Source organism: Salmo salar, chromosome 05 (genome assembly GCF_965601325.2).
Source record: "Salmo salar chromosome 05, fSalSal1, whole genome shotgun sequence".
NCBI classification, from domain to species: Eukaryota; Metazoa; Chordata; class Actinopteri; order Salmoniformes; family Salmonidae; genus Salmo; species Salmo salar.
In genome coordinates this window covers 37,299,463-37,585,593 of record NC_138295.1, presented here as the reverse complement: position 1 = coordinate 37,585,593, position 286,131 = coordinate 37,299,463, and the positions used below count along the sequence as shown (strand labels likewise).

Here is a 286,131-nt window from a genome sequence, read left to right as displayed (position 1 = left end):
CCATGAGGTCAAAGGAATTGTCCGTACAGCTCCGAGATAAGATTGTGTCGAGGCACAGATCTGGGGAAGGGTACCAAAACATTTCTGCAGCATTGAAGGTCCCCAAGAACACAGTAGCCTCCATCATTTTTAAATGGAAGAAGTTTGGAACCACCGAGACTCTTCCTAGAGCTGGCCACCCGGCCAAACTGAGCAATCGGGGGAGAAGGGCCTTGGTCAGGGAGGTGAGCAAGAACCCGATGGTCGCTCTGACAGAGTTCTAGAGTTCCTCTGTGGAGATGGGAGAACCTTCCAGAAGGACAACCATCTCTGCAGCACTCCACCAATCAGGCCTTTATGGTAGAGTGGCCAGACGGAAGCCTAAATAGGCACAACAGCCCTCTTGGAATTTGCCAAAAGGCACCTAAAGACTCTCAGACCATGAAAAAACAAGATTCTCTGGTCTGATGAAACCAAGATTCAACTCTTTGGCCTGAATGCCAAGTGTCACGTCTGAAGGAAACCTGGCACCATCCCTACGGTGAAGCATGGTGGTGGTAGCATCATGCTGTAGGGGTGTATTTCAGCGGCAGGGACTGGGAGACTAGTCAGGATTGAGGTAAAGATGAACGGAGCAAAGTACAGAGATATCCTTGATGAAAACCTGCTCCAGTGTGCTCAGAACCTCAGACTGGGGCAACGGTTCACCTTCCAACAGGACAACGACCCTAAGCTCACAGCCAAGACAATGCAGGAGTGGCTTCGGGACAAGTCCCTGAATGTCCTTGAGTGGCCCAGCCAGAGCCCGGACTTGAACCCAATTGAACATCTCTGGAGAGACGACGCTCCCCATCTAACCTGACAGAGCTTGAGAGGATCTGGAGAGAAGAATGGGAGACACTCCACAAATACAGGTGTGCCAAGCTTGTAGCGTCATACCCAAGAAGACCCAAGGCTGTAATTGCTGCCAAAGGGGCTTCAACAAAGTACTGAGTAAAGGGACTGAATACTTATGTAAATGTGATATATCTTTTTTTTATATATATATATATAAATTAGCAAACATTCTTAAAACCTGTTTTTGCTTTGTCATTATGGGGTATTGTGTGTAGATTGATGAGGGGGAAAAAACTATTTAAACAATGTTTGAATAATAATAATAACAAAATGTGGAAAAAGTCAAGGTGTCTGAATTTCATAGTAGTAGTAGTAGTGGAAACTTCTGTATACTATCACATGCCTTTCACCAAAATTCATAATGTCAAAATATACAGATGCTAATCTAATTTATTTCATTACCTGCCATATACATACATATAAATATGACACGTATTCATGTCTCATATGATATCTTCTATCCGTTCTATAGGGACTTTGCCTATGTGGCGAGAGACAAAAACACACGGGTGTTGAAATGCCATGTGTTTCGATGTGATACCCCTGCAGAAGCCATAGCAACGAGTCTCCACGAAATCTGTTCCAAGGTGAGTGGGCCTGCCGTTCCAGACCGAGGAAGTAGATACAAACAGACAGTACATTCTCACGGAAATGCTCTGTCCATTGAATTCAAGTCGAGGGAGTGGAAAGAAGTACACACCTCATTTTGATCACGTTACAATCCGGCTTGCAGTATGTGTACCCGCCACCAACATCACCATTAGATCTGCCCTGGGGCGGGCGGTTGTGAGGTTGAGGGGAAGGGGGGAGTGTTTTAACCCCACTAAGGAAGTGCTAGCCCTGAAAGGCGGAAACTACGTTCGTTATGTAGCGGTGGCGAGGAGAGACTGCTAAAACGGTTACTACTCATTCCCAGTCCCTGCTGAATGTCCTGTTCCTCATGAATGTATCATGCACATGGAGACTAGACCAGTTTCACTGTTCTAGACACTGACAGCTTCAACGGTCTGTAGGCTTTAGACCAGGCATGACCTTGAAAAAGGACAATTCACTCAGCAAAATAAAGATAGTGTTCTTGTCTGTCGTTTGTGATCTGCATTCTGATAGAGAGATGGTGACCCACTTTGGAAAAAAAGCTCTTACGTCTTGTCTCAGTGTTTCTCAGCTCTTACTCATTACGTTGTTGGCCTGGCACTCCCATACAGAAGTAAATGAATAATCCCAAACAGTCACTCATTGTGCGCTAGTAAGTAAGTCCTACACTCCACATTGTCTATTTAAAACAGTTCCTACTGCAGTGTGAAAATTGACTGACCTCAGCCTCTGTTGGTGTGTGTGTGTGTGCGTGCGTGCCTGCCTGCATACATACATACATACGTGTGTGTGTTTGTTCCCCTGTGAGCAGAGAGTTGCAGACTCACCATAGACTTTGATTAATGACACCTACAATTAATCAACTATCTCGAAGGGAGTGCAGCACATTACAGTGCCCTATTCTTAAGGAGTGTGGCTGCTCTGCTGCAGTATAAGAACACAAAGAGATCGAGAAGAGAAATGGAGAGGGATTCTGTCACGCCCTGACCTGAGAGAGCAGTTTTTCTCTGTTTGGTTAGGTCAGGGTGTGACATGGGGTGGGCATTCTATGTTTTCTATTTCTTTGTGTTTAGCCGAGTATGGTTCCTAATCAGAGGCAGCTGTCTATTGTTGTCTCTGATTGGGAATCATACTTAGGCAGCCCTTTTTCCCTCCTTCAGTGTGGGATCTTGTTTTAGTACAGCTCAGTTAGCATGCAGAACGTGACGGTCGGGTTTGTTTGTTTGTTTGTTTGTTTGTTTGTTTGTTTGTGGTTTGAGTGTTCTGAGTTATAATAAAATGTATCATGAGCACTTACCACGCTGCACCTTGGTCTCCTCTCTACAACAAACGTCACAGATTCATTCATTAGGAAATATTTCTACATTTTAGATCAAAGAACACAATGACTTGTGCTTCTTTCTGAGTTTGAAGTTTTAAACGCTTTGAATTTCTTTGTTTAACATGACCATCTTATCCCCCCTCTTTTACCCCTCTCTCCCCCACTCCTCTCTACCTCCAGATTATGGCTGAGAGGAAGAGTGCGAAGGCTGCTGCCTGCAGCTCATCCCAAACAGGCTCCGATGTTCCTCTCCAGGGTAAGGGGATTGGTGACACACACACACACACACACACACACACACACACACACACACACACACACACACACACGGTACTATTCATTAATAGTTATCTGCTTACGTAATTGGAGTTGAGCGTTAACTTGATTTGTTTCTCCCTCTGTATTTATTTCATGAGTGTTTCACTGCAAATGAAAAAAAGGCCTCTTATGAATCCAGAACTGAATGCAAACACTTGTTAATGAAAAAGCTGTGCTTGGTTCACTTAAGCCTGAATTATGCTGACAACAGTACAACATCTCATGACACATTACCAAAAGTACTAAACCAATTATTATAGATAATAAAATAACAATTCATCCCATAACTTCAACTTTTGTGTCATGATCTGCTGACTAAGGGGGAAATACTTTTATTCTACGCATCGAGTAAAAAACGTGGATGGGCTCTGAGCTCACAGGAGCAGCGCTCACCTCATTAAAAGCCAATTAGTGTTGAGTCGTGGCCAGCCCTAACACTCAGCAACCCCTGTTGAGAGATCAAAGCGCTCATTGGACGAACATCGCTCACTCGCTACCACGACCAAACCGCCTGTGCACTCCACTACCAGATCCCTCCACCGGCTCTCCCCTCCTTTCATTCCATCCCTTGTTTCTCCCCGACCCTCAGGCAGAGTGTAATAGGTAGTAGGCTAACTCCTGTTCTGTTGTTTATCCGGAGTGTTGGTATTTAAACTCTTCTCTGTGTTAGGATGGAGAGCGGGATAGAAGACTTACCGCCCTTCAGGCCACCCTGTAAATACATTTGTTTTTGAGCTGAGCGTTTATCAAAACAGCCCCTCTGAAGTTCTGCACACTTGTATGAATAATCATTTTTCGTTTTTTTTTCTTCATATGGCCTAATTAGATGCAACAGCATCTGAAATATTCAAATATTCACCCAAGAATCTGTTTTATTTTTGTATTTTAGACTAACAAGCCGGTTTGGACATGTCTTTGCCTGAGTCTGCTCGGACATCCTTTGTGTGTGCGTGTGTGCGTGTTCATCTTTGGTGTCTGATGTGTGTATTCTCCCACAGAGTTTCCCGTCCCAAAGACTGAGCTGGTGCAGAAGTTCAATGTGCACTACCTGGGGATGACGTCTGTGTCTCGCCCCATAGGTAAGAGAAGTAAGGACGCTACATATACAGTCGTACCTAACCACCTGAATTGTTCCGTTAATCATGGTCCATACACCTGTACACATACTGGAGCAGTGGAGGCTCCTCAGAGGAGGAAGGAGACGAGCAAAAAAATCTAAATAGTGAAACAAAGTTGTCCTTTTTAGATTAAACTATACTAAATATATTCTCATCTTCAAATAATTTATTAAAACGCACTGTTTTGCTATGAAGGTCTACGGTAGCCTCAACAGCACTCTGTAGGGTAGCACCATGGTGTAGCCGGAGGACAGATAGCTTCCATCCTCTTCTGGGTACATTGACTTCAATACAAAACCTAGGAGGTTCATGGTTTCCCCCCCCTTCCATAGACTTGCACAGTAATTATGACAATTTACGGAGGATGTCCTCCAACCTATCAGAGCTCTTGCAGCAGGAACTGACATGTTGTCTACCCAATCAAAGGATCAGATAATTAATCTAGTACTGAAAGCATAAGCTACAGCTAGCTAGCACTGCAGTGATTAAAATGTGAGTAGTTGACTGAAAGAGACAGACAATAGCTGAACAGTTTTGAACAAAGTAAATTCTTCAAAAATGAAAGAGAAGCAAGAGAGAGGGAGAGAGAAAGCTAGCTATATTTCTCATAGTATTTTTTTCACTTTCACTTGCTTAGCTAGTTTATGCATCTAGCCAGTTTAGCCTACTCAAACACCCGGCTCAAACAGAGAGGGATGCTATGTTAGCTTGCTGGCTATTGCTATCCCACACAGAAACTCTTCCAAGTCAAAGTAAGCTTTTGGTTTTATTAATTTATTGCCACCGGGGCCCACCGGTGTAACTGCTAAACTGCTTTCTGACTGTACACTGCATGATTGTAGCGGGTTTACTAACGCGTTAATTGTAGTTGCTATATTGACTATGACATTAGCTAATATGGGGACAAAGACGTAGGCTGTGTGTAGTTGTTAGTGGTTAAGATTTGAAGGTTTGGCTTGGAAAGTTGTTTTTTGCCTGGTCACAGACAGCTGATGTGTTGTGAACTGAAGTCCACAAGCGAAGGGAAAAGGTGAGAGGAGGGGAGCACGTTGATGCGAGAAGGAATACAACGAGCAAGTGATCATGCCGTTTGTATGTGGCTGCTATGAAAGTGAACTGTGTTTGCATGTGATCAGATGTGTATTCATACCGCCAATTCTGTTGAAAAACGTTTCTTAAACAGAAGCGAATGGAACGAAACGGGGCTAAACATACCTGAATTTGTCCAATAGAAACTCTTGTTGGCAATTGTTGGACTAATGATTACACCCTAGATCAGCTAGATCCAGTCAAAAGTGTGCAAGGCGGTATTAAATGAGTCACTGTCTATCGCCTTGATTATTTAAAAAATGTCTCTCGACCTGTGCACCTATGTTGTAAACTTCATTCATAGGCTAAATTGTAACAACCTCGTGATGGGTACAGGGAAAATGTGACTATCATGTAGTAGTCATAATCTATCAATGTTACATTGAACTGGGTGAATGGAATATGAAAATAATCGTCCTCCCTCGTCTTAAACGGCACCGACCGCCACTCCACTGGAGTTAGAAAACAAACTCAGGTTTCACCTCTCTCTTTCCTCCCTCTCTCCCTCACTGCCTCTCCCTCCCTCTCTCCAGGTATGGATATTATCAACGGGGCTATAGAGAGCCTGGTGTCCTCCACAGGAAAAGAGGACTGGACTCCTGTCATACTGAGTGTGGCTGACGCCACCGTGGCTGTCATCAAGGAGAAGGCAAGTAGCATATTTTCTTCACTTACCTGTGGATTATCTCTGAATCGCTTTACCACATTCATGATTTTCATTTGTTATCCTTTTGGCAACCGCATGTGAAACAACAGATTCACATCTAACCCGTCTGGACTGAAGCTTACTGTAGATATTGTTTTCATCTTAACCAGCCTGGCTTTTCTTGCTTTGACCCCTTGCCCTCATCATGACAAAAAAAACATGTCTACATTTCTACCTGAATATTCCCTATATTCTATAACCATTGGTCCCCTGGACAGGAAGAGGAGGAGGAAGTGCTGGTGGAGTGCCGCGTGCGTTTCCTGTCCTTCATGGGAGTGGGCCGGGACATCCACACCTTTGCTTTCGTCATGGACTCTGGGAACCAGCACTTCCAGTGCCACGTGTTCTGGTGTGACCCCAACGCTGGCAGTGTGTCTGAGGCCGTGCAGGCTGCTTGTGTGGTGAGACTCCTACTCATACCTACTGTGTGTACACACACATACTGTATATATACATTGTCTGCTTATCCTCTTTACCTCGTTCTTGCATGTTAGGCTTGAACCAGGACGTGGACATGAAGCTACAGTTAGTGTTAGGGTTGTGATTGGTTTAAGGTTGTGGTTGAGGCTATGGTTAGGGTTGAACCAGGACGTGGACATGAAGCTACAGTTAGTGTTAGGGTTGTGATTGGTTTAAGGTTGGGGTTGAGGCTACGGTTAGGGTTGAACCAGGACGTGGACATGAAGCTACAGTTAGTGTTAGGGTTGTGATTGGTTTAAGGTTGGGGTTGAGGCTACGGTTAGGGTTGAACCAGGACGTGGACATGAAGCTACAGTTAGTGTTAGGGTTGTGATTGAGTTAGACTCTGATGTACTTTCCTCTCCCCCTTCCTCCTCCCCTCCTCTTCCTCAGCTGCGGTATCAGAAGTGTCTGGTGGCACGCCCCCCCTCCCAGAGAGCTGGCTCCTCCTCCCCGCCCCCCGACTCTGTGACGCGCCGGGTGACCACCAGCGTGAAGCGTGGCGTCCAGTCTCTCATAGACACTCTGAAAACAAAGAAAACGCCCTCAGAACTGCCTCAGCAATGACGGACAGCTCACTGACCACACCCCCTACCACAGCCCCTGGCTTTGTCACTCACACTATCGCCACAACTACGACCTACAACCACTCCTAACCAATACCAGCCATGGTAACCAACGATGTACATACATGTTAACACCACTGGGCAGACCAAAGGAGGAATGGATCTGGGAATGTAGATCTGCTCAAAATAATAAAAAGTGAACTAATCTGCAGAAGAAGAAGAGGAAGGCCAAGCTACAGCAGAATGATGTGCTGCTAATTTGGGCCATCATTAGTGGAACTTTCCATTGAGATTTGAACTCTGCCATGACATAGCGAGACTTGCCTACTTTAGCCAGGCCACAGCTGTCCTCACCGGGCACTGCCTCGTCTTGTGGAGTATTATTACTACTGAGCTTTATGGAGTATTAAGCCGATGTCACACAAAGCATTCTGGATACAATTTATATTGCTTGCAACGAAGTTGCACCTGTGTTGCACAGTGTGTCACCCCCCCCCCCCAAATGTTTTGGGGCCTGCAAGATAGAAATGAATCCTATTTCACGCAACTGACTGTATGCAGTGTCCAATCAGTGAGCAGAAAAAAAAAGTTTACATGTCTCGTCATATCGTTCCGTACGGAACTCTGACCCAGTTGTCGTGTCAACACAGCTGTAAGTGCTGCTGCAAACCACAACGAGACATGCCAAATGTCAGAAAAAAATGGTCTAGTCATGGTTTATGTACATGCTCTGGCAGTCGATAAATGTCATTTTAAAAGTGAACCCAGACCTTTATCTGTCCAGTTTCAACTGAAATTGTCCAACATGAACTGCGCTGGCTAGGTTAGCTCATTGCTAGTTTAGTTAGCTAAAAACAAAATAAAAAAATAAAAAGTTTTGCTAGCTAGCGTGGTAAAACACAGCCCTTGATCATGACTCTCAGTTCCATTACTTTATACGTAAGAGTTATTGGATGAAGGCGTCTTCTCTACGGGGGAGTTTTGTTTAGAGCCCCGATGCTCAATCTGAACATTAACGAGTCGCTTGCGGTACGGTTATGGAAGCGTAAGGACCTTATCTTTCATATCATCGAGAAATAATAAAATAAAAGGTTCATTTGATACACTGACTGTAGCAAGGTGTGTATCTTTTTTTTATTTGAAGGATTCTTTCTCTTCTGATGAAAGACAAGGGCCACATGTTTTGAAAGCCTTGATTATTGACGTTTCTAAATGTCTAAACACCGCGTCGGGATTGTAGTCAACATGAGCCAGTCGTGGGCTAAGCGAAAGGCTGAAAACTGTAGGAAGGCAGAATGCCGTCTTGAGTTTGAGAGCTAGGTAAAAACAGACTTGGCAATAGGAAACATTCTAGCTTGCTAACTAAATTGTACAGCCAGCATTTTTGTCTATATCGATGCTGCTACAATTGCCAAACGTTTGGATAAACAAATAATTTATGAAACCATGATGTGATGTTTAACAGGACTGGATGTTGCATGCGATTTAAATTGCGTCCAAATTGCTTCCTGTGACGCAGGCTTTAGACTAATACTGAGACACACTGGACATACCTGAGAAAAATAACCAATCCCCACTGAGTGCTGGCTTTGTTGCATCAGGAAGCCCACACTGAATGTGTGTTTGTTTATCAACCCCTTTTTTGTACTTCTTGTACACAGTGAGAGCAGCCCTGTTCCCATCGCAGTGCCAAACTGAGTAGCATTCCAGAACGGGACACACACACAATGGTCTCTTTAAGACGTCTGTCTCATTGACGTGGAAACGGGACATGCTTATGGTAAAAGCCGGTCGCTATGGACAAGGCCACTGACCAATCGCCGCCATCCAGCTGTTCTACCCGACCTGGTAACCTTTGAGCCTCAGACTCCAACAGAGACGTGTCACGGACTATACAGCCATGATGTCCTAACAGAGACAGGAAGTGTACAGGACATGGGAACCAATGTATTCCATCCCATCTGGCCCACATAACAGACTGAACCAATGTCTCCCTTGAGAAGGGGTGCTCGGATTGTACTATACTTATTGTAAAGTAATGATTGTACCCCAGGTTGGAGGTGAGAGGGAGGAATGGGGTGGTGTTGGTATTTCATGTGTCTGTAATCTGAATGTGTGGGGAGAGATAGAGATGGATCATCATTGGAGAGAGAGGTTACAGAGGAGGGTGTCATTATGGAGAAAGGTGCTCTGCACAAAAGCCTAACCACATACACACACACACACACACACGGAGAGCTGACCACCCACTGTCTCCTTTAGGATCCAGGTACACCTCTCTACACTCTTAACTCAACTCTGTGAATGCAATCCACTCCAACGTTAAAAACATACGTGAAGATAGTGTGATTTATGTGCTCTGTTCTTCACTCATCTCTACACCATGTAATTGTAATCTGTTGTGAAAATAAATGCAATACCAAAACAAGGGAAGGTCTTGAAAGTGCAGGTTTATTTTCTCATGTAATGGGTCAAGTCATTGAAGTCATGAAATCACATATTTGGTAATTGGCACTACTGTAAAAATATACAATTACTGTATACTTGAGACTATGGCATACTTGTTTTATGACACATACGAAAAGTACTAAAGTGAAATTACTTTAAAGGTGCTTTATTGTTTTTGCTTTAAAACTATAATAATGACAGCACTATGGACACTGTGTGAATGTAACTTCCATGTGTGTAACATGTCTTCTATGTTTCAGTGTATGGTAGTGTGTTTTTTGTCTTCAATATTTGAGTGTGTATCTGTGTATTTGCCTGAAGTATTGTCCTGTGTGCCGTGTCAGAGCCAGGGGCGAGGGTGTTTGACGACAGGCTTTTCGTGGACACTACCAGAGGACTTGATCAGGGGCACCTGGGGGGGTGAGGTCTTCCACTGGTAGTAGGCCAGGGAGGGGTTGGACCTCTGGGGGGGCGGAGGGAGGTTCCGGATCTGTCTGGCCGGGGGGGGGTACCCAGGGAACAAGACCGGGGGCAGGGTGAGGGACACGGGGCGCAGCACCTCCTGACGTCCCTTAGGGGGGCCAGGGTGGACCAGGGGGGCGAAGGGGGCTGTGGTGAGAGGGGCAGCAGGGGGGTTGGGGTCTGTGGCGGTAGGCGAGTGGTGGTTGTTGTATGCGGCTGCAGTGTTGATGAGGCGGGTCTGATTCTTCCTGGAGAGGCTGGAGGCGGGGTTAGGGGCGGAGTAAGGGGAGGTATAGGAGGTACTGTTGGAGACGGAGGGCTTGGGAGGGCGTCGGCGAGCAGGCTTGGCTTTACCTAGAGGAGAGGAAGAGGGGGATGGCGGAGTGTGAGAGAGGAACGAGGCGAAAGGAAGAGATGGAGAAGAGTGAGATAGCTCTTGGCCTTTGGACTAGTACGACACAGAAAGAGCAGTTGAGTATGCGTGTGTTAGGAGTGAAACTGTGTGTGTGAATGAACTGACCTCGTTGCGACAGACCTCCATTGGTCGACCCCACCGTAGGGGCGGAGCTACTACCCTTGGTCTCACGGTTCAGGAACTCCATGACTCTGGATTGGCTGCTGACTGTGGCGTGTGGGCGTGTATGAGCTGAGCGGGCGTGACTGATTGGTGCCTGGTGGGTCTGTCGGCCACGCCTCTCCTTCCTGGTTGGATTGTTGGAATCAATCCCGTCCAATAGGCCCGTGGCTGCTGCCCTGGCAAGCACTTCCTGTGCAGACTCGATCTCTTCCAGGTCAGGCTGTCAGGAAAGGAACATGGAGAGAGTAAGGAGGAGATACTGGAACAAGTTTAAACCATGTGATAATTTTACGACAAAATAGGTTGGATATACAGTACAGTCTTTTATGAGTGTTTTATGAGCGTCAAGTAAGCTGTCAATAGTACTTTAGAGAGCAGAGAGGAGAGCAGAGAAGAGAGCAGAGGAGCAGAGAAGAGAGCAGAGGAGAAGAGAGCAGAGGAGAGGAGAAGAGAGGAGACCAGAGGAGAAGAGAGCGGAGGAGAAGAGAGCAGAGGAGAAGAGAGCAGAGGAGAAGAGAGCAGAGGAGAAGAGAGCAGAGGAGAAGAGAGGAGAGCAGAGGAGAGGAGAGCAGAAGAGAGGAGAGCAGAGGAGAAGAGAGGAGAGCAGAGGAGAAGAGAGGAGAGCAGAGGAGAGCAGAGGAGGAGAGAGGAGAGCAGAGGAGAAGAGAGGAGAGCAGAGGAGAGCAGAGGAGGAGAGAGGAGAGCAGAGGAGGAGAGAGGAGAGCAGAGGAGAGGAGAAGAGAGCAGAGGAGAGCAGAGGAGAAGAGAGGAGAGCAGAGGAGAAGAGAGGAGAGGAGAGCAGAGGAGAAGAGAGGAGAGGAGAGGAGAAGAGAGCAGAGGAGAGGAGAAGACAGCAAGAGGAGAGCAGAGCAGAGGAGAAGAGAGGAGGAGAAGAGAGCAGAGGAGAGGAGAGCAGAGGAGAAGACAGCAAGAGGAGAGCAGAGGAGAGCAGAGGAGAAGACAGCAAGAGGAGAGCAGAGGAGAAGAGAGCAGAGCAGAGCAGAGCAGAGGAGAGGAGAGGAGAGGAGAGGAGAGGAGAGGAGAGGAGAGGAGAGGAGAGGAGAGGAGAGGAAGAGGAGAGCAGGGCAGAGGAGAAGAGAGGAGGAGAAGAGAGGAGGAGAAGAGAGCAGAGGAGAGGAGAGCAAGAGGAGAGCAGAGGAGAGGAGAAGAGAACAAAGGAGAGGAGAAGACAGCAAGAGGAAAGCAGAGCAGAGGAGAAGAGGAGAAGAGAGCAGAGGAGAGGAGAGCAGAGAAGACAGCAAGAGGAGAGGAGAGGAGAAGAGAGCAGAGGAGAGGAGAGCAGAGAAGACAGCAAGAGGAGATGAGAGGAGAGGAGAGCAGAGGAGAAGAGAGCAGAGCAGAGAGGAGAGGGAGGCACCATGTCCTTTCTTCCTGCTGCAGGGTCACCTGCTGTCACAGCACCAACCCACACAGCTCTCCTCTCCCCACCAACTGAATAATTCACACTTACTGAGAGAAAGGAAGGGTGTGTGTGTGTGTGTGTGTGTGTGTGTGTGTGTGTGTGTGTGTGTGTGTGTGTGTGTGTGTGTGTGTGTACATTTGAGTTGTTTTGCAGATGTGTACGGGAGGGTCTTTTGGGGTTGCACAGACTGTGTTGATGCTAACTCACACAGACAGGGGGCGCTGAATTATTCAACAGATTCTCTCCCTCCCCCTCTCCTTCCCTCCTCATCCCTTTAAATCTCACATCCACCCCATCCCCCCTCACTTCTGTTCAAGCCTCTTAAATCATCCTCTCTACCTGGGCACACTGCTAAACTTGTGTGCAGCAACAAACCACAAACACCACCATACACAACATACTCTACCATTCAAAAGTTTGGTGTCACTTAGAAATATGCTTGTTTTTGAAAGAAAAGCACAAAACACCAGTCTCAACGTCAACAGTGAAGAGGCGACCCCGGGATGCTGGCCTTCTAGGCAGAGTTGCAAAGAAAAAGCCATATCTAAAACTGGCCAATAAAAATAAAAGATTAAGATGGGCAAAAGAACACAGACACTGGACAGAGGATCTCTGCCTAGAAGGCCAGCATCCCGGAGTCGCCTCTTCACTGTTGAAGTTGAGACTGGTGTTTTTTGTGGGTACTATTTAATGAAGCTGCCAGTTGAGGACTTATGAGGCGTCTGTTTCTCAAACTAGACACTCTAATGTACTTGTCCTCTTGCTCAGTTGTGCACCGGGGCCTCCCACTCTTTATATTCTGGTGAGAGCCAGTTTGTGCTGTTCTGTGAAGGGAGTAGTACACAGCGTTGTACGAGATCTTCCGTTTCTTGGCAATTTCTTGCATGGAATAGCCTTCATTTCTCAGAACAAGAATAGACTGATGAGTTTCAGAAGAAAGTACTTTGTTTCTGGCCAATTTGAGCCTGTAATCGAACCCACAAATGCTGATGCTCCAGATACTCAACTAGTCTAAAGAAGGCCACTTTTATTGCTTCTTTAATCACAACAACAGTTTTCAGCTGTGCTAAGATAATTGCAAAAAAGTTTTCTAATGATCAATTAGCCTTTTAAAATGATAAACTTGGATTAGCTAACACAACATGCCATTGGAACACAGGAGTGACGGTTGCTGATAATGGGCCTCTGTGTAGATATTCATAAAAAAATCAGCCGTTTCCAGTTACAATAGTCATTTACAACATTAACAATGTCTACACTGTATATCTGATCCATTTGATGTTATTTTAAAAACAAGGACATTTCTAAGTGACACCAAACTTTTGAACGGTAGTGTAGGTCTTAAACAAGTACATTCACCGTACCACAAACTGTTTGACCCAGTTATGCCATTCTCACCGCACCTCTGATAACCAGGAAGAATATAAACTCCCACCTCCACTGTGCAATTCTACTTACAAGCTAAGACAAACACGCACATGATTCTAAGTTCTGCCTGCGTATTACACGACTCTAACCGTCTCTCAATATGGGGACATTTAAAGAGCGCAGGAGACACATCACAATCCAGACACATCACCGTCCAGACACATCACAATCCAGACACATCACCGTCCAGACACATCACAATCCAGACACATCACCGTCCAGACACATCACAATCCAGACACATCACAGTCCAGACACATCACAGTCCAGACACATCACCGTCCAGGCACATCACCGTCCAGACACATCACAATCCAGACACATCACAGTCCAGACACATCACCGTCCAGACACATCACAATCCAGACACATCACCGTCCAGACACATCACCGTCCAGACACATCACAGTCCAGACACATCACATCACAGTCCAGACACATCACAGTCCAGACACATCACAGTCCAGACACATCACATCACAGTCCAGACACATCACCGTCCAGACACATCACAGTCCAGACACATCACATCACAATCCAGACACATCACAGTCCAGACACATCACCGTCCAGACACATCACCGTCCAGACACATCACCGTCCAGACACATCACAGTCCAGACACATCACCGTCCAGACACATCACCGTCCAGACACATCACCGTCCAGACACATCACCGTCCAGACACATCACAGTCCACACACATCACAGTCCAGACACATCACCGTCCAGGCACATCACCGTCCAGACACATCACAGTCCAGACACATCACCGTCCAGACACATCACCGTCCAGACACATCACAATCCAGACACATCACAGTCCAGACACATCACCGTCCAGACACATCACAGTCCAGACACATCACAATCCAGACACATCACAGTCCAGACACATCACAGCACAGTCCAGACACATCACAGTCCAGACACATCCCCGTCCAGACACATCACAGTCCAGACACATCACATCACAGTCCAGACACATCACAGTCCAGACACATCACAGTCCAGACACATCACAATCCAGACACATCACAGTCCAGACACATCACAGCACAGTCCAGACACATCACAGTCCAGACACATCACCGTCCAGACACATCACAGTCCAGACACATCACATCACAGTCCAGACACATCACAGTCCAGACACATCACAGTCCAGACACATCACATCACAGTCCAGACACATCACCGTCCAGACACATCACAGTCCAGACACATCACATCACAATCCAGACACATCACAGTCCAGACACATCACAGTCCAGACACATCACAGTCCAGACACATCACCGTCCAGACACATCACCGTCCAGACACATCACATCACAATCCAGACACATCACAGTCCAGACACATCACAGTCCAGACACATCACAGTCCAGACACATCACAGTCCAGACACATCACCGTCCAGACACATCACATCACAATCCAGACACATCACATCACAATCCAGACACATCACAGTCCAGACACATCACAGTCCAGACACATCACCGTCCAGACACATCACAGTCCAGACACATCACAGTCCAGACACATCACATCACAATCCAGACACATCACCGTCCAGACACATCACATCACAGTCCAGACACATCACAGTCCAGACACATCACAGTCCAGACACATCACAGTCCAGACACATCACATCACCGTCCAGACAAATCACCGTCCAGACACATCACATCACAATCCAGACACATCACCGTCCAGACACATCACCGTCCAGACACATCACAGTCCAGACACATCACAGTCCAGACACATCACATCACAGTCCAGACACATCACATCACAGTCCAGACACATCACATCACAGTCCAGACGCATCACAGTCCAGACACATCACATTACAGTCCAGACACATCACAGTCCACACACATCACAGTCCAGACACGTCACAGTCCAGACACATCACATCACAGTCCACACACATCACATCACAGTCCACACACATCACAGTCCAGACACATCACATCACAGTCCACACACATCACGGTCCACACACATCACAGTCCAGACACATCACATCACAGTCCAGACACATCACAGTCCAGACACATCACATCACAGTCCACACACATCACATCACAGTCCACACACATCACGGTCCACACACATCACAGTCCAGACGCATCACATCACTGTCCAGACACATCACCGTCCACACTCATCACAGTCCAGACACATCACATCACAGTCCAGACACATCACATCACAGTCCAGACACATCACATCAGTCCAGACACATCACATCACAGTCCAGACACATCACATCACCGTCCAGACACATCACATCACCGTCCAGACACATCACATCACAGTCCAGACACATCACAGTCCAGACACATCACCGTCCAGACACATCACATCACAGTCCAGACACATCACATTACAGTCCAGACACATCACAGTCCAAACACACATCACAGTCCAAACACACATCACAGTCCACATACATCACAGTCCAGACACATCACAGTCCAGACACATCACAGTCCAGACACATCACATCACAGTCCAGACACATCACAGTCCAGACACATCACATCACAGTCCAGACACATCACATCACAGTCCAGACACATCACATCACAGTCCAGACACATCACAGTCCACACACATCACAGTCCAGACACAGTCCAGACACATCACAGTCCAGACACATCACAGTCCACACACATCACAGTCCAGACACATCACAGTCCAGACACATCACAGTCCAGACACATCACAGTCAACGCTGTGATGGATCACTAGTCACTTTAAACAATGCCACTTTAATAATGCTTACATATCTTACATTACTCATGTCACATGTATATACTGTATTTTATACCATCTATTGCATCTTGCCTAAACCGCTCGGCCATCGCTCATCCATATACTTACATGTACATATTCTCATTCGCCCCTTTAGATTTGTGTGTATTAGGTAGTTGTTGGGGAATTGTTAGATTACTTGTTAGATATTACGGCACTGTTGGAACTAGAAGCACAAGCATTTCGCTACACTCGCATTAACATCTGCTAGCCACGTGTATGTGACCAACAACATTTGATTTGAGTCTCAACACCGAGTTTATTGTCCCTAGCTGTTCTTGTATGAAAACCTCATAAAATGATTTTACCGGGTCCAATCTGACGCCCGCTCCCAGTGAAACTGCATTCCCACACTTATCTAATTGCTATTTTTACGGCGCTTTTCAGAGTGCCACAATAACTTTTGATTAGCTGAGTTTATTAGGGGTGGAAAGAAGCCTGTTTGAGGTGCTATTATAGCCGTTTGATTATCTTTTCATCCCTGTCTGTGGAGGTATAAATGTGACGGCTGACAGGGGGATGAACAGACGCTGTGAAGGACAGAGGGAAAGAGAGAGAGAGAACTCTGTCACACCCTGAGAGAGAGAGGGAGAAAATTGCTTGATAATCCAGTGTGTTGTAAACGGTAGAGTAGAGCAGGTTTCATCACGTGGAGAAATATCCTAAACGTGGCCATGCTTGGGAATTTGGACTATAGGTGCCTGTTTGGCCGACCGTGGCTACGTAAGCAGCCAAGCAGCAAGCTAGGTGGGCGGGCAGGAAGCTAGGCTAAGGTGGGCGGGCAGGAAGCTAGGCTAAGGTGGGCGGGCAGGAAGCTAGGCTAAGGTGGGCGGGCAGGAAGCTAGGCTAAGGTGGGCGGGCAGGAAGCTAGGCTAAAGTGGGCAGGCAGGAAGCTAGGCTAAGGTGGGCAGGCAGGAAGCTAGGCTAGCGGTACAGCGGCTGTGGCTCTGTGAAAGTAGCTTCCCCATCATCATTCCTCCACTGCACCACACTTAAAGCCCATTAAAACACAGCTCAGCTGTGGTGACTGAAGTCTCACTTAAGACCCACCTACAGAGGGAGAGAGAGGAGAGAAACTGCGGGAGAGAGTGGGATGGAGAGAAACTGCAAACGCGAGAACGAGGGAGAGAGGAATCTGTAAGAGTGGTTAGTGTGAGATAGATCGACATTGTGTGAGAGACTACATGAGAGAGAGACCGTAAAACAAAAATAAAGAGTTTGGTTGACATTGATGTGAAAGAAGAAGACAGGAACAGCATTGAGGGAATGGGAGAGAGAGAAAATAGACGAGAGACTGAGGAGAACAGAGAGAAAAAGACATCGCCACTCTTCCACATCAACATAGACAGCCAAGTCAATCATCATAATACTCTGGGAAAATATGACAGCATTGAACTGAATTCCCCCCCAAAAATGATGACAGCATTGAACTGAAGTAAGCAGATATCAACATACACTTTCTCCTTCATAGGGTTCTCTGGATGAAAACCTCCTGGCAGTACCATGTCTCTCTCTGTCTCTCTCCTTCATAGGGTTCTCTGGATGAAAACCTCCTGGCAGTACCATGTCTCTCTCTGTCTCTCTCCTTCATAGGGTTCTCTGGATGAAAACCTCCTGGCAGTACCATGTCTCTCTCTGTCTCTCTCCTTCATAGGGTTCTCTGGATGAAAACCTCCTGGCAGTACCATGTCTCTCTCTGTCTCTCTCCTTCATAGGGTTCTCTGGATGAAAACCTCCTGGCAGTACCATGTCTCTCTCTGTCTCTCTCCTTCATAGGGTTCTCTGGATGAAAACCTCCTGGCAGTACGACGTCTCTCTCTGTTTCTCTCCTTCATAGGGTTCTCTGGATGAAAACCTCCTGGCAGTACCATGTCTCTCTCTGTCTCTCTCCTTCATAGCAGCCCTCGTCTTTCATCTCCCTCCTTCCTCCTCTCAACCTCTCGTTACGGTCACCTATTCTCAGGCTTGTCTGCTTCCTCTGATCCTTTCCTTCATTCTCCTCTCCAGCTCTACCTTCAAGGCTGTACAGTCTGTCTTCATGACCTCAATGCTGATCTTTTCACCTTCAGATCTTCCTCTTTCTCACGGTCTCTTTTACTCTCTTCTCTCCTTCTTACCTCTTCCCTCTATCTCAGGTAGTAGATGGAATGACGTCCTGCCGCCTATTTCTGTGCCCCAACACTCAGTCTTCTTCTAGCCTTCAGTTCTCTCCATCCTCCCTCTTCTCGCTCCCCCTCTTTCCTTCCTTCTCTAGAACCTGTCATCTTCTCTGCTATCAGTTTCACCTGAACTCAACTGCAGCTCTGCCTTTCCCTCTGTCACGCACAGAGGCCATGATGTCAGCTTTCTGCTTACTCCCTGTCTCTCATTCAAACTGTCTTATCTCTGCCCTTCACCTCACCTCACCTTCACCTCACCTCCTCTCCCCTTCATCTAACCTCATCTCCTCTCCCCTTCCCTTCACCTCTCCCCTTCACCTCACAACGTTCTAGACTTTGTAAACCTCCAAACTCCTTCAGAAGCTCACAAGCATGTTCTCTTTTCTCAGTGTATTTTCCTTACATGAAGCAGGCTGCCTTTCTCAACCCGACTCTCTCTCTCTCTCTCTCTCTCTCTCTCTCTCTCTCTCTCTCTCTCTCTCTCTCTCTCTCTCCTCTCTCTCTCCTCTCTCTCTCTCTCTCTCTCTCTCTCTCCTCTCTCTCTCTCTCTCTCCTCTCTCTCTCTCTCTCTCTCTCTCTCTCTCTCTCTCTCTCTCTCTCTCTCTCTCTCTCTCTCTCTCTCTCTCTCTCTCTCTCTCTCTCTCTCTCTCTCTCTCTCTCTCTCTCTCTCTCTCTCTCTCTCTCTCTCTCTCTCTCTCTCTCTCTCTCTCTCTCTCTCTCTCTCTCTCTCTCTCTCTCTCTCTCTCTCTCTCTCTCTCTCTCTCTCTCTCTCTCTCTCTCAGCTGTGTGGTGCTATTTCTGTGGCCAGATGAATGTATGTGGAGGACGGGGGAGTTCCTCTCCTGTCTCTCTCAGACGTGAGCCAGGGATCTGTCAGTGGATGTGTGGAAGGATGTGTACTGCTCAGTGCATCACGATCGGGCAAGGGGGAGGAGTACATCGACACCCCCGGGGAGGTTATGGTTTTTTTTCTCCCTCTCTACTTCCAGCTCTTTGAACATTGACCAGAACGACTAAGTAAACAAACAAGTCTGCAGCCAAAACACGTATAGCCTCGTATACAGACAGTAATGATAAAAATCAACCCTGAAGTGTTCAGCACTGAGGCTGGACTTTCCCTGTGTCTATAGAGGCTTGGAAGAGTGCATTCAATGCATTCTAGGAGCAGAGGGATGTGTTCTGAGCTAAATACGTTTCTCCAGTGGCTCAGATGGCTGAGGACACTCGTCATTCTGCTGATGTAGCATACTGCTGATGATAGTGGTGGGATCGTTACACTGTTTGACAAACAGCACTTTGGGTCTTCTCAGAGGGGAATACACAGCCTAGCTCAGTGGTCACCAACTGGTCGATCGCCAAGGCATTCCTAGTCGATCACCAAACATTTCGATAAAGCCTTGTGATCCTTCCTAATTTTTTTGATTCATATTGGGCTGTTGGCGGTAGGTGCACTTGATTCAGAAACCCTGCGCGCCAGGGAGGCAAATTGTGCCCATTTTGAATCATATGTTGTCTGAAGGAACAAACTCTGCCTACCCGGCGGACCAGGAGAGCTGTGGCTAAATCAAGTGTGCCTACTGCCCTGGCCAATCGGATAGCTCAAATCACCATTCTTACAGCTTCAACGAGCCCACAGCATACTGGTCTACGAAAGATTTCATCATTTTTAAAACCATGACCAGGGAGAGACTGTCAAAGAATACAGCAAAGAGCTGCTGTTTATTTTGAGTGAGATTTTATTCAGCACTGTCAACCCTGTTTTTATTCTGTATTGTCAACACTGTTTTTATTCTGCATTGTCAACCCTGTTTTTATTCTGCACTGTCAACCCTGTTTTTATTCTGTATTGTCAACACTGTTTTTATTCTGCATTGTCAGCATTGTTTTTATTCAGCACTGTCAGCACTGTTTTTATTCAGCACTGTCAACACTGTTTTTATTCAGCACTGTCAACACTGTCTTTATTCAGCACTGTCAACACTGTTTTTATTCAGCACTGTCAACACTGTTTTTATTCATCACTGTCAACACTGTTTTTATTCATTACTGTCAACACTGTTTTTATTCAGCACTGTTTTTATTCAGCACTGTCAACCCTGTTTTTATTCAGCACTGTCAACCCTGTTTTTATTCTGCATTGTCAACCCTGTTTTTATTCATCACTGTCAGCACTGTTTTTATTCTTCACTGTCAACACTGTTTTTATTCTTCACTGTCAACACTGTTTTTATTCAGCACTGTCAGCACTGTTTTTATTCATCACTGTCAGCACTGTTTTTATTCATCACTGTCAGCACTGTTTTTATTCAGCACTGTCAACACTGTCTTTATTCAGCACTGTCAACACTGTTTTTATTCATCACTGTCAGCACTGTTTTTATTCATCACTGTCAACACTGTTTTTATTCATCACTGTCAGCACTGTTTTTATTCAGCACTGTCAGCACTGTTTTTATTCATCACTGTCAACACTGTCTTTATTCAGCACTGTCAGCACTGTTTTTATTCATCACTGTCAGCACTGTTTTTATTCATCACTGTCAGCACTGTTTTTATTCTTCACTGTCAGCACTGTTTTTATTCATCACTGTCAGCACTGTTTTTATTCATCACTGTCAGCACTGTTTTTATTCTTCACTGTCAACACTGTTTTTATTCTCTACTGTCAACACTGTTTTTATTCCTCACTGTCAACACTGTTTTTAATTCAGTACTGTCAACACTGTTTTTATTCAGCACTGTCAACACTGTTTTTATTCAGCAATGTCAACACTGTTTTTATTCAGCACTGTCAACACTGTTTTTATTCAGCACTTTTACAAAACATAACTTTTACTTCTCCCTACTTCCACTCGCGCTTCAGTTGCAATGAATGAGTAGCCAAGTGTATCAATACGCCTGAGTTTGTACTATTGGCAGCTCGTCATGTTTATTTTAATATCTAGGAATATTTCACTTTCTCTGGTCATAGGAACAACATGAATTTGTGCATGAGGCAGAAATAATGTGACGGTGCCCCTCTCTCTGGTCAGTCTCACCGGAGGAAAGGAGAGAGCAGGGACTGTGAGAGGCAGACCCTCTGCTGCTTTCTGCCTCCCCCCGCTGAGACTGTCCATCAGATGCAGGTACCATCAGTCCAGTCAAATAACACTTTTAATTATTAGCAAATGATTTACATTTATTCTCAGCTGTGCCTCGCAAGTGATACGACAACTGATCTATTTTGTTATCAATTTTTGAAAGATAATATGGTGTAATATAATATGGTCTGAGATAATATGGTCTAATATAATATGGTCTGAGATAATATGGTCTAATATAATATGGTCTGAGATAATATGGTCTGAGATAATATGCTCTGAGAAGAACACTACTGGCAGGCCAAGCATAGCCAATATGCTGTGATAATGTATTAGGTCTACTGCACACACCTCATTCCTACAGAACTGTTTTTATTAGGTGCATGTTACACAGGCGTACATTTTTTAAGTCATGTATTCTTTTTTTTTTTCTAAGCGGTAAATCTCGGCTTGCTTTTTGACTGCGAAAGTGATCTTGACTCAGAAAAGGTTGGTGAATTACAAGTACTGTATCACAACAGGGGTCTCTCTCTCCGTGTCTCTCTCTGTCTGTCTCACCTCTCTGGTGAGTACAGCTAGGAAACAGCCGTTAGTTTCGTCTGAAGGATCCAGTCTGAAGAACGGACCCCCTGCTCTCTCCTCAGCTCGGCTCAGAGATGTGGGTAAGGAAGAGCTCGGCCTGGACAACACACACGCACAGTCACACACAACGCATGCAGTGAGGGATACACACACACACACACACACACACACACACACACAGAGAGAGACAGAGTTAATAAATGCACAGAGTTAATAAATGCACAGACAGAGTTAATAAATAATTCACAGGCCACAAGTCAATACAATCCCTACCAATAGTCCTAGGTATAGCTGTTTAAGCCTGGGGCTGTGAAGACCTGTTGTGAAATAGTCTAACTTCAAGAACAATATCCACACAGGGAAAACTACCCACAAGATAACGAGGAAAGAGTTTCTTTGATTTGGCGCTGATAATGATTTCATCTCTAATGGTAGTCCTTTAGGTCCTACCTGGGGTGCTAAAGTTTGAGAGACAGAGAGCTGTAGATAGGGAGGGAGGGTGAGCCATAGAGAGAGCGAGAGAGAGACAGAGAGAGATAGAGAGACAGAGAGGGATGGAGGGGGGGGGGGAAGGTGGGTTGAGAGGGGGAGGAAGAGAGCGAAAAAGAAACACACACACACACAGACAGAGAGAGAGAGAGAGACAGAGAGAGAGAGAGACTAACCTGAAGGCTTGTAGTTTGTGTCCCTCAGTAGGCCCAGCCTGCTCCAGAGCTCCCCTCACCACCTCTTCATTCTCCTCAGGGTACAAGGAGCAGGTAGAGTACAACACCACCTGCACCTTGGGGACTGGAGACACACGCGAGTGCGCAAACACACACAAATGTGCAAACACGCAGACACATGCAAACACACACACACTCTCACTTTATATCAACGCACACCTGCAGTATTAGCACACAGCCCCACAAGGCATATCAACACACACACATGAAATAACATATTCAACATGCAAAGGAAACACATGGTCACACTCACAAAGCACAACCACGAATGAACATCAATGAATATGTCTCCGACGACGCACAGCGGATGACGGCAAAAAGACGGCTAAGCCTACAATTGTTTTTCACATTCCGCTGCACACAAATCCTCACTAAAGGGCTTTGAAGCAGAGCATGCATAAATGTTCTTTTTCTTAAACAATTCACGTATATGAAGCATTTCTCATGTCATTCCCCTGTTGCCTTGCACCAGCCGCTGATTGCAGCCAACCATTTTCTAATTCCTGCTAAGTCAGAACAATATACTTAGTTAGTGAGACCAAATATTTGACCTATGGTAATAAACACAACAGATGTGTGCTGTTACAACATCCAATAAGAAAATACTTGTAAACATCAAAAGAGATGCAGCACCGCCAGTCACCGTGCCAACGGGCGGGTCGATAGCCATCTGCCATTCATTAACGGCCCGTTAGAGAGGATCTGCCGCTGCTGGCAAAACCATTTGAGCCCGATCAATGACCGTGTGATTACAGAAGATGGGTTTCCGTCACACACACACACACACACACACACACACACACACACACACACACACACACACACACACACACACGCACACACACACACTCCCCCTAGATTAACATCATCCAGCCCACACAATGTTCATACTATAAGACTGAATAACTGGTTGTGTTTGCTGTGTTTCTTCAACCTGTCTCTTTAAACCAGCCCTGTGTCTGTATGAGGGAAAGTGCACAGCATGGGAAGGTTACTGTGTCGTTGTTTTGTAGCTAACGGTAGTCATGCTGACCAGACCAGGAAGCATTAGCATTTCTAATTAAGACTTAGAGCCTCTCAGAGGGGAACTCGGCTCTAATTGCAGACGAGATTAGATCATTTGTGAGAGAGAGGGGTGTGTGTACACACACGTAAACACCGTCTCTCTCTCTCTGTATGTTCTCACACTTCAGGGCATGGACGATGTCTCTCTTCTGCTGGGCCACCAGTGTGTCCAGCTTGGTCTGGGCTATGGAACCCTGGGACAGGTCCTGGAGCAGGTCTGTGTCTGAAACAGAGATGTCTTTACACTTCTGCTCATCTACAATCTAACTTGGGTTGATTTTGGATTAAGCAGAAGCCAATTCAAGGGTAAGCTGTACCTCCGTTCTCCTACAGTATGAACTCAACAGGGTTGAGGGTATCATTTGGGGTATAGGGGTATATAGGTGGTAATATGGAGGGTATATAGGTGGTAATATGGAGGGTATATAGGTGGTAATATGGAGGGTATATAGGTGGTAATATGGAGGGTATATAGGTGGTAATATGGAGGGTATATAGGTGGTAATATGGAGGGTATATAGGTGGTAATATGGAGGGTATATAGGTGGTAATATGGAGGGTATATAGGTGGTAATTTGGAGGGTATATAGGTGGTAATATGGAGGGTATATAGGTGGTAATATGGAGGGTATATAGGTGGTAATTTGGAGGGTATATAGGTGGTAATATGGAGGGTATATAGGTGGTAATATGGAGGGTATATAGGTGGTAATATGGAGGGTATATAGGTGGTAATTTGGAGGGTATATAGGTGGTAATATGGAGGGTATATAGGTGGTAATATGGAGGGTATATAGGTGGTAATATGGAGGGTATATAGGTGGTAATATGGAGGGTATATAGGTGGTAATATGGAGGGTATATAGGTGGTAATATGGAGGGTATATAGGTGGTAATATGGAGGGTATATAGGTGGTAATTTGGAGGGTATATAGGTGGTAATATGGAGGGTATATAGGTGGTAATATGGAGGGTATATAGGTGGTAATATGGAGGGTATATAGGTGGTAATTTGGAGGGTATATAGGTGGTAATATGGAGGGTATATAGGTGGTAATATGGAGGGTATATAGGTGGTAATATGGAGGGTATATAGGTGGTAATATGGAGGGTATATAGGTGGTAATATGGAGGGTATATAGGTGGTAATATGGAGGGTATATAGGTGGTAATATGGAGGGTATAGGGGTGTAATATGGAGGGTATAGGGGTGTAATATGGAGGGTATAGGGGTGTAATATGGAGGGTATATAGGTGGTAATATGGAGGGTATATAGGTGGTAATATGGAGGGTATATAGGTGGTAATATGGAGGGTATATAGGTGGTAATATGGAGGGTATATAGGTGGTAATATGGAGGGTATATAGGTGGTAATATGGAGGGTATATAGGTGGTAATATGGAGGGTATATAGGTGGTAATTTGGAGGGTATATAGGTGGTAATATGGAGGGTATATAGGTGGTAATATGGAGGGTATATAGGTGGTAATATGGAGGGTATATAGGTGGTAATATGGAGGGTATATAGGTGGTAATATGGAGGGTATAGGGGTGTAATATGGAGGGTATAGGTGGTAATATGGAGGGTATATAGGTGGTAATATGGAGGGTATAGGGGTGTAATATGGAGGGTATAGGGGTGTAATATGGAGGGTATATAGGTGGTAATATGGAGGGTATATAGGTGGTAATATGGAGGGTATATAGGTGGTAATATGGAGGGTATATAGGTGGTAATATGGAGGGTATATAGGTGGTAATATGGAGGGTATATAGGTGGTAATTTGGAGGGTATATAGGTGGTAATATGGAGGGTATATAGGTGGTAATATGGAGGGTATATAGGTGGTAATTTGGAGGGTATATAGGTGGTAATATGGAGGGTATATAGGTGGTAATATGGAGGGTATATAGGTGGTAATATGGAGGGTATATAGGTGGTAATTTGGAGGGTATATAGGTGGTAATATGGAGGGTATATAGGTGGTAATATGGAGGGTATATAGGTGGTAATATGGAGGGTATATAGGTGGTAATATGGAGGGTATATAGGTGGTAATATGGAGGGTATATAGGTGGTAATATGGAGGGTATAGGGGTGTAATATGGAGGGTATATAGGTGGTAATTTGGAGGGTATATAGGTGGTAATATGGAGGGTATATAGGTGGTAATATGGAGGGTATATAGGTGGTAATATAGGTGGTAATATGGAGGGTATATAGGTGGTAATATGGAGGGTATATAGGTGGTAATATGGAGGGTATATAGGTGGTAATATGGAGGGTATATAGGTGGTAATATGGAGGGTATATAGGTGGTAATATGGAGGGTATATAGGTGGTAATATGGAGGGTATATAGGTGGTAATATGGAGGGTATATAGGTGGTAATTTGGAGGGTATATAGGTGGTAATATGGAGGGTATATAGGTGGTAATATGGAGGGTATATAGGTGGTAATATGGAGGGTATATAGGTGGTAATTTGGAGGGTATATAGGTGGTAATATGGAGGGTATATAGGTGGTAATATGGAGGGTATATAGGTGGTAATATGGAGGGTATATAGGTGGTAATATGGAGGGTATATAGGTGGTAATATGGAGGGTATATAGGTGGTAATATGGAGGGTATATAGGTGGTAATATGGAGGGTATAGGGGTGTAATATGGAGGGTATAGGGGTGTAATATGGAGGGTATAGGGGTGTAATATGGAGGGTATATAGGTGGTAATATGGAGGGTATATAGGTGGTAATATGGAGGGTATATAGGTGGTAATATGGAGGGTATATAGGTGGTAATATGGAGGGTATATAGGTGGTAATATGGAGGGTATATAGGTGGTAATATGGAGGGTATATAGGTGGTAATATGGAGGGTATATAGGTGGTAATTTGGAGGGTATATAGGTGGTAATATGGAGGGTATATAGGTGGTAATATGGAGGGTATATAGGTGGTAATATGGAGGGTATATAGGTGGTAATATGGAGGGTATATAGGTGGTAATATGGAGGGTATAGGGGTGTAATATGGAGGGTATAGGTGGTAATATGGAGGGTATATAGGTGGTAATATGGAGGGTATAGGGGTGTAATATGGAGGGTTATAGGGGTGTAATATGGAGGGTATATAGGTGGTAATATGGAGGGTATATAGGTGGTAATATGGAGGGTATATAGGTGGTAATATGGAGGGTATATAGGTGGTAATATGGAGGGTATATAGGTGGTAATATGGAGGGTATATAGGTGGTAATTTGGAGGGTATATAGGTGGTAATATGGAGGGTATATAGGTGGTAATATGGAGGGTATATAGGTGGTAATTTGGAGGGTATATAGGTGGTAATATGGAGGGTATATAGGTGGTAATATGGAGGGTATATAGGTGGTAATATGGAGGGTATATAGGTGGTAATTTGGAGGGTATATAGGTGGTAATATGGAGGGTATATAGGTGGTAATATGGAGGGTATATAGGTGGTAATATGGAGGGTATATAGGTGGTAATATGGAGGGTATATAGGTGGTAATATGGAGGGTATATAGGTGGTAATATGGAGGGTATAGGGTGTAATATGGAGGGTATATAGGTGGTAATTTGGAGGGTATATAGGTGGTAATATGGAGGGTATATAGGTGGTAATATGGAGGGTATATAGGTGGTATATAGGTGGTAATATGGAGGGTATATAGGTGGTAATATGGAGGGTATATAGGTGGTAATATGGAGGGTATATAGGTGGTAATATGGAGGGTATATAGGTGGTAATATGGAGGGTATATAGGTGGTAATATGGAGGGTATATAGGTGGTAATATGGAGGGTATATAGGTGGTAATATGGAGGGTATATAGGTGGTAATATGGAGGGTATAGGGGTGTAATATGGAGGGTATATAGGTGGTAATATGGAGGGTATATAGGTGGTAATATGGAGGGTATATATGTTGTAATTTGGAGGGTATATAGGTGGTAATATGGAGGGTATAGGGGTGTAATATGGAGGGTATATAGGTGGTAATATGGAGGGTATATAGGTGGTAATTTGGAGGGTATAGGGGTGTAATATGGAGGGTATATAGGTGGTAATATGGAGGGTATATAGGTGGTAATTTGGAGGGTATATATATAGGTGGTAATATGGAGGGTATATAGGTGGTAATATGGAGGGTATATAGGTGGTAATTTGTAGGGTATATAGGTGGTAATATGGAGGGTATATAGGTGGTAATATGGAGGGTATATAGGTGGTAATATGGAGGGTATATAGGTGGTAATATGGAGGGTATATAGGTGGTAATATGAAGGGTATATAGGTGGTAATATGGAGGGTATAGGGGTGTAATATGGAGGGTATATAGGTGGTAATATGGAGGGTATATAGGTGGTAATATGGAGGGTATATATGTTGTAATTTGGAGGGTATATAGGTGGTAATATGGAGGGTATAGGGGTGTAATATGGAGGGTATATAGGTGGTAATATGGAGGGTATATAGGTGGTAATTTGGAGGGTATAGGGGTGTAATATGGAGGGTATATAGGTGGTAATATGGAGGGTATATAGGTGGTAATTTGGAGGGTATATATATAGGTGGTAATATGGAGGGTATATAGGTGGTAATATGGAGGGTATATAGGTGGTAATTTGTAGGGTATATAGGTGGTAATATGGAGGGTATATAGGTGGTAAAATGGAGGGTATATAGGTGGTAATATGGAGGGTATATAGGTGGTAATATGGAGGGTATATAGGTGGTAATATGGAGGGTATATAGGTGGTAATATGGAGGGTATATAGGTGGTAATATGGAGGGTATATAGGTGGTAATATGAAGGGTATATAGGTGGTAATATGGAGGGTATATAGGTGGTAATATGGAGGGTATATAGGTGGTAATATGGAGGGTATATAGGTGGTAATATGGAGGGTATATAGGTGGTAATATGGAGGGTATATAGGTGGTAATATGGAGGGTATATAGGTGGTAATATGGAGGGTATATAGGTGGTAATATGGAGGGTATATAGGTGGTAATTTGGAGGGTATAGGGGTGTAATATGGAGGGTATATAGGTGGTAATATGGAGGGTATAGGGGTGTAATATGGAGGGTATATAGGTGGTAATATGGAGGGTATATAGGTGGTAATTTGGAGGGTATATAGGTGGTAATATGGAGGGTATATAGGTGGTAATATGGAGGGTATATAGGTGGTAATATGGAGGGTATATAGGTGGTAATATGGAGGGTATATAGGTGGTAATATGGAGGGTATATAGGTGGTAATATGGAGGGTATAGGGGTGTAATATGGAGGGTATATAGGTGGTAATATGGAGGGTATATAGGTGGTAATTTGGAGGGTATAGGGGTGTAATATGGAGGGTATATAGGTGGTAATATGGAGGGTATATGGGGTGTAGTGTGTTGGTGTATGTGAAGCAGTACCTCCGTTCTCCTGCAGTATGAACTCAACAGGGTTGCTGACTGCAGACACGGAGCACTGGGGGGTCAGCAGGATGACCCGGACCCGCTGGAGCCTCAGGTCACATGGGTCCAGAGACAGGAAACTCATAGGGATCAGCTTCACATCTGACCAGACAAACTCAAACACTCAGACACACATATACAGTAAGTCTGTAGCATGAACCAACCCACACTGGGACTCAATAACATTTCTCCCAAAAACACAACCACAGTAGTAATAACAATATATACCATTTAGGAGACGCGTCTCTTATCCAAAGCGACTTAAAGCGTGCACTCATTTTACGTAAGGGTGGTCCCAGGAAATTCTAACCAACAATTCTGGCGTTGCAAGTCATGCTCTACCAACTGAGCTACAGAGGCCCACAACCATATCGTGCCAACAGTACAAGCTTCAATGGAAAGTAGATAGCGACAGTTGACTCACACAAACACACACACACACATTTCCCACGTACTCTTGCAGGCCATATTGGCAAGGACCTCCTGTAGCTCCTCCCTCTGGGCGGGTGGGCGGTCGCCAACACAGACAAACACTTTCGATTGGCTGTTGCCGTGGGTGACCAGGGAGGCGGTGTGTGACACGGTAAGGCCGGAGGAGGAGCCAGCCATCAGGACGTCCCCGTCTGGGGGCAACAGAGAGCGCACCACACAGGGACCAACGCTACACCACTTATCCTAGAGAAGGGTGGGTGAGAAGGGGGTAGAGGGGGAAGGGAAAGATAGAAGGGAGAGAGTGAAGGGGGAGACGGGAGGGGAGGGGGGAGGGAGAGAAGGAAAGAGAGAGGTAGGGTTACAACTTGACTACAGCCTTTTTCCACAAAGGACAGAGAGAGAGAGAGAGAGAGAGGATGAGAGAGAGAGAGAGCGCGAGAGAGAGAGAGGATGAGAGAGAGCGAGAGAGAATGAGAGAGAGAGAGAGAGGATGAGGGAGAGAGAGGATGAGAGAGAGAGAGCGAGAGAGAGAGGATGAGAGAGAGAGAGAGAGAGAGGATGAGAGAGAGAGAGAGAGAGAGGATGAGAGAGAGAGAGAGGATGAGAGAGAGAGAGAGAGAGAGAGAGAGGATGAGAGAGAGAGGATGAGGGAGAGAGAGGATGAGAGAGAGAGAGAGAGGATGAGAGAGAGAGAGAGAGAGAGAGAGAGCGAGAGAGAGAGAGAGAGAGAGAGAGAGAGAGAGGATGAGAGAGAGAGAATAATGTGTGCAAGCAGACAGAGAGATTAATGGAGATGTCCTTCAACCAGCAGAGCCCCCCCCTCTAGAGACAGTGCTGAACATAGCATAACAGCTAATTTGACTTCCTTTAGTTAGTGTCCATATCAAGGTCTTTGTACGAAAAAAAGAGAGGAAGGCAAGAGCAAGGACACGGAGAAAGGAAGGAGAGTGGGAGTGAGATGAAGATGAGGAGAGAGGGGAAGTGATTCATTTAGCAGTGGTATTGAATGCTTAATTGAATCTGGCTTCGTAATCAAATTTCACTGTGCTTGTGTGGCGTGGCGCTCAGAGAAGCTGTGGCAGGCAGCAGCTTGACTTTATTGGACTAGAAATTAAAATGAGAAGCTTATAGCTCCGCAGCCATAGAATTAGTCATTTGAATATTCTCCCAGAAACAAGGAGGAGGGTTTTATAGAGTGGCACAAAATGGGTTTTGGTTACTCTGTATTCACAATGGATGGGGAAGAATTTGCATAGAAAAGTTTACTTTGATTTATGGATGCAAGCTGATGTACAATACAGCCATATGTTTCTTTCATTGTTTTGTTCAATGGTTGGCTTAGTACGAAGCCCTGGGATGTGTCTGAAATGGCACCCTATCCTGGTCACATGTAGTGCACTATATAGGGAATAGGTGCCATTTCCCAGGCAGTCTTGCAGCAGTACCTGTATGATGAGCTTGTTGTCGATGAGCAGCTTGGTGCGGTACAGGTCAGCTTTGAGCTGGGGAGGGAACACCAACACGTCCGCACAGTGGGGGTCCTGACAGAAGGACTGCCCTTCCAACTGCCCGACTGAATTCACCTGAGAGAATCCACCTCGCTTCAGGACGCCGCACACCTCTTCAAAGCTGGGTGGGGGGGGGACAGGATGTGACGGTCATTATAGCAGGTCAAATCCCTCTATGGCCTTTTAAAAAGCTTCTACCGCTGTTGTCACCTCTGGTAGTAAAATGTAATTTCCTGTGTGCGTGCGCACACACGTACACACACACACACACGCACGTCACTGGTAACCTCAGAGTCTCAGGACTTGTTGCTGATTGGATCTGTCCACTACAAGGGGATTTACACACCACTAAATCAGACTGACTGCAGCAGCAGGCATACACCCACACACACCCTCTCAGACTTGACATAGACCGACACCACCACCACTCTTGTCAAGAGGGCGCAACAGCGTCTCTACTTCCTAAGGCGGCTGAAGTAATTCGGCATGCCACCCCGGGTCCTCTCCAGATACTACCGCTGCACCATCGAGAGCGTCCTGACCGGTTGCATCACGGCCTGGTACAGGAATTGCTCCGTCCACGACCGCAAGGCTCTCCAGCGGTTGGTGAAGACAGCCCGGTACATCACTGGGACCGTGCTCTCACCCATCCAGGACATCTAGTCGAAAAGGTGCCTGAGGAAGGCATGCAGCATCATCAAGGATCCCAGCCACGAGCTGTTCTCTCCCTTAACGTCGGACAGACGGTATCGGAACATGAGGTCTGATACCAACAGGTTCAGAGACAGTTTCTAACTACAAACCATCAGACTGCTGAACACTTGAACTGGACTGACCACCTGCTCTGATTCTCCACACCTTAGTACACATGCGCACGCGCACACCCTGATCTGTTTCACCTGTCCTTGTGATTGTCTCCACCCCCTCCAGGTGTCGCTTATTTTCCCCAGTGTATTTATCCCTGTGTTTCCTGTCTCTCTGTGCCTGTTCGTCTTGTATATTTCCAAGTCAACCAGCATTTTTGCATTTCTCCTTTTTCTAGTCCTCCCGGTTTTGACCCTTGCCCATTTCTGGAGTCCGTACCCGCCTGCCTGACCATTCTGCCTGCCCTGACCTCGAGCCTGTCTGCCACTCTGTACCTCCCGGACTCTGGACTGGTTTTGACCTTTTTGCCTGTCCACGACCATTCTCTTGCCTAGTCCTTTCGGATCATTAAACATTGTAAGACTCCAACCATCTGCATCTGGGTCTCACCTTGTGTCATGATAGTACAGACACACACACACCCACACACACACACACACACATATCACAACTACTGCTACCAGATACTTATTATACTGCTCAGTTTATACAATGCTCCCCCACCCCCCCATCCCCAACACTGTAAATATTGTTGTAGAAATTGTGCCTTCCTGTATTATAATTATGCAACTCAATACTAGGAAGGTGTTCCAAATGTTTGGTTGGCTCGTATTGTTATCTTTTATTATGCTCCACTATCCAGAGCGTTTTGCCGTTCTGCATTACAGTGTGGTAGGGTGACAAGTCTGCTGAGAACTGCGTAAAGAACCTTTCTGGACAGCTACCACAAAAACATGCTGAGGATGGCAAACAAAATAGCAGAGGAAGGACTCCTCCCAACTCCGAGTTTGTGATCCTGCCATCCAGGAAACACTACAGACTCCCAAGTCTAAACTGGTCGTGTACAAAAACTCATTTGTGCCACACGCACTGACCCTTGTAACTATGTCAAATTATCATGGAATCGTGGACATTGTAATGATGGGGTTGTGCAATAACATGATGTGCAACACTCAGGGAACTTGGACATTAAGGGGATGTGGATGAGGGGGGGGCACAGTGATTGTAATGGTGAAGGGAGGTGTAAGAGTCCTTAAACTATCATTTCTGTTTTGTTTTTCATGAATGTGTATGTTTGATGTTGTCTATGCCAGGTCTCTCACTCTCTCGCAGTGCATTTTGTTGTACGTAAAGCAATTATCTGTGGAAAATCAGACAAATAAATATCTAACCTAATCTCTCCGTCTCTCTATGTCTCTCCTCCATTCTCTCTCGCACGCGCACACGCACACACACACACACACTATGGTTTAATGGGATGTCTGCATGGCACCTGCATGGCCAACACCCACAATCTCAGACCTGTGTGTGTGTGTGTGTGTGTGTGTGTGTGTGTGTGTGTGTGTGTGTGTGTGTGTGTGTGTGTGTGTGTGTGTGTGCAGTGTGCTGACCTGCTCTTGAGTGTGTTGACCCATGCGTAGAGGAGCAGCCTGTTGGCTCTCTCCTGTTTCTTCCTCACAGCCTCGGGGAGGATGCAGTCGATGGTCAGGAGGTCATGTTTGATCCTACTGCGAGCCAGGGAGGCTGCCAGCTTGGTCTTAAACCTACAACACACACAGGAAGAAGAAAGGTGTTCCAACAGACCCTCATACCCCTCAGCTACCTACCTACCAAAACAACACAGATACAGTACCCCCCCCCCCCCCTCCCTTTCCCTCTTACCTGAGGAGGCAGTTCTCCACCTCCCTGACTTCCTGTACGAGCTCCTCCCCCTGGTATTCCCGAGGGAGGAACTTCCTGTCCTGGAAGTCGTAGAGCATCACCACCACCAGACTCATCTGGTCATCAGGCTGGAGGAAGAACGCAGCGTAGAGTTAGAATCCATAGAACAGACACACTTCAAAAGCCAACTGTATACTTGTCCAGAAACGTAAATAACAGCAGAGTTGGAGCTGGATAGAGAGAGACGTTTTGCTTCAACAATCAACCGCACCAGAGTATCTACGGATAGAAATGTCACACTCTAACAGTCAACAGCCAACAAACTGTCAGTCGGCCAAAGACAGAAAACAACAGAACGGATGAAGGAGTCGTTCTTCGACAGTTGGATGCCTACACCAGAGGGAGCATAGAGAGAACAGAACGAATTGACACGGTTCAACAATCAACATTCTTTATCATCAAACCCCAGAGATCGCCTAGACACAGTAAGGATAATTCAATACTGCTATACACAGTAACTACCTTCAGAAACCCTCAAGAGATATCCCCTTAGAAGGCAGTTTGATGGGTTTATTGATTAGGCTAAGTGATTGACAGTCGTGTAGCTCCTATGGGTGTTTTGGGCAGGTACCCAGCGGTCCCCAGTCCTCCACTCAGAGGCAGAGGGAGGGTGGTGGAGCAGCTTTGGGACGCCCTTCCAGGACCTGGCTCCTACCTCTTAATTAAACCCAGCAGGAAGACACACTCTATCTCTCCCACCAGCTTATCACCCTCTCTTCCTCTCCCTCTCATACCTTCACGCTCTGTCACTCTATCCCTCCGTCGCTCTGTCCCTCCCCTTTCTTCCTCTCTCTCCCTCTCCCTCTCTCTCTTTCTCCCTCAAGGGGCCGAGGGACACAGATCACATTAGTGGCAGATGGTGTTGCTCGGCGGCAACAGATTGCCATGGCGCCGCTGCAAGGCTAATGGAGCGAGGCGCTACGCTAGGCTAACGCTAACTGCTCGGCTAAAGAACTAGCGCCAGCTCGTTATTCACTCAGGGGCTTTTAATCAGATTTTGGAACGGTTGATATCAGAAACAGGTGCTGGGTCCATCCCCATCTCCCCCTCTTTTCCCCTGGGGGGGGGGGGTCGTCCTGAGTTGCCTGGCAACAGCGTCCGGTGGCTGGAAGTAAACAAGTCTATTGTGTTGTCACGTCACCCCTGCTGCCACGCTGTGACATCAGGCCTTAACACCCAACACTGACCATTTAACACTGGCCAGCTGAACACTGGCCGTGATGGATGTGATGGACCAAGCAACCATAAAATGATGAGGTCTACAAATACAGAGGTCGCTGCTATGCATGGTCTATCATCAGGAGAATACTGTGCAGTTTCACTGCGTCTGTTCAACTCCTATGCTTTGTCTCTCTGGCCACTGCATGGTCAATTCTCTCTATTTCCAGCCGCAGTGAGGTAGATCTAAGCCACATTTCTCTCTTCACTGCAATCAAATACACTCCAGACTTTAGTTCCCCTCTTAGAAAAAAGGCTTCCAAAAGGGTTCTTCAGCTGTCCCCATAGGAGAACCCTTTTTGGTTCCAGCTAGAACCCTTTTCGGTTCCAGGTAGAATCCTTCTGGCTTCCATGTAGAACCCTCTGTGGAAAGGGTTCGACGTGGAACCCAAAAGAGTTCCACCTGGAACCAAAAAGGGTTCTTCAAAGGGTTCTCCTGTGGGGACAGCCGAAGAACCCTTTTAGGTTCTAGATAGCACCTTTCGTTTCTATCCCCATCCCTCTCTCCTTTTTACGTCTCCCTCGGCACCCCTCTCCTCCTCTTTCTGTCAAGGTTGAACTTTATAGATGCCAGGGGTGTAAAATGAGGTGAGAGTGAGTTCTGAAGAGAGCCTCATTGTGTCTGGCCTTTATTGTCTCCTGGTGGGATGCAGAATAACGACCTGCCACCCCACCATAGAGAAGACCCATTCATTCCAGGCAAGGCCATATTTCACAAAGGTACTACAGTAAGTCTGTGCGTGTCATGCGTGCATGTGTGTGTGTGTCTGTGTGTGTGCTTGGTGCATGTGTGTGCGTGTGTGTGTGTGTGTGTGTGTGTGTATGGACGAATTCCAGTTTGCCCTCACATTACCACCTCCATCATTACCATCATCTCTACTCTAGCATCACAAGCCTGTCTCTTTAAACTACAGCGGGGCAAAAGTACACTCAAAAACCCTCCCAGACGCCAATCTTGATTTACGTAAATGAGTAGGGCGGCGTTGTTTTACAGTGTAACTACCTCTCGGTTCATGGCTGCCGTGGGAACCTTCTCTTTACGTCTACACAGTGCACTGCTAATTGTATTGGGCTCACAGCCCAGACAACCGCTCCCAGAGACAGAGAGAGGAGGGATACGTATCGACCAGAATACACTCAGACCCGCTGAGCGGCGAGCACGCAGACACAGCCCCGAGCGGCCCAGGGCGCCATGTAGAGCATCCTGATCTCATCACTAATGGAGTGTTTCTGTTTGAGAAAAGCAACAAACAACCGAGTTCTCTTTGTTCTCCCAGATGTGCGGCACCAAATTGCTTTGCGATGTGAAGAAAAGGCGTTACATCGATATATAATAATCGGTATCACAGTTACAGATTAGTGGTATGAAAAGCAAGCGGAGCTGAACAAAGAGTTTGTACAACAAAGAGAACAGCGGGACATGAATATTGAGAGCTCTGAAGTACCGCTGTGGAGTCAGGCAGTTAGAGAAAGCCAAAACCGGTTGAAACAGATCTCGAACTTCCTCCTCCCTGGGTGAAGCTCTATGTTTCACTCACCATTGGCTGAGAGAGGTAAAAGCAGCTGTCAATCATGATGTTCTCCAGGAGCTCTTGGTCTGTGGGGGGAGGAGCAAAGAGAACGTTTCAATAGTGTAACTCGTGGACAGGTGAGTAAGAGGTCCTGAGAGAGAGAGAGAGAGAGAGAGAGAGAGAGAGATGAAGAAGAAGAAGGTGAGAATTAATATTTCCATCATATGGAGATAATGGTTCAGGATCTTGCCAATCTCATCTCTATCGTTATTATCTCTATCTCTAATTATCTCCACAGACCAGCCCAGACCAGACAGGATTATTTGGAACACGCCTGATAGAATTACACACCTAACCCAATGAAATAAATTACTAGGACTGAGACTCTATCTAATGCTGAGCTCTTGTCTAGAAAGGAGATGGGGAGAGACAGCGAGAGAGTTCTCGCAGGCAGCAGGAATAATCTCACTATAATTTGAAACGCTAATTCAATTAGATGAGGATTTTTTTTACTCACACGATTAAACGCTCATTTGTATTTGAACGGAGTTAATCAGAGATTTAATTGAGTTAATTTACCATAATTAATTTACTATGTCTGAAATTAGAGCCTCGGCGACACTGATGACACTTATTAATCACACATTGCTAGTCATGTAATCAGTGGCTGTAATACCAGGCTACATGCCCTGTGCATTGCTCTCATTAAAGACCAAGGTCTTGTAGGCTACTTACCAGCTATCTGAGAGAGATCTACTGTTCCTAATGTGTTTTTCTCTTCTCTCTGCCCTAGCTGAGATATCATGAAGGGAACATCTGTCTCCCTTGACAACAGGATGTTTTATTCTGACCCACACAGCCTCGCACACACACCAGAGTATGTGAGCGGAGTGAGGAGTGTGCAGAATTTGACTGGAGCGTGGAGCGAGTTTCCCAAAGGTTGGAGCGTCGGCATTCTCACCCGCTCCAGTAGCGCTCGCTTCACGGGCACTTCACGGGCACTTCACGAGCACTTCACGTGCACTTCACGAGCACTTCACGAGCACTTCACGAGCACTTCACGAGCACTTCACGAGCTCATGGCATGCCGGCCCAGCATGCATTTGTAATCTACTTGTGTGTTGCTATGGCCCCATGCTTTAGCTCCTGTCATGGAGGTCTCTAAATATTTCCATAAGGAAACTGATAAAACACACAGGTGAACATAGACGAGGAGGACCACGAGCAAGAGAGGGAGTGAGGTGATGTAGTGTCCACAACTAAAGAACCATTGTGGAATCTGAAAAGACAGGTATCGCGAAAGCATGATGGTGTCCTTAGTACGTGCACATGCTAACAGAAAAGAACCAGGTGGGTAGCTAGCTAAGTGTAGCAAAGCGAATCACTGTGGCAAAGTATTTATTAACTAAAAATTAGATCTCGTAAAAATTCCGTTTTGATAGGGTTATAGTACCTAAAACCCTTTAGGCCTACCTACAGAAAAAAACATCCCTGCTCAGCCTGGCAAGACTGGCCCGAACGCTGTTAGCATTCCCAGTGGCTCTGCCAGCACTGAGAGAGCATTTCTCCACTGCTGGCCTGATCTCCATACACCATCGCATGAGCCTGAAGCCAGAGACTCCGGACAAATTCATGTTTCTAAAAATGAATTCAAAGGCACTGTAGATGGAGCCTAATCATTTTTTGTTTAATTTGTAATGAATTCTAAGTAAGTCACAGCCTACATGTGCAATTTCTATACTATTAAAAACGTTTTAACGCCCCTGCCAGCCTAGTGTGTCGCACCCGCAAATGCTTCACAACATATTTTTTTTGTAGGCTATAGCCTTGAAATAATATAAATAATATAGCCTAAATAATTCATTTTCGTTCCTTCTTAGGCTCCCTGTCTGGCTCCTGACCTATTTAGAGTTGATATGCTGTTTAATACGACATGCAGCTTATTTGAAATGATGAGCGCTTCTTACAGTCACCTTTTCCTGTTGTTTATTAAAATAAGCTACTTTTCATTCAAATCATATGGTTTGGTTTCAATACTTCAAAGCCAACTGGTAGGTCCAGGTGGTCACAAAAATAGATGGGTGTTGGTTAAACTGTGATTTTAATGAATGGTGTGAATTTGGAGTGGCAGTTCTTTTTCTCCTTTGAGCGAGGAGCGGGATTTCTGACCGCGCTCACGTACTCTGACATACACACACACAGCCTCACACACCCAGTCTCGCTCGCACAGCCTCACACACCCAGTCTCGCTCGCACAGCCTCACACACCCAGCCTCACACACGCAGCCTCGCGCACACACTCTCGCTCACGCAGCCTCGCTCACACGCAGCCTCACACACACACACACACACACAGCCTCTCACACACACACACACACACACACAGTCTCACACACACACAGCCTCACACACACACAGCCTCACACACACACACAGCCTCACACACACACACACACACACACACACAGCCTCGCACACACACACAAACAAACAGACTCACACATTCTGGTTCCCAGTGTCCCCAGAACCACAGGCTTTCTCCTTCAACTCCAAATAAGGGAGAGCAAACAGCAACACATCTGCTTTATCTTGGATTAGGGAACACCTGTTTCTAAACCCCCTCAGTTTTGCTATGTTTTTTAACTACATATTGGAAAGGGAAGCACGGGAGCTTTATCCAAAATGCACATGTTCCAGGTAATCTTGATAGAACAGCATTTTCCTTATTTTCAAAATCCTCTTTATCCCATTGAGAAGGCGAAAATGAAATGGGGCAGACGGGAAGGGTTTTGAGTGTATGAGTGTGTGTCTGTGTGTGTGTGTGTGTTTGTGTGCATGTGTGCTTATGAATGCATTCAAGTCTAAAATGAAATGGGACAGACGGGAAGGGTTTTGAGTGTGTGTGTGTGTGTGTGTGTGTGTGTGTGTGTGTGTGTGTGTGTACACAATGGCTGTGCTGCCCTGATTAACCTCTAATCTTAAATGACACACCTGAGTCCTATCTAACTGCCACTGGGAGGTGTCGCCATTACAGAGAACTGCCACTGGGACGCCATGGCAACAACATACACCGCTGTTAACCTACCATAACATCACAAATCACGCCAACCGTCTGCTCAACTTGGGCTAAACAGACGAAGGCTAGATAAAAGGGTGCAAAAAACACACATGTACACACACACGCACACACACTAGAGGTCGACCGATTAATCGGAATGGCCGATTAATTAGGGCCGATTTCAAGTTTTCATAACAATCGGAAATCGGTATTTTATTTACACCTTTATTTAACAAGGCAAGTCAGTTAAAAACACATTCTTATTTTCAATGACGGCCTAGGAAAGGTGGGTTAACTGCCTTGTTCAGGGGCAGAACGACAGATTTTTACCTTGTCAGCTCGGGGATTCAATCTTGCAACCTTACGGTTAACTAGTCCAACGCTCTAACCACCTGCTTTACATTGCACTCCACGAGAAGCCTGCCTGTTACGCGAATGCAGTAAGAAGCCAAGGTAAGTTGCTAGCTAGCATTAAACTTATCTTATAAAAAACAATCAATCAATCATAATCACTAGTTAACTACACATGGTTGATGATATTACTAGTTTATCTAGCTTGTCCTGTGTTGCATATAATCGATGCGGTGCGCATTCGCAAAAAAGGACTGTCGTTGCTCCAACGTGTACCTAACCATAAACAGCAATGTCTTTCTTAAAATCAATACACAAGTATATATTTTTAAACCTGCATACTTAGTTAATATTGCCTGCTAACATGAATTTATTTTAACTAGGGAAAATGTGTCATCTCTTGCAACAGAGTCAGGGTATATGCAGCAGTTTGGGCTGCCTGGCTCGTTGCGAACTGTGTGAAGACTATTTCTTCCTAACAAAGACAGACAACTTCGCCAAACGGGGGATGATTTGATAAAAGCGCATTTGCGAAAAAGCACAATCGTTGCACAACTGTACCTAACCATAAACATCAATGCCTTAAAATCAATACACAGAAGTATATATTTTTAAACCTGCATATTTAGCTAAAAGAAATCCAGGTTAGCAGGCAATATTAACCAGGTGAAATTGTGTCACTTCTCTTGCGTTCATTGCACGCAGAGTCAGGGTATATGCAACAGTTTGGGCCGCCTGGCTCATTGCGAACTAATTTGCCAGAATTTTACGTAATTATGACATAACATTGAAGGTTGTGCAATGTAACAGGAATATTTAGATTTAGGGATGCCACCCGTTAGATAAAATACGGAACGTTTCCGTATTTCACTGAAAGAATTAACAATTTTTTTCGAGATGATAGTTTCCGGATTTGACCATATTAATGACCTAAGGCTCATATTTCTGTGTGTTTATTATATTATAATTAAGTCTATGATTTGATATTTGATAGAGCAGTCTGACTGAGCGATGGTAGGCACCAGCATGCTCGTAAGCATTCATTCAAACAGCACTTTCGTGCATTTTGCCAGCAGCTCTTCGCAATGCTTCAAGCATTGGGCTGTTTATGACTTCAAGCCTATCAACTCCCGAGATTAGGCTGGTGTAACCGATGTGAAATGGATAGCTAGTTAGCGGGGTGTGCGCTAATAGCGTTTCAAACGTCACTCGCTCTGAGACTTGGAGTAGTTGTTCCCCTTGCTCTGCATGGGTAACGCTGCTTCGAGGGTGGCTGTTGTCGATGTGTTCCTGGTTCGAGCCCAGGTAGGAGCGAGGAGAAGGACGGAAGCTATACTGTTACACTGGCAATACTAAAGTGCCTATGAGAACATCCAATAGTCAAAGGTATATGAAATACAAATCGTATATAGAGAGAAATAGTCCTATAATTCCTATAATAACTACAACCTAAAACTTCTTACCTGGGAATATTGAAGACTCATGTTAAAAGGCACCACCAGCTTTCATATGTTCTCATGTTCTGAGCAAGGAACTTAAACATTAGCTTTCTTACATGGCACATATTGCACTTTTACTTTCTTCTCCAACACTTTGTTTTTGCATTATTTAAACCAAATTGAACATGTTTCATTATTTATTTGAGGCTAAATTGATTTTATTGATGTATTATATTAAGTTAAAATAAGTGTTCATTCAGTATTGTTGTAATTGTCCTTATTACAAATAAAAACAATTTTTTTATAAAAAATATTGTAAATAAAATCGTCCGATTAATCGGTATCGGCTTTTTTTGGGCCCTCCAATAATCGGTATCGGCGTAAAAAAAAAATCATAATCGGTCGACCTCTAACACACACACATACACACACTAAAGACAGTGTCTGTGATTGGGCCTATACTCCTTGCAGGATTTACAGCAGCGTCAGGTCAATGAGTGTTTCGATCATAGCAGCAGAAGGTCTTAAAGATAAGCCTAGCAACATGGCTGCCTTGCCTGACCCTACAGTACAGGAGGAAAGCACAGACCCAGAAGGGAGGAGATGGTGTGATGATGATGCGGTATATATATATGTGGAGGTCATTATCCTCTCTGGTCTATAAATCAGCCTAGGGAGGACTGAGGAGTAAAATACAGAGTAAATTCACATATAAATCTCTAATACCAGAAGCTATTACACATCAGGGGCAGCGCTGAGCTGAGGTGTAAGCACCTAAATATCGACCTATAAGCTTCGAGTAGGAGTTGCCCTTATGCACAGATCTAGGATCAGCGTACCCTTGCCAAATCCTAGCCTTAACCTTAAGGGTAAAAATGCCAAACTGATCTTATACCAGTGTCTAGGGGCAACTTCATGACAACCTAGGATGAGGCGCTACTCTCTAACCAATTCTTTGAGTTTGTGTCGTGTGGCCCTCGTCCAGGTAACAAACTAACTAAGGCCAGTGAGTGATGATGAACACGGTCAAATAAATCCACACAGGACCGCTAGAAGGCCTGAATACAACCCCACTTGGCCTTATTCAGCTCTTTGTCTCGCAGTATTCCACATCGGTACACTCCATTTCACATGAATCTAAAAGAAACTCTGCCAACAAACCCCCGAGTCTCTATTCAGGCGAGCTGAGCAGAACCCTTGGACAGGATGGCAGCGTTAAATAGCTTACATATTACCAACCTGCAATGTTTGATATTTGCTGAAGCGTCTCGGGGTAAAGTGCCATGCTCTTAGCCAAGGGCAGAAAGGACATGTTCCCTCTCTCTCGCTCTCTCCCTCCCACGGTCTGAAACAAGGAGCCCCCCCCCCCCCCAAGTCAAATAAACCTATTCCCTGCCTACTCCGGCCACATATCAGCTCTGTGCTGTGACATGGCTGCTGGCTACTACGGACAAAGAGACAGGGAGTGGGCCTCGGAGGAATGGAGAACAGAGAGAGGGAATGTAGAGAGAGGGAGGGATGGATGGGGGGATCCCACCTCTCTCTCTTTCTCTCTCCGTAGACGAGCAAATTATACGTCTGAGACCAGGGACATGAAGAGATGTGATTAACCCTCCAAGATTCAAGGTGATGACTGGGGCGCTAGTGAAGAATAGAGAAAAAGAGGAGAAAGAGAAGGAGGAAACGAGTGGTGGGACGGAGCCAGAGCGAGAGAGGGGGAAATAAAATAAGAGGGGAGGAAAAGAGAGAACTAGAATGAAGGAGGAGGGGGAACGACACAGAAATAGATCACTGTAATCTAGATATTCCTAGATACCCTGGTAATAATTTCCCTTTGGTTTCACACTTAAGAGGTTCACAGTGGGTCATCTCGTACACTGCAGCAACACACACTACCCCCAGGCCTCCTCTAAACTAAACCACCTCCATCCAATGAACATCAGCCCATCCGTCTCCTCTATGCTCCATTCAGTTCAGTTCTTTTGTGTGAATGAGTGGGGTGACGTCGTCAGAAATCACTGTCCAACACACAAGTCCACATTACTGTAATAATGACTGCATTACGGGAACACTTGACTTTGTCCTCTGTGTGTCGTTATGGGGTTTAGGGCTACTTTTGATTTGAATGGATAAGAGTTATAATCACATGATCAATACAAGGGCTCATTGGCATTTTGCTCGCCGGGTTTTCGCTGCCTAAGCTTTTATTTTTTTATGTTAACAACTGACCTCAGCTCGATGTTGGATCATTGTCATTCCCAGGCTGTGCGTGTAAGATGCATCCAGTGTGTTGTGTATATCGATCTCTGCAACCTGAAGTCATCCCGCTCATCGGAGGACAGTGGGGGAGATTAAGGCGTCTTTCTCAGCTGTGTTGTTTCATTGGTTAGCACTTTTTTTTTTTTTTAACGCAACAAATGTGACCGAATCTGATGTGCCAGACAAAAAGGCTGTGTACATCTTCACCACACCAAGCAATCTTGGCTACAATAGGACCCCATTGACGCAGTTCAGGCACAATTACAATGTAGCGATCAGCCTCCTTTTGTCTTTTGTAATAATGACGGAAATTCTATCGACCAGCCAGAAAATGTCCTTATTTTGCAAATGAATTCTGCCGCAGACATTGTAGTTACGTCCCATTATAAACAGTGAGCCACATCCAAACTGTAAACGACTAAAATTAGGGGGGAGAAAAATGTGACACATCTGTGGTGATTATTGTACTGACCTACCCAGCGTCCGCCTCTGCTAGTCAATACCCCATTCATTTGCTGTACATTTTTATCTCCAGAACATTATCCCACTATCTGGTGCTCTCCAAATGAACTCATTCCAGGGATATGAGGGTAAGAAAGACAGGGAGAATCAGAATGAGGTGGAACTGATAACATGCAACTTATTAAGCAAAAAATGGGATTGAAATGAGAGAGAAAAAAATCTACTTATCTATTTTTTCCTCTGGAAATAAGGACCCCAAGCCATACAAATGAATAGAGACAAGCGATACTATACTAAATTTAGAGTTAAGATAGGATCTCAGACCTATCTGTGTCCTATTTTGTTGTATGACCTTTGAACTTCTAGCCTGACGACTCACACTAAATTCTTCCAATGTTCTGTCGTTCGCTACATACACTATATATACAAAAGTATGTGGACACCCCTTGAAATGAGTGGATTTGGCTATTTCAGCCACACCCGTTGCTGACTTGTGTATAAAATCAAGCACCCCGCCATGCAATCTCCATAGACAAACATTGACATTAGAATGTGGCACCATCATAGGATGCCACCTTTTCAACGAGTCAGTTTGGCAATTTTCTGCCCTGCTAGAGCTGCCCTGGTCTACTGCGCTGTTATTGTGAAGTGGAAACGTCTAGGAGCAACAACAGCTCAGCCGTGAATTGGTAGGCTACACAAGCTCACTGGACGGGACCGCCGAGTGCTGAAAGCACGTAAAAATCATCAGTCCTCGGTTGCAACACTGACTTCTGAGTTCCAAACTGCCTCTGGAAGAAATGTGAAATGGGTTTCCATGGCCGAGCAGCCGCACACAAGCCTAAGATCAAAATGAGCAATGCCTAGCATCAGCTGGAGTGGTGTAAAGCTCACCACCATTGGACTCTGGAGCAGTGGAAACAGGTTCTCTGGAGTGATGAATCATGCTTCACCATCTGGCAGTCCGACGGATGAATCTGGGTTTGGAAGATGCCAGGAGAACACTACCTGCCCGAATGCATAGTGCCAACTGTAAAGTTTGGTGGAGGAGAAATAATGGTCTGGGGCTGTTTTTCATGGTTCGGGCTAGGCCCCTTAGTTCCAGTGAAGGGAAATCTTAACACTACAGCATACAATGACATGCTAGACAATTCTGTGCTTCCAACTTTGTGGCAACAGTTTGGGGAAGGCCCTTTCCTGTTTCAGCATGACAATGCCCCTGTGCACAAAGCAAGGTCCATACAGAAACGGATTGTCGGAATCAGTGTGGAAAAACTTGACTGGCCTGCACAGAGCCCTGACCTCAACCCCATCGAACACCTTTGGGATGAATTGGAACGCCGACTGGGGCCACACCTAATTGCCCAACATCAGTGCCTGACCTCACTAATGTTCTTGTGGCTGAATGGAAGCAAGTCCCCGCAGCAATGTTCCAACATCTAGTGGAAAGCTTTCCCAGAAGAGTGGAGGCTGTTATAGCAGCAAAGGGGGGACCAACTCCATATTAATGCCCATGACTTTGGAATGAGATGTTCGATGAGCAGGTGTCCACATACTCATGTAGTGTACTTTAGTCTGAGACTGCCATCATTGAAGTTGTTTGTGGTGATGAGGGGCACGAGGGGCGCTGAACAAAACAAAGTCATGAGGGATTGGATCGTCTCTAACCAATCAGAGTATCAAAGCCAATGACACATTTTCAAACCGCCGCTTTAACCACGTGTGTTCTGGCTCTGACCCAACCCATCGGTTTCTGGACCAATCAGATGGCCCTGAATGTTATTCGCACTCGGTGAAGGGTCGGGGAGGTACTCTGATCCAGACTCACTGCGGAGAAGAAACTAACGTCTGTGGGCGCGGCGTAACGTTTGGCCGGAGCAAGGAGTCTGGGTAGCCACGAAACGTAACTTCTGCTCTCACAGCCACTTTTACAGTTGCAGCAGGGAAGCAATGGAGCTCGAGTTAGTCTGATATGTAAACCCGGACCTCAACAAGCAAGCCTAATCTAGAGAGATGAAAGCCCCTCTCACATGGGGAGAGCAGGAGAAATCGATTCCATCTCCTGGGCTGCACTGACAGTCCTCTAACCTTCCCCTCCCTTAACGCCATGGTGATTACACGCCCTGTGTGTTTGGCAGCCGCAGACCTTTCCCCCCGTCCTTGGTTTCACAGATATATATATATATATATATGGGAACAATTGATTTGTTACATCAAACTGAATTCCCCATGGCCATTCAAAGGGATTTTCCCTTGCACTTTTCCCTCCATCAATCTATCAGGATTCAATTCCACCTGACAATTAATGTCCCTAACACTATTCATTCTCATTTTCAAATGGCCGTTTCTTTGCTTTTGTTGCTTTTCTCTTGCATAAGTGGCTCAAGATAACCACTTCCAATCATATGCAGAATCAATTAAGGAGGAAAGTACAGAATCAAGGAGGAAGGATAGAAAACCTTTCTAAGCATACATTTCCCCATAGCCTACAGTCCTCTCTGCTGTTCACTTACATTTGAGTGTGTTGAAGGCCAGCTCATACGAGCTGCGTTGGTGCGCCTCATCCTTGGCCTCAGGCAGGGGCAGCCCCGCCCGCTTGCCATAACTGACTAATCGGTGGGCAGCAGGCTTCTCCAGGTGAGTGTTCTGAAAGATGACTGCTGCCAGCAGGTAGACAGGGTCTGGGAAGCCCAAGTGGCCCTCGTCAGGTGTGGGGGGTTCTGGAGGCAGCTCTGGGGTCTCCTCCTGCCCAAGGCCAGATCCATCCAGCAGGCTCAGGTCTTTGAGGCTGGATATCTGGGAGCCACCAACTGTCTTGGATATGGACGACCGTCGTGAGTGTCCTGTGTTTTTTTTCACCATCTTGTTATGGTTGCCTGGTCTAGCAAGGCTCACCTCGAGAACACAACCCAACTCCTGTCCCTCCACTCAGGCCCTGAAAAGACAAAAACACCCACATACTGTACACACACTGTAGCTGTGAGTTAAGGGTTCAAGCCAAGATAGGATATACAAAATGATGTTTTAAAAAAAGTGTTTATAAAAGTATAATAATAAACCACCAGGACTACTACTACTATTAATGACACAAAGACAATCATGACAAAAATGACAGGCTTCTAATTGTACAATTGCAACGCTGCTGCTGAAATGTGTTAACGTTACAAAGTAACAACAATTAGAGACAAATGGTAGGCTACAGTACGATTGTCTTGAATAGTAAACGTACGGTATAGTGTTTGCTGTCTTTACCTTCAGAGGCGGAGACGTCTTTAGAACTTTTCTGTCTCAGGTATCCAGTAACCAGCTGCAAGCACAGTCATATTTCCTTATGTCGAAGCAGATGTTTGGGCTACGTGACCAAAACTGAGACCTAACCTGAGCACCTACAATCTGGCTGGCTTCTTTTCGCGATGGGCGGACTCCTGGAGATGTTCCTTAACTTGGCAATAGAAAATGCTGGAAAGAAACCCAGTCGTTTTACTCTCAAAAGTGAGACGCAGTAGATCTACTAGTAAATTAAAAAAGCTAGCTAGCTTGCTAGAAGTAAGCAGAAAACTTCCTCAAGTAGCTAGCAATATTATTGTGGAACTCCTTGGATCAGCGAGCTTCCATCACCATGGTAACAATATGCTAATGTCCTGGAATCCAAGATTTATGCGGGAGTATAATTACTACGTTCAATTTGACAGATAAGAATACCTCAATTTCAGTAACACAGACACAACTTGAATGTTTAATCAAATTTGCCATAGCATAGCCTACTATGTCTCTAGTCTAATCCCCATGGCCTCCACCCCATCCCGGACACAAAACCTGGCAGTGGTAATAGGTGGCACCCAGTCTCCTTCATCAGCCTAGGCATCGCCGAAACTATGCTGCGCCAGAGAGGAAGAGGCAAAGCGAGAGGATTGACTACGCCCAAAATCTGTCCGCGCGAGAATACGGCAATAAGAAGACAAAATTGTTATTTATTTTAATGGAGGTCTATATGACAGTGTCTAATTTGGTAAGCAAAATATGGAATACTAATTTACTACGTAAGGCTTATTTGATCTAATATACGTTTCGCAATGGTTATGTTGTTAGAAATGTACTGATATAAGTGGACGCACGTGGCATTCTGGCAACTTTGAGAAAAACGATTCTATATCAGAGTTGTGTAGGTTGTACGCTGTGCGTATCTGCTCAGCGTATCTCATGGTAAAGAATGAGCAAAAACGTAAATGCAACATGTAAAGTGTTGGTCACATGCTTCATGAGCTGAAATAAAAAATCCCAGAAATGTTCCAAATGCTCACAAAGCTTATTTCACTCACATTTTGAGCACACATTTGTTTACATTCCTGTTAGTGAACATTTCTCCTTTACCAAGATAATCCATTTACCTGGCAGGTGTGGCATATCAAGAAGGTGATTAAACAGCATGATCATTACACAGATGCACCTTATGCTTTGTACAATAAAAGGAAACCTTAAAATGTGCACTTTTGTCAGACAACACAATGCCACAGATGTCTCAAGTTTTGAGGGAGTGTGCAATTGGCATGCTGACTGCAGGAATGTCCACCAGAGCTGTTGCCAAATAATTTTATGTTCATTTCTCTACAATAAGCTGCCTCCAACATTGTTTTAGAGAATTTGACTGTACGTCCAACCGGCCTCACAACAGCAGAGGGGGGGGTGGAGGAGGGTCCTCCACTGGGGGGTGGAGGAGGGTGCTGAGGAGTATTCCTGTCTGTAATAAAGCCCTTTTGTGCGGAAAAACTCACTCTGATTGGCTGGGCATGGCTCCCCAGTGGGTGGGTCTGGCTGCCAAGTGGGTGGGCCTATGCCCTCCTAGGCCACACACATGGCTGCACCCCTGCCCAGTCATGTGAAATCCATATATTAGGGCCAAATGAATTTATTTCAATTGTCTTATTTCCTTATATGAACTGTAACTCAGTAAAATCTTTGAAATTGTTGCATGTTGCGTTTATATTTCTGTTCAGTATATTTCCATTGTTAGTGCTTAGTGGACTATCTTCGCAATATAATAGATCATCTTTGGGGCACACATGACTAATAATCCTAATAATTGCTTCAGCGGTCACATTTTAAATCTTGAACATATTTCGGACTTTTTTATAGTTATTATTATTATTTGGAACGCTATTTACCGTACAGCATTACTAGAAAAGCAATAAAAACTTAACTTGCAGACTGGTCTGGAATACATTTCTTGTATACAGCTTTTTGATAACATAACATTTATACATTCTAAAGCTACTCTTGTTAAAACTCCCATTGTTAAAGGAACTTGCTGGAACATTGTTGCATTATCATTTCAGAAAAGGTCCAAAATACGTCTGCAGTAATGGAATTTTAGTGTTTCATACTAAAACAAAAGCATTTGTCATTGTTTTGAGCCCTCACAAAATTGCATTCTGATGGTGCAGCTTTCCTATTAAAAAGCATGAGCTGATGCAGATACAAAACATTTGTAGAGGTGCTGACTAACAGATGTATAAAAAGAAAGAAAGTCGCACACTATGAATAGTGCTGAATTTGCCATCTTGTTGAAAGAGACTGCGTGCTGACCGCTCTGATGAGCTCTCATTCTGCCTTTGAGTCATAACTTGAGAAGTACAGATGTATCATGTAAAAATAAATCAATTGTTATTTGCGTGTGAAAATGTTATGGGGTGCATTTGCCAGTCCATCCAGGATTTTGCGATTCCGCGATCCTATATTTTGCAAAATCAACAATTGCCCAGTTATTATGCAAAGGCTTCCATATTTGACGAATCACTGCACTATTAGGCCTAATGCATAAAACAGTTAAATCATAATCATAAAACATAAGGCAAATAACTAAATAATGACACAAACTGAACAACTAAAAAGCACACTAAGGAAAAGCAAAGCTAAAAAGATGTGATTTAAGATATCTATTAAATATGTCCACAGTTTTCCCCCCCTCGGGTTCTCTGGCAGGCTATTCCAGAGGCAGGGGGCATAATAACTAAAGGCTGCCTCTCCATGCCTCTTAGTCCTAGGCTTTGGGATAGTTAAAAGGCCAGTGCCAGAGGACCTGCGGGACCTACTGGGTACATAACTTAAAGCATATCTGATATGTATTGGGGTGCACAAGAATGTCTATTGATTGACAAACCAATAGAATCATCTTAAAATTAATTATAAAAACTCACAGGCAGCCAGTGCAGAGACCTTAAAATTTGTGTAAAAAATTGGTCAGTACCAGTGCTGCAGCATTCTGTATGTTTGGCAGTTGACCAATGGCTTTCTTGGGTAGACCAGCTACGAGAGCATTACAGTAGTCAAGCCTGCTTGTAATAAAAGCATGGATGAGTTTCTCTGTATCAGCCTGAGAGAGAAACGGCCTGAGAGAGAAACTCAGGTGGTAAAAATCTATTTTGGTCAGATTCCTAATGTGTGATTCGAAATTTAGTTTAGAATTTAAAATAACACCTAGGTTTTTTACCTGGTGTTTTATCTTTATTGCTAAAATGTGCGGCTAGATTTTCACTCTGTGCTTTGGCTCCAACAATAAGCACCGCGGTCCTGTCTTAGTTTAGCTGAAGGAAGTTGTATTAAAATCACTAATACAGTCTAATCGTTTATCCATGGAGCTAAAATCCTCTGGTGACATAGAAATGGGAAGTTGTGTATCATCTGCGTAGCAGTGAAAATCAATGCTGTGCTTTCTGATAACACTGCCAAGGGGTAACATATGAACAGTACCGGACCCAAAATCAAACCTTATGGAATGCCACATGTGATATGTATTTTCTCTGAGTTATGTTCACCAAGGGTGACAAAAAACTCTCGACCGGTTAAATAAGTCCTAAAACAATTTAGAACTGCACCGGAGAGGCCAACCCACCTGTCCAGAAGGACATCATGGTCAACAGTGTTGAATGCAGCACTTTAATCTAAGGACAGAGAGCTGTTTGGCATCTGTGTTGGCTCTAAAATCATTTACCACTTTAACTAAAGGGCACATGTCAAACTTCTAATCAGGTCTTGCTTGACTCATACCCAGCCTATTGTTAGTTGTCATCTCTGAAATGTGCTGTAAACTCCTCACATTTAGATGTGGAGGAAAGTTCACATAGGTTTGCGGGGGTTGGACTTATCAGGCCCTCAATTGTCGAGAAGAGCGCTCTCGAAATATTCTGATTAATAGTGATGAAGTTAGAAAAATGAGCCTGTCTGGAATTTCTAATTGCCTTGTTATACAGTGCATTCGGAAAGTATTCAGACCCTTTCACTTTTTGATGATCAATGGAAACAGGATGCACCTGAGCTCAATTTCGAGACTCATAGCAAAGGGTCTGAATAGTTATATAAATAAGTTATTTCTGGGGTTTTTTACATTTGAAAACATTTTTTTGAAAACTGTTTTCTCTTTGTCATTATGCAATATTGTGTGTAGATTGATGAGGAATATTTTTTATTTAATACATTTTAAAATAAGGCTGTAACGTAACTAAATGTGGAAAAAGTGAAGGGGTCTAAATACTTTCCGAATGGATTGTATATGCCAAGTTGCTCTCTCAGAATATCATAATGGACCTGCAACTTTGACTTTCTCCACTTCCACTCTGCCTTTTTGCAATTTCTCTTTAATTTATTAGTTTCCTCACTCATTGTAACGGCTGTCGTAGAGAGGGGACCAAAGCGCAGCGTGTTGATTGCTTATGATGAATATTTATTTTAACTCAAAACACTAAAGAAAAAATAACAAAGAGAAAACGAAAGCGCACAGTTCTGTCAGGCACATAAACTAAACAGAAGACAACTACCCACAAACACAGGTGGAAAAAACCCCAACTTAAGTATGATCTCCAATTAGAGACAATGAGGACCAGCTGCCTCTAATTGGAGATCATCCCAAAAAAACAACAACATAGAAATAAAAAACTAGAACCTAAACATAGATATAAAAAACATAGAAAAACACCCCCTGTCACACCCTGACCTACTCTACCATAGAAAATAACATCTTACTATGGTCAGGACGTGATAGTACCCCCCCCCAAAGGTGCAGACTCCGAATGCCACTAACAACAAAAACAAAAGGGAGGGTAGGGTGGGTAACTCCTGTCTCTGGCGGCTCTAGTGCAGTCCACATAACCTTATCCTCCAGCGGATCCTCCAGCAGAGGAGGCGGCTCCGGTTTCGGGGCGTAACCCCTGCTCCACCCGCTGATCCCTCTGCTTTAGTACCACCGGACCGTGGATCGTCGTTGGAGGAACCGGACTGTAGATCATCGCTGGAGGTTCCGGGCTGCAGGCCGCCTCAGGAGGCTCCGGGCCGGGGAGCGTCGCCTCAGGAGGCTCCGGGCCGGGGAGCGTCGCCGGAGGCTCCGGACCGGGGACCGTCGCTGCAGGCTCCGTGCCATGGATCATCACTACAGGTTCCGTGCCATGGATCATCACTGGAGGCTCTGTGCCATGGATCATCACTGGAGGCTCCGGGCCATAGATTATCACTGGAGGCTTCATGTCATGGATCATCCCTACAGGCTCCGGGGCATGGATTATCATTGGAGGCTTCGTGCCATGGATCATCCCTACAGGCTTCGTGCCATGGATCATCACTGGAGGCTTCGGACCATAGATCATCACTGGAGGCTTCTTTCGTGGAGCTGGAACATGTCTCACCGGACTGAGACGTACTGACCGCCTGGTACGTTGAGCAGGCACAGGACGTACTGGGCTGTGGAGGCGCACTGGAGGGAGAGTGCGAGGAGCAGGCACAGGACGTCCTGGGCTGTGGAGGCACACTGGAGGGAGAGTGCGAGGATCAGGCACATGCTCATCACGATAAGCACGACAGCCGTTACAATGAGTGAGTTGGCTCAGGTCTCACCCCTGACTCCGCCAATCTACCCATGTGCCCCCCCCAAAAAAATATTTTGGGGCTGCCTCTCGTGCTTCCCCGGCAGGCTTCTGTATCTGTCCAATACTTGCCCCCAAGTCCAGTCTATCCTCTCTCGCCACTCCTCTAGAGACCAGGAATCCATCTCCTCCCGGGCACGCTGCTTGATCCAGTTGTGGTGGGTAGTTCTGTAACGGCTGTCGTAGAGAGGGGACCAAAGCGCAGTGTGTTGATTGCGCATGATGAATATTTATTTGAACTCAAAACACTAAAGAAAAAATAACAAAGAGAAAACGAAAGCGCACAGTTCTGTCAGGTACATAAACTAAACAGAAGACAACTACCCACAAACACAGGTGGGAAAAAAACCAACTTAAGTATGATCTCCAATTAGAGACAATGAGGACCAGCTGCCTCTAATTGGAGATCATCCCAAAAAACAACAACATAGAAATAGAAAACTAGAACCTAAACATAGATATACAAAACATAGAAAAACACAAAACACCCCCTGTCACGCCCTGACCTACTCTGCCATAGAAAATAACATCTTACTATGGTCAGGACCGTTTGGATGTGGCCTTTTTCAACTTTACTGGAGTTATGGCATCAATGGTTACCCTTAATTTGTTATTAAAGTTATCAACTAAATCATCACAAAAGGAAGGCAGAATAGGTGGTGGAGTATTGTTCATACATTCAATACAATTTGCATCAACTTCAGAGGTACGATAGTGTTTCTCAATAATGCATTCAGTATTACCATGTGCTATGGGAACAGTGTAATAAAAAATACACAGTGGTGATTAGATAAAGCAACATCAATAATAGAGGATATGTTAATAGAAAGCCCCCTTGGTAATAACCAGGTCCGGAGTATGACCACGGTTATGGGTGGGCATAGTAACATGTTGGATAAAGTCCATAGAGCTCGAAAGATTAATAAATTCAATGGCCTTGGAGTCAGTCTCTTTGTCAACATGAATATTAAAATCGCCCACACAATGATGTTATCTTAGTTCTGAAGGACAATAGACAATAGTTCAGAGTATGAAAAGCTGTAGTCCGAGGAGAGGCTTCAATAAGAGCGGCACTACAGTCTGATGACAGCCATGTTTCAGTGAGAAACATGCAATTAACTTTGCGCTCAGTCATGAAGTCATTCACGAGAAAGGTTTTACTTGTGATTGCTCTAACATTTCAAAGCGCCATATTCAATGAGTGTGGGCCACTCTGCCTCTGGGGTGTCTGCCTCCAGGTAACCAAAGGAATAACAACCGAATGATTAACATTATAACCACGTTTTCTGACAGCCTCGAATCTATCAGAATGGTAGGAGATAACAGTATGTATAAACTCACATGGAGGCCGAGATGAAGGAACATAAGTTAGGTTACTCACAATAACCATAGTGCCCTTTCTACAGGAGTTGATATGCTTTCCAAGTCCTCTGTTGCTCATTCTGACAGGGAGGACTGGAGCACTACCAGACCATGTCTGTCAGTCTCTAAAACAGTTTGCGATGTTGCTGGAAATAGTCCTGGAACCACTGCGGTTAGGGTGAATCCCGTCTCTTAAAAAGTGCTGGTTGTTCCCACAGCAAGTCAAAGTTGTCACAAAAAGGGACATTCCTGTCGTTGCAAAGTTTCTTCAGGTACTCATTCGGGGTAAAGAAACGTCTGGAATGTTCCGAACCCCTTCAGTAGCACGGGAGAGGGCCAGAGATAATTATTCGCTTCCCTGTGCTCGCGAGGGTGTTTAAAAAAAATGTGTAGTTCTCCCTCAGATCACCTAAAACGAAGGTCGTTAAAACCTATGTGAGTGATGATGGGGTCAATCCATTGTTAAGTTGTGTTGTTGGCTCAGTCTTTAATGGTATTCCCAAATTAAGGAGTGTGGCTTTCAGCGTCCTCATCACAAGCTCCACAAACCGTGATGGCTTGCCAACTTCAACATGTCATCACCCCCCGTTCCTGAAGAGTGACTTCAACCCTGGTTTCAACCAAATGCAGCCTGGAAGATACTGCTGTGGGAATCTACCTCTCTCTTGTTATTAAACATTTGTTTGACTTTTTCCACATTTTGTAGTCTTACTGCCTGAATTTAAAATAGATTAAATTGAGATTTTGTGCCACTGATCTACACACAATACCTCAAAAGTGGAATTTTGTTTTTAGACATTTTTACAGATTAATAAAACATTTAAGATGAAATGAAATCAAATAATTATTCAATCCACTTGTTATGGCAAGCCTAAATACTTTCAGGAGTAGAAATGTGCTTAACAAGTCACATAATAAATTGCATGGACAATAATAGTGGTTCATATGATTATTGAATGTTTACCTAATTTCTGTACATATAATTATCTGTAAAGTCCCTCAGTGAAGTTGTGAATTTCAAGCACAGATTCAACCACAAAGACCAGGGAGGTTTTCCAAAACAATGTCTGATTTTTGGTTTAGTTGACACACAAATGTCTATCACTGCGCTTTCAACCATTTAAAAGCACAGATCATTTTAATTGTAAATACATTTATTTTATTCAAAAGATGAATATGTTATCACTGTGCTTTATCTAATTTCAGTTGAGATTACATTTAAAGTACAAAGCGCAAGTGATCAATGCCATCTGAGATTCTATGCAGATTATTACAGCAATTGTGAAGATCTCCACAGACCCTGCGATGACCGATGCATGCTAACTTGAACATAGACGCTTTGCATGATTACATAAGACATGTATAGTTACTGTAGCCTCATTTTAAGGTTGAATGTTACATTAGTTAGTAAGATAGCCTTAACTTTACGCTATTTACTGTATTTCAAAAGTGATATTGAATATTGAATTGTGTTTGGTTGTTAACGCAACCAAATACAGACCTTTTTACAACGCAAAGTCATCAACAGCTATTGTTTCAATTCAACCCAGGATTCAACTAAAAATAGACAATATACTGTATATTAACCTAGGGTTTCTACCTCTGGTTCATTTCAAATGTAATGCTATTTTGTAATGTTGGATTGTATTTGCCAATGCAACCAAATATCAACATTTGAATGAGATGTACACTGTATCTTCTGCTTGGATAGTTCCATCTGTGCCACTGCCTTAGTTTGGCTTTAATTCCAGTTTGTTTACAAATTAATAATTAATATGTTGGATTCACGTCTCCATCTCAACCAAAAATCTAAGCTAAAGAGTAGGACTAAATAAAATCAAACTTTAAATAAGCTTTAAATTCATGTTTGATTTGATTTTACAAATAAATACATTTTACAAATCAATCATTACAGAGGCTGTACCCGAATTATCTCTTGCCTACTACATACTAAAACGACATACTTTGTACTAATTGTATTATATCCCACTAGGCACAAACTGATTGAATCATTGTTGTTTCAACATAATTTGCCAATGTATTGTGAAGTGGAATCTACATGGAAAATTCATTGGATTTGAAAAAAGCCATCAACCAAATCCACCACTGGAGTGCGTGGCCAAAGAGCTCTATTTTCATGTCATCTGACCAAAGCACCAGTTCCAATCCAAGTGCCAATGTGGTTTAGCAAACTCCAGGTGTTTACATTTGTTGGTTGACATGAAATAGAGCTCTTTGACTACGCACATCAGTGGTGGGTTTGGCGTAGAAATGAGAATGCATGAGAAGAAAAGAAGCCTAAACTTACTGTAAAATATGGTGGTAATTCTTTGATGTTATGGGGCTATTTTGATTCCACTGGTCCTGGGGCCCTTGTTAAGGTCAACAGCATCATGAACTTTACCCAGTACCAGGATATGTTTTGCCAAAAACCTAGTCGCCTCTGCCAGGAGGATGAAACTTGGCCGCAAGTGGATCTTCCAGCAAAACAATCACCCCAAGCACACATCAAAATCAAGATTTTGCAACGGCCATCTCGGGTGTCCGGACTTGAAACCCATTGAAAATCTGTGGTTTGAATTGAAGAGGGCAGTCCATAAGCGCAGACGAAGGATATCAAGGATCGGGAAGGATCCTGTATGGAGGAATGATCTAAGATCCTTCTCAATGTGTTCTCCCTCCTAAAATATATATTTTTTAAAAGGCTCAGTGCCATTATCCTCACAAGGTGAGGTTTTAAAATGAATTTTGATCCGTTCCTTAAAAATGTATTTATATTACTTGTTAAACAAAATCTTTTCCTCTGTGTATTAGTATAAAATATAATATATATAATTTCCAAATTTTGGGGAATAAAATATAGCACTATATTTGACCGGGGCAGCTCTAGCAGGGCAGAAATTTGTTGAACTGACTTGTTGGAATGGTGGCATCCTGTGTAACATTAGGCCTGCTGGTGTTTAGGTTGCATCTATTGTCTCAATATTTTTTATTGAACAGAGAACAACTGCCTTCTTTCTTAATGACAAGTTCTTCACATACAACACATTTCTGAAAGCTACATTTCAACAGGAAAAATCAGGATTGGCAACAACACACATCAATGCCCTCCATCTCCAGAGGCACAAATGTGATAGAATTTGAGTGACCTTCTTAGACGCCTGTGATTTTGATGTTCAACTGCGAGCATTTTGTTACTTTCGTGCGATATGGAGGAGCCCTCTGCAGTCAGGTTGGTTTATATATATGTCTTTGCCTGTGATTGTCTTTAGCAGGACCTACTGTATGGGGTCACATTAACATTCATACATACACTATCTTGTCCATGGATATTAGCATAGCAGCTGGAAGTAGGGGTGATAAATTAAAATTAAATAAATAATAATACAAATATATATATAAATATATATCAACAACAGAAAAATCCCACAAAATTAGTGGAGTAGGCCTTTAATACTCCCGTATGACGGGAGAAAAATATTCCTCAGTCAAAATTTACATTTGTTTTTTTACCGCAAGAAATGCAGGAGTTAATATTATAGTACCTATCTGAGAGGTTATAGATACAGTCAGTGTCCAGATTTCAGACTATTATTCAATTAACCCATCGGAACAGTAGGCTGTGTAGCGCCTCACAATCATCACGCATAACATAGCAGGCACTGCTATCATCCTGTTTTACAACTTTAACGTTAACGTTGACGTTCTCTTCCCAAGTTCCCAAAAGCATTTGGCAATTGGTGTGTATTTGGCGCGCTACAGTTAGGCCCTAAAGCTTAGGCTACGCACTAACGGCAGGTAAAAAATTATGAAAGAAAACCTCAATTTAGCCGATAGATATGAATTGCACAAAAATTACACATTTAGGGATTTTTTTTATGCATTGTTTTATTTTTATTCAGTCAACCAGCGCATCACTGATGTTTATTACAACGATAAATGATGATGAGTCATTAATTAGTAATCAGAATGCCACTTTTTAACTTCAGGTCCTTAACCGTACAATAATGAACAGTCACGTCATGAAGCATGAGACAGTCCACATCATGGTGCTCCATCCTCCTGTACAGCACGCAGACAGGTGGTGATAGGCTCCCCCAGCCTTCTTTAAGTCAAATTTAAAAAATACCCTGGCAATTTCCCCAGCAGTCTCTCCCAAGCCGCTCTCCTGTCTGTGCAAATTACATGTTTCCCACTCCTCACTGTCTCCTGGGGTGATCATAGCATGCATCGGCCCCGCGGCTCAACGTACACTAATAGGACCAGAGACAGGCTTCCCCGGTATGCAAATGAGGGAGATTTCACACTCAGACTCAGCGTGACAATCACTTCCCTGAAGAGGATGATGACTGCTCAGTCTTTCTTGTCTGAGTGAACTCAGGGTCTCATTAAAGTCAGAGGATAGGTTCAAGAGACAGGTTTAGTATCAGTTATGATGATGAACTAGTTTCTTCAACTCTATATTTCCTCCACTCTATATTCACTCAAAATGAAATGTAATGATCATATCTTTATTTTACAATCAACATTCGTTTTTTATTATGTATATGTAAAGCATTAAAGGTGGCTGTTGTAAAGACATCTGATTTCAAATTCACTCTCGTATTTTTTGCGCCCGTTCAAGAGGATAATTGTTGAGAGATGTCTGCCCTCTGCTGGATATACAAGGTAGTAGCGACAATTCTGCAAATAAAAACTCAAACTGTACAAGGATCCATAGGGACAAATAAGGGGGGGCACTCTGGTCAAATACCTTGTCCTTTGAGAGGTTGACTACTTCTATGAGGTGTGCAGACGAGTCCAAAGTAAACCACACCACCCCAACCACTTCCGGCAAACCCATTGTGTTGCATAAGTAATGTTCCATATTACCTTACATCTTTACAGTGGCTGTTTGTTTGGAAACAAAAGCAGTCATTAACTATTGACTGGATGATTTTGAAGTGAAAAATGATTCCCGGGGCGTGTGGATCCGGAGCGGGTCATTAGTCGCTGAAACCCCTGGAGTCTGATTTCAGACTGGTGAGTAATATGTGATAGTTCTTCTGGTTTTATTTAGCGGGGAGACGTGGCGATATTAGTATGGGGAGGGTGTATGGAGTTCAGAAACAACAGACAATGATTGGTGTGTGTGCTGTTCACTCACACACAGTATGGTATACACTTGTAGTGATATTTGAGTTTACTTATACACATGTTTTTTTAATATAACATGTATTTTCTGTGCAGAGATGAAAAGAAAGAGTGAAATGAGTTGACAAACTTCAGTAAACTGATCGTGCTTATGATAATCAGGACATTGATCACAAGAGTGCGATATAGTCTTTCCTCCACAATTGCAGTTCATTGTATTTGTCGAAATGTTACAACTCCAATAAGGTTAACAGAAATGAGGAAATAACATAGATATCTATCAAAATAGCCATCACCTTCTTTAGTTCCATCAGTAAGACATATTACACACATAATATATATGAAAATACTCTCTTGATGAACAAAATAACAGGGCACGGTTTCCCAAAAGCACAAGGCTTAAGTTTATCATAGAACCATAGGATCATTTGGTTCTAACGAAGAACTTAGCCTTAAGATGCTTTTGGGAAACCGTGCGCAGAACAGTCTCCAATAACAACACGTGGGTAGCCAGCGTTGTCATGGTGCCTTGCCGATGATTAGAATGCTCATGAGGAAGACCATAATGAAAAAGATCCACATGAAGAACCTGTCCATCACCTTGGCAACCCTCTTCCACTCCGCCCCCTTGGCGCAGGTGGCCCTCTGCTCCCGGAAGCAGTTGGCAATGTACTCCACGTTCCGCACCAGCTTGGAGTCCACCCCGGGTAAGCTGCTGCCGTGACTACAGAACACACAGGGGCCAAAGGTTACTGAGGCCACCGCAGCAGCGACCACGGCTGTCTTTTCATCCTCCGGACAGCAGGGCGGAGCCTCCTTGCAGCAGTCCCCCAGGGGGAGGTTCCTGTTGGACTCAAAGCCCTCGTATTTGGAGCTGGAGAGATGGTTCTTCTCATCTCTGGTGATATGGTGTTGGTGTCGGGGCTTGGGGTGACGTTGGGGTCCAGGAGTCTGAGGTCTGGGGTGTTTGTGGCGGTACTGGGTCTCTCGCCCGCTGTTGCCTCCCGGTTTCCCATTGGCCTGGTGGTGGGGGCTGAAGTTGGGTTGGTGGACATCGTCCTGGCCAAAATGTGATGAGGAGGAGGAGGAGGAGGAGGAGGAGGAAGAGGTGGCAGTGGCACAGTTCTCTCCCACCTCGTAGACAAAGAAGATCTTGGACATGTAGTCGATGATGAGGACTTTGGCCCATTGGGGGACGGGTTTGGCCTCGGCCCCACAGAAATGGATGTTCATGATGAAGATAGTGAGAGCCGTGGAGGCTGTGATCATCGTCATGGTAGCGATGTAGTACTTTCCTGTGACATACAGGAGAGGCAAAAATGAGTTCACGCACATGTACAGCATGTGTGTATGAGATGTATGTGTGTATGAGATGCATGCGTGTATGAGACGTCACGTGTGTATGAGACTTGCTGTGCGTGTGCGGGTGAGAGAGTTAGAGAAAGATTAAGAGACGGGGGGGGGGGGGGGGTGAGAAAATGCGAACACACTCACCAATAAGCGGCACACTCTCGGACGGCGGCATACTCTCGGCCACCATGAGCTGGAAGACAGTCAGGGCCAGCAACACGGTGACCCCCAGGGACACCTTCTCCCCGGAGTCAGCCGGCAGGTAGAAGCCCAGCGGAGCCAGGAAGGAGATGAGGAAGCAGGGCAGGAGAAGGTTAAAGATGTAGAAGGAGGAGCGGCGCTGGAGCAGGACGGTGTACGTGATGTCAGGGTAGGGGTCGGAGCAGCAGCCGTACATAATAACGTTCTTGGTGGCCGGCATGCCATGGCATTCCCATTCAACGTTCTCCACGAAATCAGACAGGTCCCCGCTGTCCATGCCCATGGCTATGTCAACCTGGGAAGAGACATAGGAATAGAGAGCGAAATATAATAGGAGCGTAATAGCGGTGTTTTAGCAGGACATGTGTAGTGCGCACACACACACACACACACACACACACACCGATAATGCATTGATAATGGTAGAATGATATCACCACACACCGAGGAATGTGTGTGTCTGCCTGTCTGCGGTAGGGCAGTCTGAAGCAGTAGGACAGAGCGTTGCACAATTGGCCCAGCGCCGTCCGGGTTTGGCCGGTGTAGGCCGTCATTGTAAATAAGAATTTGTTCTTAACTGACTTGCCTAGTTAAATAAAGGTTCAATACATTTTTGAAATATATTTATATATATCGTCTGTGGATGTATGCCCATCCTGTATACCTGGTTGCCATTGTATGTCCAAGAGCCGAAGGTGAGGTTGCACTCCTGGCTGTCGAAGGGGAAGTAGGACACGTCCACCACACAGGAGCTCTTGGTGATGGCCGGAGCATCCCATGTTATCTCCCCATTATAGCGCAGCACCACGTTGGTGTCTATCGGCCCTGAGAAGTCATCATCCGCCCTGAGGAGGAACAGGGAAACTAGTACCTGTAATAACATGGGTATTACCTTTGACATTTTAGTCTGAGTGATTTGCAGGAGCAATTAGGGTTAAGTGCCTTGCTCAAGTGCACATCGACAGATCGTTCACCTAGTCAGCTCGGTGATTCGAACCAGCGACCTTTCGGTTTACTGGCCCAACGCTCTTAACCACTAGGCCACCTGCCGCCTTACCATGTCATTACTATAGTATAACATCCTTCTACTGTATATGGGACCATCTTCCTCAATATATATATATATATACTTAGCATTAATACATGACCGATTCATGGACCAACAGTTATTGTGAATGAGGTTGATTCTAGATAGTATAAGTCCTTCCGATACCATGGTACTGTGGCTGTATATATCTGTGTGACGTACGGGCGTACTTGTTATATAGGACGAGGTCAGGCCTCCACACCAGGCTGCTGGGGATCCGTATGACCTCCAGGCCATCGTAGTCCTCCTTGTCCCACCTCAGGTAGGCATCGTGCCACGTCTGCCGGATCCACAGGTACGCTATCAATACCTGGTTCCTCTCGTCCTGCATACATAGGCACAGTAATAAACATACAGATGCAGGTTCACACACACACACGCACACACACACACACACACACACACACACACACACACACACACACACACACACAGGTAAGGGCAATATGCTACTGTACATGTGTATCTCTCTCTCTCTCTTCCTCTCTCTCTCTCTCTCTCTCTCTTTCTCTCTCTCTATTTCTCTCACTCTTCCTCTCGCTCTCTCTCTGTCACTCAATAACCCACTAACGTCTCAGACTAGCTGTCAGACACAGTGAAATCCAGACCCAGCTGGGGTTTAGGGAGTATCCCTGCCAGAACCTGATGCACTGCTTAACCAAAGCAGGGAACCAAGGAGAGTAAAGGAACATTCACTACACACACACTCAGATACACACACACACACACACACACACACACACACACACACACACACACACACACACACACACACACACACACACACACACACAGGTCACACACGCGTAATGAGTCTGTCTGCGTTTCCAAGTGGCAGGAGGACATCATCACAGAGACGAGGATGAAGGCAGTAGGACAGATGTCTCATCTCTCTTCAGAGTGCACCGGACAAGATACACTCAGTTACTTAGTCAGACACACAGACACACAGAGGGAGAGTTTGACCCTCCGCTGGACTGAAACAGGAGACGGCTGAGTAACTGTAAGCCTGTACAGTAGGAGGTCTGACGTCTTTCAGACCTCCTAGCTGACTACTGCACCTTGTCATCAGTGACCTCTAATACTAATCTGCCCTCAATTGCATTTGCACTATGTGCACCTCCGCACAACACTGTATATATTCACCATGGCAACATCCCTCCCTCTACTTATGTAGATAGATCCCCTCTGTAAATGGTGTATTGCCACTGTAATCAGCCTATGCTCCAGAGTTTTGGTTTATGGTCACTGTTCCGATATTGTATATTCTGTATGATGTCCATCTGGACTTGTGTCTGTATTCTGTTTAATTATTGTCTATTGCTGGCAGCACCTTCTCACTAAGGCAAATTCTGGGTATGTGTAAATGTACTTGGCGAATAAAGGTGATTCTGATTCTTATGCACAGAGGAACCAATACAATCAACTGGGTAACTAATACATTGAGGGCATCTTGACGGACCTATCTGCCCTGTCCGGATGCATGTTAAAGATACAGTACATATGCCTTTCATGCTTGGGTAAAAGACCAGGTGAATCACAGAGATGACTGACTTTATACTATATACAGACTATACTGTCTTACCAATGAACAGAGCAGCACTGGCAATTGATGACTTTCTCTCACAATGCTTTATGATCAAAAGTACATGATCTCTCTCTACAATATCGTTCAGAAGAGTTATCCTCATTATACACGCGCAAACTATTTGATCAAGGATTACATTTTGACAAAGCCTCATTGTGAGAAAAGCCAGTCATAGATTGCCAGTGGTTCTCTGCTCATCGTCGAGACACAGTCAGTAATCTCTGAGACTCACCATGTCTTTGATCTGGGAGAGAGTAATCTGCAGGGTGACGTTCAGGGCTTTGTCTGTGTCCTCCACCGGCCGCAGGGCGTTTGAGTAGTTCTCCATCAGGTCGGTGAGCAGCTGTTGAGCGTACCGGCCCTGAGCCGAGTGAGCCACTGCGATAGGAGAATATAGAAGTTATTTGTTGCAGTCTCCCTTTATAGGTGTAGACTCTGAGGGGTCAAAGACTTAACGGCACAGGTGGCATGATATTGGCCCCATGGAATGCTGGTTCAAGCCCCCCTCCACAGCTACCCCATTTAATCCACCTGAGCACCAATTAAAGGATGACCTTGTTTGGAGAGAGTATGGTCTGGAGAATGTGTGATGCATGGGTCGAAGTGCCCAAGGGGCATGCCGAACAATCAGTGGTGTAAAGTACTTTAAGTAAAAATACTTTAAAGTACTTCTTAAGTAGATTTTGGAGTATCTGTACTTTACTTTACTATTTATATTTTTGATTACTTTTACTTTTACTTCACTACATTCCTAAAGAAAATTATGTACTTTTAGCTCCATATATTTTCCCTGGCACCCAAAAGTTCTAATTAAAATTTGAAAGCTTAGCAGTAAAGGAAAAAGGACAAATTCACACATTTATCAGGAGAATGTCCCTGTTCATCCCTACTGCCTCTGATCTGGTGGACTCACTAAACATAAATGCTTCCTTTGTAAATTATGTCTGAGTGTTGGAGTGTGCCCATGCATGGCTGTCAAAAAAAGTTATAAAAAAACGAAATTGTACCGTCTGGTTTGCCAAATATAAGGAATTTGATGTGTAGCATTTACTTTTACTTTGTACTTTTACTCAAGTATGACAATTGAGTACTTTTTCCGCCACTGTACTTAAGTACAGTACATTTAAAATGTGATACTTTTAGACTTTTACTCAAGTAGTATTTTACTCGGTTACTTTCACTTTTACTTGAGTCATTTTATATTAAGGTATCTTTACATTTACTCAAGTTTGACAACTGAATACTTTTTCCACCTCTGCGAACAATCCAATGTGTAAAATGAGCGCACTTAGATTTATAAAAATACGTTATGTTGTGAACTATAAAAGCCAAAATGTCGATCTAGGTCGGAAAAAAATTGACTGGTAATAGTATAGAAAATGAGACATATAGAAATATAATCTTTAGATTTCCATAGACTAAACTCCTAAAGCTTTCCAAAAAATGTTCAAAGTACAGCACAAGTGCCATTGACTTACCCTGGAGCAACATCGTCGCAAAGCACACAACTGGAACCATCTTCTGCATTTTGGATGAATAAGTCCAGAAGGAAACTGGAGGATGTTGGAGCAAAATAAATTACCACTCCTTGGTTTAAATCCATTCAGGTTTACATGATGTCCATTCAACCCCAATTGAACTCAATTGCTGATCACATCCTTTAATTTCCGTTCGTCCTCTTCGCGCTTCAGGGCAGCGCTTATTGCTTGGCAGAGGAGGCTGCATGGCCGCTCAGACACGGAATAGGACCCCAGCTATCACGTAGCACGCGCAGACCGAGAGAAACAAGATGCCCTCCGAGCATCGGCTCAGTGCACAAAGCATCTATTCAGCTGTCAATCAAACGCTTGGCAGGTGGGCTCGCGGGCCTGCAACAGGCTGTGGGTCATATGAGATGAATGCAGAAGATTCAGTCAATATAATAGTGGATCAAAAGTCTTCAAACATAATTGCATGGGTATCTGGTTTGGATATGGCATAGGAATGGTTGTGTGGTTTTATGGTCATGGATGCTGTGGTAGTCAAATGGTTATAGCCTACAATTCTCTGGATGTGGAGGTTGGTTGTCTTGGAGGGCCCTCAGGGGACCTGGGTAATAGGGCACCGAGGGAAGAGATGGTAGAGGATTATATCTGGGTGGTAAAACCAGTAGATGTGTTCTTATGAGGGTATTAAAGTCCAAGACACACAGTTGTCTTCAGAAAACATCAACCTGGAACCTACCTAACTAGCACATTTGGTTCCTTGGAAGTTGTGGGAACGTACGTTTTTGGTTTCCCATTGGTTCTGGGAACGAAGCCATATGTTTCGTGACCGTTAAAACTGAAAGTTTTCTAAACGTTCAAGAACAGAAGTGGAAAATGTGCCTGTTCTGGGAATGTACATTTTTTGGTTGCAGGGAGGTTCTGAGAAAATGTTTCAATGGTTCCCTGAAAGTTTTCCTGGGTGGTCTGATTAACATTCTGAGAATGGAAATTCTAGGTTATAAATAACATTCTGAGAACGTTTAATAAGACTTTTAATTACACTGCTAGCTTAGGTAAACTTTTTTTTAACTCCAAGCACAGATATACATTAATTTGCTTAGGCATTAATCATGCAAACACATTTATTTTTTATTGCGGTATGGCAGTGAGATTTGAACCTATCTCTGCTCTCTATCCATGGAGTTAGTCCACTGTGCCACAAGGATGCCATGTTTGTTTTTTGTTTTTACTCATTTAAAGCTGTTCATTTTAGTCTATTCAAACAGACCCTATTTCAAAGGAAACAAGCACCTGAACACACTGAACAAGACAGAGGATAGAGAGAGTTTTGTTGACGCTGAGAAAGGAATGTATATGTTTTAAAATAACATTCTTAGAACATTCTTTGATTGTTACTAATGTTTTCTTGTGTTTTTTTATGGAAAGTTTTCTTAATGTTCTCAGAAAATGACTTCAAATAGAACCATAAGAAAACCTGTATAAAATGTTATGCTGAAGTACTGAAATTACCACAGAAGAATGTTGTTTCTTAACATTCTCTGAACAATTTAGGAACATGACTTTATGACCATGGGGAAACCTTTTTATTATTATTTTTATACTTTTACCCCTTTTTTCTCACCAATTGGTAGTTACAGTTTTGTCCCATCGCTGCAACTCCCCTAAGGACTCGGGAGAGGCAAAGGTCAAGAGCCATGCGTCCTCCGAAGCACGACCCTGCCAAGCCGTACTGCTTCTTGACACACTGCTCGCTTAACCCGGAAGCCAGGTGCACCAATTTGTAGGAGGAAACACCGTCCAGCTGGCGACCGAGGTCAGCTTGCAGGTGCACGGACTACTACAAGGAGTTGCTAGAGCGTGATGGGGCAAGAAAATCCCCTGTGACACAGCCTGGGATCGAACCCAGGTCTGTAGTGATGCCTCAAGCACTGCGATGCAGTGCCTTAGACCGCTGCGGCGCTCGGCAGGCCACATGAGGAAACCTGTAGGAAATATCATGGGAAGGTTGAATGCAAAATAGCCATAGGACAACCACACTCTCACCAGGCTCTAAGAAACATATGGTTCTCAGAACCTTATGCGCTAGCTGGGTAAGCTGTTACCACCCAGACATTCACTCAGATCTCTTCTCAGATTACTGAGTATCATTGGACCTATACCTTGAGGCTAAATGCCTTAGCTTGTCTCAACTCTGTCAGGAGAGTTGGTGGTGTGCCAGGGGAGAGATATTCATCAGGTTGAAAAGGGGAGGTACAAAACAAGTTTAGGAAACCTGAGGCTGGGTATGTCTGTAGCTTGATAGCAGCTGTTGTTGTGCAGCAGGGGAGTTTGCATGGTGTCGCGAAAGGGGTGCTGAGGCCTGACTCCAGAGTCCACACACACAGTACATTCTTAGAAAAAAGGGTTCCAAAAGGGTTCTTTGTGGAGGGGTAGGATTTTACCAAGAACCATTTTCATCATAAGAATAGTTTTTCGAAGAAAGGGTTCTTTGATGATTCTGTGCAAGTGTTAAGATATGGGGGGAAGGTGTTAGGATATAGACAAACACACTATCCAGGTTACACTTCCACACTCTATTCCCCCAGGGGGCAGCAGCAAACCTTTTCCAGGTGTTGAGCCTGGCTGATAAGCACATTAGGTATTGCCAATTAAGGTGATCGTCAGTCAGTGTCCCAGTTTGCAGCTGAACAAATAATAATCCGCTTGGACTGGCTAACCAAGAGGTCAAGTGAGACAGAGATGGCCTTGGACAAAGGTAAGATTGCTGTCTCCCTGGGCACATGAGCATTTAGCACGGTCCTCAAACGCTGGTTTCTCACATACAGTGCATTCAGAAAGTATCCAGACCCCTTGACTTTTTCCACATTTTGCTGCATTACAGCCTTGTTTTAAAATTGATATTTTTTTTGTATCCCTCATCAATCTACACACAATACCCCATAATGACAAAGCAAAAACTGTTCTTTTTTATGTTTGCACAAATGTTATCACATTTGCATAAGTATTCCGACCCTTTACTCAAAACTTTGTTGAAGCACCTTTGGCAGTGATTACAGCCTCAACTCTTCTTAGGTATGATGCTACAAGCTTGGCACACCTGTATTTGGGGAGTTTCGCCCATTCTTCTCTGCAGATCCTCTCAAGCTCTGTCAGGTTGGATGGGGAGCGTCGCTGTACATCTATTTTCAGGTGTCTCCAGAGATGTTCGATCAGGTTCAAGTCCGCACTCTGGCTGGGCCACTCAAGGACATTCAGAGACCTGTCAAAAAGCCACTCCTTCATTGTCTTGGCTGTGTGCTTAGGGTCGTTGTCCTGTTGGAAGGTGAACCTTCGCCCCAGTCTGATGTCTTGAGCACTCTGGAGCAGGTTTTCATTAAGGATCTCTCTGTACTTTGCTCCGATCATCTTTCCCTCAATCCTGACTCTCCCAGTCCCTGCCGCTGAAAAACATCCCCACAGCATTATGCTGCCACCAACATGCTTCACTGTAGGGATGGTGCCAGGTTTCCTCCAGATGTGACACTTGGCATTCATGCCAAAGATCTTGGTTTCATCAGACCAGAGAATCTTGTTTCTCGTGGTCTAAGAGTCCTTTAAGTGCCTTTTGGCAAACTCCAAGCAGGCTGTCATGTACCTTTTACTGAGGAATAGCTTCCGTCTGGCCACTCTACCATAAAGGCCTGATTGATGGAGTGCTGCAGAGATGGTTGTCCTTCTGGAAGGATCTTCCATCTCCACAGAGGAACTCTGGAGCTCTGTCAGAGTGACCATTGGGTTCTTGGTCACCTCCCTGACCAAGGCCCTTCTCCCTCGATTGCTCAGTTTGGCTGGGCAGCCAGATCTAGGAAGAGTCTTGGTGGTTCCGAACTTCTTTCATTGAAGAATGATGGAAGCCACTGTGTTCTTGGGGACCTTCAATGCTGCAGACATTTTATGGTACCCTTCCCCTGATCTGTGCCTCGACACAATCCTGTCTCGGAGCTCTACGGACAATTTCGTCGACCTCATGGCTTGGTTTTTGCTCTGACGTGCACTGTCAACTGTGGGATCTTATATAGACAGGTGTGTGCCTTTCCAAATCATGTCCAATCAATTGAATTTACCACAGATGGACTCCAAACAAGTTGTAGAAACATCTCAAGGATGATCAATTGAAACAGGATGCACCTGAGCTCAATTTCGAGTCTCATAGCAAAGGGTCGGAATACTTATGTAAATAAGGTATTTCAGTTTTTTCTTTTTAATAAAGTTGCAAAAATGTCTAAAACCTGTTTTCGCTTTGTCATTGTGGGGTATTGTGTGTAGATTCATGAGAATTTGTATTCATTTAATCAAAATTACAATAAGGCTGTAACGTAACAAAATGTGTAAAAAGTCAAGGGGTCTAAATACTTTCCGAATGCACTATAAATGCACACATTCATTCAAGTTACAGGACCACTAGACAAAGCAAGTGCAACAATATCCGTAGGATATTTATGGGTATCAAAACCTATGGGAGCTTGTACAGCGTAAAAGTTGGCATTTGTGGTTCTAATCTGGGTGGTTTTTAAGGGGTATGGTTCGGTAATGTGGTTGTGCATTTGTTGAGAAAGTTTGGAGCAGGTGTTTGTGTTGAGCTAGCATGATAGGTGAGGTTTGCAATAACGCTAATGTGAGTTTCAGTTTGCTAGTTAGCAAGATAGCTCATGTTTTTTTGGTCAACAGAAATGTTTGGTGTGGCCGCACCCGTGAAGGTAGTCACAGGTAGCTACTGTAAGGCTGATAAGGTGTTTTGCTCGTGGGCCGGAACATTTTGTGTTGACTGTTTTGGCAGCTTTTGTTAGTGCTGTTTGCAGGATTACATTACCCAGTTTGGAGTCTGTGGCACGTGCATTTGTGTTAGCGCTAGGCTTGTGGCTAATGGTTGCTATGGTACTTAGTTTTGGTAAATCAGGGTGTGTTAGTGCTAAGCTAGTGGCTAACTGTGGCTATGGTTTGTAGCTTTTGTGCATGGCATGCTGATTTGGTTTTGCCTGGTATGAATGGATATCTCTGGATCTTGGAACGCATGCATGCATGTATAGGTTGGTTAACAGTGAGCTAATGGCTAACTGTGACTTTTGTCAGTCGATTTCTTAGTTCTGTTTAGCCTATTGATTTTGACTATGGGGTCATTTGAGCCAGCAGTGTTTTGTGCTGATGTAGAGGCTAGTTGGGATTTTCTCAATCTAATGAAGGAGACCACGAAGATCTCCCCCACCACACGAGCCCAAGGGGCGCAAAGCCCGACAGGAAGATCACGTCAGTGACTCAACCCACTCAAATTGTATAGTGGGGGGAAAAAGCCTGGTATGAGGTGGTGCACCCTTCCTAGGAATAGCATGGGAGAGCGCGAGCAAGCCAATGACTCAGCCCTTATAACAGGGTCAGAGGCAGAGAGAGGGGAGCCAGCCGAGTGGTTCGTCACTCCAGTGCCTTGCAGTTCACCTTCGCACCCGGGGGCCAGACTACACTCAATCATAGGACCTACTGAAGAGCTGAGTCTTCAGTAAAGACTTAAAGGTTGAGAACGAGTCTGCGTCTCTCACATGGATCGGAAGACCATTCCATAAAAATGGAACTCTCTATGAGAAAGCCCTACCTTCAGCTGTTTACTTGGAAATTCTATGAACAATAATGAGGAATGCGTCTTGTAACTGTAGCGTACATGTAGGTATGTACGGCAGGACCAAATCGGAGAGATGGGTATGAGGAATTCCATGTAATGCTTTGTAGGTTAACAGTAAAAACTTGAAATTAAGCCTTAACAGGAAGCCAGCCCTGGAGTAATATGATTAAATGTTTTGGTTCTTGTCAAGATTCTAGCAGTTGTATTTAGCACTAGCCAAAGTTTATTTTGTGCATTATCTGGGTAGCCGGAGACTAGAGCATTGCAATAGTCTCATCTTGAAGTGACAAAAGCATGGATTAGCTTTTCTGCATCGTTTTTGGACAAATATTTTGGATTTTTGTGATGTTACTAAGATGGAAAAAAGAGTAATGCCAAGGTCTTTCAGTTTTATTTGAGGCAACTGTACAACCATCGAGATTCATTGTCAGATCAGCAGATCTCTTTGTTTCTTGGGACCTAGAACAAGCATTTCTGTTTGGTCCGTCTTCAAAAGTAAACATTTGCCGACATCCACTTCCTTATGTCTGAAACACAGGCTTCCAGGCTAGATCATTTTGGGGCTTCACCATGTTTTATTGAAATGTACATCTGTGTGTCGTCTGCATACCAGTGAAAGTTGACATTGTGTTTCCTAATGGCATCACCAAGAGGTAGCATATATAGTGAAAACAATGGTGGTCATAGAACGGAAGCTTGAGGAACACTGAAACTTACCATTGATTTGTCAGAGGACAAACCATCCACAGAGACAAACTGATATATTTCCGACAGATAAGATCTAAACCAGGCCACAACCTGTCCGAGTAGACCAATTAGAGTTTCTGATATCTCCAAAAGAATGTGGTGATTGATGGTGTCGAAAGCGCCACTAAGGTTTAGGAGCATGGAAACAGATGCAGAGCCTTGGTCTGACGCCATTGTAAGGTCATTTACCACCTTCACGAGTGCGGTCCCAGTACTATGATGGGGTCTAAAACCAGACTGGAGCTTTTCGTATACATTATTTGTCTTTAGGAAGGCAGTGAGCAACAGCTTTTCTAACGTTTTTAAGAGGAATGGGAGATTCCATATAGGCCGATAGTAAAAGATTTCCAGGTCGAGGTTTGGCTTTTTTACTGCCACTTTTAGTGAGTTTGGGACACATCCATAGGATAGGGAGACGTTTATGACGTTCAACATAGGAGGGCCAAGCACAGGAAGTAGCTCTTTCAGTACCTTAGTTGGAATATGGTCCAGTAGACCGTTCAAAGGTTTAGAGGCCATTACTATTTTTGTGAATTTATCGAAAATTACAGGATTATTATTTAACCCTTATTTTACCAGGTAAATTGATTGAGAACACGTTTTCATTTACAGCAACGAGCTGGGGAATAATTATATGGGAGAGGAAAGTGCAATGAATGAGCCAATTGGAAGTTGGGGATGATTAGGTGGCCATGATGGTATGAGGGCCAGATTGGGAATTTAGCCAGGACACTGGTTAACTCTTACGATAAGTGCGATTGGCTCTTCAGTGACCACAGAGTGTCAGGACACCCGTTTAACGTCCCATCTGAAAGACAGCACCCTACGCAGGGTAATGTCCCTAATCACAGCCCTGGGGCATTGCCTCCTACTGACCCTCCAACACCACTTCCAGCAGCATCTGGTCTCCCATCCAGGACCAACCCTCCTTAGCTTCAGAGGCAAGCCAGCAGTGGGATGCATGGTGGTATGCTGCTCAAATTCATGAAGTCATCACTGCTGAAGTGAAGGCCATTTTCACTTGGGGAATTCAGATTTTTCCAAGAGTGTGAATCCCAAGAGTGTGCAAAGCCATCATCAAGGCAAAATATCAAATATATTTTGATTTGCTTAACACTTTTTGGGTTACTACATGATTCCATATGTGATATATTATAGTTTTGATGTCTTCACTATTACTCTAGAATGTAGAAGATAGTAAAAATAAAGAAAAACCCTTGAATGAGTAGTTGTGACCAAACTTTTGACTGGTACATTTAATATTACACGTAGTTACATTTAAGAGGTTTTAATCATTTTACATGTACAGTACTTCAAAATTCAAAAAGGCAATCGCACATCTGCGCTATCTTTGTTGGAGGTGCATAGTAACAGTTGAATAAGATTAGAAAAAACAAGAAACCCGCACACTGCTCTTGATAGTATCACTGCTCTTTAATAAGCTTTACGTATCAGCCTCAAGGACTTGGTCAGAGCTTTTGTACAGTATTGACATAGAAATAAATCATGGCAAAGATATAAACTTTCAAATGACTCTTTTCTGGGATTTTCATTGAGCAGAGAGTAGAAGAATAGAAGGGAGTCTGAGTGAACCAGCAGTGTATCGTATGGTACACAGCAAATTGGCCAGGGTTAACTAGTGTGGATTTTTCAGTGTAACATTTATAGTGTTGATTCAGGAGTTTAATTAACTAGTAAATAGTTAAATTAACACTCTGTGGTGGCGTTAATAACCAGAGTTGTGTGATTGTGTCATTTTTATTCTGTGTAGAGTAACACTCAAAACCACACCCAACCATTATCATATATGCATGCTCTATTGGGAAAGGGAAGGGAAAGGGGGATACCTAGTCAGTTGTACATTGCAGGGTGATTTTCAGAATTGTTTGTTTCAATATCTGTTTTTGCATGCACATTGTCTGATTGATTGATCTCATGCTACACAAAGATAAGTAGCATCCATTTATCTAAACTAATCCAATCTGCTTGTAACTGCACCCATTACTGGGTCAGATGGTTATTCCAGTTTACATCATTTAGGTAGTCTCAATAAACAATCCTCCCTCCCAGGCAGTCATTCTGAATGTAGGTGATTAAAAGTTAAAATGGCGAAGTTGCATAAAGATATGGGAATCCATATATGACGGCATGGTTTTACCACTATCCATGGAGTTTTTAAACTATGGCCCGCGACATGGTCCAATGCCTCAATAAATCAGCAAAATCTACTTTTTAGTTTTTTCAAATTGCCTGTGTCTTGGAGCTTAAATTGGGATTGTGTATACTGTGCTAATGAAGATACAAAAGAGTAACAGAGAGCAATGTACAATACGGCAAATCTGGTAAAGAAGGCATTTGTGGTAAGTGCATGGAGGCATCTTTATGCACCTCCGCTTTTGTTGGATATCCTCACTCTGGCTGGATTCCAAGAATTACACATCACTTTGCAAGCCAGCATAACGTGACTTGAAGGCCTAATGTGGCCTGTAAACCAGGAATTTCTGACCACTGTGTTAGTTTAAGTAATGTAGGCCCTGAAAGAAAAGCCGTATTATATATGTAATGTACTGTAAAAAAAAAAAAGTATAATAAAAATGTTTAAAAATGCTGGTAGAACCATTTAGTGTTCTAGGAAGAACCCTTCATAGAGGGTTCTAGGTAGAACCCTTTCCTAAGTGTTCTACCTAGCACCAAAAAGGGTACCCTACGGGGACAAACCAAAGAACCCTTAGCACCTTTTTTCTAAGAGCGTAGGCCTACTTACACACAGTATAGACTACACCCAGGTACACAGACTGATTCACACAAGCTTGTAGGGGCATTCTTCCCAGTGCAGGCACGCAGGCTGCAATATGGCTATAAGAGAGCGCTGCCAGGCCCACTCCTGTGATAGAAGATGGACTTGTTGGCGAGGCTGGCTCAGACACATGCTACCTACCCTGCCATCTGGTTGTGTTCTGACTAATAACTCTCGCCTGACTACGCAGACTATCTGCTCTGCGGCTTTTTCGCAACTGAGAGCCCATTGTACGATACGTCAATCTTGCTCCTGCGCTGATCCAGCAGCATGTTGGTTTTTAATCATCTTTACCGACAGGTTGAACCCATTTATGAATTCCTTTGGCGCCACTGACGGTGCAGTGCATACAAATACACTCATCTAAATAAATATGCATATGTATGCAGCATGGTTACCTGCACACCCACACAATTCTATTGTAATGAATATGAACGTTCTACTTTTCCCAGGTATATAATTCCCACTGGACTTTGTTTCCCCAGCATCATACATTTTGCTTCTCACCCTAGATTTTTTACACACACACACACACACACACACACACACGGAAGACTACTAAATCGCACACGCAAATGCAAACACACAAAATCATAAAAATAATGATACAATATTAAGCTCTTCTTAAAAGCACATAACACATTCCACACATTTTGGATTAATTTACACAGACTTTAATAGCTTTATTTACAGATGAATTCTTGACAGTTTTTTTCCCTCTGTTGGCATAATTCAGTGGATGCCATATTTTTCAAACCTTTACATTTTTTTTAACTTCCAGTCTCAATTTGCTTGAGTAGTGTTATCGGTGAACAATGAGGTGAGCGTTTTCCGCTTTTTGTTTTCTTTCTTTTTAAAAATGGGAATCCAAATGTCTTCATGTAGGAGGCCAGAACCAAATAAAAGAAAAGTGGGAGGAGGAAAGAGTGATGATTATGAATCATGAGGGGGGGTGGGGCTACCTGCTGATGGATTTTCCTGGGGAGGGGAGTCTGGGAAGTTAAAACTCTTAAGACAGGTGACAAGATGGGCATGATACGGATGTGGCTACTGCAAGGAGAAATCTGTAATGTTTCCTAGCAAGTGCCAAAAGGGTGGAGATGGAGGAGATTAAGAAAATGGCTCTGTTCAAACAATCTAACAGTGCTTCCTCACTTTCTTCAAGGTCATAGCTGATGTAAAAGGATTGTATAGTTAAATAGGATGCCAGTGAAGAGTGTTTGGACAAAGCCAGAGTGTGAACGGGGTCCAGCATGCGCACAGAGGAAGGGAATTTGGTTCAAGTCATTTGATTGAGGTATGTGAAATGGAAGGGTATAGTGCCAATGTGAAGATGGCAGGAAAGCTGGAGCGTGGTACAGAGCAGAGATGATGGTGATTATGACTAAGGGGAGAAGTGCCAAGAGGTTGAGAGGGGGTATCCAACAGGTGTGGAGGTGAGGGGTCAGAGGAGGGCTTCAGATGGAGGGAGACTGAAGGAGAGGGTGTGTATAGAGGAGTCAGACGGGGCCGGGTGAGGTGGTGTGATGGGTGGTTTAGGACCAGGGGGCCGTTGAGACTCAGTTACTGAGCAGTAGCTCTGTCGCAGTTTCCACGTCCCAGGATTTCGACGACAACGCCACTATTACTGCATTCTGTGGAGACGGGACAAACAGTAGAGAAGGAAGTTTATAACACAGTCATAACTATGCTAAAGTATTCAAACAAAACAGATCCATTGGTGAACCATAATAAAATGTAAATGAGTTATGAAGGTATCGACTGCTGAGACAGCATTAGAGCTAGTCACGGGGGGCCCACTCACTTTGTCGAAGCCCATGGCACAGAGTTTGTCTATTTTGCGGGTGTACTCTGGGCTGGAGGAGGGGGCGCCGGCGTACACGTGAGACCAGAGTCTGGCCGTCTGTTTGAACATCTCTGGGTTCTGCTTATACTAAAAGGGTGAGAACACACAACACTGAGTTGGCAGTATACAAAACCTCACTACGCTACAATTTAGTAAAGCAATTGTACACGAAAGAGCATAATAAAACTACTTGGTTAGCACTTCTTTTGTGCAAAAAAAAAAAAAAAAGTGTACAACCGAGTGTACAATTACTTTTCTACAACGGGTTATCAACCTATTCATCAGCTAGTATATCATCCCTCAACAAAAATATAGGCTAGTCCCCACGCATCTATGGTTGCTAGCCAAGCCAGCTGAAATGTTCATTCTAGCGGTTAAGCTGCCAGATACGCGACCCAGTCGTGAACTCTGTTCAATATCCCAGTCATTGGTTCTAAATGTTCCGTTGCCATGCTGGCCGGCAACGCTCTTATCCCTTGCTTGCTAGCTAGCCAACTACGGTTAACACAGTCACGTCAAACCATGGAGCTAGAAAAACAGCAAAGTAGCTGCATTTCATTTTATTGGACCTGTTTTTCTATTGACATTTCTCTGTATACAGTGCATTCGGAAAGTATTGAGACCTGACGACTTTTTCCACATTTTGTTAAGTTACAGCCTTATTCTAAAACTGATGACATTTATTTTTTAAATGTCCTCAATCTACACACAATGCCCCATAATGACAAAGCAAAAACAAGTTTTGACATTTTTGCAAAAGTATTAAAAATAAGTTTCCAAACACCTACTCATTCAAGGCTTTTTCTTTATTTTTACTATTTCCTACATTGTAGAATAATAGTGAAGACATCTAAACTATGAAATAACACATATGGAATCATGTAGTAACCAAAAAAGTGTTACATCAAAATACATGTTATATTTGACATTATTCAAAGTAGCCACCCTTTGCCTTGATGACAGCTTTGCACACTCTTGGCATTCTCTTAACCAGCTTAATGAGGAAGTCACCTGGAATGCATTTCAATTAACAGGTGTGCCTTGTTAAAAGATAATTTGTGGAATTTCTTTCCTTCTTAATGTGTTTGAGCCAATCAGTTGTGTTGTAACAAGGTAGGGGTGGTATACAGAAGATAGCCCTATTTGGTAAAATACCAAGTTCATATACTGGCAAGAACAGCTCAAATAAGCAAAGAGAAATGACAGTTCATCATTACTTTAAGACACGAAGGTCAGTCAATCTGGAAAATGTCAAGAACTGACACTGATTTATTTAGAATTCAAGACACACTTAACCAGCATGGCTACCACAGCATTCTACAGCAATACACCATCCCATCTGGTTTGAGCTTAGTGGGACTATCATTTGTTTTTCAACAGGACAATAACCCAAAACACACCTCCAGGCTGTGTAAGGGCTATTTGACCATATTTACCTGGCCTCCACAATCACACTCCATCAATCAGGCCTTTATGGTAGAGTGACCAGACGGATGCTACCCCTCTGTAAAAGCCACATGACAGCCCACTTGGAGTTTGCCAAAAAGCACCTAAAGGACTCTGACCATGAAAAACAAGATTCTGTGATCTGATGAAACCAAGACTCAACTCCTTGGCCTGAATGCCAAGCGTCACATCTGGAGGAAACTTGGCCCCATCCCTACAGTGAAGCATGTTGGTGGCAGCATCATGCTGTGAGGATGCTTTTCAGCGGCAAGGACTGGGAGAGTCAGGACCGAGGGAAAGATGAACGGAGCAAAGCATCCTTGATAAAAATCTGCGACAGAGTGCTCAAGACCTCAGACTGGGGCGAAGGTTCACCTTCCAACAGGACAATGACCAAAAGCACAGAGCCAAGACAATGGAGGAGGGGTTCCGGGCCAGGTCTCTGAATGTCCTCCAGTGGCCCAGCCAGAGCCCGGACTTGAACATCTCTGGAGAGACCTGAAAATAGCTGTGCAGCACCGCTCCCCATCCAACCTGACAGAGCTTGAGAGGATCTGCAGAGAAGAATTGGAGAAACCCCCCAAATACAGGTGTGCCAAGCTCGTAGCGTCATTGCCAAGAAGACTCAAGGCTGTAATCGCTGACAAAGGTGCTTCAACAAAGTACTATGTAAAGGGTCTGAATACTTATATAAAATGTGATATTTCATTATTTTATTCATTTGCAAAAAAATCTAAAAATCTTTTTTCTTTGTCATTATGGGGTAGTGTGTGTAGATTGAGGTGAAAAACTATTTAATACATTTTATAATAAGGCTGAAGCGTAACAAAATGTGGAAAAAGTCAAGGGGTCTGAATACTTTCAGAATGCACTGTGAGAAATCAGTGTTTGAGGATTAATGCTGATTCATGATTTTGACCGGCTGAGAAAAGATGTCGGTCTCGTCCTGACACTAATTCTCAATAGGACAGTGGAGATCGAATTTCAATATCAAAACAATGTTGCAAATGTCGAGAGAGACAGCAACATTGGCACAAACCCCACTTGTTGCAAACCAAATGTTAAGCTAGAAGCAAATAATGTCTCGATGGGTTTTACAGTGGAGATCAACTTAATGAATTGGCTGGCTGGGCTGATGGGACAGCGGATGAGCAGGGATTTCTCAGATAGAACAGAAAACAAGATGCCCATCTTTGCGTCATAGGCTTACCCGTGCTAAACAGGTTTTTTTAGTACGGCTGGCTTAGAACGCGTCTCAACCAATCACAATGCTTGTTTTGACCAACCCATTGTAGAATAAAGCAGTGAGGAGACAGAGCAAGTCTAAAAAATTTTTTTTTTTAAACACATTACAAAATCTACAAAGACATTCCAGGCATACTTCTGCATGCTCTCTCTCTCCCACACATGCACACAGTGTTCCTCTCACTTGATTGGCCACCACAGCGTCCTGTGGGTCGTCTGGTTCTGCAGCTGCCAGTAAGGCCTGTAGTGACAGCAGCACTGTCCTCAGCGTCATAGCTGCTGCCCTGTCAGACACACAAAGGGTACACAGAGTAGTAAGACCTGGGATCAGCCTTAACCGAGACATGACAATGAAAAAAAAAAAAAATAATAATTATATATATATTTTTTTTATTGACATAGTGACTCACCACTGGTCTTTGAGGATGTCCAGACATATTGCACCTGTGACTGAGCTGATGTTGGGATGCCAGATCTTCGTGATAAATCGTACCTGGGGGGCCACGGGAAGCACAAAAACAAGCAAATAAATTAGCAAGGACTTCACCCTGGCACAGGTCAATGTTGACAAAATCCACAACTGAATGACAAACATCAGAATATGTTTGATATACACACACACACACACACACACACCTACCTTTGGTGGGTTGAAGGGATATGTTTCTGGAATTTTTATTTCTAGTTGATATCTACCACCTGAAAACATTTTTGGGGAAAATAATTAATCACAGCAACAAAAAAATAAAAAATAAAAAAAAATAAAAATAAAAATTCGGTATCCTTTTGCATGACATGAACCACGCTCACTTGAGGTAAAAGTGCTTTGAATCCTATTGTGGTAAGTTAGGTAGTGTGAGTTAGGTAGTCTGCCTCAGACCTCAAGTAAACCCAGGCGAGTCTGTCCCAGGTAAAGCAGTTAGGTCTGTCTGAATAGACGACAGTAAACTCCCCTGGGCCTCTCACCTTCATACGGTGTATCAGGTGGCCCTGCAATCTCCCCCTTCAGCTCTGTGAAGTTCTCATCCACCAGGTCCACTTTGATCTGGTTTTTACTCGTCTGTCAGAGAGAAGAGAGGTCAGTTAGTTCTGTCACAGAGCAAGGGCCAGGGTGTAAGGAAAGGAGGGGTATCCGTCAGAGGGTACCTCATCCCAACACAGACATTCTCACGGAAAAGCGAGAACTAATACTTTCCACATGATCGGTCTCCTTGCACTCGAGTATGACAGATACCTTGATAACAAGCAACATTATGAGACGTTTGAAAGTAGTGACTTGTGCTATAGATTCTGATACGATATCCAAAAAGGGCCAAAAGCTACCGGTATCTTCTTGCATCGTAAAGTGTTCTAGCCTGTAGGGACATTCATTTGCAAACAGTTATGAACATTTCTACATGCCGTGTCGCATTATTCAAGTGTGTTAACTTCTGTGCAGCATGAGTGGGGAGCTAACATGATGTATCCCAGACTCCCAGTGCAGGATAGCAGTGAGTAAGTGGACCAGGCGCGGTGCGCTATAATAAGGGGTCGGCTGCGCTGATAGACAGGCTTGATCCGCGAGACACATTTGACAGAAGTACCGAAAGTAAAAAAGAAAATTTTTTGAACCGAAATGTTTTTTGTTTTTTTTATGTCATAGTATCAAAAAAAGTACCCAAGTTTCAGTATACCGTGCAACACTATTAAGCTGTGGAACCCAGAACTGTGTGTGACCACTCGGTTACGAGGACACCCAAACCAGACACCGCAAAGCCCAAGCAGCCTAACCGTCTCTGGAAGTTGCTGTAACCCTGCTTGGAATATTTACACTATATTGGCTATTGGTAGAGAGGCAGGATCCGTTCTAGCTTGGCATGTCAGGGTGGGCGACTGGAAATGTCAAATAAATGCATTTAGGTTATAGTTTATTAAGACCCATGAATACGCCACACCAACAGCTTGAAACAATCAATTGGCTGTTTTAAAAATGAATTTCCTGCAATTTCACGTTGTAATGGTCAATAGATGTGATAGCATGCTTAATATATGCAAATACATGATTTTATTCTGTAATAGGGTAAACTGTAAGGTGTTCTAGCTAATCAAATCGACGTTTATTTATGTTCCAGCGTAGTGTAAGCCACACCATACAATGAAACGCCTACTCGCAACTAAAGCTCTCCTAGAAAACAGTGCAATTATTCAGCTATATGTATTTGTGTTTACATTAGGCTATAGCATGTAGTCATAGGCCTATAAGGCTATACTGCAAATCGTTGTTTGTTCCTGAACAAGCCGAATGGCAGAGCTATCCTTCAACACCACAAGTGGAGTATGACTCTGGGGTATCCAGTGAACTTCTACCATGTGGTGCAGCATGGACCCTAAGGCCCCTTCTCCTCCACCTCTGGGATACTACTCAGCACCAAGTGGGGCCACGTCCCCAACAACCCAGCGTGTGACTTATTCTTCTACATTGAGAGTACCAGGGAGTTGCAGTGCAGTGGACATCGCTGCATACGTCATAGGGAGTACAGTTTCGCCCGTATTGATCAGAATATTATGCAACAGAAGACCAGATCCCAGGGTTCATCCTGTCAGGGGAGCCCTCTCCAACAGGTTGCAGTAGAGAACATCGGATAGTCATATGAAGGACAGCAGCAGGAATTTGTCTCTTCGGCCCCGGCACCGTTGCCAGGTGTGACTGTGACCATCGGGTGTGACTATATTGCTTCTCCGGTCCTGGCACCGTTGTCGGGCACGGCTGCGACTGAGACCGGGCAGGGACACGTCATGTTCTCGGCCCCCGCCGGTCCTCAGGAGTTGCCTGCTACAGAGACTGAGCCCACAACAGATGTCATTCCCGATTCCCCCCCCGATTCCCCCCTCCACTGCTGTGGAGTCTGGGGGAACCCTCTCCTATGTGATTCCAGCAGCATCGCCACACGGTAGTGAGCCTATGTCGCTGGCTGGACCCTATTCCTCACCGCCACCAGATCATCACCAGTCAAAGCTACACGGCGAGCCTGTCTGCCCATCTGACACCCTGTCCCTGCAGTAGGGACAGTAGCACCGGACCGGTCTGCTGCTACCTCTGATGACCAGTCTAGCCATGACCTGTGCCCATGGGGGGGGGGGTACACAGCCACACTGGTGTCACCAGCTACTGATAGTACAGCTTTACCTGACCCAGCCACAGCCCTGGGTCCCCAGCATGCACCACCTGACCCAGCTCCAGTCCTGGTCCTGCTGGACTCAACACCCGACGTGACTGTGGGGGACACAACAACAGACCTCATCGGGGCCGACCACCCAGACTTCACCCCCCCAGTGTCCTGTCCCAGGGGCACTACCTATTCCTGCTCCTGGGGTCTGAGCTGATCCACCATCTGCCTTGGACTCACCAGTGTTGGCCTGGACTCTGGGTCTACCGCTGGGACCTTCTCTGGAGCTTGCCCTGGGTACACTTCTGGTTCGTGCACTGGGGCACAGCCCGAGGAACCACTGCCGCGCCTGCTCTCCGCTGCTGGGGCCTGACCTGCCTCGGTTGGGGAGCCGCTGAGTCTGCTCACCTCTCGGGCCATGGACACAGGGGACATCCTGACCCGCCTCTGTGAGGCCTCGCTTATGAAAGAGCTCAGTGTCTTTCAATGTGGCACCGTCATAGGATGCCACCTTTCCAACAAGTCAGTTCATCAAATGTCTTCCCTGCTTAAGCTGCCCCGGTCAACTGTAAGTTCTGTTATTGTGAAGTGGAAACGTCTAGGAGCAACAACGGCTCAGCCGCGAAGTGGTAGGCCACACAAGCTCACAGAACGGAACCGCCGAGTGCTGAAGCGCGTTTCAAATTGTCTGTCCTCGGTTGCAACACTCACTACAGAGTTCCAAACTGCCTCTGGAAACAACGTCAGCACAACAACTGTTCGTTGGGTTTCTATGGCCGAGCAGCCACACACAAGCCAAAGATCACCGTGCGCAATACCAAGTCTCGGCTGGAGTGGTGTAAAGCTCGCAGCCATTGAACTCTGGAGCAGCGGAAATGCATTCTCTGGAGTGATGAATCACGCTTCACCATTTGGCAGTCTGACGGACAAATCTGGGATTGGCGGATGCTAGATGAACGCTACATGCTCGAATGCATAGTGGCAACTGTAAAGTTTGGTGGAGGAGGAATAATGGTCTGGGCTGTTTTTCATGGTTCGGGGTAGACCCCTTAGTTCCAGGAAAGGGAAATCTTAACGCTACAGCATTAAATTACATTCTAGATGATTCTGTGCTTCCAGCTTTGTGGCAACAGTTTGGGGAAGGCCCTTTCCTGTTTCAGCATGACAATGCCCCCGTGCACAAAGCGAGGTCCATACAGAAATGGTTTGTCGAGATCGGTGTGGAAGAACTTGACTGGCCTTCACACAGCCCTGATCTACAGCCCACAACTCCTTTGGGATGAATTGGAATGCTGCCTACGAGCAAGGCCTAATCGCCCAACATCAGTGCCCGACCTCACTCGTGGCTGAATGAAAGCAAGTCCCCGCAGCAATGTTCCAACATCTAGTGGAAAGCCTTCCCAGAAGAGTGGAAGCTGTTATAGCAGCAAAGGGGGGGGACCAACTCCATATTAATGCCCATGATTTTGGAATGAGATGTTTGCCGAGCAGGTGTCCACATACTTTTGGTCACGTAGTGTACATCCCATGTTCATCTTCCTCAGTATGTTTAAATAAAGTTCCAGTGTGGGTGTTAACTCTTGGGCTGCGTTATTCCCCTCTAACCAGGGGTGGTGTCAGTGAGTGACATCCTTAGAGCCGGGTAAAATAAGTAGAGCCGGGTCACACTCTTTCACTGGTGCCGTCCTTGCAGCACCAACCGCTTCAAATAAACACGCCGCCTAATAGTCCTACTCATCACTTATTATTACAGATAGATCATCACTTCTCACCACGGTGCTCGTTTAGTAAAGTTATGACAAAAGCTTAATCAATGTCTCGCAAGATCAATGATTAATTAGCATTTTACGTAACAGAACCAACTATAATAGCATATCAGGCCTAGAACGTTACTGTTACACCAAAAACACCTAATTTCTAATGCGATTTTACGATGGTCAGCTGAAGCAGCATAGTCCATTTTTCTTGTGTGCGCCAAAACTCAACCCGAGCGTGCCACTAGGTGGGACACGTGCTTCGGCTGAAACAAAATGCAAGAAAACGCATCTGCTCTAATTCGCTCACGAAACAGTAATTCAAGAACATCTAAATGCATATTCCCATGCAACAGAGAGATCAAATGGATTGGCACGCAGATGCAGTTGACGTTTCACCAGTAAAACGTGAAGAAATATCATTCGCGATTGACAGTGACGGCCTATTTTGAAATTAGGTAGCCTATGCCTAACTTGGCATTGGAGGGTATTAAAAATAGAAAACATTTGAGACAAACTGTGTGTGGGCATAGGCAGTTTGCAATTGGAGGACGCATTTTATGCATATTCTTTAAATGATAGGCTATTCAATAGGTTACATCTGTCGGTACAAAAAGGAAAGGACGTCGAACAAAAATTGCGCTCCATCACCTAAATAAGACAGCACTACACTACTGGGTTTGCGGCAGTGGAGGCTGCCGAGGGTAGGATGGCTCATAATAATGGCTGGAACAGAGCAAATGGGAATGGCATCAAACACATGGAAACCATATGTTTGCATTTGATACCATTCCACTCATTCCCCTCTAGCCTTTACCACAAGTCCATTCTACCCAATTAAGGAGCCACAAACCTCCTTTGGTTTGTGACTATGAACTTCCATTGTCTCCGATTCTGTAGCAGTCATTCGATTACAGATTTTCTTTTGTCATTCTGTTACCGATTTGGTAACAGAATAATGCATTTGAATTACTTCATAAATCACATTTGTATCAGTAAAAACAAACTAATTGGTAGGTATACCTTCACTTGTTAAGTTTCATTATCCTCATGAGGGAGAGAAACTAGAAAATATCTTTAAGATGTGGGTTTTTGATAAGAGAACGACAAGACACTAGGCAATATTTCTTAACTTATAGAAGGCAAATCATTTCTGCAAAACTAAATATAAATGTTGATATTAGTTGGGTGTTAGGTGACCCAACAAATAATGGACTCCATGCAAGAATTCTACAAAATACTGCAATAAACAAATCTGTTTTCACCAAAGGTGCATTTGTAAATTCAATCTGGAGTGCCAGAGTGCGCGCTGGGCGTTTGTAAATTCAGTGCGTTGTCAGGTTATCGTTCGTTCTCGGGGTGTTCAGAGCGCACACTGGATGCTCTGGCTGAGGAGTAGGGTTGATCCGAGCGTTCTGACCTCACAACGGTAGTCAAGCATCCAAGCTAACCGGCTAATGTTCGCTAGCTACTTCCAGACATAAACAAGAGAACACCTCACTGACCATTTTACTCACCCTAGCGGAGCTGATTATGCTGTTTTTATGTTATCCAGAGCATTGGTGAATGTAACTGTGCTGCTGGCAACAATTTAATTGAGCTTTTTCGGTGACATTTTCTGACACCGGCCATATTCAACGGCTGTTAAACGTTTGTAAATTCATCAGCTATTCTGCGCTCTGGCACACTCAGACGAGTGCGCTCTGAAATCAGAGTAGTAAGCCAGTGCGAATTTACGAACGCACCCAAAATGTAAATTATGTGGTCGTCAAAATACATAAATGATTTGAAAACAATGTGGCAGTAAAAATCCCAATACTGTGCCAAGGACATTCAAATCTGTGGGCCAACCCTTTTAGTGAAACCCCACAAATCGTTGTTTATAATTGCGATGGGTATTCCTCAACCTAGAGGAAGATCGATGTGACATTGTATTGCCAAGAGCAATGGGAAAGTCCCGAGGGTGTTTCACGGTCAATGGACGTCTTGACTGAACTACACTGAACAAAATATACACGCAACATGTAAAGTGTTGGTCCCATGTTTCGTGAGCTGAAATAAAATATCCCAGAGATTTTCCATACACACAAAAAGCTTTTTTCTCTCAAATTGTGCACAATTTGTTTACACCCCTGTTAGTGAGCATTTCTCCTTTGCCAAGATAATCCAGCCACCTAACAGGTTTGGCATATCAAGAACATGATTAAACAGCATGATCATTATACAGGTGCACTTTGTGCTGGTGACAAAAGGAAATTCTAAATTGTGCAGTTTTGCCACACAACACAATGCCACAGATGTCTCAAGTTTTGTAGGGAGCATGCTGACTGCAGGAATGTCCACCAGAGCTGTTGCCAAAGAATTGGATGTTCATTTCTCTACCATAAGCCGCCTCCAACGCCTCTGTTGAATGTTGCATCAATATTTTTGTTCAGTTTAAGGTAAAACTTTTTTTTTCATCTATCATTCAGATGTTTTCAGAGACATGGGGGGAAAAAACAGCAGGTTACAAAGTAGAGCTTCGTATCTACATTTTGATGTATGGGTTGTGAGAGAGTGATCCAAACTCACGTTTCGCCACCCCGATTTCTATGACTAGTGATAGCTGTGTGGGGAGTGCCTTACGCCGTTCACTGAGACAACGTGGGGGGGTGTATTAAGTATCTCATTTGCATAAAGTCGTATAAAAAGTGGTATTCTAATATCATAAATTGGTTCAAATTGTTACAAACTCTGTTTCGCATAAAACTAAATTGTAATGATGTATTCCGTACTGCCACATTTACATAATATAGCATTTGAACTGAAAAGACGTCATAACAATATGACCACCCTATCTTCAGATATTGGACAAAACATGTTGAATTTAACAATCCAGACAGGTGATTTGATGCCTTTATCGACTAGGGATTAACATGGACCTGTCCGAGACCTTTTTCAATAACTTGAAAATAAGATAGCTCAGCTACATGTATGGTAAATCCTATCCTCATGAAATAAAGTGTTCTGTGTTTCTGGGAGAAGCATCTAAAACATGGAATGCAAAGTATTACACCTGAACCAAAGTTACATTTTGTCCCCTAAAACCCTAATATTAGTTTCCAGTTAAAATTGTGTTTTGATGCATTTCTAATATTTGATGATGATTTATCTTGAACCTAGCCTGCAACAGGACAGGTAGAAAATGTCACACTAACGTTAGCTTTCGAACCCTCTGCGGCAGAAGTTGCACTCTGGTAGTAACCAATTATGTATATAACAATCATTGGTGGTAACATATCGTTAGCGGTGTGGGGGCAAATATACTTTTTAGTTAGCTCGTTGGCTAAATAACCAGATAGCTAACGTCTTCACCTCTTTAATCATATCAAGCCAGGGTGAGCGTATTTGCTTGGCTTATTTCACTACCCCTGGCCTAACTAGGTTGCTACTTTCGCTATCTGTATAGTAGTAGCTGGCATCCAGGCAGGGGGTTTCCTGTAGGCTAGCAGCCATAACTAACGATAACGTAGTTAGCAAAAAGCCAGTCACATTTTCCTTCGTTGGCCTTCGCTTGCAAGCCAGCTAGCGCCTTGTCCTTCGCTTTTGTTAACAGCTGGTACCGCTATCTAGCTGTTAGCTAACAAAACACTACTTTCCAACAACAGGCAATCGTGTTTGACACAAACTCTGCTAACGTTGCTAGCTACCTGGCGTTGCATTCACGGTCGATTGAAGAAAATAAATAACCCACCTCCTCGCTTTTGAGAACCTCTTTAAATTCCCGTTTTATCCTTTGAACCGCGATGTTGGCCATGATTTCGCCGTGTTTCTGTCGGAAGGGAACACGATCCTCTCGGTCACAGGCCTTACTTGGCTTCAGCCCTCCTAGTTAGCTAGCTAACCCAGCTAATTCGCAGTCCCCCTCGCACTTTCGTTCTCTGCCTCTGTCACTTTTGGATCGGAGCAATAATAACAGCTGCAAGGTACAGCTAGCTACGGCCACTAAATGCTAAGTTCTACGGGAACGTGACCGAGCCCCGATGTCAAAAATATAACGCTAGTTACAAAAGAGCCGAGGGACGTGTATTTTCTCGCAATATTGCCACTATGTACGCAGTGGACAGAAGGTGGTCCTGGAAACATTTTAATACCAACTACATGCAAGCTGAAATGCGGGTCATGTGATTTCTACAGCATTGGTACCCTCCCTGTCATTCTAACATTTTAGAGAGGCTTCTTATGTCTGCAATAACTGGTAGACGTACATGCATGAGTGGAGAATTAAACAGGCATACATTTGCTTGTATATGCTTGATTATGTTGTCCAAAGTAAACGTTCATTGATCATAAATAAATAATGACAATGTACATTATATTTATTGTTACCTGGACCTCACTTCTTATCATCAATGATGTAACATTCAGAACCTACCTATAGAAAAGTATGTATCTGGGACACTTATAAATAAGGTTCACTGTATACCTCCATAAACCCTGGGGTGTATTCATTACGCCAATTCTGTTGCAAAATATTTTGTTTGATGCAATTGCAAAACCATTTTTAACAGAAACAGTTGGACAAATTCAGGTAGGTCCCTCACAGTTTCGTTCTGTTTGCTCTGTTTGCTTCCTTTTGGTTCTTAAACGTAGACGGGTTCCGTTGCAAGATGTAATGAATACACCCTGGTCTTGATTATGATGGATGAGAACAAGGTCAAAGGTTACTCTATTTATCTGTCATAACAAAGCCTTTCCTTATTTGTATTCGTGGTCTTTCACTGCCTCTACCTAGAAAAACTGTTTCATGTGGAGATGCCACATCATTACATGACAACTCAAGATGACGTTTCATATGTCAGTCATTTTGCATATTACTGAAGTTACAAACTAGACTCTGTGGTGAAACAATGGTACTAATGCATCCTCTACTCTGGGGGTTTCCAAACTTTTTATTTAAAAAATTCAGGACCCCACCATGTGAAAAAATGCGATGTAATCAACAGCCAATGTTTACTTTTTTAATTGGGCCTATACCAGTCTATTACAAATCAGTCTGAGACATATCTTTTCAACCAGGGTTTGCCCAGTGGGAGGGTTTATGTTAGCCAGCAATTGCAAAAGCAAAAAAAAAATACAAATAAGGAAAAGCAGATCATTAAAACTGTTGCAGGCCAAAATGACCGAGACAAAAAAAAATCCCATTGAAGGAAATACCAGTCAATGGAAATACATTTGAGGTCATGCTTATTGGTCAAATCAAATGTTATTTGTCCATTGCACCTAATACAACAGGTGTAGACCTTACAGTGAAATGCTTACTTACAAGCCCTTAACCAACAATGCAGTTTTAAGAAAAATACGTGTTAAGTAAAAATAAGAAATAAAAGTAACAAATAATTAAAGAGCAGCAATAAAATAACAATAGCGAGGCTATATACAGGGGGCATCGGTACAGAGTCAATGTGCGGGAGCACCAGTTAGTTGAGGTAATTGTGGTAATATGTACATGTAGGTAGAGTTAAAGTGACTATGCATAGATAATAAACAGAGAATAGCAGCAGTGTAAAAGGGGAGGGGATGCAAATAGTCTGGGTAGCCATTTGATTAGCTGTTCAGGAATCTTATGGCTTGGGGTTAGAAGCTGTTGAGCCTTTTGGACCTAGACTTGGCGCTCCGGCACCACTTGCCGTGCGGTAGCAGAGAGAACAGTCTATGACTAGGGTGGCTGGCGTCTTTGACAATTCTTAGGGCCTTCCTTTGACACCGCCAGGTCCTGGATGGCAGGAAGCTTGGCCCCAGTGATGTACTGGGTCGTACGCAGTACCCTCTGTAGTGCCTTGTGGTCGGAGGCCGAGCAGTTGCCATACCAGGCAGTGATGCAACCCGTCAGGATGCTCTCGATGGTGCAGCTGAATACATTTTTGAGGATCTGAGGACCCATGCCAAAACTTTTCAGTCTCCTGAGGGGGAATAGGTTTTGTCTTGCCCTCTTCACAACTGTCTTGGTCTGATTGGACCATGATAGTTTGTTGGTGATGCGGACACCAAGGAACTTGAAGCTCTCAACCTGCTCCACTACAGCCCCGTCGATGAGAATGGGGTGCGTGCTCGGTCCTCCTTTTCCTGTAGTCCACAATCATCTTCTTTGTCTTGATCACGTTGATGGCGAGGTTGTTGTCCTGGCACCACAAGACCAGGACTCTGACCTCCTCCCTATAGGCTGTCTCATTGTTGTCGCTGATCAGCCTACCACTGTTGTGTCATCAGCAAACTTAACGATGGCGTTGGAGTCGTGCTTGGCCATGCAGTCAGGAATGAACAGGAGGGGACTGAGCACGCACCCCTGAGGGGCGCCCGTGTTGAGGATCAGCGTGGCGGATGTGTTGTTACCTACCCTTGCCACCTGGGGGCGGCCTTTCAGGAAGTCCAGGATCCAGTTGCAGAGGGAGATGTTTAGTCCCAGGGTCCTTAGCTTAGTGATGAGCTTTGAGGCCACTATTGTGTTGAAAGCTGAGCAGTAGTCAATGAATCGCATTTTCACATAGGTGTTCCTTTTGTCCAGGTGTGAAAGGGCAGTGTGGAGTGCAATAGAGTGCATCCTCTGTGGATCTGTTGGGGTGGTATGCAAATTGGAGTGGTTATAGGGTTTCTGGGATAATGGAGTTGATGTGGGCCACGACCAGCCTTTCAAAGCACCTCATGGCTACAGATGTGAGTGCTACGGGTCGCTAGTCATTTAGGCAGGTTACCTTAGTGTTCTTGGGCACAGGGACTATGGTGGTCTGCTTGAAACATGTTGGTATTACAGACTCAGACAGGGAGAGGTTAAAAATGTCAGTGAAGACACTTGCCAGTTGGTCAGCGCATGCTCGGAGTACACGTCATGGTAATCCGTCTGGCCTTGCGGCCTTGTGAATGTTGACCTGTTTAAAAGGTCTTACTCACATTGGCTACGGAGAGCGTGATCACGCAGTCGTCCGGAACAGTTGATGCTCTCATGCATGTTTCAGTGTTACTTGCCTCGAAGCGAGCATAGAAGTAATTTAGCTCGTCTGGTAGGCTTGTGACACTGGGCAGCTTGCGGCTGTGCTTTCCTTTGTAGTCTGTAATAGTTTGCAAGCCCTGCCACATCTGACGAGCGTCGGAGCCAGTGTAGTACGATTCGATCTTAGTCCTGTATTGACGCTTTGCCTGTTTGATGGTTCATCGGAGGGCATAGCGGGATTTCTTATAAGCTTCCGGGTTAGAGTCCCGCTCCTTGAAAGCGGCAGCTCTACCCTTTAGCTCAGTGCGGATGTTGCCTGTAATCCATGGCTTCTGGTTGGGGTATGTACATACAGTCACTGTGGAGACGACGTCATCGATGCACTTATTGATGAAGCCAGTGACTGATGTGATGTACTCCTCAATGCCATTGGAAGAATCCCGTAACATATTCCAGTCTGTGCTAGCAAAACAGTCCTGTAGATTAGCATCTGCTTCATCAGACTACTTTTTTTATTGACTGAGTCACTGGTGCTTCCTGCTTTAGTTTATGATTGTAAGCAGGAATCAGGAGGATATAATTATGGTCAGATTTGCCAAATAGAAGGCGAGGGAGAGCTTTGTATGCATCTCTGTGTGTGGAGTAAATGGGTTCTTGAGTTTTTTTCCCCTCTGGTTGCACATTTAACATGCTGGTAAAAATTAGGTAAAATGTATTTAAGTTTCCTTGCATTAAAGTCCCCGGCCTCTAGGTGCGCCGCCTCTGGATGAGCGTTTTCCTGTTTGCTTATGGCCGTATACAGCTCATTGAGTGCGGTCTTAGTGCCAGCATCGGTCTGTGGTGGTAAATAGACTGCTACGAAGAATATAGATGAAAACTCTCTTGGTAAATAGTGTGGTGTACAGCTTATCATGAGATACTCTACCTCAGGTGAGCAAAACCTTGAGACTTCCTTAGATATCGTGCACCAGTTGATCTTTACAAATATACATAGACCGCAACCCCTTGTCTTACCAGAGGCTACTGTTCTATTCTGCCGATACAGTGTATAACCCGCCAGCGGTATGTTATTAATTTCGCTGTTCAGCCACGACTCGGTGAAACATAAGACATTACAGTTTTAAATGTCCCGTTGGTAGGATATATGTGCTTGCAGTTCGTCTATTGTATTTTCCAATGATTGTACTTTGGCTAATAGGACCGATGGTAAAGGCAAATTACTCACTCGCTGCAGGATCCTTACAAGGCACCCCGACCTTCATCGTCAATATATGACAATCCGGTGTCTGGAGTAAATCCCTCTCGTCCAACTCCTTAAAAGAAAAAAATGGTCTTTCAATATGAGGTGAGTAATGCTGTCCTGATTTCTAGAAGCTCTTTTCGGTCATAAGAGATGGTGGCAGAAACATTATGTACAAAATAAGTAACAAATAAGGAGAAAAAACACACAATAGCACAATTGGTAAGGAGACCGTAAAACGGCAGCCATTCTCTCCGGCGCCATCATTAACAATATGGTCTATTGGTTAATTTGCATAATTTAGTGGAATTAGATTGGCCTGTGTGTATTTTCATTAGTCATCGTGCATCTTATTTATCCAACACAACTATCTCATGTGCACAGCATACAGAGCCTATTTTGAGCGAGATTTCTTCCGCAGCTCCGTAGCTGGTTGCTGCTGGAATAAAATGTGCTTTTACAAGCCCATTCATTGGGAAACAGTTCTAAATGCAATTGCATGTTAAAAACAAGGCATGGCGTTATGGGCGGGCCTTTGGGGGCCTGGCCTGCCCTACCATACATCCTTGCCCATCCAAATAAAATAATGAAATATTGATTATTTATTTGAGCGAGACAAAGACGAATCAATATGAGATAAATCATCCGAGCAAGCGAAACAGCGCCCCTCTGTTTAAGTATGTGTAGTCCATGAATCTGATGCTTTCTGGCATGTCATATAGTAAGAAAAAGTGGCGCTGTTTCGCTCGCTCATATGTTTCTCCGGTGAGTAGTTTCTTCTCCAGACAGTAGAACCTGCTCCGCTCCTTCTACGACAGTTGAAGGTGTCATGTCCAGTTGATAACCACCCTGATAATTGCCTCGAAACTCAACCTAAACTATACCGAAACTAATTTCAGCAATTTAACAACAGTTTAAATAAATTAAGTAAAGTATGATTGGGAGAATGGGTGAGTTGATGAGCCAGGTGAAGCGAACGATGCATAATTATTATGCAATCCAAATTGTGAATAAAGAACAGGGCGGGCCCTTCTATTGTATGAATCTATTCTAATTATAATCTCAAAATGGTAGGCTGTGGCAGTCATGAAATATCGTCAGTCGGTGATTGTCAAACAAATAACTGTTGGTCTCACGGTAATTGACCATTAATTATCATAAACACGTTTAGCATCTCCTGGCTTCCACACATAGTCTACAAGCCACTGATGCAGACCTTTGAAACATCTACATTTTAAAAAGTCTAACAAATCCATGTATTATAGCCTACACCTTCACAATAAATCGATTAAGCATGATATGAAGAAAATATAGTCTATTACAGAAGAAAATAATAGAATACTCTGAGTTGTCCTTATGTTAGGTCCTGATGTGGCTATGCCAAATGGCTGTGGGCTACACTAGTTCATTTAGCAGAAAAAGATTTGCCTAGAATTCCGTGGCATTATTTTATAGTATGAAGAATACAATTGAACAAAGCTGAATAATGTAAATATTTTCTCCAAACAATTTGAGAGTGCACACGTGCAGCTATTCTGTGTTGAGCAGTTAACAAAGAAATGGGTACTCCTATATGCTTAATTTAGAGAAACTTTAGTTGTTCTACAAACGTTGGACTATACGTTTTGATTTTTAATACATTGTAAGGCTGCATGAGACTAATGATGATTTGAAAAAAATCGCTTGAAAGACGTTTTTTTGATCAGGCTGTACACACTTCAATAATTTCTCATTCACAATTTGACAAGCACTTGATAATATCTACAATTTCATGGTGGCATCCCCTTTGTGGCCATAATGCACCCTAAAACAAACCATGCCTTTTTCGACCCAGAGTGCTGTTGTGCCCTTCTCCCTGAGTGCTGCGCAAACCGAAGCCCTTCTCACTCACGTGGCTCTCCATCACGTGATCGGGTCTTTCGCACAGGCTACCAGTGAAGTCACACAAATCAGGGACGCAACTGCGCATGTCCTTGTCCAATTCCGAGGTGCATATTGAAGATAATGGAAGAACTGTCCACATTTACTTCTCGTAAACCAACAAGATGAGTAGGCCTAACGAATAGCAAAAGCACTAGCCTATGTCAATCTGCTATCTTCCATAGTACAAAAGTCGACCTATTCTATTATGTGTGAGAAGTAAATATACAAAACATAGTCTGGGACAGTTGTGGGATAGATCCCAAATTAATACAACCACTAGCCAAAAAAAAAAAAAAGGCTTTACTCAATGTGGCTGACCCAACAGATCAGAATGTTTAGCTTAAAATGTTGATAAACTATTAGGCTATTTCTTCACATTATAAGCACAGCAACGTGCACATGGCAGTAGGATATAAGCAGTTTCTTATGCTGGGCAAAAACCATCAATCGCTATGATGAAACTGGCTCTCATGAGGCCCGCCACAGGAAAGGAAGACCCAGAGTTACCTCTGCTGCAAAGGATAAGTTCATTAGTTACCAGCCTCAGAGATTGCAGCACAAATAAATGCTTCACAGAGTTCAAGTAACAGACACATCTCAACAATAAACTGTTCAGAGGAGACTACGTGAATCAGGCCTTCATGGTCAAATTGCTGCAAAGAAACCACTACTAAAGGACACCAATAAGAAGAAGGGACTTGCTTGGGCCAAGAAACCAGGCAATGGATATTAGACCGGTGTAAATCTGTCCTTTGAGTCCAAATTTCAGATTTTTGGTCCCAATCACCATGTCTTTGTGAGACGCAGAGTAGGTGAACAGATAATTTCCACATGTGTGGTTCTCACCGTGAAGCATGGAGGAGGTGTGATGGTGTGGGGGTGCTTTGCTGGTGACACTGTCTGTGATTTCTTTACAATTCAAGGCACACTTAACCAGCATGGCTACCACAGCATTCTGAAGCGATACGCCATCCCATCTGGTTTGCGATTAGTGGGACTATCATTTGTTTTTCAACAGGACAATGACTCAACACACCTCCAGGCTGTGTAAGGGCTATTTGGCCAAGAAGGAGAATGATGGAGTGCTGCATCAGATGAGCTGGCTTCCACAGTCACCTGACCTCAACCCAATTGAGAAAGTTTGGGATGATTTGGACTGCAGAGTGAAGGAAAAGCAGGAGTCAAGTGCTCAGCATATGTCCTTCAAGACTGTCAGAAAAGCATTCCAGGTGAAGCTGGTTGAGAGAATGCCAAGAGTGTGCAAAGCTGTCTGTAAGGATCAATGCTGGAGACAAGAAGCAGGTACAGGGAGTGAACATTTAATTAGCAATGGACATGGAACAGGACAGCGTCTGGACATGAACACATAACGACATTAATGCTGACACAGGGAACAAACGGGGGAGCAGACAGTTATAGACGGGGCAATCAACAAAGGGAAGGAGTCCAGGTGAGTCCAATGAGCACTGCTCCGTGTAATGATGGTGGCAGGTGTGCGTAGTGAAGGGCAGCCTGGTACCCTTGAACGCCAGAGAGGGAGAGCGGGAGCAGGCATGACAGCTGTCATCAAGGCAAAGGAATCTAAAATCTAAAATATATTTTGATTTGTTTAACACTTTTTTGGTTACTACATGATTCCATATGTGTTATTTCATAGTTTTGATGTCTTCACTATTATTCTACATTGTAGAAAGTACAGGGAGTGAACATTTATCCAAACTTTTGACTGGTACTGTATGTGTAAAATTTGTTTTGATTTAGAATGGACCATTCTCATGCATGTGTCTTGAAACAGGGGCAGTGGGAAAAAATACATGTCATCTATGCACTTAAATACCGAATGGAGGACGCTTTACCTGTGGTTCATTTTCATGCCAGCCAGGTATGTAATACTCCTGTTGTAAATATTAACAATTTGCTTAATATTATTAAAGTTGAGAAATAAACATAGTAGGCCTAGTCTATAGAAAGCTGATGGGATCCTCCACTTTTTAGTAGAAGCCATCACTCTATGTTCCCGCACAATTGTTAGCCTATAGAAATGTTACACAACATGAGCTCATGGGCTCTCATGAAATGTTTGATTTTCGATTACATTTGCATTGATGTCAGAGTGATTAGAGGGAGTGCTGAGTACCAGGAAGTTTATAAGGCTACTAATGACCATCAGCAGCATCCGAGCTTGGAGAAGCCTAATTACCGTGACTAAACTGTCACATGGAATTTGACTGCCTTCATGACTAGTGACCACCGGGTATGGCGGGTGTGGTGGTAATACGGTCACCTCCACAGTCCTAAGCCTATATCAGTCCACCAAATCCAAGCAGTCTTATCAGTCTACTCTGGCCTACAGTACTTGGAGTACACAGTGAGAGCGTGCATAATTTACAATGGCAAGAAGACCTAGAGGAATGGATGCACATGCTGCTTTAGCGTTGCTACAAAATCTGAATGAAAACGACTCAGATGGTGGGGAAGAATCGATCGTGACATCTCGGATGATTATTCTTCTGATTCTGAGCCTCAGCCTGAACATACATCTCCGAGGCCTAAGCGCAAAAAAAAACAGAATCGTGTCCACTGAGCAGGTGAGACAGGAGAGAAGAGTGGAGGGGGGGGCACTGTTTGGAAAGAACAAGCCGGTGACAATGCTATGGACGATTATCAGCACAAAATGTAATCACTTAGAGCTACATCTCAAGCAAAAAACAACATCAGTAACGCACTCACCAGCTTTTGTGGTTTATGTGACATGGATGTCTGATGCCATTGCATGAAGACAAACACCATGTAACCACGAGCTGACATGACTATTTTTGACTGCTGTCATATTGACACATTCATTATAATGCCATTATTGCTTTTGTGCCAATTTTCACAATTTATCAAGCACGCTTAGCGCTTATGACTTTTAGGCTACTGATCTTTTCATCATTGGACTGCGCATCTTGCTGATGTTGCGAAGGCAGTCAGGTCTGGAGTGAACCAAGTGCTATATCTGTTCTTAGTTCTACATTTTTTGAAAGGGGCATGCTTATTTAAGATGGTGAGGAAATTACTTTTAAAGAACGACCAGGCATCCTCTACTGACGGGATGAGGTCAATATCCTTCCAGGATACCCGGGCCAGGTCGATTAGAAAGGCCTGCTCACAGAAGTGTTTTAGGGAGTGTTTGACAGTGAGGAAAAAAATAAAAATAAATGTAAATGTAGGAGGGGTGGTCGTTTGACCGCGGACACATAACGGATGTAGGCAATGAGGCAGGGATCGCTGAGATCTTGGTTGAAAACAGCAGAGGTGTATTTGGAGGGCGAGTTAGTTAGGATGACATCTATGAGGGTGCCCATGTTTACGGATTTAGGGTTGTACCTGGTGGGTTCCTTGATAATTTGTGTGAGATTGAGGGCATCTAATTTAGATTGTAGGATGGCCGGGGTGTTAAGCATATCCCAGTTTAGGTCACCTAACAAAATGAACTCTGAAGATAGATGGAGGGCAACCAATTCACATATGGTGTCCAGGGGACAGCTGGGGGCTGAGGGGGGTCTATAACAGGCGGCAACAGTGAGAGACTTATTTCTGAAGAGATTCATTTTTAAAATTAGAAGCTCGAACTGTTTGGGCATAGACCTGGAAAGTATGACAGAACTTTACAGGCTATCTCTGCAGTAGATTGCAACTCCTCCCCCTTTGGCAGCTCTATCTTGACGGAAAATGTAGTTGGGGATGGAAATCTCAGAATTTTTGGTGGCCTTCCTAAGCCAGGATTCAGACACGGCAAGGACATCAGGGTTGGCAGAGTGTGCTGAAGCAGTGAGTAAAACAAATTTAGGGAGGAGGCTTCTGATGTTAACATGCATGAAACCAAGGCTTTTACGGTTACAGAAGTCAACAAATGAGAGCACCTGGGGACACACAGGGCCTGGTTTAACCTCTACATCACCCGAGGAACAGAGGAGGAGTGTGTTGGGGACAGAGAATAAAAGGAGCAGATTTCTGGGCGTGGTGGGATAGATTCAGGGCACTATGTACAGACAGGGAAGGGTATGGTAGGGTGCGGGTACAGTGGAGGTAAACCTAGGCATTGAGTGACGATAAGAGAGGTTGCATCTCTGGACACACTAGTTATGCTGGGTGAGGTCACCGTATGTGTGGGAGGTGGGACAAAATAGGTATCTGAGTCATGTTGAGTGGGACTAGGGGCTCCGCAGTAAAATAAAACAATGATAACTACCGTAAACAACAGTATACAAGGCATATTGACATTAGAGAGAGACATAAAGCGAGGCATAAAGCAATCACAGGTGTTGATTGGGAGAGCTAGCTAAGACAACAACGGGTAAGACAACAACAGCTAATCAGCTAAGACAACAACAACAGGTAAAATGGTGATGAATGGGCAGAGAGGGTCAGTTAACTACACACAGGGCCTGAGTTCGAGGCTGGGGCCGACAGATAAACAAAATTAACTAAATGGAGTACCGTGATTAATGAACAGTACAGCAGGCATCAGTTATGTAGCCAAGTGATCATAGGGTCCAGTGAACAGCAATAGATGAAACAGGGAAACCGCTAGCCTGCAGAGTTCTACGCTAGCAAGCGGGAGACACGGCGTTCATAAAGTTAGCAGGCCGGGGCTAGCAGAAACGTCTTCACCGACGTCCGGCTAAGGCCGGTTGAGGGCACATCCAACGGAATTACGTCGGCAGACCAGTCGTGATGGCGGGGCTCCGTGTCGACAAAGGGTCCAGTCCAATTGGCAAAAGAGGTATTGTAGCTGGAGTAATTTTGTTTGCTAGCCGAGAGATGTGCCTGGTTCGAGACTAACTGGTGCTAGCTTCGGGACAAGGGAGTTAGCCACTATAGCTACTCGGTAGCAGCTAGCTGCGATGATCCGATGCAAAGGTCCAGAGCTTACAGCAGGAATCCAGTGATGTAGTGGATTCTAGTCGTGTTAGTGAAGAGTCCGGGAGGCATCAACTGTATAGCCGAGTGATCATAGGGTCCACTGAGCAGGCCGGGAGATGGGCCTGGCTCAAGGCTAGCTTCGGGGCTGGGCCACTCGGTAGCAGCTAGCTAGCTGCGATGATCAGGAGTAATGGTCCAGGGCTTACGGCAGGAATCCGGTGTTGTAGTGGAGAAAAGCAGTCTGGTATGCTCAGGGTTGATATTGTGCTGTGCAGACTGGCAAGTATTATCCAAGCTAATAGTGGATGGTGTCTGAGCTAAAGGTAAAGGCCGCTAACAATGACTAAATAGCTAGTAGCTAATTAGCTGGATAGCTTCTGATGGCTAGCTGATGGATAGCTGATGGAGGTTCTAGCTATAATGTCTTAAAATACCAGATTCGTATCACATTGGGTGAGGCGGTTTGCCGGAAGGTATATTTAATTTAAAAATGGAAAAAGAAATTGAAATATATACAAAAAAAGACAAAAAAAATGTACATGAGACAACAAACAACATCTGCACTGCTACGCCATCTTGGATTCAACCTCTCTCTCGCTCTTTCTCACTCTCAATTAAATTCTCTCTCTCTCACTTAAATTCTCTCTCTCCCAGTTCTCTCTCTCTAAATTCAATTCTCTCTCTACCAATTCTCTCTCTCTTAATTCTCTCTCTATTTTCTTATCAAGGGCCCTGAACCAGTTTTGGGACATAAGACCCCCACTAGGGGGCAGCAGTGTCTGAAGGAATCAGTGCCCACATAGAGCAGCAACTTCTGGCACAACGATTTCATTTTATTTCATATATAATTCATTATTTTGGATTCATTTACAGAATAAAATGTTTTGAACTCAGCAAACATTGCACATCATCTTCACAAAAAAAGTTGCACAATCATTGACAATAATAAATTATAATAAGTGCTTGAGTTAGCCATTTGTAGATAACATGTTCAAGTGGTTTTGTCTCTGGAGCACAGAGAGAAAACCACTACTGCCATCAGCGCAGACTCCCTATGTTAGGAGCGTCTTATTACAAATATACAAAAGACTCTCCGAGGGTGTCTCAGGGAGAGTTGGGATATGCCAAAAAATGTAAAACATTTACAATTCACACGTAGAAATTCACACTTGTACACACTTGTACACGTGTGAAATAGGACAAATATAAGTACCCACGAAATTATAAGACAGGTGAGGACACACAATGACACACACCAACAAGTCCTACTAACAGGCCAGTCTTGTACACAATACATGATCAGTACATCACAACAGCAGCATTCATAGAAGATGTCAAGTTATAGCCAACTCCTGACAACGAAACAACAAAACAGTCCCATGGCAACATCATATTCTTGTCTGTGATAACATATAGCCTACATACAGTCAATTATGTTAATTGCCTGTACATTGATCATCAATATGTGGGATGTCTAGGGCTCAGACAGACAGACTCTACTTGTCACTCGGGGAAGATGACCCCTTGGCCCTTGCTGATCCCGCCGCGTTGAGCACAGTCCCATTGGGCTTGTGGAGTATAATGAAGTTGCCCCCTAGACACTGATCTAAATTTGTAGTTTTTCCTCGAAGTTCAAAGTCAGGCTTTGGGGAGGGTAAGCTGATCCTAGACCTGTCCCTAAGAACCACTACTCAAAAGGGGATCATCGCGCTCTCCCAGAAGCTTGGCTTGTGTGTAAAACCTGCAGGCCACTACAACAGGAAAAAACTCAGTATGAATGAGGCCCTGACTAACGGCGGACCACGCGGGTCCTATCCGTCACACTCTGTAGTGACACTCTCTCCCACGGCTGACACTTCCTCCCGAGCGGGATGGGACACACCGGCAAACCCACCCTCCTCCTCCTCCTAGTCCTCTTCCCCCTGACGACGACGATGACGACCCCCACCAGCATAGCTAACGTAAGGAGGAGACATGCAGCGAAGAACAGCAGCAGTTTGTTCTCTGAGATGCGAGCGCAGATGGAACACACCGCCCTGCGGTCAATGATCCTACAGGAGGATGTGACGTTGTTGCCAGGGAAACCGCTGCGCTCGATGATCTCTCTGTAGGCTGCAATGGAGGCTTTGGGTCGGGACTGGTGGTGGGAAGAGGTGAAGAGGCCGAACTCAGGGACGTGTCGATCCTGCAGCTTCCAGACGTAGAAGCCCTTTAGGTTGACTCCATCCAACTGACGAGCTGGAGAGGAGCGAAAACAGGGAGAGGTGAGTTCAGAATCCCTCTTTCTACATACAGAAAAGCAATGTCAACAGAGAAGCTGTAGCCTGTGTGGGGGGCCATAAACCAATTGAAGCTATATTGTGGCTAAAGTACTGCACAGAACGTTTAGTTCAGTACAGGACAGGACAGTTCTCACTGGGATGAACTTTATGAGCTCAAAGGTTTCTTATACAGCAAGGTCCATGAGTTTTATGAGGGGGCTCATGTGATACGGCCGTGCGCTGTGGTGTGTTAGGAAATGAGCTGTGAGAAAAATCACCTTCGACCTCTCAAACTTAAAGCTGCTAATGAGTGCCCTACTCTACCTGTCTGCAGAAGAAACTGCAGAGAGGAGGTCTGTTTATTTCGAACAATAGAAATAAGTATAGTACCTCAAGGGTTATTTCTGATAAGAACAAACTAGTGGGTTATCATTGGAATGGAGTTGGAGGGTTTGAAGGGAGTTTGAGGAGGTTAGAGAGAGGCTCACCTTTGAGGGCCTCCTGCAGGTAATTCCTGATGTAGTGCTGCCTGAGCAGATCATTTACAGGGGCCTGGTCATCCACCCCACTGGCTGTGACTACAACAGGCAGGGCCCCTCCATACCTCTCCTTTACCCAGCGCAGCACCCTCCGGAGGCCCCAGGGGACCACTGCCTGCTCCAGACCAGAGGAGGCCCAGGTGTGGTCAGACATCAGCAGGCAGCCATGGTCTGGAGGTTGCTGGGGGATAGGTGGGGCAGTCTGAGGAGACTGGGGACGTGGTGACACGAGACGTGTGGTGAAGTGGTTCAGTGCAATGAAGCCCAGCGCCCCTCCTAGCTCCTCTTTTTCCCGGGCGGTGAAGTGCGGTAGTGGGGATCCAGGGAGGCCCATCACCCTTGCCCTCTCCTCCAAGTACCTCCTCACCTCTGGAGGGTACCTACCACTCTTACCCTCCCCCTCTCTGCCCCCTAGTAGTGGGTCTAGGAAACGACCAAGCTCAAACAACAGGAATCTCTGAGCGGCTGTTGCATGTGACTCCAGGAAGGGGTTGGCGGGTTCTACCCAGTCTGCGTGCAGGGCCAGGGATACCAGGCCTCCCTGTTGGCTGAGATACTCCCTCTCATAAAGCCTAAAGGCCCTAGCATGGGCCAGGAGGAGATTATGGGCTGCCAGATGCTGCTCCTCCCCGATCTTGTAGGCATCCACTAGTCTGTTGGGCTCATTGATGGTAATCCAGTAGCTCACCCAGGGCCCCAGCTCCCTGTAGCAGAGGGCTGCATAGCGCTGGAAGGCCTCCACCGTGCTCTGGTTCAGCCAACCGCCAGAGGCATGCAGCGGGCTGGGCAAGCCCAGCGGAGGGACTCTGTTAGTAGGGTAGTAGAGGGTGACCACAGCCTCCAGGCCCTGCTTGTGGAGTTCGGTGAGGAAGCAGCGGTAGTACCTGTTAGAAAGAGTTTGAAATGCAAAGTATGTATGCATACAGGCGTGCATTTTAGTGTGTGTTTGCATGTGTGCATGTATGGTAAACATTTGAATACACATTATACAGTTTGTGTCTCTACCTTAGGGCCTCTGTGTCCACATTAGACAGATCTCCTTGGGAAAGGATTAGGGACCAGTTGAGGGCGAAGAGGTAGTGAGATGCCCCTGTGGACTTAAAGAGGCTCACGTGACCACTGATGGCCAGGTAGTCAGTGCACTGTGCCCCCCTGATGTGGAGGTTGACCCCTTGGACAGGACGCAGTGCCCCATCCCCTGTCAGGTTCCAGCTGTACAGGTGGGGGTCGGTGAATTGAGGGGAGAAGGGATAGAAATTGACCTTTGATAAAAGAAGAAATATATAGGTTTTTGTTTTTGTTTGCATCGTCTAGCTTGCTTATTGTTCTGTTCGAGATCAAAAGCAACGAAGGCAGAGCAGTTTTGCAAAATTAACATCACCCTCTCTTTCCTTTCTCCTCCCTCTCTCGTGTCCTTTCTTCCCCTTCTCATCCCCTCACCTGTAGACTGGAGTCGGCCACGCCCCAGTGGAAGTCACATGGGAAACGCCCTTTGACCTCTCCGGTGATCTCATCACTGAGGAAACCGTTGTCCTTGATGACCTGCCTGTAGAACTGAGCAGTGGTCTTGGGAACCCTGGTTCTGTTGGCCTGGCTGAAGTCTAGGTAGAACAGACCTCGTCTCACACTGTAGCCGTAGTTCCACTCAAAACCATCCACCAGAGACCAGGCTGTGTAGCCAAACACTCTGACACCGTCAAACACCATCGCTGGACACAGACAAACACAGAACGAAGGAGATGAGGACGCACTGTTACCAAAGAGGTACAAATAGCACAACAGTTCAGAGGTTAAATGTATAGTACCAGTCAAAAGTTTGGATACACCTACACATTCAAGGGTTTTTCTTTATTTTTTACTATTTTCTACATTGTAGAATAATAGTGAAGACATCAAAACTATGAAATAACACATATGGAATCATGTAGGAATCAAAAAAGTGTTAAACAAATCAAAATATATTTTAGATTTTAGATTCTTCAAAGTAGCCAACCTTTGCCTTGATGACAGCTTTGCACACTCTTGGCATTCTCTCAACCAGCTTCACCTGGAATTCTTTTCCAACAGTATTGAAGGAGTTCCCACATATGCTGAGCACTTGTTGGCTGCTTTTCCTTCACTCTGCGGTCCAACTCATCCCAAACCATCTCAATTGGGTTGAGGTTGGGTGATTGTGGAGGCTAGCTCATCTGATGCAGCACTCCATTATTCTCCTTCTTGGTCATATAGCCCTTACACAGCATGAAGGTGCGTTGGGTCATTGTCCTGTTGAAAAACAAATGATAGTCCCACTAAGCACAAACCAGATGGGATGGCGTATCACTGCAGAATGCTGTGGTAGCCATGCTGGTTAAGTGTGCCTTGAATTGTAAAGAAATCACAGACAGTGTCACCAGCAAAGCACCCCCACACATCACACCTCCTCCATGCTTCACGGTGAGAACCACACATGTGGAGTTTATCTATTCACCTACTCTGCGTCTCACAAAGACACAGCGGTTGGAACCAATAATCTCAAATTAGGACTCAAAAGGACAGATTTCCACCAGTCTATTATCCATTGCCTGGTTTCTTGGCCCAAGCAAGTCCCTTCTTCTTATTGGTGTCCTTTAGTAATGGTTTCTTTGCAGCTATTCATGCATGAAAGTCTGATTCACGCAGTCTCGTGTCTGTTACTTGAACTCTGTGAAGCATTTATTTGTGCTGCAATCTCTGAGGCTGGTAACTCTAATGAACTTATCCTTTGCAGCAGAGGTAACTCTGGGTCTTTCTTTCCTGTGGCGGTCCTCATGAGAACCAGTTTCATCATAGCGATTTATGGTTTTTGCGACTGCACTTGAAGAAACTTTCAAAGTTCTTGAAATCTTCCACATTGACTGACCTTCATTTTTTTTTTTTTACCTTTCTTTAACTAGGAAAGTCAGTTAAGAACAAATTCTTATTTACAATGACGGCCTACCAGGGAACAGTGGGTTAACTGCCTTGTTCAGGGGCAGAACGACAGATTTTTACCTTGTCAGCTCGGGGATTCGATCCAGCAACCTTTCGGTTACTGGCCCAACGCTAGGCTACCTGCCGCCCCAAAATAATGATGGACTGTTGTTTTTCTTCGCTCATTTGAGCTGTTCTTGCCATAATATGGACTTGGTTGTTTACCAAATAGGTCTATCTTCTGTATACTACCTTGTCACAACACAACTGATTGGCTCAAACGCATTAAGAAGGAAAGAAATTCCACAAATTAACTTTTAACAAGGCACACCTGTTAATTGAAATGCCTTCCAGGTGACTACCTCATGAAGCTGGTTGAGAGAATGTCAAGAGTGTGCAAAGCTGCCATCAAGACAAAGGGTGTCTACCAATTTGTTTAACACTTTTTTGGTTACTACATGATTCCATATGTGTTATTTCCTAGATTGGAGGTCTTCACTATTATTCTACAAAGTAGAAAATAGTAAAAATAAATAAAAACCCATGAATGAGTAGGTCTGTCTAAACTTTTGACTGGTACTGTATGTACTCTCTCTTGTTGACCTCTGTTTTCCGAAATCCCGCCCCCCATCCTCGGCCTCCTCCTCCTTGCCCCCTCCTCACCTTGCAGCACCTGGTTGATGAACCTCTTCATCAGGTAGATGGCATCTGTATCCTCCCTCTCCACAGCTGCAGCTGAGAACCAGCCCCCCTCCGCCACCAGCACAGGCAGGTCCCCATACTCCAGCCTCACCCAGCCCAGCACCCGCCGCATGTCCGGGTACACAGTCTGCCCATAGTGGGCTAGACTCCGGCCCAGACGCAGGTTGTTAGGCCCAAAGGACAGGGAAAAGAAGTCAGCCGTTCCCCGCACCCAGTGCTTCTCCTCTGGGGTGAACTCAGGCAGAATCCCCCTGTGGGTGGATCTCATGGAAGCTGGGTAGTCCCCATCACTGAAAATGGGATTGGCGAACCAGCCAAGCACCGCCTCCATGGACTGCTGGCAGAGTTCGATATTGACCGGTGTGACTTGGTCTCTCTTAGGCTCCATCCAATGGGAACCCAAGACGATGGACACCTGACCATTCTGAGTCGGCCGGAAGTAGGTGTCATAGGTGTGCCACGCTTTGGCATGCGCCTGGAAATGAAAATAACATTAGAAATAAATCAAATGGAGGTCTGTTACATGCATTGCATTATGGCAGAGACATTACACATACTACAAACATCGGACCTGTACAGTGTGAATATGCACTGGGACAAAGCTGATTATTAATGAAGCCGCAAAACTGTTGCTGTCACAGACTTTGACCCCCAGTGGCTCCTTAAGTGTCCTGTTTACTAATCACAGTACTGCAGCTGAAATAAACCTCTCATGGCAGAAGGTAAACACACTTTTTACCAAGAGGTCAATGACTGCTAATAGCTGCTGAAGGAGCACAGTGAATATTGAATATCACAACATAAAACCATTTGGATTAGTTTAACCTGATTGACTGAATAAAGCACAGCATGTACCATGGCTATTCAAGTGTTATGTCTTCACTCATTTTCTTTGCAATGTCTTGAACCCAATGAAAGACGCAACCATTCACTGACGACATCAGCTGATAAAACCCACAGAAGTACGAAGTTCAGTAACAGGCTGTCTGACTAAACGGGGTCTTAGTCTGTACTATGGTCTGTTCAACAGACCCTTTCACACGAGTCAGTCTATCCAAAGGGTTCGAATTTACAACTCAACCCCCTGACCCCTCTCCCAAATGGGTACAAATAATCCATTGCCCTTTGACACAGAACTAGTAACAACTTTTCTTTATGAAATCCTAACCATTCCCATTGGAGGGAAAACAATAAACTGACCTAAGCTCATCGACTATGGGGCAACTTCATCTTCTGACCCTTAACCCTTGACCCTGCCTTACCTTGATGAGGTTGTGGGCCACATTGAAGGGGGCGGTGGCGTCGCCTGTCTCTCCAGGCGCGTGCACCCCTGTCCCGTACCCCTGGACAGCCACCAGGTAGGGGTTGTGTATGGTGACCCAGTACCTCACACGGCCCCCGTACATTCGAAAACAGAAGGCAGCGTATGCATCAAACAAACCCACCAGGGTGTCATTCCTCCACCCCCCGTAGTGCTCCTGCAGGGCCTGGGGAAGGTCCCAGTGGAACAGGGTGACCACCGGCTCAATTCCCCTCTCCAGGAGCCTGTCGAGCAGTCTCCCATAGTGCTCCACAGCCACCTTATTGGGCTGACCTGTGGCAACACCGTCGGGGAAGATTCGGGGCCAGGACAGGGAGAAGGCGTAAGAGCGCACCCCGAGGTAACCCAGCGCCTCAACGTCCTCCTCCCAGCGGTTGTAGCCGTCACTGGCCGTGTCAGCGACACCTCCATCACCTCGGTGGGGGACTGAGTGGGTGAAGTGATCCCAGATTGAGGGGCCTTTACTGTCACAGTCCCAGGCCCCCTCGGTCTGGAAGGCAGAGGTCCCCGTACCCCAGAGGAACCCTGGAGGGAAGTTCCCATGGAAGAAGGACTGGCTCTGGGTGAAGGGCTCTGGGGTGGTGGGCTGCTGCCACTGTCTCCTGCCCTCCCCCAGGGAACAGAAATCCCCGCGCCAGACAATCACTGTCAGGAAGAGGGAGAAAAGGTATGTTGCCATATTGGAGCCTGAAGAAGAAGAATTATGCTCTCAAGAGTTTTCCAAAATCCTTTAGAAGAAATAAGCTGGTCTCTGTCTGAGGGACTGTTTCTGTGTAAGTATCAGGGGTCCGGATGTTGAGAAGGTGAGGGATCCATGATGAAGATTAGAAGATGAAGGGATTGAAGTGAACGAGTACAGGAGACTGAGGCGTCTACATGTGGAGCCCAGGAGGTGTGCAGTATCCATCTGACAGGCTAACCTGGTTGGACTTCCCTATCTCTCTCTCTCTCTACCTCCCTCCTTTTCTCTCCCCTCCCTCTTTCTGACACATACCATACATTGTACACGCACAACCACACTCACAAACACTGACTCATACACTCAGGAGCACACGCACCCGCACACACCTTTGAGGCAGACGCATGATAATTTTGTCAATGATTAGCTTGAACTCCGATCATCCTCACCTCCATGACTGAGATGTCGCTCCCATTTACTCTCTCTCTCCCCCCATCTCTATCTCACAATCACTGTCTCCTGCTAAATCTTATACTCTCCCTATCGCTTTACCCTTCATTTTATTTTCAGCGATCTTACCGTCATATTGGAATCATTACAACCTAATGGATAATAAGGAAAATATCGGCTTGTTCTTGCAGCTATTCAAACCCAAAATGTCCTGTTTGAGAAATAGCCACAATAAGGTTGAGTTAAGGGTTTAGCTGTGGGGCACATCCACAAGATAAAACCCACATGTCAATTGGATTTATGGAATCAGAGTGAAATAGAATACAGTTTAGCCATGGGGCACAAAGAATACTGGGGAAGAATTGAGCGTTCCCTATGGTTTTATGGCCAAATCAGTCCAAGCCTGGCCTCACAGTTATCCTAGATTTGATTAAAGACGACGACAGATAAAAACAGACATGATGTTCCTCTTGATCTGATTCACTTCCGCAGATTGTCTGTGTGTGTCTGTGTGTGCGTATGTTACCTATCTTTGATCTAATCTTAGGAAATACAAGATAAAACAGAAACAACTCCTTATCTGCCAAATCCTTAATGTTGTTGTTTGTGTAGCTGTGAAGACGCCAGTTGTTGTAAAGTGGTGGTTGGAGATAGAGCACCTTATCATTAAATGTGTCACAGGCGTTATTAGGTTAGGGTCCATTTAGCTGGAGAATGGATATCCTTCACCTCTACCTGACCTGACATCAGCATGGTTGCAATGATACAGCACAAATGTAGGCCTACCCTCCGAAAAGCACTGCACTAGTATGATGTACCTTTGAGCTGCCTGGACTAAAATTGATCAAGTATATCAAACAGGAGATCAGCGATGGTACATGGTGGGATACATCTTGGGAGGCTGAAGCTATCAGTTCCCATTAGCGACTTTACCACTGCTGAATATGGGATAAAAATATGCATTATGGTGCACTCTCTTGGAGAAGCACATGAATCCATTCGTCAAAGGGAGAGAGCAGCTCACTGTAAAGTCAGCAACACGCCGGGCCCAGGGAGAAGTGAAGTGGGAGTGTTTAGAAGCACACTGTGTACGTGGCAAGGGGTCAGACTTGAAAGCCCGGATTTTTACAAAGGGGGGTTCAGCCAGGATTTGAACCCTGGACCGCTCGCACCCAAAGAAATAGCCATACTCCTAGACCAGCAAGCCCTGTCTTTGAAAATGTGTAATGGGTGGCTATTAAAATACCCAAGCATTTCTCGATCAAGATCAGCAGGGCTCATTGGTCTAGGGCATGATTCCCAAACTAGCGGCCCGAATTTGGCCCGCAGCTGGTTTTATTTGGCCCCCCCAAGTTTTCTGAGCAAATTATTATTATTACATTTAAAAAAAAAAATGTTTTATAGAATTTTCATTTTTGGACATAAAAGACTGTAAAAACACCAGGAAATCAGCTCCAACTGGTTTTCATTTTGGAAATCTGTTCCCAAGTATTCCCCAACGCATAACAGAGAGACGTGATCGTTTACCAATAATAATGATTCATAATAATTGGATTTATATAGCGCTTTTCCACCAATAGAGGTACTCAAATCATTTTACATAGTAGAGGGAAACTCACCTCAATCACCATCAATGTACAGCGCCCACCTCAGTGATGCACGCCGACCATGTTTGTGCCAGAACGCTCACCACACATCAGCTATCAGGTGGAGAGGTGAGGAGTGATATTTGACAATTAGGAATGAGGGGGATGATTAGGTTGCCATGATGGAATGTGGCCAGTTTGGGAATTTAGCCATGACACCGGGGTGAACACCCCTACTCTTACGATAGGTGCCATGGGATTTTGAATGAGCACAAAGTCAGGACACCCGTTTTAACGTCCTATCCGAAAGACGGCACCCCACGTAGGGCAATGTCCCCAAATGTAATCAAGGTTTGAAATGATTGCAGTCAGTTTGCGGTCTAAAAATAAATATATTTTTTTATTTTCAGCCACCCGACCATTTGCTCAAGAAAGAATTGGTCCGCGTAACCAATGTCTTACGCAGTTGTTATATCCTCCAACCCTACCCATTTATGTAAATCAATATAACAATAAGTTAGATCTACCTTAAAATGTCCTATGTAATATTCTTATAATGAAGTCATACATTGAGTAATATATTAATCAAAGCCACTAGCTGTGCCAAATCCACAGATATGTGGCCAAACTTCATTTCCTGTCAAGCACTCAATTCCTTGCCCATCACTGTGAATAAAAAGGGAAGTGAGAAAGAGATGTGAGAGAAGAAGGAACAGAAGTTGCCTGCACATTTGAAAGCCCTGGTTTCACATGTCTGTTTCCCCTGTCCTCAACATTTACTGTATGCTCAGAGAGAGTGTTAGAGTGAGCGTGATAAGGCGATAGGACGGGTGTCAATGAGAGAAATCGCAAAGGTAAAGAGAGATTTATCTGAAAGTGAGAGACGAACTGACTGTGACTGACTCAACATTATCTCAACAAACGCATCACTTGAAAAGCCATAGGATACTGAGAAGACAGGTCAGTCTGCTTTTTTCCCCCCTCTTTCTGTGTGCGTGTGTGTTGCAGACTTGTTTTTAAGGCATTTGTGAGTTTCTGTACTGTATTATAGACCAAAATGAGTCTATTTAAGAGTCTATAATAAAACAAGGAAGCTCCTTTTTTACGAAGACCCTAAGAACACTGCAAGTTGAAACAGGAACCAAAACCTTTATTCACATTCTAATGGAAGCCTATTGATTTATTATGATTCACAGCACACATGACACACAATGTTATAACTACCTCTTTTACACAAACATTGTTTGTTACATTTTCTCTTGTCCCTCAACAGAGATGAGGGCTGTGGCAGTCACCCTCTGGGCTGTGGCTGCGTTAATGGGAGTCCATCAGTGCACCCCCTCCTCCTCAGAAATCCACACCATTATTGTCAACCTCTCCTCCAAAAACATATCCTCTGTTCCCAGAAACCTACCTCCATGCACCGAAGCCCTGGACCTCTCCCAGAACAACATACACAAACTTGGCCATGAGGATTTCCAAGTTACAACTCACCTGAGATTCCTCAACCTTTCTTGGAATGTCTTGGAGGATATTGATCCGGAGACGTTTCATCCCACTCCGCTCCTGGAGAGTCTGGACCTCTCACACAACCAGCTCCAGAACCTATCTGATCAACGGTACTTGCTGTTAGCGCTGAACCTCAGAGACCTAGATCTGACCTTTAACATGTTCCACACCATGACCCTGGGGGTGGAGTTCCACAGCCTGACGAAGCTGGAGAGACTGGGGCTCGGAGCAAAAATCATCAGGGTGGAGGATTTCATCAACATCACTGATGTACACCTGCAAACTTTGACCCTTCGTCTGGAGAATCTCACAGCCTATGAGAGCGGCAGCCTGAGTGACGTCCAGGCGGAGAAGGTCAGCATCGGCCTGACGAACAAACCCACCGATCGAAATCTGATCGCAGACGCCCTGTTGATGTTCGACAAGGTTGAGCTGATGGGTATGAACATCAATGGCTACCACAGTTACCTGGTGGAACTTGTGAAGGAGAAAAGGGCAGTCAACACCACACATCTTTACCTGACAAATATGGCCATCACCTGGGAGCACCTGACAAACACCATAAACGCCTTGTTGCAATCCCCCATCATCCACCTGAGCACTTCAGACGTGGCCATCCACATCCCACCTTCGATTGACACCCCAGGAAGAAACACGTCCCACACTAAATCCTTCTCTGCCAGGCGAGCGGGGGTGGTTAGCTTTTTCTTCTCCCTGGAAGCCCTCTGTAACTTCTTCATCAACATGCCGGTGGAGCGCCTGGCGATGACTGAGACATCCATCATACACATGACCTGCCCCAAGTCACCCAGCGGGATACTGCAGCTAGACTTCTCAGATTGTGCCTTGACTGATACGGTCTTCTCCAGAGTAGAACAGCAAGTCACTGTAGAGTGTACAACCCTGAATAAAGTAAACATACTGGTTCTGAGAGGGAACAACCTCAGGTGCCTTCAAACCCTGAGCAAGAGGGTCCAGAACATGATCTCTCTGCGTCACCTGGACCTCAGCCTCAACTCGTTGGTTTACAGCGGCCAGGAATGCCACTGGCCACCGAACATTGTCCACCTGAACCTATCTTCCAATGGGCTGAGTGAGTCGGTATTCAGCTGCCTGCCGAATGGCACCGCCAGCCTGGACCTCCAGAACAACCAGATCTCCACTGTACCAGAGACCCTGCTGGCCCTGGACTCCCTCCTGGCCCTGGACCTGAGTGCCAACCGGCTGAGGGACCTCCCGGTGTGCACTGGATTCCCACACCTTAAGTATCTCCTTCTCGGGGAAAACTCCCTCCATGCCCCATCTGTGAGCTTTCTGGAGACTTGCCCTGTTCTACAGGTTCTAGATGCTGGCCGAAACCCCTTCACCTGTACGTGTGGCCTGAGGGGCTTCAGGGATCTGGGTGCTGGGACTGGCCTGGGCAGCGGACACTCTGCAATCCAAGTTCTCCACTGGCCAGGAGCCTATCGCTGCAGCTATCCCGAAGCCTGGAGGAACTCCACACTGGAGGGCTTCCAGATCCCTGAGATCTCCTGCAATGTCGGCCTTCTGGCAACGGCCATCTTGTGCCCTGCAGTGGCTATTATCATTATTATGGTGACTCTGTGCCACCACCTGGATGTTCCGTGGTACCTGGGCATGATCTGGCAGTGGACCCGGGCAAAGCACCGTGCCAGGACCCAGCAGGTCCGGCCCGAGGAACTGGAGGGGGTGGTGTTCCACGCCTTTGTGTCCTACAGCCAGCATGATGCAGACTGGGTCAAGGGCCAGCTCTTGCCTAATCTGGAAGGCTCCGGCGGGGGCCTCCACATCTGCCGCCATGAGAGGGACTTCGTCCCGGGGAAGACGATCGTGGAGAACATCATCCAATGCGTGGAGAGGAGCCGGCGCTGTGTGTTCGTCCTCTCTCGCCACTTCGTCCGGAGCGAGTGGTGCCACTATGAGCTGTACTTTGCCAGCCATCAGCGGTTGACTCGAGGGTCTGACAGTGTAATCCTGGTGCTCCTGGAGCCTCTGCCTCAGTACATGATCCCCTCCAAGTACTATCAGCTAAAGGCCATGATGGGCAGACACACCTATCTGGAGTGGCCCCAGGACAGGGGCAAGCACAGGCTGTTCTGGGCCAATCTCAGGGCTGCACTGCAGGCTGACCTGCCCACTGCACCTGTACGAGACGACATGGATGAGTGAGAGGGAGAGAGAAAATAAGATAAATTGGGGAAGAAAAATATTTATATATATTTTTAATGTTATCTAGAAATATCAAAAATACGCTCACATTTGTCAACTTTTCAGCAATCTCACAATTATTTAGAACCTCTTTTTTTATATACACTTCATAAAATGCTGCCTGATGACTAAAAATTAGTTATTCCGCTGCTCTATCATTCACTACAGTCATTTGTGGTGACGTCAAAATGAGGGGTGTTGTACAAAACTGAGTCATCAGCGATTGGATCATCTCTAACCAATCTGAGTATCAAAGCCAATGACAAATTTTCAAACACCGCTTTACGCACGTGTGTTCTGGCTCTGGCCCAACCCATTGGTTTTTGGGACCAATCCATTCCAGAAATCGTTGTAGAGGTACTCAAACCAGTCTCATTGTGGAGAAGAAAATAATGTCCGTGGGCGTGCCATAGCGTTTGGCCGGAGCAAAGAGTTTGGGTAGCCAGGCAACACAAAATGTTCAAAAAAGGAAAAATAAACAAAAAGTATCAAGACAGCCAATGGCAGACAGAGAGCAAATACCACAGACACAGTAGACCAATCCCTGTTAAGTATCCCCAGAAACAGAATCCTTCCCAAGTACAGAACCTTCTCATGTTAGCAAGAACATCCTTTGAAAGTCATTATCTAATTTTAAGGCAAGTAGTACAACAAGGGGGAAAGTACAGAAGATTTTACGCTCATGAGTAACGTTAGCACCACAGATTAACCCTAGAAAGAGGGAAACAAGTAATCTATCTCTTTCTAATTATTGTTATTTGGTCATAGAGGGGTCAGGAGTTCAATTGTCAGGTCTGATGGAAGACGACGATGGTCTTCTGAGCACAGGGTTTCACTGTGGACATTAGACCCATGAGCCAAATGTCAGATGTCCAAGTGTCAAAGTTGAAGGGGTCAGAGGTCAGGGCAGGGACTGGATGATGATGATCTTCTCATTGATACAGAAGCGGTGGAGGACAGTATACAGGTTCTCCGTGCAGAGTGACACCTGTCTCTCCACGGCCAGACGGAAGTTCTCATTCACCCCCGTAGTGATGCCACGCGTCACTGTATGGTGCCTACAGGGCAGAGGAACACAGACAATGGGTGTGTATGAGAAAGCACCCCTTTCTAACGTTTTCTTCACATTAATCATTTTATAAATCAGACACTGTTTATTTTTGTCCAAACCTCTATAGCAACAGGTGAGAAAACACACATTTATCAATGAGAAAACTGTGAGAAAACACAAATGTATCAATGATAAAAATACAATTTCACAACATCAAGGAAACAACTTTTCCTCACATACAGTCTTCATAGTTTTGAAATTGAATGAGAGTATCAGGTATCTACCAAGAAGGCAACATTTTGACGGGAAGATTCAACAACGTCAAAAGCAATAACACATAGTCAAACATGAATGTTCACAAATGCAATGACAACTAGAGATAACATTTTTGATCGAAATAGACTTCAAAAACATCAGTAACGGCCACATAAATGGATGCAATGGGTCAAACACTTTCGTGAAAATAAAACACAACAAGGACTCAATGAAAACGGCAGACAAAACATTTCAGTGAGGTTTGGGCCTGAGGGATGGAGAGTGTTTGACGTAGGGGTGGTGGGCAGGGGTGCCTGTCGGTCGTCTGCACCCCAGGTAGCAGCAGGGTGTTTACTGCCCCACCCAGAGCGGGACTAGGGTTCCTGAGGACAGTAAACACCAACATTTATCAACTCACGCTCTGGGTTAAAAGTTAGGATCTGGTGTAGTCAAGAACCTCAAACAAAGTTTTTTCAATATTGGATAGACGGCGCGTTGTACTGCTAACCCTTTTTCAACATAATGCTTCACAGCTGAGCTGCTATTCGCTACCTGTATGTGAACATGACTGTGTACAATATATATAAACATAAGCCAGTAGGAGGTGCTTACTTGATTAGCATTCCCTTATTGGGCAGTAGCTGGACACGCCCCCCTCTGTAGTGGCAGGTCTGCAAACTCCTCCAGCATATCAATATTTGCAGGAACAAATGAGTTAAAGGGAACAAACAGAGAGAGAGAGAGAGAGAAAGAAGAGAGCTAAAATTACGCAAGATTTTAGTTCTGGGTTAATCAAGATTATTTTAGATATACTGTATGAGAAGGATACTGGTGATGTAGCCGAAAAAGTTATCATACTGGAAGTTGCCCTGCTGACAGATCTTATCAATCACTCAGGAACAGCGACTCTCCCTGAAAAATGATGAAAGTGTTTTTGTTAAGATAGGGATGTGATTTGAGAAGCTATAAGAGAAAAGAGTTTTTTTAAATAACTTTGCACAGTGAGTAGTCACCGCCCTGAGTGAGGTCAGAGAGTGTCAGCCTGCCGGAACCTCCCTTTTCCTGCTAACTGTATAAATGATGGGTTAAGAAATTAACATACCAGACCAGAAAGATGTGCAGCTGCACGTTTAAAGTGGTTTGAACTTTGAATCTCAACACCAGGTAGAGTCGATAAACTCCCCTCCCGGACAATCACTAGTACGGCTGATTAGCTGTCCTAAGTAAAGTATCTTCGAAAGTGAATTTACGTAGGACCATTCTGTCACTCTGCTCAAACCATCGTATTATGCTATTCTCATCACCCCACTGGGGAACCATCGACACGGCTGGCTAGTCTATCTTCAAAGAAGCATCTTCAAGAGTGAATCGGAGGAAAGTCAACTGTAGTTCTGTTCAGGACTACACAACAAGTCACCGGGTACTGGACAACTACAGAGGACAACAGTAGAAGACTTGTCGGAACCATTTCGGACAATCAGAGCCTTACAAGCGTGCCACCAAAAGGCCCAACTCCCTTTCCAAGGCTGCCTTGTTCACGAGAGAGATCCCTGGTGAACCCAGGCATTTCACGTAAATACATTCATGATTTCTAGACATTCATGCAAAGTATATGGTTACTGTAGGTGAGAGATGTTTCTGAATGTACCAATGTTAAGTGTCTCTGTCCCTCTCTCTCCCTCTCCATCTCTTCTTTAACAAGCAGCTATGTTGTTGTCATTCCGCTAGGGACCTGTTTTTAGCGTATTAAGTCTCCAGTCAATAACCGATGCATGTATGTTTATCCTGTTTTCCCATTTAATTAGCTAGTAATAAATAATTAAACCAATTTGTGTAGTACTGAATCATAAGTAAGGCTGTTTTTTTCAGATGCAAGGTTTTGACTGCTCAGAATGATATAATGCGAGGTTTTGATTAATAAGTTGACTGTTTATAGATGTGATAGGTAAATACCTTTTAGAGATTAATTCGAGAGATGGTAACTCTTTAAAGAACCGCTCTCGTGGTGGCCCAGATCCTAATGAGTTAATTGTTATATGATTAATTTAATCGGGTAACAATTAAACATAGTTAGTTAATTAGAAAAATAACAGTTTTCAAATTAATATTAAAGTCAAGTCACGACACATGGTATCATGGACTCCATCAAGTACCAGCAGATATTAAATCAAAACCTGACTGCCTCTGCTAGGAAGCTTAAACTGGGCCGTGGTTGGATCTTCCAGCAGGACAATGATCCAAAGCACACCTCAAAATCAACAAAAAAATGGTTCACTGACCACAGAATCAAGATTTTGCCATGGCCATCCCAGTCCCATAGAAAACCTTTGGGATGAGCTAAAGAGGAGAGTCCACAAGTGTGGACCTCAGAATCTGAAGGATCTGGAGAGATTCTGTATGGAGGAATGGTCTCAGATCCCTTGCCATGTGTTCTCCAACCTCATTACGCATTACAGGAGAAGACTCAGAGCTGTTATCTTTGGAAAGGGAGGTTGCACAAAGTATTGAATGAAGGGGTTCCAATAATTGTGACACATATATATTTGAGAAAAATATTTGTTTTATGATAACAATACATTTTTTCTTTCAATTATTTCACTTTAATTAAAGGTTAGATTTTTGTGAATATTTTGAATGAAAGACCAAGAGGATAAACAATAAATCATTTTTGCTCATTTTGCTCATATTTACCAAGGGTGCCGATATTATTGGAGGACACTGTATGTGTTTATTGTTCTTTGTAAGGACCTCGAAACAGGCAAACATCAGGTGAAGAATGGCAGGATCGCTTTACTCTTACACGGCAGCAGCCTCAGGTCATTGCCTAGCAACACAAACACACAACATATTACCATAGATACTTACTATAGGCATTTTAAAATAATCACATACACATATACGCACACAGTGTATTAATAGAGAGCTCACCTTTCCTGGGTTTGCCCCTAGCATCGCCCTGGACCTCAGTGTTCTCGACTGGATCCTGGTTTTGGAGGACCAGCCCACCAACTACATCAAGCAACGTTTCACACTCCATCTGATACAGACAAAGACGCACAACACGAAAAATATGGAAACACAATGACAATTCAATTGACAAGTAAACCCAGATGCAATCTCTCTCTGTATGTATGCAATGTTTATGGAAGTGCTCTCTGTATGTGTATACCCATCCTGTACTCTCCCAGTGCGTAGTGGCAGGAGGCCTGCTGTATAAGGGTCCTGTGGTGCTCCAGGTTACATTGTCCTGGGGAGCTCTGTCCAGGCTGAGGCTGCTGGAACGCAGCCATTTGGAGCAAGCTGGACAGGGCCTTACGGTACTGGCCCTGGGGGAGAGGACACACCCACTCACGTCAGCATACACATTGAACACAAATACATGGACGTACAAAACACTGATGAACTCATAGCACACGATAATCATTATATGTACAGCTAGTATATGATCACATCTGTGAGGAATATTCGGAAACAGGAGGAACAGATCTTGTTGAATTCTGGAGAACGGGTGTGAAAACGTTTAATCAGAATGAGAAACATTTGCTTAGACAGGGGACACGTTTAGAGAGCACACCGGTATGAGCTGGGGGATGTATTTGGAGGGCGTACCTGTCTCCAGGCTGTCGTGGGAGTGGAGGAGGTCCCAGCTCTCCCTGGCCAAACGGAAGCTCTCCAGAGTCTCCACCCACCCGAGCATCTCTGTCTTGTTGACCTCATCGTCTGAGCTCTGAAGAAACACATACACAAATACAAGCAGGTACAAACACACACAACCTCCCCACTGATTTCCCGTCTGTCCTCTCACCATGGTCATCTCGCGGCCGTCAACCAGTTTGCGTTTCTCTCTCCGGCTCCACATCACTGTTCACAGAGCTCAGGTCCTCCAGCAGTGTCCACGGCCCAGAGGCCAACGCCTTCACACCTGCAAAACACACACACAAATAAATGCACGGATGCAACAGACACAACCTCACTGTAAACTGAGGGGATAGCCTCTAACAGAATCGACACAAAACCACAGCTCAAAGGTAAAAATTGACATTTTCACTGTCACGGACCCCGAAACGGCATGCTGTACAGTTGAGACGTAGAGGTAGAAGCTATGGAAGAGGACCAGGAAGGCACAGACGACCACCTGGCTGCAGCACCGCGACCTGGTCTCTCCCTCTAGACTGGGTAGGTAGCGACACAGCTCCTTAACCCACTGCAGCATCTCCACGTAGCCCCTACAAAACACACACACATACACGGATATAGACACACAAACACACACACAGAATATACACACACAGCACCTTAACAGCAAGCAGTATTTCAGGCATTTCAACACACACACATAAACACTCTTCACTAGCTACATTCTGTTTATCTGTGCTCCTACCTCTGTCCTTTGTCCCCCTGCCACTCACATCGAGCCCCCACCACTGCCAGAATGTCCAGCAGTCTCTCCCAGGGCTCAGCCACCCCGGATGACTTCTCTGACAGCCCATCAATCACATATCGCTGGGACCCCCGACAGGTACAAAATGGCAACAACAACTGCCCGAGTTACACCAGGAACGCACAATCCCTCCATCAGTGCTCAGACTGTCCGCAATAGGCTGAGAGAGGCTGGACTGAGGGCTTGTAGGCCTGTTGTAAGGCAGGTCCTCACCAGACATCACTGGCAGCAACGTTGCCTATGGGCACAAACCCACCGTCACTAGACCAGACAGGACTGGCAAAAAGTGATCTTCACTGACGAGTCGCGGTTTTGTCTCACCAGGGGTGATGGTCGGATTCGCGTTTATCGTCGAAGGAATGAGCGTTACACCGAGGCCTGTACTCTGGAGCGGGATCGATTTGGAGGTGGATGGTCCGTCATGGCCTGGGGCGGTGTGTCACAGCATCATCGGACTGAGCTTGTTGTCATTGCAGGCAATCTCAACGCTGTACGTTACAGAGAAGACATCAACCTCCCTCATGTTGTACCCTTCCTGCAGGCTCATCCTGACTTGACCCTCCAGCATGACAATGCCAACAGCCATACTGCTCGTTCTGTGCGTGATTTCCTGCAAGACAGGAATGTCAGTGTTCTGCCATGGCCAGCGAAGAGCCCGGATCTCAATCCCATTGAGCACGTCTGGGACCTGTTGGATCGGAGGGTGAGGTCTAGGGCCATTCCTCCCAGAAATGTCCGGGAACGTGCAGATGCCTTGGTGGAAGAGTGGGGTTACATCTCACAGGAAAAAACTGGCAAATCTGGTGCAGTCCATGAGGAGGAGATGCACAGCAGTACTTAATGCAGCTGGTGGCCACACTTTTTTTGCTGAGTTTGTGTATGAAAACCCCAAAAAGTGATTTGTTTAGAAGTAATAAAAACGTAAATCTAGGCTATGTTGCATGGGTGCAGATGGCAATGGCTTTCTTACTGCCGTCAAGAGTCGCGCGCATCTGTGTGTGACGTCAGTGTGTTGTGTACTGGAAAAGGGTCTATATTCGTATTAGAGGGGTATTCATTCCTTTTTCATAGGCTAACATTTCTTGATGAAGAGGTGTTGTTAGCTTTAGCTGGCAGTAACTATACTGAACAAAAATATAAACACAACATGTAAAGTGTTGGTACCATGTTTCATGAGCTGAAATAAAAGATCCCACAAATTGCCCACAAATTTCTTTACATCCCTGTTAGTGAGCATTTCTCCTTTACCAAGATAATCCATCCACCTGACGGGCGTACTGTGGCATATCAAGAAGCTGATTAAACAGCGTGATCATTACACAGGTGCACCTCGTGCTGGGGACAATAAAAGGCCACTCTAAAATGTGCAGTTTTGTCACACTACACAATGCCACAGATGTCTCAAGGTTGGAAGGAGCGTGCAATTGGCATGCTGACTGCAGGAATGTCCACCAGAGCTGTTGCCAGAGAATTGAATGTTATTTTCTCTACCGTAAGCCACCTCCAACGTCCTTTTAGAGAATTTGGCAGTATGTCCAACCAGCCTCACAACCGCAGACCACGCCAGCCCAGGACCTCCATATCCGGCTTCATCAAGTGCGGGATTGTCTGAGACCAGCCACCCGGACAGCTGATGAAACTGAGGAGTATTTGTCTGTAATAAAGCCCTTTTGTGGGGAAAAACTCATTCTGATTGGCTGGGCCTGACTCCATGGTGGGTGGACCTGGCTCCCAAATGGGTGGGCCAATGCCTTCCCAGGCCCACTCATGACTGGTGAAATCCATAGATTACGGTCTAATTTATTTATTTCAATGTACTGATTTCCTTGTATCAACTGTAACTCAGTAAAATCGATGAAATTGTTGCATGTTGCGTTTATATTTTTCTTCAGTATGTGCTTTTGTCTTGTAGCAAAAATGTAATAAGTGTACAGAAGAGAAAATAAACCCGTTAATTGTCTGCACATGCTTGTGAATTGTTGAGTTATTCAAGAGCGTAATATGGTTTTGTTGCAATAATTAAGAGTGTAGCTAATTTGGTAGTTGCTTGCTTAACTTTAGCCAGTAGCTAGCTAGTTTCAGTTTGCAATGCTTAACCTTCTGGCTAGTGGTTACTCTGACATTTACGGTATTTTTGAGCTGCGAGACAAATTGATAAAACTGAAGGACACACTACAAACAACAGCATTTATATCAGTCATCAACAGTACTGTGAGTGTGTGCATAAGTAGAGATAAGAACTTTCACTCCCATGTCGTACAGCAGTCTGCCCGCTGAAGCTGTCTTTGCATTTCCCCCAATGGTGTACGTCTCATACTGTCAAGACAAGACACCAATATGACATTTCATTCCAGCCTGTGTGCAATAAAGCCAAGGACCAGACCTCTTGAGACTAGTTTTCCTAACGTTACATGTCTTTCAAATGACTCGTTAGTAGCACTTTACTATTTCTCAAGCCAACAGCTAGCTAGAGTTTAATTGTCATTCACTAGACGCAGTTTACCTTAATATTGAAGTCAGTGGGATAGAGGGACCTAGCGGTCATCAGACACAAGATCCCGAGCCCCTTTAACGAAAAACTCGCAGTCCTTTTGTGCTGACATATTTGGTCATATTATTGTAGAATTTGCTAGAATTGAAATTGGGGCATTTGCTTATTGTTCCCATGAATGAGAATATTTTTATGAAATCATGACTTGCAGTCGCATGTGTGATAACATTAGATTCGAGGTATCATTGACTAGGCGTATCAGTCACTACTAGACACTAGAGCTGATCCACAGCAAAATTGACTATATCGTAAACACTTTTGGTCTTAATTTAAGGTTAGGCATAAGGTTAGCGTTAGGTTTAAAATCTGATTTTAATCAATTTGTGGCTGTGGTAACTAGTGACGACATTGGTAAAGGCTGCCGCCTGGTGCATGACAGAATATTGCACATAGGACAGATCACACAACCAGACAAAAACGTGTCAATGCAAAATAGAGCATCACAAAAAGCATGGGGCAGTATTCTAGTCATGGAGTTAACCTTCAAAATATAATCTAATTGAGATGCAAATGTTATTTATCAAATACACCTTGTAGTTGTAACATGATTCAAGAGAGCCAACAGGACGCTTGAACAATAGCCCCTCTAGTGTGTATCAGAAAATCCGTATAAACTGATACGTTTGAAACATTCAGCCACAAACTATAGTGGATACTTATTTTTGGATTATTATTTGTAGATTAGTGCAGGCCCGGTGGTCGAAAGCCACACTATTTACATCTCGATTGGTTTTCCTACTGTCAGCTGCTTTCCTATGCATCTGCGATCGACAGCAGACGGAACGAACTAGCAAGCTCCATTTCCGTGGTAAACTAAGCTTTTTCGTGGCAAGGTAAAAGACAAGTAAACTTGGATACTTTGGACCTAGTGTTGAAATATCCTATATAATGTTTCTTTTATTTTTTACATTTACAACGATAGCCTTGAATGGGCATGCTATCTCTCTCGCGACTGTTTGTTTGGTCCAAAAAATCGAGTAAAAACCAGTTGTCCGCTTTGACACTGTCAACTTGCTAGCCAACGTTAGCTGGATACAAAAGGCCTACAAACTGTATTTAACTTGATAGATGGCTAGCTCAGTCAAACTCCTGTTTACTATAGCTTGTTAATGAAATCTTGACTGTCAAGATTAGCCATGTCACTGGCTGCTAAAGAAGGCCCTGAAAAGGATGTTAGCTAACTAGCTGGCTTGTTAGCGTAGACGCAACCCTTTGACATACAATCAGGAAATATTTTGCTGGGTCTAGCCAGGACGAAGACAGGTTTAGCAGGCTGTCACGTTACTGTCCTTTTGTTTTGGAGTTGGATAGTAAAGCAATGACTCATTCAAAATAATCTGGATTGTGCCAGTGTGTAATCTTTGGAATACATTCTGAAGCTAACGTTAGCTGGATAGATTCAAACTCCGATAGCCTTGAGCATGTCTTTCTTGACCGTATTGACAACTTCTCCATTGACCAAGCCAACTTGAGCATTTCATGTGTGCATCATTTAGGTGTGTCCACATAGCATGCCCATGAGTCATGACAGCAAATGGGGAAGTTCCTAGAAGGCGTTAACTTTACTCAAGACCTTCTAACCAGAGTACAACGATGATCAGACTCAACAACCAGGTTGGCAAACTGTCTGTTCCTCCTGGTCACTGACAGTTCATCTGCACTGGGTGACTCAACAAATTTCAATTTGTTAACGGTTTGCATTTGGCAGAATCACTTCTGACGAAACCTGCTTTCATAGTTTGACCTCTAGTGACAGTTCCACTACTCTGACCTATATTTAGAAGGCACTTGAACGTGGAGCTTGGTTTTAAGTTGTTTCTGGACAACTTCCAGACTGCACAAAATGATGATGCATGCATGTCTCTTAATTCCTTTCTGAAGAGTACATATCACCTTGTACATTAGAATCAAGTTATTCAATAGTTCTTATCACTGAGATGGTAACTGCAGCAAACAGAGAGTTGTAGCCAAGTTTCAATAGATGCAGTACACAGACCTGGATTGTGTCCATGGTGCGCTGAACTGCATTACCAAACCTACTTACCCAAGATCCTTGTTACACTGGCAACCTGTTAACATTTTTCCCCCAAATATTACCGCTGTCTTATCATTTTGCAAAACTGCAGTCCTACCCCAGTGCAGACAGCCTGATGCCTTCTGGATACAAGCCTCATAGTCACACAATCCTTCTCCACTAATCACGAGGGAGTTTTTGCAGACTGGTTGACCATCCATTTGTTACAATGTTATAATAGACAATGCATGTTTTGCTGAAAGGAACAAGTAACTTCAGTTCACATGCTGTTTCAGTACCAATAGATAATATTGTAGCCAATTTTAAACATTGTAAATTTAACTCTTTTTCATTCCTTCCCACAGGTGTAAAATCATCCTAGGTTGTCTCCCCAGCAGTGATGCTGGTGGCGTAGGCTCAGGGTGTGTCTCATCTCCCATGGCTGTTACCATCATGGACCCAGAGTCAGCCTGCACGTCACAGCCCCAGGGGTCCCTGGTTAAAGGAGGGGGCTCCCTGCTATCTGGCAGGGGTTTGGGCGCTGCGCTCGGCCCTCGGGGGAAGCACTACGTGTGTGGCTCCATAGCTGCCTTCACCAACATCGTGGTGACCTTCCCCATCCAGAAGGTTCTGTTCAGACAGCAGCTTCACGGTGTGCGGGCCAGAGAGGCCGTCAGACAACTCCAACGGGACGGGATGAGGAAACTCTACAGGGGGCTGCTCCCTCCTCTTCTCCAGAAGACCACCACTGTAGCCATCATGTTCGGCTTGTACGAGGACTTCTCCCGGGTCTTACTGGACCAGGTGCCCACCGGCAGCGGCATTCCCGAGTTGGTGACGCGGAGCTTTGCGGCGGCGCTGGCGGGCACGGCAGAGGCTGTGCTGACTCCGTTTGAGCGTGTGCAGACTCTCCTCCAGGACCACCGGCACCACGGCCGCTTCCAAAACACACCCCACACCTTCCGGACACTCCTGAGCGAGTACGGTGTGAAGGAGTGCTACCGCGGCCTGGTGCCGGTCTTAATAAGGAATGGGCCCAGTAATGTGCTGTTCTTCGGCCTCCGCGGGCCCATCAAGGAGCAGCTCCCTGAGGCCTCCAGCCGGGCTGGCCACCTGGTCAATGATTTTGTGTGTGGAGGGATGCTGGGGGCGGCGCTGGGGATCATGTTCTACCCGCTGAATGTGGTGAAGTCGCGGGCCCAGTCCCAGGTGGGGGGTGCTTTCCGCCCCTGTGGGGAGGTGTTGATGACGGTGTGGAGGGAGAGGGGCGGCAGCGTGGCCATGCTGTTCCGAGGGGCGCACCTCAACTACCACCGCTCCCTTCTCTCCTGGGGCATCATCAACGCAACATACGAGCTTCTGCTCAGTGTTCTGATACTGAAAGAGTCATAGAAAGTGAGGGGGGCTAGAAAGTGAGGGGGACTAGAAAGTGAGGGGGGCTAGAAAGTGAGGGGGACTAGAAAGTGAGGGGGACTAGAAAGTGAGGGGGGCTAGAAAGTGAGGGGGACTAGAAAGTGAGGGGGACTAGAAAGTGAGGGGGGCTAGAAAGTGAGGGGGGCTAGAAAGTGAGGGGGGCTAGAAAGTGAGGGGGACTAGAAAGTGAGGGGGGCTAGAAAGTGAGGGGGAGAGCGAGAAAAAGACTTGGGAAAGTGTTGTTTGATGATCGCAGTTGGTGCTCGTTGTTGTTGAAACTCTGATGAAAGGTGAAGTTGCGCTACTGACAATGCTCACCAGTCGGTGTGAGATTAAACAAGACAGTCAATTTGAGTTATGGTATCGAAGTGAGACTCACAGATACACAAGTCCTGCGTCTGGGTCCAACATGCGACAAAAGCCTTTTTCAATACATTTTTTTGTGTAGTCTGTGGTTCCCAGCAGAAAGTGTCAGAGGCAGTTTACTGGGTGTAAGCCTTTTTAGAGTGACCAAGAGCACCTTTCAAAGAACTATTCATTGTGTTGACCAGTGCTTTGATCTGTGTGCATTGATTATTAGTCCATTCAACCCCTCTCCTTTCTCTACTCTGGTCCTCTGATTGTGAACTCTGGTATACTGATTGTTGTCCAACTATTTACCATGTCGGTCATCTTGGATTATGCACTGATTCGACCCATAGAGAATGATAGAGGCCTCTAGTGGCCAAAAGGCTGTTTTAGCATGGGCAATACCATTGAGGGCTTCCACTATGCTGCCATTTTAAAGTAGTCAAAATCGTCAACTGGGTGGGGACTCCATTAGAGTACTACAGTATGAGTCATAATACCCATATAATCTAGTGGTCAAGCAGGGAAATTGCGCCATAGATTTTTTTCCTATAGGGGATTTTAGAAACACTTAAAGTAAGGGCTGTGTTTTGTGTAGGCTCACCCTGGCGTTATGTTTTGATAACTGTGTAAATCTCTAGGTCAAGGTGACTTTAATACATAGGAATTCGGGCAAATATATTTCTGTGAAATGCTAATGTGCTATCATAAAGAATACAAATGCCATGATGATCTGGATAAGAATGCAGAATCAAGGTAAGAATCTCTGGATTAACTATCTAATGTTAGCTAAATGTAGTAATTAATAAATTGGCTACATTTCTTTAATTGGGCAATTCTGTGAACTGTCTTGTGCAAGTTTTAAATTGACACAATACCTGTTAGCAAAGGTGTCAGCTAGAGATGACAAGCAAGACCTTGCAGGGATTTGTAGTTCTGCATGATGTCTACTTTGATGCAAATTACCATTTTCAAATCTGAGAGTAAATAGAGCCGAATATATTGATAAGTCACCTTGTCCGAGAGAGATTTACACGGTTATCAAAACATCACGCCAGGGTAAGCTACATGAAACACAGCCCTTATTTTAAGTGTTTCTAAAATCCTCTATGGGGAAAAATGAACAGTTGAAAAAACGATTGGAACCGTTTCCCTGTTTTGACCGCAAGGTTTTATGGGTATTATGACACCTCCACTGCGGGGCTCTATGAGTTATAGCCTCAATGGTGCTGCCCATGCTGTCACAGACTCTAATGGCACAGATATAAAGAGGAGTCTTCTATCTGTCTCTTTGATTCAACCCTGTGCGGTGTACTAGCCATAGAGATGGTTAGAGAACTCAACTTAGATAGCTTCCACCATTTTAAAGTACGCAATTGAGTGTGGATTCCTATGGTTGGGAGCGATCAGCCAATGATCAGAGCGTTGTCTTGATTTGTAAATTGCTTTAAGGTAAGTCACCACCATCTAGTGGCCACAATAAATGTAATTACGCTATTTGGTTCAGGACTCACCAATATTAGCTTTTAATATTGAAAATTGAATACTTTTTAAAAAGTAGTCAACTGGTTGGGGATTCCTATGAGTTGTAGCCTCAATGGCGCTGTCACAGATGTCATAATGGCACAGATACAACGACAAGATCTCTTTCCATCTCTATAGTACCAGTCTAATGGCTAGCAGGTGTTTGTCCTGTAGGTATTACTTGAAAGACGACTGGAAATAGCGGTATACTCAGAAGCACATGGGAACTGGACTAGGAAAGTGCTATTATGTACCATTTCTTCACTCAGTTATTATAACCCATCAATCAACGCCACCATAAATGTATCTTGAAAATGTTTGTCAAAGATTTGGGTGTAATGAGCTTATTGCTGAAGTGCCACTTGTAGTGTGTGTCTGTTGAAGTGCCCATTGGTTTAATGATGGGGGAAAAAATACACTCATAAAGAATACAGGAACACAACCATTTTGCCCATAATTGTGTACTTCCAGCCTGTCACTGTAGCCCTTCACTTGCTTCTCTCCTCCATATTTGTCTCTCCTTTCTTTCTGAGAATTCCTTGCTTTCCACTCCCCTCTCTCTCTCCCTCTCCCTTCATTCTGACTGCTGTACACTCTCCTCTCTGCCCATAACCCCTGTTGACATAATGGGCTCAAATTTCAAGCTTGAGTAGAGGCAGTCGCCATGCAGCGGCCCACACTGCGTATGACAGGCCAGATAGGGAAGGCATGCTGCTAGGGGATTGAGACGGGGCTGCGGAGAGAGAAAGGAGAGGGAGAAAGAGGGCACTGGAGGACTGAGAACTAGTATGAGGGAGACTGAATGCAGATGAAAGCAAGATAAGAGGGAGAGTACTGTGTTGTGGCACAGAAAGTGATATCTGCCATTTAATTTGGCCCTTATGCGGTCCATGTCTGTATTTTCAACTAAAAAGGAATCAGCGCTGAACAAGATCAGGACCGTTTTCAGTTGGTTTTCCAGCTTTGAAGGTACAAGTATGTTTTACTGAAAGGTTCAGGGAACTGTATGTGACTAGGCGGCTACATAAAACATTTCCAAATAAATTGCAAATAACTTGAGATTTCACATAAATGTAATGCTAACCAGGCAAGCAAATGTTAAATGGCAATGGCAATGTCCATTTTTGTGAATAAGCTTTTTGCTATAGTCCCCCCCCCTTTATGTTATTGTGTATATTTTTAGAAGACACCCAAATGTTTGATAAAGGTGAAATGCTTCTTGAATGGGTGTGTGCCTGTGTCATTTGGGTGTGAGTAAGTCAACATCGTCATTGTGAACGTCATGCTTCAGACCTTGCGGAAAACACATTTCAGTTGAATGCATTCAGTTGTACAACTGTCTAGGTACCGCCCTTTCCCCCTAAGTCGGTCCATTTCATTTATTTGTTACTGTTACTGCTCACCATGTTCTTACCCAAACAAGCAGCTAATCCCCATTGACAAATCACAGGGTAAACCTGGTCATGCATACTACTCAAAATAGTTTCATTATGTGTCCATCCATATAAGCTTACAAACCATAACTGTGATCAACACAATGAATGGTGTGTCTACAACCTATGGCATCGTAGCAATTTCAACGCCAGCAACGTTTTGGCATTCTCCCAAACCAATGGAACTGTCTTCCTGGTGCAGCCTGTGACTGGGGAAGCCGGGACAACTGTAGCTAGCCAATCCACTGGGCTGGTTAGTGTGGGCCTGGATCTGACTGCTGGGTTAACAACTGATTGACATGGGGACTGGTCTACCCCCGGGCCATCTCTCTCTCCAGACAACAGAGACGTACACCAGGCAGTTCAACCAGGGCTTTCCTCTAAATTGCTACTGAAAGGCATTTTGTCTTTCTATGAGTGGTCACTAATCAGGACAGTGCAGTGTGACTTTTTATCACATTGAGGTGGATTTTCATTGTCTAGTTTCCACCATAGTGTTTTCTCTTATACAGTCATGTTGGGTAGGTGATGGCTCATGTTAAAGGAATGGTAGGAAGCCCAGTATTTTTGACACCACATTCACAAGTACTGCTCTGTTTGACAAATATTTACCCCTGGGTTCAATGGCAGGTCAAAATCACTCTTCCCAAGTCATAGTGAACAGGGCCAATACATTGGCTTATGCCGCTTTCATATGCTAGTTTGGAACTAGGAAACTGAAAATTCCGTGTATAACTACAACTAGTTAGCATGTCGGAAATGTCTGAGTTTCCTAGTTCAGACTAGCATGTGAACGGGCATTATACAGACACTCCCAACTGAACATTTGAGAAATGGCTGCTGCCTAGAGCGGTTAAACAGCTTGTGGTGTTTGTGTTCTTACTGTGTATTGTTCCATTGCTCCATAGTGCCTGAGGTTATCGCAATCAGGAAGCCCAAAATATGAGATCGTCACATTTATTTTCCAAAACTATATTTGAATTTAGATTAATGTTAATGAAAAGAAAATGTTGGTGATTGATTGATTGTCTCCATAGAAGAGAAATGTCTCCAGGGAAGTTTCTCCAAAGAGACTGGTTTCTCTGTAGCGTGCATTCGAATGAAACAGTTGATGCACCTCCCTTTTCCAGAGGCACACACAGGAGTTAAATCTCACGTGCCTTTTTTTTTTTTACAGTGGTTTATTTCAACAATGTTACAGCAAGGAAATGGCTGCCCAGTGATCTGTGCATGGAGGCCTATAATCCACTGATATCACTACACAGTGTGTTTCTGATCCGTTTAGGGCTTCTATTCTATAACGTCGGTTACATGACCAAGGTCAGGTTCTGTGGCCTGTATGCTACAATGATTATCATCATAACATCAACACTTTACAGTGGCCTCTGGTTCCTTTCATCTGCCTTCTATTTTTCACTGGACGAAACACATGATGAGGTGAAGGCAAATTGTTCTGTCACCATCCCTTAAAACTGTCAGACTGCATTTCCTAATCACCATCTATGCCATCAATATCCAGGCCCCAGCTGCGCCAATCGTCTTATGTTTGTGAGTTAATGGAAGACGTGTGGACAGGGCCAGACTTCCAGGGGGCCCCTAACCAAAAATGTGTCCCTCCCAGATAGTATGAACATGTTGGTTGGGGCCCCCTGGAGGTCAGGCCTCCACAGATAGCATATTATGAACACATCATAAGCCATGGCAAAATACACTGCTCAAAAAAATAAAGGGAACACTAAAATAACACATCCTAGATCTGAATGAATGAAATAATCTTATTAAATACTTTTATCTTTACATAGTTGAATGTGCTGACAACAAAATCACACAAAAATAATCAATGGAAATCCAATTTATCAACCCATGAAGGTCTGGATTTGGAGTCACACTCAAAATTAAAGTGGAAAACCACACTACAGGCTGATCCAACTTTGATGTAATGTCCATAAAACAAGTCAAAATCAGGCTCAGTAGTGTGTGTGGCCTCCACTTGCCTGTATGACCTCCCTACAACGCCTGGGCATGCTCCTGATGAGGTGGCGGATGGTCTCCTGAGGGATCTCCTCCCAGACCTGGACTAAAGCATCCGCCAACTCCTGGACAGTCTGTGGTGCAACGTGGCGTTGGTGGATGGAGCGAGACATGATGTGCTCAATTGGATTCAGGTCTGGGGAACGGGCGGGCCAGTCCATAGCATCAATGCCTTCCTCTTGCAGGAACTGCTGACACACTCCAGCCACATGAGGTCTAGCATTGTCTTGCATTAGGAGGAACCCAGGGCCAACCGCACCAGCATATGGTTTCACAAGGGGTCTGAGGATCTCATCTCGGTACCTAATGGCAGTCAGGCTACCTCTGGCGAGCACATGGAGGGCTGTGCGGCCCCCCAAAGAAATGCCACCCCACACCATGACTGACCCACCGCCAAACCGGTCATGCTGGAGGATGTTGCAGGCAGCAGAACGTTCTCCACGGCGTCTCCAGACTGCTCAGTGTGAACCTGCTTTCATCTGTGAAGAGCACAGGGCGCCAGTGGCGAATTTGCCAATCTTGGTGTTCTCTGGCAAATGCCAAACGTCCTGCACGGTGTTGGGCTGTAAGCACAACCCCCACCTGTGGACGTCGGGCCCTCATACTACCCTCATGGAGTCTGTTTCTGACCGTTTGAGCAGACACATGCACATTTGTGGCCTGCTGGAGGTCATTTTGCAGGGCTCTGGCAGTGCTCCTCCTTGCACAAAGGCGGAGGTAGCGGTCCTGCTGCTGGGTTGTTGCCCTCCTACGGCCTCCTCCACGTCTCCTGATGTACTGGCCTGTCTCCTGGTAGCGCCTCCATGCTCTGGACACCACAGCTCGCATTGATGTGCCATCCTGGATGAGCTGCACTACCTGAGCCACTTGTGTGGGTTGTAGACTCCGTCTCATGCTACCACTAGAGTGAAAGCACCGCCAGCATTCAAAACTGACCAAAACATCAGCCAGGAAGCATAGGAACTGAGAAGTGGTCTGTGGTTACCACCTGCAGAACCACTCCTTTATTGGGGGTGTCTTGCTAATTGCCTATAATTTCCACCTGTTGTCTATTCCATTTGCACAACAGCATGTGAAATTTATTGTCAATCAGAGTTGCTTCCTAAGTGGACAGTTTGATTTCACAGAAGTGTGATTGACTTGGAGTTACATTGTGTTAAGTGTTCCCTTTATTTTTTTGAGCAGTGTATATTCAGTCATCAGTACAGATCACTCCCGCGATGTAGGAGTTTTTAGATGAACTGAAAGCTTTGCAATGAGATTTGAGGAGTTTAAGTCCCCACAGAGGTGATGCAGTTTGTTATAGGGGCCCATTCTCTTCTGGTGCGGGGGAGAGACTTCTCAGAAAAAGCTAGTCAACTGAGCAGTATATATAGAATTGTATAAACATTTAGCTTTAAAACTGCCAAATTGTCTCTCAGCCTCATGGCAAAATGTGTAGAATAGCTTGAGATTAGCTATAAAACTGCAAATGTATCTGTCTGCCCTGGCGAAATGTGTATAATTGCAGGTAATTCGCTTTAAATCAGCACATTTTTCTCTCTGCACCATGGCAAAATGTGTAGAATTGCAGGAAGTTAGCCAAACAAAAAAAAACATTTAAAAAAGATATATTTATTGAAGGGATCAGGTGCCCCAGATGGGTCCTTGCTATCCTTGGGACATCCCTACCCCATTGAAGTTGACATTTTAAATGGTTAAGGGTTATGGTTAGGGTAAGAATAGGGGTTAGTATAGGGACGTCCCAAGGACCACGGATAGCCCTAACCGCTCCAGATGTGGTAGTCTGGCCCTGTGAGTGGATTTTTGACATCAGCATCCCATTGTTGTCCTAGGTACAGTATTAACGTCCTGACAGATCTAATGGATTTAACTGAGGGAGATAATTAGGTGGCATCAGATGTAGTTGAGCCTATTAGTGGGCAGCACTTTGGATAAGCCATGCCATCCAGATAGTTATATGGAGTGATATTAGTGCCAAAAAGAGACTGATTCCAAATTCTGTCAGTCGACTATTGACATCTCAAATCTGCCCAAATACCTATTTGAAGTGTCTTGGAATGTGCTTGAATCTCATACTACGAGCCAAATATCGGCTTAGCTTGAACAAAAAGGAGGAAAATGACAGTGACGATAAAATATCTGTGTCCCATCAGACGACGAAAGGCAAAAACACCAATTTATTTAGTCAAACTTCAGATTGAATATGTTTACAGCATCTTGACAGGATCAGTGAGTTGGGACAGTTTCCAGTCACAAACAGCTCTGCATTTTACCCACAACACAGTAGGTTGGAGGCCTTTGTTGAGATATGTTGCATCCCATTACATGCAACATTGCGGAACGTTGCAATCCTGAACTAGCCCGTGATCCTAATCCACATCTCCTCTTATCATAAAGGGGAATCCCTCTGTATTTCCATTAACAATGGCTATAAAACATGTACAGGTGTTCTTGTCTTTAATGTTAACACAATTGTAACAGAGAATGATATGTCGGAGAACAGGAAAGTAGTGGTTATGTTTGCATAGCCATAAACTAAAGGAAGGACAGATGGACTCAAACTAACACAAACATAGATATACATGTATATCTATCGACAGCTCTGGCACAAACAGAATCAGTCAGTCCGTCCGTCTGCAGAGCTAAACATGGGCAAGTAGTAAAATTGTGGCTCGGTGTTAAATTACTTTGGATCGTTGCTACATCTAGTTAGCTTTAACAGTCAGCCTTGTCAAAAACCTTCTACAAAATACCAAATGAATTCCTTTCCCCTATTCCACCACCCACGGAACCCACCCCAGAAAAATATATGTATCCTTTAGATTCAAAGTTGATGTACTGTATAATTACTGCATAAGCATTTGGGTTATTGAGTGTTTACTCCGTTCAAGCATTCTCACACAAGTAGTCAGTCAGGAGCCAGGAACGGTGTACAATTTTCACAGGGTTCATTTCTGTAACTTTCTTTCACGGTCAATTAGCGCTCCCTTTGCATTTGTTTGTAAACTGAAGGGGTGGGTCTCGGCAAATGTAAAAGTTTATGATTTTACCGTTAGGCCGAAAAAGTTTTCCCCCCTATGGACAAATCTAAAATGACAGATTTGAACTTTAACTGGATCCACAGAATGATGAAATAAGCAGAAGATAAAGTAGTGCTCTCTCGTCTCCTCAGCAGACACCAGGTCAGAGGAAGGGAGGTGGGTGGAGGTAGAAAATCACACATGACAGAAACAATATATACAAAACCCAGTGATAACCACATGGTCTTACACCCGCAGGTCCCTTCACATCATAGACCATGGTGCAAACATACTTAAATACGTACATACATATTTCATACATACACATACAGAATACAATAATAAAATAAGATAGATAGATAGTTATAAAATACCTATGTAGAAATGCATAATCCAGATGAGTCTATCGGGAGACCTAGCAGTAATGGCAGTCAGTGGAAGAGGTTCCTCTCATCATTTATGGATGTGTGTGAGTGTGTTTATTCTGTGTGCTGTGGTGTGCATGGCACTTACTGTACAAGTGTGTATGTACTGAACTGTATGTAGGGCCAAACACCAGATCGCACTATGCTAAAGAATCGTGTCAACAGCCCTTCCTCCTCCTCCCTTCTCTTACTAAGTCCTCCCCTCATCTCACCTCAGTCCTGGTGGTGAGGAGGGGTTTTAAAAGTTCAGAGGTCAAAAGTGGAGAGGTGTTTGACCCAGCAGGTCTGTCGTGTCCGGCGAGTGCATCCTGAACAGCTGCGTGAGCGCAAAGACAGAAGAGATGAGCACCGTGCAGCGTTTGGCCAGCAGCCTCACCCCCTCGCCCTCTCCCTGCCTCTGTCCATCCCCAGACCCACCGCCGGCCCCAGCCCTGGTTTCAGCCGTCTCCACAGCCCCAACAAACTCCCGGTACAGCCCTACGATCTCCTTCAGCTTGTCCAGAGCCTCATGATCAGTACTGTGGATCTGACCCCTATTGCGGCAGATGTCACAGCCAGGACAGGGGTGTGTTCTCAGGCAGGCTGCAGAGAGCTGCACAAGGGCACTAAAGCTGTTGGATAAGGAACGAAGCGCCTCCTCTGGAGCCCAGCCCACACGCGTGGCACGCTGGCACCCTGTTGCCAACCGCCGGGCTTCTGCCTGGAGTAAACTCCTCTCAGCCTCTGTCATGGGTAGAGGACTTGCCCCTCCACAGCACGGGGTCAGACCCTCCTCTTGCCCCAAGTCTTGGTTGGGTCCCTCTTCTCCACACCCATCCTGGTCTGTTTTAGAGGGTTCTGATGTTGGTGGTGGCCTAGCCGTGCCTCTCTCCAGGACCAGGCGTAGCTGATCGATGTCCTGCCTCAGGGAGGCAAAGCCCCCCTTCAGCCCCACGTAGCGTTTGTTGGTGAGGGAGCGCAGGGCGCCTATAGGGGGCGTTGGGGAGACAGGGCGGGATAGGAGGGGGCTAATTTCTGAGGAGGCAGTGGAGAGGGTAGAGAGAGGGCGAGGGGTGTCCCTCAGCAGGGACAGGATGTTGGGGGAGGGGACAGCGGAGGTGGGGGAGGGCAGGGGTGTAGAGCGGGCTTGTTTGGGGCGCGTGCGTTTGGAGAACTCGTAGATTGTGAGCTCCTCGTCAAAGCCGCAGCCATCCTCCACGTCGCCGCTGAAGCAGTTGGCGTAGACGGTGCGGCACCCACATGCCTCGCGGTGGGCCTGTGGAGGGGTGTGCACCAGAGAGTCCCCCTCTAGGGGTGGGCCTGAACCACCCCCTAACCCCACCTCTGAGTGGGGCCTGGACTGGGGCTGCTCCGACTTGCAGGAGCCCAGAAACCCATAGGGCTCAGAGACGTGCGCCCCATTTTCTCTTAGGGCCTGGTTGGGGTGCGACACGTTCGTCCCATTGGCCTCCTTCACACGGGGAGTCACTTCCTGGAACTCTTTGATGGTCGCTATGACGACCTCGGCTCCATCCTCCAGCACTTCCTTCTTCCCTTTACCCGCCGCAGTCTCACCTACTGCCTTGGCAGTGACCTTGCTGACCTCGGAGGCTCCGCTGACCGACAGACCGGAGCCGTACCCAGACGTGACATCCTCGTTGACAGAGCTGGTGGAGGGGTAATCCAGGGTGCCCAGGATCTCCTGGGAGCGGGTCATGTACCAGGGCAGGGCCTGGATCCGCCCTCTTAGGGCTGAGGTAGGCAGACGGCCCCCCAGGCTGGAAGAACTGACCCTCAGGTCTGAACCTGACCCTGACCTCCCTGTGCTCTCTGGGCCTCCCGCTGTCCCTTTAGAGGAGGTGGTGAGGGAGGTGGTCAGACTGAGGGGGCCATCTGCGTTTTTGGGGGACAGGTTCTCGTGACTCAGAGAGACCCTCCTCCCGGACTGAGCGCTCCCATTGCGACTGCCCCAGGGGTGGAGGCCGTTCGGTGGCGACACCCCCTCTTTCTCCTTCGGTGAGACTGCGATGGGGAGGACTGTTAGGGGATGAAGAGAAGGAGGGGAGGTTCTGGGAGAGAGTGGTGGAGGGCTGGTAAGGCTCAACCTGATCTCATCTCCTGAAGCCGAACGTGGAATGGGGGATAAGCTTTGCAGCTTTTTCGGGGGGTCCAGCCCAACCCCGTTTCGGACCTCTCCCTTCGGCAGGGAAATCCCATTTGTTTTAGTTTCAACCCTCGCTGTCTGCTTGTCAGCAGTGACCAGAACACAATCTTTAGGAAGCACGTTAGGAGTCCTGTTCTCTATCTTAGAACTGTTCTCTTGCTTAAAACTGTTCTCTATCTTAGGCCCGTTCTCTTGCCTGAGCCCGTTCTCCACAGCCTGAGGTTCAGCAGGGGGTTGCTGGTTCTTCCGTACAGCCGTGATGAGGGGGGAGGAGAGTGGAGGCCCACCCGCCCCCGAGGTGACTGATTTAAACTCCATTGTTTCTGGCTCCATGGTGTCTATCTCCAAGAGCCCCGCGTGGCCCCCACGAGCATCCCCGTTACAGTGGGCGTACGGACCCCCACACTTGGGAGACCTCTGGGGGTCTATCTGGGGCTTGGGGGCCAGTTCAGGTTTAGGGGCCAGTTCAGGTTTTGGGGGTAGCTGGGGCTTGGGGGCCAATGGTGGAGGTTTGGTCTTGGCATCGACACTCTGCATGGAAGACTGGTTTGAGTGGAGCTTTGGGTCTCGTTGGGTCTCCTGCTGTTTCTTGTGGTCAGGTGAGGAGTGCTTCTTTTTGAGGGGTGAGGGAGGCTCCCTCTCTGGTACCACTGGCAGTCCATTTCCTGTGCCACTCCAGCGTTTACTGTGTCTATTATTGTCAGCCGCATCCAAACTGTTTTCTGTGAGTGAATGAGAGAGAGAGAGAGAGAGAGAGAGAGAGAGAGAGAGAGAGATGGGAGTATTAAAAGGGTGACAGAAATCATTCAACACCTTCACTTTAACAGCTCTATACACAGTTACTCTGTCAGCGAAGAAGTGATGTCAACAACCCACCTGTGCCGTCAGGAGGAACAGGAGGAGTGAACCGCTCCTGGGCATCGAAGAACTCATCGTCTGACTCTGAGGCACTTTCCCTAGCAACAGGAGGAGGAACGTTAGGGGACGGCGTTGGGAAAGGACCGGAATCTCCGGAGTGACTCGATAGACTCTCCTCCCCTGTGTGGGTGGAGCTACAAGCCGCCCTCTTTTCACAGGAGGAGATGTGGATGGGGATGACTCTGGGGATGACTCTGGGGATGTCTAACTTGTTGTTGGAAACAGTTTTGTTAGACTGGGCGCAGATCTTGTCGATGAGGCGCAGGTCTACATGACTCGGGATCTTAGAGAGCCGTCTTAGTTCCTCCTCATCGTCGTCATCGTCAACTTCCTCCGTCTCCTCCTCGTCGCTGGTGGCCTCGGTGGGGCTGGGGAGATAGCTGCCCTTGGAGTGTTCAGTGAAGCACAGGCACGAGCTGTCGTTGCTGCGGTAACTCAGGTTGGTGGGGCGTACGGGGGCAGAGGCCGTGCTGCCGGCGGCACCCTCTCTCTGACGCTGAGGAGAGGGAGCTGTGACCTCCAGGAGGAACGGGTGGTGGACATCCAGGGTGGTGGTCCCCTGAGTTGGCCGTTGGGACCGGAGAGAAGGGCTGTCCTCACGCAGGGCGACCAAGCGAGAGGAGGCCTTGGCTGGGCCTCCTCCTCTGGCTGCAGCTGCAGCGCTGCTCTCCTCCAAGGCCGCCCTAAGAGAGCCGCTGGACAGGCTGAAGAAGCTACTGTTGACCCGCGGGTCTGTGTGGTACCAGTTGTCCTGTTCCACTGTTCCTGCGTTAGCTTTAATTCCTAGCATGATCTCTCTTCCTCTCACTTCCCTTCCGTTCTCATCCTCTACTTCCATGTCCTTCTCTGACATCTCAATGATCGTCACCTCTTGTTTCTCTTCGTATTCTTTCTCAGCTCTCTCTTTCTTTCCCTCCGCTCCTCTCTGCTCCTCTTCTTCTCTCCTCCACCCCTCCCTGTCTTTGCTGGCAGGTGCGGGGCGTTTGCGGGTGTGAGTTGGTGGAGGCTCGGTGGGGTAGTCCTCGTCTGACGAGTCATCAGAGTCACTGCAGCAGCGGGACACATAGCCTGGGAATGACAAAGAAAAAAATCATTTTTTTCTCAGTTACATAATAAAGTTTACGATGTACATAATAGTAGTCAAATGAAGACTATCCATACTGGCTGATATCCACGTATCAACGCCAAAATAAATACTAAGAACAATGCCAAAAAGGAAAACATTTTGTTAAACATTGATGCTCACTTGTCAGCGATTCATAGCAAACTCCCTCTATAACGGCGAACCTCCCTTCACACACACCTTCTTCAGCAGGTATCCTGTGCACCCGCACCTTGGGGCGTCTCAGACGGAACACACACACTCTGGGGTCCACCAGGAGCTTGCAATAGCCCCCCAGTAGACACGCCAAGTCTTTGGCTGCCAGAGAGTCCATCAGTAAGGCAAAAGGCTGGAGAGAGGGGGAAGAGAGCGAGAGAAAGAGAGAAAAAGAGAGTGAAAGAAAGAGAGGTAGAGAGAGTGAGGGCAGTGAGCGAGAGTGAGAGAAAGAGAGAGAGCGAAAGAGGGGGGGAAGAGAGCGAGAGAGGGGGGGGCGAGAGTGAGAGAAAGAGAGATGGAGAGAGAGACAGAGAGAGGGGAGTAGGAAGACAGAATGCATGTCGTATTTTCCATCCACTGTATTTGTGTGTGAACTAAGCGTAGCTATGAGCAAACGTGTGTGCCTGAGAGAGTGTGTGTGTGATTTCTGTGTATCATATACAGCGTGTATGGTATCCTACCTTGATGTCGTGCAGGGAGATACGTAGCAGGCTAACTCTGTCCGACTCAGAGAGCAGCTCCACTCTACTGATGCTGCTGAAGTCTACCAGGGTGGACACCATGTTGAGCTTGTGGTTGACCACCTGACTCAGGCCGTAGCGCGCTCCCACCAACAGACTGACCAGCACCTCCCGGTCCTGCAACTGGGGTGGGGGAGGATGGGGAGGTGGACAGAGGGGGAGGTGGACAGAGGGCCAAAGAGAAAGTGGGGTGGGGAGAGAGGGGGAGAGGGGGAAAGAGGACGAGAGGGAGGGAGAGAGAGAGGGGTGAAAGGAAGAAAGAAGTAGATACAGTCTGAGACGCATGCTGAATCATCACAGGGTGAAACAAGGTCAGGACGGGGGGGTCAATCCTGTCCAGCCAATAACAGCTCTCTAAATTGGGGCAGAGTCAGAGGATGATTGACAGCTGTGATGATCCTTTGTAAATTGTTTCAAACACACTAACCATCATGGTGGCTGTATAGGAGCGGCCTCCGTAGGAGATTAGTTCACCAAGCTGGGTGAGGTAGGCCAGCCGGGCCTGAGTGGCTGAGATAACCTGGGAGGGCGAGAGAACGACGATGATGACAACATTGACGACGACAACAACGACAAAAGTATTGCACATATAATCTCTCTCCCCTCTCGTTCCCCCTCCCACCATACCTTCTGCCGTGGCTCCAGCAGTGACTGGATCTTCTTCAGGTGGTAGCTGATGGCTTTCCTCAGGTCCTTCTCTCTCATGTTACTGAGCAGAGTGGGAGAGATGAAGCTGTCCAGACCAAACTCTTTCCTGTCACAATACACACAGGAGACAATATCAGTGTGTGTGTGTGTGTGTGTGTGTGTGTGTGTGCGTGTGTGTGTCTCTCTCTCTCACGTGATGCTCTTGATAGAGGTCCGGGTGGACCCTATACTGTTCAGTCTCTCGTGCATGTGCAGGGCAGCCAGACGCAGTGCAGTGTTACACTTCATCTCCACCGCAAACCTCTCCTGTAGAACGTCCCCGACGCTCTGACAACACACACACACAGAGAGAGTGTTATACACACCCATACAACATTATATATACGCACAGCATGAAACACAAAAACACACCGGCAGAATGATACACACACAAGGTATGAAACATTTTATTTCCTCTAAAATAAATCATGCTGACGCAGGTTTGGCTAAAATCCCCCCCTGCAAAGCACCTCTTCTATTCGTTATATTTCACAGCGAAGGCTGCATCAGAAGCGAATTCCTTTGTCGGCTACGTGTTCGCGATTGGCTGGGGAACGACCACTGGCCTGTGGTAAATTCGTTCATATGGGCAGAATAGTGTATAAAATAAATACAAATGTGCTGCATTAGCTGCTTTTCTTTTAGATATAATAAATATGAAGGAAAAAGGAAACCGCACACTGCTCTTGATAGTATCACTGATATTTAACAAGCTTACGTATCGGCCTCCGTCAGAGCTTTATATAATAAATACAAATGTCATCCATAAGCCTACTAATACATGCATTAGTGAATAGAAAACGGGCAGATATAAAGAAAAGTCATTTAAACCTAATTCATTTTCTTTCCATTTGCGCCATAGAAACGAATAATCAATATAATAAAACTAGGCCTATGATATTTCCTCCCGACCCCCTCAGCGGGACAAAATCTTGATGAGTCTATGAGACGATGCCGCTTTATCAAATGTTCATCTTGATATTTTAGGCTAAGCCGTGAATACAGTTTCCAAAATGATACACAAATCCAAAATGATGTATGCGATTGCAAAATCGAATGCTTCTAAACGAAAGGGTGACCTAACTTCCGGGCTTCTTCAATAGACTATGGCGTAGGCTAATAGACCTACTTGTTGGATGCGCATCCAGCTGTTTAGTCAGGCCTAGTGATATTGTCGTCCATCATCAGCTGATCCTGCAAATCTTTTTTCTGAATGACAGCTTTGTGATATGGCAGGCGATGCAAAAAAACAGCAAGTGCAGGAAAATAGTGTTCGGAAGAATGTCCAGAATATGTTGATGTCCTTTTCGTTGTGCCAGTGAAGTTGTGATCCACATTGGATCCAATCCAATACCCTACATTTATGTTGATCGTGGGCTATTGTCTGCTTGATTTACAACAGGTTCTGGAAGATTTAACAGAGAAAGCATCAATGTAATGAGTTACTGTGTCGGATTGGACCGAGGTGGGCTACCGTGCGAACGCCCAACAGTATTTTCCTTTCTATTGTTCAGGACATTTAATGACAACAAATGAGGAGCCTAGTGGTCTTCTAAACAAAATGATTTGGTGAATTTGAATGGTAATGATGGTGAGAGCCCAGTTACAGATGGACTCCGATCCCTTTAATCATGGAGGTTATTGTTACTTGGTGTCTCTAAAATCACAATGTTTCCATTTCTATTGTCATGTCACAAAAAGTGTTAATTTTGTATACATTTGCTAGCCAATGTTACAAAATACAGGCCTAATATTCTGCTCATGTGAACAAATGTATTTTAGGCCATAGCCTAAAGAACAGCTACATTATTTAATGAAAAGAAGCAAATAGACACCTTGTTTCACATTCTTTAATAAAAGCCTCATAAACAGAAACAGGCAATAGGCTACAGCTCGCTTCAACAGTTTCCCCGCCAAATAGGCCTACAAGGAAACTCAATTTATCTCCACGATGTTGAGAGCGGGGTATGTAAGCAGCTGTAGTACCTTCCACAAAAAAGTGTTTCTCTACAAAAAAAGACACGTGAGCCCCTCCCTGTAAATGAACTCTGATTCTCAGCGGAAGGTTGACAACTCGATTACGGTAAACACTGCTCAGCTGTGTGCAAGTTACAGGTGAAATTACAGGCAGAATCATTACAGACGCTTAAGATGGTGGTCTTGGCCTACAGCTAGATGTGGCTAGCCGCTCACCTGGAGGAATAGGTACTCGAAGGCGGTGGGGTCTTCCTGTAGCAGCTCCAGGGGGTCTCTGGGAATGAAACACACCCGGAACAGACACTTGTAGTCATGGCTGCTGTTCTCCTTCTTCTGCACCACCTGGAGACACATACACATTACACAGGGTTATACTGAGGTGAACAAACACATACACATTACACAGGGTTATACTGAGGTGACCAAACACATACACATTACACAGGGTTATACTGAGGTGACCAGACACATACACATTACACAGGGTTATACTGAGGTGACCAAACACATACACATTACACAGGGTTATACTGAGGTGACCAAACACATACACATTACACAGGGTTATACTGAGGTGACCAGACACATACACATTACACAGGGTTATACTGAGGTGACCAAACACATACACATTACACAGGGTTATACTGAGGTGACCAAACACATACACATTTCACAGGGTTATACTGAGGTGACCAAACACATACACATTACACAGGGTTATACTGAGGTGACCAAACACATACACATTACACAGGGTCATACTGAGGTGAATAGTAGGGGTCTCCAACCTTTTCTAGCATGAGAGCTACTTTTAAAAAACGAAACATGTCACGAGCTACATATTGTTTTTTTGAGCTTTCAAATAGTTATTCTCCTCTACTCTACCCTGCAACTTTTCCCTGGGTCCTTGGTGTAAGAGATGTGTTTTCTGTCAATATACCTGGTAAAGTAACGGCAACTGCTCGGCCTCCGACCGCAAGGCACTACAGAGGGCAGTGCGTACGGCCCAGTACATCACCGGGGCCAAGCTTCCTGCTATCCAGGACCTCTATACCAGGCGGTGTCAGAGGAAGGCCCTAAACATTTGAAAGACTCCAGCCACCCTGGTCATAGACTGTTCTCTCTGCTACCACACAGCAAGCGGAACCGGAGTGCCAAGTCTATGTCCAAAAGGTTTCTTAACAGCTTTTACCCCCAAGCCATAAGACACCCCCCCTCTTCTACGCTGCTGCTACTCTCTGTTATTATCTATGCATAGTCACTTTAATAACTCTACCTACATATACATATAGATAGAGTGCCCCAGCACATTGACTCTGTACCGGTACCCCCCCTGTATGTAGCCCCGCTATTGTTGTTTACTGCTGCTCTTTAATTATTTGTTATTCTTATCTCATGCTTTTTTAGGTATTTTCTTAAAACTGCATTGTTGGTTATGGGTTTGTAAGTAAGCATTTCACTGTAAGGTCTACACCTGTTGTATTCGGCGCATATGACAAATACAATTTGATTTGATTTTATAAACAAATTTAATGCTGCCCCATAAAATGATATATATATTTTTTTCCGGAATTCTGTTTCTCTGTTTTATTTATCCTGTTTTTTACTCTCAATATTACAATCATTCATAGAGAAACAACAAAAATGTATGTTTTGAGTCCATGTCAGTGCTTTAAATCACATCAGAAGACCTGGATTTTTATTGTAATTCCCCTTTAATTTGCATTTAGAAAGAGAGGAATGTGTCAGTCCAGCATGTTTCTGTTAGGCCTAATGCTGCAGCACATGTCATGGCAAAACAATGCCCACCCAAATTGATACAAATACTCACAATATCGTTCTGTCAGCTAAGCCTACTTTGCAGTTAACATTCGATTGAGAAGGTTTTTGGGGAAAGCTTTCTGTCTACCCACGAGACCGTTATCAGTACGCTATCATTACTAGCCTCGCTAACTCTCCACATACAGAGTGATAGACAAATGCGCACACCAAACAGACAGACAGGGACAATATTGCTGGAACTTAATTGGCAGATATTGTGTTACATTTGGCTTTTTGAGCCAATAGTGGCTAACCAGGGTTGGGATAATGTCAATGCGGCTTTGATTGCATAGTAGCCGGGAGCTTTATGTTTATGGCAGTTTGCGATGGAACACATTAAAAAAATAAAATAAAATAGCTTGGCGAATTACTTGCAGCTCACGATCTACCTGTTGGAGATCTGTGATTTAGAGATGACTACTGTTTGACTGACTGCACTCGTAACACAGGTTGGATGTGTGGGTGAGATGTGTGTATTCTACTCACCTTGTGTATAAGCTCGTCCTCGTGCAGCAGCAGTAGCTTGGTGATGCTGTACTGCTGTTCCAGCACCAGAGCAAAGTACTCAATACAGCAGATGGACAACTTGTCCTTCAGAGTCACAACGATGTCCTGCAAACAAAGCGACTCAGTTAGGTCTGAGTTCTGCTATCTTCATGTTGCTTGACCACTGAACACTTTGTGTCAGCGCTTGTGGACTACTGTTGTCATGCAGATGACGCAGCTGTACAAGCATGGGGTGGTATTTTGTAGGTAAAATACTCGACGTGTTATAATCCGTACCTTGATGGTGGTGGTAGCGTCGAACTTGAAGGCCTTGGTCTGTCCGTTCTCCAGGTAGACCTTCAGAACGTTGGGCAGGAACAGAAGAGAGTTTCCCTGCAGGAAGAAAACAAAATGAATGAGAGAGAGAGAGAGAGAGAGAGAGAGAGAGAGAGAGAGAGAGAGAGAGAGAGAGAGAAAGAGAGAGAGAGAGAGAGAGAGAGAGAGAGAGAGAGAGAGAACGTGTGTAAGGTCCTGACCTGAGTGTGACCGTTAACAACCACTTCCTCTGCGAAGCGCACTTTGATCGGGTTACTCCTCAGACGAGCCCTCTTCTCCGCCGACATGATGGACGACTTAGGACCCTTGACACACAGGAAGACGACGTTATGTCATCATTAACACACACACACACTCAAATACACACACACACACACACACACTTACTGTCATGTGCCTTAAGATTGTCATTGTGACAGAGTCCTCCAAGTCCCTGAAGAAACACAGAGACAAGATGTTTCTGTCCAGCAGTCATGTAGGCATTTCCACTACACTGACATTTGGCCTGACACGCTCAAACTCACACACAAGCACACGCACACAACCGCACAAATGATAGTATGCTTTCAGAAGTGAATACACTGGAAAGGAGTCCCAGTAACCGGACTAACTCCACTACTATCTAGTTAGAATATAGAGACTGAGAAACAGAGGGAGAAGACAGAGTAAGGGACAGAAGAAACAAGGTTAGTTACCTGGTGACATCTTGCAGCTGTTCATAGCTGAGATCATCTGCCACCAGGTCATTGATCTGTACCACCTGGTCTCCAGGATACAGTATGCCATCCCCTGGGCCACCTACACACGGAACACAGCGTTTGTTATAGAATTCAACACAGTCACATGTGCTTACAGTAGCTCCCCTGGGGGGGTTATCATTAATACCAGTCTCTCTGCCAGTCTCTCTACCAGCCTCTCTGCCAGTCTCTCTGCCAGCCTCTCCGCTAGCCTCTCTACTAGCCTCTCTGCCAGTCTCTCTACTATCCTCTCTACCAGTCTCTCTACAATCCTCTCTACCAGTCTCTTGCCAGCCTCTCTGCCACTCTCTCTACTAGCCTCTCTGCCAGCCTCTCTACTAGTCTCTCTGCCACTCTCTCTACTAGCCTCTCTGCCAGCTCTCTCTACTAGCCTCTCTGCCACTCTCTCTACTAGCCTCTCTGCCAGGTCTCTCTACTATCCTCTCTACCAGTCTCTCTACTATCCTCTCTACCAGTCTCTTGCCAGCCTCTCCGCCAGCCTCTCTACTAGCCTCTCTGCCAGGCTCTCTACTAGCCTCTCTGCCAGACTCTCTACTAGCCTCTCTGCCAGACTCTCTACTAGCCTCTCTGCCATCTCTCTACTAGCCTCTCTGCCAGCCTCTCTGCCAGCCTCTCTGCCATCCTCTCTACTAACTTCCCTACTAGCCTCTCTGCCACTCTCTCTACTAGCCTCTCTGCCAGCCTCTCTACTAGCCTCTCTGCCACTCTCTTTGCAAGCCTCTCTGCCAGACTCTCTGCCAGACTCTCTACTAGCCTCTCTACCAGACTCTCTGCCAGGCTCTCTGCCAGGCTCTCTGCCAGCCTCTCTGCCAGACTCTCTGCCAGTCTCTCTAATAGCCTCTCTGCCACTCTCTCTGCCAGACTCTCTACTAGCCTCTGCCAGCCTCTCTGCCAGGCTCTCTAATAGCCTCTCTGCCACTCTCTCTGCCAGACTCTCTACTAGCCTCTGCCAGACTCTCATCCTCTCTACCAGTCTCTCTACTAGTCTCTCTGCGAGTCTCTCTACTAGCCTCTCTGCCAGTCTCTCTACTAGCCTCTCTGCCAGTCTCTCTACTAGCCTCTCTGCCAGTCTCTCTACTAGTCTCTCTACTAGCCTCTCTGCCAGTCTTTCTACTAGCCTCTCTGCCAGTCTCTCTACTAGCCTCTCTGCCAGACTCTCTGCCAGCCTCTCAGCAGGCGTCTCAACAGTCCTCTCTACTAGCCTCTCTGCCAGTCTCTCTACTAGCCTCTCTGCCAGCCTCTCAACAGGCCTCTCTTCAAGCGTCTCAACAGGCCTCTCATCAAGCCTCTCTGCCAGTCTCTCTACTAGCCTTTCTGCCATCCTCTCCTCTCTACTAGCCTCTCTGCCAGCCTCTCTGCCACTCTCTGCCAGCCTCTCTGCCACTCTCTGCCAGCCTCTCAGCAGGCGTCTCAACAGTCCTCTCTACTAGCCTCTCTGCCAGTCTCTCTACTAGCCTCTCTGCCAGCCTCTCCTCTCTACTAGCCTCTCTGCCAGCCTCTCTGCCACTCTCTGCCAGCCTCTCTGCCAGCCTCTGCCAGCCTCTCTTCAAGCGTCTCAACAGGCCTCTCATCAAGCCTCTCTGCCAGTCTCTCTACTCGCCTCTCTGCCAGCCTCTCCTCTCTACTAGCCTCTCTGCCAGCCTCTCTGCCAGTCTCTCTACTAATCTCTCTGCCAGCCTCTCTGCCAGTCTCTCTACTAATCTCTCTGCCAGCCTCTCGGCCAGCCTCTCTACTAGCCTCTCTGCCAGACTCTCTACTGCCTCTCTTCAAGCCTCTCTGCCAATCTCTCTACTAGCCTCTCTACCAGACTCTCTGCCAGACTCTCTGCCAGACTCTCTGCCAGACACTCTGCCACTCTCTACCATCCTCTCTGCCAGCTTCTCTACTAGCCTCTCTGCCAGTCTCTACTAGCCTGTCTGCCAGCCTCTCTGCCAGTCTCTCTACTAGCCTCTCTGCCAGCCTCTCTACTAGCCTCTCTACTAGCTTATCTGCCATGCTCTATGCCAGCCTCTCTTCAAGCCACTCTTCAAGCCTCTCTGCCAATTTCTCTACCAGCCTTTCTGCCAGACTCTACCAGCCTCTCTGAAAGCCTCTCTGCCAGCCTCTATTCAAGCCTCTCTGCCAGCTTCTCTAATAGCCTCTCTGCCAGACTCTCTGCCAGACTCTCTGCCAGACTCTCAGCAGGCCTCTCAACAGGCCTCTCTTCAAGCCTCTCTGCCAGCCTCTCTGCCAGACTCTCTGCCAGACTCTCTGCCAGACTCTCTGCTAGCCTCTCTGCCATCTCTCTACTAGCCTCTCTGCCAGCCTCTCTACTAGCCTCTCTGCCAGTGTCTCTACTAGCCTCTCTGCCAGCCTCTCTGTCAGCCTCTCTACTAACCTCTCTACTAGCCTCTCTGCCAGCCTCTCTAGTAGCCTCTCTGCCAGTGTCTCTACTAACCTCTCTGCCAGCCTATCTGCCAGTCTCTCTACTAGTCTCTCTAATAGCCTCTCTGTCAGCCTCTCTACTAGCCTCTCTGCCACCCTCTCTAATACTCTCTCTGCCGCCCTCTCTGCCAGTCTCACTAATAGCCTCTCTGCCAGCCTCTCTGCCAGACTCTCTGCCAGCCTCTCAGCAGGCGTCTCAACAGTCCTCTCTACTAGCCTCTCTGCCAGTCTCTCTACTAGCCTCTCTGCCAGCCTCTCAACAGGCCTCTCTTCAAGCGTCTCAACAGGCCTCTCATCAAGCCTCTCTGCCAGCCTCTCTACTAGCCTCTCTGCCATCCTCTCCTCTCAACTAGCCTCTCTGCCAGCCTCTCTGCCAGACTCTCTACTAATCTCTCTGCCAGCCTCTCTACCAGCCTCTCTACTAGTCTCTCTGCCAGACTCTCTGCCAGCCTCTCAGCAGGCGTCTCAACAGTCCTCTCTACTAGCCTCTCTGCCAGTCTCTCTACTAGCCTCTCTGCCAGCCTCTCAACAGGCCTCTCTTCAAGCGTCTCAACAGGCCTCTCTTCAAGCCTCTCTGCCAGCCTCTCTACTAGCCTCTCTACCAGACTCTCTGCCAGACTCTCTAACATCCTCTATGCCAGCCTCTATGCCAGCCTCTCTTCAAGCCTCTCTGCCAATTTCTCTACCAGTCTCTCTGCCAGACTCTACCAGCCTCTATTCAAGCCCCTCTGCCAGCCTCTATTCAAGCCTCTCTGCCAGCTTCTCTAATAGCCTCTCTGCCAGCCTCTCTGCTAGACTATCTGCCAGAATCTCAGCAGGCCTCTCAACAGGCCTCTCTTCAAGCCTCTCTGCCAGCCTCTCTGCCATCTCTCTACTAGCCTCTCTGCCAGCCTCTCTGCCAGTCTCTCTACTAGTCTCTCTAATAGCCTCTCTGTCAGCCTCTCTACTAGCCTCTCTGCCACCCTCTCTAATACTCTCTCTGCCGCCCTCTCTGCCAGTCTCACTAATAGCCTCTCTGCCAGCCTCTCTGCCAGACTCTCTGCCAGCCTCTCAGCAGGCGTCTCAACAGTCCTCTCTACTAGCCTCTCTGCCAGTCTCTCTACTAGCCTCTCTGCCAGCCTCTCAACAGGCCTCTCTTCAAGCGTCTCAACAGGCCTCTCATCAAGCCTCTCTGCCAGCCTCTCTACTAGCCTCTCTGCCATCCTCTCCTCTCAACTAGCCTCTCTGCCAGCCTCTCTGCCAGACTCTCTACTAATCTCTCTGCCAGCCTCTCTACCAGCCTCTCTACTAGTCTCTCTGCCAGACTCTCTGCCAGCCTCTCAGCAGGCGTCTCAACAGTCCTCTCTACTAGCCTCTCTGCCAGTCTCTCTACTAGCCTCTCTGCCAGCCTCTCAACAGGCCTCTCTTCAAGCGTCTCAACAGGCCTCTCTTCAAGCCTCTCTGCCAGCCTCTCTACTAGCCTCTCTACCAGACTCTCTGCCAGACTCTCTAACATCCTCTATGCCAGCCTCTATGCCAGCCTCTCTTCAAGCCTCTCTGCCAATTTCTCTACCAGTCTCTCTGCCAGACTCTACCAGCCTCTATTCAAGCCCCTCTGCCAGCCTCTATTCAAGCCTCTCTGCCAGCTTCTCTAATAGCCTCTCTGCCAGCCTCTCTGCTAGACTATCTGCCAGAATCTCAGCAGGCCTCTCAACAGGCCTCTCTTCAAGCCTCTCTGCCAGCCTCTCTGCCATCTCTCTACTAGCCTCTCTGCCAGCCTCTCTACTAGCCTCTCTGCCAGCCTCTCTGCCATCTCTCTACTAGCCTCTCTGCCAGCCTCTCTACTAGCCTCTCTGCCAGCCTCTCTGTCAGCCTCTCTACTAACCTCTCTGCCAGTCTCTCTGCCAGCCTCTCTACTAGCCTCTCTGCCAGCCTGTTTGCCGGCCTCTCTACTACCCTCTCTGCCAGTCTCTCTGCCAGCCTCTCTACTAGCCTCTCTGCCAGCCTCTCTACTAGCCTCTCTGCCAGTGTCTCTACTAGCCTCTCTGCCAGCCTCTCTGCCATTCTCTCTGCCAGCCTCTCTACTAGTCTCTCTGCCAACCTCTCTGCCAGCCTCTCTACTAGCCTCTCTGCCAGGCTCTCTACTAGCCTCTCTGCCAGCCTATCTGCCAGACTCTCTGCCAGCGTCTCAGCAGGCCTCTCAACAGGCCTCTCTACTAATCTCTCTGCCAGCCTCTCGGCCAGCCTCTCTACTTGCCTCTCTGCCAGACTCTCTACTGCCTCTCTTCAAGCCTCTCTGCCAATCTCTCTACTAGCCTCTCTGCCAGACTCTCTGCCAGACTCTCTGCCAGACTCTCTGCCACTCTCTACCATCCTCTCTGCCAGCTTCTCTACTAGCCTCTCTGCCAGTCTCTACTAGCCTGTCTGCCAGCCTCTCTGCCAGTCTCTCTACTAGCCTCTCTGCCAGCCTCTCTACTAGGCTCTCTGCCAGCTTCTCTGCCATGCTCTATGCCAGCCTCTCTACCAGCCTCTCTTCAAGCCACTCTTCAAGCCTCTCTGCCAATTTCTCTACCAGCCTCTCTGAAAGCCTCTCTGCCAGCCTCTACTCAAGCCTCTCTGCCAGCTTCTCTAATAGCCTCTCTGCCAGACTCTCTGCTAGACTCTCTGCCAGACTCTCTGCCAGACTCTCAGAAGGCCTCTCAACAGTTCTCTCTTCAAGCCTCTCTGCCAGCCTCTCTACTACCCTCTCTGCCATCTCTCTACTAGCCTCTCTGCCAGCCTCTCTACTAGCCTCTCTGCCAGTGTCTCTACTAGCCTCTCTGCCAGCCTCTCTAGTAGCCTCTCTGCCAGTGTCTCTACTAACCTCTCTGCCAGCCTATCTGCCAGTCTCTCTACTAGTCTCTCTGCCAGCCTCTCTACTAACCTCTCTGCCAGTCTCTCTGCCAGCCTCTCTACTAGCCTCTCTGCCAGCCTGTTTGCCAGCCTCTCTACTACCCTCTCTGCCAGCCTCTCTGCCAGCCTCTCTACTAGCCTCTCTACTAGCCTCTCTGCCAGTGTCTCTACTAGCCTCTCTGCCAGCCTCTCTGCCAGCCTCTCTACTAGCCTTTCGGCCAGCCTCTCTGCCAGCCTGTCTGCCAGGCTCTCTACTAGCCTCTCTGCCAGGCTCTCTACTAGCCTCTCTGCCAGGCTCTCTGCCAGCCTATCTGCCAGACTCTCTGCCAGCCTCTCAGCAGGCCTCTCAACAGGCCTCTCAACAGGCCTCTCTTCAAGCCTCTCTGCCAGCCTCTCTACTATCCTCTCTGCCAGCCTCTCTGCCACTTCTCTACAAGCCTCTCTGCCAGCCTCTCTGCCAGCCTCTCTGCCAGTCTCTCTACTAGCCTCTCTGCCAGCCTCTCTTCTAGCCTCTCTGCCAGCCTCTCTGCCAGCCTCTCTACTAGCCTCTCTGCCAGCCTCTCTGCCACCATCTCTGCCAGCCTCTCTACTAGCCTCTCTGCCAGCCTCTCTGCCAGCCTCTCTGCTAGCCTCTCTGCCATCTCTCTACTAGCCTCTCTGCCAGCCTCTCTACTAGGCTCTCTGCCAGCCTCTCTGCCAACTCTCTGCCAGCCTCTCTACAAGCCTCTCTACAAGCCTCTCTGCCAGCCTCTCTGCCAGCCTCTCTGCTAGCCTCTCTGCCATCTCTCTACTAGCCTCTCTGCCAGCCTCTCTACTAACCTCTCTGCCAGTCTCTCTGCCAGCCTCTCTACTAGCCTCTCTGCCAGCCTCTCTACTACCCTCTCTGCCAGCCTCTCTGCCATCCTCTCTACTAGCCTCTCTGCCAGCCTCTCTACTAGCCTCTCTGCCAGTGTATCTACTAACCTCTCTGCCATCCTCTCTGCCAGTCTCTCTGCCAGTCTCTCTGCCAGCCTCTCTACTAGTATCTCTGCCAGCCTCTCTGCCAGCCTCTCTACCAGCCTTTCGGCCAGCCTCTCTGCCAGCCTCTCAGCAGGCCTCTCAACAGGCTTCTCTTCAAGCTTCTCTGCCAGCCTCTCTGCCAGCCTCTCTGCCAGTCTCTCTGCCAGACTCTCTGCCAGCCTCTCTGCTAGCCTCTCTGCCAGCCTCTCTGCCAGCCTCTCTGCCAGCCTCTCTACTAGCCTCTCTGCCAGCCTCTCTGCCACCATCTCTGCCAGCCTCTCTACTAGCCTCTCTGCCAGCCTCTCTGCCAGCCTCTCTGCTAGCCTCTCTGCCATCTCTCTACTAGCCTCTCTGCCAGCCTCTCTACTAGGCTCTCTGCCAGCCTCTCTGCCAGCCTCTCTACAAGCCTCTCTACAAGCCTCTCTGCCAGCCTCTCTGCCAGCCTCTCTGCCAGCCTCTCTGCTAGCCTCTCTGCTAGCCTCTCTGCCATCTCTCTACTAGCCTCTCTGCCAGCCTCTCTACTAACCTCTCTGCCATCCTCTCTGCCAGCCTCTCTACTAGCCTCTCTGCCAGCCTCTCTACTACCCTCTCTGCCAGCCTCTCTGCCAGCCTCTCTACTAGCCTCTCTGCCAGCCTCTCTACTAGCCTCTCTGCCAGTGTATCTACTAACCTCTCTGCCATCCTCTCTGCCAGTCTCTCTGCCAGTCTCTCTGCCAGCCTCTCTACTAGTATCTCTGCCAGCCTCTCTGCCAGCCTCTCTACCAGCCTTTCGGCCAGCCTCTCTGCCAGCCTGTCTGCCAGGCTCTCTACTAGCCTCTCTGCCAGGCTCTCTACTAGCCTCTCTGCCAGCCTATCTGCCAGACTCTCTGCCAGACTCTCTGCCAGCCTCTCTGCCAGCCTCTCTGCCAGTCTCTCTACTAGCCTCTCTGCCAGCCTCTCTGCCAGCCTCTCTGCCAGCCTCTCTGCCAGCCTCTCTGCCAGTCTCTCTACTAGCCTCTCTGCCAGCCTCTCTGCCAGCCTCTCTGCCAGTCTCTCTACTAGCCTATCTGCCAGACTCTCTGCTAGACTCTCTGCTAGACTCTCTACCAGTCTCTCAGCAGGCCTCTCTGCCAGCCTCTCAGCAGGCTTCTCAACAGGCCTCTCTTCAAGCTTCTCTGCCAGCCTCTCTGCCAGCCTCTCTACTAGCCTCTCTGCCAGCCTCTCTGCCAGCCTCTCAGCAGGCTTCTCAACAGGCCTCTCTTCAAGCCTCTCTGCCAGCCTCTCTGCCAGCCTCTCTGCCAGCCTCTGCTTTCTTTGGTTGGTTATTTATACTCATTTGTCTTCAGGCCAGAGAACAGGACTGAGGCACAGCAGTTTCTCTGCTGCCCCCTCTCTTTTGCTCTCTCTCTCTCCACACACACACACACACACACACACACACACACACACACACACACACACACACACACACACACACACACACACACACACACACACACACACACGCGCACACACACACACACACACACACACACACACACACAGCAAAGCCTGCCCAGCAAAGCCCTGTCCCTGATCCCACTCTCCATACCACTGACAGCAACATGGCACCGTCACACACATACGCACGCACACACACACACTCACAGCACACTCAGTCTCTCGTTCTCCCTCTTTCACAACGCCAGGTTTGCCAACCCCCTTCTGTGCTTTTGTGCCAGCGCTGTCAATACCCTGATCCCTACAATCGACTCGCAGGTTAGTGTTTTTCATCATGAATCTTGTTCTGGAGGCAGCTCTGCAGAGTGGTCACTAGCTGGCACAGCCACAAAGTCATACAATCTGACTTTGAACCTAACCCTAACCTTAATCCTAACCTTAACCACACTGCTAACCCTAAGAGACAATTTATCCTTGATCCGAAAATGTGGTGGGAGGCGCCTTATGGAGGGTGTGGCGCAAATGTGGCGCCTCCGGAGGTACGCAGAGGCCAAATAGAGCTCTGTACTGCATCGTTGTGCGCCTCTCAAATGTTGTAACAATGCGGAGGGCTCCGTATAGCTCCGCATTGACATTGACATGATTGGTTGACGGTAGGTGAGGGCGGGAGGTCCTGTATAAACACAAACTCACTTCCTTGACAACTTCCTTCACAACAGCTCTGTGCTGCTCCGCGAAGCGCGAGAAGTATGAAAGCCTTGAATTCTGCAGAGGCCGTATCACCATAAATGCTGCACAGCCAATGCAGAAGTTGGATTGAACATGCAGCGCCTTTAATGCCTAACCCTAACCTTAAATTAAGACCAAAAAGCTAGTTTTTGTTTTAATTCATTTCTACAATATAGCCAATTTTGACTTTGCAGCTGGCCCATCTAGCGGAAATCGCTCAATTCTGCCTCCATGGCAAGATTCATGACAATAAACGTCAACCTGCGCTCCACTCAGTCCCCCCCCCCCCCCCTCTCTCTCTCTGCTGCCCTGCCAGGACCTTATTGATTCCCTCAGGTGGTGGCCCTCCTCCCTTCAAACTCTCACTCTGCCTCTTCCTCTCTCACTGTCTCTCTCTCTGCCTCTCACTGTCTCACTCCCTCCTTCTCTCCCTTTATATCTTCCTCTCTCTCTCTCGCTCTCTCTCACACCCCCCCCCCCCCCCCACCTCTTTCTTCTTCCTTCTCTCTCCTCCCTCTCTGTCCCACACCCCAGCAGGGTACTCCTCAGGGAAATGATCAGCTGTTTCTAGAGAAAAGATGGCAGCTCAGCAAGGCTGCGTGTGCATGTGCTTCTCCACCTAATCGAAGGGTGAATGAGTGATCAGATCTAAGGCGGATGAGCAGGTGGCTGTATTGTTCCCGTGGCTTTTTTGGCACGATGCCGGGCATTCTAAATCTGTCTTGCTGTGGGCGGGTCTACCGTGGCATGAGGAAGCAGGTGGCCATACTTGAGGGAGAGCATTCTCTCTCTCTCTCTCTCTCTCTCTCTCTCTCTCTCTCTCTCTCTCTCTCTCTCTCTCTCTCTCTCTCTCTCTCTCTCTCTCTCTCTCTCTCTCTCTCAGACACATTTGATTAATTTCCTTTTTACTCAGCCTTTATTCATCCAGGTTCGTCTCATTGAGATTAAATCTATTTTTCAAGAGGGACCTGGTCCAACCAAGACAGGAGCAGGGGGAGGGAACGCTGTCTCAGACAAATAGACGTAACAACTTACAGCCATAGACACACCGTAAAAACACAAATTGGGACGTAGACACACGTTTCACTTCCAGAAACAGAGTCATAGATCAAATAAATCACCGATATGTACCACCGCATCAAGTCCTAGTACAAACAAACACACACTGTCATGGAATAGGTTTAGACAGCACATTACAGTTCACTATAACTACCACTCCCACACTCAGCCAGCAGCCAGCAACCAGATCCAAGTGTTGCGCTGCCAAGCCTTGATATGGGCAGGTGCTGCCAATTAAGGGGTTGGTCAGTCGGTGTCCCAGCTTGCAAGCCGTGAAGCTGCTTGTTCGTTTGGTGGCCACGAGGCCTTTCGTTAGTTGTCGAGTCTTTCATTTGGGCACGCCATTGGTATTTTTCCTTTTTGTACATATTTGTTTTCGTCACCATCTGAACAAATAATAATCCGCATGGACTGGCCGACCAAGAGGAGTCTAGGCCCTTGACCTAGGTAAGGCAGGTGTCTCCTGGGTACATGCGTTCAACACCTGGTCACATGCGCTTACTTGTCACATTAATAGACACATTCATTCCAGTTACAGAACCATTAGGCAAACCTAGAACCCCTAGACTTAGTGAGTACAGAGTAGGCTGTCTAGTCACTTCCATAATAACAACAACAACAACACACACACACACACACACACACACACACACACACACACACACACACACACACACACACACACACACACACACACACACACACACACAGCGTACCTGTAGCCACGTCCCTGACCAGCAGGGGGTGCTGTTTGGAGAGGGTGAACCCATGACCTCTGGAGTCCAACACCGGGTCTCTGACGATCTGAACCGTTAGCCTCACCGGGAAGTTCTGACTGGACACGCTGCCTGACCGGTTGGACCTCCCATCGCCAAGGATCCGCTCTCTGAGAGGTCAAACAGGGTTTAAACAGGGGTTAGAGGTCAGGGGTTACTGAGAGTGGCAGAGCAGCTGGTGTGAGACTATGTGAGTTAAGTCTTTGTGTTAAACATTAAATTAGACTCGCTACAAGGGGGCTAGTCATCCCTCTCCTTCCCTCTCTGGCATGTTTACTAAGCATGCAAAACAAATGGCCCATCCACATACTTCATGTAAATATATATAGATGCACTGAACGAAAATATAAATGCAACATGTAAAGTATTGGTCCCATGTTTCATGAGCTGAAATAAAACATCCCAGAAATGTTCCATAGGCACAAAAAACCTATTCCTATCAAATTTTGTTCACAAATTTGTTTACATTCCTGTTTGTGCCCATTTCTCCTTTGCCAAGATAATCCATCCACCTGACAGGTGTGGCATATCACGAAGCTGATTAAACAGCATGATCATTGCACAGGTGCACCTTGTGCTGGGGGCAATAAAAGGCCACTCTAAAATGTGCAGTTTTGTCACAAAACACAATGTCATAATGTCTCAAGTTTTGAGGGAATGTGCATTTGGCATGCTGACTGCAGGAATGTCCACCAGAGCTGTTGCCAGATAATTTTATGTTAATTTCACTACCATAAGCCGCCTCCAACGTCGCTTTAGAGAATTTGGCAGTAGGTCCAACCGGCCTCACAACCACAGACCACGTGTATCCAGGCCAGCCCAGGACCTCCACATTCGGCTTCTTCACCTGCGGGATCATCTGAGACCAGAGACCCAGACAGCTAATGAAACTATGGTTTTGCAAAACTGAAGAAATTCTGCACAAACTGTCAGAAACCGTCTCAGGGAAGCAAGTCGGCGTGCTTATCGTCCTCACCAGGGTCTTAACCAGACTGCAGTTCGGCGTCGTAACCGACTTCAGTGGGTAAATGCTCACCTTTGATGGCCACTGGCACGCTGGAGAAATGTGCTCTTCACGGATGAATCCCGGTTTCAACTGTACCAGGCAGATGGCAGACAAATGTGTATGGCATCGTGTGGGCGAGCGGTTCGCTGATGTCAGCGTTGTGAACAGAGTGTCTCATGGTGACGGTGGGGTTGTGGTATGGGCAGGCATAAGCTACGGACAACGAGCACAATTGCATTTTATCGATGGCAATTTGAATGAGGCCCATTGTCGGGCCATTCATCTGCCGCCATCACCTTATGTTTCAGCATGATAATGCACTGGCCCCATGTCGCAAGGATCTGAAAATGTCCCAGTTCTTCCATGGCCTGCATGCTCACCAGAGATGTCACCCATTAAGCATGTTTGGGAGGCTCTGGATCGACGTGTACGACAGCGTGTTCCAGTTCCCGCCAATATCCAGCAAGTTCGCACAACCATTGAAGAGGAGTGGGACAACATTCCACTGGCCACAATCAACAGCCTGATCAACTCTGATCCACACCCCAACCTTTTTTTAAGGTATCTGTGACCAACAGACGCATATCTGTATTCCCAATCCGGTGAAATCCATAGATTAAGGCCTAATGAATTTATTTCAATTGACTGATTTCCTTATATGAACTGTAACTCAGTAAAATCTTTGAAATTGTTTCATGTTTTTGTTCAGTGTATATGTGCGTGCATGTGTTTGTTGATACTGTACCTGCTGAGTGATTCTCGGGTGCGTCTGATCAGCGTTCCCACCACCTGCTGCACCCGGCTGGCCCTACGGCTACGAGATGGAGACCGGCTCCTACTCCTCTCCTTCTCCTCCATTTAACTACACACAGAGATGAGAGATGAGAGATGAGACTGATAAGGGAAACAGAAGGTATCAAAGCAAGGAAAAATATGCAAGGAGAAAAAGGAAGAGAGAGCTTTTTAGTGCGGTGCTGTGTTGGACATTCCCCTCGGTACCACAATTACGTTAGTGCCAGATCTGCATTTTGATCTCGTCATGTTTATATTGCAGAGGGTGTCACTTGCCCTGGATACCACAAATAATCAGATATGTGAGCAAGATAGAGGGAGGAGGGCGTCAGAAGGGTATTCAACTCTACATGAACAAGACGAAACGCGTCACACTCAACAAGATGTGGCACACAGGACCACCAGGCTTACAGGATATATAGGACATGATAAAATGCTGTCAGCTCCACTTTAAGAAGGAACACACAACACACACGCACACACACACACACACACACACACACACACACACACACACACACACACACACACACAAAAGCGATTGCTCACTCACACACACACACGCACACACACAGACGCTGCTTGTCTCTGTATTTATCACTACTGACAACTTTGCAGTAGTGCACTTTCTGTTCAGCCTGCCCTTTGTGCAGGGACGCGAGAGGACTGGGAACAAGGGATGAAGGGGAGGTATAGAAAGAAGGAGGAGGAGGGAGAGAGGTCGTTGTGTTTTAATGAAATCCCAGACAAAATGTGGTCAGCATTCGTTCAGTCCGACCACAACTCATGGCCAACAACACCGCTTGACACTGTTTCCTCCCCAACAGCCAATCAGAAGCCTTCCTCACCTTGGACGTATTCCTCGGCTGATAATTCACTGACGTGCTTTATTTCATGTCTCTGATGTTAAAGGTCCAGTGCAGCTGTTTTTATCTCAATATCAAATCATTTCCTGGGTAACAATGAAGTACCTTACTGTCATCGTTTTCAATTACAATGGTCAAAAAGAAACAAAAATAGCTTCTTAGCTATTTCTCAAGCAAGGATTTTGCTAAAACTGTCCGGGAGTGGTCTGAGTAAGCAGGGGAAAACTGAAAGCTAGCAGTTATTGGCAGAGAGGTTTGGAACTCTCTTTCTTATTGGTCTATTAACCAATTTACCGCCTGGCGATGTCACCAGGTAGGCCAAAACTCCATCCCACCAAAAAACAGGCAGAAATTTCAGGCAGTATTTCACAGTATAATTCCAACCTCATAGTGTGGAAATATATATAAAACACAAGAAAATCACGTTTTTGACTGCACTGGGTACTTACAACTTAATAGAGGATTCAAACTCATGTTAGTAGTGTATATACAGTAGGGACAGTCTGGGTTCAGTATGATGCTAAAAATGGACATAGACAGGCAAAGTCTGGGTAAAGTGGATTTAAATTGCACCATCTGTTAAATAAAATCAATCTATTGTTCATTTGTTGACATCCATGTTGTATTGTCTGTCTCTAATGTCAGCACTCAATAAAGGTCTAGGTTGACCATCACCACTGTAATTAATAGATGGTATCATACTGTGAGGTGAATGAGCTTCCCCTGCAACTCTGCTGCTAGCAGGCTGCACAGCAGGAGAGAGAGAGAGAGAGAGAGAGAGAGAGAGAGAGAGAGAGAGAGAGAGAGAGAGAGAGAGAGAGAGAGAGAGAGAGAGAGAGAGAGAGAGAGAAAGAGATCGATAGTGGCTAACGATAACGAATGTGGTGATAAAGCCCAGTGATACAGCCTTTCCCCTACTACCACCTCCGTCTACAGCCGAAGCCAATCAGTTCCACGAAAACACGGTAAACTTTCCTCGAAGCTCGGAGGAAGCCGTCGCTAACCTCCGGTCTGCTCGTTCTGCTTCAGTGACAAAAGCACCTGAGTGCTATTAGTCCGGTTCAGTCTGAGTGTCTGTGCTTCAGCCAACCTCCTTGCCTTGCCATGCGTGCCATGGCAAAGGAGCTGGCTGAAGAGGAACAAATAACTGCCAACCTCAGGCTAATGTCCTGTCAATCAGAGGGATTAGCTGGCGATATCAGACTTAATGTTCACTGACTCAGGTTTTGAATGATTGCAATTCTCTCGCTGATCAATAGAGGGATGGAGGACTAATTCAACAAAGAGATTTTCTACAGACACTGTAGAGTGAGCCAACTTGCTCAGTCCTTCGCTACAGTACACTGAAAGTGCTGACAGCTAGACTAGACCCGTGAACAATTTGAAGTGAATGCTCTCTGACGCTATGCCAGGCCGCTAACATCCTACCAATTGGAATGAATGGGCGTAGGCGCTAAGCTAAGGCTAGTCCTGTCTGCTAACGTCATCCCCATTGAAGTGAAGGCTCTTAGGTGCTACGGCTAAGGCTAGCCCTCTGGCATTGCCCTCATTGAAGCCAATGCTGTGGGTCTGTAAGAGGATTATGTCCTCTTTCTGAGAGGACCTGGACAGGGTGTAACTTTGGCACCCCGTTGACTCGGATTGATCCAGATTGATGTGGATGAGGGGTGACTCGCTTTTGACAGCTGGGCCGGAAAGACCGGCTACTTCTGAGACACACATTATCGAAACCTGTTTGATCAATCTGAGATGGACACAGTGCTGATCAGGTGTGTGTGTGGACGTGTTTAACTATTCTTGTGGGGACCAGAAGTCCCCACAAGAATAGTAAACAAAAAATGTTTGACCAACTGGGGACATTTCGTTAGTCCCCACAAGAGCAAATGCTATTTCTAGGGGGCTTAGGGTTAAGGTTAGAATTAGTGTTAGGGTTAGAATTTGGTTTAGGGTTAGGAGTTAGGAGTTAGGGTTAAGGTTAGGTTTTATGGTTAAGGTTAGAGTTAGGGTTAAGGTTAGGTTTTATGGTTAAAGTTAGAGTTAGGGTTAAGGTTAGGGAAAATTGTGTCTCATGAGAGAGGTCCTTCTCTCTCATGTTACTGAGCAGAGTGGGAGAGATGAAGCTGTCCAGACCAAACTCTTTCCTGTAGCAAATACAGTGTGTGTGTGTGTGTGTGTGTGTGTGTGTGTGTGTGTGTGTGTGTGTGTGTGTGTGTGTGTGTGTGTGTGTGTGTGTTGTGTGTGTGTGTGTGTGTGTGTGTGCGTGCGTGCACTTACAGATGTATCTGTTAGTATGTGTGTATATCCATGCTGCAGTGCTGACTCAGGTGAAACCTGTCTCTCTCCCCTTTTCTATCCCCCTCCTCTCTTCATCTCTCTCTCCCTCTCTCTCTGCCCTTGCTGAGTCAGGAAGTCATCTTGGATGACAGTTTCTCTTTGCTGCTGCAGACACCATCCATAAATACATGATCACCCGGATCACTGGAGGAGTGTGTCCACTGCTGCCCCAACTCTCTTAGCAGGCTGCTTTTTTTACCTATGTTGGCTATACAATACATCATGTATTTTCAGACTTTTTGGCAAAGTAATACACAATTAACTTTTGTATCTCATTACTCACTCCTTAAACTCTCTCAAATAATCCAGCAGCGATCGGCAAATAGGAGCATATAGATTGTTATGCTAATGTTAATATATTAAAATATACTTCAGACGTTAACCTGTTGGGGCTAGGGGGCAGTATTTGCACGGCCGGATAAAAAACGTACCCGATTTAAACTGGTTACTACTCTTGCCCAGAAACAAGAATATGCATATAATTAGTAGATTTGGATAGAAAACACTCTAAAGTTTCTAAAACTGTTTGAATGGTGTCTGTGAGTATAACAGAACTCATATGGCAGGCCAAAACCTGAGAAGATTCCATACAGGAAGTGCCCTGTCTGACAATTTGTTGTCCTTCAGTTGCATCTCTATCGAAAATACAGCATCTCTGCTGTAACGTGACATTTTCTAAGGCTTCCATTGGCTCTCAGAAGGCGCCAGAAAGTGTAATGGGGTGTCTGCTGTCTCTGGGCGAAGAACAGCAGGAGAATTTGTGAGTGGTCAGCCTGGGAACAGTGACACTGGAGATGCGCGTTCATGAGAATTCTCAATTTTTTTCTTTCAGCCTTTGAATGAATACAACGTCGCCCGGTTGGTATATTATCGCTATTTTACGAGAAAAATAGCATAAAAATTGATTTTAAACAGCGTTTGACATGCTTCGAAGTACGGTAATGGAATATTTTGAATTTTTTTGTCACGAAATGCGCTCGCGCGTCACCCTTCGGATAGTGACTTGAACGCACGAACAAAACGGAGCTATTTGGTATTTGTATTTCGCGCCACGCGATTCCACTGGCTGTTGACTAGGTGGGACGCTTGCCCAGGGAAGTTAAAGGAGAGAGATGAAGAAGCCATCTCAAAGTATTTAAACATTTAGTGAAGATGCTATGACCAGATACCCAGCATTCTGACTAAAGGCTCTGTCTGTCTGTCTGTCTGTCTGTCTGTCTGTCTGTCTGTCTGTCTGTCTGTCTGTCTGTCTGTCTGTCTGTCTGTCTGTCTGTCTGTCTGTCTGTCTGTCTGTCTGTCTGTCTGTCTGTCTGTCTGTCTGTCTGTCTGTCTGTCTGTCTGTCTGTCTGTCTGTCTGTCAGTCACTCACCGTGGTATGGATTGTCTCTTCTGGATTCCCGAACAGGAAAACCCTTGCCTTCTGTGACATCAGCTCCGGAGCCCCATCGGGATTAGCCGAGAAGAGGTGGAGGAGGGCCCTTGTGATCATCAGAACCAATCAGAATTTTTAATACCTGTGCAGAATGGAACAACAAATCAATCAGTTACACTGTCACTGCCTTTCGATTCCTTTTGCAAAACAATGACCTTTTCTGGGAAAAGTGATATGATGCAAAAGTGCTTTGTCATCGTAACGTCTTTGTCATAATAAGATCACTGAACAAGCAAACATTTAGTCTTTATCCTCCTGTTAGAACCAGTATAAGCAGAATTGTGTTTTTTATTAGAGGCCATTACTGTTTTTCCCACCCCCAGGCCTCCGGGCTGCAATCAAAGCAGTGTAGCCTGAAAAGCACATCATGGTGTGATGGAGAAAAGGCACTCTAGCTTTGTCTGGTTGTCTGGATTAAAATTTCATATCAACCCAGTTCAGAGACGGACCAACTAGCCCCTTTTAGAAACTGCTAGAGGAAAGAGTGTGAATTCCACTGCGGTTGAAAGAAGCTGTGCCCAAGGATCTCGGACAAACAAAGCTCCAGCAATAATAAAAGGAGGACAACTCTTTTATACAAACGTCAACTGTGAATAGCTGAAGTGAGCAAAATATGCTAAAACCATGCTTTGTGCACTTCTACAAAGGCAAATGTAATATAGTGGCGCTCTGAGTCTGAATAAATGTTCGCCTTATCGAATAAAGACACATGATTAAACACTCCTTTAGTGCCTCTCTATTCGCTAATTTCAGGGGCTCCTGTTCCCGGAATGGCCCTGACACGCAGCTCCATCACCAGGCCCTGTGTCCCAAACACAGTGCTCTTTCACCAGGCCTGGTCCCCAGTGCGCAGCTCGGAAAACACCCAGACCCACATAGAATGCAGAGCAGATTAATAATGCATAGAGCTAATGCAGCTAGCTAGGACTCCTACCTCCTCCAGCCTCCTCTGCCAACACATGCACCAAAAGAGGAGCGACGGGAGGAGGAGAGGAAATGGAGAGAGAGAGGGGTGCAGGGGGTGAAGAGGTGAAGAAGGGGTGGACTGTGGAGAGTGAAAGGAGAGCAGAGGGAGCAGGGGCCCAAGAGAAGGGGAAGGCGGTAGAGAAAGAGTGAAAGCGAATTGGCCAAGGGGGAGAAAGAGAAATGGACAGGATATTGGAGGGGGTTGTAGTGAGGGGGGTAGAGGGAGGAATTTTAAAGAGGGTTTTATTGGAGGGCGCAGCAGCACAGGAGACGAGATGTCGATGTGGAGTTAAGAGAAAATAACAGCTAGCTGTTTTATTGAGAAGGAAAGGCTGATCGCTGTAGCATTTCTCCACAATACAGTACAAACATAGGCCAGCAGCGGACATTGCTGTACGGTCAATCGTTAAATAATTTTTTAATAAAAATTACATTTAGCATTGTTAACATTTTCCTGCATTGTGATAGATAAAGCATGTTTGTTTTTTAAAAGTTGTTTATGAGGTTTTATAGTGTAAAAAAAGTGTATATTCAAAACAGGATACTAAAATGTATATGCAAAAAAAAAATCTTACCTTTAATTAACCAGGTAGGCAGTTGAGAACAAGTTCTCATTTACAACTGCGACCTGGCCAAGATAAATCAAAGCAGTGCGACAAAAACAACAACACAGAGTTACACATGGGATAAACAAACGTACAGTCAATAACACAATAGAAAAATCTATATACAGTGTGTGCAAATGTAGTAAGATTAGGGAGGTATGCCAATAAATAGGCCATAGTCGCAAAATAATTACAATTTAGCATTAACACTGGAATGATAGATGTGCAGATGATGATGTGCAAGTAGAGATACTGGGGTGCAAAAGAGCAAAAATAAATAACAATATGGGGATGAGGTAGTTGGGTGGGCTATTTACAGATGGGCTGTGAACAGGTGCAGTGATCGGTAAACTGCTCAGATAGCTGAAGCTTAAAGTTAGTGAGGGAGATATAAGTCTCCAGCCTCAGTGATTCAAATGCACACTAACCTATAAAAACGAACAAAGACATCATGTGGAAATCCAGGGGTTGCTTTTTAAGTGAAGTAAATGCATCGTAATAACGTGAGATCAGTACTTAAAATCATGGTTGGGATATCCCTGCCTGTCTGTCTGTCTGTGGATCGTGATAAGACTGCTCCTAATCTGGCTCTGAATCAATAGTAATCATGACTGCTGTGTTTACAGCAAATGTCCCCCAAGCTGTCCACAGACTTCATCAGTACCGCTTGTGTCCTGTCTTGGCTTTCTTTCTCTCTTTCTCTCTCGTTCTCTGCCACTTTCTCCATCTCGACCGTTATTAGCATAGCTTGCAGCCTGTCTTAGCTTTCTTTCCTTCTCTCTCCCTTCCACTTTCTCTCGTTCTCTCTCTGGCACTTTCACCATCTTGAACTCTCGCTCTTTCTCTCACTCAATATCACTCTCATCTCACTCTCAACCGTGGAAGAATCACTTTTGATAAGGTTTTCTGTTTGGAAACCCACACAGCATCTCTAGCTCAACCCTTTAAACTTTTAATGAACAAACACGCATACATTGCGACACTAAGTCTCTGTTCATCTTCCCTGAATTCTCTCTCTCTCTCTCTCTCTCTCTCACTCTCGCTCTCTCTCTCTCTTTCTCTGAGAGGTAATATTGAATGGGAGGTGCTGTCAGCTGGACAGGAAACAGCATCTAGTTGAAATCCAATTAGGCATGCTAAGACAAGACAGGACAAGACTGGACCGGGGCGGGGCCACAACAGACATTACAGGAGAAATCGATCTACAGAAAGGCCTGACATGGAGCTCATCCACAAGCCCTGCCACCTTCCTCTGGGGGTCCCCCTCGTGGAGCTCTCCTACCTGGCCCTGTCACCTTCCTCTGAGGGTCCCACACAAGCCCTGTCTCATTGACTGATATGGTGGAAACTGACAGGAAGGCCTAAACACCTGCTTGATGTTCTCAGCAGTAAAGGATTTAGCAATGAACTTGACACAGACCCCTGTCATTCATCTTGTACACATGAAGAGGTAAGCCCAGAGACAACCCTTTTGTGTTTTGTGGACTGCAATTATTATTTATTTTTAATCTTGCAACAATCCAGGCTTTGTTTACACAGGCAGCACAATTCTGATATTTTTGGTCTTTTGACCAATCACATCAGATCTTTTCCCAAAAGATTCAGAGCTGATCTGATTGGTCAAAAAAACTATTAGTGAATTTTTAAAAAAGATCAGAATTGGGCAGCCTAAGTGTCCTCTTTTTTACATGTATTTAACTAGGCAAGTCGGTTAAGAACAAATTCTTATTTTACAATGACGGCCTACCCCGGCCAAACCCTCCCCTAACCCGGATGACCTCTTTGAGGAGGTCACCAAACTTCAGTCAAAGGCGATACACACACGCACCCACACACCCACCCTAAATACAGTATTTAATCACTAAAAGTGGAGAAGTCCCAATCCTTAAAAACCTTGATTAACATATCTATCCTTGTCCCTATCCTTAACCTTTAATGAGCTTTTTTACGTGGGAGAGCAGTGATATATGTTCCAATACAAACCCTTTCACTGTGTGGCTGCATGTGGCCTTGGCCTATGACTAAAATCACAGGTCTTTTTTGGGGGGATCGACCAGTTGTCTGCTATTGACGTCTGAGGCCTAATTCTGCCTGAGTGGACGACCCTTCCCTCCGCCCATGAGGAGGAGCACAGTGGGAGACAGATATGTTCAGGACCTCAGTCTGTCACTGAGTTGCACCAGACCAAACCAGACCAAACCAGACCAAACTAGCCCAGAACAGGCGACAGGTCCAGAACAGGATTGGAGACGGGCTGTGCAGAGTACAAACTGATACATCAAAGAAAGCCAGACACTATATGGTTGTGTTATATAATGTAATATAAACTGGGTGGTTCGAGCCCTGAATGCTGATTGGCTGACAGCTGTGGTATATCAGGCCGTATACCACGTGTATGACAAAACATTTATTTTTACTACTCTAATTATGTTGGTAACCAGTTTATAATAGCAATAAGGCACCTCAAGGGTTTTTGGTATATGGCCAATATACCACAGCTAAGGGCTGTATCCAGGCACGACGCAAATCCAGACACTATACGGTTGTGTTATATAATATGTCTTTAAAAAGACAAATAACTGTGCAAACAACCAAATAAATCGAATGACTGTACATAAAAAAATATAAATAAAGAGACGATTAATCATTAGGAAACTTCATTAAGGACCGACCACTCCTGTTGTTTATTCACCAGGAGCTCTCCGTTACATTGTTATTGTTTGTTCTGGTTGGCGATGTTCCGTTTTCTCTGTTCCCTTCCAGACCTAATCAAATCTACCGCCTCGTTCTGCCTCCACCTGTCTGCTCATTCCATTAGCATCATTAAGATGGAACCTGCCGTGCACCACTCATTTCATCTCCACTTGCAACGGTGACCAGTGGGAGCTTGAGTTCCCCAATGCACTATTAAATACTAGGCCATTGGAAGATTAATCGTCTGCTGTGTTATTCCAGTTATTTGTCTGGGGTTTTTCATTGGGTCAGAGAGAGGACTCCCTGGATAGGTCACTATCTGTCTGGGAAGAAGAGCTTGGGAAGTAAGTGGGTGAATAGAAATCATACTCCAAATCAACCCCTTGTCCCTAGCCCGGCCTATAGGCATTTCATGTATACAGGTCTGATCTCAAAGAATGGTTGTAAACAATATGATACCAGCTCCACCTTGCCCTATAGAGCGGTAGGTAGCCTAGCGGTTAGAGAGGTGGCAGGTATTCCGCGGGTTAGAGAGGTGAGCCAGCAACCAGATGGTTGCCAGTTCACATCATGTGTCTGATGGGAAAGATCCAGCAGGAAGTGAGCTGGCAACCGGAGGTTTGCTGGTATCAAATCCTATATGTGATTGCCTGCCGTTGTGCCACTGAGCAAGGTAATTACCCCCCCACAACAACTGCTCCAGCGTGGAAGCCCACTGCTCAACCTGTATATATGTTTCGGAGGGGTTGGAATAAAGTGGAAGTCAAATTTTGGTTGAACCTTGTGTACAATTGACAAATAAAGTTATCTTAATCTTAAATGATCCAATCATGTAAAAGGGGCTTTGGGTTGATTTGGGATTGGGCATAAATCTGGGATGAGTGACCTCTGCTTCTCTTATGTCTAGGCCAAACCTTTTTACATGTTCATAGATCATGGTGCTGTTATGTCTGGAAAGGACTCTAGAGGATACAGTGGATTTATTGTGTACAGTATGTCTCAGTGCTGGTCCATTGGCCAAACCAACCCATTATAACACTTTGAGAAGACAAACAGAAAGACAGCCCAACCATTAAATGGATTTGTGTTCAAATAAAGAATTATTGACAACCCGACAGTCTCTGGCTGCCAAAATGTGTCTTGGGCAATAACATGCATCTAATTACTTAATGACCACCATTATTAATTGGTCTGGTGATCGATTGGCTGACTGATCGGTTGGAACAGACACCAGCACACAACTCAAACTGCCCTAGAGACAACAAGGACTAAATATTAAATGACGCCACTGTGGCTTGAGTCAAAAGTAGTGCACTATGTAGGGAATAGGCTGCCATTTGAGATGTGGAGGCTCCAGGGTAAGAGGGAGCCAGCCGTAAGTAGGGCAGATGAGCACTCAGTGGGGTAGATCCCAGCACAGACAGGCAGGCAGGCAGGCAGGCAGACAGACAGGCAGACAGACAGGCAGACAGACAGACAGACAGACAGACAGACAGACAGACAGACAGACAGACAGACAGACAGACAGACAGACAGGGAGGGAGGGAGGGAGGGAGGGAGGGAGGGAGGGAGGGAGGGAGGGAGGGAGGGAGGGGGAGGGAGGGAGGGAGGGAGGGAGGGAGGGAGGGAGGGAGGGAGGGAGGGAGGGAGAGACAGACAGGGAGAGAGGCAGATAGGCAGTTAGGTAGGCAGTTAGGTAGACAGGCAGACCGACAGGCAGTGAGTCTTTCCTGATGTGAGTGTCATCCCAGTCGCATTTCTCTGCTGGCTGAGTGACCTCAGAGCAACAGTTTCATCACATGTTATATATACCATGCATCCCTGAGTCATCATGCATCCCTGAGTCATCATGCACAAGGCCTGCAGCACTGGCATAGCAGCACTGGCAACACACAGACACACACACACACACACACACATTTGCACGTATACACACGTGTTCACACACTCACAATCACACACACCTACACAGACACACACTCAAGCACCCTCACTGAGCAGTCACGCCCATAGGGCAGCACAAGACCAGGACAACAACCACCCATGTGTGAGATGATGCAGGCTATGCGTGTCAGCATGTGTGAGTGTGTAGGAATGTCGGTACATATGTGAACATGAACTAGTCAGTGATAGCCTAATATTCTGTGACATTAAATACATCATCTCCTGGGCCGCATGTACATTTTGTGTACAGTAGAGCACATGTCTGGCCTATTTATAATCGGAATCAGTGGTCATATTAAATCATGTCACGTATTAAATAAAGGACACAGAACGCATTGTTCCGGTCTAGTTGTGATGCGCTCTTCTTGCTTCGCACGGAATGGAAAAGTGCACTGAATGAACGTCGCATTTTCACAAACCTATGGATACGCGGATGAGGAAAAAGGCTGATTCTGTTTCTCTCCACACCTCGCCAACGGCCCGACGCGCATTGATAACGAGACACATTGGCCATTTCATTGAAAGGCGTTTTACTACACCACTAGAGACACCGGTCACCATCTCTGGATCTACTCTGATTCCATTTGTACTCTCTGACCATTTGCATTAAGTTACACCAATTTCATGCTGCACAGAATTCCACTGGTTGCGTATTGGCCATGCATAATGCATGTGCGAGTATCCTAGATGGATATGAGGAAGATGGTTATGAATCAACGACAAAATAACCACGTCAATACGAAATGCATGGGAGTGCGCTGCTCAGCATGCAATAATAAAACGAAATAGAATTGAATATCAATAGCCCACAATAGTTTCACCCCAAATTCATTAGCATTTTTGGATAGGTCGAAATCAAATATTGAAAGGTTTTATAACCCAGATATAAACGTGTATTATTTTGCGTTCGTATTGTTCACCCGCAAGGACCAAACTGACCCGAGATATAATCAGTGACAGCAGTCATGCCAGATTAGCCCGGAAACAAAGAGAAAAAAAAGTCAATTTTTAATTGTTTCCTAAAATAATCTTAATCCGATTTCGATCTCTCTATTCCTGCTCTTCGAAACAGGGGCACGGGAAACCAGGACCAGCACGAGGTCCAAATCATTCAGATAGGATTTGATGTATTTTCTCTATGTGAAAAATATCGCAAGAGATTCTTCCAATCAATGCAAGGTGCAAGCAAAGCATACACCCAGGCTTCTCTACCATTCGTCCACAGTCAGTTTGACAATAAAGAGGAGAATAAAATCACGAAAAAACGAACTCACCTCGTGTTCTACAGAAAGAGACGGACCAGGGTTGTGAACCGGGAGGGCCCAATGAAGTGACTAAAGAAAGAGAGCAGACAGAAAAGCTTGTCGGAATCGATAGAATACGTGTCCCGGACGGTGTGGTGCGTACTGTCATCGTATTGGGACTGTTCTCTACCGTTTAATCCCCGGCCCTGAGCTCAGATATAACCCACTCCCTCCCTCCCTTCGTTTTCTCCTGCTCTCTCTCGCTCTATCAATTTTCCTCCCTCTCCTCCACACTCATTATTGTTCGCTCCCTCCCCGTCGGCCTTGAGGACCTCCCTCACAAGGTCAGCTTGATTGAAGGCAAGAAAGATCATGCTTGATATTAACACATTCAATAAAGATGATAATACTATGAGAAAAAACTGTGGCCGTAAACAAGTAAGAATGACAGTATTGTGTAATAAACAATAATAAAAAACAATCACAAAATATGTTTTTAATTTAGTCACCTCTAAAAATATATATATTTAGACAGACTTTTAAATTGATAAATAGGCAAGTCTTGGGTTAGTAGAAATTCCTCATAAATACATATTTATTGCTTTGCCTTCCCCCCATTGTAGAGTTTGTACCTCTACGGCCATTGTACTTAAAGTAATCCTTAAACGTAATTTCCGGTTTAAACAGTCACGCGTCCGCAAACAAGCACGAGTAGGGCTCCGAGAATAAAGCCAAAGGGCCAGCATAATACTAAGGAAATCTCAGCCATAAAATCTCAACCAGGTGAGGGATAGAGTATAAAACCTGTACAGACCACGCCGAGATGTTTAAACTCGAGGGGTTAGAGCCGAAAATGGACCCAGAGGAGATGAAGAAAAAGATGCGACAGGATGTAATCTCGTCCGTGCGCAATTTTCTAATCTATATTGCCCTTCTCAGAGCCAGTAAGTATCGGTTTTCACATTGCTCTCGGGTTGCGCACGTTATGCTTGTTCTGCATTGCAGCCGACAGTGTCAGCCACTGCCGACTTACAAAGAACCTTGCATCATAAATAACTACTCATTATTATTTATAGGTCAGTCAGTCACAATTTACCCATTATATATTACGGTTTTGAAACACTCGAACACTGCCGTTATCTCACAATACATTGTGTAATATATGGGTCAGTGCTATCCCTAAATCCTAACCATACCATAAACATAACCCTTGCCTAACCATTTAAAATGTCAACTTCAATGGAGTAGGGAGGTCCCAGGGATCCAGGATAGCACAGACTGTAATGCATGTCGCACTCACCTGCACAGTGTTCAGACAAGAGAATGTACAGAGAATCAATGACATCACTTGACGTGATCCTTTACAAATCATCCATCAGGTTGTGACCCCTAAACATGGTTCCCCTCTTTTGACCTGGGAGCCGGCTTTCTGGTCTTTGCATGAGAATGAATGGTCATTAATCTAGATAATATCCCCAAGGGTTTTGATAGATTTTGACCATAAACAGCACCGTAATCAAAAAGGAACATTTTATGGATAATTGACTAAATTATTAGGTTTGGTTTGACTACTTCTTTCCTTTGCCTCCACACAGCTCCATATATCTTGAAGAAGTTGGACAGCATTTGAGACCATCTGCCTCCAGTATTCCCACTCAGGCAGTTTAATGCAACAAGGTCTATGGACATCACCATAACAGGGTTAACAATTAACAAAGCGGCGGGCTAAACACCATCATACGGATCCTATATGGAAGACTTCTTTATAGGCTACAGTGGAGACATTATGTTGTGTCCCACATTGCACTTGAACATTAAGATGTTGTAATTTGTAGTCATCGACGTGTCATCTGTTATTTTTCATGGTTGCCTTTTATGTTAGTGCTCAATAAGAGAACATCTGATTTTTGTTTTGAGTGTTTTGGCAATCTTTTCCATGGTCCCTCCAATGAGAGTGTTGTGTAATTGGACATTTGAATTTTGTTGGTCATCACATGCAATAAAAGGAAGGCATGTTTAAATATTGATTGCATGGTTTTTGTTCGTTATCATCAGGTATAAATTTATTGAAAAAGCTATACCCAGAAGCAAGACCCCTTGAACAGTTTTGATTTGAAGATATTCTGTAGATCCTCAGGTATACAACAAATAGGGTGGTAGAGGGTATTATGTCAAATTTGCTTCCCTCATAGATAACTGCTTGCCCCTTGGACCCCACAGCATCGTGAAGGCAAGGGAGAAGAACTCTCAAGCAGTGCAGTACAGAAACCATCATTACCTGAATATGCCAAATGGGGGGTGCTCTTGTCTTATTTTTGAGGACATCAGCATTCTGACCATGAATTTGGCAATTTCATTCAAAACTGAATCAGTGTAAACATTCGACAATGCAATTATTTCAAATGCAGGGTTTTTCTTCAGATAAGATTGCTAAATATTCTTATTATTACTTAAAAAGGGACGGGATGCATGCACGAATGAAGTGCAAGCCAGTAGGCAAACAAGAAGGCGCAGCCATGGGTGGGACTGGGAGGTCATAGGTTCACCCACTTGGGAGCCAGGCCCAGCTAAGAGTTTTTCCCCACAAAAGTTATTACAGACATAAATACTCCTGAGCACCCCTTCCTCCGTCTCAGGCGATCCCACGTGAAAAAGCTGGATGTGGAGGTCCTGGGCTGGCGTGGTTACACATGGTATGCGGTTGTCAGGCTGGTTGGATGTACTGCCAAATTCTCTACAATGACATCGGAGGCGGTTTATGGTAGAGAAATGAACATTCAATTATCTGGCAACAGCTCTGGTGGACATTCCTGCAGTCAGCATGCCAATTGCATGCTCCCTCAAAACCTGACATCTTTGGCGTTGTGTGACAATACTGCACATTTTAGAGTGGCCTTTTATTGCCCCCAGCACAAGGTGCACCTGTTTAATGATCATAATGTTTAATCAGCTTTGTGATATGCTACACCTGTCATGTGGATGGATTATCTTGGCAAATGATAAATGCTCACTAAGAGGGATGTAAACAAATTTGCACAAAATTTGAGAGAAATAAACTGGATTTTTTTGGGGGGGATCTTTTATTTCAGCTCATGAAAAATGGAACCAACACTTTACATGTTGCTTTTATATTTTTGTTCAGTATACATTTCAGTAATTGGCTATCCTAAATGTGGTGGACAGTGGATAAATTGAAGAGTTGAAAATATTTATCTGAAAACGAATTTATAGCCAGTTATTGTAGCCCGTGGGTGTAATCACCTCTAACCAGTTGGCTAAGGTAGCCTGTGTGCCCATGAACTCCCAAATCTAGTCCAGAATAGTTGTTTATTTGGCGTATTCGATTAGCTAGCTAGTTGGCTAGTGAATGGCCAGTGTGAGCCAGCTTGCTAGCTACATTTTTGTCAGTAGCTGTCCTTATAAATGCGGTGGTCACTGGATAAACTAGCAACGAGTTGAACATATTTGGCTGAAAACGAACTAGTAGCCAGTTGTTGTTGCCAATGATGGAATCATATCTAACCCGTGAGTCTAGCTAACGTCGCGAATTAGGATTTCGCTAGCTATCTGAGCTGTTTTATAAGAAAACGACTGATATGAATCAAACACTGTAGCTTGTTAGCAAGCCCTCCTCGGCGACAATGTTATTGTCAGATTTGGATTTGAATTTCATGGTAACTGTCAGTGAAGTGGTTACTACTGGTTTCAGATATGAGGCGATATAAATTATCCACCTCGTTTTGGTAAGGCTCAAAGTCAAGCAAGCACTCAAGAACACTCAACCAATCACCCGACGGGTTCTATGTAGATAGAGACTCATAAATATCCATAAAATCCCTCCCTTTAAATTCTGTCGATCAATATCACCCAACATACCATTTACAGCCAATCAGAGCTGCTAACGGTCTCTTTCACCGCAGATGAGATCACTGCACTGCCTGATACACCAGAGTGTGCTTTGCGTTTAACTCAGCGGTGAGTTAAACAACATCATGGACTCAGTTATGACGATCATAAACTTTATCCGATCAACATATAGCCTAACATTGCTTGTTTCGTAGTTTGCTGAGCTCCATGATCTTCTATTACATAATGACTTTCGGTGGCTAAGCAAGGGTAATGCTCTCAAGCAGTGGCGATTTTAGCATGTAAATATTGGTGGGGCAAAAAAGAAAAGTGGGATGCATGCCAGCAAAGCCACTAAACAATACACTAATTGTGCTATAACGGTGTCAAACGGTGCCCACAAACTGTTAGGGCCTACATAAAGCTGTTCCAACAGCAGTCTCAACGGCTTACCACCTGGCTATCAGCAGAGCCTGGTCTGGCAGCGAAACAGTTCATTCAGCCTCATTTACTGCCTTTAAAAAACATAGCTGATATGGCTGACTTGCTTAAACAAATGTGGTTTCTAATGAAAATTTAGATGTACAAACTATGGCATAAGGGGACGAAAAGCAGACGAGGCAATCAGTAATTTCGATTTAGAAATTAATGAGCGAGCTAGCTTGGATGTAGTAAATATAACTATTTGTTCAGTGACGGGTCGACACTGCTCGGCTATGTGAGTTTAGGGTGTGACATCTTCAATCAGTTGAATGGACTTAATTTGCGACGACATGGGAGGGATAAAACAGTTATTGACATGATTGAAAAACGTACATATTTTCTAAATCAATGTGTTCTTTTGTTCTCTGATTTGAGCCCAAGCAAAACGCTCCATTTCCCTACACTGCTCAACTATATTCAGTCATCAGTACAGATCACTCCCGCGATGTAGGAGTTTTTAGATGAACTGAAAGCTTTGCAACGAGATTTGAGGAGTTTAAGTCCCCACAGAGGTGGTGCATTTGTTATAGGGGCCCATTCTCTTCTGGTGCGGGGGAGAGACTTCTCAGAAAAAGCTAGTCAACTGAGATAAGCCATGGATAAAAGGTTTCCTATGTCTCAATAAAAACAAAAATTCAAGCTATGTATGTAAAACGGACAGGAAAGTAGAAATTAATGTGACGCAAGTCAACTGCATTATAAATACAAATGTGTTCCATTATTTAAACAATTTGAATTTAGCAGCATTTAATCGAATTAAACGTGCTTTATAAGATTATAATTGTCTTTGTGCATTGGTTTTTATACTGGTTTTAGGAAGAGTAAGCCCATGTAGAAAATGTCTGGCCTCCCTGTTAATATCCTTTTTGAAATCTGCTCCCACCCCAAGAATATACAGTAGTTGAATAGCCCTTGGATATGCTATGAATGTCCCGCCCACTTCCTGGTACAAGTCTCTTACTGATTTTGAATGTATGTCAAGCTTATATCATCAAATTCATGAAAATGGGATTATTTAAGATATATGTAAAATTATATTTGTTTTTGTGGATAAATGTACCTTTACCCACTGCCTTTTATGAAGGTTTTCAAAACAAAACGCAGTTGAAAACCTTCATGTAAGGCATCATCTAGAAGTAAAATTAAACCATGAATATTATAATTTTACATAAATCTTAAATGACCACGTCTTCATGAATTTGATGATTTAACCTAGAAGCCTATTCAAAAACAGTATGGGACTGGCACCAGAAAGTAGGTGGTACTTTCATAGGTTATTCCAGGCATGAGCATCGGGACATTGCATGATAAATCAGTTGTTGTTTTATTCTGTTTTTCATATAATTAGTAACTGATATTTGTAAGGACAGAAGTGGTCTACAGTGTCAGACCTTTAGACCAATCAAATGAGTCCATAGACATTACATTTGCATCATAGTTTTTGTTATTACTAGCATTGCATCTATTGTGACAGAGCTGCCCATTGCTCGTAACCTAAGCTTGTCTGGGTTTAGTGTTTATGAGATCTATCAGGAGTTACATCAGTTCACTGACACTGAGTCTTGTCTCTGCCTGACCATTCAGTTTGACCATTCCTCATGTTCATCCTCAGGCTGAGATGGACTTCCCTGGACACTTCGAGCACATCTTACAGCAGTTAAAACACCAGCGTGTTAGTGTCCGTAGGGTCCAACACTTCAGGGCTCACCGCTCCATCCTGGCAGCCTGCAGTACACACTTCAGGGCCCTTCTTAATGCAGTGGAGGGGGATGAAGGAGGTGGTGCTGAAGGAGCCAGTGTGATGGAGCTGGACCCAGAGGTGGTGATTCCTGAGGCTTTCTCTGTCCTGCTGGGCATGATCTACACCTCCGCTCTCACTCTGGGGGCATCTAATATAACGGACATGCTCCTGGCTGCCTCCCACCTGCACCTCAACACTGTGGTCAAGGCCTGCAAGCGCCATCTCACCTCCACCTCACACAATTTCCTCACATCACCCCCGTGTGGTTGGAGATTACAAGTGCAGCAGCAGTTCAGCCATGCAGTGGACCAGTAGCACCTGAGGCAGTCTCCATCCCAGGCAGCAGCCATGGCTGGGGTCATCTCCAGGCAGCAGAGATTTGTCCTGCTCCAGTAGCTGGGGCTTAGACTGGTCACATCAGCTCTGGAATGGAGCCTCGATAACAGGGAAACCGGGGCAGAGGCTAGCCCGGCTGGAGGCAGGGATGGAGGGGTTGGAGCAGGTGGAAGCATTGAGCAACATGCTGCCTTCACCAGACGCCGTCTTCACAAACGCAATAACTCTTCTCACCAAGTGTTTCAGGAGGAGAGGCTGGACAGCAAGTAGAACGGGGGCAGGCTCTCTGAGGAGAGGGTGACGAGGAATAATAAAGTATGAGACGGGGAGTAGTAATACAAGAAGAGATACAGCTGCCTAGCCAATCAGATAGTAGTGTGGGAGGGTTTGGGGGAGAGGGTCACACAGAGGGTTCTCTGGTGAATGGAGGGATCATGTTTAAAGTGAAAGTGGGAGAGGAGGGATAAGGATCAGAAGATGGATGTAGTGGTGAAGAGTGAGCAGGTGAACTCCTCCTATCCAGACACACCAGGTGTGTTCAATGATCCTCCATTCCCATCCGAGGACACAGGACGAGCCAGCAAACGAAGAGAAAGATACTCAGCCCGAAGGGAGATGATGCAAGCTCATCCAACCCCCAATCTAGCTCTGATCCTCAGACAAAGACATACCCACTCCAAGACAACATGGATGGAGGAGATGGGTCGTCTGACAACGAGGGCCTAGATAGCAAACCAAGACCTGGGCCTTTCCTGCATTCTCAACCCCATAAGTCAGCTTGGCAGTGGGCCTTTAGGAGAGGACAGCCTCCTAAACACCACCATCAGTGAGGCTCAGGCAGAAGGCAATGAGGCTGTTAGGTCACTTCAAAGCTTAGAGGCAACAAACGCCTCCTCTTTCTGCTCTGCGTCCTCTTCCTCCCTTATGTTCTCAGTAACCTCTGTCCCCTTCCAGCAGCTCCTCGCCGCCGAGGGCCACAGTTTCAGCAACGGCTTCATCCTCCATGTCCCATGTGCAGTAGCAAACTGTAGTCTGGCTTTTTTATGACGGTTTTGGAGCAGTGGCTTCTTTCTTGTTGAGCAGCCTTTCAGGGTATGTCTATATAGGACTCGTTTTACTGTGGATATAGATACTTTTGTACCTGTTTCCTCCAGCATCTCTACAAGGTCTTTTGCTGTTGTTCTGGGATTGATTTGCACCTTTCGCACCAAACTACGTTCATCTCTAGGAGACAGAACGTGTCTCCTTCCTGAGCGGTATGATGGTGTTTATACTTGTGTACTATTGTTTGTACAGATGAACGTGGTACCTTCAGGTGTTTGGAAATTGCTCCCAAGGATGAACCAGACTTGTGGAGGTCTACCATTTTTTTTGTGAGGTCTTGGCTAATTTCTTTAGATTTTTCCCATGATGTCAAGCAAAGAGGCACTGAGTTTGAAGGTAGGCCTTGAAATACATCCACAGGTACACCTCCAATTGACTCAAATGATGTCAATTAGCCCATCAGAAGCTTCTAAAGCCATGACATTTTCTGGAATTTTCCAAGCTGTTTAAAGGCACAGTCAAGTTAGTGTCACGTTCTGAACAGTAAAGGGGTTATTTGTTATTGTAGTTTGGTCAGGACGTGGCAGTGGGGTATTTATTTTATGTGGTTCGGGATTTGTTAGTATATGTGTTTATGTAGAGGGGTGTTTGGTTAGAGTATTCCGGGGTTTTGGGTTATGTTCTATTGTTTCGTGTTCTAGGATCTATCTATGTTGTGTATTTCTTTGTGTTGGCCTGGCATGGCTCTCAATCAGGAACAGCTGTACATCATTGTTGCTGATTGAGAGTCATACTTAGGTAGCCTGTTTTCACCTGTCCCTTTGTGGGAAGTTGTGGTTGCATAGCTGTGTGTTTAGCCTGCGATCCTGTTCGTTCGATCGGTTTCTTGTTTTGTTTGTGTTCAATAAAAGTCATTATGAGCACTCAACCCGCTGCGCCTTGGTCCACTACGTACGACGACCGTTACAGTTAGTCTATGTAAACTTCTGACCCACTGGAATTGTGATAGTGAATTATAAGTGAAATAATCTGTCTGTAAACAATTGTTGGAAAAATTAATTGTGTCATGCACAAAGTAGATGTCCTAACTGACTTGCCAAAACTATAGTTTGTTAACAAGAAATGTGTGGAGTGGTTGAAAAACGAGTTTTAATGACTCCAACCTAAGTGTATGTAAACTTCCGACTTCAACTGTAGTCTCGCTATTGTTATTTTACTGCTGCTCTTTAATTACTTGTTACTTTTATTTCTTATTCATATTTTTTAAACTGCCTTGTTGGTTAAGGGCTTGTAAGTAAGCATTTCACTGTAAGGTCTACACCTGTTGTATTTGGCACATGTGACTAATAAAATTTGATTTGACTTTTACATTGGGAAAAAAAAAAAAATGTTGACCTAACAGGTTCCCATACACAATTGATGATTTTGGAAAGCACATACAATGCATTTGGAAAGGATTCAGACCTCTTGACTTTTTCAGCATTGTTACGTTACAGCCTTATTTTATTATTGATTAAATTGCCAACACACTACCCCATATTGACAAAGCAAAAACAGTTTTTTAGACATTTTTGCATATTTATAAAAAAAAGAAATAAATGAAATATCACTTATTACATAAGTATTCAGACCCTTTACTCAGTACTTTGTTTAAGCACCTTTGGCAGCGATTAAAGCCTTGAGTCTTCTTGGGTATGACGCTACCAGCTTGGCACACCTGTATTTGGGGATTTTCTCCCATTATTCTCTTCAGATAATTTTCTGCACATCCTGGATGGGGAGCGTTGCTGCACAGCTATTTTTCAGCTATTTTCAGGTCTTTACAGAGATGTTCAATTCCTGGCTCTGGCTAGGCCACTCAAGGACATTCATAGACTTGTCCCAAAGCCACTCCTGCGTTGTCTTGCCTATGTGCTTTGGGTCGTTGTCCTGTTGGAAGGTGAACCTTCACCCCAGTCTGAGGTCCTGTGCGCTCTGGAGCAGGTTTTCATCACGGATCTATCTGTACTTTGTTCCGTTCATCTTTCCTTCGACCCTGACTAGTCTCCCAGTTCCTGCTACTAAAAAACATCCCCACTTCCATCTGGCCATTCTACCATACAGGCCTGATTGGTGGAGTGCTGCAGAGATGGTTGTCTTTCTGGAAGCTTCTCCCATCTCCACAGAGGAACCTTTGAGCTCTATCAGAGTGACCATCAGGTTCTTGGTCACCTCCCTGACCAAGGTCCTTCTCCCCTGATTGCTCAGTTTGGCCGGGCGGCCAGCTCTAGGAAGGGTCTTGGTGGTTTCAAACTTCTTCCATTGAAGAATGATGGAGGCCACTGTGTTCTTGGGGACCTTCAACGCTGCAGACATTTTTTGGTACCCTTCCCCAGATCTGAGCCTTGACACAATCCTGTCTCGGAGCTCTACGGACAATTCCTTTGACCTCATGGCTTGGTTTTTGTTCTGACATGCCCTGTCAACTGTGGGACCTTATATAGACAGGTGTGTGCCTTTCCAAATCATGTCCAATCAAATTGAATTTGGACTCCAATCAAGTTGTAGAAACATCTTAAGGATGATCAATGGAAACAGGATGCACCTGAGCTCAATTACGTGTCATAGCAAAAAGTCTGAATACTTATACTTATTTTCATAAATTGGCAAACATTTAAAAAAAAAATGTTTTCGCTTTGTCATTATGGTGTATTGTGTGTAGATTGAAGGGGGAAATGATTTAATCAATTTTAGAATAAGGCTGTAACGTAACAAAGTGGAAAAAGCGAAGGGGTATGAATACTTTCTGAATACTTTCCTACTGCACTATATGTACTGTACTGTCTACTCTAGAAGATAACATGTTGCATTTGATGTTACAGTCATCATAGGACATGTGGGGAGAGAATGGAACTCTTTGAGAGAATATTTACCATGCATTACATCACACACACTTTCTAAGTAGGATCACTATTGAAGAGTGATGGAAATAAGCCACATTGGAACCACACTGATCCCTGACTACTGTCTTTTCATGTTTAATGTCTTTATTTAACTACGCAAGTCAGTTAAGAATAAATTCTTACTTACAATGACGGCCTACCCCGGCCAAACCCTAACCCGGATGACCCTGGGCCAATAGTGCGCCACGCTATAGGACTCCCAATCACGGCCGGTTGTGATACAGCCTGGAATCGAACCAGGGTCTGTAGTGACACCTCGGGCACTGAGATCCAGTGCCTTACACCGCTGCGCCACTCGGGAGCCCACATGTTCTATTCTGGTAACTTTATTCATTGTTAATTTACTCAAGGCTCTAGAATTATATTTAATGGGGAAAATAATATGCTCACACATTTCTACATTGAACATAACACTTTATTAAAAAAACAAAGCCAGAATGACAGTGTGTTAGACTACAGACGGAGTGTTTTATCATAGAATTATAAACAAATGAATTGGAGATGGAGTGTTTATCTTATGCACAACTGAGCTCCATCTCAATATGTTAAAACACACATCTCAACTGGAATGAGAACAACAGAACATTACCATCACAACTACTAATTTACTATTTTAGTTAAGTATTTTGTACGATTACATTTGACAGAAAGTGTTTCATAAGAACGAGAAGGCCACTGTAATGAATTAGTAGTGTGTGCACTCATTGTAGTGCTTATCTACGTCTTTCAAAGGAAGCCATGGCTGACCCTTAGGAGAGCTGTTAGAGAGTGCCAAGGCATGTTCTCAAAACACTAATACTATACACTTCCTCCTTCAAAATTCAAGTCACATACCACAAATGAGTTATTTCTTATAAACATTGTAAGATCTAAGAGCAAGAGGCAAAAGTTGACCTTCATGTTTGGAGAGCATGTTAATACAACTGCAACACTCCAACACAGATTTATTTCCTGGTCACTTAGGGCTCTAACCTTCCTGGTAATGACTACTGATTGGGTGACCAAAATTATTCTAAGGAGGACAGAGGCAGAGTTGAATAGTTGTAGAGCAGCACTAGAATTTGAGTTCGCTGGGCATGTCTGTGCCCTGTAGGCCTGCCAGCAGGTTGTTGGCGGACAGCTCTGCCATGATGCCACGTGTGGAGTAGGTGGCACTGCCAATGTGGGGTAAGACCACTGCAGGTGGAGAGAGGAGGGGAAATGTATTAGCAGGGACACTGCAGAGATTTGGTCGCAAAATAACTGGTTGATTTCAATGAGAAGACATAAGAAAAGAATATGATTGATTAATCTGGAAATATCACAACGACGATCAGAGCGAAACCAATAGACGACACAACAGAGATGCCTCAGTAAACCTCTCTCCCTCCGTTTCTCTCATGACCCTATTAACTCACCACAGTTTTTGAGGGTGAGGAGGGGGTGGTCGGTGGGGAGTGGTTCTGGGGTTGTGACATCCAGCCCAGCGCAAGCTATCTGACCACTGGACAGAGCCTGATACAGATCCTCCTGGTTCACTACTGCACCCCTATCACACACACAGTGGAAGTTAGCTCTATATTTATAGCTTTGAACTGTGTTCATTTCAAAACCCAGTCCGTGTGGTTGGATTGGCACTGCTCTACGTGTTTAATGGAGTACCTGCTGGTGTTGATGAAGACAGCAGTGTTCTTCATCTTGCAGAAAAAATCCTTGTTACACAGCCCCTGGGTATCTGGTGTGAGGGCGCAGGACACCACAACAAAATCACTCTCAGACACCAGTGTGTCCAAGGGCACTGCAACAGAGAGGAGGGCAGGAAGAAACAATCAAATAAACATCTCATATGATTCTCACCCTCTTGGACCTTCCTGTTTCCCCAAGCCCATCCACCCCTGCTCACCGTATTCTCCCTCCACTTCAGCAGCATTTGATTTGGCTGTTCTTCCAGAGTACAGGAGCTTCTTCACTCCAAACGGTTTCAGCCTCCTGGCTATGGCCATACCTGAGGGAAAACAGCATTGACTCCAGACAATCAATCAATCAATCAATCAATGAATACACGCCCTTTTGTCCTGCCCTTTCAGCTACTATATGGATTGTATAGACCTCACTAAGGGCAGGAGTCACAGAAACCAGTAAGTCAATCCAGCAATCACCATCACTCTACCTATGCGTCCCAGTCCAATGACACCAACAGTGCTGCCTGACAGACCATAACCACACAACCACAGAGGTTTCCAGGTGCTCCAGCCTCCACTGAGAGAGAGAGAGAGCGAGAGAGAGAGAGAGAGAGATTTTTAAAAAGTGAATTGAGGACACATTCTGTTGTACTCATATTCATTTGAGATAGAAGTTTGGTTAGGCAACGGATCCATAAAGTATCACTGTACAACATGTCAGAGTGATCCTCTGGAGCTGGAGTCTAATTGAGGGAAATGTGTCCGTGTGTTTATTGGGTACTGACTTTATAACCTCCACCACGCCCTCTGGTAGCCGCCGAGCTGTAGCCAGGAGCAGGGCGACGGTCAGCTCCGCCGTGGCATCAGTCAGGACGTCTGGAGTATAGCCCACACGCACCCCACTGCACAGAACATGGAGAGGACGGCACAATGAGAGTTGCTGACTTCGATGTGAGGCTAAGGCATTTGATAGTTGGTCTTACCGTTTCTTGATCTCATCCATGGCCATGTGGTCAAATCCGACCGATAAGGTACTTATCACCTTCAGGTTTGGACCTGGACACAAATCCATAGTTACGTGTTAGGAAAAGACAGAATGGGAACTATCATACAACACATATACTGTATAATACATGTCTAGCAGCCTCGTAAATTCCATATATTGGAAAATACTGAGAGGTGCTGTTTGAGTTCATCTGATCCAGGTTATGTCCAGTGTACCTGCTGCGTCCAGAACTTCAGTGTCGATCTTGTCCGACAGGAGACACAGCAGCCCATGGGCCCCCGCCACGCCCTTCAGAAGCTCCGCCCTTGGAACGGGCTCATCCGAGTCCCACAGTGAAACCTTACATCTGTTTCCATGGAAACGAGGGAGATGGGAGGTGAAAGGGGAGAGACTAGATTAAGATGAGTCAAAGACAATTTGGAACATTTCCTTCATCGTACAGTATTCTCTGTGTATTCTGAATGGTCTGTCTGTTTTTTCAAGGTGTCAGTCTCTTTTTCTTCCCCTTATCGATGACCTTACCCTTCGCTTTAGTCTTTATTATACCTCTTTACTTTTATTACATGTTGCATGGACGTTTGTAAGTGTTAGAACGCCTTAGGAACCTTATTACAAGTTCAGAGTACCTGCTATAACACGTGACCAGGAAAAGAGGTCATAAACAACTACACTGAACTTTCACTTTTAGAACACATGGTGTAACAATTACCCTCCACTTCATATGTGTGTGAAAAGGTGTGCGATGCATTTATACAGCAGTAAGTAGACTAGCACTAGAATTAAGTAGCACTACTATGACACAAATCCTTAAGACGTCACACAGACACAGGCATGCGTGATAGATGAAAAGTGACAGTGCACGAAAAACTCATTAGGCTAGTTAGCCAAGTATATCTCAACTCGTTGAGATGTACTTGGCTATATTAGTTGTACTTGGCTATAGGTTACCACACTCTCGTCAGCAGATCTGACCTGCTTGCTTACAGCTGCACTATGGTCGGACAACATTCCGAATTGCCCCATTATCCCAACTGTTACACCAAGAAGACTTAATTAAATAAACTTCCCTAAATAGTCTTCCCTGTGGCTCAGTTGGTAGAGCATAGTGTTTGCAACGCCAGCATGGTGTGTGCAACGCCAAGGTTGTGGGTTTGATTCCCACTGGGGGCCAGTACAAAAAAATTAAATAATGAAATGTATGTATTCACTACTGTAAGTCGCTCTGGATAAGAGCGTCTGCTAAATGACTAAAATGTAAATGTAAACTGCCGTTTTCATCCTCTTGTCAACTAGCAGTTGCAACTGCAGCCATTATGGAATGTCAGGTCGTGTTGAACAACAGATGAGCAGATTGGCTGACACTGCTATTCCAAAATGGCTGCTGCGGCTTCTGCTATGTAGCATGAGGGTGATAAGGACAGTTTCCCAGAAATGTGCAGTCATTCAATCTTCTTGATGTAACAGTTGGGATAAAGGGGCAATTTGGAGTTCAAATAATTTCTCATCCCTGGATTGAGATATGTTTTCCGAGCCATATCTTGTGTCATAATATACACAGGAATGCTGTCCGACTCTAGTGCAGCCGTAAGCGAGCAAGTCGGATCTGCTGGCTACATACACTCCAGCCTGTGACAGAATCTTCAATCCCTCCTGTGGGATGCGTCTTGTTATGAAAACCTTCGTGATCTTCTGAGCAGTGTGCATCCTCCGAAGGACGGGAAACGTCAGAAGAACTGCTTGAAATAACAACCCGAATCTCCCTACAGTTGTTGCTAAGTTTGCTGATTGTTTAGTGTTCACAATGAAATTTCAACGTGCGCACTAAAGGAACACTTCACACAGTGCGCTATGTGGCACCACTTACCAAGTGTAGGGCAAACAACATTGCGCATGTGCAGTACTGCATTCGATTCCTGAGAGAGACTCATTGGGAGAATCTCCTTGCGTCCTGTCTCTTCTCCTCCTTCTCAAAATCCATTGGATGAGAAAGCCAGAGTTTCCGCCCCTCTGACCTTCTCCTCCAATAGTGGCAATTGTAACTATTGGAAACCATGCCCCACTCCTGCGTCATTAGGCAGATAAGGTTCACAGAAATCTCAAAATAAATGTGTAAAGTGATAAAAACAATTAAGTGAGTTGTGCAAGACATTTTTATGAATAAAACAATAAGTAGCATATTGTTTTTAAACGTGTGCATGTTTTTCTCCTCTGACAAAACAAAAGCAGATTTCAAAATTATTATGCGTTAAAAATAGGATTTACATGAGTATCCTCGACGAAAGGTGTCTATTGAGTAGAGGGCACTTCTGTTTGCCTACTAAAGGATGTCCACTAGATAGCACAGCCACAAAGTCAGAATTGGCTATTATCGTACAAATTCATGAAAACATTTTTTTCCTTTTTAGTCTTAATTTAAGGTTAGGGTAAGGCATAAGGTTATCAGTATAGTTAAGGTTAAGGTTAGGTTTAAAATAACATTTTAAGAAGATCAATTGTAGAAATAGGGTGGGCTTATGAGTTTATGGCTGTAGTAACTAGTGACGACCCTACTAACGAAATGACACGCTCCTTGAACACGGGTCACGGAGGAGAGAGGATGGAGGACGGTCTTTATTTACAAACGAGAATCTCTCTTGGATGCTTTTGCTGCGTTCATATGCCGCATTTACGTGCCAGTCGGAACTAGGAATCTCAGAAATGCCCGACATGCTAACTGGTTGTAGTTATACACGTGCCGCGTTCAATCAGTTAGCAGGTCGGAAATGTCAGAGTTTCCAAGTTCCGACTAGCACGTAAAACATAACGTGTGTACAATTAATTGGTTAGAGAGAGGTCTCAAATGCCACTTGCATTTGTATCCCCTGTATCTGCATGCTGCGTTCCACTTGAACAGCCCTCCAACTGGCAATTACTAGTGGGAAACTCATCTATCATTATATTGGTGTTTTCAAGACAACTGGGAAATCCGGGGGGAGGGGGGGGGGGGGAACTGATCAATTCATGACGTTAGTGATCTTCAGGTCAGAAAGTTGGAGCTCAAGAAAGATGCTTGAGTTTTTGACTTGGAATTCCGAGTTGGTTCCTGAGTGGCGCAGCAGTCTAAGGCACTGCATCTCAGTGCTAGAGGTGTCACTACAGACCCTGGTTTGATTCCAGGCTGTATCACAACCAGCCGTGATTGGGAGTCCCATAGGGAAAAGGGCTATTTTAAGCTTAGGCGTTAAGTTTAGGGTTATGGTTAGAATTAATGTAAGGGGTTGGGGGTTAGGTTCAGGGAAAATACGATTTTGAATGGAAATGAATTTTAGATCCCCACGAGGATAGAAGAACATAACGTGTGTTTAAGTGTGTGTGTGTTCTTCTATGCTAAGCACTATTGTGTGTTTATAGTTGAAGGACCCGCGGTTTGAGTGGACGAAAGATAGGACGTTGCTGCTGAAAGACGTCACACACCGTGACCAGGGGCTCTACTCTATCAAACTGTCCTCTGGATTCACCTATGAGACCGTTCGCCTCACTGTCTCAGGTACAGGGGCTCCCGAATGGTGCAGTGGTCGAAGGCACTGCATCTCAGTGCTAGAGGCGTCACTACAGACCCTGGTTCAATTCCAGGCTGTATCACAACCGGCCTTGATTGGGAGTCCCATAGGGCGGCTCACAATTGGCCCAGCATGGTTAGGTTTTGGCCAGGGTAGGCCATCATTGTAAATAAGAATTTGTTCTTAACTGACTTGCCTAGTTAAATAAATAAAAGATGACTGTTAACAAAAAATCCTAGTCTGAGCTAGTTTTTTCAGAGTTCCCAGTTATCTTGAATGCACTGAAGTCGGATGTTGGAGATTTCTGAGCTCTGAGTTCCCAGTTCCCAGCAGTTTTGAACGTGACATGAGCTCCCACTTCTCCCACATGTTGATCTATGACGTCACCTACTAAGGAAATAATCTTGACAACAGCATTTCCGGCAGTTAAATGTAACAACAAAACGTAATTTTTTTAAAGAATTCTACTATTTTTTTTTAAACCATAAATTGTTAACAAGCATGATAGCTGTACTTATAGTTTATGGTTTATGTAGCTTGATGGCCATTAGCCAGTAAGCGTTTCTCAACAAGTTCAAAGCACGTGAATGCATCCAACTGGTATTTACGACTTCACAACTGGTCAATTCCCTCCTCCCACTTGGTTACGAAAGCAGCATTAGTCCCTACACACTGAGTATACAAAACATTATGAATACCTGCTCTTACCATGATTTAGACTGACCAGGTGAATCCAGGTGAAAGCTATGATCCCTTATTGATGTCACTTGTTCAATCCACTTCAATCAGTGTAGATGAAGGGGAGGAGACAGATTAAAGAAGGATTTTTATGTCTTGAGGCATTGTGTATATGTACCATTCAGAGGGTGAATGGGCAAAACAAAAGATTTAACCTCTACGGGATCGGTGTCCCTATACCGGGGCGGTTGATGCTAACGTGAGCTAACGTTTGCTAATGTGACTAGAATGACGTTGTAAGTAACAGAACACTTTCGGGAACATAGACACGTCTTATATGGGCAGAAAGTTTAAATTCTCGTTAATCTAACTGCACTGTCCAATTTACAGTAGCAATTACAGTAAAAAAAATACCATGCTATTGTTTGAGGAGAGTGCACAACAACAAAAACTTTTATCACGGCAACTGGTTTGATACATTCAACTCTGAAGGTGATTTGTCATCCTGAGGGTCCCAGAGATAAAATGTAGCATAGTTTTGTTTGATAAAATACATTTGTATATTCAAATGCAGGTAGCCTAGTGGTTAGAGCATTGGACTAGTAACCGAAATGTTGCTAAAACAAATCCCCGAGCTGGCAAGGTAAAAATCTGTCGTTCTGCCCCTGAACAAGGCAATTAACCCACTGTTCCTAGGCCGTCATTGTAAATAAGAATTTGTTCCTAACTACCTCATTTGCACACACTGTGTATAGACTTTTTCTATTGTATTATTGACTGTATGTTTGTTTATTCCACGTGTAACTCTGTGTTGTTGTTTGTGACGCACTGCTTTGCTTATCTTGGCCAGGTCGCAATTGTAAATGAGAACTTGTTCTCAACTAGCCTACCTGGTTAAATAAAGGTGAAATTATTATTTTTTTAAAACTGACTTGCCTAGTTAAAAAAAGGTTAAATAAAAATACAAAAATGAACTGGGTTCTACAGTTTGAACCCCTGCTGTCTCTGGCTCCACACCCACCCCACCCGGCCATCTAGATGTGTGAAAGTTAGTGTACTGTATATGTACTGTATAAGCTAATGATCCATCATGAATGACATTCCTTGGAGTGTGTAAACTTACATTTTGTATTACCATATCATGTTTGTATGTTCTCTATAGTTATGTACTTGAAAATGTATCAATTGACCAATTCGGCACATTTGGACTGACTTGATACAAAATACTGTGCAGTACTGCAATGCTTCACTGGATCAATCTAAATTGCGCCTAAACTGCAATATTAAATTATGGCCTTTTTCTTGCATTTCAAAGATGATGGAACAAGGAAAAAAAATAGAAAATGCATGTTTTTGGTTTGTATTATCTTTTACCAGATCTAATGTGTTATGTTCTCCTACATTCATTTCACATTTCCACAAACTTCAAATTGTTTCCTTTCAAATGGTATCAAGAATATGCATATCCTTGCTTCAGGTCCTGAGCTACAGGACTTGGATATGTCATTTTAGGCAAAAACTGAAAAAAAAGGTTCAACCCTTAAGAGGTTTTAAGTGCCTTTTTATAATGTATTTTTATTTAACCTTTATTTAACTAGTCAAGTCAGATAAGAACAAATTCGTATTTACAAAGGCTGCCTAGAAAAGTCAAAAGGCCTCCTGCAGGGATGATGGCTGGGATTAAAAATAAATCAAATATAAATATAGGACAAAATACACATCACGACAAGAGAGACACTACATAAAGAGAGACCTAAGACAACAACATAGCAAGGCAGCAACACATGACAACACAGCATGGTAGCAACACAACATAACAACAACATGGTAGCAACATAACATGGTAGTAGCACAAAACATGGTACAAACATTATTGGGCACAGACAACACACAAAGCAGCCACAACTGTCAGTAAGAGTGTCCATGATTGAGCCTTTGAATGAAGAGATTGAGATAAAACTGGGTATGGTAGTAAGTGCCAGGCGCACCGGTTTGTGTCAGGAGCTGCTGGGTTTTTCACGCTCTACAGTTTCCCATGTGTATCAAGAATGGTCCACCACCCAAAGGAAATCCAGCCAACTTGGCACAACTGTGGGAAGCATTGGAGTCAACATTGGCCAGAATTCTGAAGGCATTTACAGAGTCATATTTGACAACAAAATCTTGCTTTGGCTGTACATCCCATATGTGATCTCTCATTTCGGTTAAAGCTATTTCTGTCTGTTGATTTGTTTTTGTTAGTTTTTCTGCTTTCCATAATGCCAGGACAATTCCTTGTCCAATTCCTTGTTGTTGATCTAAAAAAATTATAATAATTGGGTGGGTAAATTTGTCCTATTTCACATGTACAAGTGTGTATTACACGCATATGTGAACAGGGGTGTAAAGTACTTAAGTAAAAATACTTTAAAGTACTACTTAAGTCGTTTTTTCTGGTATCTGTATTTCACTATTTTTATTTTTGACAACTTTTACTTTTACTTCACTATATTCCTAAAGAAAATAATGTACTTTTTACTCCATACATTTTCCCTGACACTCAAAAGTACTTGTTACATTTTGAATTCTTAGCAGGACAGGAAAATGGTCCAATTCACACATTTATCAAGAGAACATCCCTGGTCAGCTCTCCTGTCTCTGATCTGGTGGACTCACTAAACACAAATGCTTCGTTTGTAAATTATGTCTGAGTGTTGGAGTGTGCCCCTGGCTATCCATAAATTTAAAAAACAAGAAAATCGTGCCATCTGGTTTGCTTCATATAAGGAATTTGAAATTATTTATACTTTTACTTTTGATACTTAAGTCCATTTTATAAATTACATTTACTTTTAATACTTTTCTATTAAAGTCTCTTTACTTTTACTCAAGTATGAGAATTGGGTACTTTTTCCACCACTGTGTGTGAATTAGAAATATGTTTTTTGCATATCCCAACTCCACTTGAGACACCCTCGAAGAGTGGGATCACGGACCGGGTCTGCCATTATCAATGGCGACCCTGGAGCAATTGGGGTTAAGTACCTTGTTCAAGGGCACTTCACCAGATTTTCACCTATTCATCCTTTCACTGCCTTTACTGATTTCTGGGCATCCAACGTCCAATGAATGAATAAATAGATACTCATAATAAGATGATCAATATGAAATAAATAAAAGCATCCATCAGTGTTCTTGTTTGTGCAGTAGGAGACAGTAGGAGAATGGCAAGGAGACAGTAGCAGAATGGCAAGATTTCATCATAATAGAAATCTTGCCATTTCCCCTTTAAGAAAACCAATCCTACAAGCCCCTCCTTGTAGATTGCTTTTCTTTGCCGATGTCTTCCTTGTACTATGAAATAGTAAACTGTCCTTTAATTTGGATATCAGAGTGCCGCATAACTTTTGCCAACGCGAAGGATTAAAAAATACAAATAGCTGCTATCCAAGCTCACTGCATGTGAGGGAGAAGCATCAGAAGGAGGCAGGTAAAAGAGGAACTTTTGCTCTATCTTTAACGTTATCCCTTTCACACTTGTTTTTAGTTAGCTAGCATGGATCAGTTGCCTATCCACTGTACGCGCTAACGAGTTATAGCTAGCTAACAGCTTGTTGGTTTGCAGACGATCAACAGAGCAGATTGTCCACTCAAACTGAGTTGATGCTTTACATGTTTTCCATATGACATCTAGCATATGAATTAACTTCATGCTCTAGATTCTCAAATGTTGCTATTTTTCAGAAACGTCTAGTCAGTTAGCCACATTGTTTCATTGTAGCAACATTCTATTTATTTTGTAGATGTACGCGCGGCCGCAGTGCATCGCGCATTCATTTCAACACCATACGTGGTCGTTGTGAAGGAATGCTTTGCATGCAACTACAATGGCATATCTTCCATCAATGCCTATAACGTTACGTGTCAAATGTCAATTTGTGTCTCCAGATAATGTATCTTTATAAACGGGTATTTAATCATCAGCTCCAACTTCGTTCCAGATTTGTGTGAATACATCCTCTATCCTCCACGCCCACACATTTGAGGGAAACCGCTGATCTCACTCGCCTCTTGTGTTGATCAGTGCGCGTGAAAGACCGACCGACCGACCGAGCGGTGCCTTGCCATGGCTCTTCTGACCCTGCATCGTTCGCCGTCCATCTCCACCGCTCCGGTGAGTTTCCCACGAGCCCCACACATATTTTAATGCAGCTATACTGGCCTTTTATTTTCCATGGCAGCGCCTTCACTTCATTTAATGCTCTGTTTTACAGTGTGCGATTCGATACACTGGCCAAGCCTGCTTAGCCTATTATCCAGAATCCGTTTGCTTTGGTTAATGAACAACGGTCTTTGCCTGAGGCTGTCCTATAACCTGCTTGGTGTTATTCATTTGCGATGTCATCATCACAGCATTGTAGATTGTTGATAATGTAAAGGGTATTTGATGCTGTCTGGTGGCCAAGGCAGTGATTTGTATTGACAAGCAGAGATGACATAACTAAGTAGAGGGCAAACATGCCATAAACTGTGTGATATATCACAGAATATTTGTGGGTGACAACAGTATTAAAATCGACTCCTCCTGCCTAACCCTCACCAGCACACTGACAGTGTTTCAAATGATAACCTCACTCACTCACTCACTCACTCACTCACTCACTCACCCCCCCGTCCTTATCTTGTCTCCTCTCACTCCCTCTGTGTTTCTTTTTCATTTCTCTTTAAACAGTTAGAGCAACTTTAACAGGCTAATTTAAACTGTGTTACTTCCAAGGCCTCGCTGGTATGTTACGAATGTGTGGACAGGCAGACATAACGTTGCCTTCCTCCGTCCCCCTGCATACTACTGCTCTGTCATCTCTACTACTGTTAACTCATCTCTTCCTTTCAAACCCTCAACGCTGCTCTCCAGCACATCCTCTACAAAAAAAAATGTATTGTGTCTGTCTGGACATGTCAGTTAAATAACAGGTATTGTGTGATGACTCCTCACAAAACCAGGACAAAAAATACCATGATTTTTTTGGGGGGGGGGATTTTCCCTAAATTGTATCCATAGAATGGTCCTTTGGAGGAAGGATTGTTGACATATTTGACATTTGGGCAATTCCACTGTAACAGAATGATGACAACGACTTTTCACTTTAAATGTATGACCAACAAAAACCATTGATTCCAAAGTTAAACAAACCATACAACTATGCAGAAGGACTAGTTTAAAAAATAAAATAAAAATTCCAGTTCATTTAAAAACATATTTACTCGAAGAACTGATGTAAAGTTTGGTAACAGAATGACACTGAAATCTCCCTCAGTTTTATGTGACCACCTACCAGTCGTAGTTTGGACATCACAGCACGGCAGAGTACAGCACAGTAAAGTATAGTTCAGTACATTACAGTAGAGTACAGTAAATTATACTGTGCTCTAGTAATGTACTGAACTTTACTCTACTGTACTTTTCTTTACTGTACTGGCCTAACTTGTGAAACAGACATTCATGATTGGTTCAGATTTGGACTGACCAAATTTCAACTACTTTTCAACGTTCATGGATGTGGGCATTTCCATGTAAAAAGCCCCATAAGCAATGTAATCCATAGAATGTTCCTTTTGGATTCTTGACATATATTTGACATTTTATATCTAAAAGCATAGTTGAGAAATAATTAATGGAAGTTGGAATATTTTACATTTTGGCCTTACCCACGCCTCCTTTAAGACTCCATAATGTTTCATCTGAATCTGCCACAAAGCGAAAAATTGTTGTCGTATGAAGCTTTACCGCTTGCTCTGTAATATGAGGAGTATTTCGAGTTATGTAACAATTTTATTAAATTAATTCAAATCAAAATCAAATAAAAATGTATTTGTCACATACACATGGTTAGCAGATGTTAATACAAGTGTAGCAAAAATGCTTGTGCTTCTAGTTCTGACAGTGCAGTAATATCTAACAATCCCCCAACAGCTACCTAATACAGACAAGTCTAAAGGGGTGAATGAGAATATGTAAGTATATGGATGAGCGATGACCGAGCAGTATAGGCAAGGTGCAATAGATGGTATAAAACACAGTATATACATGTGATATGAGTAATGTAATATGAAATATGTAAACATTATTAAAGTGGCATTATTTAAAGTGACTAGTGATCCATTTATTAAAGTGGCCAGTGATTGGGTCTCAATGTAGGCAGCAGCCTCTCTGAGTTAATGATTGCTGTTTAGCAGTCTGATGGCCTTGAGAGAGAAGCTGTTTTTCAGTCTCTCGGTTCCAGCTTTGATGTACCTGTACTGACCTCACCTTCTGGATGATAGCGATGTGAACAGGTAGTAGCTCGGGTGGTTGATGTCCTTGATTAACTTTTTGGCCTTCCTGTGACAGGTACTGTAGGTGTCATGGAGGGCAGGTAGTTTGCCCCCGGTGATGCGTTGTGCAGACCGCACCACCCTCTGGAGAGCCTTGCGGTTGTGGGCGGTGAAGTTGCCGTACCAGGCTGTGATACAGCCTGACAGGATGCTCTCGATTGTGCATCTGTAAAAGTTTGTCAGGGTTTTGGGTGACAAGACAAATTTCTTCTGCCTTCTGAGGTTGAAGAGGCGCTGTTGCACCTTCTTCACCACACTGTCTGTGTGGGTGGACCATTTCATTTTGACTGATGTGTACGCTGAGGAACTTAACTTTCCACCTTCTCCACCTTCTCCACTGCTGTCCCTTCGATGTGGACGACTGTGGACGACTGATGTGGACGACTGTTGTGTCATCTGCAAACTTGATGATTGAGTTGGAGGCATGCATGGCCACACAGTCGTGGGTGAACGGAGTACAGGAGGGGGCTGAGCACACACCCTTGTGGGGCCCCAGTGTTGAGGGTCAGCGAGGTGGAGATGTTGTTTCCTCCCTTCACCACCTGGGGGCGTCCAATCAAAGTCCAGGACCCAGTTGCACAGGGCGGGGTTGAGACCGAAGGCCTGCAGCTTGATGATGAGCTTGGAGGGTACTATGGTGTTGAATGCTGAGCTGTAGTCAATGAACAGCATTCTTACATAGGGTATTCCTTTTGTCCAGATGGGATAGGGCAGTGTGATGGCGATTGTGTCGTATGTGGACCTGTTGGGGCGGTATGCAAACTGAAGTGGGTCTAGGGTGGCCGGTAAGGTGGAGGTCATATGATCCTTCGCTAGCCTCTCAAAGCACTTCATGATGCCAGAAGTGAGTCCTACGGGGCAGTAGTCATTTAGTTCAGTTATCTTTGCCTTCTTGGGGTACAGTAACAATGGTAGCCATCTTGAAGCACGTGGGGACAACCGACTGAATATGTCCGTAAACACACCAGCCAGCTGGTCTGCGCATGCTCTGAGGACACGGCTAGGGATGCCGTCTGGGCCAGCAGCCTTGCGAGGGTTAACATGTTTAAATATTTTACTCACGTCAGCCACGGGGGGGGGGGGGCGCGCAAGTCCTTGTTAGCGGGACACGACGGTGGCACAGTATTAGTCTTCCCTGTGGCTCAGTTGGTAGAGCATGGTGTTTGCAACGCCAGCATGGTGTGTGTGCAACGCCAGGGTTGTGGGTTCGATTCCCACGGGGGGCCAGTACAAAAAAAAAAATGCCTGAAATGTATGCATTCACTACTGTAAGTCGCTCTGGATAAGAGCGTCTGCTAAATTACTAAAATGTAAAAAAATGTATTATCCTCAAAGCGGGCAAAGAAGGTGTTTAGTTTGTCTGGAAGCGTGACGTCGGTGTCCTTGACGTGACTGGATTTCTTTTTGTAGTCTGTGATTTCCTGTAGACCCTGCCACATACAAACGTCTCGTGTCTGAGCTGTTGAATTGCGACTCCACCTTGTCCTTGTACTGGCATTTCGCTTGTTTGATTGCCTTGCGGAGGGAATAATTACACTTATATTGTCATTCCCAGACCTCTTTCCGTGGTTAAATGTGGTGGATCGTGCTTTCAGTTTTGTGCGAATGCCGCCATCTATTTACGGTTTCTGGTTAGGGTAGGTTTTAATAGTCACAGTGGATACAGCATCTCCAATGCACTTCTTTATAAACACACTCACCGAGTCAGCGTATAGGTCGATGTTGTTCTCTGAGGCTGATTGGAACATATTCCAGTCCTCGTGATCAAAACAATCTTGAAGCGTGGCTTCTGATTGGTCGGACCAGCGTTGAATGGTTCTCGTCACTGGTACATCCTGTTTTGAGTTTCTGCCTATAAGACAGTAGGAGCAAGATGGAGTCGCGGACTGGTTTGCCTGAGGGCGGGGAAGGGCTTGGTATGCATCGCGGAAGTTAGAGTAGCAGTGGTCGAGGGTATTGCCCAGGCACATGCCGCAATCAATATGCTGGTAGAATTTAGGTAGCCTTGTTCTCAAATTTGCTTGGATTAAAAATTTGAGTAATCATTAATATAGAAAATATACACATTTTCATTAAGCAAATGTTTCTATAAATTGTTGAACATAAGACACTTTACAGCATATCAGTGTTCCAGAGTGAGATCTCTGTTACTTTTTGAGTTATGATCCAATTTGTAAGCGTTACCAACAGCCTGAATATAAAATTGGATTCTAAATGGTCGCCCTCTGCTGGTGATTTGCAGGATGTGCAATGATACAAGTAAAAGGAGGGCTGTGATTGGTTACATTGCCTTCCCTGTAGCTCAGTTGGTAGAGCATGGTGTTTGCAACACCAGGGTTGTGGGTTCGATTCCCACGGGGGGCCAGCACAGAAAAAAATAAAATATATGAAATGTATGCATTCACTACTGTAAGTCGCTCTGGATAAGAGCGTCTGCTAAATGACTAAAATGTAAATGTAAATGTAAATTGCCTACTATGCCAATTTCTCTGTTAACCTCTTACATCTAGATGTTCCGCTAGCGGAACACCTGCTCCAATATCCAATGATGGGCATGGCGCGAAATACAAATTCCTCTAAAATCCGAAAACTTCAATTTTTCAAACATATGACTATTTTACGCATTTTAAAGACAAGACTCTCGTTAATCTAACCACACTGTCCGATTTCAAAAAGGCTTTACAGCGAAAGCAAAACATTAGATTATGTCAGCAGAGTACCCAGCCAGAAATAATCAGACACCCATTTTTCAAGCTAGCATATAATGTCACAAAAACCCAGAAGACAGCTAAATGCAGCACTAACCTTTGATGATCTTCATCAGATGACACACCTAGGACATTATGTTATACAATACATGCATGTTTTGTTCAATCAAGTTCATATTTATATCAAAAAACAGCTTTTTACATTAGCATGTGACGTTCAGAACTAGCATACCCCCTGCAAACTTCCGGGGAATTTGCTAACAATTTACTAAATTACTCACGATAAACGTTCACAAAAAGCATAACAATTATTTTAAGAATTATAGATACAGACCTCCTCTATGCACTCGATATGTCCGATTTTAAAATTGCTTTTTGGTGAAAGCACATTTTGCAATATTCTAAGTACATAGCCCAGCCATCACGGGCTAGCTATTTAGACACCCGGCAAGTTTAGCCTTCACCAAAATCAGATTTACTATTACAAAAGTTTGATTACCTTTTGTTGTCTTCGTCAGAATGCACTCCCAGGACTGCTACTTCAATAACAAATGTTGGTTTGGTCCAAAATAATCCATCGTTATATCCGAATAGCGGCGTTTTGTTCGTGCGTTCCAGAAACTATCCGAAATGGTAAATCAGGGTCTCGCGCATGGCGCATTTCGTGACACAAAAAATCGAAATATTCCCTTACCGTACTTCGAAGCATGTCAACCACTGTTTAAAATCAATTTTTATGCAATTTATCTCGTAAAAAAGCGATAATATTCCGACCGGGAATCTCCTTTTCGGTAAACAGAGGAAAAAACACAAAGACGGGGGCGGCCAGTGCACGCGCCTAAGCCCACAGTCCCTTGATCGGCCACTTGAGAAAGGCGATAATGTGTTTCAGCCTGGGGCTGGAATGACGACATTCACGTTTTTCCCGGGCTCTGAGAGCCTATTGGAGCCGTGGGAAGTGTCACGTTACCGCAGAGATCCTTTGTAATGGAATGAGATGTCAAAGAAAGACAATAAATGGTCAGACAGGCCACTTCCTGTAAAGGAATCTCTCAGGTTTTGACCTGCCATTTGAGTTCTGTTATACTCACAGACACCATTCAAACAGTTTTAGAAACTTTGGAGTGTTTTCTATCCAAAGCTAATAATTATATGCATATTCTAGTTTCTGGGCAGGAGTAATAATCAGATTAAATCGGGTACGTTTTTTATCCAGCCGTGAAAATACTGCCCCCTAGCCATAACAGGTTAAAAATGGGCCATAACTTTAAAAGTAGCAGAGATCCCACTCTGGAACCTCGATATGCCCGTAGCGTATATTATGTTAAAAAAATCAATTGAAAAATGTTTAATTGTATATTTTGAATGTTCATGTTTATATTTTTCAATGTTAATAAATTCATGTACGAAAATTATGGAAAGCAAAATACTACAGATTTTACAGAGCAAGCGATAAAGCTTCATATGACACAATTTTTTGTTTTGTGGCAGATTCAGATGAAACATTATGGAGTCTTAAAACCTGTTGGGGATAGGGGGTAGTATTTGCACGGCCGGATAAAAACGTACCCGATTTAATCTGGTTACTACTCCTGCCCAGTAACTAGAATATGCATATAATTAGTAGATTTGGATAGAAAACACCCTAAAGTTTCTAAAACTGTTTGAATGGTGTCTGTGAGTATAACAGAACTCATATGGCAGTCAAAACCCTGAGACAAATCCTAACAGGAAATGGAAATCTGATGTGTGGAAATCACTTCAAACATTTGCCATTGAAACACACAGGGGCTTATTAATCATTTAGCACTTCCTAAGGCTTCCACTAGATGTCGACAGTCTTTACAAAGTGGTTTGAGTCTTCAATGCTACAAACTGACCCAAAGAGAGGCTGTGGAACTTGGTCACAGGGGGAGGGCCATTTACCATTATGACGCGGCCGCCCATGGCTACCCTCCCCTTTCGAAACGTTTAGAAAGACAATGCAATCGTCCCCCTTGAATATTATTGAAGCTCTGGTTGAAAAAGGCCCTAAAGATTTATGTTATACAACGTTTAACATGTTTGAACGAACTTAAATATATTTGTTTTGCACATTCGTGACGAGAAGTCCCGTGCACTACGGTACATTTTGAGTAGCCTTCGGAACGCGCTAACAAGAAGAAGCTATTGGGACATAAATTATTAACTTTTTCGAACAAAACTACATTTGTTGTGGACCTGGGATTCCTGGAAGTGCCTTCTGATGAAGATAATCAAAGGTAAGGGAATATTTACAATAGTATTTTTGATGGTTGATGGTTCCAAGATGGAGCTAACATGAATCGCCTAGCCTATTTTTCTGAGCATATCACGTCGTTTATTGCAAAGTGTGATTTTCCCAGTGAAGTTATTTTTAAATCTGGCAAAGCCGTGGCATTCACGAGATGTTAATCTACAATTCTTTGAATGACAATATAACATTTTAACAATGTTTTCGAATAGTAATTTTGTAAATTGTAGCGCTGATTCACCGGAAGCATTTGAGGGAAAAGATTTTCTGAACGTCACGCGCCGACGTAAAATGCTGTTTTTATATATAAATATGAACTTTATCGAACAAAAAATGCATGTATTGTGTAACATGATGTCCTAGGAGTGTCATCTGATGAAGATTGTCAAAGGTTAGTGCTGCATTTAGCTGTGTTTTGGGTATTTGTAATGCATCTAGTTGCTTTGAAAATGGCTGTGTGATTATTTCTGGCTGGTTACTCTCCTAACATAATCTAATGTTTTGCTTTTGCTGTAAAGCCTTTTTGAAATCGGACAGCGTGGTTCGATTCAGGAGAGGTGTATCTATAAAACGGTGTAAAATAGTCATATGTTTGAGAAATTGAAGTTATAGCATTTATGAGGTTTTGTATTTCGCGCGACGCGATTCCACTGGCTGTTGACTAGGGTGGGACGCAAGCATCCCACCTTGCCCAGACAGGTTAAAGGAGGCGTGGGTAAGGCCAAGATGTCATAAATATGCCAACTTTGATTAATTATTTCTCAATGATGCTTTTAGATATACATGTCAACAATCCTTCCTCCAAAGAAACATTCTATGGAAGACATTTCGTGAAATGGTATTTTCCTGGTTTTGTGAGGAATCACCCTGATGTTACTGTCTCAAGTTTCACTCTCACACCGCTGAACCCTTGATACTGCAGCTACCCCTTCCTCATACATTCTGTTCTCACTTTTCCCTCCGTTTGTCTTTTCTGTTCTTCTGTTTCTTATTCTTTCTCTCCGTCTCCCTCCTTTCTCTGTGTCCCCCTTGGTCAATGACTTCTGTAGTCTTTTCCTCTGCCTCTTATCGTTGTAAATGCACATTTTACTCTTGATCCTGCTCATTCTTTCAGTACATGAACACTGAAGTACCCACTTCTCGATGCCACATAACTGGTTTTAGAGATTTAATAAATCCCTTATTAAATCTAAAGAGGGTTGTCACTCTAATCAGTGGACTTCAATATGTGACACAAGATGGTATATTTTTAATAGATTGTAGATTAAAAAGTAAATTGTTTATAACCTGGGCCCAGATCTGTTTGTGCTCTTGCGAACTACATTGCTGCCATTGTCAAGTGAAGTTTGGCATGACAATGATTTACAGGGAGTTGGCATGATGGCACAAAAAAACTGCCGCCAAGGCAGTGGCGGATGTCAAGCGCTCAATATCAAGTTTTGCATGGACCCCCTAGTCATTTCATGTTGGGCCCTATAATTTGTACACTGGACATCATTAGTCAATCGCGTTGTTTAACATGAAAAAATGCAGAAGACCTCATGCTATTAGACACGTACAAGTGATTTGCATACAAAACATCCCAGTTAGTTATTTTTGGCCACCTGTAAGTGTAAATGTCTTTCCAGTTCATCTGGTCTGTTGACTTTCAGTTGCTCTTCTGATTCACGTTGGGGGTCCACTGATAAATCTAGCACAGGGGCCTGTGACAATGTAGTTACGCCACTGGGCTAAGGAGTTGATTATTTACTAACAATCTTTCATATCATTTTTTTGAAGGATGAAAGCATCCCAAGAAGAGGGAGACTTCAGAAAAGGTAGATTTTTGGGGGTTGTGAATTTAATTTGTATGTACAGTGCATTCAGAAAGTATTCAGACATTGCAGCCTTATTCTAAAATTGATTTAATTAATCCTCATCAATCTACACACGCCCATAATGACAAAGCGAAAACAGGTTTTTAGACATTTTTGCACATTTATTTAACATAAAAAGCAGATACCTTATTTACATACGTTTTCAGACCCTTTGCAATGAGACTTGAAATTGAGTTCAGGTGCATCCTGTTTCCATTGATCATCCTTGAAATGTTTCTATAAACAGTTGACAGTGAATGTCAGAGCAGAAACCAAGCCATGAGGTCGAAGGAATTGTCCGTAGAGCTCCGAGACAGGATTGTGTCGAGGCACAGATCTGGGGAATGGTACCAAAACATTTCTGCAGTATTAGAGGTCCCCAAGAACACCTTGGCCTCCATCATTCTTAAATGGAAGAAGTTTGGAACCAGCAAGACTCATCCTAGAGCTGGCCGCCCAGCCAAACTGAGCAATCGGGGGAGAAGGACCTTGGCCAGGGAGGTGACCAAGAACCCGATAGTCACTCTGACAGAGCTCCCAGAGTTCCTCTGTGGAGATGGGAGAACCTTCCAGAAGGACAACCATCTCTGCAGCACTCCACCAATCAGGCCTTTGTTAGAGTCGCCAGACGGAAGCCACTCCTCACTAAAAGGCATTGACAGCCCGCTTGGAGTTTGCCAAAGGGCACCTAAAGGACTCTCAGACCATGAGAAACAAGATTCTCTGGTCTGATAAAACCAAGATTGAACTCTTCGGGCTGAATGCCAAGCATCACGTCTGGAGGAAACCAGGCACCATCTCTATGGTGACGCATGGAGGTGGTAGCATCATGCTGTGGCAACGCTTTCAGGGACTGGGAGACTAGTCAGGATCGAGGGAAAGATGAACGGAGAAAAGTACAGACAGATCCTTGATGAAAACCTGCTCCGGACCTCCGACTGGGGCGAAGGTTCTCCTTCCAACAGGACAATGACACTAAGCACACAGCCAAGACAACGCAAGACTGGCTTCGGGACAAGTCTCAATGTCCTTGAGTGGCCCAGCCAGAGTCAAGTGTCTGAAAACATATGTACATTGATATTTCAGTTTTTTTTATATATATAATTCTAAAAACCTGTTTTTGCTTTGTCATTATGGGGTATTGTGTGTAGACTGCTGAGGAAAAATAACAATTTGATCCATTTTAGAATAAGGCTGTAACGTAACAAAGTGGAAAAAGTCAAGGGGTTTGAATACTTTCCGAATGCACTGTAGGTTGGATGTGGTCATATGGAAGTTTGATTGCAAACATCTTTCAAAGTAATAATTCAGTCTTCTATCCTCCAAAACAGAGAGAGCTTTGCTCTGGTCAAAGGGGCCGTCCTTCTCCTGGAAGAGGGAGAGGGGGAGGGGCCACATGAAGAGACGTCGCCCAATCACTCCCCTTCACCCCTGAAGCTGGGGGGCGGAGCTTCAGACACACAGCACAGACAGCTGCACGCCATGGTGTCACTACTAAGACCAGAGGACACTATCAAACTGGTGAGACCTGTCAGCAGTCACATGCCCAGAGGTAGAATGTATAGAATATGCATACAATGGAAAGGACAGGCAGTGTGTGAAGAACTGTGTTTAAATTTGGGTCATCTGCAGTCTGCACACCACAAAGCTGTGTTAGTGCTTAGATAATGCCTGGGCATCAGCAAGTCTTCAGGTCTCAGGCAAGGTTACTCATCACTTGTGTGGTTCACATAACCACCTTTGTTACAATAGCATGACTAGAACAGGCGTGATGCCTGGAGCCCTCCATAATGTCATGTCACATTCATGTAATGCATTTCACTAGGTCTCAAAGTGCCTTTTACATTATAGAAAGTATGGTAACTCACCCTTATACACCTCCAACATGTGAAATCCTAGCCTGGTGGTCCCAGATCTGTTTGTGCTCTTGCCAACTCCATTACTCATTGTCAAACCGAACCTGTTTTCCATGACATGGTGTTAGCATGATAGCACACCAGACTGGCACTCAGGCTAGTAACATCCATCTACACATATATAGTGAACAAAAAGGACCAACGCATGTTGCGTTTTATACATCTTTCTTTCATGAGCTGAAATAAAAGATTCCAGAAATGTTCCATATGCACAAAAACCTTATTTCTCTCATTTTGTGCACAAACTTGTTTACATCCCTGTTAGTGAGCATTTATACTTTGCTGAGATAATCCATCCACCTGACAGGTCTGGCATATCAATAAACGGATTAAACAGCATGAGCATTACACAGGTGCACCTTGTGCTGGGGACAACAAAGGCCATTAAATGTGCAGTTGTGTCACACAACACAATGCCACAGATGTCTCAAGTTTTGAGGGTGCGTGCAATTGGCATGTTGACTGCAGCAATGTCCACCAGAGCTGTTGCCAGAGAATTGAATGTTCATTTCTCTACCGTAAGCTCTACCAGCATCGCATCATAACTGACTTCAGTGGGCAAATGCTCACCTTCGATGGCCACTAACACACTGGAGAGAAGTGTGCTCTTATCGGATGAATCCCAGTTTCAACTGTACCGGGCAGATGGCAGACATGTGAGCGAGCGGTTTGCTGATGTCAACGTTGTGAACAGAGTGCCCCATTGTGTGCCCCAGACGTGTCACACGCTGAGCATGTTTGGGTTGCTCTGGATTGACGTGTACGGCAGCATATTCCAGTTCCCGCCAATATCCAGCAAGTCCGCACAACCATTGAAGAGGAGTGGGACAACATTCCACAGGTGACAATCGACAGCCTGATCAACTCAATGTGAAGGAGACGTGTCGCTCTGCATGAGGCAAATGGTGGTCATACCAGATACTGACTGGTTTTCTGATCCAGGCCCCCTACTTTTTTTTAAGGTACCTGTGATGAACAGATGCATATCTGTATTCCCAGTCCATGTGAAATCCATAGATTAGGGCCTAATGAATTTATTTCAATTTACTGATGTCCTTATATGAACTGTAACTCAATAAAATCTTTTAAATTGTTGTTTATTTTTGTTCAGTGTATAAATACCCTTTACCCCTCTCTCAACCCTACCTGTATATGTCATCCCTTATCCCTCCTTTCTCTCACCTCCCCATCCCCATGCAGGCGGTGAGGTTGGAGTCAGTGAGTCCAGTCAGGGTACGGTATCTGATCATAGTCTCCACCTTCAGTAACAAACAGGAGAGCATTCTCCTGGGGATGGACTTCCCCGACACAGACAGGTATGTGCTGTTATCATTCTTTCAGTAGAGAGGTGTACAGGGCTTGCTGTTTTTACCTTAGACTTTTTGCTCGGCGGTATTCCGTATTTTACGATATACCGGTACTGATGCACGGACTGGTTTGGGTTTTTACTTTACCTTCTATAACGGTATTTGAATGTTTGGTTTGTTAAATGTGATACGCCGTGTTTAACGTCCATTTTAATAGTTTGCTACTTGAGTCCTCTCACTCTCTCAATGCCGCTTTCCACACAGACCTAGCCCTGCCCCCTGTCACTCAAGGAGCGCATTTGTTGTTCCTCGACCACGAGACACTTGCGTTCAGTCTGCATGGTCAATGCAACAATGTTGATGACAAAGATACTGTTTTCACTTTTCTTCATATAAATCCATTAGCGTTCTATAATTACACTTAGTTTGCGTTTCTTACATCTGCAAACAGCGTGTTTGTCTTAGCAAGTTTGGCCTAAATCTTGGTTGCCGCTAATCGCTAGTTAGTTAGCTGGCTAGCTAACTAATAAATGTACTAAGCCAGAGCAAATGTAATTAGCTATACAGCCTGATAATACCAGTGATGGTGTAGACCTAAATCAGCATGTTGTTTGTACAACAGTATCTTCTAAATCTAAGAGGAATATGAAAATGTTAGCTACATGAAGTAGCTAAGAGAAAACATTCAATGTATCCAAAGATTATAGGGTCCCCTAGTGAACACTTATCAACACTTCGGTTCCTACCCTGTCACAATAACTCCTCCCTGGCATTTTTATTCGTTGTCATGTCAAACAACACTGTATTCAAAGTGCCCACTATACTATTCTAACTATAGAATTAGAATAATCATTCTATTTCCATAATTCCAAAAGTTAACCCAAGTGTTTTTGCTCTAAATCGTAAGTGCAATATTTGGTTAAAAATAATGTCTAGATTGTTTGCCCATATCTTGCAGCCCTATGTGGAAATGATCTCAAATGGATGCATACATTGTTGAAAATTGTTTTTGTTGAATTGAACTGTATAAAACAATCAGTATGGAGAAAGACCCATTTGAAATAACTTAGAATATATGTGTTGCAACCCTAGGGTCAGGCACTACTCATAAAGCAAATTTAGAACTTTTCAAAAACATAAAATACCATCATACAGTCCAATTTTTAAATACTGTGATATGATATTTTGGCCATATCGCCCGCCCTACCTTAGACCAGTCTAGAGAATGACTTGCGTTGATAGAAAATATGTTAATGTTGCCAAATTTAAGAAAAATATATTAAAATGGTCTGTCTCTGTTTCTTTCAGATGTCTGTGTACTATCGGTCTGGTTGTGCCGGTATGGAGCGACACACAAGTGTATCTGGACGGAGATGGGTAAGAGTTTAAAAACGTGTTGTGAGTGAAAGAGAAAGATGGAGGGGTGAACTGAAAGAGCGCAAGAGTCAAATGAGGAAACTAGGAAGTAGCTAGCTGAGCCTGTACCACAGCACGGTTGGCCTGGCATCTTGGTGGCTGGCCAGACATAGTAATACCAATGAGTAATCTCTTTCTGTTTATGTACTTGGATCATTCTGTTTCTGTCACTATGTCACCCCTTAGGGCAACACTTAAAACATCTGCATTCACTGCATAAGTACTTCCTAATCAAATCCAATAACATTTTATTTGTCACATGCGCTGAATGCAACAAGTGCAGACTTTACCGTGAAATGCTTACTTACGAGCCATTTCCCAAAAATGCAGTTAAAAAGTAAGAAAATTAACAAATAGATAAAAATAAAATTGAAATAACAATAACGATGCTATATACAAGGAGTACCGGTACTGAGTTAGTGTACTGGGGTATGAGGTAGTTAGGGTGATTTAAGGTAATATGTACCTGTATGTTTGGTTAGGTGATTGATTGAAGTACATGTAGGTAGGAGGTGAGAAATAGAAAGTCTGGGTAGCCATTTAATTAACTGTTCGCAGTCTTATGACTTTGGGGCAGATGTTCAGGAACCTTTAGGTCCCAGACTTGGCGCTCCGGTACCGCTTGCCATGCATTAGAGTGAACGGACTGTGACTTGGGTGGTGGGAGTCTTTGACCCTTTTTAGGGCCTTCCTTTGACACCGCCTGGTATAGAGGTCTTGGATGGCAGGGCGCTTGTACTGGGCCGTACGCAAGCAGTTGCCATACCAAGCGGTGATGCAGCCAGTCAACATGCTCTCAATGGTGCAGCTGTAGAACTTTTTGAGGATCTGAGGGCCCATGCCAAATCTTTTCAGCCTCCTGAGGGGGATGAGGTGTTGCCGTGTTCTCTTCATGACTGTATTGGTGTGTTTGGACCATGATGGGTCCTTAGTGATGTGGACACCGAGTTCCCTGTCTGGAACTGCGAGGAGTAACAGCGTAACCTACGTTGCTAGCTACCATGATAAAGACCAAAGCCGGCGGGAGTACCGTTGAGGACAGTGATGTGTCTATCACACGTGAAGCATCTTTTAAACTAATAAAAAGAGTTATACAAGCAGTTGTTACAACATCAAGAAATTAGCTTCAAGTGTTTTTGTCCAAATACTGGTGGATTCAACTTATAAAATAATGGGCAACCTGACCAGAGAGGTCCAGGACCTGAAGAACAGTTTGCAGTTCTCCCAGGGTCAGCTCAGTGATTTCAAACAGGAAAATGGCAAGAGCACGGCAATCTGTAAGTCATTGAGAGAGGACATCCGTTCTGTGTGTGAATCCATGATAACAATGACAGATAAATCAGAAATCTCGAGGGACAATCAAGGTGGAACAACATGGTTGTGGACGGAATTGCAGAATCTCCACATGAGACCTGGACGGAGTGATGGAAATTATCTCTGAAAAATTGAAGATGGACCACAGGAAGATTGAGGTGGAGCGCCCCCACAGGACTGGAAAACCCACCAAGTTTGTGAGGTTCAAGGACAAGGTAGCTGTTATGGAAAGAGCCATGAACTTGAGAGGAACGTATATCTTCCTCAACGAGGTCTATCCCGAAGCTGTGCGCCAGATGAGGAAAGAACTTATCCCAGCCAGGAAAGCTGCCAGGACACGTGGGGACATTTGCTTACATCTGCTATGACAGGCTCATTGTCCATCCTTCTGGAAGGGATGAAAGCCAAGCCTATGGGTGCGTAGCTTCAACCCCACAGCACACACACACCAATTGATTAATGGACTGCTGAATTTGTAGTTTTATCTTGCTTTGTTTGCTCTTTTCATGTCTATCTCTGACAAGCTACCCAGCAAAGGGCTGAAAATAGCCCCTGTTAATATATGTTGCCTTAGAAATAAAGTTCATGAAATCAATAACTTGCTAACATCAGATAACATTCCTATATTAGCCATTTCTGAGACTCCCTTAGATAATTAATTTGATGATACGGCAGTAACAATACAAGGCTATAATATCTATAGAAGAGACCGAAATGCTTATGGGGGAGGTGTTGCTGTATATATTCAGAGCCATATCCCTGTAATGCTTAGAGAAGCTCTTATGTCAAGTGTTATTGAAGTGTTGTGGTTGCAGGTTCACTTGGCACATCTAAAGCCTTTTCTTTTGGGGTGTTGCTATAGGCCACCAAGTGCGAACAGTCAGTATCTAAACAATATGTCTGAAATGCCTGATAGTGTATGTGATGTTAACAGAGAGGTCTACTTTCTTGGGGACCTGAAATATTGACTGGTTTTCATCAAGCTGTCCGCTCAAGAGGAAGCTTCTTACTGTAACCAGTGCCTGTAATCTGGTTCAGGTTATTAATCAACCTACCAGGATGTTTACAAACTCTACAGGAACAAGAACATCCACAAGTATCGATCACATTTCACATGTTCTTAAGCTGTATCTGTAACCATTGGATGCAGTGATCACAATATAGTGGCTATATCCAGGAAAGCCAAAGTTCCAACAGCTGGGCCTAAAATAGTGTATGAGATCATACAAAAGATTTTGCTGTGACTCTTATGTGGATGATGTAAAAAATATTTGTTGGTATGATGTGATTTAATAAGGAGCATCCAGATGCTGCAGTTGATGAATTTATGAAATTGCTTCTTCCAATGATTGATAAACATGCACCGGTTAAGAAACTGACTGTTAGAACTGTTAAGGCTCCATGGATTGAGGAATTGAAAAACTGTATGGTTGAAGAGATGGGGCAAAAGGAGTGGCTAATAAGTCTGACTGGCTGACTTACTGAAAATTAAGAAATTGTGTGACTAAACCCAACAAAAAGAATAAACTGTATTATGAAGCCAAGATCAATGACATAAAGAATGGTGGGGAAAAAATTGGAGTACTTTAAATGAAATTATGGGTAGAAAGACGTTCAACTCCATCTTTCATCGGATGGCTTATTCATCACAAAACCATTTGATGTTACCAATTATGTTAATGCCTACTTCATTGTCAGTGGGCAAACTTAGGCAGGAAATGCCAACAACGAACAGTGAGCCATCCTATTCATGCATTTAAAAAAAACAAATGATGGAAGAAAAGCATTGCAAGTTTTAATTTTGTAAAGTTAGTGTGACAAACCTCCTGGCATTGACAACTTAGATGGAAAGCTACTGAGGATGGTAGCTGACTCTATAGCCACTTATCTGTCATATCTTTAATCTGAGCCTAGAGGAATCTTTGTCCTCAGACCTGGAGGCAAGCCAAAGTAATTCCGCTACCCAAGAGTGGTAAAGCAGCCTTTACTGGTTCTAACAGTAGGCCTATAAGCTTGCTGCCAGCTCTTAGCAAACTGTTGGAAAAAAATAGCGTTTGACCAAATACAATGCTATTTCTCTGTAAACAAATGAACAGACTTTCAGCATGCTTATAGAGAAGGGCACTCACAAATGACTGATGAATGGCTGAAAGAAATTGATAATAAGATTGTGGGAGCTGTACTGTTAGATTTCAGTGCAGCCTTTGACATTATTGACCATAACCTGTTGTTGAAAACTTGTGCTATGGCTTTTCAACCTCTGCCATAATGTGGATTCAGTGCTATCTATCTAATAGAACTCAAAGGGTTTTCTTTAATGGAAGCTTCTCTAATGTCAAACATGTAAAGTATGGTGTACTGCAGGGCAGCTCTCTAGGCCCTCATTTCTATTTTTTACCAATGACCTGCCACTGGCATTAAACAAAGCATGTGTGTCCATGTATGCTGATGATTCAACCTTATATGCATCAGCAACCACAGCTAATGAAGTCACTGAAACCCTTAACAAAGATTTGCAGTCTGTTTTGGAATGGGTGGCCAGTAATAAACTGGTCATAAACATCTCTAAAGCTAAGAGCATTGCATTTGGTACAAATCAAGTTCTAGACCTCGGCTGAATCTGGTAATGAATGGTGTGGCTGTTGAACAAGTTTGGGAGACAAAATGACTTGGCATTACCTTAGATTGTAAACTGTCACGGTCAAAACATATAGATTCAATGGTTGTAAAGATAGGGAGAGGTCTGTCCGTAATGAAGAGATTCTCTGCTTTTTTGACACCACACTCCAAAAAGAAAGTTCTGCGGGCTCTAGTTTTGTCAAATTTTTGTTATTGTCCAGTCGTGTGGTCCAGTGCTACAAGGAAAGACCTAGTTAAGCTGCAGCTGGCCCAGGACAGAGTGTCACATCTTGCTCTTCATTGTAATAAGAAGGCTGATATAAATACTATGCATGCCAGTCTCTCTTGGCTAATAGTTGAGGAGAGACTGACTGCATCACTTCTTTTTACAAGAAACAAATTGTTTGCATAGTCAACTTACACACACTTACCACATCAGACATGCCACCAGGAGTCTTTTCAGTCTCCAAATCCAGAACAAATTCAAGAAAGCATACAGTATTATAGAGCCATTATTGCATGGAACTCCATTCCATCTCTCATTGCTCAAATAAACAGCAAACCTGATTTCAAGAAAACAGATAAAGCAACACCTCACGGCACAACGCCTCTCCCCTATTTGACCAGATAGTTTGTATATGTATTGATATGTAGGCTGTGTGCCTTTTAAAAAAAACATTAATGTAATTCTGTCCTTGAGTTGTTGTCTATTAATGTTCTGTATTGCTTTGTGTGGACCCCAGGAAGAGTAGCTGCTGCTTTTGCAACAGCTAATGGGAAATCCTAATAAAATACCAAACTTGAAGCTCTCGACCGTCTTCACTACAGCCCCGTCAAAGTGAATGGGGGCGTGCTCGGCCCTCTGTTTCCTGTAGTCCACGATCAGCTCCTTTGCCTTGCTAACGTTGAGGGAGAAGTTGTTGTCCTGGCACCACATTGCCAGGTCTTTGACCTCCTCCCTGTAGGATGTCTCATCGTAGTCGGTGATCGGGCCTACAACCGTCGTATCGTCGGCAAACTTAATGATGGTGTTGGAGTCGTGTGGGGGTAGGCAACAACACATCCGCCACGCTGGCCCTCAACACGCACCCCTGAGGGGGTTGAGGGTCAGCTTGGCGAATGTGTTGTTACCTACTCCCACCACCTGGGGGCGGCTTATCAGAAAGTAAAGTATCCAATTGCAGAGGGAGGTGTTTAATCCCAGGGTCCTTAGTGACGAGGTTGGATGGCACTATGGCGTTGAACGCTGAGCTGTAGTCAATGAACAGCATTCTCACGTAGCTGTTCCTTTTGTCCAGGTGGGAAAGGGCACTGTGAAGTGCAATAGAGATTGCATCATCTGTTGGGGCGGTATGCGAATTGGAGTGGGTCTGGGATGATGGTGTTGATGTGAGCCATGACCAGCCTTTCAAAGCATTTTCATGGCTACAGATGTGAGTATTACGGGGCGATAGTCATTTAGACAGCTTTACCTTGGGGTTCACTATGGTGGTCTGCTTGAAACGTGATTATTACATACTGGGTCAGGGAGAAGTTGAGAGTACGCGTCTGTTTGTCGGAGGGCGTAGCAGGATTTTGTTTATATAAACGTCCGGATTTGTGTTCCTCTACTTAAGTGGCAGCTCTAGCCTTTTAGCTCAGTGCGGATGTTGCCTGTAATCCATGGTTTCTGGTTGGTATATGTATGTACGGTCACTGTGGGGACTACGTCATTGATGCACTTATTAATGAAGCCGGTGACTGATGTGGTGAACTCGTCGATGCCATCGGATGAAACCCAGAAAATATTCCAGTCTGTGCTAGCAAAACAATCCTGTAGTTTAGCATCTGCTTCATCTGACCATTTCCGTATTGAGCGCATCACTGGTACTTCCTGTTCTGAGTTTTTGCTTGTAAACCGGAATTAAGAGGATGGAGTTATGGTCAGATTTGCCAAATGGAGGGAGAGCTTTGTATGAGTCTCTTTGTGTAGAGTAGAGGTGATCTAGAGCCTCTAGTTGCACATGAGACATGCTGGTAGAAATTACACTACCATTCAAAAGTTTGGGGTCACTTAGATGACCTTGTTTTTTAAAGAAAATTGTAGCTGGAAACGGCTGATTTAAAAAAAATTAAATTAAAAAATGTAATGGAATATGTACATGGGTGTACAGAGGCCCATTATCAGCAACCATCACTCCTGTGTTCCAATGGCACGTTGTGTTAGCTAATCCAAGTTTTATCATTTTAAAAGGCTAATTGATCATTAGAAAACCCTTTTGCAATTATGTTAGCACAGCTGAAAACTGAAAACTGCTGATTTTAAAGAAGCAATAAAACTGGCCTCCTTTTAGACTAGTTGAGTATCTGGAGCATCAGCATTTGTGGGTTCGATTACAGGCTCAAAATGGCCAGAAACAAAGACCTTTCTTCTGAACCATCATCATTCTATTCTTGTTCTGAGAAATGAAGGCTATTCCATGCGAGAGATTTGCCAAGAAACTGAAGATCTGGTACAACACTGTGTACTACTCCCTTCACAGAACAGCACAAACTGTCTCTAACCAGAATAACAAGAGGAGTGGGAGGCCCCGGTGCACAACTGAGCAAGAGGACAATACATTAGTGTTTCTAGATTGAGAAACAGACGCCTCACAAGTCCTCAACTGGCAGCTTCATTAAATAGTACCTGCAAAACACCAATCTTAACGTCAACAGTGAAGAGGCGACTCCGGGATGCTGGCCTTCTAGGCAGAGTTCCTCTGTCCAGTGTCTGTTCTTTTGCCCATCTTAATCTTTTCTTTTTATTGGCCAGTCTGAGAGATGGCTTTTTATTTGCAACTCTGCCTAGAAGGCCAGCATCCCGGAGTCGAAACACAGGTGTGATGGTTGTTGATAATGGGCCTTTTTACGCCTAGGTAGATATTCCATAAAAAATGAGCCGTTTCCAGCTACAATAGTAATTTACAACATTAACAATGTCTACACTGTATTTCCGATCAATTTGATGTTATTTTAAAGGACAAAAAATGTGCTTTTCTTTCAAAAACAAGGACATTTCTAAGTGACCCTGAACTTTTGAACGGTAGTGTAGGTAAAATGGATTTGCAGTAAAATCCCTGGCCACTAGGAGCGCTGCATTTGGGTGAGCATTTTCTTCTTTGCATATGGCCAAATATAGCTTGTTGAGTGAGGTCTTAGTGCCAGCATCAGTTTGTGGTGGTAAATGGACAGCTATGAAAAATATAGATGACAACTCTTTTGGTAAATAGTGTGGTCTACAGCTTATCATGAGGCAATCTAACTCCGGCAAGCAGAACCTTCCTTAATATTAGAAATCACCTACCCACCAACTGCTGTTGACCAAGAGACAAACACAGCTGTTCTGTCCTACTGATGTATAGAAAACCAACTAGATTTATATTTTCCATGTCCTTGTTCAGTGGCGACTCAGTGAAACACAGGCTATTACAGTTCTAGAGATCACGTTGATGTTCGCCAATAGAACAGAGGCTAATGGTGACTTATCCACTCGCCGTCGCAGTTTCGTTACATATCCTGCACAGCGACCTCTGTAGCTCCGCCTCCTCCCAGTGACCTGGGCCTAGTCTGGGATGAGCATTATGTCCTTCGCCTCCAATTCGTTGAAATAGAACTCCTCATCCAAGTTGAGGTTAGTAATAGTTGTATTCATGTCCAGAAGCTCTTTTTGGTCATATGAAAAGATGGCCGAAACATTATGTACAAAAAAAGTTAGGATCAGCGCAAAGAAACACAAAATAGCACAGTTGGTCTGGGGCCCGTAAAACGGCGGCCATCCCCCTCCGGTGCCATTATTTCAATAGTTTTAAGCGTTGACTATAAAGTTTGTGGAGCTTTTGGCTGTTCTGGTATGTGGTGGGAATGTGTTGCTTCGTTGACCTGGCTGTGCAGCAGTGTCGGCTCAAGGGAGAAGATTCTGTTTACCACAGATCTAGGATCAGATTACTCCAATCTTACCCAGGAATAAGAAACAGCATTAAATTGATGTTGTAGCCCTGTCTTGTTCTGTGTAGAGGTAATAGGGCTCACATGCTGTCTCTGTGATGTCTCTGTCACACCATGACTCTCTCACACCCACTGACTGGGTGTCTGCCATTAGCAGGATCATACCTTCACACTGCAATGATCCTCTCTCTTTCACACACGCACACACCATCCATCTGTCTTGCTCTCTCTCTCTCTCTCTCAATCTCCCTCCCTTTTTTTTTTTTCACCTTCTCAGTGGTTTCAGTGTCACATCGGCAGAAAAGACGAGAATCTTCAAGCCTGTTTCCATACAGACTATGTGGTAGGTTTTATTCAACCCTGTTTCCATAGACTATGTGGTAGGTTTTATTCAACCCTGTTTCCATAGACTATGTGGTAGGTTTTATTCAACCCTGTTTCCATACAGACTATGTGGTCGGTTGAATATTGTCTGATGAATACAGTAAACACACACATACGATGCTCCCTTTCAGTACTGTAATAGAATGACCTAAAACCTCTACGCTTTCATCCATAATGGCCTTGTCTGAATTAGCGTCTTTTGCCTCTTCCACTGTGTAGACCCTGATGTGTGTGTCTCCGCTGTCCCCAGGTCAGTGCTGCAGGCGCTGCATGGCTGCTGCGAGCGGGCAGTGAAGGGGGCAGTGATCCCAGGCTGTGGGCTGGACTGGGCCCAATACTACTACGGTCATGTGGAGTCTGACCGCCTCTGTCTCAACGAGTGGGGAGCCATGACGGGCCTGGAGTCAGTCAGGAGGGACAGCGCCGGGCAGAGGTGTGTGTGTGTGTGTGTCAGCTAGATGTGGAAGGGGATTCAGGTAGTCATACTGTCTCTCTCTGTCTTGTCTGTATGCAGCTCGACAGAGAGGGTATCTGTGGAGCGGCAGATCAAAGAAGAGCTCAGAGACATCATGAGAACAGAAGACCTAGAGAATATCACCTCTAAACAGGTACCGCAGAGGGAGATGGAATATAATATCCATAATACACTTCATGAAGTAAGCCCGATACTTGTCAAGGTCACAGGCGAACGGAATAGTTGCCACAAGTGGCTGAGATGCAACCGAAGTGGAAGTAGATCACTTGATAGAAGTGATCATAATTCATCTGGTAATATACAGGGAGTCTACGGTCTATAGTCTATGACCTAAATGACTTGTAGAGTCTGTGTCCGTATCTACGACACCTTACCTCTAACACAAGCCATTTAAATCGGCCAAGTCAGAACCAGAGCTCAATAGCTTAGTTTAACCTCATGGATGGATTGAATGCTCATTGGGAGCAAACATGGCGTCGTGCTGTTGTTCGGTTGGCCATCCTCCTCCTTCCTCCAGGTCCGCAGTGCCCTGGAGACCAGGATAGGCATGGACATGAAGAACTACAAGGAATACATCGACAACGAGATGATGGTCACCATGGCGCAGATGGACAAGCCCTCCAAAATATTTGACTACTTGTTCCTGGTGAGTCCCATCTGACCCTTTTAATAATGTCACCTTTGACCTATGCCACACAGCAGTAGCCCCTAACCACAGATCTGATCAGCTTACCCGATCCCAAATCCCTAACCTTGATCATGAGGAGCGGTAAAAAGTACTGTACCTCCATTCATTTCAATGGGTTGCTTTAGACTAGTCTCGTGACACTTGTGTGGGTCGTAGAGTGGTCATATTGTAGGCCAAACTGTTGGAAATGCTGCAGATGTTTTTGTTGAGAAGACGTGATTTTCAGGATTTTTCCTAGTTTGATAAACAGCGGTGTAGCTCTGCCACTCTCCACCACAGATGCGGAAGGACGACATGGGGCGGATGTAGTGGATTGAGACGCAGCCCATGTAAAAATAAAACAACATATCTCTAATTTAAACTGACAGATTCTGTTGGGGATTTTTTTATTATGTTACTTAGATTGACGCACCGGTGCATCAATGGACTCTAGGGGATTTAAGTTGCGAAATCTCGTCAGGGATGATCATCACAGGAAGTGTGCTGTAGCCAAGAGTCGGTCACATGACTCGAGCCTAGTGTTTACAGCTGGTAAATAGAAAGCTCTGACCCTCTCCTCTCCAGGCTGGTGAATTAGGCTCTGTGTGTCTCTGTCTTTTAGGGCTCTGAGTGGAATGCTGCCAACTTTGAGGAGTTACAGAAAAACAAGTAAACCTTTAAATTACTGTGTGTGTGTACGCTTGTTATTGACTTGTATAAGGTGCGTAAGAAAACGAGCAAGCCAATGTGTTGTTGTTGCTGGGTAACTAAGTGTCGGCCAATGACATTGCAGCGTGGGCTACATCCTGAACGTGACGCGGGAGATTGACAACTTCTTCCCAGAATCCTTCAGCTACATGAATATCAGAGTGTACGACGTGGAGGCTACAGACCTGCTGTCACACTGGAAAGACACATACACCTTCATCAACACAGCCAGGTAGTCCCACCCTCCTCTCACTCCTAGACCTTCTCCCTGCATTGCACTGTAATGATATGGATTTTAAGTCGATCAGTCTATTCTAGATCATTGTGCCACCCTGAATAAGCAAGTGAAAGTCTCAACTATGGCACTGTTCATTTTAGTCACACAATAACACATCCCCATTCTGCCCCCCCCCCCCCCCCCCCCCCAAATAGGCAGAGTGGCCAGGCGGTGCTAGTGCACTGTAAGATGGGCGTGTCTCGCTCTGGTTCCACGGTGGTGGCCTACGCCATGAAGCAGCAGCGCTGGCCCCTGGAGGTGGCTCTGTCCTACGTCAGGGAACGCAGGCCCATTGTCCAGCCCAACGACGGCTTCATGAAGCAGCTCCACACCTACAGCGGCATCCTCAACGCCAGGTTAATTGACGTGTGTGTGTGTGTGTGTGTGTGTGTGTGTGTGTGAGACCTAACATCGCCTGTATGTTTACTGTACCCTCCATTCCAGTCAGCAGCGACACAGCGCTCTCTGGAGGTGGAAGTCACGGGCAGAGAAGGAGCAGCGAAAGATTGAGAGAGCGCAGTCTGCTGCTTCACACAGCAATGAGGAGGAGGAGGAGGAGGAGGAAGAGGAGGAGGAGAGCGAGGAGGAAGAGGAAGAAGAGTTGGAGAGTCCAGATGAAGTTGATGAGGCAGATATAGAGATGAAGGTTAGGAAATATTTATGGTTAGGATGATATTGTCAAGCTCCAGATGAATTTTATTTTGTGGCAATTTTATTATATTTTAATTATTTGAAGCAATCATAAATCTCTGTCCCTCTCTTGACCAGCTATTTGAAGAGCCTGTCCACAAGTCTGAGACTGACCCAGAAGCTCCACCCACAGAACCGGCTGCTCCACCCACGGAACCGTCTGTACCCAATCCCTTCATCACTGTACAGGTGGGCGACCTCTCTCACAAGTGTAGTGACATGACAATACCTTCTCTAACATTTATATTACACTGAATCAATGTCAAAAGCAACCTGTTTATCCATCTCTAATACCCTCCCTCCCATCCTCTCTAGGTGGCTTCTCACAGCCCCAGTCGCAGTGGCAGGATGAACCTCTTCTCTCTCATGCAGTCCATCAATGAACTGGAAGACGAGGACCTAAGGAATGAACAGGTAAGAGAGGTAAAAGATGGGGAAGGAGTGAAAGGGTAGAGAAGAAAGAGCAACAGTTTTTCTTAACCTTTTATCATTTGCTGGCGTAGATTGCCAACAGTCACCGGAGGTCTCCAGGGCAACGGAGGCGGAGTTATAGACGGAAAGGCCTCATGCATCAGAGGGCCCATGTGGACGTTTCACCTGAGCCAAGCCGCCTATCAGGACTCAGAAAACTGGAAGGGGCGGGGCCAAGCAAACTTGAGACCGGGGAAGGAGATGCCAAGACAACGGAGGTGCGGTAAAGAGGAACAGAAGACGAGGTGGCGGGAGAGGGGATGGAGAATGAGAAGCCTAGAGGAGACACTAATAGGAAGAGATGACATGTTCTGCCCACTTTCAAGCTATAAACATGAACGAATTACCCTAATATAGTTATATACATCAGACCTTAAGACTCCAACTATCATCATTATATTATAGATTATTTAACCGTCATGCCTTTTGCACAATATTTCCTGTTTGGTTCTTTCAATGTAGTGGTCACCAACCGATCGATCACGATTGACTGGTTGATCTCCAAGCCATTCTAGTCGATCACCAAACACTGTACAAAAAGGTGCACTTGATTCAGCAGCTCTAGTGCCAGGAAGGTAAAGTGTTCACATTTTTAACCATTTCATGTGTCTGAAGGTAGAACTCCACTTACTCGGCAGGCCCAGAGAGAAAATCAAGTGCAGCTATAGGCCTACCGCTGGCCAATCGTATAGCTCAGATCACCGTGTCTGCAGTTTCCTCGCGCCATAGACTGTAAAAAGAAGCCATCGAACCCACAGCAAAGTTGATCATGTTGAGATTTAAAAACTTTTCAAACCATGACTAGAGGGACTCAACGAATACAGCAAAGAGCTGCTGTTTGAATGAGTATGGGCTCATTGTAATGGAATAAATGGAATGGTATCAAACACATGGAAAACAAATGTTTGACTCTGTTCCAATTATTCCATTCCAGCCATTACAATGAGCTCATACTCCTATAGCTCCTCTCACCAGCCTCCACTGCTGTCAACACTTTGTTCAACCGTTTTATAAGACATAAAAAATGCGTGTTTCGATAAGCTTGCGTTATTTTCTGCTTGTCCTTTTTAATACAGAGGAATATTTAACTTCCTCTGGTCAACATGAATTGGTGCTTGAGGCTGAAATAATGCAGTGCGACTTAAATTTCCCATCAGATGGATTAAGACTGTGTCCCTTTTTCTCAGCGGAGAGGGTCCGCTGCTCCCTTCCTCCCCTCAGACTAACCATCAAACAGGCCATCAGTCCAGTAAAAACAAAATGCTCACTTAGCTGTGCCTCACAAGTAATACAACAAATTCTATATTACCAGTGTGATCATATACCTACAATGTTGAAATATCATTTTTAAAAATGGTCTGAGAAGAACAACATTGGCTGGGCAATTCAAGGGTAGGCAATATACAGTGATAATGTTTTGGGCCTATAGCCTACTGCACAAACCTCATTGCTACAGAACTGTGTTTAATTGGTTGTTGCATAGGCTTCTTTTTTAGTTTTTATCTGAGCGGTAGCTCTCGGCTTGCATTTTGACTCGAAGGTTGGTTGACCTGTGTTTATGTATCACTGTTCACCAAACCATTTACACGCAATTGGTAGTGATGGCTCATTGTTTTAATGTCACTGCAGTATTACGACGCCAATATGTGTATGACAATAACGTTGTATTTCTGGTTAGACTTACCTATGGTCCATAGAAGTTGGAATGTATTTACATTTATCTTCTGCATTTCGGTACGTATCATAACACATGCATATGTGGAGTTTGCCCGCCCTCTCTCTCAGGGCATATCTATGCAATGATTCCTTAAATTCACAGAGAAGACAGACGTTAGAGGCTGTATGCTGCCAGTTGGGATTATTGTATGCATTAAGTGCCATTCTCTATTCCTTTATTCGGTTTTTAATTACGCACATACCATATCTTTTTATAGTTTATGAATATTGCATGGTAACACATACGGGCTCAATTTTCTCAGATGTTTCAAAATAGCGGGTCATTCAAAAGTACAAACGACTGGGAGATATAATATCGAGTGACTGTTTTAAACTGTTATTCTAGACTAATCCAAGGGCACCAAACTGTATGCCAATGTGTTCCTCTGTGCCAATCAACTTTGTCCTTGAGTTAATGTCAAGACGACATATTTAATGAGGATCTTTAGAAACTTCTACCATTTTAAATCTCGGGGGTTCAATTTATTTCATATGTTTATTTCTTTGTCACACTGTCATTCCATAAATAGCCTTGCTGTATGAGTGCCTTGGACGTGGGACCAAAATAACCAAGTTCTTTCCTGAAAGACCCTAATTGAAAGTATTTATAATATCTACAGTATATTGCTATCTGAGGTGGTGGCATTATTTCATATTGATTAAATGCATTTAGTCTTGTTCCTTGCTTGACTGGGATGATGTCATTGTGCAGTATGTAGCTACTTGCATTGAATGTGTTCCTGTGTGTATGCTCTGGCTTTGCTTATTATGACCGGGGGTGGTGGTGTGTTAAGGGTAGTTTTGTTTTTTGAACGAGTGTTTGTCTATTTGGGACTTTTTGAGAGGATCAAGGTAGATTCAGCATTATGGTGTTTCTGAACTTTCCGCAGTTGACTGGATGGACCTTCTGTTCTTTATGCTGGCTTCTGTATCGATCCAATGATTTTTTTTTTGTATGTATTCAGCTGGCCTTGATTTGTATATTCACCAATGATGTTTACACATTTTTAGGTTGATCACCATCTTTCTTTCTATACTCACAATTAAACCGTTATAAAACAGGTTTCCACCACCACATGCCATTAACACTGCCTGAGCCAACCTCTGCTGTTCTAAGATCAAAAAGATAAATGACCTGTATCTGTCGTCTATGGCTGCGTTTTACAGCTATACTGTTTGAGTGAATTAATAAATGATTATACTGAAACCATGTCACGTTCATTTGTCTGCCTTTTTTTTATTGAATTACACAATGTAAATAAAATTGAAAATGGGCCATTTTGTGTCAACACAAACAGGGAGAATATTTTGTTTATAGGCTATTAGGAACCTTTGCAGTTTAGTTCCCGATGAATTTCTGCCGCGGTTCACTGAGGGTGACGCCTCCCTCCTTCATTGCTGTCCGGAAGGACTGAACCTGAAAAAGAGAAACACGAACACTTTATTTCATTAAGCAAGTCAGTTAACACGTTCTTATGACTGACGAGGCAGGGCCAATTGTGCGCCAACCTACAAATCAAGTTAGATCTACTCGGGCTTTTCTGAAATTAGCTAGGTTCAGTTAGTGCCACATTCCATCTCAGGCTTCATCCATGTTACGAATGTAGATATTGATCATACACCCGCCAGCTTACTCAAGCTGGACTTGTAACTGTGTGTTCATGTCGCACATGGCTACTCAAATGCCAAACTCTTCATTGTGACAATGCTGAAACATGGGCCAGTTAGTGCCACATTTTCATTTGTGCCGAAGTCAAAATGGTTAACCTGCAAATTCAGCATGCTATGGTGTGAAATGGGCTATTGAAAGTGTCTTTGGTGTGCTTATCAATGCACAAGTCCCCTTTTCCCCACTATCGATAAAACAATTTTATTAAGTCATATGAAAGTTTAACTGTACGTGAAGTTTCAAATGCATCTTCTCATTACTCCCGAGTGGCCTAGGCACTACAGACCCTGGTTCAATTCCAGGCTGTATCACAACCGGCCATGATTGGGAGTCCCATAGGGCGGCGCACAATTGGCCCAGTGTCATCGGTTACGCTTCATTCACACCGACATTGCATTTTGGTACACCAGAATTACATTCGAAGCGTTAGGGGTAGGCCGTCATTGTAAATAAGAATTTGTTCTTAACTGACTTGTCTAGTTAAATAAAAGTAAAAATAAAATGACAATGTTGTGTAATATGTATTTGAATATTACTCTAACAAACATTTTATTAATAAAATATTTAAAGCTGTAATATATAACCCCACCAAATTCACAGATCTGTCATTCTCATTGAAAGCAAGTCTAAGAAGCGGTAGAGCCACAGAACAATGATTCATATTTCACTGGAAGTATAAATGTGAAGCATCCGCTTGGTATTTCCACTCACTACCAAATATGGTAGAATTGCAATATTGCACAATCGCACTTCACAGAGTAGACGTGATAGCAGCACAAAACACGGTACAAACATTATTGGACACAGACAACAGGAAAGAGGGTAGAAACAACAATACATCACGCAAAGCAGCCACAACTGTCAGTAAGAGTGTCCATGACTGAGACTTTGAATGAAGAGATTGAGATAACTGTCTAGTTTTAGTGTTTGTTGCAGCTCCCATGTCACAGGACCTATACACAATTCCTGGAAGCTGAAAATGTCCCAGTTCTTCCATGGCCTGCATACTCACCAGACATTTCACCCATTGTGCATGTTTGGGATGCTCTAGATCGACGTGTATGACAGCATGTTCCAGTTCCCGCCAATATCCAGAAACTTCACACAGCTATTGTTGAGGAGTGGGACAATTATCCACAGGCGACAATCAACAGCCTGATCAACTCTATGCGAAGGAGATGTGTCACAGTGCATGAGGCAAATGGTGTTCACACTAGATACTGACTGGTTTTCTGATCCACTCCCCAATTTCTTTTAAGGTATCTAACCAACCATCTTTATTCCCAGTCATGTGAAATCCATAGATTAGGGCCTAATGCATTTATTTCAATTGATTGAGTTACAGTTCATATAAGGAAATCAATCTTTGAAATTGTTGCGTTCATATTTTTGTTCAGTATTCTTTGATTGGTCCTCAACTCACAGCTCAAACGCTTCACTCAGGATAAGTTAAGTGGAGTTAGCAGGTTAGCTACGAAGAATTCATTGCCGTAGAAATTGACCTGGCTAAAAGGTGGACCTAAGTTACCTTGGCTAACTCCTCAAACCAGATTCATAGTATAGGGCTCTGGATCTTCATAAACTTGGCTGTATCCAACTACTCAGCAAACACTGAACAACATGAAGCCCGTTTCTCACACACACACACACACACACACACACACACACACACACACACACACACACACACACACACCTCTGTACTCACAGCATTCTACCAGTACTGTCAAGGGATGTCACAACCCCCCACCCGTACTTACAGCATCAGAGCGATACTGCCAGGGGATGTGTCTGTACACCATCCTTGTGATGCCAGCTTGATGACACCTCTGTGCTAGCACCTCACCCACAGCCTGGCTGGCTGCCACACAACGGGTAGAACCCAGCTCACGCTTCAGGGCCCACTCTTTGGTGGAACACGACAGCACAGGGACTGCATCACCGTTGGCAAACACCTCAGCTGTTACATAGTGCTGGGAGCGAGAGAAAACCAACCTGAAGGAGGAGAGAAGAGTGGGGGAAATCGGTGGAGAAGCAAGGGGTAAGGGCATGAAGAGAGATGACAGAGAAGAGTAGGGGAAAGACAAAAGGGGTTATAAAAGGAGTGTCAATCTGTATGTCTGCCTATCTAGTGTCAATTAGAGGTCGCCCGATTAATCGGAATGGCCGATTAATTAGGGCCGATTTCAAGTTTTCATAACAATCGGAAATCGGTATTTTTGGACGCCGATTTGTCAGATTTTTTTATTTTTTATATTGTACTTTTTTTTACACCTTTATTTAACTAGGTAAGTCAGTCAACAACACATTCTTATTTTCAATGACGGCCTAGGAACGGTGGGTTAACTGCCTTGTTCAGGGGCAGAACGACAGATTTTTACCTTGTCAGCTCGGGGATTCAATCTTGCAACCTTACGGTTAACTAGTCCAATGCTCTAACCACCTGCTTTACATTGCCCTCCACGAGGAGCCTGCCTGTTACGCGAATGCAGTAAGAAGCCAAGGTAAGTTGCTAGCTAGCATTAAACTTATCTTATAAAAAACAATCAATCATCAATCACTAGTTAACTACACATGATTGATGATATTACTAGTTTATCTAGCCTGTCCTGCGTTGCATATAATCGCTTAGGTACACGTTGCTCCAACGTGCAACTAACCATAAACATCAATGCCTTTCTTAAAATCAATACACAAGTATATATTTTTAAACCTGCATGTTTAGTTAATATTGCCTGCTAACATGAATTTATTTTAACTAGGGAAAATGTGTAAACTTCTCTTCCAACAGAGTCAGGGTATATGCAGCAGTTTGGGCTGCCTGGCTCATTGCGAACTGTGAAGACTATTTCTTCCTAACAAAGACAGCCGACTTCGCCAAACGGGGGATGATTTAACAAAAGCGCATTTGTGAAAAAAGCACAATCGTTGCACGACTGTACCTAACCATAAACATCAATGCCTTTCTTAAAATCAATACACAGAAGTATATATTTTTAAACCTGCATATTTAGCTAAAAGAAATCCAGGTTAGCAGGCAATATTAACCAGGTGAAATTGTGTCACTTCTCTTGCGTTCATTGCACGCAGAGTCGGGGTATATGCAACAGTTTGGGCCGCCTGGCTCGTTGCGAACTGATTTGCCAGAATTCTACGTAATTATGACATAACATTGAAGGTGGTGCAATGTAACAGGAATATTTAGACTTAGGGATGCCACCCGTTAGATAAAATACGAAACGGTTCCGTATTTCACCGAAAAGAAAAACGTTTTGTTCTCGAGATGATAGTTTCCGGATTTGACCATATTAATGACCTAAGGCTCGTATTTCTGTGTGTTTATTATATTATAATTAAGTCTATGATTTGATAGAGCAGTCTGACTGAGCAATGGTAGGCAGCAGCAGGCTCGTAAGCATTCATTCAAACAGCACTTTCGTGCATTTTGCCAGCAGCTCTTCGCTGTGCTTCAAGCATTGCGTTGTTTATGACTTCAATCCTATCAACTCCCAAGATTAGGCTGGTGTAACCGATGTGAAATGGATAGCTAGTTAGCGGGGTGTGCGCTAATAGCGTTTCAAACGTCACTCGCTCTGAGACTTGGAGTAGTTGTTCCCCTTGCTCTGCATGGGTAATGCTGCTTCGAGGGTGGCTGTTGTCGATGTGTTCCTGGTTCGAGCCCAGGTAGGAGCAAGGAGAGGGATGGAGCTATACTGTTACACTGGCAATACTAAAGTGCCTATAAGAACATCCAATAGTCATAGGTATATGAAATGCAAATCGTATAGAGAGAAATAGTGCTATAATAACTACAACCTAAAACTTCTTACCTGGGAATATTGAAGACTCATGTTAAAAGGAACCACCAGCTTTCATATGTTCTCATGTTCTGAGCAAGGAACTTAAATGTTAGTTTTCTTACATGGCACATATTGCACTTTTACTTTCTTCTCCAACACTTTGTTTTTGCATTATTTAAACCAAATTGAACATGTTTCATTATTTATTTGAGGCTAAATTGATTTTATTGATGTATTATATGAAGTTAAAATAAGTGTTCATTCAGTATTGTTGTAATTGTCATTATTACAAATAAATACAATGGAAATAAAAATAGGCCGATTAATCGGTATCGGCTTTTTTTGGCCCTCCAATAATCGGTATCGGCGTTGAAAAATCACAATCGGTCGACCTCTAGTGTCAATTTCTTCATCCAAAGTATGAACACACAGATCCTTACTTAGATGTGTGTATTGTTGTAAAATTGTTAGATATTACTGCACTGTTGGAACTAGAAACACAAGCATTTCGCTACACCCACAATAACATCTGTTGAACACGTGTATGTGACCAATACAATTTATTTAGATTTGAGACACACACACACTCACACACACACACCTGTGGTAGAACTTTTGGGACGGCCAGGTTGTTCTCCAGCCCCTGTCCTTCACCGCTAGAGCCATCTGCTCCAGGTTCCGCGGGTTTCTGTTCACAAATGTCGGGTTCACGGCTTCATTATCATCTACAGTGGGCTGAAGCTTGGGCGCCGCCAGGCTCATACAACGGACTGGAGAGAGAGAAGGGGGATCAAGAGAAGAGCATGGCGGTGTATAAAGCAGCATTAGGAACATGCTAACCCAATAGATATTTTCATAAACATGATAATTTACACATAACACATTTGGCATCAACGAGGAGCAGTGTTCTCTTACCTGATTTCTGATATTGGTTGATTGCTGACCCACTCTGCCCGCACCTTTGAATTTGACCTAGTAATAACCGCACGGTTCGACATAAATCACCCAAAACTGCCATCCTCTCGTTCCTTATGTGGTCATATATGAGTAATAAAGTGCAGTCTATACTTGATTATTCACTTTAGCGACTCATACCATAGAGAAAACAGTATAACTGTGTATATTATTTAAGCAGCATTCGCCTTGACATGTGTGCCGCCATCTTTGACACTTTGCATGGACCACTTCCTTTTCGTCATCTTTGACAACATCCGGTTCTTCCTCGTAAGCGAGAGAGACGCTGTTGCGGTCTACAAATAACACTATCCATAATTTAAACATTGATGGTGTTATTACAAATGACCAAAAATGTATCGCTAACTACTGTAGCAATTTTTACGGGAAATTGTATAGCTCTACGTGCTCTCAGGAATCCACATATGTTTTTTGACTTACTGAATAATGTTCACTATCAGTGATATAGAATCTAAACAGTGTGGTGATCACATCATAGTTGAATATATTATCGACTCTATCAAACATCTAAAAAACAATAAATCCCCAGGCATTGATACGGCAGAATTTTACAATTTATTTTCTGAACAAGTAGAACCTTTCCTACTTAGTCTTTTTAGAGAGTATTAAAAACAATGTTCCCCCTCCTACAATGACTCGGGTTAATAACACTGATATCTAAGCCTAAAAAACAAGTGCTGCTCATCTATAACTGGCGTCCAGTTTGTCTTCATAATAATGACTATAATATATTAAGCCTTACTAATTGCAAAAATAATTAAAGAAGTCCTGGATGCAATAACTGATAAAACACAGTCTGGCTTTATGAGGGACAGATATTTCTAACAATATCAGTCTAGTATTAAACATACTTGACTACTCAGACCTAATAACCGAGGATAGCTTCATATTATTTTTGGATTTTTATAAAGCATTTGACACAGTGGAGCATCAGTCCTTCTTCCACTCCCTTGAGAAATTTGGCTTTGGGGATTTTTCTGTAACCGAGGTAAAGACAGATTCAAGCTGGATATTCGACGGATATTCGCCTGTAGTTTTCCTTACGTCCACCAACATCAGTTAGGGACCGTCAACATAGTGACAAATCTAATTTTTCACATTTCAATAGCTCTTTAACCATTACTCCTAAGACTTTCCAAACTGGTTATAGCTTTTTATTATTTATTTACATTTTTGAAATTCATTAGCGCCTTGGTCATGTGACCCACACACCTCAAACAAGGTTCATAATGTACACTCAGTGAACCTATACATTGCACACCCTTTTGTTTGTCCATTTGCATCTCATGAGATTTTACAATAATGTTTAAACAATTCAAATTTCAATAGCTCCTTGTGACCTACAACCCTCAAACTACTTTGAGAAAATCCACTGAGTAGCCGTATATGTAGCACAACCTTTTGTTAATCCATTTTCATCTCACATGATTTTACATTAATTTGCAATGTTTTTTGAATTTCAATAGCTCTCTGGTCATGTGACCTACAACCCTCAAACTGCTGTCATAATGTCCACTGACAAGCCTTATACTGTATATTGCACACCCTTTAGTTTGCTCATTTTCATCTAACACGTTTTTACATACATTTTTAAAACGTTCTAATTTCAATAGCCCCTTGGTCATGTGACCTACTTGACTGAAACAAGGTTCAGAATGTCCACTGACTACCCTTCTATATTGTACACCCTTTGGCTTGTCCAGTTTAATCTCACACATTTTTACATTAATTTTTCAAAGTTTCTATTTTCAATAGCTCCTTGGTCATGTGATCTACTGGACTCAAACAAGGTTCAGAAAGTACAATTAGTGGGCCTACACATTGCACACCCTTTAGTTTGCCCATTTTCATCTCACTCGATTTTACATAAAAAAATTTAAACGTTCTAATTTCAATAGCTCCTTGGTCACGTGACCTACTTGACTGAAACAAGGTTCAGAATTGTCCACTGACTACCCTTCTATATTGCACACCCTTTGGTTTGTCCAATTTCATCTCACACGTTTTTACATGAATTGTTCAAAGTTTCTAATTTCAATAGCTCCTTGGTCATGTGACCTACTGGATTCAAACAAAGTTCAGAATATCCGCTGACTACCCTTTTATATTGCACACCCTTTGGTTTGTCCATTTTCATCTCACACGATTTTACATACATTTTTCAAAATGTTAAATTGGCCCCAAGAGAGGGGCCCAAGCCCTGGAAAGTGTTGCGGTTCCGGTAGCATCTGGTGAGTTCTCGCTGGCCCTTGAAAATCCCGGGGGAGAGGGTGTAAATCTCGCGCCGGGCGGTACCCATATCCGCAGCAGGTCTCTAAGGTGAACGGCCTCTGGCATGTTAGAACAATGTAGGTAAGGGAAGTCGGCAAGTCAGATCCGTAACTTCGGGATAAGGATTGGCTCTAACATGCTGACCAGACCAGACACGTCGCGTGCGCGAGCGTTGCAAAATAAATTCAGAAATCCATGTTATTCAATTATTGCACCCACACTGCTCGTGCGTGCCAACGAGTGTCTGCGTTGCCAAGGTATAAAATAGAAGTCATTCCTATTTCTGACGCAGATTGCGCTGCAAGTCCTGCCTCTCCCATCTCCTCATTGGTTTATAGAACCAGGTACCCACGTGCCATCTTCTCATTGGTTATACCCACGTGGGTGATTGAAAGAAGAACTGTTTTGCCAGTCGTTGTGGTAATACTATGAACGTTTAGATGCCAATCACCATATAAGTTCAAAGATGAAATAGCCTGGAAGGAGGAGAGATCACTAGAAACGATTCGGTTGACTGTTTTATGTGTGGATTAATTGTCGGAGTAGAGGACCTTGTGCATTTCAGGTAAAATAACAACTCAATGTTTATATCCTAGGACAAATTAGCTAGCAACAGCAAGCTAGCTAAATAGGACAAATTAGCTAGCATGTGCAAGCTAGCTAGCTAAATTGCCATACATGTTGAATGGTTTTCGACCTGTCCCCAAATTAATGTAATTGGTTCAGAGTTTGTTTTGATATTTTTAACCTGCATGTCATGATCGCGTTTGGTGTGGGGGGACAAAATACATTTGTGCACGATGGCACACGCGCGCAGCCGGTTTGGGTTCTGGTGTAAGGGCTGGGTCGGTCGGGCTGGGGTGCGAAGTGGGGATCGAGCCGCGGCTGGGAGAGCAGTCGCTCCGTCGACCTCCTCACGACATTGTTGAAAGTTCGTTGTGCGGCTCATCTCGCGGTATGTCGTGCGTAGTCTCGCAAGGGGCTGGCTGCGTGCGGGGGTTCGTCGGGGTGGTGTCCGTCGGCAGGCCAAAGGTGGACCGGGTGGGGGGGATCTCCCAGCTACGGCGCTCGCCGGCCCTGTTCACGTTGGGTCTCCAGCGAGTCGCATTGGCCTGCGCCTAGCAGCTGACTTAGAACTGGTGTGGACCCGGGGAATCCGACTGTTTCATTAAAACAAAGCATTGCGAAGGTCCGAGGTGGGTGTTGACGCGATGTGATCTCACCCCAGTGCTCTGAATGTCAAAGTGAAGAAATTCAATGAAGCGCGGGTAAACAGCGGTAGTAACAATGACTCTCTTAATGAGTCCTTAGCCTTAGTAAGGGACATAACGAGGTAGCCCTCTAGCAGGGCTCTTCCAATCCCTCCCTGTATATCACCTGTTTTCAGGTGTTGCTAACAATGAAAACCAAACGGGAGTTACCTCGGTACTAGTCCGTACGCAAAGAGAGTCCTGCAGATGGTGACGGCTGTTGATCATTAAACGGAAGGCGGCAGTCGGTCCTGGAATATGGGGCTTTCGGTCAAGCATGAAAATGTGAGGGAGGTTCCACCAGACTCAATGATTTGCTGCGGGGCTCTTGTAAACGAATCCTGACCTTGACAGGAAGCCAATCAGAGAATGATGGCTCGAAAGCATCCCTGGCTTTGGCTGGGAGGGGGGAGTTAAGTCCTGGGAGACGGCTGATGAAAGTGTACTGCTGGTATCAGTCTGATCACAGAGCGGCTGTGGTGAAACGTTTAACACGCGTCGCCCGTATACTTTGCTAACTCTAAACCGCGAAGGTTTGAATCGAACGCTGGCTTCGGCTGGACCCGCTAACAGTGGAGCACTAAATGGAGATGGAATGTGCTTAGCGGTTAGGGACACTGCCAAGTCTCAGGTCCGCCTGGGTGCGGGACTCTACACATTCTATGTGGGAGCTCTCCTCCACGTTCCTTGGAGCATGTAGTGGAGATTGCATGTGCCTTACCATTAGCTGACACTACCAGGCCTCACTAGACTCGAGGCAGAGACTAAACCCAATGGCCCCGCAGTGATAGGGCATTGCATGGATCTGGATCATGCCCTACGAAGTGGGGAGAGGTATCTCCAGCTTGTCTGGGGAGAGAGGTCTACATCTGATGTAAGTAGTACCATCCAGACCCATTGATTTGCTGCAGACCCATAAAACGGACGGATGAAGCCTAGGTTCCCACTGGGCACGGATCACTGAATGTCAACTTGATGAAATTCAAAGAAGCATACCCACCTGTCGCAGTCACACTCAAATCACCCAAGCACATTTGGTGTATGTGCTTGGCTGAGGAGCCAATGATGCGAAGCTACCATCTGTGGTATTATGACTGAATGCCTCTAAGTCAGAATCCCCCCTAAACGTAACGATACCGTAGCACCACGGATCTTCGGTTGGCCTGGGATAGCCTGCCTCTTTTGGCAGATGAGTAGAGCCATTCGTGACGGGGTTGGGGTGCGGCCGGATGACTTGCCGCCCCTCTCCTGATGTGCATCGCATGTTTGTGGGGAACTTGGTGCTAAATCACTCGTAGACGACCTGATTCTTGGTTAGGGCTTCGTACATAGCAGAGCAGCTCACTCGCTGCGATCTATTGAAAGTCAGCCCTCAATCCAAGCTTTTGTTGGGGACAGAAGGCGTCTTCCTCCACCATCCTCCTTCTTTACTTACGGGTTACCAGGTGCACGCAGAAGGGTCAGGGGCCAGAGGCCAGACACAGAGTATGAGAGAGCCCAGGCTGGCGGGTAGAAGGCGTAAGACATTGACATGGGCTCTGGATAGGTAGAGGGCTAGGTGGTGGTCGCCCATCCACCCAGGCCCATCCTCTGGTGAGACTGTGAGTCAGGTTGGGACTCGCTGTGGAACTCAAAGGGTCACCAGGTGCACAAGGAGGCCTCCATCAAGGCAGGGGGAACTCAGAGTCCGAGCAGGGGTGGCCTGACTCGGGGGCCATGGAGGTTGGAGTGGGGACTTAGTCTCTGAGTGGAAAAAAGTGGACGGGTCACCAGGTGCACACAGCCTGTTTCGGGTTACCAGGTGCACATGGTTCCTGACAGCAGGAATATAGATGTCTTAGTGTCATGGGAGGGGTTCTTAAGTGTGAGTGCCCCGTTTCGCCTGGTGGGCAATGTTATGGAGATGGCTGAGCCCCGCTGAGCCCTGGCCAGGACGCGGTGATGGATGATGCCCAGTGAGAGGGGTGTTGACTGGGTAGGGCGAGTAGGTGTGGAGGCCTGGAGGTCTGAAGTTCCAGGGAGTAAGCTATACACTCTCAGGGCCAGTGAGAGGGCAGGCAGGCGGGCAGGGAGTGTAGGCACTAGAGGCCTGGAGTCAGAGGTCACCAGGTCAACGGGGGCCTGCCTGGAGGTCAGGAAGGCAGGCCCCTGGGAGAAGGCCCAAGTGAATAGGTGTGTGGGTGACACTGTCCTTCAGAGGAACAAAGCAGGCAATTCATGTAAAATCGTGTGAGATGAAAATGGACAAACAAAAGGGTGTGCCATGTATAACTCTAGTCAGTGGATATTCTGAAAGTAGTTTGAGGGTTGTAGGTCACATGACCAAGGAGCTATTGAAATTAGAAAGTTTGGAAAATATATGTAAAATCGAGTGAGATGGAAATGGACAAACCAAAGGGAGTGCAATATGTAGGCCCACTGAGTGTACATTCTGAACATTGGTTGAGTCCAATAGGTCACATGACCAAGGAGCTATTGAAATTAAAAAGTTTGAACAATTCATGTAAAAACGTGTGAGATGAAAATGAACAAACCAAAGGGTGTGCAATATAGAAGGGTAGTCAGTGGACATTCTGAACCTTGTTTGAGTCCAGCAGGTCACATGACCAAGGAGCTATTGAAATTAGAAAGTTTGAAAAAGTCATGTATAAACGTGTGAGATGATAATGGACAAACTAAAGGGTGTGCAATGTGTAGGCTCACTGAGTGTACATCCTGAACCTTGTTTGAAGTCAGTAGGTCACATGACCAAGGAGCTATTGAAATTAGAATGTAAAAAAAGTTTGTACTTTGTTTACACTCCCTAACTAATTCAACTAGGAATACAAAATGCTGCTCACATCTCCATGTTTATTAGCTTTGGAAAACGAATTAATGTCCAAATCGTGAAAATAAGACCTGTGCAGTGTTGTGCGCAATTTTTCGAACATCATCACACTTATTTGAAGTCTGTGGCTCAAGTGGTTTGAAAGCTATTGAGGTTTGAAAGCGCAAATATCCGTCGAATATCGAACTTGAAACTGTCTTTACCTCGGTTTTTCAGTAAGGCTATTAAGACTCTCTATACAAATGGTAACAGCTCTATCAAACTGAAACCTGGCACCTCACCTAGATTTGAGTTAAAGAGAGGAATTAGGCAAGGTTGTCTTATCTCACTGTATTTATTTTTATTAATCACTCAACCTCTTTCAAATTCCTTAAATAATAGTCCTGTACAAGGTATTTTCATAGCTGGTAAAGAAATTATTATAACCAGCTGGCTGATGATACTACACTTTCTCTGAAAGACACTAGTCAGATTCCCATATCGATCAATGTGATATAATCCTTTTCCAAAGCATCTGGCCTATATCTTAATATTAATAAATGTGAAAGATTGTGTGACACCCTCATATTATGGCATTCCAGTAAAAGAAGAACTTACATATTTAGGCATAAACATTACTAAGGATCAGAAGTCTAGAGGCTTACTAAATTTTAACCCTCACATTAAAAAAAGCCAGAAGAAGCTAAATCAATGGCTACAGAGGGACTTATCCTTAAAAGGAAGAGTCCTAATAACCAAGACTGAAGGTATCTCTAGACTAACATATGCCGCTCTATCTTTATATCTTTATATTTCTCGCATGGAATAGCCTTCTTTTCTCAGAACAAGAATAGACTGACGAGTTTCAGAAGAAAGGTCTTTGTTTCTGGCCATTTTGAGCCTGTAATCGAACCCACAAATGCTGATGCTCCAGATACTTAACTAGTCTAAAGGCCAGTTTTATTGCTTCTTTAATGAGAACAACAGTTTTCAGCTGTGCTAACATAATTGCAAAAGGGTTTTCTAATGATCAATTAGCCTTTTAAAATGATAAACTTGGATTAGATAACACAACGTGCCATTGGAACACAGGAGTGATGGTTGCTGATAATGGGCCTCTGTACACCTATGTAGATATTCCATAAAAAAAATCTGCCGTTTCCAGCTACAATAGTCATTTACAACATTAACAATGTCTACACTGTATTTCTGATCAATTTGATGTTATTTAAATGGACAAAAAAGTGCTTTTCTTTCAAAAACAAGGACACTTCTAAGTGAGCCCAAACTTTTGAACGGTAGTGTATGCCTTATGTCATGCCTTATTGGAATGGTTTTATTGAGAATGTCTGTTGGAAAAAAGTTTGGATGTTGCCACACACATACCTACTTATTAACAAAATTAAGGAAGTTTCTTAAAAAATTATTTATAAATATTATCCCGCCAACCATTATATGAAGAAGTAAAAAAAAAAAAAGAATTCAAATTGTACCTTTTGTAATGACCACCCAGAAACAGTGTTGTATCTTTTTTGGCATTGTATTCATGTAAGGAATCTGTGGCAAGACATCAGTAGATTTATAATTGAACACATTTATGAAGATTTTACACTATATAGAGAGATGTGCTGCTTGATTCTTTACTTATGATAGAAATAAATTGAAACAATTTTATGTAATTCATTTCATTATTCTTTTGGCCAAATATCCTATTCCCCAATGTAAATTTACAAACAAAACATCTTATTACTTTGCAAAAAGAAATTGAACTATTATTGAACTAGGAAATTAAATACTCAGCCAACAAAAAAGCTATTAGAATGATCAATGTGTGTATGCCCCTTAAGGTCCTTGTGCAATGTGATATTGTACCCCCTAGCCCAAATGTCCTTTGTATATTTTTTATATATACTTGTGCTCCCATGTACTTTTTGTATTGATTTGTTAATAAAAAAAGAATAAATACAATTCTATATATTTTTTTAATAAAATACAATTTTAAAAATAATTAAATAAAGACGTTGTTGTGCTTCACATGCATTTACCCCACACTGTATCTGGTTCTTTAGGCTTAAATTGACTTAAACAATTATTAGAGTGAAAGTGAAATAATTCAATTAAGAATAAATGAGACCAATATTGATTCATGTGCATAATATTTAAGGAACAAGTCAAATCCACCCACACAAGAACCGTCAGAAAAAAATTGGCTTTAATTTCATTTCAGCCCTAGAGTTTAACACAGTGATAGTGCAAAGAGACAGACAGTACGATGTGAACATACAGAGAATGCGGCAGAACATTGGCAAAACATTGATCTTCATTCAGATGGTTCTCTGCTCAGATCAAAAAGAATGTGAATGACACATGAGTTTACAAGTTTCCCTTTTCATAATTCTTAACCGTGTTCAAATATAACATAAGAAAGAGGTGTTGAGTACCATAAAGGGTTGTTTATGTTACCATCTGTAGTAGGATGTCCCTTGGAATTATCCGTACCTAGGTATGACATGCGAGGGTTAGGTTAGTAAACATGCTGGAGCTAGAACCTCGTTGTCGTGCGTCCTTATTTTAGATAATACTACACCATCATAGCAAAATCATGTCTATGTGGACTCTCTTCAAGACCACAACATATGAGTTAAGACAATTGGTGTGTGCCTTATCTTTAGTGACTTTGAGATCACGGTCATGTGTGAAAGTCAATAGCACCCATTTTCTGAGTTATTCAACCATTTTCAAATAATGCTTTGAACGATAAACAGAGAGGCTGTGAATGTATTACTGTTAATATATTATTCAAACAACATATTATCTAAAGGTACATTACTGGAGGTTGGGACACATGGGGTGTGTTCGTAAATTCACTCTGGAGTGCGCTCAGAGTGCGCTCTGGGCTTTCATAAATTTAGAGCGTTGTTAGAGTGTCCTTTCGTGAATACAGAGCGTTTTGCTCTCGGGGTGTTCAGAGCACACACTGGACGCTCTGGCTGAGGAGTAGGGTTGATCCGAGCGTTCTGACCTCACAACGGCAGTCAAGCACCCGAGCTAACTGGCTGAAGTTGGCTAGCTTGCTAGCTACTTCCAGACACAAATGAGAGAACACCTCACTCTGACTATTTTATTCGCCCTAGCATAGCTGGTTAGACTGTTTTCGTTTTATCTAGGGCATTGGTGACTAACTGTGCTGCTGGCAACAATTTAATTAAGTTTTTCTGCAGACACCGGTCATATTCAACGGTGCTGCGTGTTCGTAAGTAAATACCTGTTGTTCTGAGCTCTGGCACACTCAGACGAGAGTTCTCTGAAATCAGAGTAGACAGCCAGAGTGAATTTACAGACCCACCCCATGATCAGCGCATAGAAGGAACAAGAAAGACATTGATTTTGATGACACAGCATGCATGCTGAAATAGGCACATAAACACTCCATACCATAGTGCAAAAGGCCTAAATGCATTCTTGTACATTGAACACATTTTACAAAACACCAAGCGTACAAAAAAAGACAGCAATCATTCTGAAATGTGTGCGGTTTGATAGGTGCAGAGCAAGTTAATATAACCATTCGGGAATCATAATTCATTGATCGTTTAAATGATCACAGAGCGGACGAGTCGTGGATTAGGGAAGAGAAGGAGAAAGGGTTCAGCTTGTAACCTGTTCCACTGTAGAATTTATTCTGGAACTCCACCCTAGGAGAGAGATAACATTTTCAAAAAACAACAGACAATATTGCATTACATTTTTTTCACGAATAATATGTTTGATCTTATTCTCCATTGACACACTCCTCTCCCCTTCGTCTAATTCCTTCCCACCATCTCTCACTCATTCTCACCCCCCCACCTCTACCCCTCCCTCCCTCCGTCCCCTTCTCTCACCAGTGCAGACGCAGGGCATGCAGGAAGGCAGACAGGCCCTCCATGACCAGCAGGATGGAGACTGTCAGCACCGCGAAGACGAAGAAGAATAGAAACAGGATCACAGATCCCATGTTGCCTTGCCAGGTCAGCGCGTTATGCAGCACCATCTCCCAGAGCACCTCCGACAGCTCTGGAGGGACGGAGGGTGAAAGGGGACACACTGAGTAGGCGCTAGAATGAGTTAGCACTCTTAAAGGAATGAGTCAGTGTGCGATCAGTAAGTCACTGTAAATCAGTGGGGAAAGTGTGTGTGCGTGTGACTCACGTGCGTGTGCAAGGCTGAGGGCCCACAGTCGTAGGTAGGAGGCTGTGTTGGAGATGCAGCCTAGACAGTACTCTATGGTGTGGATGGCCTGGTGCATGAATGCATCAGCAGCGTCAAAATCCTACAGAGACGCAGAGAGAATTAGCTTTTTTTTTTAAGACAGGGAAAAAGGGTAGAGAAGTTGGACGGAGTAATATGTTATTACTTGTGACACTAGCTCGGGCTATGAGTACATTGAAACGGAGCTAGCACGGGTAACACAGTGATGACTCGCTCCCCCTCTCCCTCTCACCACCACCTCCTCTCTGTGACTCCCCACCTCTCCCTGATGAGCATTGATGGAACTGTTCTCAGCCAACAGGGGTCGTCTGTCTCCTGCCTGGAAGACACAATCACATCAGACCCACTCACAGAGATTATAATACATACTGTATATAAATACATATATTAATACATAATAAACTCAGCAAAAAAAGAAACGTCCTCTCACTGTCAACTGCGTTTATTTTCAGCAATCTTAACATATGTAAATATTTGAATGAACATAAGATTCAACAACTGAGACAAATTGAACAAGTTCCACAGACATGTGACTAACAGAAATGGAATAATGTGTCCCTGAACAAAGTGTGGGTCAAAATCAAAAGTAACAGTCAGTATCTGGTGTGGCCACCAGCTGCATTAAGTACTGCAGTGTATCTCCTCCTCATGGACTGCACCAGATTTGCCAGATTCACTTGCTGTGAGATGTTACTCCACTCTTCCACCAAGGCACCTGCAAGTTCCCGGACATTTCTGGGGGGAATGGCCCTAGCCCTCACCCTCCGATCCAACAGGTCCCAGGCATGCTCAATGGGATTGAGATCCGGGCTCTTCGCTGGCCATGGCAGAGCACTGACATTCCTGTCTTGCAGGAAATCACGCACAGAACGAGCATTATGGCTGGTGGCATTGTCCTGCTGGAGGATCATGTCAGGATGAGCCTGCAGGAAGGGTACCACATGAGGGAGGAGGGTGTCTTCCCTGTTACGCACAGCGTTGAGATTACCTGCGATGACAACAAGCTCAGTCCGATGATGCTGTGACACACCGCCCCAGACCGTGACGGACCCTCCACCTCCAAATCGATCCCGCTCCAGAGTATAGAGTACAGACATTCCTTCGACGATAAACGCGAATCCGACCATCACCCCTGGTGAGACAAAACCGCGACTCGTCAGTGCAGAGCACTTTTTGCCAGTCCTGTCCGGTCCAGCGACGGTGGCTTTGTGCCCATAGGCGACGTTGTTGCCGGTGATGTCTGGTGAGGACCTGCCTTACAACAGGCCTACTTGCCCTCAGTCCAGCTTCTCTCAGCCTATTGTGGACAGTGTGAGCACTGATGGAGGGATTGCGCGTTCCTGGTGTAACTCGGGCAGTTGTTGTTGCCATCCTGTACCTGTCCCGCAGGTGTGATGTTCAGATGTACCGATCCTGTGCAGGTGTTGTTACACGTGGTCTGCCTTTGTGAGGACGATCAGCTGTCCATCCTGTCTCCCTGTAGCGCTGTCTTAGGCGTCTCACAGTACGGACATTGCAATTTATTGCCCTGGCCACATCTGCAGTCCTCATGCCTCCTTGCAGCATGTCTAAGGCACGTTCATGCAGATGAGCAGGGACCCTGGGCATCTTTCTTTTGGTGTTTTTCAGAGTCAGTAGAAAGGCCTCTTTAGTGTCCTACGTTTTCATTACTGTGACCTTAATTGCCTACCGTCTGTAAGCTGTTAGTGTCTTAACGACCGTTCCACAGGTGCATGTTCATTAATTGTTTATGGTTCATTGAACAAGCATGGCAAACAGTGTTTAAACCCTTTACAATGAAGATCTGTGAAGTTATTTGGATTTTTACCAATTATCTTTGAGAGACAGGGTCCTGAAAAGGGGACGTTTATTTTCTTGCTGAGTTTACGTATATTACACATACAGATGTTATACACATAAGACTAAACAAAGTCATCCTAGATACTTACACTCAAATCAATAGGCATAGCACACGTCCAGACAAGACACACACAACACAGTTTCTCACCATGTGCCGGTGCTTCCTCCTGTGTGTGATGTATTGATGGATGGGTTTCCCCAGCAGCAGGACTGGAACAGAACACAGCGCCAGTACCACCAGGACCTTCTGCACCACCACCTACAGTACAGAGAGAGAGGGAGTTAGAACGTCACACACACACACACACACACACACACACACACACACACACACACACACACACACACACACACACACAAACACACACACACACACACACACACACACACACACACACGAGTGCATGTTGTATTTTGGAGAGAGCCTGCTGCCATACTATTGTTTACCTATAGATTATATTTTCAAGGACTCAGCTAACATTACGCATACTTTAGACAAATAAGTACATTGGAGTGAGCGCGTTGTGTGCCCTTCCATGCCTTACCACAAACATACCAGTCCTGTACAGTGGCACCAGGTTTCCCCACAAAACACACACATTCAGACAGACACATTCAGACAGATACCTGTCCTCCGTAGAGGGGCGGGTTGTCCTTGTTCTCGGTGAATAGGAACATGTCTATGAAGTGGATGAGGATGCTGGGGGCGGAGTTAGAGTGGGTCGTGTCGAAGGCCAGCCACTTGAAGATGACCATGAAGACCAGGTAACCAAACAGACACAGCATGAAGAACAGCTCTGGGATCAGTACCAGGAACACACTGCTCAACTGGTTAAAGTGTCTGGCGGGATGGGGGAGAGAGGGATGGGTAGAGTGGGAGAGGGATGAATAGAGAGAGACAAAGAGAGAAGTGGGTGGGTAGAGGGAGAGGGATTAGTAGAGAGAGATGGGTAGAGAGGGAATCGTAGGTTTATGAGTAAGGAATGCATAGGCAGAAGGATGGGTTTGAGTAGAGAGAGAGGGGTAGGGATAGCAAGAGGGATGGTGAGAAAATTATTCGTTTACAGTGATACTCCCTTGCAGTTCCATACACACTAGGATTGGGGTCAATTCAGGAAGTACACTCAAATTCTAATTCTCTACAATGCTTTTCAATGAAAAAAAAGTGAAATTGGAATATGGTTAACTTTCTGAATTGAAAAGGAATTGACCCCAACACGTACGTACGTACGCACGCACGCACGCACGCACGCACGCACGCACGCACGCACGCACGCACGCACGCACGCACGCACGCACGCACGCACGCACGCACGCACGCACGCACGCACGCACGCACGCACGCACGCACGCACGCACGCACGCACGCACGCACGCACGCACGCACGCACGCACGCACGCACGCACGCACGCACGCACGCACGCACGCACGCACGCACGCACGCACGCACGCACGCACGCACGCACGCACGCACGCACGCACGCACGCACGCACGCACGCACGCACGCACGCACGCACGCACGCACGCACGCACGCACGCACGCACGCACGCACGCACGCACGCACGCACGCACGCACGCACGCACGCACGCACGCACGCACGCACGCACGCACGCACGCACGCACACACACACACACACACACACACACACACACACACACACACACACACACACACACACACACACACACACACACACACACACACACACACACACACACACACACACACACACACACACACACATACACACGCATTCCCTCACATGTAGTTGAAGAAGGCCAGACAGACTCCGAAGGTCATGTGGATGACCCCGATAATGACAGACATCTTCATCTTGTAGGAGTTGAGGAACGTCAGGTGGTTGTTGGACATACCCCAAACCTGAGAGGGACAGACAGACAGCACAGCTACTCATAAGAACAGTCACGGAAACAATCAAGAGATGAGAGATGAGGAAGAGATAGATGGAGAGTGAGAGATGGAGGAGTGAGAGAAAGATGGAGGCAGCGTGAGGTGCATTTCCATACCGGGTCGATTCCAAAGGGATAGGGTCCAGTAAAAACCCCAGTGATGTTAGGGTCCAGGGACAGGAAGTTGTTCTCTTTAACAGTTGTTGGACTAAGAGAAAAAGACAGCGAGAGAGAGAGACACAAAACTCATATTGTAAACATAACATACAGGACAATCAGAAAAGTGATTGTGGCGCTGTTATGCATGTGTGAGTGACGGGCATGGGCACACGTGTGTGTGTGTGTGTCCTTACTTCCACTCTCCGTTCTCAAACATGGGTCCTACATGCCAGCCGGAGCTGAAGGGGCTGAGTCCTCTGCTAAAACACTCATTGTAGATGGCCCCAGTGTAGACAGAGAACAGTCCCATCAACAGGATCAGATAACGTCCTCCAAACATCATCCTCCAGATCTAACCCACACACATAGACATTATATTAGGACTGTTCCTCTGAATCAGTCTCCCAATTTAGAGGGTGTGTATGAAAAGGTGTGACTGTGTGTGTGTGTGTGGTGTGTGTGTGTGTGTGTGTGTCTGTGTGACCTCATTAGTGTTGTTCCTGAGTTTGGGGTCCTTCTCCTCCAGAACCATCCAGAGGGCAGCCAGGGACATCAGCAGACCGTGACCCACGTCCCCAAACATCACGGCAAACAGGAAGGGGAACGTGATGATGGTGTACACCGCTACAGAGACAGGGGGGAGGAGGGAATGAGAGAGAGTGGAAAAAGAGAAAGGGAGATATGGGGAAAGGAGAGCGAGGGCGAGGGTAATGGAGAGAGGTTAGCCAGAGAAAGTAGGAGAGGAGAAAACAGAGAGAGGGGCAAATGAGAGAAGGGGGGCATAATAGTTTTGATCGTTGACATATACCAGAGGAGATGGTTCTTCCCTAGGTTGTTGGCTGGTTAGAGGTTGGAAGTGACCGCTAAATGAATTGATGTATTGATTGGACTGATACCTGGGTTGACCTCGCGGTAACTGGCCACTCCGTAGGCGTCTACAATGTTCTGGAAGCCTGCAGTGAAGGAGTTGGTGGGAAACAAGGTAGGAGGAGGTGTGGAGCAGGGGAGGCGGTTGTAGAACGAGTCCACCCCGCTGCCACTCTTCCTCTGATGGGTTAGAGACAGAGAGAAGATGAAGGGGCTTAAAGTCATATAAGTTTAGGGTACTGTGTAAAATGACATCCATTCCTTGATTTCAACAGCGTGACAACAACATACAACTAACTCGCTCTTGTTGCGTTAGTCAACCGCACAATCGCTGTCCCTCTATTCTCCTGTGTCTCCCAACTCCCCGTCCCTGCTTCCTTCCCCTCGCTCACCCCTCCTTCCCTCAGGGCGCTCTGTAGTTCGGGCAGCTTGCTGACGGGACACCAGGCTTCAGCGATCAGACACTTGTCGGTGACGGAGGGGCTGCAGAGGTTCAGTACGGCCTGGACTGCCTTAGACTTCTGGACCCGCACCTTCCACTGGGGCAACACCACTACTGCACGCACCAACATCTGCTGGAGGAACTGCTCTGTCTGAGAGAGGACCTGAGGAGGGGAGGGCAGTGGGGTGAAGGACGAAAGGGGGAGGTGTGGATTAGAGACGGAGTTCGAGGCAACTTTACAGACAGTAAACGTTCGCTCTGTTCGCTGCTCCCAAGGATTTCTAGTGAAGTTTAGTGATGCAGCAACAAAGTTGAAGGTGAATGCATTTTATACAGCGCTAGTGTCTGACTTACTGATTTGATGTCTTCAATTCTGCCCTGCAGTCCCTGGAGAATTTCCTCTCTCTCCGTGGGGCTGTCAGGATACGCAAACACCTGCGTGTGGAAGCTGGAAATGCAAGTTATCAAGGAGGTGCAAGAAAGACAAGGGTCATTAAACAAGCATGCACATGGACCACCGCAATGTGGTAAATGACACCACAAGAAGTGGACAGGTTTACTCACCAATCACAGATCTTCTTGACCTTCTGTCCGATCTGATCTCCCCAGTAGGATATGAGGAACACTGTCCACTGCACCATCTCCCCCTGCAATCCCATCACATATTAGAAATGTTGATGCATTGACCATCTTGTTTGTCACTCTTACTTAAAAGGAAAATTCCACCCCCCAAATTTGTTTTTGTTTCATTTAGTATTTGTTTCAAGATATAAAACTTCCAAAATACAGAAATACAGCCGGTATTATGCATTTAGCATTTGATGCAACTTGATTGCTGATATGCAAAACATTTTGGGACTATATCAATTATGGACTAATGAAACAAATACCAAAAGATAGGGTGGAGTTTTACTTTAAGTATAACTTTTCTCTTCATTTCTTTCCTCCTCTCCCTCTCTCCTCACCGTTTCAGGATGCTCCAGCTGCTCCTCCATCTCTCTGAAGTTCACGACGATGTAACCGCGGCATGCTCGCCATAGCAACCGCTCAAACGATGGGACTTTCCAGGGGTGGACCACACCGGCCACAAAACTGCAGAAGAGAGAAGGATGAGAGACGAGCCAAAAAAATAGGCAAGTTGGCAAAAGAGGATGTTGACCAACTGGAAAATCGATCATTGTCCAGAGCCAATGGAAGAAAAAAAAATAAGGTGGAAGGACACTGGCAATCGCTTTCACCAATGATGTTTACCGGAGGTGGACATCCTGTCGGTTAGGCTCCAATATGCCTACTGTTTCACGTAGAGGAGGTGGAGCCTGTAAGAGGAAACAATAAAAAGGGTTTGGGAGACTTTAACACATCCAAACAGTAGTTTTAGTTCTCTGAGGGAGTATGTCTGGTTGAGAGAGAGAGAGAAATTAAATGATAAATTATACAGACAACAAATTCCAATTGGCTATACTTAAACTCTTTAACATCATCCTTAGCTCTTGCATCTTCCCCCAATATTTGGAACCAAGGACTGATCACCCCAATCCACAAAAGTGGAGCGAAATTTAACCCCAATAACTACCGTGGGATATGTGTCAACAGCAACCTTGGGAAAATCCTCTGCATTATCATTAACAGCAGACACATGCATTTCCTCAGTGAAAACAATGTACTGAGCAAATGTCAAATTGGCTTTTTACCAAATTACCGTAGGACAGACCATGTATTCACCGTGCACACTCTAATTGACAAACAAACAAAACAAAACAAAGGCAAAGTCTTCTCATGCTTTGTTAATTTAAAAAAAGCCTTTGACACAATTTGGCATGAGGGTCTGCTATACAAATTGATGGAAAGTGGTGTTGGGGGAGAAACATACTACATTCTAAAATCCATGTACACAAACAACAAGTATGCGGTTAAAATTGGCAAAAAACACACACATTTCTTTCCAAAGGACCGTGGGGTGAGACAGGGATGCAGCTTAAGCCCCACCCTCTTCAACATATATATCAACGAATTGGCGAGGGCACTAGAACAGTCTGCAGCACACGGCCTCACCCTACTATAATCTGAAGTCAAATGTCTACTGTTTGCTGATGATCTGGTGCTTCTGTCCCCAACCAAGGAGGGCCTACAGAAGCACCTAGATTTTCTGCACAGATTCTGTCAGACCTGGGCCCTGACAGTAAATCTCAGTATAACAAAAATAATGGTGTTCTAAAAAAGGTCTAGTTGCCAGGACCACAAATACAAATTCCATCTAGACACCGTTGCCCTAGAGCACACAAAAAAACGATACATACCTCGGCCTAAACATCAGCGCCACAGGTAACTTCCACAAAGCTGTGAACGAGCTGAGGCAAAGCAAGAAGGGCCTTCTATGCCATCAAAAGGAACCGAAAATTCAACATACCAATTAGGATCTGGCTAAAAATACTTGAATCAGTTATAGAACTCATTGTCCTGTGTGGTTGTGAGGTCTGGGGTCCGCTCACCAACCAAGAATTCACAAAATGGGACAGACACCAAATTGAGACTGCATGCAGAATTCCGCAAAAATATCCTCTGTGTATAGCGTAAAACACCAAATAATGCATGCAGAGCAGAATTAGGCTGATACCCGCTAATTATCAAAATCCAGAAAAGAGACGTTAAATTCTACAACCACCTAAAAGAAAGCGATTCCCAAACCATCCATAACAAAGCCATCACCTACAGAGCGATGAACCTGGAGAAGAGTCCCCTAAGCAAGCTGGTCCTGGGCCTCTGTTCGCAAACACAAACAAACCCTACAGAGCCCCAGGACAGAAACACAATTAGAGCCAACCAAATCATGAGAAAACAAAAAGATAATTACTTGACACATTGGAAAGAATTAACAAAAAAACAGAGCAAACTAGAATGCTATTTGGCCCTAAAAAGAGAGTATACAGTGGCAGAATACCTGACCACTATGACTGACCCAAACTTAAGGAAAACTTTGACTATATACAGACTCAGTGAGCATAGCCTTGCTATTGAGAAAGGCCACCATGGGCAGACCTGACTCTCAAGAGAAGACAGGCTATGTGCACACTGCCCACAAAATGAGGTGGAAACTGAGCTGCACTTCCTAACCTCCTGCCAAATGTATGACCATATTAGAGACACATATTTCCCTCAGATTACACAGATCCACCAAGAATTCGAAAACAAACCCAATTTTGATAAACTCCCATATCTACTGGGTGAAATACCACAGTGTGCCGTCACAGCAGCAAATTTTGCGACCTGTTGCCACAAGAAAAGGTCAACCAGTGAAGAACAAACGCCATTGTAAATACAACCCATATTTATGTTTAGTTATTTTCCCTTTTGTACTTTAACTATTTGCACATCGCTACAATACTGTATTTGGTCATAATATGACATTTGAAAGTCTTTATTATTTTGGAACTTCTGTGAGTGTAATGTTTACTGTTAATTTGCATTGTTTATTTCACTTTTGTTTATTTATCTACTTCACTTGCTCTGGCAATGTTAGCATGTTTCCCATGCCAATAAAGTTCTTAAATTGAAATTGAATTGAGAGGGTGGTGATGGGAGGTGTAGTTTTGACCTGTGAGGCGGTGAGGGAGTGGGTCTGGGTGAGAACTCCTTTGTACTGGCTGAGCTGAATCAGCTGGGTTCTGAGACCGTCTCTGTTCCTGGACACCTCTTTGAGCTCCCTGGCCAGCCTCTCACTCTCCTCCTCAATGGTGAGCAACTCTCTGGGCTGGGGGGCCAAGGGGTTCGGGCAGGGGATCGGGCCATGGAAGGGGGGCAACAGGGACCTATTGATCTCCTGCTCCAGGAACGCTGAGTGGAGAGAAAGATGAAAAGACAGAGAGATGGAGGGAGAGACAGGGAGAAAGATATGGAAGGATAGAAAGACCGAAGGAGAGAGAGAAAGAGAAATGCATAGGAGAAAACCGTCAAACAATTTTCCTGTTATTAGGATAGAGGTTTTAATGAGCGGCCTTGGTTTAGGTGACCATAGTGTGAGAGATCTAGATACTCACTGAAAGTTTTCTCCAGTTCCTGACATCGTCTCACTTCCCCCACAAACTTCCTCTGGAAGGAGTTGACATTGGGGTTCAACTGATTCACCACGGAGGGAATTAGCAAAAGAGAGAGTTAGTTACTCACAAGTTATTCACACTAGGCTTTATTTAGTTGACACGTCATTAACGTCAAACCTAGTTATTCATAGCAAGACGGTTGAGATATTAGTTGCAGCTATTAGTTCTAAGCCAGTGAATCTTTAGTCATGCGAAGATATGAGACAAACAAGATCAGGGGAGAACAGAACTCACGTCTCTGAACTCGACCAGGCCCAGTTCTCCCAGTTCACTGACACAGTTATAGGCCGAACTAGACTGGAGGAAGAGCTGCACCAGGCATACCTCCTCACTACGGAACATAGAACCCATCGCCACCTAGAGATAGGCCTAGAGGGAGAGGGGGAGAGAAGAGAGCAAGAGAGAGAGGGAAGTTGGTTAAGAAGGTAGAGAAAGAGACACAGCTGGAAAGGAGATTGGATAGAAGGAGTAAATAGATAAGAGTAATGAGAGATAAGGAGAAGAGATAGATTGTGGTAATTGTATTAAAGTGCACGGCAAGAGGCTAAACTCTTGAGGTAGGACACTACCAGAGCAATAGGCCTACACCCGTGGCTTCAAAAACAGCTGACAGAAGGCAGTTGCAGAAAAGGGAAGGATGAATTCAGGCCCCTCTGACTAACTGAAAAAGTCACATGAATTGCAAAACAATGGAATTTCCACTTCCCAACTAATGAAATGCTGACAGCAAGTCAATACATCTATCCTTAGGTCTCGATACACGACCACCCTTCATGTGGGTAACTAAAATAGGTCCACAGTGAGGAATTTCAAGGACTTTTCGGAGAGACTGGAGAGAGACTGAACGAATAGACTACACAATGAGTGATAGGTTCGGTTTCGCTTTACCAGAAAAATGTGCACCACCCACAAATGCCGCGAATTCGTCCAGCATCAATCATTCCAAACGAATTTAATGTAACAATTTCGCGGGGAGAGTTGCTGTCATCATGAGACATTGTTGGCAACATTGTATGCAAAAGTTGGCAAATGTCCCCGTCCCCCCCCCCCTCTTGTCAGTCAAAACAAAACAAAACACGGATCCTGTTTGGCGACTATGTTTCCATACATTGCATTATTAGGCTATAAATCAGTTATTATTATTACATCAGTTATTATTAGGCAACTTATATTTTTCCAATGTCAGCATCTCAAATAGCTTACAACAGAAGGTTCAAGTTATCCACATACCTGTAACTGAAATTAGACAACTTGTTGACCGACCTCCATATACGAATCTATCCTTTGAGAACAAAGCACGTTGCAAATGTATAAACTTTACCTGTTTTCTTCAATCTGTCCCGCTCAATCGAATGTGATGGCTGTTTGTGAGAGTTAGCTCGAGATGACAGAAAAGAACAACAAACAGTGTCAAACAAATCTCTTGACGGTAACGTCAGTTTCTTAACATTCTACTGTACAGTCACCCGTACACTTGTATTCTGCCAGCAGCACAAATGATGACGTCACTTTCGTTGCCTTAAAAAAAACTGCATTTCAAAACATTGCAATGTGGATAATTAATTCAAAAGATATACTTTTTTTTAAATCAATGACCACTTCTATTGTGACAATAAGAAAATGCACTGGGTAATTTCTGAAAACAGATACAAATTATGGGTGTTTTTTAAATTTATTAATACCAATAATGACAAAATACAATGTTGATGCTGGTATGTTGAGAATATTGGGCTGTAGAGAGAAAACGTTCCTACCTATCTTAGCTAAAGTGGGGTGGAAAATACTCAGTAGTGTCTCTACTACCAAATAGGGTTCGTTTTGGAGTGGGACTGTGTCATACCCAGGAGCACTTTGTTCTAGGTCCCCTCCATAGCCCCATTCACTGTAATAGACTGTACATGGGATACATATTGGCTTGTGGAGAGAAAGCCCCCATACAAAGATAACCATATTAGGTTAGTAGAGACCCTACTGAGTATTTCCCACCCGCCTTTAGCTGAGACAGGTAGAAAAGTTCTCTCTACAAGCCAATAAGAATCCCATGTACAGTCTATTACAGAACACAGCATTGGGCGCTATAGAGGGGGTGGAGAACTAAGTGCTGCTGGGCATATATGACACAGTCCCCCTCCAAATCTACACAGTTTGGTTAGTAGAGACCCTACTGAGAATTTCCCACCCCACTCTAGCTGAAACAAGTAGAAAGGTTCTCTCTACAAGCCAATAAGTATAACCGTGTATTGCATGGCAGGAGTGGGTGGAGAAAGGATTTTTTTTTTAACCTTTATTTAACCAGGTAGGCCAGTGGAGAACAAGTTCTCATTTACAACTGCGACCTGGCCAAGATAAAGCAAAGCAGTGTGACACCAACAACACAGAGTTACACATGGGATAAACAAACGTACAGTCAATAACACAATAGAAAAATCTATATACAGTGTGTGCAAATGTAGTAAGATTAGGGAGGTAAGGCAATAAATAGGCCATAGTGGCGAAATAATTACAATTTAGCAATTAAACACTGGAGTGATTGATGTGCAGAAGATGAATGTGCAAGTAGAGATACTGGGGTGCAAAGGAGAAAAAAATAATAACAATATGGGGATGAGGTAGTTGGGTGGGCTATTTACAGATGGGCTGTGTACAGGTGCAATGATCGGTAAGCTGCTCTGACAGCTGATGCTTAAAGTTAGTGAGGGAGATAAGACTCCAGCTTCAGTGATTTTTGCAATTCGTTCCAGTCATTGGCAGCAGAGAACCGGAAGGAAAGGCGGCCAAAGGTGGAGTTGGCTTTGGGGATGACCAGTGAAATATACCTGCTGGAGCATGCTACAGGCAGGTGCTGCTATGGTGACCAGTGGGCTGAGATAAGGCGGGGCTTTACCTAGCAAAGAATTATAGATGACCTGGAGCCAGTGGGTTTGGCAATGAATATGAAGAGGGCCAGCCAACGAGAGCATACCGGTCGCAGTGGTGGGTAGTATATGGGGCTTTGGTGACAAAACGGATGGCACTGTGATAGACTACATCCAATTTGCTGAGTAGAGTGTTGGAGGCTATTTTGTAAATGACATCACCGAAGTCAAGGATCGGTAGGATAGTCAGTTTTACGAGGGTATGTTTGGCAGCATGAGTGAAGGATGCTTTGTTGCGAAATAGGAAGCCGATTCTAGATTTAATTTTGGATTGGAGATGCTTAATGTGAGTCTGGAAGGAGAGTTTACAGTCTAACTAGACACCTAGGTATAAGGAGTCACCAGTACTCTGTATTAAACCAGGTGCTCAGCACAAGAGACCCATTTAACATTTACATTTACATTTAAGTCATTTAGCAGACGCTCTTATCCAGAGCGACTTACAAATTGGTGCATTCACCTTATGATATCCAGTGGAACAACCACTTTACAATAGTGCATCTAAATCTTTTAAGGGGGGGGGGGTTAGAAGGATTACTTTATCCTATCCTAGGTATTCCTTAAAGAGGTGGGGTTTCAGGTGTCTCCGGAAGGTGGTGATTGACTCCGCTGTCCTGGCGTCGTGAGGGAGCTTGTTCCACCATTGGGGTGCCAGAGCAGCGAACAGTTTTGACTGGGCTGAGCGGGAACTGTGCTTCCTCAGAGGTAGGGAGGCGAGCAGGCCAGAGGTGGATGAACGCAGTGCCCTTGTTTGGGTGTAGGGCCTGATCAGAGCCTGAAGGTACGGAGGTGCCGTTCCCCTCACAGCTCCGTAGGCAATCACCATGGTCTTGTAGCGGATGCGAGCTTCAACTTGAAGCCAGTGGAGAGAGCGGAGGAGCGGAGTGACGTGAGAGAACTTGGGAAGGTTGAACACCAGACGGGCTGCGGCGTTCTGGATGAGTTGTAGGGGTTTAATGGCACAGGCAGGGAGCCCAGCCAACAGCGAGTTGCAGTAATCCAGACGGGAGATGACAAGTGCCTGGATTAGGACCTGCGCCGCTTCCTGTGTGAGGCAGGGTCGTACTCTGCGAATGTTGTAGAGCATGAACCTACAGGATCGGGTCACCGCCTTGATGTTAGTGCAGAACGACAGGGTGTTGTCCAGGGTCACGCCAAGGTTCTTAGCACTCTGGGAGGAGGACACAAGGGAGTTGTCAACCGTGATGGCGAGATCATGGAACGGGCAGTCCTTTTGCAGATACTATTGAGTAATTCCAATAACATATATTTGTATTTTATTCAAAGTGTATTTATTTAAATATAGCCTACACAAAAGCTTTCAATATACCAGCATTTTTGTAAACTTTCAAAATAAATTCTGGTATAAATAATAAAAAATGTAAAATACGTCAAATTATACATGTATTTTTTCAGAGGTTGTTGCAATGCTGTGATGTTTTAAAATGTTTTATTGCTAGTCAAAGTTTAGCATGTCTTTGCCGGGGGACTTTTTTTTATACATACATTTTGCAATCGTCCTGCCAGCATAATATCCTGCCGGTAGGAGAATGGTAATCCTGAGTACTGTCTTTGGTGAAGTTCTTAGGGAAAGGAGCGAGAGAAATTACTCGCCCTTCCCGTTCGCTGGTTTCATGTCATATTATTTGTTAACGTTCCCAAACTTTATTTACATAGGTCAGAGGCCTAAGGACAGACTGGATAGATGGCAAGTGGACATTTAAAAACATGTTGAGTTTTCTACCCTACAGTATATATATTATTCTCTATTTTCCCCCCATCTTAGCCCAAATTCCTCAAGCAGCCTTATTAAAAAAACACAAACTTGCAGCTGCAGACTGGGACATGCATTGGGCCCTGGCATTTTATCCACACCAGCCCACATCACGTTGTGCATGCCACCATACACACACACATACACCCTAACCCTACACACCCTACTTAGACAGGCAGTAGTGCTGACACACAACATTGGCAGTACAGTACAGCGTTTCTCAACCACTTCTGTTCCAGTGTCTGGCGAGATTCGATCCTCCTCTTTTTTAACCAGAACATGTTTAAAACAAATACAATATGTAAAAGCACCACTGGAGATACACTCACCACTATAACTGCGTCTCTGTCTGGATATACAACTCACCACTATAACTGTGTCTCTGTCTGGAGATACAACTCACCACTATAAGTGTCTCTGTCTGGAGATACAACTCACCACTATAACTGTCTCTGTCTGGAGATACAACTCACCACTATAACTGTCTCTGACTGGAGATACAACTCACCACTATAACTGTCTCTGTCTGGAGATACAACTCACCACTATAACTGTGTCTCTGTCTGGAGATACAACTCACCACTATAACTGTGTCTCTGTCTGGAGATACAACTCACCACTATAATCGTGTCTCTGTCTGGAGATACAACTCACCACTATAACTGTGTCTCTGTCTGGAGATACAACTCACCACTATAACTGTGTCTCTGTCTGGAGATACAACTCACCACTATAACTGTGTCTCTGTCTGGAGATACAACTCACCACTATAACTGTGTCTCTGTCTGGAGATACAACTCACCACTATAACTGTGTCTCTGTCTGGAGATACAACTCACCACTATAACTGTCTCTGTCTGGAGATACAACTCACCACTATAACTGTGTCTCTGTCTGGAGATACAACTCACCACTATAACTGTCTCTGTCTGGAGATACAACTCACCACTATAACTGTCTCTGTCTGGAGATACAACTCACCACTATAACTGTCTCTGTCTGGAGATACAACTCACCACTATAACTGTCTCTGTCTGGAGATACAACTCACCACTATAACTGTGTCTCTGTCTGGAGATACAACTCACCACTATAACTGTGTCTCTGTCTGGAGATACAACTCACCACTATAACTGTCTCTGCTCTAGACATACGTGTTGCCTCCATGTTGTGCTGTCTATCTGTCTCAGCATCTTCTCTGCTGTCACTTTGTGCTTCTTCTTGTTCTCCGTCTGTCTGCTTAAACCATATAAGTTATAAAAGCCAAGCTAATGACTTAGGCTATATAGCAAATTAGTGCCTGTCATTTGTGCTCCCCTGAATCATCACCTACCCTAAGTGTTAATTACTATTACAGGGCTCCAGACTAACATTTTACACTGGTGTCAATAACTTTTACAGTTGGTGGCAGTGTCCCAGTCATTCATGCTTTATTAAGAAGTATAATAAAATAGGCTACTGAGATATTCAATCACTAAGTTGTTTCATCTAACACGTCCAAGCAGGAATGCATGATTCAAGATATTTTGATGCGCAACATAATCCAGTAATTTGTCATGAATTTTGGGTTGACAATTAGAATATAGTTGCTATATTACTGTCAAAATAGGACACCAGAATTTCCCGATTTGTTGTTTTGTTCATAGGCTAAATAATTTGGGGTTCAAATCCTGAGAAAGTGGAAACTCAAAACACTAACTAAATCGCTAAATCTAAATATAATACCCACTGCTAGTAGCCATGTATTCATCCAACAGTACATTTAGTGTCCTAATAAAATGTGCAGTTGTAAGCTATTACCCATGGGACCTTAGGCCTATGCCCTCGCAATGGCCGGTGTGCAAATTCCGAGCACACGCTGCTCCATATGATCTCAAAAGCCATATCAAATATCTTGGTTGTAAAATAGTGGCTATTGAGCTGAATATTGAAAGTTGAGAAATACAAAATATACAGTGCATTCAGAAAGTATTCAGACTCCTTCCCTTTTTCCACATTTTGTTACATTACAGCCCTGTTCTAAAATTCGCATCAATCTAGACACAATACACCATAATGACCCTGAAGTCTCCATCGCTAACTATAACATTTTCCGCCAAGATAGAAATGCCAAAGGGGGCGGTGTTGCAATCTACTGCAAAGATAGCCTGCAGAGTTCTGTATTAGTATCCAAGTCTGTACTCAAACAATTTGAGCTTCTACTTCTAAAAATTCACCTTTCCAGAAATAAGTCTCTCACTGTTGCCGCTTGCTATAGACCTCCCTCTGCCCCCAGCTGTGCCCTTGATACCATATGTGAATTGATTGCCCCCATCTATCTTCTGAGCTTGTGCTACTAGGTGACCTAAACTGGGACTTGCTTAACACCCCGGCCATCCTACAATCTAAGCTTGACGCCCTCAATCTCACACAAATTACCAATGAACCTACCAGGTACAACCCCAAATCCGTAAACACGGGCACCCTCATAGATGTCATCCTAACTAACTCGCCCTCCAAATACACCTCTGCTGTTTTCAATCAAGATCTCAGCGATCAATTCCTCATTGCCTGCATCCGAAATGGGTCTGTGACCAAACGACCACCCCTCATCACTGTCAAACGCTCCCTAAAACACTTCTAATCGACCTGGCCGGGGTATCCTGGAATGACATTGACCTCATCCTGTCAGTAGATGATGCCTGGCTATTCTTTAAACGTGCCTTCCTCACCATCTTAAATAAGCATGCCCCATTCAAAAAATGTAGAACTAGGAATAGATATAGTCCTTGGTTCACTCCAGACTTGTCTGCCCTTGACCAGCACAAAAACATCTCTTCTGCATTAGCATCGAATAGCCCCCGTGATATGCAACTTTTCAGGGAAGTTAGGAACAAATATATAGGAAAGCTAAGGCTAGCTTTTTCAAACAGAAATTTGCATCCTGTAGTACTAACTCAAAAAAGTTCTGGGACACTGTAAAGTCCATAGAGAATAAGAGCACCTCCTCCCAGCTGCCCACTGCTCTGAGGCTAGGAAACACTGTTACCACCGATAAAGCCACTATAATGCCACTAGCATCCTTCACTCATGCTGCCAAACATACCCTCGTAAAACTGACCATCCAACAGATCCTCGACTTCGGTGATGTCATCTATAAAATAGCCTGAAACACTCTACTCAACAAATTGGATGCAGTTTATCACAGTGCCATCCGTTTTGTCACCAAAGCCCCATACACTACCCACCATTGCGACCTGTATGCTCTCGTTGGTTGGCCCTCTTCATACTCATCGCCAAACCCACTGGCTACAGGTTATCTACAAGTGTCTGCTAGGTAAAGCCCCACCTTATCTCAGCTCACTGGTCACCATAGCAGCACCCACTCGTAGCACGCACTCCAGCAGTTATATCTCACTGGTCACCCCCAAAGCCAATTCCTCCTTGGTCATCTTTCCTTCCAGTTCTCTGCTGCCAATGACTGGAACGAACTGCAAAAATCACTGAAGCTGGAGACTCATACAGTGGCGAAAAGAAGTATTTGATCCCCTGCTGATTTTGTAAGTTTGCCCACTGATAAAGAAAGGATCAGTCTATAATTTTAATGGTACGTTTATTTGAACAGTGAGAGACAGAATAACAACAAAAATATCCAGAAAAACACATGTCAAAAATGTTATAAATTGATTTGCATTTTAATGAGGGAAATAAGTATTTGAGCCCCTCTCAATCAGAAAGATTTCTAGTTCCCAGGTGTCTTTTATACAGGTAACGAGCTGAGATTAGGAGCACACTCTTAAAGGGAGTGCTCCTAACCGCAGCTTGTTACCTGTAAAAAAGACACCTGTCCACAGAAGCAATCAATCAATCAATCAGATTCCAAACTCTCCACCATTGCCAAGACCAAAGAGCTCTCCAAGGATGTCAGGGACAAGATTGTAGACCTACACAAGGCTGGAATGGGCTACAAGACCATCGCCAAGCAGCTTGGTGAGAAGGTGACAACATTTGGTGCAATTATTCGCAAATGGAAGAAACACAAAAGAACTGTCAATATCCCTCGGCCTGGGGCTCCATGCAAGATCTCACCTCGTGGGGTTGCAATGATCTTGAGAACGGTGAGGAATCAGCCCAGAAATACACGGGAGGATCTTGTCAATGATCTCAAGGCAGCTGGGACCATAGTCACCAAAAAAACAATTGGTAACACACTACGCCGTGAAGGACTGAAATCCTGCAGCGCCCGCAAGGTCTCCCTGCTCAAGAATACATATACATGCCCGTCTGAAGTTTGCCAATGAACATCTGAATGATTCAGAGGACAACTGGTGAAAGTGTTGTGGTCAGATGAGACCAAAATGGAGCTTTTTGGCATCAACTCAACTCGCCGTCTTTGGAGGAGGAGGAATGCTGCCTATGACCCCAAGAGCACCATCTCCACCGTCAAACATGGAGGTGGAAACATTATGCTTTGGGGGTGTTTTTCTGCTAAGGGGACAGGACAACTTCACCGCATCATTTGACGGGGCCATGTACTGTCAAATCTTGGGTGAGAACCTCCTTCCCTCAGCCAGGGCATTGAAAATGGGTCGTGGATGGGTATTCCAGCATGACAATGACCCAAAACACACGGCCAAGGCAACAAAGGAGTGGCTCAAGAAAAAGCACATTAAGGTCCTGGAGTGGCCTAGCCAGTCTCCTGACCTTAATCCCATAGAAAATCTATGGAGGGAGCTGAAGGTTCGAGTTCTCAAACGTCAGCCTCAAAACCTTAATGACTTGGAGAAGATCTGCAAAGAGGAGTGGGACAAAATCCCTCCTGAGATGTGTGCAAACCTGGTGGGCAACTGCAAGAAACGTCTGACCTCTGTGATTGCCAACAAGGGTTTTGTCACCAAGTACTAAGTCCTGTTTTGCAGAGGGGTCAAATACTTATTTCCCTCATTAAAATGCAAATCATTTTATAACATTTTTGACATGCGTTTTTCTGGATATTTTTGTTATTCTGTCTCTCACTGTTCAAATAAACCTACCATTAAAATTATAGACTGATCATTTCTTTGTAAGTGGGCAAACGTAGGAGATCAAATACTTTTTCCCCCCACTGTATCTCCCTCACTAGCTTTAAACACCAGCGGTCAGAGCAGCTCACAGATCACTGCACCTGTACATAGCCCATCTGTAAACAGCCCATCTATCTACCTACCTCATCCCCATACTGTATTTATTTATCTTGCTCCTTTGCACCCCAGTATCTCTACTTGCACATTCATCTTCTGCACATCTACCATTCCAGTCTTTAATTGCTATATTGTAATTACTTCGCCACCATGGCCTATTTATTGCCTTAACTCCCTTATCCATTTGCACTCACTGTATATAGACTTTTTGTTTTATTTTGTTCTACTATATTATTGACTATGTTTTGTTTATTCCATGTGTAACTCTGTGTTGTTGTATGTGTCGAATTGCTATGCTTTATCTTGGCCAGGTCGCAGTTGCAAATGTGAACTTGTTCTCAACTAGCCTACTTGGTTAAATAAAGGTGAAATAAAATAAAAATGACAACGCAAAAATCATTTTTAGAAATTTTTGCAAATGTATTAAAAAAAAAAAAAAAACAGAAATACCTTATTTACATAAGTATTCAGACCCTTTGCTACGAGACTCAAAATTGAGCTCAGGTTCATCCTGTTTCCATTGATCATCCTTGAAATGTTTCTACAACCTGGTGTCCACCTGTAGTAAATTCAATTGATTGGACATGATTTGGAAAGGCACACACTTGTCTATGTAAGGTCCCACAGTTGACAGTGAATGTCAGAGCAAAAACCAAGCCATGAGGTCGAAGGAATTGCCTGTAGAGCTACGAGACAGGATTGTGTCGAGGCCCAGATCTGGGGAAGGGTACCAAAACATTTCTGCAGCATTGAAGGTCCCCAAGAACACAGCGACTTCCATCATTCTTAAATGGAAGAAGTTTGGAACCACCAAGACACTTCCTAGAGCTGGCCACCCAGCCAAACTGAGCAATCAAGGGAGGTGACCAAGAATCAAATGGTCACTCTGACAGAGCTACAGAGTTCCTCTGTGGAGATGGAAGAACCTTCCAGAAGGACAACCATCTCTGCAGCACTCCACCAATCAGGCCTTCATGGTAGATTGGCCAGACGGAAGCCACTCCTCAGTAAAAGCCACATGACAGCCCACTTGGGAGTATGCCAAAAAGGAATCTAAAAAGAACACTGACCACGAGAAACAAGGTTCTCTGGTCTGATGAAACCAAGATTGAACTCTTTGGCCTGAAAGCCAAGCGTTATGCCTGGAGAAAACCTAGCACCATCCCTACAGTGAAGCACGGTGATGGCAGCATCATGCAGTGGGGATGTTTTTCCGGTGACCTTAACCTCCTTCTCCTAACCTGCTATGCTAATAATAATTTGGTGGGTGCTTATATTTGTCCTATTTCACATGTACAAGTGGGTATTATACGCATGTGTGAATTGGAAATGTGTTTTTTTGCATATCCCAACTACCCGAGGCACCTTCGGAGTGGGATCACGGTCAGTCAGCCATTATCAACAGTAACCCAGTAGCAATTAGGGTTAAGGGTCTTGCTCAAGGGCACAGCGACAGATTCACCTTGTCAGCTCGGGGAGTCTGACAGATTTTTCACCTTGGGAATTTGAACGAACAACCTTTTGGTTACTGGCCTAAAGCTCTAACCGCTAAGCTAATTCACCTAACTTCCTACATTAGTTCTCCTAACCAGCCACGTTAATTATCCTAACCTGCTATGGTGACAAATCATCTTTATCACCACACCTGCCATTGCTCACCGATCAACCAAAGGCTCATTATAACAGAGAAATTACTCACCATTTGTTTTTTTTTTTATCCAGCCATGTCACCTTTTTCATTGTTTTATTTTTATATATAAAACATTGTCAATTTCAACCAGCTAGATGACCAATCCACCCTGACATAGAGACATGTACAAAGCAGAGCACACAGTCTATTGGGATCAAAGTCATACTGGTGCCTCAAACAGGCTGAAATGTCAACTTGAGGCATATACAATACATTCCATTAATCAAGCAAATAGCTGGCTGTTACTACAAAAATAACTTGATTTATTGAGGTGTAAAAAGGGTGGAAGGGAAAGGAGACCTTTGAATAAACACAGCAATATAGAGAATTGGCTTACACAATGTGAAAACAGTTAAAAACAAATTATATTTCAACAGCTGAGAGCTGTTGGTCTAACCACTGAAAGGAGAAGAACAGAGGTTTAGGGAGGGGATTTAAGAAGAATACATGAAGGGAAAAGTAAATACCGTAGCACCCATTCGTCCACCCACCCTGGGATCCTAAATAACTACAGGTCAATTTTCAAAATGCTAAGTTCATAATCTGCTGGTAACTCTGACTAAAAAGCGCCTGCCTAGGCCAGAGGCGAGTTAAACAAGGCTTGCTACCAGAGTAACAATTTCAGTTGAACGATTTGAATGAACATTCCAAAATGTTACGGTGAAACATCAAACAGCAATTATTATTTTTTAAAGATTACTGTGGCTTTTTAACAACAATATTCAAACTGAAAACGACTTACCTACTCCTACTAAATATAGTAGAAAGTCTACATGGCCACTTTATTATTTTTAGCAGCAGTTTAGACCAGAAACAGACACTTACGTTCGCTGTACATTATATTCCCAGACTGTTAGCTGACGGTCGCGGCTAACACAAAACAAATGGAATACGGTTGCTAACATTAGCCAATGCTCGCAAGCTATTTCCCATATTGAACGCACCTCGGATAGGGATTCTGATCTCAGCAATACAAGAACATCAAATACATCATAAGGATTCAACCGTCTACGCCCTGGTCACCGGTCCATATTTCTCAAAACGGATAGCTGTGTAGCAGAGTCAAAATTATCACACTGGTCTAGATTCGAGATTAGGCCTAACCAGAACCCTCCAATGTTATCCTCACTCTTTTCTCTCACTTTATCCATCCGTCTGTACTAATCTACAGGCTGTAGAACTTGAGGCTTCTGTCCATTCCAGCGGAGGAAAGGAACTGAGCATTGTCTCCGAACGCCACCCCTGTCACCAGGCCAGAATGGTCTGGAAAAAGAGGAAGAAAAATGTTTTAAAATATATATATGTTTAAGTTGACTCGGTGTAACATGACACATGCAATAGGACAGTGAGTTTTTCCTAACCATGTGTATGTATGATTTGTACAGTGAGCACACAAGGTCTGATGAAAGTTGAGTTAAATATTCTGTTCAGTTTTTCTCACCGCTGAAGTTGAGGACCTCCGACCACTGCTTGCAGATGTACACCCTGATGTCGGATCCACCCACAGCCAAGTATGTACCACTCTGATCAAACACCAGAGACTTAACCTGAGAGAGAGTGAATAAGATTCCAGTGAAAAACTCTGCAAGAAACAACCATGTTATTTGCAGTAAATGAGCTAAATTTATTAGTGAGAAGTTGACCCATATCTGTAGCTAACAGACTCTCATTATCACCTCATAGTTGTTGTCCAGGGCGATGGTCTTGAAGTTCTTCAGTTTCCTCAGATCCCACAGCTTCACAGAGCTGTCCTGGGCACCTGGAGCACAGAGTGAGACACTGGGTCAGGGAATCCATGAGGAATCCAACATTATTTACACTGTTTTGTGAGGTTGGAGAGCGACTGACCTGTGGCCAGGTAGTATCCGTTCTCAGAGAAGGCGATGGAGGTGACAGGGCCAGAGTGGCCGGGGAAGTTGGCCACATTTGTGCGCTCCTTCAGATCCCAGATCTTGATCTGGGAGTCGGAGGTTCCCGTCCCGAAGATCAGACCGTCAGGGTGGAACTGAGCACAAGTCAGAGCTGAGTGGGGGGGGAAAGAGATATGAGACATAGACAAAAATAGTAACCCATCTTTCGTGTCCACACACATAGACCTGACCACAAACACGCTTACCAACACCAGCAGCCTCATCTGTGACTTTGGTAAGGACTTGGCCAGTTTGGATATCCGAGAAGGCCCAGTACTGAGAAAGATAGAGAGGAATGCAGTGTTAACATACATCCACCAACACAGAGGTACCATTACATTTACTATTGACAACAGTGCAGCTGGTGCCATTCTATTCAATGGACCAGTGGACTCAGGAGTTGTAACAACATGCTGGACTCAGGTGTTCTACCAGTACAATGGACTGACCTGGTCTTCGGAAGAGCTGAGAAGGTAGTCCCCGGTTGCGTGAAGTGACAGCCCGGTCACGCTCGCCTCGTGCGCTCGCACCACCTGGATACAGTTGCCCCCAGTAACAGACCACACCCGGATGGTGCTGTCTGGAGAGGCAGAGAACACCACAGACTGGAGAGGAAAGAAAGATGGAAAATACAAAGAAACTAAAGTGAGGAAGGAAATTAGGCACGGGAGATTTACAAACTACAACACATTTTAAACCGGGGTATATAGTTACCACAAATCAACTTACCTTTTAACTTTATTTTAATTTCACTGTATACACAATGTTGAAAAGTAGCATATGAAGCATAATTGAGTTAATTTCCATAAAATATTAGGAGCTAGACAGGTGTATAGACAGGTCTGTTACCTGGGAGGGGTGGTAGATGACAGAGGTGACCTTCTTGGTGTGACCCTTGAGGGTGGCAATGATCTGCTCCTCCTTCTTATCAAATACCACCACATTCTTATCAGCCCCACCTTTCAACACAAGATAGTCATCAATTATATTTGATTGATAGTTCTATTTACATATGCAAGGAAAAGAGATGGAGAGAAAATAAAAAGCTGTTAGAAAAAGCAGGGGTGCTTACCAGTGAGTACTTTGTTGGTGTCTGAAGGACAGAGGTCCATACACAGGATTCCTGGGACACTGGCACTGTGAAGTCCCTGAGACATTCAAAAGAACATGGTCACTATATGGACGGACAGACAGACAGTTAAGGGCAACCTCAGTAGTGCTAAGCAGCACAGTCAGCCCAACTACAGGTTATTACAGTCCTACAGATAGTAGTACTCACAGCGTGGGAAGCTACTTGGCGGTACTTGCTCAGATCCTCAGCCCTGACCAGCTCCTCTGGCACAGTCTTTCCTCTCTGGTTAGGGAGAGAAAGGGAGGAGTGAGCAAACATAAGGGACAAAATTAGTTTATTAAAAAGATTGAGTGGTTTATCATCCATCTCTGCAAGCCTTCAACGCACGACAGACATTTTCTTGAATGAAAGTCTTACCTTCTTTCTCTCTGTGGTAAGGACAGTAGCCTTATCTTGAAGCTGAAAACAGAACAGTAGAGGAGCAGGAAAGAGACTAATGAGAATTCAATGAATCACAAATCCATTCCCATATTGAGAGGGTCTCAGAGTAATGAGAACACTAATCACAGGGGGTAAAAAGAAAAATAGGAAATTAGCTCTTACCTTCTGGATGATCTCTGGAGTCATTCCCACCTGCACACTAACCTCCATTGGTTCCCCACCAGAACCCTGAGAAAGGGAGAGTCAAAACAATAGAGAGAAGAATACTTAGAAAAGAGAGAGCATCTACCCTCAATCTCTGATGGACAGGAATCCTGTTTGATGGATAGGAATCAGCACTAATCACTCACCCCACCGGCTGGCTGAGAGGCGGGCATAGCCTGAGGGGCCACCAATCCGGCTTGGGGCTTGAGTGTGGCCAGGGCTGTTGAATGGGAGAATGGGCAAAGAGTAAGCATTTTGCCTTCACAGGTCAGTGAATGATGAGAGAAGATGAGGAAGCGACTTCAGACTATAGAGATCCCTTGGCCCTCTCTTACCCTCTCTGGCTGCAGTGACCTCCTTGGTAAGACGCGCAATGACTCTGCAGGCTGCGTCATGCTGGTACAGGGCGTGAGAGAGCTCCTGGCGAGTCGTCTGTAGCTGCTGCCTCAGAGTGAAACTGTGCAACATGACTGCATCCTTGAAAGAGACAGAAGACATTAAGGGAAAGATTTAATAATACAGAGGAAGAGTATTCTGTCATAACACTGTCCACAGGTAGACTACAAACCAGTCTGCCTAGACACTCACCCACTCATCTTGCAGAGCCTTGAGTATGGCAGGAATACTGGTAGAAGAGGGAGCCTTTGGTCGGATAGGATGAGACACTGGGCAACAGAAGGCAGCACAACATTAATTCAAATCCATTACGAAAACATCTCTTCGAATACATGGAACCTACTTAGGATTTCCTTCTAAGCCAAAACTAAAATCAGTACATAAATACATACTTTGTGTAATCGATTCGACCGATTACGTTAACTGTCTATCCCCGCCCTGTTCACCTTTAATATCGATAAGTTGCTCTTCCGACAGTGGTTGGCTATTCATGGGATCCACGCCATTCTCTGCGATGAACTTCTCGATCAGTCGGCGCTCGAACACCTGGTTAGACACTGGGGACACGCAAGGGTGCTCCGGGACCTCATTGGAAACTAAGTGGGGTAACATAAATGGATACATACAATTGTTAGCTATTGTTTCATGGCTAGATAATATAACTAGTAAGCCACCATGAATACCATGTTGCAGAAAAGTGACAGACTACAAATACAATGCATCAGTTACTAGCTCGCCACACTAACGTTAGCTAGCAGGGTGCTAGGTAAGCGAACTAGCTCATTCAACTTCAGAAGCATGTTCAACTTACTTGCGCAAACCAAAGACATATTTCAAGTGCACGTCCCTCTGTAGCTAAACACGATTTTTTGTGTCACGCTTGATGGCAAACTATCTTGAAAGTCTTGCCTAAAAGGCAACTATTGCGCCTACTTTATTTTTGTTTTGTGCCAAGTTCGCACGCTGGCCGCATCGAAAACAGTGCACGCTGGGATACCATCAGTCCTCCAAAGCTAGCTCTTCTTCGTTCCCCCACTGTCATGACTAAGACACTTTCATAACTAGATTTAAAATTCGTTTTATTTTCTCGAGCTTCATTCATTACTTGACGAACAAGCCAATGATACGTTAATACACAAAACATTGGGGAAAGTATATGACTTCAAACATATTATAATCCATTCTATAAAACCTCAATGACAATGTGAATACGTGGTGAAATAATGTAACAGTAATTTAATCATGTGCACCACTTTATGGCAATCACAAAGAAAGTTTATATCTTATGTAAAGATATGTAATCTAATAAAAGTTTATTTTGAATTATTTTGTGTTAATTTACTTGTTTAATAGTAGGTAACACATGCAGATATGATTTTAAATTGAGAGGCAATTCCCATATTACAAAATCAGAGAATTCCTCATCTCTTCTTTAATGTTGACATCTCTTCTCCATCCTAACATAACTCCCATATATTTACACACATATACAGTCATCTATAGCTTACAGAAAAGGTTTAAATGTGTGGTCCTGAGGGTTCCTAGGTAGGTAGCACAAAGTAATCGGCAGGTTGATTTTTGGAAACATTACCATGCCAGTTGTACAAAGGAGCGATATGCCAAAATGGAGGATATTGCTCATCTCATTCTTAAAATGAATGATAATGACATGATCATAAAGAAATTATATGAAGTAATACGCAATACCCAAACAGATCCAAATAGGGTTCTGAAAGTGAAGGCACTATAATTACAAAATCACCCGTGAACAGTTTAATCATATCGCCCTCCACTATTTTCTCTCCTCCCACTCTTTCTTTACCTCCATTCACTCCTCTTCTCTGTGCTCTATAAGAAGTTGAGTTTTTCAGAAGTGTAGATGCTGCAAGTCTCCAAGGTATCTGTGTCCAGTGGAAGTGTGGAGAAGTAGTCTTTTGCTTTGCTCTCCTTGTCTCCCTCTTTCTTGATCTGGAACTGAAAGCAGTCTTCAGATGAGTGGAGGCAGTCTGAGGTGCCAGCGATGGGAAAGGAGATCTCCCTCTCTCTGTCAGCAGTCTCCTGAGAAGAGAGAGTCAATGACAAAACGAAAGAGCAGAATATAACTTAATTGTCCATTGTGAGACAGAAAATAGAAACAGTGTGTGTATTTACCTCTTCACTAGGAGTGTGAGTAGTGGCAGTCTCAACTCTAAGTCTATCTGTCTCCTGTTGTCTCGCTGTCCTCACTAGCTCAGGGGAGGGCTGTGGTCCACTGTCCACTACAAGTGGTGCACTGTCCACGACAGGAATGTAACCCTGAGAAAGACACATAATATAGAAATCTATAATAATGGTGAAAAGAGCCTACATTTACAACTTCACCGCCTACATACCGAATGTGTAGGTCTGGGGATCCATATTTTTGGCGTTACAATCTGCTTTGAATGACTGTAAATGCCAGAGGGCTGGAGGCTGGGTGGACTGTAGTCCTGCAGATGACAAACAAAACAACTATGTAAATATAAATATTGAGTAGACAGGGGAACGCACAGCGATACAAACTAACAATCCACAGAGAAGCATGAAACTGTATGTGACCATTGACCCAATTTAAATGTGTAAGGACCTGATGCAGGAGGAGATTCAAACTGGCGCAAAGGACTTTTACTCTGACACTCTGGCAGAATTCTATAACATCACACAGTTGAAATGGATGGACAACATAGTACCATGACAACAGGCTCATTGCATTGCGCACACACAAACCCTCCAATAACCACTCGTAACCCCACCATATTTCTTCTACCTACCAAACTCACAAACATCTCTCACTCTACATCCGTCAAGCTCATTCAGAACATCCCCTCACCTGGACATTGACTCTTTGATGGTTAGATGCTGTTGTATGGTGACCTCTTAGGCCATTGATTATCATAGTGAGGCTGCAGTTAGTGTAGCGCTTCATAAATAGGATGAAACCAGCCAAAGTCACAAACATGCCAAAAGGAACACTGATGGACTTGAGGACTGCTCTCCATCTAGCAGTCTTATCTGGAGAGAGAAAAAGGAAGGGAGAAAGAGTAAGTGAGCGGGGAGTTCAAGAAAGATATCTCTGCATCATGTAAAGGGGAAAGCTCCTGCTCACTCACACACACACAGTCACTCACCGACCACATGGAGAATGGTGGACGACACCAGGTTGCCGCCCTGATCTCGGATCTCATACATCCCATCATGCTTTGCACTCAGCCTGGTGATGACCACCTCGTTGACAGTCCAGTTTCTCCCCAGAGAGAGGAGGCCCCAGTACCGGGGGTCCTGGTCCACAATCTGGCCATCCCTGATCAGCTGCACGGGGCGAGAGTACCGGGACTCAAGGGGCACGTTGGAGGGGTTGGAGAGGTGCAGGGACGGGGTAAAAATGAGTTGGACATGAGGGACAGGGAGAAAAAGGGGAAGGTTTAGAGACTCCTTGAAGAAGCGGGTGACATTGAAGTTGTGCCCTGCACCCACACATGGGATAATGAGAGAGAGAGAATTGGAAAGAGTGTAAAGGAAAAGAAAAAGGAGAAATTAAGGAGGGGACATGAGGACGATGAGGGGCATCAGGATGAAAGAAAGAATCAGATACAATTAAGAGTCAGTTTGGATTATGAGTCAGTTTTGACCATTTGTCAGATCTAATATCGCAATCTCTTCTCTCCTAGCCTCCGATCCCATCTCCCTCTCTCCATCTCCCTTTTCATTTCGCTCTCCCCTTCATCCAGATCTCTTTGATCTTTCTAGTGCTCACCATTGACAGTCAACTTGCTGCGGGAGATTACTTTCCCATTCTCGTCTCGGAGGGTGTAGTTTCCCTGGTCTGCCTGGGTCACCCTCTCTGCCACCCAGACCCTCCCACTTGAACCTAGCCTCCCCCGGCTCGCCTCGCTGGTCTCAGGGTCCATCCGGTTCCACAGTAATACCGTCTGGGAGTCAGAGGGGGAGCCCCGGGAGAGAACTCCAGCACGGAGCCATATTTAGGGATGTTGTGCTGAAAGGTTTCCCCATAGCCCAGACGGAAGGTTTTTATACATTCTGAGAAAGGGTGAAAGAAAGCAAAACAGGGAGAGATTATCTTGAGAGTTATACAATGTTTCAAAGTTCATACAATTAATTTCAACAGATACAATTAATCATTATACAATATCATAGAGATAAGAGAGATAAGAGAGAGCAAGAAATAGAGAAAAAAATAGACAAAGAAATGGAGAGATGTATTCCCTGCGGCAGAATTTTTTTAAATATATTTTTTATTTTATTTAACTATGCAAGTCAGTTAAGAACAAATTATTATTTACAATGACGGCCTACCTCGGCCAAACCCTAACCACGCTGGGCCAACTGTGCACCGCCCTATGGGACTCCCAATCAAGGCTGCTTGTGATACAGCCTGGACTCAAACCAGGGTCTGTAGTGACGCCTCTAGCACTGAGATGCAGTGCCTTCGACCACTGCACCATTCGGGAGCCCCTGAGCCCCTGTACCTGAGACAGTGAGGCGAACGGTCTCATAGGTGAATCCAGAGGACAGTTTGATAGAGTAGAGCCCCTGGTCACGGTGTGTGATGTCTTTCAGCAGCAACGTCCTATCTTTCGTCCACTCAAACCGCGGGTCCTTCAACTATAAACACACAATAGTGCTTAGCATAGAAGAACACACACACACTTAAACACACGTTATGTACTTCTATCCTCGTGGGGATCGAAAATTCATTTCCATTCAAAATCGTATTTTACCTGAACCTAACCCCCAACCCCTTACATTAATTGTAACCATAACGCCTAAGCTTAAAATAGCCTTTTTCCTCATGGGGATGTAGGAAATGTCCCCACAAGGGAGAATGTTTTACTATCCTTGTGGGGACATTTGGGGATATGAGGTCCCCACAAGAATAGAAGAACCAACCCACACACACAAACACACACACACACACACACAACCTACATTGTTGTTCTCCAGAAGCACTCTTCTTTGTCCTGGAGGGTAGCTGGGGGTAAAGGTCACGATTCTTGAGCCTGAGTAGACCGGCAGGCGGAACTCTCGACCAGAACACACTATATGTAAGTCTTCATTCCAACCTGAAAAAGAGAGGGACAAATAGTGTGAGTTATGGGAGGAGAGAGGAGGACAATGCCAGAGATTATCAAAAGAAAATACAGAATTTTTCAAATCCATGTGTGACTTTTTGTGAGACAACAACGACGACGACATGACCCACCCAAAGAGAAAGCTAGGGGGAGAGAGAGAGAGATTGGGAGTCAAATGAAATTCTTCCAACATATTACTACTGTAAAGTAATCATAGGTTAAACAACCATCTACAACTGGATGCAAATGCTATAATACTAAAACGGAAAAAAGTCCAACTCACCCAAAGAGACAGGGATGCTGAGAAGGGCACTCACTAGGATATAGAGGTGCATGTTCTGAGGACAGACCCAAGACAGCTGTAGAGAGACACCCACTGTGTCAGGGGGGTTGGCAGCAGACTATAGATTAGGTATCATCAACTAGATTCAGCCACAGGCAGATTCTTTCTTCAGCAATGGTCTGGGGGCTGGAACATAATTACATATCATTTGTAGACTGCAAATAGACAGCAAGAAGCCCAAACATATATAATATTTGACTAACAATCATTTCACACCTTGCTTACGTTTATATATGACCTAAACTAGGTGACCTAAACTGGGACATGCTTAACACCCCAGCCATCCTACAATCCAAGCTTGATGCCCTCAATCTCACACAAATTATTAATGAACCCACCAGGTACAACCCCAAAGCCGCAAACACTGGCACCCTCATAGATATCATCCTAACCAACGTGCCCTCTAAATACACCTCTGCTGTTTTCAACCAAGATCTCAGCGATCACTGCCTCATTGCCTGCACCCGTAATGGGTCAGCGGTCAAACGACCTCCACTCATCACTGTCAAACGCTCCCTGAAACATTTCAACGAGCAAGCCTTTCTAATCGACCTGGCCCTGGTATCCTGGAAGGATATTGACCTCATCCCATCAGTAGAGGATGCCTGGTTATTTTTTTTAAATGCCTTCCTCTCCATCTTAAATAAGCATGCCCCTTTCAAGAAATTTAGAACCAGGAACAGATATAGCCCTTGGTTCTCCCCAGACCTGACTGCCCTTAACCAACACAAAAATATCCTGTGGCGTTCTGCATTAGCATCGAACTGCCCCCGTGATATGCAACTTTTCAGGGAAGTTAGAAACCAATACACACAGGCAGTTAGAAACGCCAAGGCTAGCTTTTTGAAACAGAAATTCGCTTCGTGCAACTCCAACTCTAAAAAGTTCTGGGACATTGTAAAGTCCATGGAGAATAAGAACACCTCCTCCCAACTGCCCACTGCACTGAGGATAGGAAACTCTGTCACCACCGATAAGCCCACTATAATTGAGAATTTCAATAAGCATTTTTCTACGGCTGGCCATGCTTTCCACCTAACTACCCCTACTGCATTCAACAGCACTGCACCCCCCACAGCTACTCGCCCAAGCTTCCCCCATTTCTCCTTCTCCCAAATCCATTCAGCTGATGTTCTGAAAGAGCTGCAAAATCTGGACCCCTACAAATCAGCTGGGCTTGACAATCTGGACCCTTTCTTTCTAAAATTATCTGCCGAAATTATTGCAACCCCTATTACTAGCCTGTTCAACCTCTCTTTCGTGTCGTCTGAGATTCCCATAGATTGGAAAGCAGCTGCTGTCATCCCCCTCTTCAAAGGAGGTGACACTCTTGACCCAAATTGCTACAGACCTATATCCATCCTACCCTGCCTTTCTAAGGTCTTCGAAAGCCAAGTCAACAAACAGATTACCGACCATTTCGAATCCCACCGCACCCTCTCCGCTATGCAATCTGGTTTCAGAGCTGGTCATGGGTGCACCTCAGCCACGCTCAAGGTCCTAAACGACATCGTAACCGCCATCGATAAGAAACAATACTGTGCTGCCGTATTCATTGACCTGGCCAAAGCTTTTGACTCTGTTAATCACCACATCCTCATCGGCAGACTCAGTAGCCTTGGTTTCTCAAACGATTGCGTCGCCTGGTTCACCAACTACTTCTCTGACAGAGTTCAGTGTGTCAAATCGGAGGGCCTACTGTCTGGACCTCTGGCAGTCTCTATGGGGGTACCACAGGGTTCAATTCTTGGGCCAACTCTTTTCTCTGTATACATAAATGATGTCGCTCTTGCTGCTGGTGAATCTCTGATCCACCTCTACGCAGACGACACCATTCTGTACACTTCTGGCCCTTCTTTGGACACTGTGTTAACAACCCTCCAGACGAGCTTCAATGCCATTCAACTCTCCTTCCGTGGTCTCCAACTGCTCCTAAACACAAGTAAAACTAAATGCATGCTCTTCAACCGATCGCTGCCTGCACCTGCCCGCCTGTCCAGCATCACTTCTCTGGACGGTTCTAACTTAGAATTTGTGGACAACTACAAATACCTAGGTGTCTGGTTAGACTGTAAACTCTCCTTCCAGACTCACATCAATCATCTCCAATCCAAAGTGAAATCTCGAATTGGCTTCCTATTTCGCAACAAAGCATCCTTCACTCATGCTGCCAAACATACCCTCGGAAAACTGACCATCCTACCAATCCTCGACTTCGGCGATGTCATTTACAAAATAGCTTCCAATACCCTACTCAACAAGCTGGATGCAGTCTATCACAGTGCCATCCGTTTTGTCACCAAAGCCCCATATACTACCCACCACTGCGACCTGTACGCTCTCGTTGGCTGGCCTTCGCTTCATAATCGTCGCCAAACACATTGGCTCCAGGTCATCTACAAGACTCTGCTAGGTAAAGTCCCCCCTTATCTCCGCTCACTGGTCACCATAGCAGCACCCACCTGTAGCACGCGCTCCAGCAGGTATATCTCTCTGGTCACCCCTAAAGCCAACTCCTCCTTTGGTCGTCTCTCCTTCCAGTTCTCTGCTGCCAATGACTGGAACGAACTACAAAAATCTCTGAAACACTTATCTCCCTCACTAGCTTTAAGCACCAGCTGTCAGAGCAGCTCACAGATCACTGCACCTGTACATAGCCCATCTATAATTTAGCCCAAACTACTACCTCTTCCCCTACTGTATTTATTTATTTTATTTATTTTGCTCCTTTGCACCATATTATTTATATTTTATCTTTGAACTTTCTTCAAACTACAAATCTACCATTCCAGTGTTTTTCTTGCTATACTTTATTTACTTTGCCACCATGGCATTTTTTTGCCTTTACCTCCCTTATCTCACATCATTTGCTCACATTGTATATAGTCTTATTTTTTTTTATTTTTTTTTTCTTCTACTGCATCATTGACTGTATGTTGTTTTACTCCATGTGTAACTCTGTGTTTTTGTATGTTGTCGAACTGCTTTGCTTTATCTTGGCCAGGTCGCAATTGTAAATGAGAACTTGTTCTCAACTTGCCTACCTGGTTAAATAAAGGTGAAATAAAAAAAATTAAAAAAAATAAATAAATATGACCACGTGTCTCTATTGTGCATGGAAATACTTGGGAACAGATTTCCCAAATTAAAATGACTTGAAGCTGATTTTCTGGTGTTTTTACAGTTTTTTGCCCAGTAAACTTGGGGGGGCCAAATAAAATCACCCGAGAGCCAAATTCGGCCCGCGGGCCGCCATTTGGGGAACCCTGCTATAGATAGTTCAAATTAAATCTCACTTGTATCCTTCAAAATAAAGCCAGCTTTATTATCTATAGAAGCTTGGTTAGACATATTTTTATGTTAGACACCATAAATGTTATTAAAGAAAGTGGACAGGCAACATTCGTTTTAATACAATACACCATAGGCTAGCAAATACGGTATTACAAAATGTATCTCTTGTGAATGATGACCATTGGATCATTGTCCAGGAGTTTCACCTAACAACAATAAGTAGTTTCGACTGTGAAAGATTAGTGAAAAACACCACTACATGACCAGAACTAGTAGCCTAGCCTACAGTCAGTTAAAAACACCACTGTACATAATTGTCATTCAGCCCTACTCCCCACAATTACTGAGCCAGTAAACACCTTTTCACCATCAATCAACTTCACAAGCGGGTGCTAATACTCTCCATTTAGAACGTTGCATTGCTCCTAATTCCAAACCGCCTGTGATACTAAAATTGTTCAGTTAATATTGTATTAGGCTATTATCGACAACAACATATTTTACAGTTAGCTATTTACTTAATATATTTATTGGAATCAACATTTAGAAAATTATGTATTATATGCCTACATTTGCACTCACCTATGCACGACAGCAAAACACAATAGCCTACTATTATTTTATATTATTAAATGTATTGCAAGCCCATATAGTGGATGATCATAGCAGCGTTAAGATCATTACCTGCTTCTTCGTCTGCGATGCGCATGAGCGAGGTTGCGTCCTTTGCTGCTACTTGTTGTAAATGAAGCGTTCCAGGAGCCAACTATTCAATGCTACAGTCTATGGAGAGTAATCTCAAGAAAATCATGTTTCTCCTGAGATTGCTGAGTGCTTCAATTATCTGTATGGGTGAGTATAGTGCCATCTGTAGGACTACTTTGTACCTCTCTCTCTCTCTCTCACACACACACACACACACACACACACACACACACACACACACACACACACACGAACACACACACACACACACACACACACACACACACAAAGAGAGAGACGCCTATCTCTGCTTGCCTCGTCTTTACATACAGTACCTCCTGTCTCTGTCTCTTATCATCTCTCTTTGAAACCCTCAGGAGTCGTAAAAGTTATTATTCTACTACTTCTATGAGTTGGTAAACGAACTGAAAGGGTGCATACCGCCACCTGCTGTTATGGAATGTTTGCTCACAAGTATAATTAATTGGGTGATCCCTCCTGATGACCTGGATGGAATTATGTGATCCTTCTTTAAACCATAGGAAGTCCCACCCAGTTGACTACTTCAAAATAGTGAAATTCCTCAATGACGCTGACCATGCTAAAACAGACTTTTGGGCACTAGAATTGTTCTCTATGACTGCTAACTAACCACCGTTCCTTCTATCTGTGATTTTATACTGAACAAAAATATAAATGCAACATGTAAAGTGTTGGTCCCATTTTTCATGAGCTGAAATGAAAGATCCCAGAAATGTTCCATATGCACAAAAAGCTTATTTTGCTCAAATTGGGTGCACAAATTTGTTTACTGTTAGTGAGCATTTCTCATTTGCCAAGATAATCCATCCACCTGACAGATGTTGCATATCAATAAGCTGTTTAAACAGCATGATCATTACACAGGTGCACCTTGTGCTGGGAAAAAATAAAAGACCACTCTAAAATGTGCAGTTTTGTCATACAAAACAATGCCACAGATGTCTCAAGTTTCGAGGGAACGTGCAATTGGCATGCTGACTGCAGGAATGTCCAACAGAGCTGTTGCCAGAGAATTGAATGTTAATTTATCTACCATAAGCCGCCTCCAACGTCGTTTTAGAGAGTTTGGCAGGACATCCAACCAGCCTCACAACCACAGACCACATGTAATCACACAAGCCCAGGACCTCTACATTGAGACCTCCGCATATTTGTAGGGAGTGACATACCAGGAAGGGCTCCCCCTACACTAAAAGCCATTCTACACAACTCTTTATTAATTGTGAAAAAAGGGTAAACAGACTTTGGAAGATGACTTGTGTGACTAAACTAATCATGCTCACGAAGACTAGCCCCGTTCTCGCGCGACCTGAGCCTAGGGCAGTGGTTCCAATCATGTCCTCTCACATCCGGTCACAGGTAAACATTTAGTCAAACCACTCTCCTTCAGATTTTATACATTTATATTGACATTTGAACTTAATTTAATAATTTTTCTCAGGGTATGAGCTGCCTTAACATTTTATCTTTGGAAATTGTATTTTTTATGTTTTGTAACATTGTCTGTTTAATTGATCAACTTTTTCTTCATGTTCTCTTCTCTCTGCTAATGGAGGTGGTTATCTCATCTTATTGCCAATCCACTCCTTCAAGGAATTGAGGAGAAGAAGTAAAAAAGGGAATAAAAATCAATCAATCAAATGTATTTTATAAAGCCCTTTTTACTTAATGAGAATAGAATAGAAAAGTCAAAGCATTGAACATTACCTATCTGACTGTTACTCTGTGTGCCTTGTAGGATGCCGCCGGAGAAGATGGCTGACGTTTTACCTAACCAAATGTGGTTTTTGTTTGTTTTTCTGCATTGTTTGTAACTTATTTTTTTTACTTATTCTGTACATAATGTTGCTGCTACCGTCTCTTATGACCGAAAAATAACTTCTGGACATCAGAACAGAGATTACTCACCACGAACTGCCAGAAGTTTTTTTTTCCTTTAACGAGCCCGACATGAAGGACATACTGCTTTCATGGGAACAGGCCCAAATCACAGTAGTTTGCGTGAAGAGAAGATGGAGAAAAAGAGGACAGAGGTTGGGCTGCCTTCTGAGAATTCATAGGCGATCGAATAAACCCCCACTGCCTTCCGTTCTACTAGCTAACATGCAATCATTGGAAAATAAAATCGACGACCTACGAGGAAGATTAAACTACCAACTGGACATTAAAAACTGTAATATCTTATGCTTCACGGAGTTGTGGCTAAACGACGACGTTATCAACATACAGCTGGCTGGTTATACACTATATCGGCAAACTGGATGGACATCAGAAATAGAGGAAGGACTAAAAACTCAAATATAACTATTGTAAAATAGATTGTGTCTGTAAAATGTGTATAAGATATATAAACTGAAGGTAGAAGTCTATGTGTTTGTTGGTTTACTCCAATTGGGGGAAGGGTGGTAGGGTTTGCGGGGAATAATAAAGGTATATTCTAAAAAAAAGTATGTCTATATAGGTATGTGTATGTATATATGTGTATATGTATGCATGCGTATATGTATATGGATATATTTACCCAAAAATATATGGGAGATTGGAAATGATGCGGACAATTACATTGATGGAAGCAACATTCTTTCCGCAATATTAAGCTGATCCACCCCTTTAAAAAAAACATGTTTTAAGCAGACCACCATAGTCCCTGTGCCCAAGAACACTAAGGTAACCTGCCTAAATGACTACAGACCCGCAGCACTCACGTCTGTAGCCATGAAGTGCTTTGAAAGGCTGGTTATGGCTCACATCAACACCATTATCCCAGAAACCCTAGACCAAATCCAATTTGCATACCACCAAATCCACAGATGATGCAATCTCTATTGCACTCCACACTGCCCTTTCCCATCCGGGCAAAAGGAACACCAATGTGAGAATGCTATTCATTGACGACAGCTCAGCATTCAACACCATAGTGCCTTCAAAGCTCATCAATAAGCTAAGGACCCTGTGACTAAACACCTCCCTCTGCATCTGGATCCTGGATTTCCTGACGGGCCGCCCCCAGGTGGCAAGGGTAGGTAACAACACATCCGCCACGCTGATCCTCAACACAGGGGCCGTTCCTGTACTCCCTATTCACTCATGACTGCACGTCTACGCACGACTCCAACACCATCATTAAGTTTGCCGATGACACAACAGTGATAGGCCTGATCACCGACAACGACGAGACAGCGTATAGGGTGGAGGTCAGAGACCTGGCCATGTGGTGCCATGACAACAACCTCTCCCTCAACATGATCAAGGTAAAGGAGATGATTGTGGACTTCAGGAAAAGGAGGACCGAGCACGCCCCCATTCTCATCGACGGGGCTGTAGTGGAGCAGGTTGAGAGCTTCAAGTTCCTTTGTGTCCACATCACTAACATGGTCCAAGCACACCAAGACAGTCGTAAAAAGGGCACGTCAAAACCTATTCCCCCTCAGGAGACTGAAAAGATTTGGCATGTGTCCTCCGATCCTCAAAAGGTTCTACAGCTGCACCATCAAGAGCATCCTGACGGGTTGCATCACTGCCTGGTATGGCAACTGCTCGGCCTCCGACCACAAGGCACTACAGAGGGTAGTGGTTACAGCCCAGTACTGGGGCCAAGCTTCCTGCCATCCAGGACCTCTATACCAGGCAGTGTCACAGGAAGGCCCTAAAAATGATCAAAGACTCCAGCCACCCTAGTCATAGACTGTTCTCTCTGCTACCGCACGGCAAGCGGTACCGGAGCGCCAAGTCTAGGTCCAAGTGGCTTCTAAACAGCTTCTACCCCCAAGCCATAAGACTCCTGAACATCTAATCAAATGGCTACCCAGACTATTTGCATTGCCCACCCCTCAACCCCCTCTTTTACGCTGCTGCTACTTTCTGTTATTAGCTATGAATAGTCACTTTAACTCTAACCAACATGTAAAAATGTACCGCAATTACTTCGACTGACCGGTGCCCCCGCACATTGACTCTGTACTGGTACCCCCTGTATATAGTCTCGCTATTGTTATTTTACTGCTGCTCTTTAATTACTTGTTCCTTTTTTATTTCTTATTCTTATTCATATGTTTTAAACTGCATTGTTGGTCACGGGTTTGTAAGTAAGCATTTCACTGTAAGGTTTACACCTGTTGTATTTGGCGCATGTGACTAATAAAATTTGATTTGATTTAATTCTATAGCCTCTTTTGTCCAGTTGCCTTTCTGTGTAAATGTTCCATTTTCCAAACTCTGAACTACTAAATGAGAGGATGTAGGAAAACTATTGTGTATTTTGGGGAATTTGTGAACTTATTTGCACTGAACTGTAGTGCAACATTGCCTCTACAGTATTATATAATTTCTTATAATGAATACTGCTTTTATTCAATCATTTATGTGATGACAACTGAAAGTGTAGGCATTGTGGCAAGTATTCCAGTATTTGCCTTTTTTTAAGGTATCATTTATGTTTATAGAATAGAATGTTTTAGCAGGTGGCAGTTGTGAAAAAAGTCAGTAGTTGGATGTTGCAGAGTTAAAGGAGAAGTTTACAAAAAATCCAGAAACTCCCAAGTGATTCCTTATTTTGAAACTAGTTCAGTGGAGTTTGCCCTCTCCCGCACTCTCTCTGGAGTGCAGAACTGAGACAGCTGAAAAAAATGGTCATGTGACTTATGATGTTGCTGGATGCACTGTTGTCAGTGAATGCGTTATTCACAAATCCGTGAATTGTGGACAAATTCATTGTTAAATTGAAAACGTACAGCAGAATTAGATATTATTTTCAAAAGTACTATCGGTTTTGAGTAAGGAAATGTGTACTTTTCCACTTAAAACATTTGCGATTATTTCATATCATTATTTTATATAACCGACTGCCACACCACTGGAGATGGGTAAAACTGCTCATGTGTACCCTCGTGGAGGAAACCCTGCTCATTATATGCCCTTACATTGAGCTTGATGTCACCGTTTTTTGGGGTGGGAGAAGGAGCTTGTGCGAAAGTTGATAAAGTTAGGCCTATCGGAGGTTAAAGTTAGTTACGTAAAGTGGAAAAAGAGATGGCAGCAAGAGACAGCTGGTTTTCGGTCCTTGCCTGCACTTTATAGGCTTTGTATCATTTAATCATGGCAAGGCGACTGGAAACGTGGCCGAATACAAACAGTGTAGTAATTCCCTCAGTAAGGCAATCAAACAAGCAAAGCGTCAGTATAGAGACAAAGTGGAGTCGCAATTCAACGGCTCAAACACGAGACGTATGTGGCAGGGTCTACAGACAATCACGGATTACAAAAAGAAAACCAGCCCAGTCGATACGTCTTGCTTCCAGCCAAATTAAACAACTTCTTTGCACGCTTTTTAGGACAATACAGTGCCACCGACGCAACCAGCTTCCAAAGACTGTGGGCTCTCCTTCTCTGTGGCCAACTTGAGTAAAATATTTAAACGTGTTAACCCTCACAAGGCTGCCGGCCCAGACGGCATCCCTAGCCGTGTCCTCAGAGCATGCGCAGACCAGCTGGCTGGTGTGTTTATGGACATATTCAATCAATCCCTATCCCAGTCTGCTGTTCCCACATGCTTCAAGATGGCCACCATTGTTCCTGTTCCCATGAAAGCTAAGGTAACTGAACTATCGCCCCTTAGCACTCACTTCTGTCATCATGAAGTGCTTTGAGAGACTAGTCAAGGATCATATCAACTCCACCCTACCTGTCACCCTAGACCCACTCCAATTTGCTTACCGCCCCAATAGGTCCACAGACGATGCCATCGCCATCACACTGCACACTGCCCTATCCCATTTGGACAAGAGGAATACCTATGTAAGAATGCTGTTCATTGATTACAGCTCAGCATTCAACACCATAGTACCCTTCAAACTCATCGTTAAGCTTGAGACTCTGGGTCTTGAACCCACCCTGTGCAACTGGGTCCTGGACTTCCTGACAGGCCGCACCCAGGTGATGAAGTTAAGAAACAACATCTCGACTCCGCTGATCCTCAACACTGGGGCCCCACAAGGGTGCGTTCTCAGCCCCCTCCAGTACTCCCTGTTCACCCACGACTGCGTGGCCATGTACGCCTCTAACTCAATCAAATCAAATCAAAGTTTATTTGTCACGTGCGCCGAATACAACAGGTGTAGACCTTACAGTGAAATGCTTACTTACAGGCTCTAACCAATAGTGCAAAAAAGGTGTTAGGTGAACAATAGGTAAGTAAAGAAATAAAACAACAGTAAAAAGACAGGCTATATACAGTAGCGAGGCTATAAAAGTAGCGAGGCTACATACAGACACCGGTTAGTCAGGCTGATTGAGGTAGTATGTACATGTAGATATGGTTAAAGTGACTATGCATATATGATGAACAGAGAGTAGCAGTAGCGTAAAAGAGGGGTTGTCAGGTGGTGGGTGGCGGGACACAATGCAGATAGCCCAGTTAGCCAATGTGCGGGAGCACTGGTTGGTCAGCCCAATTGAGGTAGTGTGTACATGAATGTATAGTTAAAGTGACTATGCATATATGATAAACAGAGAGTAGCAGCAACGTAAAATGAGGGGATGGGGGCACACAATGCAAATAGTTTGGGTAGCCATTTGATTACCTGTTCAGGAGTCTTACGGCTTGGGGTAAAAATTGTTGAGAAGCCTTTTTGTCCTAGACTTGGCACTCCGGTACCGCTTGCCATGCGGTAGTAGAGAGAACAGTTTATGACTGGGGTGGCTGGGGTCTTTGACCATTTTTAGGGTCTTCCTCTGACACCGCCTGGTGTAGAGGTCCTGGATGGCAGGCAGCTTAGCCCCAGTGATGTACTGGGCCATACGCATTACCCTATGTAGTGCCTTGCGGTCAGAGGCCGAGCAATTGCCGTACCAGGCAGTGATGCAACCAGTCAGGATGCTCTCGATGTTGCAGCTGTTGAACCTTTTGAGGATCTCAGGATCCATGCCAAATCTTTTTAGTTTCCTGAGGGGGAATAGACTTTGTCGTGCCCTCTTCAAACCTGTCGTGCCCAATCATCAAGCCTACAGTGGTAGGATTACCAACAACGACGAGACAGCCTACAGGGAGGAGGTGAGGGCCCTCGGAGTGCGGTGTCAGGAAAATAACCTCTCACTCAATGTCAGCAAAACAAAAGAGATGATTGTGGACTCCAGGAAACAGCAAAGGGATCACCCCCATATCCACATCGATGGAACAGCAGTGGAGAAGGTGGAAAGTTTTAAGTTCCTCGGTGTACATATCAATGACAAAATGAAATGGTCCATTCACACAGTGTGGTGAAGAAGGCACAAGAGCCCAAGAGCGCCTCTTCAACCTCAGGAGGCTGAAGAAATTTGGCTTGTCACCGAAAACCCTCACTAACCTTTACAGGTGCACAATTGAGAGCATCCTGTCAGGCTGTATCACCGCCTGGTACGGCAAATGCACCGCCCACAACCGCAGGGCTGGTTGAGGAGACAAAATACATTGTGATAAATAAACATAGGCCATATACTGGTTTGGGCTAATGTGAAAACATAAACCCACTAACGGTCCCGCTCAGAGGTTTATGATAAGCCATCATTCAATAAAGTAGAGTTTAGCTACTCGTTGGATAACTCCATGTCTGTAAGAATTGTGGTCACATATTTGAATCCTCTGCAGCACATCTATCAGCATTGGAGTGCAATTGTCAGAACTGCATCCCCATTCTGTTGATCCTGGGGATGAGATGGGAATCCGGCTGCTGTTGCGGCCTCAGTTTCTAAAACAGCGGCTGCCATCTTAAGCTCATTTTTCCAATATTGTTTTTGTCAGAATCAAATAAATAAGGTTCGACAACATCGACACCCCTCCAGTAAGATACTCTTCCTCCTCCCTCAACTCTTTCGTCGTCAGACATGTTCTTGGTTTGTAACGTATACGCTGGGAGTCAGGAAGCAGGTGCAGAAGGAGAGTTTAATCATAAGAAAAAGGCAGATCAACAAAAGAGGATAAGCATACTGAATGTGACAAAACCAATACTGCCTGATGACTGAGGCTACTAAGGAGCGGGAGTAGGCGTGACAGTAACCACCTCCTAACGTCCAGCTCCAGGCACAGGACGATGCCGGCCAGGAGGATGGCCTCGAGGGAGAGGAGTGGGCCGGTCCTGGCGGCAGAGATGGACATCTCTGACGATGTTAGGGTCCAGAATGTCAGCCTCTTGAACCCAATAGCGCTCCTCTGGGCCGTACCCCTCCCAGTTCACCAGATACTGGAGCCAACCCCCATGACATCGGGAGTTCAGGAAGGACCTAACGGCATAGGCGGGGGTCCCATCGATGTCCAGGGTAGGCGGAGGGGTGTTGCGGGGGACGGCACCAGCCAGGGGACCAGGAACCACCGGCCTGAGGAGTGAACATGAAAAGAGGGTGGGATCCGGTAGTTGATGGGGGAATTGTAAACGTATATGTTACCTCGTTGACCCTCCAGAGGACCTTGAAGGGCCCCACAAACCGGGGGCTCAGCTTCCAGCAGGGCATTTGGAGGGGGAGGTTCCTGGTGGAGAGTCAGACTCGATGCTGGAACACGAGAGCCTAACTGTGGTGGCGGTCCGCCTGCTTCTTCTGGCGCTGGACGGCACTTTGGGGTCCACCCACGCAGACAGTGTGGTGAAGAAGGCTCAACATCACCTCTTGAACCTCAGGAGGCTGAAAAGATGTGGCTTATCACCTAAAACTTTTACAGATGCACAAGTGAGAGCATCCTGTCGGGCTGTATCACCGCCTGGTATGGCAACTGCACCTCCCACAACCGCAAGGCTCTCCAGAGGGTGGTGCGGTCTGCACAACGCATCACCGGGGGTAAACTACCTGCCCTACAGGACACCTACAGCACCCGATGTCACAGGAAGGCCAAAAAGATCATCAAGGACAACAACCACCTGAACCACTGCATGTTCACCCCGCTACCATCCAGAAGGCGAGGTCAGTACAGGTGCATCAAAGCTGGGACCGAGAGACAGAAGCTGTTTTTCAATCTCAACGCCATCAGACTGTGAACCAGCCATCACAAACACAAAGAGGTTGCTGCCTACATACAGACTTTAAATCATTGGCCACTTTAATAAATGGATCAATAGTCACTTTAATTATGTTTACATATCTTGCATTACTCATCTCATATGTAATGTTGAAATCTGAAGTTTACATACACTTAGGTTGGAGTCATTAAAACTCGTTTTTCAACCACTCCACAAATTTCTTGTTAACAAACTATAGTTTTGGCAAGTCGGTTAGGACATCTACTTTGTGCATGACACAAGTCATTTTTCCAACAATTGTTTACAGACAGATTATTTCACTGTATCACAATTCCAGTTGGTCAGAATTTACATACACTAAGTTGAATGTGCCTTTAAACAGTTTGGAAAATTCCAGAAAATGTCATGGCTTTAGAAGCTTCTGATAGGCTAATTGACATAATTTGAGTCAATTGGTACCTGTGGATGTATTTCAAGGCCTACCTTCAAACTCAGTGCATCTTTGCTTGACATCATGGGAAAATCAAAAGAAATCAGCCAAGACCTCAGAAAAACAATTGTAGAACTCCACAAGTCTGGTTCGTCCTTGGGAGCAATTTCCAAACGCCTGAAGGTACCACGTTCATCTGTACAAACAATAGTACGCAAGTATAAACACCATGGGACCACATAGCCGTCATACCGCTCAGGAAAGAGACCCATTCTGTCTCCTAGAGATGAACGTACTTTGGTGAGAAAAGGGCAAATCAATCCCAGAAGAACACCAAAGGACTTGAGAAGATGCTGGAGGAAACAGGTACAAAAGTATCTATATCCACAGTCAAACAAGTTCTATATCGACATAACCTGAAAGGCCGCTCAGCAAGGAAGAAGCCTCTGCTCCAAAACCGCCATAAAAAAAGCCAGGCTAAGGTTTGCAAATGCACATGGGGAAAAATATCGTACTTTTTTTGAGAAATGTCCTCTGGTCTGATGAAACTAAAATATAACTTTTTGGCAATAATGACCATCGTTATGTTTGGAGGAAAAAGGGGGAGGCTTGCAAGCCGAAGAACACCATCCCAAACGTGAAGCACGGGGGTGGCAGCATCATGTTGTGGGGATGCTTTGCAGCAGGATGGACTGGTGCACTTCACAAAATAGATGGCGTCATGAGGATGGAAAATGATGTGGATATATTGAAGCACCATCTCAAGACATCAGTCAGGAAGTTAAAGCTTGGTCGTAAATGGGTCTTCCAAATGGACAATGACCCCAAGCATACTTCCAAAGTTATGGCAAAATGGCTTAAGGACAACAAAGTCAAGGTATTGGAGTGGCCATCACAAAGCCCTGACTTCAATCCAAGAGAAGATTTGTCGGCAGAACTGAAAAAGCGTGTGCGAGCAAGGAGGCCTACAAACCTGACTCAGTTACACCAGCTCTGTTAGGAGGAATGGGCCAAAATTCACTCAATTTATTCTGGAAAGCTAGTGGAAGGCTACCCGAAACGTTTGACCCAAATTAAACAATTTAAAGGCAATGCTAACAAATACTAATTCCGTGTATGTAAACTTCTGACGAAGAAATAAAAGCTGAAATAAATCATTCTCTCTACTATTATTCTGACATTTCACATTCGTAAAATAAAGTGGTGTTCCTAACTGACCTAAGACAGGGAATTTGTACTAGGATTAAATGTCAGTAATTGTGAAAAACTGAGTTTAAATGTATTTGGCTAAGGTGTATGTAAACTTCCGACTTCAAATTTTATTTGTCAAATACACATGGTTAGCAGATGTTAATGTGAGTGTAGCGAAATGCTTGTGCTTCAAGTTCCAACTTTGCAGTAATATCTAACCTAACAATTTCACAACTACCTTATACACACAAGTGTAAAGGAATGAATAAGAATATGAACATAAAAATATATGAAAGAGCGATGGCCGAACGGCATAGGCAAGATGCAGTAGATGGTATAGAGTACAGTATATACATATGAGATGAGTAATGTAGGGTATGTAAACATTATATAAAGTGGCATTGTTTAAAGTGGCTAGTGATACATTTATTACATCAATTTTTTCATTATTAAAGTGGCAAGAGATGAGTCAGTATGTTGGCAGCAGCCACTCAATGTTAGTGATGGCTGTTTAACAGTCTGATGGCCTTGAGATAGAAACTGTTTTTCAGTCTCTCGGGGCCCTGCTTTGATGCACCTGTACTGACCTCACCTTCTGGATGATAGCGGGATGAACAGGCAGTGGCTCGGGTGGTTGTTGTCCTTGATGATCTTTTTGGCCTTCCTGTGACATCGGGTGGTGTAGGTGTCCTGGAGGGCAGGTAGTTTGCCCCCTGGTGATGCGTTGTGCAGACCTCACTATCCTCTGGAGAGCCTTACGGTTGTGGGCGGAGCAGTTGCCATACCAGGCGGGGATACAGCCCGACAGGATGCTCTCGATTGTGCATCAGTAAAAGTCTGGGAGTGTTTTTGGTGACAAGCCAAATTTCTTCAGCCTCCTCAGGTTGAAGAGGCGCTGCTGCGCCTTCTTCACCATGCATGTGCGTGGACTATTTCAGTTTGTCCATGATGTGTATGCCGAAGAACTTAAAACTTTCCACCTTCTCCACTACTGTCCCGTCGATATGGATAGGGGGCTGCTCCCTCTGCTGTTTCCTGAAGTCCACGATCATCTCCTTTGTTTTGTTGACATTGAGTGCGAGGTTCTTTTCCTGACACCACACTCCGAGGGCTCTCACCTCCTCCCAGTAGGCCGTCTCGTTGTTGTTGGTAATCAAGCCTACCACTGTAGTGTCACCTGCAAACTTGATGATTGAGTTGGAGGCGTGCATGGCCACGCAGTCATGGGTGAACAGGGAGTACAGGAGAGGGCTGGGAACGCACCCTTGTGGAGCCCCAGTGTTGAGGATCAGCGAGGTGGAGATGTTGTTACCTACCCTCACCACCTGGGGGCGGCCCGTCAGGAAGTCCAGGACCCAGTTGCCCAGGGCGGGGTCGAGACCCAGGGTCTGGGGTGTCAGTGGGTCTAGGGCGAGTTTGGAGGGTACTATAGTGTTAAATGCTGAGCTGTAGTTGATGAACAGCATTCTTACATAGGTATTCCTCTTGTCCAGATGGGTTAGGGCAGTGTGCAGTGTGATTGCAATTGCGACGTCTGTGGACCTATTGGGGCGGTAAGCAAGTTGGAATGGGTCTAGGGTGTGATAAGGGAATAATATGCTTAAAGGTAAATGATTAAAGAATCCAACCCTGTCACGTAACCAATTAGTAATAAGTAGTTATGTAGCCTGTATAATGAATAATTAAAGTACAAATCGAAAGGCCCATAAGGTCTAGTAGAGGCCCGGGACAAAAATGAAATGTGTGTGTGTGTTAGTGGGCCTAAGAAAACAACAAGTAGACTGTGATTGATCCGACAGCTGAGGAACTTTGAGTAACTTAGAGAAGAAAGGAACAAGCTCTAACCCTCAAGGTCTCTCTAATCTCGGGGGAAAGGAACAGACAGCACTGGGTAGTGATTAACAGTGGTGAGAACTCCAGGGAGGGATACAACTCACCTACTGTTTGTGTGGAGGTATGTGCGTAAGTGGAGAGTTAGCATAATATGAATGTCTTTGTGTAATGGACTTCAGAAGGTTCTCTGAATAAACTGTACAGACCTTTTTCAGAAAGCTGAGTCCTTGCCTAATTATTCTTAACCCAGTGTCTTACAAACCTTGGGGATTAGTCAAGGCTTATTGATTGTTAATTATTATCATTGGGATAGAAAATTCCACTGACAGGGTGTCAGGTAGGGTGGAGGTGATATGGTCCTTGACTAGTCTCTCAAAGCACTTCATGATGACGGAAGTGAGTGCTACGGGGCGATAGTCATTTAGCTCAGTTACCTTCGCTTTTTTGGGAACAGGAACAATGGTGGCCCTCTTGAAGCATGTGGGAACAGCAGACTGGGATAAGGATTGATTGAATATGTCCGTAAACACAACAGCCAGCTGGTCTGCGCATGCTCTGAGGACGCGGCTGGGGATGCCGTCTGGGCCGGCAGCCTTGCGAGGGTTAACACGTTTAAATGTTTTACTCACGTTGGCTGCAGTGAAGGAGAGCCCGCAGGTTTTGGTAGCGGGCCATGTCAGTGGCACTGTATTGTCCTCAAAACGAGCAAAGAAGTTGTTAAGTTTGTCTGGGAGCAAGACATCGTGGTCTGCGACAGGGCTGGTTTTACTTTTGTAGTCCGTGATTGACTGTAGACCCTGCCACATGCCTCTCGTGTCTGAGCCATTGAATTGCGACTCTACTTTGTCTCTATATTGACGCTTAGCTTGTTTGATTGCCTTGCGAAGGGAATAGCTACACTGTTTTTATTCGGTCATGTTTCGGGTCACCTTGCCCTGATTAAAAGCAGTGGTTCACGCTTTCTGTTTTGTGCAAATGCTGCCATCAATCCACGGTTTCTGGTTGGGGAATGTTTTAATAGACGCTGTGGGTACAACATCACCGATGCACTTGCTAATAAACTCGCTCACCGAATCAGCGTATTCATCAATGTTATTGTCCGACGCTATAAAGAACATATCCCAGTCCACGTGATCGAAGCAATCTTGAAGCGTGGAATCCGATTGGTTGGACCAGCGTTGAACAGACCTGAGCACAGGTGATTCCTGTTTTAGTTTCTGTCTATAGGCTGGGAGCAACAAAATGGAGTCGTGGTCAGTATTTCCGAAAGGAGGGCGGCGGAAGTTAGAATAACAATGATCCAGGGTTTTGCCAGCCCGGGTCGCTCATTCAATATGCTGATAAAATTTAGGGAGCCTTGTTTTCAGATTAGCCTTGTTAAAATCCCCAGCAACAATAAATGCAGCCTCAGGATATGTGGTTTCCAGTTAACATAGAGTCCAATTAAGTTCTTTCAGGGCCGTCGATGTGTCTGCTTGGGGGAGATATACACGACTGTGATTATGATCGAAGAGAAGTCTCTTGGTAGATAATGCGGTCGGCATTTGATTGTAAGGAATTCTAGGTCAGGTGAACAAAAGGACTTGAGTTCCTGTATGTTGTTATGATCACACCAGGTCTCGTTAATCATAAGGCATACACCCCCGCCCTTCTTCTTACCAGAGAGATGTTTGTTTCTGTCGGCGTGCTGCGTGGCTGTACCAACTCTGATGACGTATCCCGAGTAAGCCATGTTTCCGTGAAACAAAGAACGTTACAGTCTCTGATGTCTCTCTGGAAGGCAACCCTTGCTCGGATTTCGTCTACCTTGTTGTCAAGAGACTGGACATTGGCGAGTAGTATGCTCGGGAGCAGTGTGCGTGTCATAAGCGTCGTAATGATCGGACCAAACTGCAGCAGGGATGTGAATCATCTTCTTGATTTATTAAAGAAATGAACACTGAACAAAAGAACGACGAAAAACAGTCCTGTAAGGTACATAGACTATACATGGAACATAAACCAAAAACCCCGAAACACACTAAACAAACACATCCCTGCCACGTCCTGACCAAACTACAATAACAAATAACCCCTTTTACTGGTAAGGACGTGACAGCGCGATGTAACCGTCTACTGAGCCTGACCAGAAGACCGCTCCGTCTGCCCCTTCTGCTGCGCCGTTGTTTTGGGTCGCCAGCTGGGATCCGATCCATTGTCCTGGGTGGTGGACCAAACAGAGGATCCGCTTCAGGAAAGTCGTATTCCTGGTCGTAATGTTGGTGAGTTGACGTTGCTCTTATATCCAATAGTTCCTCCCGACTGTATTTTTTATTTATTTCACCTTTTATTTAACCAGGTAGGCTAGTTGAGAACAAGTTCTCATTTGCAACTGCGACCTGGCCAAGATAAAGCGTAGCAATTCGACACATACAACAACACAGAGTTACACATGGAATAAACAAAACATACAGTCAATAATACAGTAGAACAAAAGAAAACAAAAAGTCTATATACAGTGAGTGCAAATGAGGTAAGTTAAGGCAATAAATAGGCCATGGTGGCAAAGTAATTACAATATAGCAATTAAACACTGGAATGGTAGATGTGCAGAAGAGGCTTATGTAATAAAACCTAAGATTTCCTGGGGTAACAATGTAATAAATAACACATAAAAAAACTAAATACCGCATAGTTTCCTAGGAACGTGAAGCGAGGCGGCCATCTCTGTCTGCGCCGGAAGTAAGCCTCTGTCTAAGAAGCTGAATGTCAGACAACTGTATTATTCTGTATTTTATACCATCTATTGCATCTTGCCTACATCGCTCGGTCATCACTCATCCATAAATATATTCTTATTCCATCCCTGTACTTACCGTAATTTCCGGACTATTAAGCGCACCTGAATATAAGCCGCACCCACTGAATTAAAAAATATATATTATTTTGAACATAAATAAGCCGCACATGTCTATAAGCCGCAGGTGCCTACCGGTACATTGAAACAAATGAACTTTACACAGGCTTTAACGAAACACGGCTTGTAACAAAAATAAATAGGCTTTAACCAAACACGGCTTGTAACAAAAATAAATAGACTTTAACGAAACACGGCTTGTAACAAAAAAAAAATAATTAGCAGTAATCTTTAGTTGTCTTTTTGCACTGAGTCAATTCCTCACGCTGCTGTTTCCAACGTCTTATCATCGACTCATTAAGACCAAGCTCCCGTGCAGCAGCTCTATTTCCTTTTCCAACAGCCAGATCAATCGCCTTCAACTTGAAAGCTGCATCATATGCATTTCTCCGTGTCTTTGCCATGATGAGGGTGACAAAATGACTACTGTAATCAGAATGATGGGAAGTTTGAGAGCGCTCGATTTAATCTAAACAGTAAACAAAAAAGTTGTTTGACCGTAACCCGTTCGGCAATTTCATTGGTCTAATGAAAGCTTCATGCCGCCAAAAAACTGAGCACGTCACAGAATGTGTTTTTTGGAAGAAAAAAAATTGAAAGCGGGAAAAATCCATATATTAGCCACGTCATTGTTTAAGCCGCGAGGTTCAAAGCCTGGGAAAAAAGTTGCGGCTTATAGTCCGGAATTTACGGTAGATTTGTGTGTATTAGGTAGTTGTTGTGGAATTGTTAGATTACTGTTAGATATTACTGCACTGTCGGAACTAGAAGCAAAAGCATTTAGCTACAGTCACAATAACATCTGCCAACCATGTGTATGTGACCAATAAGATTTGATTTGATTTTGAGCCTCACGTGAGCAGCGTTCCAAACCTCCTATGCACGCCGTAGTCACTTGTCCACCGCAGGGACTTCGGTTTGCCTCGAGGTCCACGAGGCCATGGCCAGCTGAAAACCCAGGACACACTGGAAGGGAGTCAGCCCGGTGGAGGAGTGACATTCCTTCTCTCATCCATCATCACTCCCTGCGGACTGATCCAGTATCCCAAGAAGGAGACAGCGACCTGATGGCACTTCTTTGCTTTCACATACAGGCGGTTCTCCAGGAGGCGTCCCAGAACTACTCGGACGTGGGCGATGTGATCCTCCAAGGTGGCAACGTAGACCAGGATGTCGTCAATGTACACGACCGTCTGGCGCCCTCGTTTACGAATGCCTGGAACACTGACGGAGTATTGGCTAATCCGTAAGGCATCACCAAGTACTCATAGTGCCCAAACATCGTGCTGAAGGCTGTTTTCCATTCAACCCTGTTGCAGAGCCTCCTGGATGTACTTCTCCATGGCCTTGGTTTCAGCCACCGACAGAGGGTAGACGCGGCTGCGTAGAGCCTGCAAGCAGGCCGATGGCACAGTCCCAGGGATGATGAGGAGGGAGACAGGTGGCGCGGTCTTGGAGAAAACCTCCCGGAGATCCTGGTAAACCTCTGGGATGTCAGGCTGGAGGTCAACCACCCTTAACCAACATTGAACCACAGGGTAAGGGAAAGCAGGTCCTTCGGCATCCGGGTTCCCAGGTGGTGATTTTCATCCTCGAGTAGCAGATGGTGGGGTCATGACGTTGGAGCCACGGGAGGCCGAGGATGACTTTGTGTACGGTGTGGTGATGAGGAGGGGAAGGCTTTCTTGGTGAATGGGTCCAATGGTTATGGTGAATGGTGCTGTGATGTGCGTGATTGTACCAGATCCCAATGGTCGATTATCCAGGGCTAGAACCGGAAAAGGAGAGGAGAGCAGATACAAGGGGGTGTTCAGGGAGGAGGCGAGGGCCTAATAGATTAAATTCCCCATGGCGCCGGAGGCCCCTAGAGCTGAAGAGACAACACATGAGGGACGTCCAGCCAGTGAAATGGAAACCAGGAACGGTTTGGCGGAAAGCGATGATGGAATACTCAAGCCTACTGCGGGAGACGGATGATTATGGCCCCGTGGACTCAGGGTTGGGATGCACCGGACACCGCTGAAGCTGGTGCCCCTCCTGGCCGCAATAGAAACAGAGCCCCAGCTGTCTCCGGCGACGGGGAGGTGTGTGGCCCCTACCTCCATGGGTTCAGGCTCTGCCTCAGGATGGCCAAAGGAGGAGGGCGAGAGGCGAAGGGGAACGTCGGCGCTCCCGAAGAAGGTTGGCCAGACGGATGGCCATTGCAATGAGCC

The 286,131-nt window shown here is 44.7% G+C and overlaps 15 protein-coding genes and 1 long non-coding RNA gene across 31 annotated transcripts in view; 5 read left to right on the top strand and 11 right to left on the bottom strand.

The window, feature by feature from the left end:
• The window catches only part of LOC106604783 (amyloid beta precursor protein binding family B member 2), a 42,998-nt gene extending 33,523 nt beyond the window's left edge, over nt 1-9,475 (top strand). For 4 of the 5 annotated variants that reach the window (XM_082975189.1, XM_082975190.1, XM_014199813.3 and 1 more), the window contains exons 9-14: nt 1,349-1,463; nt 2,972-3,047; nt 4,108-4,197; nt 5,850-5,965; nt 6,241-6,423; nt 6,875-9,475. In XM_082975189.1, coding sequence (XP_082831315.1) covers nt 1,349-1,463; nt 2,972-3,047; nt 4,108-4,197; nt 5,850-5,965; nt 6,241-6,423; nt 6,875-7,048 — 754 coding nt within the window. In that variant the 3' untranslated portion in view covers nt 7,049-9,475. The remainder of the gene's footprint in view (nt 1-1,348; nt 1,464-2,971; nt 3,048-4,107; nt 4,198-5,849; nt 5,966-6,240; nt 6,424-6,874) is intronic. The other variant, XM_014199815.3, reaches the window with a different exon arrangement.
• A 7-nt stretch (nt 9,476-9,482) lies between these two features.
• Nucleotides 9,483-48,044, bottom strand: LOC106604784 (putative methyltransferase NSUN7). Of its 3 annotated transcripts, none has more exons than XM_014199817.3 (13): nt 47,406-48,044; nt 46,667-47,113; nt 36,612-36,670; nt 33,796-33,923; nt 33,525-33,677; nt 31,207-31,390; nt 29,785-30,004; nt 29,288-29,431; nt 23,954-24,055; nt 22,708-22,831; nt 22,019-22,139; nt 10,478-10,754; nt 9,483-10,311 (listed from the first exon to the last, which is right to left on the bottom strand). In XM_014199817.3, the coding sequence occupies exons 2-13, from the start codon at nt 47,013-47,015 to the stop codon at nt 9,836-9,838; spliced, it is 2,337 nt and encodes a 778-aa protein (XP_014055292.2). In that variant the 5' UTR covers nt 47,016-47,113; nt 47,406-48,044; the 3' UTR covers nt 9,483-9,835. The 3 variants fall into 3 exon arrangements, with proteins under 3 accessions (XP_014055292.2, XP_014055291.2, XP_014055294.1); XM_014199816.3 differs by having other exon boundaries at nt 46,667-47,088; XM_014199819.3 differs by lacking the exons at nt 46,667-47,113; nt 47,406-48,044 and adding an exon at nt 37,320-37,578.
• An 11,702-nt stretch (nt 48,045-59,746) lies between these two features.
• Nucleotides 59,747-65,509, bottom strand: LOC106604782 (neuronal acetylcholine receptor subunit alpha-9-II). Its single transcript, XM_014199806.3, has 6 exons — nt 65,262-65,509; nt 64,016-64,161; nt 62,366-62,520; nt 61,773-61,953; nt 61,052-61,403; nt 59,747-60,852 (listed from the first exon to the last, which is right to left on the bottom strand). The coding sequence occupies exons 1-6, from the start codon at nt 65,308-65,310 to the stop codon at nt 60,077-60,079; spliced, it is 1,659 nt and encodes a 552-aa protein (XP_014055281.2). The 5' UTR covers nt 65,311-65,509; the 3' UTR covers nt 59,747-60,076.
• A 9,613-nt stretch (nt 65,510-75,122) lies between these two features.
• LOC106604781 (ubiquitin-conjugating enzyme E2 K) lies at nt 75,123-88,010 on the bottom strand. The gene is made up of 7 exons (XM_014199805.3): nt 87,635-88,010; nt 79,968-80,061; nt 79,642-79,700; nt 79,412-79,494; nt 79,186-79,285; nt 76,269-76,397; nt 75,123-76,098 (listed from the first exon to the last, which is right to left on the bottom strand). The coding sequence occupies exons 1-7, from the start codon at nt 87,695-87,697 to the stop codon at nt 76,024-76,026; spliced, it is 603 nt and encodes a 200-aa protein (XP_014055280.1). The 5' UTR covers nt 87,698-88,010; the 3' UTR covers nt 75,123-76,023.
• An 11,741-nt stretch (nt 88,011-99,751) lies between these two features.
• Nucleotides 99,752-107,709, bottom strand: klb (klotho beta). The gene is made up of 6 exons (XM_014199804.3): nt 106,635-107,709; nt 105,334-105,847; nt 103,180-103,448; nt 102,745-103,001; nt 101,689-102,623; nt 99,752-101,177 (listed from the first exon to the last, which is right to left on the bottom strand). Exons 1-6 carry the CDS (start codon nt 107,370-107,372, stop codon nt 100,729-100,731), a joined length of 3,162 nt encoding a protein of 1,053 aa, XP_014055279.3. The 5' UTR covers nt 107,373-107,709; the 3' UTR covers nt 99,752-100,728.
• Nucleotides 107,710-110,127: 2,418 nt separating this feature from the next.
• tlr1 (toll-like receptor 1) lies at nt 110,128-116,280 on the top strand. The gene is made up of 2 exons (XM_014199800.3): nt 110,128-110,368; nt 110,682-116,280. The coding sequence occupies exon 2, from the start codon at nt 110,684-110,686 to the stop codon at nt 113,105-113,107; it is 2,424 nt and encodes an 807-aa protein (XP_014055275.3). The 5' UTR covers nt 110,128-110,368; nt 110,682-110,683; the 3' UTR covers nt 113,108-116,280.
• LOC106604613 (uncharacterized) lies at nt 114,710-121,995 on the bottom strand. 2 transcript variants are annotated; one of them, XR_014392318.1, is made up of 8 exons: nt 118,511-121,995; nt 118,258-118,374; nt 118,062-118,179; nt 117,622-117,778; nt 117,381-117,489; nt 117,144-117,276; nt 115,065-115,364; nt 114,710-114,835 (listed from the first exon to the last, which is right to left on the bottom strand). It is a non-coding gene; the product is annotated as an uncharacterized LOC106604613 (long non-coding RNA). The 2 variants fall into 2 exon arrangements; XR_014392317.1 differs by having other exon boundaries at nt 117,381-117,778.
• Nucleotides 121,996-122,001: 6 nt separating this feature from the next.
• On the top strand, nt 122,002-124,893 carry LOC106604779 (mitochondrial nicotinamide adenine dinucleotide transporter SLC25A51). 2 transcript variants are annotated; one of them, XM_014199803.3, is made up of 3 exons: nt 122,018-122,277; nt 122,941-123,058; nt 123,824-124,893. In XM_014199803.3, exon 3 carries the CDS (start codon nt 123,897-123,899, stop codon nt 124,848-124,850), a length of 954 nt encoding a protein of 317 aa, XP_014055278.1. In that variant the 5' UTR covers nt 122,018-122,277; nt 122,941-123,058; nt 123,824-123,896; the 3' UTR covers nt 124,851-124,893. The 2 variants fall into 2 exon arrangements, with proteins under 2 accessions (XP_014055277.1, XP_014055278.1); XM_014199802.3 differs by lacking the exon at nt 122,941-123,058 and having other exon boundaries at nt 122,002-122,277.
• A 7,476-nt stretch (nt 124,894-132,369) lies between these two features.
• LOC106604776 (uncharacterized) lies at nt 132,370-169,064 on the bottom strand. 2 transcript variants are annotated; one of them, XM_014199798.3, is made up of 17 exons: nt 168,814-169,064; nt 161,268-161,412; nt 156,652-156,768; nt 154,841-155,010; nt 144,561-144,663; nt 144,253-144,298; nt 144,066-144,170; nt 143,827-143,922; nt 143,530-143,655; nt 141,436-141,561; nt 139,397-139,530; nt 139,183-139,309; nt 138,983-139,075; nt 138,496-138,678; nt 137,963-138,167; nt 136,675-137,784; nt 132,370-136,520 (listed from the first exon to the last, which is right to left on the bottom strand). In XM_014199798.3, exons 3-17 carry the CDS (start codon nt 156,762-156,764, stop codon nt 133,909-133,911), a joined length of 5,349 nt encoding a protein of 1,782 aa, XP_014055273.3. In that variant the 5' UTR covers nt 156,765-156,768; nt 161,268-161,412; nt 168,814-169,064; the 3' UTR covers nt 132,370-133,908. The 2 variants fall into 2 exon arrangements, with proteins under 2 accessions (XP_014055273.3, XP_014055274.3); XM_014199799.3 differs by having other exon boundaries at nt 138,020-138,167.
• Nucleotides 169,065-169,438: 374 nt separating this feature from the next.
• LOC106604775 (mitochondrial import receptor subunit TOM5 homolog) lies at nt 169,439-177,413 on the top strand. Of its 2 annotated transcripts, none has more exons than XM_082975185.1 (2): nt 169,439-169,727; nt 170,379-177,413. In XM_082975185.1, the coding sequence occupies exon 2, from the start codon at nt 174,731-174,733 to the stop codon at nt 175,166-175,168; it is 438 nt and encodes a 145-aa protein (XP_082831311.1). In that variant the 5' UTR covers nt 169,439-169,727; nt 170,379-174,730; the 3' UTR covers nt 175,169-177,413. The 2 variants fall into 2 exon arrangements, with proteins under 2 accessions (XP_082831311.1, XP_014055272.1); XM_014199797.2 differs by having other exon boundaries at nt 169,447-169,727; nt 170,379-170,804.
• A 2,159-nt stretch (nt 177,414-179,572) lies between these two features.
• On the bottom strand, nt 179,573-183,723 carry grhpr (glyoxylate reductase/hydroxypyruvate reductase). The gene is given in 9 exon segments (NM_001141630.1): nt 179,573-180,351; nt 180,573-180,703; nt 180,817-180,952; nt 181,058-181,159; nt 181,325-181,413; nt 181,622-181,738; nt 181,820-181,892; nt 182,058-182,188; nt 183,461-183,723. Coding segments are annotated over 9 exon segments (987 nt in total). The 5' UTR covers nt 183,547-183,723; the 3' UTR covers nt 179,573-180,229.
• A 5,627-nt stretch (nt 183,724-189,350) lies between these two features.
• si:ch211-203d1.3 (protein phosphatase Slingshot homolog 3) lies at nt 189,351-218,385 on the top strand. Of its 3 annotated transcripts, none has more exons than XM_045718147.1 (17): nt 189,351-189,524; nt 190,040-190,212; nt 199,173-199,210; nt 200,581-200,770; nt 202,366-202,481; nt 203,781-203,849; nt 212,065-212,130; nt 212,422-212,604; nt 212,686-212,779; nt 213,164-213,292; nt 213,936-213,982; nt 214,107-214,253; nt 214,454-214,654; nt 214,743-214,944; nt 215,067-215,177; nt 215,304-215,402; nt 215,492-218,385. In XM_045718147.1, exons 2-17 carry the CDS (start codon nt 190,165-190,167, stop codon nt 215,684-215,686), a joined length of 1,935 nt encoding a protein of 644 aa, XP_045574103.1. In that variant the 5' UTR covers nt 189,351-189,524; nt 190,040-190,164; the 3' UTR covers nt 215,687-218,385. The 3 variants fall into 3 exon arrangements, with proteins under 3 accessions (XP_045574103.1, XP_045574104.1, XP_014055267.2); XM_045718148.2 differs by having other exon boundaries at nt 189,351-189,528; nt 190,123-190,212; XM_014199792.2 differs by having other exon boundaries at nt 189,351-189,528.
• A 2-nt stretch (nt 218,386-218,387) lies between these two features.
• mrpl18 (mitochondrial ribosomal protein L18) lies at nt 218,388-223,854 on the bottom strand. 2 transcript variants are annotated; one of them, XM_014199795.2, is made up of 4 exons: nt 223,560-223,854; nt 223,246-223,414; nt 220,553-220,839; nt 218,388-218,592 (listed from the first exon to the last, which is right to left on the bottom strand). In XM_014199795.2, the coding sequence occupies exons 1-3, from the start codon at nt 223,660-223,662 to the stop codon at nt 220,581-220,583; spliced, it is 531 nt and encodes a 176-aa protein (XP_014055270.1). In that variant the 5' UTR covers nt 223,663-223,854; the 3' UTR covers nt 218,388-218,592; nt 220,553-220,580. The 2 variants fall into 2 exon arrangements, with proteins under 2 accessions (XP_014055270.1, XP_014055269.1); XM_014199794.3 differs by having other exon boundaries at nt 220,605-220,839.
• An 8,287-nt stretch (nt 223,855-232,141) lies between these two features.
• On the bottom strand, nt 232,142-245,043 carry LOC106604771 (V-type proton ATPase 116 kDa subunit a 3). 3 transcript variants are annotated; one of them, XM_014199790.3, is made up of 20 exons: nt 244,856-245,043; nt 243,769-243,903; nt 243,475-243,553; nt 243,033-243,271; nt 240,692-240,756; nt 240,406-240,532; nt 240,005-240,087; nt 239,795-239,888; nt 239,391-239,603; nt 239,028-239,178; nt 238,616-238,755; nt 238,326-238,483; nt 238,090-238,180; nt 237,825-237,943; nt 236,685-236,898; nt 236,206-236,316; nt 234,430-234,516; nt 234,138-234,258; nt 233,831-234,002; nt 232,142-233,641 (listed from the first exon to the last, which is right to left on the bottom strand). In XM_014199790.3, exons 2-20 carry the CDS (start codon nt 243,883-243,885, stop codon nt 233,548-233,550), a joined length of 2,475 nt encoding a protein of 824 aa, XP_014055265.3. In that variant the 5' UTR covers nt 243,886-243,903; nt 244,856-245,043; the 3' UTR covers nt 232,142-233,547. The 3 variants fall into 3 exon arrangements, 2 of the variants coding, with proteins under 2 accessions (XP_014055265.3, XP_014055266.3); XM_014199791.3 differs by having other exon boundaries at nt 234,457-234,516; XR_006769865.2 differs by lacking the exon at nt 232,142-233,641 and having other exon boundaries at nt 233,883-234,002; nt 234,343-234,516.
• A 10,271-nt stretch (nt 245,044-255,314) lies between these two features.
• Nucleotides 255,315-260,050, bottom strand: prp19 (PRP19/PSO4 homolog (S. cerevisiae)). Its single transcript, NM_001173881.1, is given in 16 exon segments — nt 255,315-256,335; nt 256,514-256,619; nt 256,749-256,831; nt 256,921-257,094; nt 257,189-257,258; nt 257,432-257,587; nt 257,832-257,941; nt 258,055-258,130; nt 258,262-258,336; nt 258,472-258,513; nt 258,658-258,723; nt 258,846-258,919; nt 259,035-259,176; nt 259,288-259,364; nt 259,542-259,691; nt 259,907-260,050. Coding segments are annotated over 16 exon segments (1,518 nt in total). The 5' UTR covers nt 259,926-260,050; the 3' UTR covers nt 255,315-256,237.
• Nucleotides 260,051-260,157: 107 nt separating this feature from the next.
• LOC145879510 (uncharacterized) lies at nt 260,158-268,895 on the bottom strand. Its single transcript, XM_082975184.1, has 9 exons — nt 268,525-268,895; nt 264,487-264,672; nt 264,061-264,194; nt 263,601-263,736; nt 262,242-263,151; nt 261,944-262,125; nt 261,468-261,563; nt 261,247-261,390; nt 260,158-261,153 (listed from the first exon to the last, which is right to left on the bottom strand). The coding sequence occupies exons 5-9, from the start codon at nt 262,300-262,302 to the stop codon at nt 260,944-260,946; spliced, it is 693 nt and encodes a 230-aa protein (XP_082831310.1). The 5' UTR covers nt 262,303-263,151; nt 263,601-263,736; nt 264,061-264,194; nt 264,487-264,672; nt 268,525-268,895; the 3' UTR covers nt 260,158-260,943.
• Nucleotides 268,896-286,131: the final 17,236 nt, after the last annotated feature.

What these genes read in the sequence shown, in the direction of transcription:
- LOC145879510 (XM_082975184.1), bottom strand. Translation starts at nt 262,302, where the DNA reads ATGTATGAGATCCGAGATCAGGGCGGCAACCTGGTGTCGTCCACCATT. An exon ending in CACCATTCTCCATGTGGTCG is followed by an intron (nt 262,126 to 262,241) that starts GTGAGTGACTGT and finishes TTCTCTCTCCAG; the next exon opens with ATAAGACTGCTAGATGGAGA. An exon ending in TCCCCAGACCTACACATTCG is followed by an intron (nt 261,391 to 261,467) that starts GTATGTAGGCGG and finishes TGTCTTTCTCAG; the next exon opens with GGTTACATTCCTGTCGTGGA.
- LOC106604771 (XM_014199790.3), bottom strand. Translation starts at nt 243,885, where the DNA reads ATGGGTTCTATGTTCCGTAGTGAGGAGGTATGCCTGGTGCAGCTCTTC. An exon ending in AGCTGGAGCATCCTGAAACG is followed by an intron (nt 240,088 to 240,405) that starts GTGAGGAGAGAG and finishes ATGGGATTGCAG; the next exon opens with GGGGAGATGGTGCAGTGGAC. An exon ending in GTCACAGAGAGGAGGTGGTG is followed by an intron (nt 234,259 to 234,429) that starts GTGAGAGGGAGA and finishes GCGTCTCTGTAG; the next exon opens with GATTTTGACGCTGCTGATGC.
- tlr1 (XM_014199800.3), top strand. Translation starts at nt 110,684, where the DNA reads ATGAGGGCTGTGGCAGTCACCCTCTGGGCTGTGGCTGCGTTAATGGGA.
- LOC106604775 (XM_082975185.1), top strand. Translation starts at nt 174,731, where the DNA reads ATGGACTTCCCTGGACACTTCGAGCACATCTTACAGCAGTTAAAACAC.
- LOC106604784 (XM_014199817.3), bottom strand. Translation starts at nt 47,015, where the DNA reads ATGGTGAAAAAAAACACAGGACACTCACGACGGTCGTCCATATCCAAG. An exon ending in GGCCTTCAACACACTCAAAT is followed by an intron (nt 36,671 to 46,666) that starts GTAAGTGAACAG and finishes CTCCCCCCACAG; the next exon opens with ACCAAGAGCTCCTGGAGAAC. An exon ending in TAGCTGTACTCACCAGAGAG is followed by an intron (nt 10,755 to 22,018) that starts GTGAGACAGACA and finishes CTTTCCTGACAG; the next exon opens with CCTGACCTGGAAGAGATCGA.
- LOC106604779 (XM_014199802.3), top strand. Translation starts at nt 123,897, where the DNA reads ATGGCTGTTACCATCATGGACCCAGAGTCAGCCTGCACGTCACAGCCC.
- klb (XM_014199804.3), bottom strand. Translation starts at nt 107,372, where the DNA reads ATGGCAACATACCTTTTCTCCCTCTTCCTGACAGTGATTGTCTGGCGC. An exon ending in GTGGACACAGAGGCCCTAAG is followed by an intron (nt 102,624 to 102,744) that starts GTAGAGACACAA and finishes TCTTTCTAACAG; the next exon opens with GTACTACCGCTGCTTCCTCA. An exon ending in CCTGCAGGAGGCCCTCAAAG is followed by an intron (nt 101,178 to 101,688) that starts GTGAGCCTCTCT and finishes GCTCCTCTCCAG; the next exon opens with CTCGTCAGTTGGATGGAGTC.
- LOC106604781 (XM_014199805.3), bottom strand. Translation starts at nt 87,697, where the DNA reads ATGGCCAACATCGCGGTTCAAAGGATAAAACGGGAATTTAAAGAGGTT. An exon ending in AGGTTCTCAAAAGCGAGGAG is followed by an intron (nt 80,062 to 87,634) that starts GTGGGTTATTTA and finishes TCTCTCTGACAG; the next exon opens with ACGAGTAAAAACCAGATCAA. An exon ending in ACGCTGTGGTGGCCAATCAA is followed by an intron (nt 76,398 to 79,185) that starts GTGAGAGGAACA and finishes TCACCCTTTTAG; the next exon opens with TATAAGCAGAACCCAGAGAT.
- mrpl18 (XM_014199794.3), bottom strand. Translation starts at nt 223,662, where the DNA reads ATGGCAGTTTTGGGTGATTTATGTCGAACCGTGCGGTTATTACTAGGT. An exon ending in CAACCAATATCAGAAATCAG is followed by an intron (nt 223,415 to 223,559) that starts GTAAGAGAACAC and finishes CTCTCTCTCCAG; the next exon opens with TCCGTTGTATGAGCCTGGCG. An exon ending in TCCCAAAAGTTCTACCACAG is followed by an intron (nt 220,840 to 223,245) that starts GTGTGTGTGTGT and finishes CTCCTCCTTCAG; the next exon opens with GTTGGTTTTCTCTCGCTCCC.
- si:ch211-203d1.3 (XM_045718147.1), top strand. Translation starts at nt 190,165, where the DNA reads ATGGCTCTTCTGACCCTGCATCGTTCGCCGTCCATCTCCACCGCTCCG. An exon ending in AGCGGCATCCTCAACGCCAG is followed by an intron (nt 214,655 to 214,742) that starts GTTAATTGACGT and finishes CCTCCATTCCAG; the next exon opens with TCAGCAGCGACACAGCGCTC. An exon ending in ATCCCTTCATCACTGTACAG is followed by an intron (nt 215,178 to 215,303) that starts GTGGGCGACCTC and finishes CATCCTCTCTAG; the next exon opens with GTGGCTTCTCACAGCCCCAG.
- LOC106604782 (XM_014199806.3), bottom strand. Translation starts at nt 65,310, where the DNA reads ATGCAGAAGATGGTTCCAGTTGTGTGCTTTGCGACGATGTTGCTCCAG. An exon ending in TGCGACGATGTTGCTCCAGG is followed by an intron (nt 64,162 to 65,261) that starts GTAAGTCAATGG and finishes CTCCTATCGCAG; the next exon opens with TGGCTCACTCGGCTCAGGGC. An exon ending in GACCTCGTCCTATATAACAA is followed by an intron (nt 61,954 to 62,365) that starts GTACGCCCGTAC and finishes GTTCCTCCTCAG; the next exon opens with GGCGGATGATGACTTCTCAG.
- LOC106604776 (XM_014199798.3), bottom strand. Translation starts at nt 156,764, where the DNA reads ATGGAGGAGAAGGAGAGGAGTAGGAGCCGGTCTCCATCTCGTAGCCGT. An exon ending in TGCTGGAGCCACGGCAGAAG is followed by an intron (nt 139,076 to 139,182) that starts GTATGGTGGGAG and finishes TCGCCCTCCCAG; the next exon opens with GTTATCTCAGCCACTCAGGC. An exon ending in TGTTCCTCCTGACGGCACAG is followed by an intron (nt 136,521 to 136,674) that starts GTGGGTTGTTGA and finishes ATTCACTCACAG; the next exon opens with AAAACAGTTTGGATGCGGCT.